Source organism: Gambusia affinis, linkage group LG08 (genome assembly GCF_019740435.1).
Source record: "Gambusia affinis linkage group LG08, SWU_Gaff_1.0, whole genome shotgun sequence".
In the NCBI taxonomy this organism is placed as follows: domain Eukaryota; kingdom Metazoa; phylum Chordata; class Actinopteri; order Cyprinodontiformes; family Poeciliidae; genus Gambusia; species Gambusia affinis.
Window position 1 is genome coordinate 27,362,430 of NC_057875.1, and position 240,701 is coordinate 27,603,130.

The window sequence follows — 240,701 nt, forward strand, 5'->3', positions numbered from 1 at the left end:
ATCTCGCTCAACGACACCTTACATCATGTAGGTGTTTTTTTTTTTTTTAAATCTCAACAAAAGTGACTGTAAAGAAAAAAAAGACATTTTCCACAAGAACGTGTTTATGAGAGAAGTGTGAGAGCATCAAGCATGGTTCCTGTGTGAAAGCAGAAAAACCGAGTTTCCCGCATTTCAGCATTAGTCATTCAGCGCGGCCTTTCGACAGTTTTCATACCCTTTGAACAATTCCACATTCAGTCATGTTGCAACCACAGCTGTCAGTGTAATGTACTGTGGATTTCCTGTGATCTGATTTGATGTGGAATCTTGAAGTGACAGAAAGAAAAAAAAAAAGCATGGTTTCATGTGTGTGTTCATTAGTCAATTTGTGCTTTGGGGGTTATGTCTACCAGCTTTATGCATCTACAGACAGTCATTGACAGGATATGAGATTGACACCACATAGCTATTCTTTATTAGCAGTATTTTAATATAGCTGAACCTGACGGACTTCACAACATGTTTTTCAAGGCCAAGAACATTTTCAATATCGATTTTCTTTCCTATTAGCACCACGTTGTTATTCTGAGGACTTTGTCACAGATTTAAAAGAAGACTTCATTTGGGTCATCTAGGCTACAACAAAGCAGTTATCACCCTTTACCTGCAGTTTCCTCAACTCTGTTTCTTTGTGAACTCAAACGCTTACCTGTTAACCCCATGGTGAGCGGTTGCCTCCCCCACCAGCAGCAGCACAATAGAAATGCAAAGTAAAAAACAACTTGCAGGAAGCCCTTAACCTTTAACCCCAGCACTTTTTGTCACACAAAGGGCAGTGAGCTCTTTCCACACCACTTGACCAGTTACTCCCATTAGCACCCTGACGTTAGCAGAGTATTAACACTTCTGGCACCATTTCCCTGTCACAGTTTAACAAGTTAGCAGTCTGTTTCAGAGAATGACTACATCATATTTAAAAGAAACTTGTTATGAGGAGTTTGCTGTCACTATGTAGCAAACAGGCTACGCTGCGAGCTACTAGTTGAAGTTAGTTCATACAGCTAAGTGAATTGATTCCTGACTGGAAATTAACTAAACTCGGTTAGATGTTTGGAAGTAACATTCTCTAACCATGTTATCAGAAGTAGTTCCCTCATCTGTTTTCTGTGGATAAATGCTGTTTTACAGAAGGTTTGTAAAAAAAAATAATAAAAATAGTGGTAAAAGTACTTTCAGTTTGAGTTTTTTCAAATGGCTAAAATCAGAAAAAAGAAGGATGCTAGCTTCCCACAGTAGACCACTGCCTATTTGCAATGCAGTACTTGTGTTTCTTTCTGTGTATTCACGTTTGTATAACATATATCTAAAATATTCCAAAAGAAAATGTAGCTTAAGCTAGAATAATGGGGTTGACAGGCATTTGTAAAGCAGCCATTTCAGCCACTCCATTGGACTGTGAAGAGTAGATATTAGCTTCTGCAGTAGTGCTAAGACAGCTTCTATTGTGTTTGTTAATGCACATTAAGATGTATTTGGTGTGTGAACTATTAAAATAGACAGTTTTATGGATGTCTCAATAAAAGTAATAGAAAATAGAAATAAAAACAAGCCTATATAGTTGCATCAAAAGTCCTACTTCCACTTCAAATGTTGATTGTTCAGGTGTTCAGGTAAAACTCAAATTCTACACTTTCAATAGTTCGTATACATCAGGTGTGCTTGAGATGTTACACCTGAAATTCCAGGATTGTTGATGGTAAAGTTTCTTTGCATGTTAGAAATATGACTAATTCCAGAAATTGTCCAAGAAGTTTAGATTGGAAATCTCTAACTTTCACAATTAAAAAGTAATTTTTAAAATTACCTTTTAATTGTCACTGGAAACCTGCATGGAGTCAGTAAGGTATCAGATAATCCTGAGAGAAAATGTCATGCCATCCTTAAGGAAGCTGTAGCTGAAAGCTGGACCTCCAAACAGGACAATGATCCAATGTAGACATCCAATTTCATGGCAGCTGGTATCAGTGTCCTGGAAGACTCTGGTCCACCCATCTTAGTAATTTCATAGTAAAAAAAAAAACAGATTTCATTTCTGTCAAGCAGTTTTTTGTGGTTAGAGAACTACCTCATGAGTGTAGCAGAGTTTTAATAGTTTCTATCCTCACTCGTAGAATAACTCTCATAAAATACCACTGATATACAATTGATAGACATTAACTGTGACTCAGACGCTGCTAAAAGTGTATGAATTTCAGAAGTTTCATGTGATTCCCTCCAGTTTTCTGTCATTTCCGTCCCGGTGGAAAGCTCCACACACGGAGCTTTCCCTTAGATAACAATCTGCACTTTTCTCCTGTAAAATCAACAATAACGTGCAATTTTACATTTATATGATTCACTTTTGGAAATAAGTAGACTTCATCTGAATAAGGAACGAAAATGTAAAACTAATAGTGAGTCTGAGAACGAAAAGGAAAGGCGAGAGTGAGCAGAAGGAAATGTCGGGTGGCAAGGAGAAGTAGGAATGAAAACTGGGGGATCTTCATTGTTCTGCTGTTAATCCTCCTCTACTTCACACAGAAACATTTCACACCTTTCTGCTGCTGAGAACAAGCACTTCCAGTTGCCTCCTCACACTCAAGGTTCGACGAGCTGACAGAATATCAAAGCACACGCTCCCAATCTGAAGGTTTCTGAGTCTTTTCCCCGTGGAAAACCACTGGACCTCAAATGGAAGAGCAAGATCAAGAATTATTCTCTGTAAAGCATTACCTCTGCCCCTTTCTTATGTCACCCACCTCCAACTTTGTGACCCAGTTCGTATGTATAAATAAACCGAAAATATACCGAAATAAATTCCAATGAAAGTAAAAAAAGGTCACGAATGGGAGATGGTGTGATTAATTTTTTTTTATTTCCATTTTGTGATTTGGAAGGAGAGTGTTCAACATCCCATTTTATTTTAGCACTATAAATCCGCCATACCGTTTTAAAACAGTCTGAAACGCTTACTTTCTTCTCACTACAACTGCAAGACAACTTTAAATCACAAATGTCTGTTTATATTTGTCTCCTTACGGTTTTGTGTTCTTAGGCATAAATAAAAATACCCACAAGGTCTGTGGAACGTTAAAGGATTTTTAAGAAACTTTGCTGCTGCATGTGTGTGTCTGTGTGTGTATATGCAGCCTTGCATTTGATACACTTTAAGGACCATCTTCCTAACACATACATTGTAGGGACTCACTGGTGCTTATGAGGCCCAAAGCCTGGACCCCATAAGACAAAGTGCTGTTATAGGGTTTGGGTTTGGCTTAGAGTTAAAGAAATTAGTGAAAAATGAATGCAAGTCAATGCAAAGTGCTTGTTAAAATAGGAAGACATACTATGTGTCTGTTTCTGAGAGTATTTTGTAAACTTCCTTTTTACTTTGAAGTGATTATGATTCAGTTTTAAAGTCTAAATACTGTGAATTAATGACATATTGCGGCAAAATCAAATGTTTTGGCACTGACTGCATCTGTTTCTCCTCTTTTCTCCCTCTTGTCTCTCCAACAGTGAGAGAGCAAGTAAGTGAAATTTGTTGCAGTTGTACCTTTCTATGTAGTTTTTAGCAACTCTACCAATCAGGCATTTTGCTGAACCAGTTGAATGGTTGTTGTTGCGGGAGATTAAAGGATTTCTTAAACAAACATGAAGGAATCAAGACAAAACTCCAGGTGTGTTTGTGATTAGTGACTAACATAACAACATGAAGTAAAGCTCAAAAAAGTGGATTTTACATAACACATCTGGATATCTGGGGTACGATTCTTGTCACTGGGACCTTATTGCATTTTGCCTTCTTCTCTTTCTTTCTCTTTTCTCTCTGATCACTGTGAATAAACACCAGAAAATCTCCAGAATAATTTCTTTGTTTTGTTCACATGTTCTAGAGGACACACATCTTTGAACACCAACTTTGCATTTGTGTTTACAGATTTTGTGCAACTTTTTGAAGAGGATGTCATAACTCCACCTCTAAGGAAACCACTGGGCCCGACTGAGGTTCCTGTCCATGATCCACAGCTTTTTCTCTATTTTAGTTGTATTCCAGCACCACATAAAGGCCTGGCAATGCTAACTTTAGCACCTTAGGTCAACTGATGACAGTTTTTGGAAATGTTGCTGTCATTGTAGGGAACCTTTTTAGGAATGACAGACAGTCCTGACATGACTTCAAAAATAAAGTTTGTTCTGAAAACGACCATTATTGAGGAATTTATTCTCGCCTCGTTTTCTTTTCGCTGCCCTGTTTTTCACTCCTTCAATGACCCTTCCCACCAGCCCCTCCCTCTCTGCTAGTTAGACCATAGCCCTTCCTCTCAGCTCCATGTTTTTTGGACCAGAGAGGAGAACAGGGCTGGACAGGGCACAGGAGAAATAAAGTGGGGAATAAAACAGAAGGGAAAAAGCTGGGATAATATTTGAGCTTTTCTGGGAAACTGTGGGTGTATTCCTAGATGATTTAAACAGGTGCTATCCAAAGCTTTTTTTTCTGCCTCGATCACATTGATTCCCCATGAAAACATCAAATTATAACATGACTCCTATTGAAAAACAGGAGTCATGCAACTTGGACTGAAGAGCCACATCTGGCACTTCACTAAAAGTTCCTTAAGAGCCCATACTATATACATTTTATTTGCAAAAGGTCATAAATATGGTAACAACTTCTAGATTATTTGTGTTTAATATGTATTGTGTGTTTACCACACTTGGTAAAGTAATTCTGTGCCTTGCAAGCATATTCAGCCTCCTTGAACATTTTCAGATTTAGTCAAGCAATCAAAAATTCCAACACATTTAATGGGATTTTATTTGACAGACCAAAGCAAAGTGGTGCGTACAAATGAAGGCAAATGAAAGTTTTCAAAATCTTTAATAAATGTCTCAAAAGTGTGTCTAGCATTTGTAGCAAACCCAAAGAGTCCATTTCTGCCCCTGGGATTTTGTTCTGAGCCACAAATGTTTACGTGACTTTTTGGAAAAATAAAAGATACATCAACAATGGGAATTTTGTTGTCACTTTTGAAGAGCCCCTGTTTTATTTCTATGTAAAGAAAAGGTCAACTTTGAGGAAAAAGGATGGTTTTTCTTCTGTTGATGTTTGTGGAAAGTAGAGTTAAAGAAAAATTCACTTTTTACGAACTGCAGTTAAGCCGCTCCTCCGTGGGCGTGGCTTTAACCAGATTTGCTTCCATTTGCCGATTCTATTCGGTTCTGATGCTGAGAATTGCGCACAAGCGATTTGATTGGCAGCGTTCCACATTCGTTGATCAGCTTGTGGATTTACATCAACAACATCTCAACCACCATTATCAATAAGACTGTAGCAGTTAGCAAGACGCACACCGATCACTCCATGATCAAACCCTGGGGTCCAGACTGTAACATCGTCGAAACATTAACCACAGATCCTGTGCACTGGAACACAACACCAATGGAGACACACCCAACTAAACATCTGGTTGGCAAAAACTGAACCAGAAGTTACTCGGCTACAGTGATGCTTGACAGTAGAGAAGAGGCTTCAGAGACCCCAGTTTAGGATGATTTGCAGAAGAGAAAACATTTTACTTGTCAGTGAAAAACTTTATATATTTTTTTGACCAGAGTACATGTTTTTATTTGAGGAAAATGAAACTTCTCTTGACCTTGCAACAGTTTTTTTGTAGGTGATAAAAGGTGTTGGACTGCTGAATGTTCCTTAGTTGCTTTGGAAGGAAAACAGGGAAGAGAAACAGAGTGACATGTTTCTATGTGATGTACATTCCCCTCACTAACAGCTGCTGTCCTCAATGTGTTTTAACAAGTGCAGGGGTACATAGTAGAGCTTTTACAACGTTAATTCACTTTGCATCTTTTTTTTTTCCCCCGGACGCATTAAATAAATGCGATAGCAGCAGGTCAATGTGAGCAACATCTAACCAGCTACCTTACCTTGACCAGAAGGAAACCACCATGAAAACTGAACTCTGTTTGGCCGACAGTCTGTCGGCTACCCAGCCATCCTATCCATCTCACTCCTCAGGATCAATTTGGCCGAGTTGAACGTGGGGTCAAGGCAATTTAACACTCCTCCTGCATTGTAAAACAGGGGGAAGAGAGGGTCAGGGCCAGACTGGTGGCAATCAACTGTGAGAGCAAACCCTGCATTCCTCTTCATGGCTGTTGTGGAACAGAATGGTTAGGTGATGAAAGGAAGCTGAGCGCTACAACAGATCAACATCTTCAGGATGTGGAGACAGAGTTATTTTGTCATTGCTGTGGACTAAAATGAGTGACTTTTCAGCACCTTTCTCACAAAGTTAAAACAGTTTTTCAACCTTTAATTTTGCCATAAAATGTTCTTACAGAAATTACAGGTTGAAATTGCTGCTCATAACTTTTCCCCAAAAAAGGCAGGATTTGAACATAAGCTGTGTTTCTATTTCAAATGTGTGCAAAGCTTTGTCTCTGTTCCTCTAATGCAGTGTTTCTCAACCTGTTGTGGGCCCTATCCTTTATCCTGCTCCCTCACTGCCCCCCATCAAAGAATTTGTAGGCTACTTTGCACTGAATATTATTTTATTATTAATATTACTATCACTATTAACTTAATTTTATGGTTGTTTTTGTATCATCAAAAATAATTTCCAAATTAACAAAAAAGCCAAGGGAATAAAAATCATTTTTACAGGCATCCATTTTTAACTGTTTACCAAGTTAAAATTTGTTGACAGCAGCCAATCAGATTTGAAAAAATATTCTTCTTCTGTGTCATTTTCTGATGTTAGTTGTTAAATATTGCACAAAGTGACCAGATAAAAGACGTACAACAATGCCTGTTTAAACTTTGAACTATTTGCAAAACTGTACTCTGCGGCATTAAAACATGGCTATATTAATCATAACTCTTCTTCCCTCCAGCGTTTCTCTCAGTTATGTGCTACCTTCAAGAGAATGGGACATCAGACTATCATCCATAAAATTTCAGCCACGTGGCATTTACTGTGCAAACCGTTGCATTCAGTGGAAAAACAAAAATCCCAGAGCCTTTCAGTGCCGTACAAATATGGGACAGAAACATGGATTATATCTTTATATGACTGTGTTTCAGACACGTGACCCAGATGACGCACGAAATTCAGATGGAGGGCCGGAAGTGGATTTCTCCGGTTCAAAACAAAGCAAAACTGATCACAACTAGTATGTTAATGCCCTAAATAGGCTGGAGAAGACAAGCCATCTCAAAAAAATACATGTATATCTGTATTATCTCAGTAAAAAAAGACTTGTCTTATAATCTTGAGGATTTACCAAGCGTTGAGGGGATCCACATAAGTAACTATCTGGAGCTGCAGACCCCATGTTATTTCTATGAGCTTGGATCTGATGGTTGTTTGTCCTGTTTGTCTCCATGTTGCCCTGCGACAGACTGGCGACCTGTCCAGGGTGCACCCCGCCTGTGTATCCCACATAAACGCCTAATGAAACATTTGTGCAAATGAGCATTGATTGACATTATGCAAAAAAGTTCAATTACTGTCTTTCACACTTGCAACTGGAGACACAAATGTTTGTAGTTAGTGCTGCCCAAAATGATTTGAGTCTCAAAGTAGTTTGAAAAGTTCGAAGGCTTTTTGTAGGTTGAGAGATGTACTCTCAGAGTTTGCATGCAAAGTTTCAGAGCATGTAATTTAGTCTGCAAATGTTAGTCATTAGCGCTGGTCTCCATTAACAGAGAAGGAAGGAAGTAAAGCAGCAACAACCAGGCCTCACTGTGATTACAAGCACAAGAATGAGCAAGTATGATGACACACACACACACACACACACACACACACACACACACGCACACGCACACACACGCACACACACACACACACACGCACACACACACACACAAATACACGTGCACACAAACACACCTCACCAGAGCTGGATTAAGGTTTAGTCTGTTGTCATGACAGTGGGTTTCTCTTTATCTCTGCAATTTTCCTCCCACAGAGTCATCGGATGATGTGGTGTGAGAGTTTACAAAGACAACATGGTAGCTGCAGACAAAAACAGTGTCTGAACCACATGACAGATGGCTCAGCCTACTTACTTCCCTTTTACTACATATTTATTATACTGTCACATGGCCTGTTGAAGGCTGAGTGTTTTTTTAGTTCTCCATTAACCAGATATCAAATCAACAAACTGACATGACTCATTTTGGAGACAGCTAGACTTTTAAACGATAACATGCAGCACTGGCCAGATCTGGCCGGGGAATGCATGCAAGCCATTTGACTGGCAGCCATTTGATTGGCCTGTGGATTTACATCAACAACGTCTCAGCCATTTTCAGTCTGTGATGAGACCGTAAGTACATGGTCAAACATTGAGGTCCGAATCTTTCTGTCAGATGAGCAGAAATGGTGTCAACTGGACTGGGCAACCAGCAACGAGCAAATATGCCAAGAGATTTTGGAGAAACAGGTACATGTGCAAAATGACACCCCGCCAAATACCTCAATACACTCCTGCACATATTCACTATTCACACATATATAGTAAAGACACACACTGCCTTTGAGACACACTGAACTTGGCAAGAACCAGAGTGAATCTTGAGAATGGAGAAGTGATTCCTAAACTTTTTATTAGTATCAGTTACTTTGGTTTCTGCTGACTACCACAACGTCTGGACTTGGATTTTATCAGTTCTTTTGTTTTTTCATGACAATAGAAAAAGGTACAGTGGTTAAGATTCCTCTCTCACACTAGCTGCGTTTCTTATACAAATGTGTTCAAATGTTTGTCTCTGTTCTGCTAACGTTGGAAAAAAATAGATACAATTTCACAATTGTGGTATGTCCATTAAATAAGAAATGAAATCAAAATTATGTGAATGTGAATAAGCATGTTTACGCAATGAGTCATTAAAAATCAGCGTAGCGATGGATGTAAACAGTTACATGAGATATATTCACAGCCCTCATCAAGTACATAAGAGAGCAATAACAGGCGTTTTCAGAAAGCTGCTGTCTGCAACTTTACAGAAGAGTTAAGAATTCAACATGTTGGAATGACCCAACTTTTTATGAACTGTGTGATGCTGTGAGAGCTCTGGTGGAGCCAACTGGATATTGTCAAAAACAAAAACAAACCATCATGCTCCTACCACTTCCTGTCGTCTTCTTTGTCATTTTCACAGTAGTAATAGCCAGCTGTTGATTTTGTGACTCGTGTGCTGTGAAAAATTGCAGTTTTGCAAAACACATCCGTTTTGATGGAAAAACCACTTCATAGCACCACCAAATTCATTTTTATAATTTTAATTTGCACAATTTCATGTTTAACGGAATCGCAACTACTGTTATGTACCCTATATTCAGTGCCACAGAAACACACTAAACCAGTAGGAAACAATTTCTACATCTTTGAAACCTTAGCTTACCTTATGTGATCAGCTGGTAAGCTAGGCTTTTTTGGACCAAATATTTAGAGATCTCAAATTTCTACATGCATTATACATAACATACAGTACAGACCAAAAGTTTGGACACATCTTCTCATTGAATTCAATTAGAAAGTGTGTCCAAACTTTTGGTCTGTACTGTATATGTACTAATAAGTGATGCAACAAAAATTGGGAAAACAACAACAATCAGTCATTAATAACATTTCTTGGTCTCACTCTACGCTAACAGATGCCTAGCTCACCTTGGCATGATGGACGCTTGAAAATGACAAACTGATGGCTTGGCCTACTTTCTAATTAATAAATAATTATCGTTCCCTTATGGGGAAAGTCATAGAGCACTGAAATTTCATTCCCACTCGGTCAGATGATACTTTAATATGAAAGAAAATACAGCGATGTAGACATCATGCCAAAAGTAACATGATGCAGCATAACACCATCTACTGTAAAACAGTCAGGCTCCCTTCAGAACAGAGGCACATTTAAGGGAGCAAACATGCTTAATGTCCCACAACTTTCATGACATACTAGGAAACTGTGACCGCACTCCACCCATGTTTTTCTTAATTGAATTATTGTGCATTTTGTCATGGAAATGATTGATACCAAAATATCTTCTGAGAACTGCCAGAGACTCCTGGGTTGTGGCACCCTGCCTCTTGAGTACAATTAAAGTAAAATAAACTACCTGAGTTATGAATTATTAAAATGGAGATTTATAGTCAACGAAATTTCTCAAACTCGAACGATTTGTTAAACATTACGTAGAGGTGTGACCTAAATTCTTTATAAAATCCTTTGAGGTTTAGCTCCTTCCAACGTGAGGAGGAGGAGTAAAGCTGAGCTAACTCTGAAGGAAATGAAGAAATTCTGTCCTCCAGTTACCCTTCACATAATTCTTGGAGGCCTAAGCTGTTTTGTGTGAACTCATGTTACCGAAAGCCTCCTTCCCTCAGCACACCACACAGCAGCGGTTTGCTAAATCTGCCTAATTCCATCATTGCTCAGGGGTTTAACATGTCTGGATTCCGGCGGAAGAGGTGAGCTGTCGACACAAAGAGGATATTGATTTCAGTTGCCTTTCACCCAACTGTCAGTCCAGGAGACATAGTCACTCTGGTTTAATGTCGGTGCCTAAAGTCAGACCTCACCACAGTGATGAAGCAAAAAAATGGAGAATGAGAATTTGGACTGTTAGTTCTCTGTTTATAACCCAGAGCCAGCATGTCTGCTTGTTGTAGATTCAACCAAAGTATTTTTATGAGCTTTATTTGCACACAGGTCAGATTTTCTTCACCTAAAACTTGGTCTTCTTTCACATCACGATGCGAAGAAAAACTGCGCTGTCTGTGAAAATGTTGTTTTGTTGGAGTCCTATTCCATGAAGAAGAATGTTAAATCTCACTACAAGTAGAACAGTCAAAGGCTCAAAACTAATGAGTTTTTAACCTCGCTTTAAATTTAAAGGAAATCTGTTTCAGGATTTTTACTGTTTTCTGCAAGTTTGTTCAATATTAGAGGAGGATAAAAGCTGAATGCTGTTTCTTCAGGTATGATTCTACTTCTGGGGATGCAGCATAAATTTGAACTAGGAGACTTGAGTGGTCTGGATGGTTGACATGACAACAGATTTTTGATGCATTTTGATGCTAAACCATTCAGTGATCCATAAACTAATAATAGTATTATAGAAATTATTTTCTATAATAATTTCTAATACTAGAAATTTCGGAAAATTATTTACAGAAAATAACTAATTTTCTGAAAATTAATTTTCTATTTATTTCAGAAAATAGATAATTTTCTGAAATAACATTAAGTTCTGAACTGGGGTGAAATGGTCCATTTTAGAAGGTGAGCAGAAGCATTCTGGATCAGCTGCAGCTGTTTGATGCAGACCTGTGAAGATGATGTCGCAGTAATAAATCCAACTAAAGATAAAGGAACGAAGAGTTCCTCTAGCCCTTATTGGGACATTAGTCTTTGATGAAAGGCCGACTTTGTAAACCATCTTTTGTGGCCGTCTCAGACCTGACCTGAAGGTTTGAGTCCGTCATTACGCCCAGATCTCAAAACCAGCCTGAGTCCTGGTTTCTAGCTGTAATAGCCGACGCTGTAAGAAGAAACACTTTTCCAAATTTACCTCATTAAACATAGAATTTATTACATTTATGCTTACAGTGAGTACTATAACGTAAAATGATGGGTTTTCAGCAGTAGCAGAATTTAGACAAAGATCATAGACCAAGGAATATTGTCAAAATGTTAATTTGTAATGGAAACGCATCAACTGAACCTTGTGTACAAACAGGCTTTGTCTGCATTTTCTGTGTGTAGCCAGGAATTTTACTCAAGCAGGAATATATTACTTCATAATAATGCCACTCTAGTAAAAGTAAAATGTACGGCAACACTACCCATAGAAGTATATTTTATTCAAAAAGTTATTCAAGCAAACCGAGTAAATGTGACTGTCTACCCACCTCTTCTAACATTTAACAAGCATTTCAAAAGCTAGACTTACTGGGACACTAGTCCCACTAAGACTGTGTCCAGGGATGAATGTGTTTATTTTCCCTCTAAAACACATTCATGTGCTGATATTTTGAGATTTTCTTTGTGTTTCCACTCATATATAATTGTTGATGACTGTGGCACCCGTAGTCCTTGTTGTTGGAGTGAGGATTGCTGTGACTTTATTCAAAAATAGGTTTTCTTTGTTTTGTAGCTTCTACACTTGATGGGGGTGTTTGCATTGCCAGGTCACCAGATTGTGCTTTCTTGTTGCGAGGATGTTTGTGACTAAGAAAAACAAACAATGCCTACAGAAACAAGTACCACCGATTATATATCTTTATTTAAGATTGATTGAGGAATGTACTGAGCCTGCAAAAGTTTAGAAAGTGTTTCACAAGAACGTGATCCAGTCTATTTGGATGTGGAAACAGATGTGCACATGTCCCAGCTTTTGCATTAAAGTAAGACTCTAAATTATTTCCATAAATATGAGTCCCAATGGCAGTTCACAGTCACTTCTCTCTTCCTCTTCACACTCGGCGAGTGTGGGTGTTTTAAAGAGCAAGGTCTGATCATTTCTATCACTGGTCTTTATGTGTTCTTTTGTTCCTTATTCAGTAATGGCTCATGGGTAAATGTGAGAGCTGTGTTGCCATCAAATTCTGCTATGTGGATAAGAAAGCCGCACAGATTCAAAGGCGTCTATTTTTACAGCCTTTTCTCTAAATGAGGACAGCATAAAATAGCAAAGGTCCTGAGGTGGTCAGAGTGGGTGAAAACAGAGGCAAGGTCTGAAGCAAAACATCACTCAATGAGAAAAATTGTTAATGTGTCAACAAACAGTCACCATTTTTATATCCAGTGCATTTTAGGTGTAAGATGTTTGTTCAAATAAACCTTTCTTTACCTTGACAAACTCAGGTTTTTGTTTTTGCTAAGAATTCTGGGTGCATAAACAAATTGCCATTCAAGATTTACTAGCAACAACTTTTTTTTCCAATTCTATTCAGTTCATACAAGTGCAGCTCCAAAATTTGAAATATTGTAAAAAACAAGTTCTATATTTTCATCACTCATTTTAGAAAGTGAACTCATATAACACTTGGATTCATTACGTACAGAACAAAAATATTCCAAGCCATTAGAGCTTGTGGCATAGAGATAATTACAATCCAAAATTCTGTTATTCAAAAACGTTCAATATGGGCGTGCTGTGGTGGCGTAGGGGATAGCGCGACCCACATTTGGAGGCCTTGAGTCCTCGACGCAGCCGTCACGGGTTCGATTCCCGGACCTGATGACATTTGCTGCATTCCTTCCCCCTTTCCTGTCAGCCTACTGTCATATAAGGGACACTAGAGCCTACAAAAGATCCCCTGGAGGGAAAAAAAAGTTCAATATTATGTCAAAAAGACATTTTGTTTTAAAAAATGTCAGGTTTCTGAAACATATCCTTACAACTTCTGAATCTGTGCTTGGCTGGGGTTTCCTTTCCCTGGAGTTACTGTGTCAGTGCAACAGTGCTAGAGCTACCTGCAGTGTACCAGAGAGCAGCGCCACATGAAGAGGTGATAGCGCTAAGGTTCGCCTCTTGGCTCTGATTGGTTGTTTCTTGTTAGCACTGGGAGCACTCAAGGCAGAGGAGCTCATTTTTTTTTTTTTTTTTGCACAAAAAAAAGTGTCACTACAGCTTCAACAAATGTAAAAAACATTTTATAAAAGTCACCTACTGCACCTTTAAGACCTGACATGGTAACCTATTGTTCCAACTGCTGGGTTTTATTATTATATGGCATATTTTATTGTGGTTTTGTGATAATTGCCGAGCATTTGATGCAGTTGCAAACTGTCTTTTCATGCGCTTTATAAATAAACTGGCATTTGACATTGACAAAAACAAACAATCTGACACTTTGTTTGTAATTAGCCATGAATGTCAACAGTTTTTCTAAGTAGTAGTAGTAGGAGTAGAGTAGGAACACAATGACATAGTCTCTGTCAGTGACCCTGTGATTTTGTCTGTTGATCCCTAAATAGATTGTGAAATGTGTTGGAATCTTAACATGATGAAGCTCAACTTCCTCCCACTGTTTCCCTTATTAGTCCCCCTCGCCACACATCTTCTGTTGCTGAAGTGGTACTGTTGTGTCAGCAGTATTACTCATCTATGTACTGAGTACAGTGGGCAGCCGGGCCAGAAGCTGCCTTAATCACTTGCTTTCCCTTCCTGTTCCTCAACATGTCAGTAGCCTGTCGTGGGCGGACACTGATTACAGGAAGCAACATGGATAAATCGCAGGGGAAGAAAGACAAGGAAAGCCACCTGCAGGTTATTAGAGACATCTTAAAGCAGAGACAAGTTTAAAACATTGGAAATCATCAAGTCTTTGTTTGAAATCTGTAAAAGAAAAGAAAAAAAACAAAGCAACCTCATCATAACTACTTTAACAAAAGCACCAGGCGATCATCAGTAGTGATTGGATCTTTGCCAGAGCCCCTGCTCTTTCTGAAACTCCGCCTTCAGGAAGTAATCACAACATGGCTCCTCTATCAACCCAACATTTTCACCAATGTAACACTGAGAAGTAGGTACCATAATGAGTTCAGCAGATGTCTGGTTCCATCAAATGTTTCCTATTTGCTACTGGCTAATCTGAAGGAGCTGAGTGGAGGAAGGATGCACTGTGAGGCAGAAACTAGGATGCTCTGAGGAGGAGCTGTGTCTAAAAGGCGGAGCTAGGTCCAACCAGGCCTTTTCCTCAGCTGAATGGTTGCCATGGCAGATTAAAGGATTTCTCAAACATGTAGGAAAGAATGAAAACAAGGTCCAGGTATCAGGCCAGGGGGCATGATAATGCACTGTACCATTTTATTTTACTTGAGTAATGTCAGTGGCAATTCTAGCCAGTCATAAAACTGTTTTTCAGCACCCCTGAATATGGTTGCCACACACATCCCATCAAATACAGAGTCTTCCCATATTTGGCCTTTAAACGTGCGTCCCGTATTGAACCGATAACTGTCCGATAGACACGCCTATCATACACACATCAACACCAAGTTTAACCATAATGACCAAAATAAAACACAGTAAATATTAAGGTCAGCTAAATTGTCGTGGTGGAAGCCAAAAGGACCCCCTGGAGTCTGGACCGACGCTGCCGTCATGGTTGCCTAGTGACGGACACTACGCTGCCGCGGTGAGCTGCGATCAACCCGCGTCTTTTTAAAACATCCTTTACCCGATTCCATGTCCTTAGAAGCAAAAACGCTTTCAAAAATACAGAAGTGAGTGAAAAGACGCGCATTATAAGCTGAACAATTTCAGTTAGGACGGATACTGTGTACATCAAAAGACAAAAAAAAGTGTCCGTCGTGACGCAGTGTGCTTCTGTATATCAGACAGAATGGATCCGGAGAGGAACTGCAGACCCATCAGAACCTAAAGAACCAGAAATCAGAGTCTCTTCATCCCTCAATCATCTCCTGATGCTGATATACAGAACATTTAGTTATGATTGATTAAGTTTCTTATTGTGATTTTAGTTGACTATTGGAGTTTGATGATGATGATGATTTATTTCAGACAGACATTTCACCAACAAAACATAATAATAAAGACTTTCGTTTTTCTAAGAGTGAGTATAATACCTTTCTATATATACTCAAGCACATGTAAATAAATACACCACATGTTTGGTGACTGTGAGTCTGAAAAGGAGTATAATGAAGTTTAACTTATATAATCATACCCCTTTTCCATTCAGTAATTCATAACACAAATAATTTTCCCATTTCTCATATCCCTTCTAAATGTATATATGTAACCAGGTGAAAAATGGGTACATGTAAAAAAATGTATTTTTGTAAACCATGTTTTGATTTATTTCACCAAATGGTTGTAATTCTTGTTTTTGCCAGCATGTGGTGCTGTTATTACAATGAGGTCTAGAATTACCGGAAGTGGAAAAAACCTCTTGTTTATGTATTGTGGCACTCTGACTGGTGGAACGGAAGAGAAGGACATTTTTGGAGCCAAGACCTGTTGAAAAGGATGACTACGGCCACCTAAGCGGAGAATCCAAGTGTTTGGTAATTAATGTCAAGCTAAATTATCTTCCGTGAACAAAGCTAAGGAGAGGATGTTAATGTTATGTTTTTCTTTGTTTGTCCTCCTTTAGAAGTGCCACTGCCGTTTATTATACCCTTTGTTAAAGTTAAGTTTCTATGTGAAACTAGTTGCTGCATTGTGAGCCCGCCATTTCCCTGAAGCTGAGGCTTTACGTTGATAGAATGCAGGTCATTTCTTTCGGCCTATGTTGATCCTCATTCTTTCATTTGTTTCTTTGCAACTCAGAGAGAAAAGTGCTCTTTTTCATCTAAAAGAATAAAGGACCCATTTTATTTGAAGCTCCGTGTGCTGCATTATTCCCGGCTTCAAATATTGGTACCAGGAGTGGGGTCTCGCTTGTTTTATTTTTCCTCTCTGTGAGGGCATGTGCATGGCGGTGCAGCGTTAGCTTTGTTATACGGCAGTGGTGAAGAAGTGGCCTAAACCTGAGTGGACTTGGGTATCGTGTCTTTGTGGCGGCATCTGTTTCGAGATCGGAGGAGGAGTTGCTGGACAGTTGGTGCTCGCGTGGTTGTGAGGGATTTCAGCCGAGGTGATCATCAGACCAGAACGCATCCCAGGCGGGAGAGAGCATCGCCTGCAGCGGTCTCGAGCAGCCCAGGAACATCCGTGGACTCGGGACTTGACCAACTTATCCTTTGCTATTTAAATTTATTTTGACTTTTCTGGCCACTGACTTCTTTAAAAAAAAAAAAAAAAAAAAAAAAAAATTGAACATGTCTAACCAAGATGAAAACTTTGTGATGGATGAACAGTTAGTGCATAATGATGAGGATAATGAACAAGATGGTGGACAGAACAATGAACAAAATGACACTGAACAAGCTGGGGTATTACAACAATTAAGTGAGTTAGCCAGAAGACAAGAAGAAGTCATGACAGTCATATCATCACTAAATACTGAGCCTACCAGATCTTATGTCTATGTACCCAGAGAAAGGCACATTTCACCATTTAGTGGAGACATTGACAAAGATGGGAGGAGTGTAGATGAGTTTATTGAAGAAGTAGAAAGGGTAATTTCTGCTAGAAATCAATCTGCACCTGAACAGTTTGATTTTGTGCTGTCACTGTTAAGAGGCTCAGCTCTGGAAGAAGTGCGACAAAGCTGATGGTGATGTTGTAAAAGACCTGTTTGTTTACCTAACAGATGCGTTTGGAGATAAACGTAGTGCTTCCCAACTTTTACAAAATTTCTACAACTGTAAACAGAAGGAAGGTGAAGACATACGTGACTTTTCATATTCATTATCTCAGGCCTTTAGTTTTGTACGGAATCAGCATCCTAATTCCGTGGCTAATGAAAACACAGTGTTGAGAGACCAGTTCATTGAGGGCATCAGAGACCTCTCACTGAGACGAGAACTCCGAAAATATGTAAGAGGAAAACCTGCATCTACTTTTGTAGAGGTGCGTGAGGAAGCTTACTTGTGGTCCTTAGACCAAGCCCCTACCATAAAAATGGCTAGGAGTAAAGTGAAGACCTGCAGTAATGTTACAGCAGAAGCACAGTGCTGTGCAGTTAAAGAGACAGGAAATCCAATGTACCTGGAGGATGTGATGAAAACTCTTAAAGAGCAAGACAAAATCACTACTCCCACTAGACCTAATGAGAAGTCGGTCTCAATTGATGACGTTCTTAAAGTGCTCACTGAGCAAGGGAAAGTGATAACAGAACTCACTAAAGCTGTGAAAGAGTTGACAATTCAGAGCAAAGACCCTAGTAGCCAGACACCATATAAGATCAAAACGGTTCCAAGATTTACCCCTGATGGTAAGCCAATATGCTTCAAGTGCCAAACTGCTGGTCATGTTGCCAAACAGTGTCCCCAGAAAAGACACAAAACTCTGATGAATCCCCTGTTTCTGGTCAGTCGGGAAACGAGAGACCCTGGTTGCAGTGAGTCGGGTAATGCAGGGTCATGTCAAAGACTCAAATACACTAGGGATCACACGAGAACAAATCATTGAGCGTGCCATAGGAAAATGTCCAGTGGTTGATCTAAAACTTAATGACCGGTTAGCTCATTGTTTACTGGACACTGGCAGCCAAGTCAGTACTATGACAGATGAGTTTTTCAGAAAATATATTGGTAATGATGAGAGCATGCTAGCTACAAATAGTTGGCTTAAAATAACTGCTGCAAATGGACTTGACATCCCTTACCAGGGATATATTGAACTGGACGTTGAGACGATGAATTTAAAGATCCCAAATTGTGGTTTCTTGGTCTTGAAGCCTTCAGCGAATCCTATTGTTTCTGAAGAATGCATAATTGGTATGAATGTCATTCACAGATGCAGACAGCTGGTGACATCAGAGTTTGACAACACTTTGGGTGGATCCTTAGACTCTGGGTGGAGGACAGCTTTTCAACAGGTACAGACCTGTTGCATAGAGAGAAAGGTGATAGTTCGGGTTGCAGGCAGAAACAAAGTACGTATTCCTGCATCCTCGGTGTCCACTGTGTTCGTAAAAGGTCACACTAAAACCTCAAATGCAGCCTCTCAGTTGATCATTGAACCAGTGACCACTCCTCTACCACCCGGATTAGCAGTTATCCCAACACTTGTCACAAAGACCAGCCATGTTCTTCCGCTCCAGGTAGTTAATTTCTCCGCCGAGGAAGTGTGGTTGGGCCCCAGAACCCGGCTAGGTGTGATCTCAAAGGTTGAGCCTGTTGAGAGTGAGCAGACATGCCAAGTAAAGTTTCAGCGCATCTCTGCCGATGTTGAACAGGTTTCAGTGGACTCTAACACAGTGCAAACTGACAGTAAAGTGCAAGCCATTTTGGAAAGACTTGACATTTGGGGAACAGAGGAAGAGTGTTGCTCTCTGTGCATTGCTGTCTCGTTACATTGATGTTTTTGCAGATGATGATGAGAATCTGGGTCACACAGATAAAGTGAAACATGCGATCAAGCTGGTCGATGACGTACCTGTCACACAGCCGTATCGACGTATACCTCCTAACCAATACCAGGAAGTACAAGAACATATCTCTAAACTTTTGAAAAAAGTTATACAGGAAAGTGAAAGCGCTTACGCCTCACCAGTTGTGGTAGTCCGCAAAGTTGACGGCAGTATACGCTTATGTGTAGACTATCGAAAGCTAAATCTAAAAACTAAGAAAGATGCATTTCCATTGCCTCGTATTGATGAGAGTTTTGATGCGTTAAAAGGTGCCAAATACTTTTCCACAGTTGACCTTGCCAGTGGGTATCACCAAGTGGCCATGGATGACCGAGACAGACATAAAACTGCTTTCACCACGCCTTTTGGGCTGTTTGAGTATGTACGCATGCCCATGGGTGTGTGTAATGGGCCTGCAACATTTCAAAGGTTGATGCAAGCAACTATGAGCGATCTGATATTCGACATCATGTTAGTCTATCTAGATGACATTTTGGTGTACTCACCAAGCTTTGAGTCTCATTTGGAAGCTAGACCTAGTTTTTAAACGTTTGAGAGACACAGGATTAAAAGTGAAATGGGAAAAATGTCACTTCTTGCAGAAGGAAGTAAAATTTCTTGGACACCAAATTTCAGCAGAGGGTATCTCAACTGATCCCTCCAAGGTTGCAGCAGTCAAGGAATGGCCTGTGCCTGGCACTGTTAAGGAACTCCAATCATTTCTAGGCCTATGTAGCTACTACAGAAGATATGTTGAGGGCTTTTCAAAGATTGCAGCCCCACTACATGACCTTGTGAATCAGTGCCGAGGAGCTGCTACTACAGCCAAAGCTAGTCAAAAACTAAGTGCATTGTGGAATACCAACAGTCAGATTGCATTTGACACATTGAAAGAAAAGCTTGTGACTGCTCCTGTTCTGGGTTATGCAGATTTCACTTGTCCGTTCATTTTGGAAACCGATGCTAGTGGTCAGGGTTTAGGAGCTGTCTTGTGTCAGCAGCAAGGTGACAAAAAACGGGTCATTGCATATGCAAGTAGACGGCTGAGAAATGCAGAGCGAAATGATAAAAACTATAGCAGCATGAAACTTGAGCTGCTCGCGCTTAAATGGGCAATAGTGGAAAAGTTTCGGGGTTACTTGCTGGGCTCTAAATTCACTGTGATATCAGACAATAATCCCTTATGTCATCTAAAAAGCGCAAAACTTGGAGCTATTGAACAGAGATGGGTAGCGCAGTTAGCTGCTTTCGACTTTGATGTGCAGTACCGACCAGGCCGGTGCAACTCAGCTGCTGACGCACTGTCACGACACCCGTTAGCAGGGGAGCCAGAACCAAATGATGATGAGGAGTTTGATGATTGCATTGCAATTTGCAATTTGATTTGTAGAGGCACTGCCCTTGAACCGGAGCTGGTTACAGCTGGGGTCAAATGTTGTCAGTTAAACCAGATCAGGGCTGCAGAAACTGGTAAGTTCGAGTCACATGCTAAAGAGGCTACACCAACTCTTCCAGGTTATTCCAAGGAAGAGCTGCAGACATTTCAATGTCAAGATCCAGTGATTAGTGTTTTAAAACAGTTTTTGGATCGAGGCAGCCCACCAAGTTCACAAGAAAGGAAGAATCTTCCTGTTGCTGCCAAGTCAAAACAATGGAAACACAATAAGATGCGTGATGGATTGGTGTACAGAGTGGTGAGGGATGATCACGTTGGTGAATACTTTCAGTTGCTTGTTCCAGGTTGTTTACAAACAGCTGTTATGAAGAGTGTCCATGACTCCATGGGACATCAAGGAATAGAGAGGACATTACAGTTGTTGAGACAGAGAGCATTCTGGGTAGGGATGCACAAAGATGTTGAGCGATGGGTCAAGAATTGTGAACGTTGTATTCTCACAAAAATGCCCAACCCAAAGATTCACCCTCCAATGAAATCCTTTTTGGCAACACGACCTTTAGAAGTTGTGGCAGTAGATTTCACGCTCCTTGAACCAGCTTCAGACGGCCGTGAGAATGTTCTAGTCATTACCGACGTGTTTACAAAGTTCACTCAGGCGTTTCCTACACGTGACCAAAAAGCAGAGACCACAGCTAAAGTCCTCTTAAAGGAGTGGTTTATGAAGTACGGTGTACCTGAACGTCTGCACTCAGATCAGGGCCGTAACTTTGAATCCGAGGTTATTGCTGAACTTTGCAGAATGTATGGTGTGAAAAAAACGCGTACAACACCCCATCATCCAACAGGGAATGCACAGTGTGAGCGTTTTAACCGCACTTTGCATGAACTGTTGCGCACACTTCCACCTGACAAAAAAAGGCGTTGGCCTGAACATTTACCTGAGCTGGTTTATGCGTATAATGTTACTCCACACGCGACTACAGGATATTCCCCTTACTTCTTGCTCTATGGGGTTGATCCACATCTTCCTGTTGATGCATTGCTTGCAAATGAAAGTCACCATGATAAAAATCTTGATTGGCTTGCTGTGCACCAGCAAAGACTCAAAGAGGCACATGCAAAAGCAAAAGAGTATGCAGAGCAGAAAGCAGCTAAACGCATTGCTCAGCATAGTCACAAAGTGTACTGTCCTTCAATTGAGGTTGGAGAGTATGTTTACTTGAGACACAGACCACCTGGTCGTAACAAAATTCAGGATGCATGGAGTCCTGTTGTTTACCAACTCATAGACATAGTAGGCACAACTTGCACAGTACGACCTGTAGAGGGAGGACCAACAAAAACGGTTAATAGGGCTGACATCAGGTCATGTGTTAATCTGCCAGACACAACCCAGAGACACGTTGAAAACACTGTGACCACACAGACAAACACTACTGAACCACACACTGACTCATCTGATAAGTATGATGGGGGTATAGTCATTGAGGAGGTTTCTTTTGACTTAACTCCTTGTTCAGGTTTAGAAAACTGTCCTATTAGTGAAAGTGTTGAGAAGCGAGCAGAGACTCAGTTGATTTCAGAACATGAATCTCCTGTAATTGAACAGGTGGAGACTGAACATGTTGACAATGAAACATGCAACATTGACCAACGGTGTGAGATACCAGTATCTCCTCCTTGCGTTAGACAAGTTCCCATACCTGCTCCCCAGAAGTAAAAGATTGAATGCAGGAAAACACTCAAACCCGCATCATGAACCTAGGTCAGTGTTGGAGCCAGAACTAAACTCATCAATGGTTTCACAAATCATTGCAAGCTTAGGTTCTGTGTTTTCAGAGAAGCTTTAAAAGAAGTAAAAAACAGTTACTTTGTCACCGAGGACGATGACGGTTAAGCAGGGGAGAATGTAACCAGGTGAAAAATGGGTACATGTAAAAAAATGTATTTTTGTAAACCATGTTTTGATTTATTTCACCAAATGGTTGTAATTCTTGTTTTTGCCAGCATGTGGTGCTGTTATTACAATGAGGTCTAGAATTACCGGAAGTGGAAAAAACCTCTTGTTTATGTATTGTGGCACTCTGACTGGTGGAACGGAAGAGAAGGACATTTTTGGAGCCAAGACCTGTTGAAAAGGATGACTACGGCCACCTAAGCGGAGAATCCAAGTGTTTGGTAATTAATGTCAAGCTAAATTATCTTCCGTGAACAAAGCTAAGGAGAGGATGTTAATGTTATGTTTTTCTTTGTTTGTCCTCCTTTAGAAGTGCCACTGCCGTTTATTATACCCTTTGTTAAAGTTAAGTTTCTATGTGAAACTAGTTGCTGCATTGTGAGCCCGCCATTTCCCTGAAGCTGAGGCTTTACGTTGATAGAATGCAGGTCATTTCTTTCGGCCTATGTTGATCCTCATTCTTTCATTTGTTTCTTTGCAACTCAGAGAGAAAAGTGCTCTTTTTCATCTAAAAGAATAAAGGACCCATTTTATTTGAAGCTCCGTGTGCTGCATTATTCCCGGCTTCATATATATATATATATATATATATATATATATATATATATATATATATATATATATATATATATATATATATATATATATATATATATATATATATATATATATATATATTTTTTTTTTTTTTTCTTTAATGAGCTATAAGGAGCCAGACTTGTATCATCAGCACCTTTAGTCAGATGGCAATTTGCAACGCAAAATATTATGCTTTGTGATTTTAAGTGGCAATGCAGTACTTAATTTTGAATTATTTTTATATTTATGAATGGAAATTGTGTACAGCACTGGCTTTATTTATTTGAAGAGTATTTTGTAGTTGAGTACAAAATAGTGTTTATGTACAAAATATTTGGATAAATAATGGGTCTGTCTGATCCTGGTTCTTAGCCTTGTTAATTATTCTTGTTGCCCATTTTTGAAGTTTGATTAGTGGCTGTTGTGTTGTTTTGTAAATAATTACCCAAATCTCTCTGGAGTCACTTAAATAATGTAAAACTAAATAACAGCACAGAATGTTGGAGTTAGGCTGTTTCTGTGTCTGTGAACAGAAAGGTGTTTGGTACTGAAACTATGACAGGCCCACTTCATGAACTGTGAACTGAAGTAGTAAAACCCGACTCATCATGTCTACTTTTCCATAGATGGACATTCATCCTTGTTTTAAGGAAAAAGGCCAACAGCTGCATAACGTTCAGATAAAAATAAGGGTAATAGAATTTCTAAGTATGATTTTTAAATAATGTTCAGGTTAAGGACTCATTTTCAGTAGTCACTAACCTGAACTTGTACCTTGATAATAAACTGGTTTTATGTTTATTAATCCTATGAATTTAGTAAAATGTTCTTCAAATGCCTTGAAATGTATAGTTTTGAGTAGATTTTATTTTAATTTCCACACTAGGACTGTTTCACTCCACAGCTGCTTGTTTCTTATTAATGTTGCAATTAAACATTAGTGTTGTGTTGTTTAATTACATGTTGGCAGGTATGATGTAATCTTGAGATTCTGTTTCAAACTGAGTTTATACACCTCTGGAAAAAATGATCAGTTTCTTTCATTTTACTCTTTATAAGTATATGTTTAAGTAAAATATTATTATTGCTATGAATTAATTGTGACGAACCCCCGATAAAATCATCTGGAGCCGGGGCCGCCAGGTCTGTTTTTGACCAGGGAATAATATCATCACATGAGATAAAGCTCAAAATATCTGTGTAGCCCTAGATTTATTAAAATAAGGGATGTTAGATAACAAACAAAAAAAAACAGAAAGGTGTTCCTTCCGATTTATTTTCAGAAAGATTTAACGGATAACACTCAGGACATGACGTTGTTTTCACATCTGGTAGTCCAGGTAGATTTGCAACGTTAGCTACATTTTCAGCTGGTGCGGTTCGCTTTCACATTGCTCTGTGTCAAACCAACCAAACCCTTTGAAAACATGTCTGGAACTTGACTTGTCAAAACACCTTTTGATTTATGAAACCTTTACCGTATTTGAGAGAAAAAAAAGTTCATTTTTCCAAAAGTCCAGCTAAAACCTCGGCCTCGTCTCGCTCTTATGAGCCGGACGCATTGTTACATCTGAATTATCTCTTATACTGCCGAATTTTTCCACCATGTCTGCCTTGTTTCTGATCATGTTTTCGACACATCAGAAAGTGTAAACACTGCTCTGAATAGAGAAGCGAAAAACAAAATCTGCAGCAGTTACAGTAAGTGTCTGATAGCAGGTCTGAGTGTGTAGGCGGAAAGCGATGTTCGCTCGCTTCGTCTCATTCTCTGTATTTTCTCTCTCTCTTTTTTTATAAAACCCACTCTTCAATAATACTATTTATAAACCTGTGGAGCTGACTGCATGGGCCCGATGGAGACAGCGCTGATGAGTCACGGCTGTTAGGACATCACCTTTTGTCAACACACTCCCCATTTCTATACCTGTTTCTCTCTCTTTATTTCCTCTTCCTCCATCTTTCTTTTATCTGCACTGCAGTAATAGAAAGACTACTGAGCATTCTTTAGGTATGGGTTGAATGGCACAGAAGGACACGCTGACTCGAGGACTGTGAAGGAGCCGAAGATAGTTTCTGAAGGACAAGGTTTAATAAGTTTCTAGTCTGACTCACGATTTTCTTCAAAATGAAACAGAGTGAAGCAGCAGCACTGGTTATTTCATCCAGGCAAAGGGATCACAGCTATTTTTATTTCAGCTGTAATTTACTTGGAACAGATTTTTAATACAGTTTAGAACATTTCTTGGAACTCTGATGAAACATATGCCTGAAAAAAATCTGAAAACTTTCATGGAAATGTAGTCTCTGTGTTTGACTTACAATGCTAGTAGAGTTCAGCAAACTGTATATGACTTTGCAGGTGTGATGTTAGGAAGGAAAAGTTTTCATCTTCCCTTTCTCTTTTGATCCAACCATTCTGAGACCCAAACACATCAGCGATGGTGACAATTATCATCTAAAACTGTGCTTAAATAACATTAATTAGCATCAGAGAGCAACAATGTATTAGTTCAGATTAGCGATATTAATCAGTGTCTCTACAGCAAAAAAGTCACCATTAAAGCTGCAGTAGGTATATATAGATATATTTGATGAAACTATCTCTATGTTGTGACAAAATAACATGAGACAAATAATTGTGGCAAAAATGGATCTCAGCAGTGCGGGCTATGCTATCAGCCTCTTCCTGATAGCCCAGCCTGTAGTGAATGCTAAAGGTAGATGTTAGGTAGTGCAGAATTGTGACGTGGGAACAAACCCCCCAATTCTTTATTGATGTGTGGATAAATAGGATGGATGGATGTTCTAGAAAGATTTGAAAATTGCAGTAAATTACAAAAATCTTCCAGAAAAATATTATTTGGAGCATCAACTAGGAGCACTCCAATGGTGCGTTGACACCAAAAGCATTATGCCAGGGGTGTCAAACTGCAGTCCTCAAGGGCCGCTGTCCTGTAACTTTTAGATGGGCCTCCGCTGCACCACACCTGAATAGAATAATTAGGTCATTAGCAAGGCTGTGGAGAACTGATCTACACAAGGAGGAGGTAATTAAGCCATTTCATTCCAGTGTTTTGTACCTGTGGCACATCTAAAAACTGCAGGACAGCGACCCTCGAGGACTGGAGCTTGACACCCCTGCATTACGCTCATCAAATTGCTGCTGGCTACTCTGAAGGAGAGTTGGAGGGGAATTGTGGGGTAGACTGCTTTGTGAGACTGACGCTCAGAAACGGCCACTCAGAGGAGGAGCTTCATCCTCGAAGGCGGAGCAAGATCCCACCACCCACCAGGCGTTTTCCTCAGCTGAATTCAAAACTCCTGGAATTTGAATGGTAATTTAAAGGATTTCTCAAACATGCGTGAAAGAATCAAAGCAACACTTCAGACATGTTTGAGATGAGGAAATAACATTATAGCATGGATGTAATTGATGGTTTTTTTTTTTACTTGATATTTCCCCTTAAAAGTTGGTTGAACTAAAATTTATTTTGAATAGGAAGCGATATACTTGAATTATATTAAATCATTTGTGAAAAGTAGAAGCTAAGTGTTAGCGGCTAGCAGAAGCCACCTGATGCATTGTGGCTAATAATGTAAAGCGTATGGTTTCCGTCAACATTCCTCCCTGCTGTTAGTATCAGTGCTCGTGTCACTGGGATCTCTGAAGCCGCCCACGCTCTCTGGAAGAATGTCTGGAGTAGGGGTGAAGTCAGACTGAGGAGCCTTGTCCTGGGGCTTGATGTGCTTCTCTTCTGCTCCATATGAGCGTGTGTTCCTGTGTGAAACAGTATAATAATGTGCTCTGTGTCACAGGCTTTTCAGCCCACGCAGTTTCCATGGTAAGGCTGTTTGGTTCCTTTTTTTGTAATTACAATCCTGCTGAAACTGTTCCTCTGAAACACTCTGACATTTTAGCCAAAACCTTCAACTTCATCCTGGAGAAGGATGGGGAAAGGTGAAGGTATCTGTTCAGAAGAGTCTTCTTCAATGTCAACAAACATGAATACGTGAATACGTTTTATTTGAACTGTAAGAGATATTTCTAACAGACTGACTGTATGTAGATTTGTAACGAGATTCTAACTGTATAAGTTGTAAAAATCAAGCTATCTCCTGGTTCTCAGCTAGCCTGCTCCTATTCTTTAAAGCTGCAATATCTAACTTGTGTAAAGGAAAAAGGTTTTTCACATATTTGGTATAACTGTCTCCATGTTGTGACAGTTTCATATGAGACAGAGAATCTGTGAAAAGATCAATCTCCTCCACCTGCCTGAGCTACTATTTCAGTCTGAAGAAATCCCGACCAAAAACAACCAATCAGAGCCAGGGCCGGGTCTTATCGCTGTCAAACCTGCTCATGTTCTCGGTTCTCAATGTGCCAATGACGGAGAAAACAACCTCCCGTTACAGGAAAACTGTCAGCCGTCAATAGTGGCTATACTAACTTGGGATTAGTAATCACCTATAATTCCAAAAAAAAGTACAGTAAAGTTATTTAGTGTACTTGTGATCACTGAAAGTGTGATGGTGTAAGGAATAAATGGACTGCAAGTGATTTGCATGAATGTAAGGAAGTATTTCGGCCTTCTTTGTCCATGGGTTCTGAAAGTGAAATCACACTCACTCTTGCGTATGTGTGTGTTTATCTGTCTGCTTTTGCCGTTTTGGAACCTGCAACATGATCCACGGGGGCAACAGGAAATTACTGAGGAGGATGAGGGGGAAGCAATGTGACATGAGACAGGTGGGTGGGGGGTTGATGGACGGATGGATGGAGGAGGGAAGGGTGAATGGGCGCTGTCAACACACTGTCGCTGCAGGGTGAGAGGGACAGGAGCCGTTAGCAGAGGATTAGCTGGCGCGCCGAGTTTAGCTCCACAACCGCAGGATGAGAGTCTTTAGTTTCTCAGCCAGAAATCCAGCGGAAAGTGGGGCAACAAGGTTGCACACTTGACCACACAGCCGGATCTCATTCATAAAACGGAGGGAACGTTTTCAACATGAGTGGTGGGAAAAAATTAACCTATGCATCCTAAGTAGCAGAAAGAAACGACAAAAAAAATCATTATATGCACTATATTATAGAACGTGTTGATCTCAAAGATATCCCATGCTTTGCTTTGAAAAGAAAAAAGAAAAAAAAACAGGATTCCAAACAATTTGGCAAGATGGCCGCTCCAAATGGAAGGTGTAAATAGCTGCGTTTTCTGTTATAAATGTGCGCAGAACTTTTCCACCAATCTTAAAAAAAACAACTGCTTTTTGCAATTCAATAAAAAAAATGCAATTAAAATGAAACATGAATATGTTTCTTCGCCCGATAAGTCATATAAAATAACATGATGCCATCATCCTCCTACAACTTCCTGTCGTCTTCTTCATCTTTCCTGTCAGTAGTAACATCCAGCTGTTGTTCACGTGACTGAAGTGATGCGAAAATGTGTTTCCATTGCAGTTTTGGGAAATATACTAATTTACACTGAGTGAATACGCTTTGTATGAACTGTAAGAGATATTTCTAATGTCAGCCACATAGAGGAAAATGTGACTCCTGTCCCATCATTAACCCGATCGCATGTCTTGCGTTGCCATTTAACATGGCAGTCCTCACTGTGACCCAGCCATATGCATTTCCAAATCCCTTTATGGCCCGGCTTATCACAGGGTCGCCACAATGTGGTCATGAAGGTGCTGAAGGGGCCCGCCAAGCTCATCTGCACGCCTGTCCAAAATTAGCCCTGGTCGTTTCCTGTGCCCTCTAATCCCAGGGATTTAAAGCCACACAACACCGAGCTATACAAACAGGAAGGAAAACCACGAGACCCTCTGGGATGCTTGCATACCTCTCATATCCCGGGCTTCATCTGTCAGTCTCAGTCCTGCCGTGACATCATCGCAGCCTCTTTCTGAGAACAGGGTGGTTGGTTGCAGTCGGGTTGAAATTTGATTGATGATGTCCAGGTTGTTCAGGACACATGCGCTTTCGCTCTTAAGCTCACAGGCTTGGTCACTGCAGGAGTCTTAGATTCCATATTTATCAGGGTAGCGTTATTAAGGAGAGTATTCCTTGTTGGGGTCTGGGGTGCTGATGTTGGATGGATTTCCTATGTCACAGCTGTGGTTTTGCAAATCTGTGGATTGCTCTGTTAATTAAGAGTCAAGCTGCTAGGAGGTTATAGGCTACATTAGCACAAATCAGAACCCATTTCTACCTAGCTGATTAGCTACAGTGGCAGCAGGAGACAATGCCAGACCGGTGCTCTGGGCTGGGGAGTATTCTTGGGGCACTTAGGTGTATCAACAAAAGTTGATTTGAACAAGTGTTGCTTCTGTACCTTAAATGACTGAATTTGAGAACAAAACACAGACTTTTGCTAACATTGGGAATGACTCCTGATTAGATTTCCATGCCTGCACTGACTTCAAGACCTGTCATCTAAGAACTGTTGCGTTCAGACGGAAGCATCAAAATTGATGTACATAACGTGAAAAGCTTTGATCCATCCTGCCTTCTATCAATGATTCAGGCTGCTGTTGGTGTAAAAGTTTGAGGTCCATTTTCTTGACACACTTTGGGTCTCCTACTGCCAGGTGAGGATTAATTAAATGCCACAGCCTACTCGTCTATTAACACCCCTCCCATGGCCTATCCCACAGCACTTCTAATAGAAGCTTACACTTACTTCACTAAAGTCACTTAGTGACAGCTGCTGGGTAGTGCTTAAAAAGTAACACTTTCTTTTGATGAGAATCTTAAGATCTCAACATATCACATGTACTAAACAGTCATTTTCTCTTTCCTGAGCAATCCATCATGAAATGTACATTTTTTTTAAGCCTCTACTCTTGTCTTCTCCAACATTTTCATGTTTAACCATAAAAGAACGAGGTACCGGTGACTTTGACATAATTGATTTATTTTATTAACTTTTATTTTAACCAGAAAAATCCCAATGGCAGAAAAAAATTATTATTTTGCAAGAGAGCCCTGGCCAAGACCGGCATAATAAAGACCAAATGGGAAGGACCGCTGGGATTTTGCTCCTGACAGTAATGGCCGTTAATGACACGTTGGGCACATTGCTACCTAGCAATACCGCCAATAAAAGTTAAATATTAAATAGTCAGTGTACTGGTTCTCTCCAGCTTCCCATGCTCAATGTTTGACAATGTAAATCAACCAGGAATTGCTTTATATTAGCCATGCGGTAGATGGTGACATTATCATTCACCATGTAGAACAGTTTCATAATTATGCCATAAATCTGACTCTGTTTATAGAGCGGCTTTTGTGGCACTATGGTAACCTACTGTGGTTGCATGGATACTGGTTTCAGTTTTTGGTCAAATGCTGCTTCAAACCCTTTGTGTTCGACTATAATGTGAATAAGTAGGGAAATAAAATCCATAGGCCATCAAGTGACCGAGAACTATAACTATGGAAGCAGCAGGAGGAAAGTGTCACCTAAACAAAGTTGGCATCAAGGGAAAGAATTGGTACCACTTGAGATAGAAGAGATTTTTTAATAAATTATTCCTGTCAGAATTTTTTTACGCATAATATACACAGGACTTTTTAGTGATGTTACAATTGTTATTCCTGTAAATCCATATGTTGTTTGTTACTGTGGTTTCTTGGTTTAGTTTTTCTCTCTTCCTGCAGGTCTAGAGGCAGACTTTCAGGGAGCTGACTTGTGTTCTCTCTGTGATTCTTTCTTTCCTCTACTGCTATCTCATTTCCCTTTAAACCTTTTCCCAATCAACCACACGAGGTACAGTAAATTGGAGTTTGAGGTTTTGACAGGATAAAATACAAAATTACTTAAACTTTTTGCTCACTCAACTTGCTGCTTCTTTCTCTCCCTTTGGCTCGGACACAATTTGGGTAAGAAGACTTTTGTTCACTCTACTCCGTCATCCTGGAACTTTCAACAAGAAACTTTCCAGTTGACTGAATTTCTCTCATTTAATCACACTTGAACGTCCGGTGGACTCTGCTAGATTGAGAACAGAAATGTGCAATATTTGTTTCATTTTCAGCTGGCACGGTTCTCTTTCACACCATGCTGCGTCAAAACGATCCAAATTGGAAAACCCTCCTTTTATCAGTGTCGGTGCTGCACTCAGAACCATTGAAGGAAACGACACAAAAACCTCTGAAGAAGAAATCGGGCACAACTTTCCATCCATCCATCCATCCATCCATTTTCTGTACACCCTTCGTCCCTAATGGGGTCGGGAGGGTTGCTGGTGCCTATCTCCAGCTGCGTCCCGGGCGAGAGGCGGGGTTCACCCTGGACAGGTCGTCAGTCCATCGCAGGGCGCACAACTTTCCTTCTTCTCCAAATGTAAACAAATATGGAGTGGCATCAGATTTTAGCAGTTGATTGATTTCATTTTTGTCGTTGGTAAAAAGAAAACAAAAAAAACACACAAGCCATTTCTCCGCAAATACAACCAACACAAACTCTGGTTGCATTTACCCAGAATTCCCTGCACCATAGCCTCCGGTTAGCTTAATATTCCCATTCAAAACACACTAAGACCAAAGTCTTTAGGTGGAGTAGAGCTCACTGTTTTGGAGTTACGTTGCACCGCTCCAAACAAACTGGACTTTCCTCGCAAACCAACTAGAGTCCAATTAAAGTGAAGTAAAAACGGCTGATGTGAATACAGCAATAGTGTTTTTACAACCAAACTAAAAAAAAAATAATGAAGCCAATTCAATGACATGTACCAAGTTTTTTAAAGCTCTCTTAACTGTGTAACTTTTTGTGTTGCATTTGTTCCTGCCTCTTGACCAGGACTCCCTTGAAATGAGTAAAAAAAAAAAAAAAAAAGAGGTTTTTAATCTCAACAGCATTCCATCCTGCTGAAATTAAGAAAAAAAAGAAAATGTTCAAGGCCCTGCATGCACGCGCTGCAGTCATGTTTGGAAATGTGAAGCACGTGCAGCGACGTGAGACGGGTGACTGCTGGTGTGAGAATGCAATCTCCTCACCCGCACAGTGAATATCATCTTATCCAGACGCTCCAGGTCATCGCAGGTACAGGCCGCAGCTCTCGTTATCGAATAACACAACATCTAGGTACTTTGTGCTCCCTTTCACGGCTGAACGCGCCTGGCCCTGCCCTCCGGGAGGAGGTGAACTCACAGCGAACCGGCACCTGGAAAAACCAGATCGACTCAATTCACTTTGCACCTGTTCAGCAGCTCTGTGGGGGTTTTTTTTGTTTTGTTTTTTGGTGAACAGGGTGTTCACATCGACATGTCTTGTCACATGACATGCTTCTTCTCGAGCTGGGGAAGAAATAAAAACAAAACAAAACAGAAAGTGTCTCAAGCGTCGCAGTTGATGGAAAGGTGGAGCCTGATGGAGGGCCTCGTGATCCGCTGCTACGGTTTGTGTTGTCGTGACCCGGCCTGCCGGTTAACACTCAGCTGTGTGGAGACACTTACGTAAACGTGTGAGCGTGCGAGCAGACGACACACCAACAACCATGTTAGTGGAAGAAGAAACAAAAAACTCAGAAGAGACAGAAACTATAGACAAAATAGCAATTTATTAATAACTTATCTTTCATATACATTCAGAACAGAGGAGTATGGTGGAGGGCAGGGGGAGGCCAGCGGAGGTCACCAACATGGCAACATCCTCCTGAAACAGGGTTGTTTTGTTTTTTTTCCTTTCTTGTTTTAAGCTAAGAGAGTTTCACTTCTCTCATCCTGACAAATTCATAACTGCATTTCAAAGAGTTTTCCCTGAAGAAGCTTTGAACACCAATCAGATTTAACCGCCCGTGCCACACACGGTGGGTGGGCCCTCACGCAGCTCTAGCTATCTAAAAAGAAAAATCTGGCAAAGGGTCTCGGGTGATTCTAAAATAGACAAAGCAGAAAAAAAAAAATGTATTCTCTCGAGGATAAGGTGAAGCAAACCCTGTGAGAGTAAGTAAGGCAAACGACATCCACTGTTTTGTGAGAGGGAGAGTGCAAAAGAAAATCCCCAAAAAACAAAAAAAGGCCAGCTGGCTGAATTGATACATAAAGCAAATATGGAGTATATAAATATATTACAAATGTACACATTTCTGCACAATTCTTGGAAAGTCTATTGATTTTTGGCATAATTAACGTAAGAATAATGATCAATACGCGGTTGGTTTGCTTACAGAAAACTAGAATACGAAACAAATTCCTCAATACCCACTTCCAAAGGTATGCACTCTCTCTTACATTTAAGGTATGAACACAATGTACAGTATAAATGCTTGAAAAGTGTAAAAATCAGTCCAGTACGTGGGGTGGCCTTCGAAAGCTGGGGTGCTTCAACCCCACACAAGCGAGTCTTCACAGAAGATGAAGGAGGCAACGAGCCCACAAGTCATGGGGGACGACCCCCAAAACAAACATAGAAACGTTTTCTGTCCAGTTTGAACAATCGTGTCTCTTTGGCACACCAGCCTAGAATCTGTGAAGCAGAACGTACAGCTCTCCAGATCACCGCTCACTTTCCTCACATACAAGAAAAACAGGAAATACCGCAAGAGTCCAACAGAAATATGATTGTAGAAAGTCTTTAAGTGAGTCTGTTGCTTTAATTGTCCATCCTCATTCAGACAGCAGCAGGTGTGTACTGGTCAGGCCACTCTGGCCACGCTCAGCAGCTGTCGAGCCCCCTCCGATAAAAACCATCTGCATCGTCCCGAGCCAGGTCCGCACACCAGATGACGGGAAAACGGGAAACTTTTTGCAACTTTTTCAACAAGTAGTGGAGAATTCAGGGTGGTAGTCTTACACTCCCTCCCACCCACCCTCAGCGACAAGAGAGGCGCTGATGTTCGGAACCTCACGTGGACTGCAGGGGGTCCAGCTGGAAGACGTTGTGGTTGGTGGGGGTGGTGAAGTATAGCTGCTGGCTCGGCGGATCCATGCGGTTGTCGCACGGGCTCTTCAGGCCCAGCGTGCGCTCAAAGTCCAGGAGCTGGCCCATGAAGTTGAAGTTGGGGGAGATGTTGGACTTCTTCATCTTGACGATGTCGTAGGCATCATTCATGGACAGGTTGAGCTTCTGCATCAGGTAGGCCACGGTTACGGTCACCGAGCGGCTGATGCCGGCCAAGCAGTGGACCAGGACGCCGCACTTCTGACCCCGAGCTTCATCTGGTTACAAGAGGAAAAAAAAAAAAGGAATTTTAGTCAATGTCTTGTGGACCTTTCCTAGAACTTCTACTCAAAACCAAACCAGCAGTACGATATCTTGAACTGCCATTGCCCTTGCTATGTCAGTGTACGCAACTGTCGCAATTGTGAGGAATTACTTGGATGCAAAGTTAGATGGGTGACAAAAATCTAGATTATCTTAACATCATACAGTTCAGTGGTTCAAACCATTGGGTGTTCTACTTTTTCTGGACAATGACGCTGATGATGTACAAAAGCTGTTATCTACCCTTTGAGACGCACCCGGCACAATGTGTGATAAAGATCCGCACTGTGTTTACAAGCTGGTCCACATCCAAGAATGGAAAAGTTTTTAATCCCCGACTATCTGTCAGCAGCGCCGGTCAACAACTGGGAGTCGCCAGAGAGAAACTGAATCAACGTTTTCCCTTGTTTTGTCCTGAAATAGCCGGCTGGGAAAGTGACTATTACAGTCTATTAAAGCATTCTTCCACTCGCCCAGGGTTGGTGTGACAATGGTGCCATTTGAGCGTGTAAATGTAAGAGTCATGAGGGCACCCTGTCAAGGCAAACAGGATGTCAACAGGCCCTGTAAATGGCTTCTTTTGTTATGCGGAGGAAGAAGAGGAATAGGGAGGGGGGTAGGGTTGATGCCATGTCCTAGATTACTTTCAATGCCACTTCCTTCCTGTTGTGCTCAAATTACCGCCCTCCCTTTGCTCTCCCTCCCCCTCTCCCCTATTCTCCTGTTTCAACGCTGCTCTTTGTACTGCAATTACACAAGCCCCAGGACAACAGATAGGCCAGAACGCCTCCCATTGAAGTCAAATCATCTTGTACACAGTGCATTTTAGCCGTTGCGCCATCAGAGGCACGCTCGCACTTCAACACAGTGCATTTCATCTGCGTGTTCCTGCCTGATTGCCTGATAATGCCACAGTTGAGGACACCTCACCTAATCTCAATAGGCCAATATGAGCCTAAGAACCTCCAGAGACTCATAAGACGTATCACATTAATAGGATTATGCTGCCTTACTGTCAATTTCTACTTCCTCTGATGTGTTTACGTCTATTTGAATAATCAGTAGCTCTTCTTTTGTGTTTTTTTCCGTGTTGTTGTTTAGCAAATGTGAGAATTGTCTTCTTCCCTCCCATCTTTATGGCTGGTTAAGTTTGGCTGTTCTTTGTCTTGAAATAAGGGATGGGTTGTTTGCTGACGACAAGCTTTTCCAAGGTTTTAAAATGTCAACATTATGTTGCTCAAAGATGTGTGCTGAGAGTCAGATGAGGTTAGCCAATCTGATCGACCTCAGCCACTTTTTACACACTTTTGAACAGCAATAAATGTCTTTTTTTTTGCCTTTTGTCATTGAAAAACAACTCCTTGTTGTATAAACGGGGATCAAATAATCTTTCCTGTCTATTCAAATGCTATTGCTCATTGAGAAAGTTAGCTAGTAAATTAGGTAAATGATGTATGAGTTGTTTATTACACCGATTGGCAACAAATTACTCTGTTGCCAGAGTTGCCAACATGTTCTTTGGGAGAACATTTCTGGTAAAACTTTAAGAAACAGTATGATTGCATGTTGGAAAAAACTGTTGAGTGCACATTGTACAAAAACAACTTTGCCTATCACTGTAAATAGACAAGCCTGAAATAGCATCTCAATGCAAAACATGTGAAGTCCCGATGCTAATGTCAGCATCCAGTTCATATTTTAGATTTTTTTTTTTGCCAAAGAAGTTACTTGAATATAAGGGATTCCTGAAACACTTGAAAGCTAAATGGAAATAATTTCACTTTGCACCAATATTATCTTTTTTTAATCCTAAATAACAGACTGAAAACAGACTGTTATTCAGGTTATTTAAATAACAGTCTGTTATTTAGACAATAAATATCTTTGTTGTTGAGCTCTTAAGACTATTGAATTATTTAGCAGCAAAAAATGCTTTTTGATTAGAAAAATTTGGATTATTTTTCCAGTATGTAGTTTTCCATTCAATTCGATTTATTGGGATTTATTACATACTCCGCAATATACACTCGATTGAAAATGTTTCACCAAGCCCCACCAGCAGCATGTAAACGAGCCAGATGTCCGCCGGGATTAACCTACCGATAAAGCTGATGGCCTCCGGGAAGAACTGCGAGAGGTTCTGGCTCCAGTGGTCGGAGATGGGGATCTGCTTGTACTTAAACTCCCCCGCGTTCTCGAACAGATTGGGCAAGTTGGGCGTCACGTTGAGGATGTACTTGATGCCGTACTCCTCCAGCACGTCCAGGTTCGTGGAGTCTTTGGCGCAGCCCAAGTAGAGGTGCGGCAGGATCTCCACGGGGAAGGAGGGCTGCGGGTTGGACAGCGGGCTGCCGTCCGAGTCCGTGGCGCTGCTCGGGTCGAAGTCCGACTCGATGTCGGAGGAGTCCGAGCTGATGCGCAGGCCGCCGAGGCCCAGCACCTGGGCCGTGGTGGGAGAGCTGCTGCTGCTGCTGCTGTTAGAGGAGCCGTCCAGGTTGGTTTCACACAGGCCTGGAAACTCTGCCTGGAATTTGCTGAAGCCGCCTGGAGAAGTGAGGGAAAAGGAGTCCCAATGAATACCAGCTTCAAGTAGGCTATTCATATTTGCATGTGTTGCACGCTTGCAAAAATGCAAAAAAAAAAATAAAAAATGTACATGCATTGAAAAACTTACAGAGTTCCCCCGTGTTTACACAAACAAATGAGCACAACTGTGTTTGCGGATGAGTGTGGAAATGTGAATGAAGCTCAACTCACCCTCCAGGTAGAAGGCCTTGTACCCTTCGTCCTTCATCTTCCTCAGCAGCAGCCCCAACACAGACCCCCCGTCCACGTTCTCGTTCCACTCCCGGCTGTACTCGTCGTACAGCACGATGGTGTCCGTCTTGCAGCGGCGCACGAAGCTCTCGCGGTCCTCCCCGTCGGAGAGCAGCGAGCGCACGGGCAGGTTGCCCTTCTTGAGCCGGCGCAGCATCAGGCTCGGGATGGCCACGTTGATCGCCGTCTCGACGTGCGACGACTCGTACAGCTCCTGGGCCCGGCAGTCCATCACCAGCAGGCCGTCCCTGCGCGTCTCCAGCTGCTCCCGGAGCCAGCCCACCGTTTTGCTGATCGCCATAACCGAGTCGAGCTGGATGACGGGTTTCAGCTTGTCGAGCATTTATAAGCAGGAGAGCGAAACGCCGGGCTTGAATGGGGGGAAATACGAGGGAAGTTTAGTGGTAAAAAAAAAAAAAAAAGAAGAAGAAGAAAGTCTCTCTTTTTTGGTCCAAACCGCTGTTCAATGGAATAAATGAATGTGACGTAAAAAAAGAAAAAAAGTTCAAAAGAATAATAATATTCTCTCCACGCAGATATCCCTGCTTGACCCGCGTGCCTCTTGCGGAAAACGATCAGTCCGTCTTTCCCGACTGCGCGTTGTCTTCAGTGGCGCTCATTCATGCAGCAGCCTGGAGAGCCCGAGTTATTTCTCAATGAGTCACAGCGGCCCTGCAGCGAGCCCGACGCTTCCTCTGCACTTATGTAACTTCAACAGCAGCAGCGCAGCAGCTTCCCCACCGCCGTCTGTATTTGCAGAGATTCAGTCTGAAACTGCGGTTGATGTGGAAGAGCTGTGAGCACACGGTCAGCACCAAGTCGACTGGCGGATGCGGCTCGTTTCCCTTTACTTCCTTTCTCCTCTGCTGCTGCCTCAGCTCGGTGTGAATCAACGCTGCTCTGGCTGAAGCTCCGTCTCTGCGGCGCCCGGCTGCTGAATGGCCACACACACGGAGCGTCCTCATTGGATACGCTGCGCCGGCCGACCAATCGGAGGAGCTCAGCGGCGGTCGCCTTGGAAACGGGGGCCGAATGGAGCGGCCCAGTGTTGATGAATTGTTAATGAGTTTGTCATTCACAAAAACGGAGAGGAATTTCGGCTCCGGATGGAGCGAGTACAAACAAACAGCAGAACTGCAGGGAGGAAGGAGGGAGAACGGGAGGGGAGGGAGGGAGAGGGAGAGAGAGAGGAGGAAGAAAGACTACAAAATAGTGCGGTCATTATAGTGGTAATGCGGGGCTACAGCCTTACCCCGAGGAATCAGGGTTCTTTTTTTTCAGGTTTAACCAGACCGGTACAAAATAAATAAATATATAAATTTAAATACTTTTTTTTTCAATTTTTACTTTCTGTTTCATTGCAGCCATTTGCTCAAATAAAAACAGTTCATATCATTTCTTGTGCATGTATACTGTCTTGACAGGGAAAAAACCCCAGAAATGTAGAAATATTTGCTAATTTTTATTCTAAAAGAAAAACTGAAATATCACAGACCCCAAATTGCTATAGCTTTACAGATTGCAGCTTTATGTTGCTGTTGTGTGCCATTTCTGTTGCCCGTCTGGGACATGAACAGGTTTAAAAACAAAACATCAATCTGATTGCCAGCAAGTGAGACCAGCTCTATAAAAGCTTGACCATTGGGGCAGATTGTTTGCTCATAATGGAGGAGTTTCAGAAAGAGCAGAAGTTTCTAAAAGAGACAGAGGCCCGATGTTGTTTAAGTCATATTTGATATATACAGCATTTTTTAACAAAGGAAGTTAACACAAAACACATACTTGATTACTATCAAGTAACTATGTTCACTTGGAAAATGCATATACTGCCCCTTTAAGGAAATCTGTCCAACAGCTGAGCCATGACTCAAGCAGTACAATTATCTTAAAAACAGCAGAAAATTCTCAACAAAATGGCTGAAAGAGAATCAAGATGCATTGAAATGCCATAGAAGACTTCAGACCTGTTCAAAACTGAACAACCCAAATCTCAATGAACTGAAACAATGCTAGAAAGAGTTGGGAAAAAAAATTACCATGACAATGTGAGAGACATACAAATCCATATACACAAACGCCAAAAGATGCTGCCAAAGGTGTCTATATGTGACACAATCGATAGGTGTACTTACTCACCTCCCACCATTTTACATACATATTTCCATTTTAGCTTTGTATGGCAACATGTGAGTGGAGAATGAAGCAAACAAACAGTTTATGGACAAAATAAAGAATGAAGAAAAGCATTCACCTGGACAGCATTCAGTGACAGCTACAAAAAAAAAAGAAAAGAAAAAAAAAAGTTGGACAAAATATGAACTAAGAGGCTAATTCTAAATGTTTAAAGTGTATAACCAGCTCCACCGTATCCAGACACATTCAACAGCTTCTGAACCGAGACAGGACTGCTGTGTTGTGCAACCGGGCTGGAGGCTTAGCCGTTCGTTAGCATATGAAGTGTGCAGCGGCTCCAGAGTTAACATTGGCCTTTGGCCCCCCTCTCGTCGCCCCCACCACCTCCATCTCCTCAGGCATGACAGAAGTCGCTCTGAATGAAACCAAGCTGCTTCTATTCACCTTCAAATGAATTCTGGTCTCTTTCAGAGCCCCATGGCTCCCTCTCCCGCTCTGCTTTTCACTCTCATCTCTACCTTCTCCCTCCTCCCTGCCACTCACCCTATTCTTCTACGTCTGCTCGTCTTGTTTTGCCCTCTGCCCCCTCTTTCTCGTCCTCTTTCATCCTTTGTTTCCCATCCCCACACCCTCACCACCCTCTGTCCTCTGGGCCTCTGCTAAGAAATCTGGTGCCTGAAAATTCACCGTAGAAGTCTGATGAGAAGTCTGATGCTATCCAAATAAAACACCCGCCATGCTGCATAGATCACTTGCTGCGTTCACCTTAAGCCATAAAATTGTGAAAATTGAAAAATGCCAATTTTGAAAAATCTCGTGTTTTGCACCAGGATGAGGTGTGTTTTTTTGGGGCCATATAAAGATAGATATATTTCACAAAACTGCAACGCAAACACTTTTTTTTGCATCATGTGAGTCATGTGATCAACAGCCGGCTGTTACTACTGGTGAAAACGACAAAGAAGATGACAGGAAGTAGTTGGAGGATGATGGATTGTTTTTTTTTTGTGTTTGTGTGTGTGTGTGTGTGCCTGTGTGTGTACGTGTGTGTGCGTGTTCGTGTGTGTGTTTATGGCAACAGCATCACAGAGTTCATAAAAAGTTGTGTTTCATTCCTACATGCTTGAATCTATCGCTCTTCTTTAAAGTCATTGACTACAATTTCCCAAAGCTTGTTTGTTTGTTTTTTTAGGGAACTCTGGTTATGTGGGTCTGAGAAACATTCCCCATCAGCATGAGGTTAATCAGAGTCATTGTGGATAATATCAGGGGCCATAATCTTATATATTCCATGGGAATCATTGGAAACAGAGGATGATAAAAAGTCTTCCACTATCTGGTAGCAACTCAATATTACAGTGTGCTTTTTATTGTTGATTATTTTCGTGGAAAAGCAACAAAAACACATGTCACGTTCCATCTATATGCTGCCGCGACGGTAATAGTAAAAAAAAAAATCTTTGCTCAGCGGTTTTAACAAAGCACATCCATTTTCACCCCGTGTACTTTTTGGCACATTGTTCGGCTTCCCGTGAACATCCGACGTCTCTCACCCCGCGCCGCCCCCACCCCTCGTCACAGCAGCAGCTGCGAAACAACTTGTCCAGAACAAAATCTCAAGCTGTGAAACGAATGTGTGAAGAGCAACTGAACGAGTTCAAACCAAACATTTCCACCAATGTTTCCTAAACATTTCCTAAACCAATGTAAAGATCAGTTGTTTTTACATGAAGGTTGTATGAAATATTGGTGGGTGACTCGAATGGCCCATCTGCCTTTGTGATGTACTCTAAACTGAATTTATGATGTGAAGTCGTACATTTAAAAGAATTCATTTAGACTTTTTGTCACACAACACAAAGCACTGCATCACTAGCTGCATTTCCATTATAAATGTGCGCTAAACTTTGTCAGTATTCCACTCAATATTGTCAAAAAGAATCAGAAAAAATTTCTCAATTGCTTTGTTTTCATTAAATAAGACACATAATTAGAATCACTCATGAATAAGTTTAATAAATATGCCGCACCATACGTACTCCTCCTACCACTGTCGTCTTCTTTGTTTTTTAATGTTATTTTTAAAATTTTGTTGTGCTTTCTTGCACATTGACAGTAAAGGAATTCTGATTCTGAACTGTTTTCCTTAATTCCACAGTCAGACTGATCCATTGTTCCCACACCACATCCTGGATTGCAAAAACTTCATGTGGCTATTCTTACAAGCTTTGAATTTACATTTCCCTCTGAGATCATAAAGTCCTTCTTTCGACAGATTCTCAACCAGTTCCTAATTATGCACTACTTTTTGTTGGTTCATCACAGAAAATCCCAATAAACTACACTGAGGGTTGTGGTCGAAGTGTGACAAAAGGTGAAGTTAACAAATCTCTGCTGGTGTCACATGTTGTAGCCTCATATGAAGACCATCTCTTCTTTAGTCCATCGTTTTCCATCACTGATCTACCCCACACTTTACCCACAAAGAGCCCTTTGACCCCCCCCCCCACCCCCCACCCTCTCTCTGTCCTTGGTTCCTTGCTACCAGCTGCTCATTTCAGATGGGAAAAGCCTTTGTCCTCAAACAAAGACTCCCAAACATGCACTAATCATGATCTGGAGCGAGGCCTTCCAGTGGAAGTGTGTGTGTGTGTGTGTGTCTGTGTCATGATGCACATGACACACACTCAGGAAGTGGATGTGGCTTCTCATGGTGTTCCTCGTCTGAAACAGACAGAGGCGGACAATGAGAGAGCGTCTGGATACGTGGACAGGTTTCAAAACACTAAAAGTCAGACACACGATGCACAGGAAGTCTGTGTTTGCACTTGAAAGAGGAACTAGGTATTAAATGTACTTGCAAGTCATTGCAGAAGAAGGAAAAGCGATCGCACAACACCCACGCCAGGCAGAACCTGAGCCGGCTTTTTGGAAAAGTCGCTTGAATCTGCAGGAACAATAAGCGCACTCATAGACCGAAACACCGACTCAGAGTAACGAGAACATGACTGACCACTGCTTCAAGATAATGACACTTCAAGCTTTAAGTTTTCTTTTTACAGCTTAAACATTCTCACGCCAGTTTTGTATAAAATGTACAGACTAAAATCTCTTCACTGTGATGTAAAGAGAGTCTCTGTCGGTGGCAGCTGCTCCTGCTGAAGCCGGTAAAGTTGTTAGTTTGAGGAGGTGATTACTTTTTCACATCGGCCCAGCAGGTTCAGATAGCTTCTCCATGACATACATAAATTCATAATTCAAACTTCTTTGTGTTTGCTCAGATTAGCTATGTTTGGAAATCTTAACTATTAGTTTGACTTTAAAAAAATAAAATAAAATATCTCAAACGCATCCATCAAAGGCAAACACTTTTTATGCCATTGTATGTTTAGGTAATAAATTCATTCATCATATCCATTTACAGGAATACATCATATTTGTGTAAATACTTACAATATTGCAGCCTTGCAAGCATCAAATTACTTAAAAAAGCACTACCATGATTTCAGTTTTAAAGGGACAGTATGCATTTTTCAGGCACATCATGAGATTTTGTAGCATAATCAAGTATCTATGTTACCTTCAGTTGTTATGAAAATACGTCAAATATAACTTTAAAGAAATTTGACTTCATAATTTAGTGCCTTGAAATTGGGCCTTTGTCTCTTTAAGAATCTCTTGCTCCTCCTGATACTTTGTGTTCAGGAAATCATCACAACATGGCTCCTCTATAAACCCCTTAGCAAGTGTTGCGCTGAGACATGGCTCATATAACGAGCTCAGCAGGTGTGCAGTTCATTCAGGTGTTTGCCAATTGCTGCTGGCTAGTCTGAAGGAGCTGACTGGGGCCCTGTGAGGGAGAAAGTCAGAAGCGTGGAAACTGGAGCTCCGAGCTCGAAGCCGATGCTAGGTACATTTTGGACAGTTGAATGGTTGCCATGGAGATTAAAGGAATGGCCAAACAGGCATGAAAGAATGAAGGCAACACAGTAAATTTTCAAAAATGTAAATTCTATACAAAACTGCCCCTTTAAGCATTTAAAGGAGACAAGGAGGCAGATAAAGAGAATTTTTTAAAGTCTTTAATCAGCAGGGACAAAGCAGAAGCAGCTTCTAGATAACAAGTGAATGGATGCGTCTTTATCACATCGATTTTATCTGGACAGGGCACCACAGCAACACACACTCAGTAGCACCGGTCCAGTAATGACTCATTCCTTGGCCTCGGGTTTTTGTTTGGAGGTCAGCGCACAGACACGTGCAGAAACAGGAAGCACAATGTCCATGTTGGCGTTGTTGTACAGTGAACTTACACGCGCTCCACTGATTGAATTGGAAGGAGAAGCACACACACACCCACGCACACACATATGTAAGCTCTCATTTCCAGGGAGCCTCCTTCAAGTTTGTTTCGTGACAACACCAGACACACACACACACCCACGCACACACAAACACTGGTACAAACCAGACTGGGCTCTGTAGAAACAATGGCGGCTCCAGTGTTATCAGGTCTGTCGCTTTGTCTCTGCTCTGGATCTGTTCACCGAATCTGTGTGTGTGGGAGACCTGGAGCAGACAGGAGGGGCCAGGGGCCACTGCGACGGCTCACTCAGCTTCATTAAAGTACCACACAGACATTCTTTATCTGTGTGACACCCACTAAGAGGATTTCCCCTTCCTCACAGGGTGTCCACGTTCCTCCAACACACACACACACACACACGCACACACACACACACACACGTCTCTGTTCACACTCTTTTAAGTATGTTTAACTCTCAGGATGTCATTGTTAGCCAAACATCTGATCATCTGAAAAGTCCTCCCTGATGGGTCTCTTGCAATCATTGGTCAGGAGGCAGGGAACACACTGGACTGGTCTGAGATGCACAGGACCAGCAACCAGCAACACACAGTCATACCAAAGGACAACTTAGAGTACTCAATTAAGAGTCAAGTTTTTGGAATGGGGGAAGAAGCCAGAGTATCCTGAGAAAACCCTCCCAGGCATGGGGAGAATTTGCAGACACCATGTGGGAAGAGACCATGACGGGATTCAAACTCTGGACCTTCAAGGCAGTAGTCTCAACCGCATTCCTTGAGGGCCAGACTCCTGAAACTTTTAGATGTGTTCCTTGTCCTACACACTTGAATTTATTGGTGAAACTACCTCACTAGCGTGGAGTCAACCTATACAGAGCTCTGCTAATGAGCGCATATTAGAGCCAGGTGTGCTGAAGCAGAGAGACGTCTAAAAGGTGCAGGACAACCGGACCTTGAAGAATGCAGTTTGAGACCCCAGCAGCAAGGCAACGACACCACTGTGCATCACATCTGTGTGTCTTTGAAAGAGAAATGGATTTACATACACCCAAAGATAAAAATGACATTATTTTAAGTGTTAAACAGCAGTTATTGATAGATATAGATAAGGTATGCGTTTTGTGGGCGAACGATTAGAACATCCTACTCCCTAGAAGCCCTTTTGTTTAAAATAACTTCAGAGAGATGTTTCCTTGTAGATAAGATGGCAAGTTGGAAATGTATCACTTCATGGTCAAACCTTGAGATCCAAACCTTTTTACCAATTGTGGCAGAAGAGCATGTTCCCTCATTCCCTCCCATGTTCCTGGTCATTTTCAATCATATTCGATGAGGATCACACGCCTAATGCAGACACAACCAGCGTGGCTAGAATCAAGACAGACATTAACCATCTAGAATGGGACTTGATGGTGAAGAAGGGACCTGCTGGATGTTTGACCATTCCTCTCTTTGGAACTTAGAGGCAACAAAAATATCCTGTTGGAAGACAACACTGGGTTACAAAGAAGTATATTTTGGAAGTTGTTTATGTTTTTTCAACTGAATCGGGATTTTTTTTTTTTTGCACCACTGAATCCAAACATGACAATCCATTTTTCTCAATCAGGTTTTTATTCTAATTTGCTTTTGAGAAATCTGATCTTCTGATTAAATTGATGACATTTTTGTGACATTATCAGTTCATTTCCGTTAATATTTCTTTTTTTTTTTAGGAGAAAAAGAATTTCTAAGAGTGTTTTAATTAAGTGTTACAAACTTGGACTTCTGTAAATTGAATAATAAACACTACTAATGGTAAGCACATGTGAATTGAACATTATGTCTACATTGTGTAAAATTCTCCGTCTCTTTCCTGTCCTGATGGAATCTCTCCTCCTGCTCATCATTCATTGATCAGATTTTCAGGAAACCGATCCAGATGTGAGAACAAATCATACATTTGATGCTCATGTTGCTCCACAGTTCAGAAAGTTGACCTGATTGACCAAAAGCAATATAATTTTTGAATTCAGCTCATCAAAATGAAACCTAAAGCAGTTGAAAAATCCCAGACAAGTTTTTTGGCAGTTGTCCAGTTATTATTAATAAATAGAGCTCCATCAGTTTTCTGTGGATTGGACTTCACTGGATATTAGATGCAGAGCTTCTTTTAAGGTTCTGCGTGTCTCTGGTCAGTCCAACATTCTCTTGTCCAGTTGACTCTGCATCCAGCAGGACACAGAAGACAGAGTTAATGTCTGAGAGTAAAGTGGTGTAAAATAAAATAAAATAAAAAGTGGATCAGACAGCAACAGTTAACCCAACCAAAACTGCTTCATGTGTCTTGTTACTATCCAGCAGGTTCACGCATAAAAGTCATTTTCTTTTTGAATGATTAAGGGTTTTTCTTCAAACTGCCCCAAACACAAACATGGCAACCGTTTAAAGGTTAGCAAAGTAGCGCTTTCACAAATCTGTGACAGACTGTTGTTTGACAGGCAACAGGTAGCGACACCAACAACAATCCTCAGCGTGTTTTGGTAACAGAGGCGTGTCGACCCGTCACTCAGTGTTGTTATAAAACAGAATCGGATGTTTAGAAAGTGAACAATGATCCTCCCGAGTTATATAACGCTATCAGCTGGCTGCCTTGGAAACGCCTGAGAAAAGTTTTTACTGCATCGAGGGTTGATCAACAGGTCCAAAGAGACAACTTGAGTACCTGCAGTTAAGAATATTTTCCATGAGACATTTAGAGGCTGCATCCCGTTTGAAATGTTTTCAGCAAACTGGTGAATAACTAATAACTGACAAGGAAGAGCAGAAGAGGGGAATGTCAAAGTGTTAAGCCACCGAACAAACCGGACAGAGAATTTCTGCGGTCTTGCACTTTAACATTCCGAGGCGAGAGAAAACAGGAAGTGTCACACTGACGGGCGTCCTTAGAGAGCAGCTCCGCAAACAAACAGAAGCACATGAGTCCGAGCCTGGAGAAAACAGGAAACGCTGGTGGGGAGGACGCGGATGGAGACAGTTTCACAATGGTGGGGGCCCCATCGTTGTGCCTCAGTGTTGTTAGTAGTTCCAATCATTTCTGTTAGGATATTTTTACTCTGCACTGCTACAGTAACCAGGAGTGCAGCAAAAAAACAATTTTGCTGCACAAAAACGTATTAAGTTATCGCAATAAATGATAATATTGGTGTTTCAAAACCATTTTCAAGGAATGTACTGGTCATGGTATAATAATGCAGGAACACATTCTGAAAGATTAATGAACTTTCAATTCCAATGGGGATTTAACACTGAAACTGGAAGACATTTTGAATATCCAAAATAAATACAATAAAACAAGATAAACGATAGATAAAATGAATAATGAAGTCTAATTAACAAAATTGTCTTTAAAAACAGGGACTAGATGAGGCCAATAAACCACCCTGAAGAATTTCATCATCCAGGTTTGGGTAGAAAGAAAGAGAAAAGAGAAAAATGATAAATTATATAAACGTAAATCATTGAATTTGCTTTAATTTATCATGCAATTAATTGATTAATTGGTTAACTGTTAAACTAAAAGCATTTGGAACTTTAATGATACACAAACTTTATTTTAAGAAAAAGTCTGTTAAGTAATTAAAATTAAAAAAAATAAGAACATTGTGGCAAAAAGTTTGGACACTTGTGGATGCAGAGTGAAGGAAATGAAGTGGTGAAAGGGGAAAATTGGAGCATTCTGCAGCACAAACAGTGTGAGGTCATTGTATTAGTCTCTAGGCTTCCTGAAAAACATTCACAAAGACATAAACACAGGAACACTGTTGTTGATGGGCTTGTCTCTCAAATCCCAAGAGCGCCAAAACATCCTCCCTATAAGCTCCGACATACTGACAGGATTGTATTGGTGCTTTTATGACTTCCTGTTTGTGTGTTTGGAATGAGCAAAACTCTTCTCAAACAAAAGGTTGAAGTCTCATTAAACCCAACTGGCTCTGGTAAATCTACTCCTGATCTACCGCTCACTATGTAATCGACCTTCAATTTCCACTGAAACACCAAGATGTTTAAAAAAAATGGACAGTTTGTCGTCAACCAAACCCATCCACAGGATTTTCTTGCTGTAAAAGCTGTGAGAGCAAACATTCAGCTCCTTAAAGTGGCATTGATCTGTTCTCCTTGAAAACCCCCCCCCCCACGAGGAAAGCAGTTCAGAAGTGCATGTTCAGGCACGACCCGTTTTACTCGGCTGCAGCTGCTTCGGTCCTGCATGCCAACAGAGACATGCAGCCACCCATGTTTGGGGTCTGGAGCTCCCCATGCGAGGAGGGCTGGAGAATTAAAGGAATGTGGTAAAGCGCTGGGAAAGGAACGAGGCCCAGAAGCATCATGGGTAATGACACCCCTCTTCCAGGGGCCGGAGATGATGGGATATCAAGCAGGATGAGGGTAATTATGTGGTTGTTTGTTGGAGAGTTGCTGGCTGTTGTGTGAAGCGTGGAGGCCCCCCCTTTGTAATTAAGACACTATTGCAGTTATTACTATCGGCATCTGGTTGCTGGCATAAACCACAAGGAGCAAACTTCTACGAACTCTGGGTAGAGATAAAAGCTACTGCATGTGGATGAATTCGTACAGAAATTTGCCTTGCAAATAAAAACCAATGTTTAGAAAACCTCGACCTGGCTGATACCGATCAAAAAATCAACCCTAACACCTGATTTGGAGCACTAAGGGAACATTAGTTTGGAGAAAAAGACTCTTGGTGAAAAGTTTTCAATGTTGTCTTTCACCAGAGATATTCTCATGCCCAATCAGATCAGAACAGCCAGAAGGACTCGCCTCAATCCATGAGAGAGTGGTCCCTCAAATCTTTGTCTATATTCTGCTGATGTTGAAAAGAAACGCAGCTGCTCAATCACTGTGTTTTCCTTAAATTAGAAATAAAATCAAATCGCTTTTTTCATGTGATAGGTCATCAAAAATTATGGAAGTGATGGATGTCAATATTTACGTGACATACGTATATTCATAATTTAGACATGGCGCAAGTGATCATCGTCCATCAGTCAATTGGAGGAGACTTTGACGTTTAATTCAGCCGTTGGAGCCATAGACAGGAGTACGTAGATGCCTCATTGGGCGCTGAGTCCTGCGTTACGTCGCCGCCATCTTGTATGTGGCAGTAGAGCGATCGGAGCTCCTTAAGTCCTGTGCTGTGTGGACTTGTTTCAACGGTTTTACAATACAAACTGGACTCATTGGCATTACCTTTCACAGGTAAAGATGAAAGAGCAGAATTACTTGACTTTGAAGACAGAAACTAGCTTCTAAACAACCGAGAAATATTTCCTATGTAGCTAAATTGGCCCGAAGGAACCGCTGATTGTTAGCATAGCTAACTTTTTCATACTAATGAGAGAGAGCTGATCAGAAACCGCTTTAAATACTTTTTGTGTATTTTTAATATCTCAATCTGAAACATTAGCATATTAATACAGCTTATGTAAATAAATAAAAATTATTTACTCTGTTAGAATTATTTTCACTCTTTTCTGTCAATAGCAGAGTTGACATACTGTAATAATTATTTTTTTTGGGGGGAAAAAGTAAGAAAAATATGTAGTTTAATGTTGGACAATGACTGATTTATCAAAGTCATTGTCAAGTTACAATGAGTTTGATAAATCAAGTCATTTATCAATAATATATATATTTTAAAAAAACAAGAAAATAAATTTTTTTCTTGTCTTGTAATGTTAAATGTACATTAAATTATGGAGTCATGTAAATATGCTCTTTAATAAAACACTGTAGAAGGGTGTGTCTGTTCATCAAAGTCAATATTAAAATTTCAATCTTTTCTGTCAAATAAAAACATTGTGCTCTTTATTCAGAAAATCCCCAAAACAATTAAATAACCACATCAAAAGTTAGAAACTCTGTCTTTAGTCATTTATTTGATTACCACATACGTATGTGTGTGTGAGAAAATGTGTCAATGACAGGTATTAACTTAAAATACTTTGTAGAAAGGCACTTTCTGAAGTTTGGTCCATCTACTGGATTTAGCTTGCTGGCACATGGGCCACATTCAATATGGCGGACGCTGTGACGTATCGCAGCAACGGGCCGATCAGCTCTGTGAGGCGTCTACTTATTCATGTCTATGGTTGGACCAACAAGCCCTGCCTACTTGGTTGCGGTTACATGTAGCAGCGTTTTGGGAAATTTTGGTTGGTGATTTTACAGAAGAACTATGAATTCAACATGCTGGAATGAAACGTAACTTTTTCTGAACTGTGTGATGCTGTGAGAGCTCTGGTGGAGTCGACTTCAAGGAATTCAGTCGACACATTGAAAAAAAAAAAAGTAAAATCACTCCATCATCCTCTTTCCTACCACTTCCTGTCGTCTTCTTTGATGTTTTCTTTCTAGTAGTAACACCCGGCTGTTGACCATGTGACTCATGTGATGTCAAAAAAGGGTTTTCATAGCAGTTTTGCGAAATACATTTATTTCCATAAGGCTGAAAAACCACCGCGTCCCAAGACAAAAAACTTTTTATTGAAAAACGGCAGCTGTTTTCAAAATTGGTGTCTTCCCTAAAGCAAATTTCCCTCTCCCTTTAGCAAAACCTTATAATTATAACAAATTGTAAACAGATTTATTTGATAACTTCTGTCTAAATTCTGGTTCCTGGACGTTATCCTGAGTGTCTACTTGTCCTAGTTTATGTTTTAACCACTCTTTGCTCTGCAAACAGAGGCTATCCAAATATCTCTCTAGTGTGCTTGACATGGATCTGCCGAGTATTTCTAGTACTCTCCAAATGTTAGGAAAAGGTTAAGGATTTTCTCTGAACACCAAAACAATAACTGTCTGCACTGGGTTTAACCCCGGCAGCCCCGGCGTAGGGCAGCTTCGGACCACCCAGGTTGTCACTCAGTCGCACAGAAACACACAGTGGCCCACTATTGTTCTGACGTCTGGAGTCAGTCCATGAGAACAAGACAGTCAGCACAAGGGGCGACCTTTGACCGACTGAGCGGAGGGGAAGAAATGAACTTCAAGGAATTCAGTCGACACAAAGCGACTCCTAAAAGCGAACAATGAGCGTGCTTTTAAAGAGAGCGCTTCATTAGCTTCAGCAAAGCCAGCGGCTGGTTTCCGTTTAGCTGTTCCAACGCCGGGATCAGTCATTCCAGCCAACCTTTGGAACAACCTGGTGAAGGAAATCCTGTTATAAACCACTGCATGTCCTCTAACACCCAGCTTTTATGAGCTGGCAGTTTAATCATAAACCTTTTTATGAGCGCCTCCAAAACAAAACGGAACTCTGTTGTTGGAATTCATTCATGGTGTTGAATTTGCCTGTGGCTGCACAAAACCTCGAGTAATCTTTAACATGAAGAGCCAAACGAGTTTTATTATTGAACCAGACAACTGAGCGAAGTACTGGTTTCTGTATGAAACATATTTATTTGGCAAATAAATATTAATGCATGTTGATTAATGAATGTATGTATTTTGTTGGGATCTGGGGAAGGCTGGCTGGGGTTCTTTCCCACTTTCTCCACCAGGGGGCTTCCTGGAGGTTCCTGGAGGGCGTGGTTTCACGGCTGCACACCTGACGCATATCTGACTCGTTTGGAGGAGTATATCTGGATGGAGCTGCTGACACTCCAGTGCCAGAGTGTTAGCCAGTAATGGTATCTGTGGTTATTAACCATCCTCTGACCACCTGTTTTGTGAAAGAAACTAATTCTGTGTCGCCTCTTCTCAGGTTTCTCCTCCGCGACGCCTTAGCAGCCTGACCTGAGTTCTTGGGAAGTTATTCCATCCTGGACCCCAGCTCCTTCACTCACCTGTCCGCCCTCCAACCGAACCCCGGCCTCTCAGATCCACCAGCCCCGGATCCACAGTCGAGCCTTTCCCCAGTTCAACCCATAAGTAAGACCATAGCCGTGAAAAGGGACTGAAGACTTCCACAACCCCTGTACTCACCCTATTCCCATTCTCCTAGATTCCAGAGATCCAGCGTTTCTGAGAGAGAGACCTCCTGTCATCACCTGTACATATTTGCACATTGTATTTAATAAATCTCCTTAACCTGATCTGTTTCCGGAGTGTGTTCTGCGCATGTGGGTTCAGAGACTTGATCACACCATGACAGAACACTCTGGCCAACAACAAACCCCAGCAGACGCACTTCGGAGAGCTTTGCAAGAACAGAACTCTCTAATTCAAAATCACGACGCAGCTTTGAGGGAGCTAAATAGACGTCAGGTCGAGGCCAACACCCGCCTGGAAGAAATAGCAGGGTTTCTACAGCTTTCCCGCCCGCAGAATTCCGAACCAAGCCCTGCGCCGGCACCCAGTCCCAGTGCCGAAGGAGTACTCCGTCCCACGTTTTCCGAATGTCGGCCACCCAACCCGGAAAGATTCTCCGGTGACGTGAGTAAATGCAGAGGGTTCCTGTTCCAATGCATGATTCTATTTAATCACTCACCACACTGGTTTCCCCATGACGACGCCAAGATTTCGTTTATCATTTCCCATTTATCTGGCAAGGCTTTAAATTGGGCAGAATCTCGATTTTCAGCCTCTACAGTTTACGGCTGCACGTTTGACGAGTTTCTGAGGGAGTTCAAGCAAACATTTAACATTGATCCAGACAGCAGTTCAGATGCTCGGGAATTACTGGAAATGAGGCAGGGTCATCAGTCCGTGGCCGACTTTGCCATTGAGTTCCGTATCAAAGCAGCTGCATCTGGATGGAATTCTCCAGCCCTTAGAAGCGCATTTTATAACGCCCTGAACGACAAGATCAAGGATTTACTCGCTACGTTGGATGAGCCTAAGGCTCTGGATGATTTAATTAGTTTGGCCATCCGTTTAGATAACAGAACTCGCACCCGAGCTAAGAATAAAAGAGATCCACCTGCCTGTTCGTCCGTGGGGGGCGGTGAGCCGGGTCACTTGTCAGTCGCAGTTTCTCCAGCTATTGCCGAGCCCGAACCCATGCAGATTGGGAATACTCGTCTCACCCCTGAAGAAAGACAGAATCAGAGCCAAACTCTGTCTTTACTGCGGTGCAGCTGGTCACTTCATTTCCGCATGTCCAGCAAAAGCCAGGGTCCGCCAGTAGACACGAGGAGGCTGGCGGACCATCAAGTTAAAGCAAATTCTCCTCGCTTACTGTTACCAGTCTCTCTTTTCGTTCGGGATCAGTCCATAGCTGTCTCAGCCTTGGTCGATTCTGGTTGTGAGCGGAATTTAATCGACTCAAGTTTCGTTCACCAAATGGCTATCGACACCGTTCCATTAAAGAACCCGCTGAAAGTTACAGCTCTGGACGGTAAAGCCCTACATTCGATAACCCACCAAACCGTTCCAGTAAATCTACTCACCTCTGGTAACCATCATGAAATAATTTCATTCTTTGTTTTTCCTGCAGCCAGTTCAGCAATCATTCTGGGATTTGATTGGCTAGAACATCATAATCCGACTGGTCTGAGCGGCACATTGTTTCCTGGTCCGTTAACTGTCACGCCTCTTGTCTCCGTTCAGCCGTCCCGCCAGGTCCGCCACCGGCAAATCTGCATGAAGCTGACCCCCCGGATCTCTCAGCAGTTCCGGTGGAGTACCATGATTTAGCCGCCGTCTTCAGTAAGGTAAAAGCACTTTCACTCCCACCACATCGACCGTACGATTGTGCTATAGACCTTCTACCTGGAGCCCCTCTACCTAATAGCCGCCTGTATAACATCTCTAAGACCGAAAGGGAGACGATGGAGAAGTATATCAAGGAATCCCTTGATGCGGGAATTATTCGCACCTCCTCCTCTCCGGTAGGCGCAGGATTTTTCTTTGTTGAAAAGAAGGACGGAACTCTCAGACCGTGCATTGATTATCGTGGTCTAAACCAGATAACGGTAAAAAATAAGTATCCTTTGCCCCTCCTCTCATCTGCTTTCGAACCTGTACAGGGAGCCACCATCTTTTCCAAGTTGGATCTAAGAAATGCGTACCATCTCCTTCGCATAAGGGATGGAGATGAGTGGAAGACGGCATTCAAAACCCGCTAGGTCATTTAGTACCTCGTCATGCCTTTTGGATTATGTAATGCTCCGGCCTGTTTTCAAGCTTTGATTAATGACGTCCTGAGGGATTATTTGAACATTTTCATTTTTGTCTACCTTGATGACATTTTGATTTATTCTAAGAGTCTGCCAGAACATCAGAGACACGTCCGGCTTGTTCTCCAACGGCTGCTGGAGAACCGATTGTTTGTCAAGGCTGAGAAATGTGAATTTCACCAGTCCTCTGTTACTTTCCTTGGACATGTTCTAGAGGCTGGACAGGTGAGGCCTTCGAAAGATAAGATTAAAGCTGTTTTGGAATGGCCAATTCCTGAAACTAGGAAACAGCTTCAGAGGTTTCTCGGTTTTGCTAATTTTTATCGACGTTTCATAAGAAACTACAGTCAAACTGCTCTGCCATTAACCGCCCTGACCTCTGTGAAGACTACATTTTCCTGGACTCCCGAAGCAGATGCTGCATTCCTACGGTTAAAATCCCTGTTTTCTAATGCACCCATTCTCATTCAAGCAGACCCGACTAAGCAGTTCGTTCTAGAGGTAGATGCCTCGGACTCTGGTGTTGGAGCAGTCCTCTCACAGTTCTCAGACTCTGATCACAAGACTCACCCATGTGCATTCTATTCCCGCAGACTGTCTCCGGCTGAGAGGAACTATGACGTGGGAGACCGAGAACTCCTTGCCATTAAAATGGCTCTGGAGGAATGGAGACATTGGTTGGAGGGCGCACAACACCCTGTCCTAGTTTGGACAGATCATAAGAATCTCTCTTATCTGAAGACAGCCAAAAGACTCAACCCCCGACAGTCACGCTGGTCTTTATTTTTCTCCCGGTTTAACCTTTCCATTTCATATCGCCCTGGTTCTAGAAATATCAAGCCAGATGCCTTGTCCCGGCTATATTCCCCTGACGACTCTGATAGATCTCCGGTCTCCATTCTGCCCCCCAGTTGTTCCATAGCCTCAGTCACCTGGGAGATGGAGGATCTAATTAAACAGGCTCAGTTATCTGAACCAGATCCTGGAACCGGGCCTCCCAATAAGATTTTTGTTCCCACTGCGGTCAGATCCAGACTCATCAGTTGGATGCACTCCACTAAATTCTCTGCTCACCCTGGAGTAAGTAGAACTATTTCACTCATTTCCCGTCGTTTCTGGTGGCCGTCCAGTTATAAGGACATTAAGGAGTATGTTTTGGCTTGTGCAGTCTGTGCTCGAAATAAACCGTCCCATCAGCTTCCGTCTGGTCAGCTCCAACCTCTGCCCACACCTACGAGACCATGGTCCCACATTGCATTGGATTTTGTGACCGGGCTCCCCGTATCTGGTGGCATGACCACAATCCTCACTGTTGTGGATCGATTTTCTAAGGCCTGTCATCTGATTCCCTTAAAGAAGCTTCCCTCAGCTCTTCAGACTGCTCAGCTCCTAGTCAAACATGTGTTTGCTCCATGGCATCCCACAGGAGATACTGTCTGACCTGGGCCCCAATTCTCAGCACAGGTATGGAGACACTTCTGTACGGCTCTAGGTGCTAAAGTATGTTTGTCTTCTGGTTACCATCCACAGACCAACGGACAGACGGAACGTATGAACCAGGAGCTAGAGGCTATGCTCAGATGCCTCACCTGTACTAATTCCTCTGACTGGAGCCAGTACCTGACCTGGGTGGAGTATGCACACAACTCCCCTCTCCTCTGCCACCGGTTTGTCTCCATTCGAAATCACTCTAGGTTACCAACCCCCACTGTTTCCCTCGGACGAGACAGACATTGCAGTTACCTCGGTGAGGCATCACATCCGTCGATGCAGGGCTGTCTGGCGGGACACAGTTTCCGCTCTCCATCGCACGCTGGAACAGAACCGGAGGATTGCTGACCGCAAGAGGCGAGCACCTGTTTATGCTGCCGGCCAACAGGTTTGGCTGTCTACTAAAGACATCCATTTAAGGTCCATGTCTAAGAAGCTCTCCCCCGTTTCATTGGGCCTTACAGGATTGAGTCAGTCATCAGTCCATCTGCTGTTCGCCTGCAGCTACCCCCTTCTCTCAAAATTCACCCCACCTTCCATGTATCCCAAATCAAGCCCGTTTTCACTAGCCCTTTGTGCCCACCTCCGGAACCCCCTCCTCCCGCCCGCGAATTTGAGGGGGGCCTCGTTTATTCAGTCCGCCGCATTGTCGACTCCGTGACGGGGAGGGTTGGCAGTATTTGGTGGATTGGGAAGGGCGGCCCTGAGGCTCGCCAATGGGTCCCCAGCTCGTTTATTGTGGACCCTTCTCTCATCTCTGCCTATTGGTCATCTCTCCCGTCTGGTTCTGCTGGACCGCCTAGTGGCGGTCGGTGAGGGGGGGGCACTGTTGGGATCTGGGGAAGGCTGGCTGGGGTTCTTTCCCACTTTCTCCACCAGGGGGCTTCCTGGAGGTTCCTGGAGGGCGTGGTTTCACGGCTGCACACCTGACGCATATCTGACTCGTTTGGAGGAGTATATCTGGATGGAGCTGCTGACACTCCAGTGCCAGAGTGTTAGCCAGTAATGGTATCTGTGGTTATTAACCATCCTCTGACCACCTGTTTTGTGAAAGAAACTAATTCTGTGTCGCCTCTTCTCAGGTTTCTCCTCCGCGACGCCTTAGCAGCCTGACCTGAGTTCTTGGGAAGTTATTCCATCCTGGACCCCAGCTCCTTCACTCACCTGTCCGCCCTCCAACCGAACCCCGGCCTCTCAGATCCACCAGCCCCGGATCCACAGTCGAGCCTTTCCCCAGTTCAACCCATAAGTAAGACCATAGCCGTGAAAAGGGACTGAAGACTTCCACAACCCTTGTACTCACCCTATTCCCATTCTCCTAGATTCCAGAGATCCAGCGTTTCTGAGAGAGAGACCTCCTGTCATCACCTGTACATATTTGCACATTGTATTTAATAAATCTCCTTAACCTGATCTGTTTCCGGAGTGTGTTCTGCGCATGTGGGTTCAGAGACTTGATCACACCATGACATATTTGACAACATTCACTGGGAGGTTTTGTTTCTGTTCTTAAAAGTAGATGTTACAAAGATCAGAACAATGACATAACTTGAGGCTCCATCGTACTGCATCTGAGGAGCTGAGCTCAGCTCTCATTGACCTAAACGCTGGACAAATATTGCATCATTTTGTTGGCAATTGGACTCGCGCCTCCCCTCCATGACACCAGGCCCGGATGGAACCGTTTCCACAGAGAGCTGTGCAAAGAGTTGTGTGATTGGTCAGAAGTTTCTCTGCGTTTTTTTATGCTGAAATTTTCTTGGACAGAAACGTCGACATCTCTCCTGAACTGGTCCACTATCCAGTTTTCATGGCTGCAGAAGACATGTAGGCCTTCGAGGAGTACTTGTCTGACACTGTGAGGAATTTGTACGGTTCTTCACTGAATAACTACAAGGGCTTCAACAGTTAGTTGAAGTTCTTATTAATTACAGAGCTGCAAAACAATGAATTGCAATCATCAATTCAATAACAGAGTATAAATGCAAAGGACTACCATCATCACAAGATTCAATAATAATATACTAATGTCATAAAATGCACCGTAGTTTCTCCATGAAGCAGACATCTTTGTCTTCTTCATCTAACAGATGAGCAGCAGTAATGGATTCTGAGAGCATAGAGTTACTGCTTGCTTCTGTTGAAATACATTTTTAACCACTGATGTATGTCACTGCTCAGCCAGCTGTTTGATTCAGAAGAAAATGTCCTTCATCTTAACCAGGTCACCTATTTTTATTTATCTTTTTCTCTACAGTCCCGCTCTCCTTTTCATAGCATCCGCCGTGTTTATCGACACTAACGTAAAATACAAAGGGAGTTTAAATAAGTTCACTGGACTGACTTCAGCCTGTTTCCATAGCAATCACTTTACAATATAATATCTAAATGCCTACCAGTTGATTGTAAGGCACACCAGAGAAAGGTTAAAAGAATTTGCTAAACACTACTGGGACTCTGAATTGGTCAGATGAGAATAAAATTATCTTTTTGACGACAAACATTCCCGATGGGCCTGGAACGGATTAAAAGATGAAGTAGACATGTTTTGCTTCACCAGACACAAAGTCAACTTTCTCCAATGGCAATTTGAGATTTAAAAAATTGAGATTTCAAAAGAAACCCTATTGAGGAGTAGAAAATGAGAGGACACAGGAGAACCGTCCCTGCTGCAGAGGGACTATTGCAGCTGACAAAAAATTAAAGTATGCCTTTATTTCTTATTTTCAATGTAGAGCCTTTAGAACCTCAAAATAAAATCTGAATATTTTTCTAGAAAACTCTGGTGCTGAGCCTTAAGTTTAAGTTACGATACTTCCCATGTAATCCTTGAACATTGGCATGCATGCTACTTCCTCAGCATGCCAATGTTCTGCAGAGGCCTGCTGCTGACCCAATATTTGATTTAGCTGTGTTGAGCCAGGAAGAAAACTAGAACATTCAGGAGACCTGCTCTTACAAATAACATTACATCTCCAGAAATCCCAATATTTCTGGAGAAAATATTCCAATTCCCTGCAAAGAACGATCAAAGATCCTTTTCTCTGTACTCCAGTCTTGTCAAAGGTTACTAGAGTAGTGCATAGTGCAAGGGTGCCAACAATGCCTAGTGGCATAGGGAATTAAAACAAACAAACAAAAAAAGATTCCTTCTTTCATTGTAAAGGTTAGTCCAAAAACAGATGCCATTACTCATTCCTGTGTTATTTTCACCTGTTTTCCAAGGTCTTAAATTGAAATTTTGGTGACCTTCAACAAATCCCCTTCCTGTCACTTTCATTAGTTAAAGCCTCACCCAGCGAATGTATGTCGTGTTTAAATCCACGGCCAGATTTTCCTTCAGCTCTTCAGCAGCTGTGACACTGACACACTGTGACAGTGAGCAGACGGCCGCAAGACGCTAAGAGTCGCCGGTGTTCGGAGCCAACTGCCTGAGAGGCGGCGATTATCACCGTCACCGCCCCGCAACCTGCACCACCAACTGTCACCGCACTCGGTGATGGAGCGACAGCAGGACACGCGCAAAATATGTTCCGCAAGCATTCCAGGAGGGACATTGGAAATATTTACTGAGCTCTTGTCAGCTTCATATTAAACATTTGAAATGAAAAACCTCTATATGCGACTACCTCTAGTCTACCAATAGCTGCGCTTCCAGCACAAATGGCAGCAAATCTTGGCCTATATTCTGCTAATGTCAGAATTTCACAATTGCAGTGCTTCTATTAAATAAGAAATTAAATTAAATTCACATGTGAAGAACCTTGTTCACTCAATAAGTCTTTAAAACCCATGGCAGCCACGTATGTAAACAGATATGTTCGTAATCCAGCAACAGAGGAGACGTATGGGAGTGGCTACGTATGCGGCGTTTTGGGGTCATTGAAGTCGGTGATTTTACAGAAGAGTTGTGGATTCAACATGTTGGATTGAAACAATTTTTTATGGACTGTGTTTTGCTGTGAGAGTTCCGGTGGAATCAGCTCGATATTGTCTGAAAAAACAAAAACAAACCATCATCCTCCTAACACTTCCTGTCACCTTCTTCAATGTTTTCGGCAGTGACGATGTCTGGCTGTTGAACACGTTAGTGCTGTGTGGCAAAAACGTGCAAATAATACTCATTCTGTAAAACACAATAGGCCTACTTTTAATTTTATTTATTTATTTAATGTAATGTACCACACCAGGAATTTATACTTTGATATTAAATACATTTCTATTAAATAATAAAAAAAGAAGACATAGGTTTGTTTCCATTAAGCAAATACATTTTTGTACTTTCAATTTGCTCAATTTTAAGGCTAACGGAAAAACAGCTGGAGACATGACAGGAGCTAATCAGGGTTTTGTCAGTTCATCCCACGCACCTCAGTCCCCATTCTCTGACCTTCTCAAGCTTCCTTATTTCCATCTGCCCAACCCCCCCCCCCACTATCCGTCTATCTGTAGCCTTGGTCAACATTTCCTGGCTTCTACAATCCAATCAGCCCTGCAGAGGGCCAGGTGCCAATGGTTCTCGTGCTTGGCTGCACAGCCTTAGTTGCACTAATGCCGCTTAAGCACAAAGCTCTTGGGATGCGGAAGGCTCAGTGTTGACAGTCTCTTCCACTGAAGATCAGACGTTACCATCACGCAGACAGATGTCTACAAGGCAGCAGAAGGCTAATACGCCAGGATGGATTGGAGAAGTGTTGCAGGCGTTTATGTCCAATAACACGTTTTTATAAGTTTAAGAGTTTAGATGGAGATTCACATCTAATTGTTTATTTCTATTTGGAAAATGCAGCAATTACTTTAAATTAAAAAAATAATAAAAAATCAAGAGTGCTGCCTATTTTGAAACCAACAGTGACCAGTAGGTGGAGTTGGATAGAGTAAATGATGCTTGGTGTTGGCCCGTTTGACTCATGGGGTCTGGCCTCTGTGTACTTCTTCATGATGCTGTTTACCAGTAATTGTTAGAAGTCATGTAGTTTGTATGGTAATCCCTAAAGAGACGCATTTTCACCAGGTGTTTGCTAAATGCTGCTGCCACTAGTTTGGTGGAGCTGTGTGAGGCAGACATTGAGGCATCCCAGAGATTCAAGGATTGACCAAACATGCAAGAATGAGTCGAAGCAACACCAAGGCTACGCTTTTGATGAAGGAATGACACATGACATAAATCCCCAAAAAAGTAGATTTTGCCTAACACCACCCCTTTAAGATGGAGCAGTTGGGTTACAGCATTCACTTATTGCAGCAACAACTAGAAGAAAAAGTGACCTAGCTCGTGTTTATTAGAAGCAAAAGGATTGATCTGTTCATTTTGGCTTTTACATTTTTGCCTTCCGAAAACAGCCAATCGCAAACTTGACTGGCTGTTATCATCTCATGAGTTTTATGTGAACCACCTGTTGCGCAACGTCCATCGAAAATACTGAGTTTGTAGTGTATTATGTGAAAAATTCACTTCCTGCCTTCGTGGCGCCTGAGTATGACTTAGCCAAAACAAAAGCCTTCCTTCCCATTTCCCATCCTTTCTGTTCAGGAAGCCTGGCGACAGCGTCTTGGGGCTGCAACCTGTTAAACTAATAAGTCCTCCACTACATCAAAGGCAAGAACAACACCTGGTTTATGCTGAAGTTTCCTCGACCCATCCCTTCTTGACTCTTTAGTTTACAGCACAGGAGCCTTCTTAATCTGCTTTAATACTTCAGACTTTTCAAGTTGGAGCTCCATTCTCTTTCTTTGAAACAGCGGAGTTTCACTTTGGGAAAGTTTTCTGAAGTTTTCTTTGCAATACTCTAATTTCTGGTATGTACTGGTATTTGTAGGAACTACAACAACTTTAAAACACAAACATAGCTGTACCACTTTGTATTATATATTAGACTAAAGACAGACGCTAGTGAGAAGACCAAAGTAACGTGGAAAACAGATATTTTGGTGGCCACATGGATTAGTGATTAGCAGAGGGAGGAAATAGCTGCCATAAAACTCAGAAATGAAGAACTGAAATCCAGTCCAGGGATTCCAGGGATTACCCTCGCTCGGGTATCGATGGATACCCGAGTGGATGGAAACCGTTTTGTCTATCAGTCGCTGATTGATCTCTGGTCTAGGGATTTCTTTCATGTGGAGAACAAAGGGCTCCTGTTGGGTTACACAGGTAGCGATTGATGATGCGTAAAATGGAGGAAAACAGGAGTAGACAGATAGTCGGCTTCACGAGGGAAGTTTTGCTTTTCCCTAATGCTATAAAATGTTGACATCTGAAAAAAAACTGATGAACAGAGACAGAAAAAAAACTGAAGTTGGATGTTCTTGTAATGCTCTTGATAAAAAAAAGGTCTCATGTGTGGAAAAGAATTAGGGCCATTGAAACAGCAACAAAAGAAAACAGAAAAATAATTTTTTTCTCAGAATTCTCACTTTTGATCTCAGAGTTTTAAAGTCAGAATTCTGAGAGAAAAAGATCTGATTTCTGTGATTTAAGTCAGAATTTTTTTTCAGTGGCCCTAATTCTGTTCCATACTCACATCATGACTTTAAAAAAACCCTGTAATATATCTTTCCAGGAAGCTCATTGCACAGCGTGGACTGACCCAGACTCTGCTCTTGCTGTCTCTTGTCTGTCACCTTATTGTCCGTCTCCCTTCCCTCCTTTTGCGCTGTCTGGGGAACAGGCATGCTGACAGATGAGGCTCGAACATTTGGAAGTAGCAGCAGGGAAAGTGAAAGGAGTGCGAGAAAGATGTGAAGACGTAAACCTCAAGGGAAGAAAGGCAATAATGGAAAGAATTATTGCAAAACTGAAAATGATTTTTGTGACTAAGAACGATGTTCAGACTGTTGATAAATGCCTTTGACACTGTGCAGATTAAGGTCTAATGCAATCAAAGATTCTGGCTTTAAAGGCTGCACATTTCTAAAAAACAAGAAAACACAAGATATTTTTAAATCTTAATTTATCAATGCACCGATTTACTAAAAGATTTAAGAACTTACTCTGGAAGAAGTTTTTAAAAGTCAAACAAAAAGCCTATCAGGAGAGTGAGAGCTAGCAGGTGTCTCGGAGATTCTCTTAATTCCACTTTAAGAGGATGATGGGATAAAAGACGATGAAAGAGATGAAGGGTCAGATAGCGGACGTCAGGAAGACACTGCTGTAGTAGGAAGTGGGCTTCACTAAGGGCAACTTGTTGGAGCTGAGCCAGATACCAAAAACGCTAAACAAAGACTGAAAGTTCTTGAATGGTGCAGTAACCATTCAGAAGGATTCCCCTCCGAGAACAATAACAATGATGATACATTTTTACTTGACCCACATAAATAGAGGTAGGAGTACAAAGCAGTTATTAAAGGCGCAGCTACCAAACTACAGTCAGAGATGTGATTTATCAATAAAAAATGTTTGCTGAGTTGCCATGGCTGAAGATATTTCAACCAACATTGTCCACAAAATGGCCACTCCCCATCTGCCCGACCTTCAGATGGAACTTCTCACAATGAATGGTTTTGCTGGCCCCTGAATAAATGTGAGAGTTTAAATATCTGAGAGAAGATAAATTCAACAGTCCAGATTGACAGCTTTGGTCAATCAAGTCCTTTGAGTAGTCCATACTATTTCATTATGAACAAAGATTAACATCTTCTACACACTGATGTTGCTTGTATTTCTTTACATCTTGAAGACCAACAACACGCTTGATCAAACTGCAACATACCCAAGGTTTTAAAGGTAATGTCAGTCTGATTGGTGGGGTTCCTCTACATCACTTGTTCCCAAACTTGGTCCACAAGTCAAGTGCCCCAGTCTGGCATGTTTTAGTTGTCTCCTTGTTTCCAAACATCCGACTTAAATGGAAGGGAGATTAACAGGTTTCTGTGGCATTTGGTGGCTGCAGAAGAGGTCAAGCAATAATTCGAACCAGGTGTGTTGGAGCAGAGACACATTTGAATCATGCAGGGCAGGATTACTTGAGGGTCACTGTTCTACATGATGAAACTACCAAAGAAATCAAGAACAAAAGGAGCAACCAACGGCTGAAAACGCCACAGGACACAATAGTTCTGCAATGTCGCAGCAAGTTTTGTGTCACACTGGAGAGTCCAATGCACCAAATATTAAATATAACCAAAAATTTGTAAGCCTTGATCTAAATCAAGCAAAGCAAACGACTTTTGACAGTGGGTGGAAAAATATAGGCAGCATCCGATACCCTGCCAATATGATTTAGTCTTGTCCTCATTGGGCTTTGGTTGAGCTGTCCGTCTCATTCACTTCCACTCTGCGGTGAACATCACACATGAGACAAATGTGACAGAAGTCAGATCTTTACATCTTCTTCGGCACACAGCCGTACTTGAAGAAAGCGACTGGCTTACAGGTATGTTTGATGAGTCTGCTGTGTGAGAAGGCACAGCCTGTTACAACAGGCCATGTGTGATGTCCTGGCATCCTACTAGACCAGCTGTGACAACAGGCTTACGGGAAAAACTATTAACCAGAAGCTCCTGAGGTTTGAAGCCAAACACATGACTGTACGCACACATGGAGACCCAGTGAGAATCGGAGCCAATGACTCAGTGACTCATTTCTTAGAGGGAGTTGCGTTCTCTCTGGTTGAGCCGGGGATCCTTTTCAAGGCACCCGGCTGGAGTGTGAGAGGGTTTACACCGGACATCAAGCAAGAAACCAACTGAGACTATGAAGTTGTTTAAACCTCAGCCAGCCTGGAAGTGTGGGCTTTAATGTTATTGAAGACAAACAGCAATTTCTCCATGAACCCTGAGTTTAAACTGATAAGCATGTTTACCTGACTCTGTAAGCCTCTTAGTCAAACCAACTTAAAGAAAGTATTTCCAGATCTGTGAATCACTTGTTCCATGTGATTCCTCTCATCCTCCATTCAGTATGTAAAGTAATGGCCACACTGGCACAAACCACTGGTATATGAGAGGACTCTTTCTATAAAGACGGGAAATTATCCCAGAGAAAGTAAACTATAGATTTCTTATCAAATTAAGAGTGGAATATTACTGGCACTCCTGCTTTCAATGCTCTACATATGTCCTTCTACCAATAAGACAACTCTTTGGTGTCTGATAGTGTGTCTGTACAAACACAACATTGCTTTTAATCAGCATGCTTGTTGACATTTAATGAGATTTTAATATTTTTTCTATTCATTTCTAATTTTGATAATAATGCACAGTATTTTGTGGAAAAAAAAAACCTCAATCATTTATTATTCATCCATTTCAAAATTATTTTAGCAGGAGGAAAACCATAAAATAATGTTACATTAAAAAGAACAGCTGTCATTTATGCAGGTCCAACATAATAATAAACTGTTTAGTTATAAATGTCTCACACATTCAGAATCTGGTGTCCTTTTACACTCTGGTGTCATAGGAGCTGCTGAGTCTTTATTTGCCATAGGATAACGAGCTAGACACAGGGGTGGGCAACTCCAGGCCCCCAGGGCCAGTGTCCGGCAACTTTTAGATGTATCTGGAGAACCTGACTGTGATTCAGCAATTGGATTCAAGTGTGGTGGACCAGGGAGACATCCAAGAGTTGCAGGACACCGGCTCTCGAGGACCAGGATTGCCCACCCCTGAGAGGCTTCTTCTGGTACCGGTGTTTTGTTGGAGGGCTTGTAGTGATTTTCACCAGAGTCTTTTTTTTTTTTTTTGACTTTTGAAACTTTGAGATTTATGAAAATATTATAGTACAGACACACTATCAGACACCAAAGCTTTGATAAATGTTTAGATGCAGTTTGAAATCCAAATCAATTTATGTCAGACGTTGATATGCTGAATATTAACTCACAGAAGGAAGGATACCAGCCAGGAAGGATGGGTGACCCTTGACTGACATGGGCCACTAACAGTCCAGGATGTCAGGAAGTCCATTGCTTCCTCAACTAAAGAACAGAGATGACCTGCCAAGATGTTCGGCCCCTTATTCCACTGAAAAAGGAACCGGATGTAAGATCCGTAAGCAAAGTCCCATAGGAAGCAGAGAACTGTCAGTGGCTGTATGTATGTGTGTGTGTGTGTGTGTGTGTGTGTGCGTGTGTGTGTGTGTGTGTGGTGTCTACACTTGTTTCAGCTTTTCAGCATATGGACAACAGATCAGCTCTCATGGGTCAATGCAAGTCAGCAAACAGGCTTCTGCAACGGCTGGAAATTTCAGAGTACTGGAAAATTTCATAATGCTTCCTGTTTGTTCTAATCCCTTTAAATAACTTGTTATTACATTTATTGAACCTCCAGTCCTGAGAATGAAAAATAGTTCACGGTTACACTCATTGTTGAGATCCTAAGTTCTAGACGTTTTTACTGCTAGATTGCAATGAGGTCCTACATAGAGCTTCCAAATGCATAAAAAGAAGGAAGAAGGGTAATTTATTCAATGCAATATTTAAATTCAGACATGTTATTCATCAGCTGATCAAATTAACATTAAAACAGAACCGAAAGAGCCAACTCCATGTGTTTAATGTGACTTAGTGAAATACATCTTCAGTTCAGAATTGGCATCCATTCCAATCCAATCCATATTTAAATATTCCCAATGAGATTTTTAGATCAGAACGTGCAGGATGGTCAAAAACCAGGAGATTATTCTCATGGAAAGAGTTTTTTTCCCAGACAGAAGTTGTAAACTACATCCTTCTCAGATGCCTAAGCTCTATAGACTTCAGATTTGAAGTTTTTATAATAGTTAGCATGGAGTTGTCCATACATCAAAAACAGACAGAAATAACTTTTTTTCCCCCAAACCATTTATGTTTACAGGGATTTTGATTTGGAATCGAGCCTCTTTAACTCGCCAGTCCATATGAGTATATGTAACTTTGGATAACTATTATTGTTATTATTATTATTGCACTTTATGGGATTGCACTTCTACTTGTACTTTTGAGATTTTATTCACTACGTCTATGTCAGATGATGCCCAAATGTTCATTGATCTCATAATATTAATAAACATGAATGATTCATTGATTTATAGATTGATACACCAAGGAAACAAGACCATATAGTTAAAAATTTGTCAACACTAGGATAACAAAAAAAAGTAAAGTAATAATTGAAAAAAGTAATTTGCTCTGGACATGGCATTTCCCCCCTCATTACATACATGTATTCAAATTAAAAATCTGGATTTTGCTCTTTTATGCTTTTCCAATGGGGGAGCCTAGAAATATGGAGGGTTGTCTTTATACTTCACCAGACTCTGCTGCACAGCATGGAGTATTGCTTGAAGAAAAAACTTTTCAGGTCAGATGAGAAAAGGTTGAACATGTGGTCAGAGGCCTTGGGTACATGCATGTCTGTTTCCTGTGAACAGGAGAGAGGAACAGGAAGGATTAAACAAAAACGGAGAGACAAAAAAAAAAAAAAATGCAGCCCAGAGATCAAACAAAAACAAACATGTTATGCAGTTGGACGGATGTCCCTTTCAGTCTACGCGTTGAGGCAGTCGATCTTTCTTCCCCTTTTTCACTCATGCCGATCCACTCCGCCTCCCCGTCCACCGGAGATAAGATTTCAATGGACTAAGCCCTGAAAAAACAGGCCACGAGTTTTTACTTTGACACCAGTCTGCAAAACTCTGTTGTTCTAATATGCTGCATAACGCTGCTGCTGCTGCTCCGGACCATGTGCCTCATGTGCTTCTTTTGTTCCGTGACCCAGACTTGCTTTCATTGCACGTCCTGGTAAAGCAGTGTTTAGCATACGCTGAACAAATACATGCAAAGTTGCAGGGTTGAAGGTTTAACTAGGATTCAAAGTGTTGTTGAGCAGAATTCAATCTGTGTCGGAAAAACGTACTGCACTTTCCATCCAAACTGCACAAAGAAACACGTCAAACAGTATTATGTGCGCAATATTATAGCTATTAAATAAACAAAGAAAAAACATGCTTTGAACATGGACAAAACATTTAGTTGTAAATTTGATTGCGTCACTTTTTTGTCCTTTAGGGGGCACCATTTTTAAAAATGGATGTGTGTGTCCCCATCCCTCGCAGAGTTAGCGGAGTCCACCATCTTGCTTTCACTTGGTATGTTTTGTAAGTTGTGTTTTGTAAATTCCATGTCAAAAATAGTAACAATTTTGACTCGAAAAGTCAGAGTTAGCCAAAGTGTCTCCATCTTGTCTCATCCATCTTTTCGCTGCAAAGAGGACAGAGGATCACTTGGGCTTCTCTTCCCCCCATCCAGAACATGGCACAAAGACGCTGCTAAGCCAGAGCAAACCAAATCCTCTCTGATTCCACCAATCCTCTCCATGGTCTGTTCATGTGGTTGGCGTATGGCAGGAGACTCCGCTGTAGAACAGCCAGACTCAGAAATAGTTGCCTCCAATTGGCCATCAGATAGATCAATAATCTCATCACTAAGACTGTTTGAAAATACTAAATTACATATAATTAGCAATATATTATTATTACTTGTATATTTATGTATTTATAGACACACTTATGATTTCTGGGTTTTTTTTCTGTGTACTGTGATGGCCAAGCGATGACGTTTTATTGCCAGTTTCACTGTTGTGTCTTTGTGACACGACAATAAAATCAATCTAAGTCCAAGAATTCAGATTTTTGCTTCCTGGCCGTTGAATATGTTGTTAAATGTGTTAGTTAGTATTTCTGACAGTTTATATTTTCTTTTAACTCTTGTCACATTCTCTTCAGAATGATTGGTGATGTCACAGTCTATGACATCACCAAGTCATCATTATGTGCAGTACAATTCTAGCACAGAAGTCATTCGCAAATATTTTTTGTGTGAGGTAGACGTGTCTGTAGTTAGCAAGCTCGAAATGGAGACGAAGTCCAAGAAGTGGAGGTCCTTTAGGGAATTATGCACAAATCAATTCCAAAAGATTTGTGCCATGAAAAGTCCTGATTATTTGAAAAGGGACTTTCTCAGTGACCTTCTGTGGCAGGTGATTGAGAAAGTAGCAGATGAACCAACCCTGCCCCTTGTCCGAGAAACCTTTGAGAACGCCCAAGGTAAGCTCTTATGCCAAATTATGGCAGAAACTGGGACGTTAGATTTGGACATTCTGTCAGGAATGTCAGAAGTGCTAAGCGAAAGAATCTTTCAGAGCATCGCCAGTGATTCTTTCCACCTCGCAAGCGAATTGCATTTGTTTGCAATTCTTTTCTATCCAGAGTCATACCCAAGGATTGTGCAGGAATTCAAGCATCACCTGGAGAATCCCATTCCTCAAGAACCCACCAACACGAAGAAATTTTTATCATCTGTAAGAACAAAGCTTAAAGACACTTTGTTTGATGCAGAAGGCTTGTATGCAGAAGAGAACTGCCTGAGTAAGGACGGTTTGAAGTCTACTTATCCTAATGGGAAAAGATTGGTGGAAAACGACAGAGAGATGGGAATGAAACATGGGACAGATGAACGGAGAAAAATGATAAATCTAGTTCTTTGGAAACTCATTCGTAAGGCCAGTCACAGATCTACCTCAAATTATAGCGAGAAAGACATTATCCCTGTCTACGAGAGGCTTTCTGGAGTTCTGTGGGAAGAACTGAAGGATGTGGATTTTATCATTTTCCCAGAGATGGACAGAAAAATTGGCTCAGACATCTTCCAACTTCTAAGTGGAAACGAGGATGTGGTAAGAGATAGGCTTTTCCATCTCATGAAAATGAACCACCCAATTGTTGACTACAAACTTGTAGCTTGTTTCAAAAGAACCTTGACACATCCCAGAAAGGTTCATCTCCCAAAAAGCTATATGAGAAGAGCTCTGACAAGCACCTGTAAAGATGTCAGCTCTGTTATGTTCTGTCGTAAACAAGTTCATCCAGGCCTGAGAAGCCGAACCAACTGTGAAAGCAAGGACAAAGGTGAAGCCCCTACAGATGAGGTGCCTTGTGATCTTGTTTTGGAAGATCTTGATTCAGTCAATCCTGAAAACCAGAACACAATTGAATCTCCTGTAAGTTACAATAGAAGCAGAGGCTTTGAGCATTCCCCAAAGCCTCAAAACATAGGTATAACAACAGTGGAGTGTGAAAACCAAACACTCGTAGAAAGTGCCGTCTCTGAGACTGTGTGCAGAATGTATCCTGACCTTGCTTCATCAATGAGCAAGTGTCGTCCGATTTTCATACAAGTGCGTCCATATAAGCCTGTTTTGGAGGATACTGAAGAAGAAACCCCCGAAAGTCAACAGAACACAAAACAAGATGCTACAAATGTGAACCTTGATCTTGCTTTGGTAGACCTTGAATCCGTCAACTCTGAAGGCCAGAACATAAATGAAGACTCTCTGTATGTGAATGAAGGTGATCTTGTTTTGGAAGACCTGGAATCACTTGACTCTGAAGGCCAGTACAGACATGAAAACCCTAAATATGTGAATGAAGGCGATATTGTTTTAGAAGACCTTGAATAAGTCAACTCTGAAGGCCAGGACAGAAAGGAAGGTTCCGTAAATGTGAACCTTACTGATCTTGTTTTGGAAGATGTGGAATGATGAGGACAGAGGATCACTGAGACTCCTCTTCCCCTCTATACCACCGTAATCCTCTGAAGGTTTTATTTTAGGACTATAATGTCCCTGTTAGCAAGGGATGTTGTCTGAACGTTTGTTGCTAGCAAGGACCAAAATTACAAACAGGAGTTCAATTGATTAATCTAAATTCGTCTTGCAAGAATTAATGGACTTTAAAAAAAAAGTATGGCTGCATAGTGGGGTCTTTCTGCATTAAATCTGCATTTTGACCCCTGTGCATGCGTGGGTTCCCTCCAGGTGCTCTGGCTTCCCCCACTTGGTCCAAAAATCACAAAAGTACTCTTGTTTTGGAGGATTTGGAATGATAAGGAAGCACATAATTCTAATCCTCTCAATGTTTTATGGTGTTTCATTTCAGGACTACGTTCAAGAGACGTTGTCTGAAAGTTTCTTGTTATTTGGGTCCAAAATCACAAAAGTGAGTTGAATTGATTACTCTAAATTCCTCTTACAAGAGTGGATGAATGAAGTAATTAGTTAATTCATTAATTGATTAATTAATTAGTTAGTTAACAACTAACTAATTAATTACAATTAATGAATTAATCATTTTTAATCATTTAATAAATTAATTGATTAACCATTATTTATAAATCATTAGTGATTAATATTTAATCATTAATTATGTTTTTTATTAATTAATGATTAACTAATCATTAGCAATTAATCATTAAAATGAATGATTAATAATTAAATATTAATTGTTAATCATTAATAAAAATCATTAATGGATGAAAATCATTGCTCACTAATAATGAATGATTATTAATCATTAACAGTGATTAATCATTAAATAATTATTACTAGTTGGCAAAACTAATAGGAAGCAAGAGTCAAACCAAAAGCTAATAGGGTCAAGCTAGGATCTCACAGCTTGACCCTATGAGATGTCAAGCCACCGCTAATAAAAATAAAACTAAAAGCTAATTAAAGTCAGATAAATCTTAACTTTAAGTCAGTCTAATAAAACAGCTAATAAGAGGTAAGCCAAAACTTTATTATTGGGGCCTGTAGATAGCAATGCGTAGGGATACAATTCCTATGCATTGCAGGCACCTATTGTTCTACACCTCAAAATAACTGCCGCTTCCTACTACCGTTGATGCGGCTCGTATCGCTGTGTGCCCCCTCACAATATATATTGTGCGGCTCAATCGCTTGAGGGGGGCTATTACTTTTGTTGGCATTTCGAGTAACTGTGGTGAAATAATTAACAAAAAACGAGCCAAATTCAACTCAAAACAAAAGTTTAACTGACATAAAACAGGGAGATTCATTTGATGCATCAAAGAGTGATGTCATCACTGCTGATGTCATTGTTACCAGTAAAACTGAACATTCTACTGGTGCATTCACATCAAACACGTTTTGAGCGTCAGGCGAGTCTGGTTGATATTCAAAGTCTATGTGGAGTGTTTGATGCGCTAGCTGTGTCAAACGCTCAAAACGGTTCAAATTGCGCTGTGCTAGACGCTCAAAGCACGATGCATTTGCCTTTGACGCGCCTCCACATAGACTTTGAATGCAAACCAGATGCACCTGATGCTCAAAACGCATTTAGTGTGAACGCACCAATATATGTCCAGTGTCACATTAGGCCAGTGCTTCTCAATTCCAGTCCTCAAACACAGATTTATGTCTCTCCCTGTGTGTTTCACTCACATGACAATAGAGCTGCTCTATAGAACTACAATGACTGAATGTCAGAACTACAACATGGTGGAACTGTCAGTTACTACAGAGGAGGACTGAACTGACCTTTACAACTACTAGTGTTTTGGGCACTATAGAACTGATTTAACCCAATCACCGTTACACATGGGATTAGTTTGGCCCTTTGAAATGAAGCTTACTGAAAATTTCAAAATAAAAGCTTTGACAAGTTTTACATCATATAATTGCTCTTTTTGGCTTTATGTGACTGGTTTATCCAAAGCACTGTTACACATTGGATTAGTGTGGCCATTTAATATGAAGCTTACTGAAATTTTCCAAATAAAAGCCTCAAGATCCCCCTCAGGTTAGTGCACCGCCCTAGGCGGTGCAATAATATTTATTTGCATTATATTTTTCTCTCAGGTTAGGTCATTTTTCTCTTGCTGCACAAGACACTACAACACTGAAAGACGGTCTTAGCAGACATGATTAGTTAAAAGATCGGAAATCATTTCAACCTAACAAACATTAATTGGTCGATTAATGGTTTGCATCCCTAATTCAATCTGATCCATGACTCATGGTGTGTGATAAAATAGGCTTTGAGTCAACTGCTTCACAGTGCAACTGGCCCTAATCCAGTTCTTTGGCATTATCTGACAAACTGGCTGGTCCATAGGCCTAAAAAGGACAATCTGTATTTTTTTTTTAATTAGTCCACAAAATGTCACAGCATTTGTCCTCCGGCCCGTTAATGTGTTCTTTGGCAAACTATAACTTCTTCGGTCCATGTTGTTTTCAACATTGGGAATTTGTGGGGGCTTCTTTCCACACAAGTTATGTTATCATCCACTTGTCATGTGAATTCTGAGCAAATTTTTGAAAAGATGCAAAAAAGTTTACTTTTTTTTACAATTCATCACTTCGCAGCTACATATTAAAGTGTATTGATTTTTTTTATTAATTAAGATCATTAGGACTAGGAAAGAAAATAGTTATTTTCTTTTGTAAAATCTTTTTTTCTTTCTTTATGAAAAATACATACATGAAAAATATGGCACAATATTTTCTTCATACCTCTATACATTGAGACACTAGAAGATATTATAGTACAAAATACTACACTAAGCAGTCACCAGTCAAAGGTTAGACCTAAATCCAATTGAAAAATCTGTGGTAATTGTTGAAAATAACACTTTATAAAAAAAAAAATCCTCCCACTTTACATTGATGCACTACTTTGATCTATTACAGAAAATACCAATAAAATACAATCAAGGCTGCGGTTGTAATGTCACAAAATTAGGAAAAGTTAATACTTTCATTAGACACCATATCTGGGTGATCTAACAAGCACTGATAAAAACAGTTCCCTAAATACATCCACAGCTTATAACTGTTTGGACAAACACACGACTTATAACTGTCATGTGTTTGTCCAAACAAACGCACGACTCAGCAATAAACTGCCACCACGCACAAGCCCACTAACTTGTCTAACAACGGGGAACCCCTCCTTGAGGAAGCTATTAACATGTTATAGGGTCATGTTCACGATGCACTTAAGCTAGTCCCATACACACACACACACACACGCACACGCACGCACCCAGCACTTGTGTTTGCAATAAAGCAAGACCTGCGTGCACTTAATGAGATCTGAGTGGAAGTGAAGGTGGAAATTGGTCATTAACCATCTGCTTGTGGCTCTCCTGCTTCTGGATACACGAAGTTTTGCAACTAATGTTGTTTGTGTGTGCACTCGTTCGCAAAGAGTGAGTGTGAGGGCCTCCAGAAGAAAAAGGTCTACCTGGTGAAATGGCATTGGCCAACAGTGAAAGGCAAAGAAAATCTGATCAGATCGACATGCAGTATGTTCTGATTTAAGTTTAAATTACAATTTTAACTTGTGAACATCACACTATTTGGTAGTCCATAAATGGGAGGTTATTATGTACTTTCCAAGCACATGATGCCATTTTATATCACGGTCAAGTAACTGTTTCCTTTAGTAGTGATGACAATGCTGTATGTATCAAAAAATTAACTTAAAAGAAATTTGACGTCCCATTATAGCTGCAGCTGATGCCTTGAAATTGGCCTCCGGCTCTTTAAGAAGCTCCTGCTCTTTCTGACATTCTTCTTGTTTCTCCACTCCAGGTCTGTTTTTGATGAGGGAAAACTATACTGCAGCAAGAGGACAACATATGAAGCTCAAACTTAATCACGTGTGATTTTAATTGCGTTTTTGTTTTTAATGGAAATACCACAACTGTTCGACATTGGCGGAACAGTTACAGGATTTTGTGCACATTTGTAACGGAAACGCAGCTGATGATGGCATACACACAGTTTTTCATGAAGACCAAGAACCTCAACTGTTGTCTCATCTGCCCAGAATAGCTCATTCTTCAAGTTTTGTTTGACTGTGACAAAGTGCTGCATCCAAGAAGAACCCGTGTTTCTGATCATGTTGTTGAAAGTTGTGATGATATATTGTGCAGTCTTACCATGAGATGATTTGAGCAGATGAAAGATGAATAGCTCATGGAAATCAATTAAATGGACGATTGGATACACACCACCATGACAGAGCCTGGAAACACAAACATATTTTACTATAGCGTTTATTTATTTTCATGTTTCTGAACATGCTTTCATCTGATTCCATATTGTTCCAAACAGTGTAAGAATAAAAGTGCATCGCCGTTCCTTTAGCCCATTTCTGCAAATGTACTCTTGTTGCTTTGGCAGAGTTGAACTCTGGGCTTTTCTCAGCTGGCAGAAGAACTTTCATCTGGTGGGAAAAAAAGAAAAAGAAGAAACATGCAAAAGGAAAAACAGCAAAGCCAGGGAGGACATGAAGGATGTGGTGGGGAAGATAAGCAGCAGTCGGTGGAGGGCTCTCCATTCGTGTGGCTTTTGTTTTTACAGCTTCCTCCCGCTTCAGCCACACAGCTCACCACACCTCAGCCGCCGGAAAACATAAACATCTCAAAGATGGAGTGTTTGATATAAAGCAAGAAGGAACATGTCAAAGTGTGAAGGGCGTTATATAGCAAACCAAATGAAGAGACTTGGCCCAATATAAAACGGAGCTCAACACAGTGGAAGCATGATGGTCAGCTACCAGTGAAAGAAACAAATTGATGATTTGTGATGACTTCTTGCAACATTAAAACATCACAGTTTTTGTCAATGGCTACAAATAGCTAAGTGTGGCCTCGTAACTGCCAGAATGTGACTCCATCCGGTGAATTAAGTGTAAATTCTTATTATGCCCAATGATATGAAGGTGTGTGCTAATGTTAGCTTATGCTGTATATCTAAGACAGAATGTAGCTCCTGAAATAAACCATATTTGGCTGGCTGATAATAATGTTACAACAGCACTAAACAAGCCTTCACAATTTGTGTTAAAATGTGACATAATACAAACGACTTGTTAGCATTGGGAACATACTGGCTAGCTATTAGCCAGTATGTTCTAATAGTTTGCTGTTAGTAACTATTAGTGACAGCAAACAATTTGTTAGCACTGTGAACATACTGACTAACTATTAGCAGCTAACAGCAAATGATTTGTTAGCATTCTGAGAATACTGGCTAACTATTAGTGAAACTATTAGTGAAATGTTAATAAACGATTTGTTAGCACTGTGAATATACTGGCTAACTAATAGTGGCTAACAGAAAACAATTTGTTTGCATTGTGAAAATACAGGCTAACCATTAGCAGCTAAGAGCAACTGATATGTCAGCACTGTTGAAATACTGACTAACCATTCGAGGCTAACAGCAAATGTTTTGTTAACACTGTGAAGACACTGCCTAACCATTAGCAGCTAACAGCAAATAATTTGTTAGCACTGAAGATACTGGCCCACCATTAGCTACTAACAGTACAGTTAGCATCTGCTTTGTGAATTAGAATTGGTGTCAGATGTGAAGAATGTACACTTACCAAGGACTTATCTTCTTAAAACTATCACTTTAAAAAAAAACATATTGTAAAAGATCAATATTTTTTCTTACTTATTTTAGAAAGTAAAAATCATGTAGGATAATTACACAGAGTTAAATATTCCAAGCCTTTATTTCATGTAATTTTGGTGACTATGCCTTACAGATGATAAAAACACATGTTCCATTTCATCTGCTGATGAAATGGAACATTGGTTCACTGGGTTTTCAGCCGTCTAGCAGGAAATCTTAGAGCGCTTCATGCTTCCTGCTTCACGGAGATCATGATTTCAGATTTCAGCAGGACTTGGTATTTCCCACGCTGCCAAAGGCACCAAAATGGCGGTTCAATGATCATGGTGTTGGCCAGCAAACTAGCCTGACCTGAATGCCACTGAGACACTATGGACTAGTACTGTCAATGAGAAGATGAGAAACACCACACACAATAATACAGATAAACAGAAGGCCGATATCAAAGCAACCTCAGCTTCCTCAACACCTCTGGTATGCAATCACCCTAATCTTTAGTTTTCTAAAAAAGACTCTACATGAGAATTGAGTCACAACTTCATGAAACATGATAATATTACGACCAGTCACAGGAAACATGTTTGCAAAATAAAATATTATGCAAAACTAAAGTCTATTTTGGTCTTGATAGCCTTAAAAAAGTGCAATATTGTATTTTATCTATCAACATATAAATAATCATCAAAGGTAAATTTGAGGCAAAATGTGCCCAGTTTGATGTTTCTATATATCAGATTTTTACAACAAAAGATACAAAACACGTAGATATATAAAAAATAGTATTAACTATTTTTGCAGCAGCAAACTGCTAAAAGCAGCGGCTTATTTACAAGTAACCACATGCAAATGCTGGGAGGGGTTGTGGCAGATGGCCTGCGGTCACAGCAGGTTACACCTCAGCATTCAGACACAGATGGATGCTGGGCCGTACAGCTGGATGTCAGTCAGAGGTGATGGGAGAAACACGGGGAAACATGTCGGTCGCTCATACGCACAAGGAGATGCACCATAAATCACTGACTGCTGCCAGAATCCTGATTAACCCTCTGACCCCAGATAAGGACCACCGTGGTGTTGGTTTAAAAAAAAAAACAACCCAAAGATAAAAATCACTCACACATATACCCGTACCAATACATTCTTAACAGTTATGAGAAAAGCCAAAGAGCCATTCTGGGTGTTTATGTCTGAGAGATGAAGGGGAAGAAGACGATCCTTAAGTGAAATGATAAAGGGACTCATCCGTCTCTTCGCTCGCCATCCTAGATTTCTGTTCCGATGTCTTCAAGTCCTTCAGGATCTCAGACTGATGCTGGAGACACTCCTTCATTTTGTCTTCTGTTAGGGTGAGACGCTCCTCCAACACGGAAATGGTCTGCATGGAGAGCAGGGGGGATTAGGACGCAGAATAATTATACAGCAGTCGCACAATAATTACAGAGGCACAAGCAAGGCGGACAGCCTGTGGAATTGGTTCCGTCATCGCTCTGGAAACATAAAGTGGGAGACGCAGAAGAGGCTCTGTAGATGGATGACCTGGTTTCTCATTTACCCTTCTGAAAAATGACTTTTCCTTTTGTCTGCAGGATTTTAATGCAATGAGACTAGGAATGCACTGATCCGCTATTTTCACTTCCGATACCGATACAGATATCTGAGGTTTAGCGCAGGCCGTTATTGATATGATACAGAAAAACAGAAGCGAAATTTAATTGACTTTAATTGATAGTGGGCGCAGGCCCAAAAAAGGTCGAAATACACTGGCTTAGAAGAAGCTAGCTAGGTAGCAAGCAAAGGTATATGAGCAGCTAGTTATCAGTAGCCTCAACTGCTTTGAGTCACAGAACTCAAAGATGTCTACACACAACTCAAAGTTTTGCCTGACAGAAAAGTCCCAAGAGAAAAATTATATATAAGAATATATGAGATGAAATAGAAAGACAACGAAGGAATGCGCAGCTATACCAAATGCTTTAACAGGGTCCACTGTTTCTGGTTCATTTCTGATTAGCAATACAGCTAAATTTGGAAGAAAAGAAAATCTGACAGTACTACTACTATTCCACTGAAATGAGTCACAAACGTAGCTAAGAAGCTGCTTCTCAGCAGCTTTCAGATTTCCCCTCCACAGCTGACCTGCGTGAGGACGTCCAGCTGTCGAACAATGTGCTGCAGAGTGAAGTCCAGACTTAATGGACGACCGGGGAGAACGTTCAGTGGGCGGGTCTGCGCCGTGTCCTCTTCCTCCGCCTTTCCTTTTCCTCTTCTCTGGCCGTCTGAGCCGGTCTGGTTCCCAGAAGTCGACCCTGCCTTGCTGGCACTTTCACCTTGGGTCCACGCTTCCACTCTTCCACGACGTGCCAGGAAGTCTGCCTGTGTGGGCGTCAAAAGTGGGAAAAACTAAAATCTTTCAACTATTCAAGGATAAAAACCCTTTTTGCAGAGACATTGGTGGGTGTTTAGCTTGCTTCTGACTCAGAATCAACTAAGTCACTTTTTCCAGCAATCAGAACTGGGACATTTACAGGGGTGTGAAGAAAGTGTTTGCACTCTTCCTGATATCCTTTTTTTTTTTTTTTTGCATGTTTGTTATACTTAAGTGTTTCAGAACATCTTTGACTAATTTAAATATTAGTCAAAGACAACACAAGTAAACCCCCAATACAATTTTTAAATTAAAGCTGTTAATTGCTGAGGAGAAAAAAAAATCTAATCATGCTGTCCTTTCAAGAAGCCAATAGGCCATCAGCAGCTGTTATCTTCTTTCATACTAGTATAATTACCAAACCAATCACACCTCTCTCATCCAGACTAAGCCTGCATTGATCCACTATATTTTACATCCGATACAATACAAATATCTTTGGTTCGGTATCAACCAATAAGAAACCGATATAGAAAACCAGCAATCAATTGACTTAAAACATTTAGTTTTTTAAACACGAACACATGTCCTGAATTGTAAACTCAATAACTCCACACTAGTGCGACACACTTAAATACAAGCTTGGTCAAACATGTAATAACAAACAACCTGTATTTCTTCAGTCAGCGCAATTAGGAGAATAGCAGCCAATGTAAAAGGAATAATGAATAAAATGAGAGAGATATTAATATCAGACTGGTTCATCTCTGATCTGGGCCGCCGTCCAGCACAAGTTGGGAACGGTCAGAAAACACACCTGCATCCTTCAGCATAGGTTTGACATTTTACCACACTGTTCACTCTGTCCGTTGACCACCGGTACTAGACAAGGAGGCTTTTACTGATCCAGTGGACAATTTAAAATCTTGCATTTTCCTTTACACATATGCACAAGAGTCGGCAAAAACATGTAGGTTTTAATACGCCACACACACATAAAAACTGCTTCCTGTCTTGACATGCAAGAGACCTTGAGCTCACTGCAATCTGATAGACTGGAGTGATTGCATGCTAGATGTTGCTGGATCACCGAGCGGCACTGAATATCTGATGCTGTCTTTATATAAGAATTGCTTATAGAAAACTGATAAGATCATGCACTGGCATCGGCAAGAAAAGCCAGTTAAAGACTCAAACTTTAAGTTGATCCATTACTTTTTATAAGCTCAAGAAATGTGACAAAACCAATTAAATACCAGAACTTTATATTCTGTTTAAGCAGAGCGTGGTTTTCATATTCACAGAGAAGACGTCTTATTGTAGCACATGCAGATTTTCAATGATGGCTCTTCCAACTGCATTTATCAGAAATCACAAACTATTCTCAGGGAAATTTGACATTTTTCAGTACACAACGGTGAGCTTGCCACTCCTTGTGCTTGTTGGATAAAAAACCCTTTTGGATGGTATTGTTTAAGTCTATTCATTACTGTTTTGAGTTTGATTAATTTTCTAAGGCCTCTTACATTCCAGGAGATCACATCAACTATGAACTCAGTGCTCATTCGCTTAATGCCCACATATCAGCTCTTTCTGTTTTTTGTCTCAACTGTAGGAACTTGCCATTCACAATTTGAAGAAAATTGCACCTTGAGAGCTGCACATTTACAAACACAAAAGATTTTTCTGAGATTTCCCACCAGTGGGAATCTCCGAGTCCCCTTCCCCTCTAGTCTGTGACTTGATCCCAGAAAAACAGGAGCAAAAAAAAAAAAAAACATCTACTTAAACAATTCGCACCACAACCTTAAACTACAAACCCCGACCATGCTACCTAGAAATTATGGCCCACCACTATGAGGGGGAGACACTCGAAATGTGTTTTGTCCAGGATCACCGATCAAATGGAATATTGATCCTTATTAAACCTTGCTGACGGCATCTAGTGTGGAAGTGTGGTTCCCCGTCAGTTTGTTGTCTTGTTTTCCGTATAGAGTCCTCCACCTCTGTTGGCGTGTGGAAGAATGATTTTCCAATTACCACAGTGGAAAATCCTCATCTTTGCTGAGAATATCAGTCCAAAGTTTATATTCGGATTTCGGAGTTGCTGTTTCACGTGGCCGTATTGTTTCACCACCTCCGTGGACAGGTCAGGAAAGAACACATCAACTTTCCTTTCAGACGGGCTGCAGTCTTCACCCTCATCTAGTTTAGAAATTTCACGATGATCACGCGTGGCGGGCCGCCCGGAGCACTCTGGCCCTGCAGCCTGTGGGCCACTCAGGTTGGATCTCCAGCATCTGTTTTCAAGTTCATTCACCTTCAAAGCGAGATCCTGGATTTTCTTATGTTTGGACTCTTCCTTGCTTTTTAGCGAGGCGACACAGTCCTCTAGGTTGCCAATGCGGGATTCTGCACAGGTAAGCCTCTTGAGGAACACTCCAATTGTGTCTTTAATTTCTTGATTCAAAGTTATAATTTCTCGTAGTTGTGTGGTAAAATGAGTTTTCGAGGCTTGGATTGCTTCCAGGAGGTCAGTTTCAGAAGTCTGAAGCCTCCTCCATCTGCTCGGTTTCCACTTCGCTGCTAGCGCCACTTTCGGATCCCTCTTTGCTGGTTGTTTTCACTTTTAATTTGTGTTTACTCGGCATCTTGGCAGGTTGAATTGAATCTCTAGCTTGTCCCAGGGAGTTTGGTCGTACAAAAAATATCTTAGCAGTGGTCTAGATATCTAAATACAGGGTATATTGGTCGGAGCAATAAGACGCCATAACCGGGAGTCCCCCACAGGACACTTAAATACAATAGCTTCACTTGCTTGGTCAAACATGTGAAAGCAACTTTAATTTGTTTAGTCTGTGCAATTAGAAATAGAACAGTTGATGAACAATAACTAATAAGTGACAAAAACAATAAATTGACTAGCTTGGTCTAGCATGTAAAAACAAACTGCAACAAATCTTCTTTCAAATGATCAAAAAGTGCAATTAGCCTTCATGAATATAATCAAAAAAATATAGCACGACGTCGCTCAGAGCACTAAGCATAAAATTAGACTTATGCCCGAGCTAGAATTTTCTTCCATATCAGGACTGATACCGATATTAATATCGGATCGGTGCATCTCCAATTGGTGTTGCACTAGTAAGGCCAAACTGTGAATGATGACGCTTTTCCTAAACGACTCTTCAACAAAACCTTCCAAAATACTGAAGAACAAAACTCAGAGTAAGCATCAAATCTGAAATTTTATCATCGTGACGACCCCTAGGTAGGGCTAATATAACAAAAAGATTGATTTTGAAATGAGGAACCATTGGGGCCGGTTATCTGTGTTTAAACTCCAGAAAGTGAGGCGAAGTTGGGCGATAGTAGTGACTTCTGGTGGTGCAATAGGAGGAACAGAAGGGGGCAATTTAATGAGGGATGTGTCTGAGGGATGGGAGAGGAAGGAAGAGGAGAAGGAGGGGGTGTCACACATTCCTGGCCTAATGCACGGAGCAATCGATTCCAGCTTGCTTCCTGCACGCTGTCCTCACTTCAAAGAGAGACTTGTGAGGAGAAGGAGGCCAATGGAGGGAGGAGATGGAGGCTGATGGAGGGAGGAGAAGAAGGCAGGAGGAATGTGTTTTAAAGAAAGGAAGAGGCGGAAGGCTACACTTAAGAGGGAAGAGGAGAACAAAGCTGTCCGTGTGTGGCAGACAGTCTACTTAGCTATCTCAGTTTGTTTTTTTTTTCCCCTTTGCCCTCTTTCTTCTTTTCATCCTTCATGAACTCCCTCCCCCTCTTCTCTCCTTGGTCACATCTGGCCAACATCTGCTCTGCTCATTTTTGCCTAGCAGACCCAGGCCTTCATACCCTCACTCCCCCATCCCTTTTCCAGGAAGTTTGGGTGTAATCAAACGTTTAACAGGCAAGGCACCCCAGCTGTGTTTTGTATCAATTGATGCAAAAAAAAAAAAAAAAAATGCACGTCAATGTTCAAACACATGTAGACAATCAGTGTGTGCGGTATTAAACGGGCGGTGGAAAACGCACGGAACTGAAATGCAAATTTGACAAAAGAACATCTGAATTAAAAAGCACATCGAGAGCTAATGGGGGCACACTCAGTGGATGGGATGCACCACAGGAACACCGTGAAGCAAACACCACTTTACTGCGCACTCAACCGAGCTCAGGCCCGACATTGTCAACGGAACCCTAGAGGTTTTAGGGGAGGTAAGAATCGTGCCTTCGAGGCTCCGCAGGAAGTCCGGAGTCATGGTTTGTAACAGCAGGTAAACGTGGCAGGAATGTCGTGTTGGCGTTGCCGCAAGGCAGGTTTCAAATGCAAAGGTGGGTGGAATGAGCTGCTGTAATTACAAAGGGGGAAGGAAGTGGGAGTGACATGCAGAACCAACAGTTTTGACACTCGTTCTGGTGCAACAGGGAAAAAAACACAAGTTTTTAAATAAATTAATAAGAAATATGCTGAAAAGCTCAACGGGGACATCAGTTTACTGTATAATTAGAGGACTGGTTGTTTAACACCTAGCTGATCTATTTTCCCTTTCAGAATCTCCAACACTGATATTTAGTTTAAATGTACAACGAAGATCATCACAAAAGTTTGGTTAGACGGATATATATAAAAAATGATGTAAAAAAAAACAAACAAACAAAACAAAAACACTCTGTGGCATCCGTGTAGGTTTAAACGTTACCATGAACAGTGCCTTGCAAAAGTGTCCCATTCACAGAAACCTTTTTCCACATTTTGTCAGGTTCCAACCACAAACCTCAGTGTAATGTCATGTGGCAGACCAACCTAAAGCAGTGCAAGATTCTTAAGAGGAAGGAAAGAATACATGGTTCTCATAATTGTTTACAACTAAAACTCTAAAAATGTGTGGTATCAACTTGTAGAGTGGCACTCCTTAGTCAGTTCACATCACTAGTTTGGCAGTATGGATATAAAAAAAAAAAGAAATCTATTATCAATATTGACTAGGGGTGTAACGATCCCTAAAACGTATGAGACGAGACACGGGACGAGATTTCATTACTTCAAAGATAACATTTCTGCTTCAAAAAGTCTTTATTCCACATTTTTACAAATTTTGCCACAAATTCAACAAACTAATGCTTCATTTTCTGATTTGTTTTTATCTCTTCAGGCCTTAGGACAGTTCTCACACTATGCATGGTCTGCTGTACGACGTTTCCCAGTTGCTACTGATGGAGTAAACTGTGATTGTTATGTAGCTTTAATGTACCCTAAGACATCCATCCAATGGTTGTTATAGCGATGCTTTCTGCCACTTTTTGCATCTAAACAACATGGAGTACTTACACAATTTCCCTGTCTCGTATGTCACACCGTCACAATTTCGGGTTTCTACTTGGAACTTTAAAAAGGCAACAAAGAAATAATTTAGTGTAGTTGAAGTATCTTATATTTCAATTTCTTCAGGCAAAGCCGTAGTGACCCCAACAAGACATATTGTGATGTTTCAATATCACAAGATTTTGTTACATCCCCAATATTGACTAATATAAAATGTGTATATGAATTGATATAAGCATCAATACATATAAGCGATTCAGCAACATCACCCATCCTTAATTTGTCTGCTCTGAGTTTGCATAAGACTTTGTTGCCTTTGATTGATGTTGGTTTGACCAATCGTTTAGTCTTTAATTCCTTATCAGGGAGAATTTTCAGTGTGCAGAGTGCATGGTATAAAACATGGTGTGTTCCAGAGCTTCAGAGCTCTGAAACACACCATCAAAAAGTGTGTGTGTGGAGGGGGGCGTTAGTAAACTTGATACAAACGGTGGGATATTGTACCTCCAACATAAGTTCACACATTTTGCAACAGTATCCACAGTGGCAGTTAAATGCTAATCAATGATGCGCTGATGCCGTTAAAAGCTCGACTGCAGCAGTATTACCTAAAATGGAGTTGCTGTCAAAAGGCTTGTTCATGTTAGAACCTTAATGGGGACTGTTTGAATGTTTTATGATCAAAAGAATTGTGAATAGCTTGCCCTCCGAGCCTAAATTAAGTCGCAGCTGTCCGATCAAAAACGTGATTACCATGAGATGAGATTTAGCTGAAACCTCCGGTACTCTAACTCCTCGAAAAAGTTCTTTGATCTTAAGTGAGGAGGTTTGTGAATCTCAATGAAAATCTTTATTGTGATGCTTAATACTATTACTAATAACTTGTCAATTTGAATAATTGAACACAGTTTCCTGAATAATCTCTTAAATATCTGTAACTTAAAATATGGTGGATAATTACCATTGAAACTCTCTGATAAACACCTAATTAAACAAAAATAAACCCAGCACTCTTCAGCTTTATGATGCTCTGTATATCTACAGTCCTCCTATCCTTACATGCTGATCAAATTGAACGTGGGAAGCATTTTGCACATTTTTAAGACCATTATTAATAGAATTTAAGACCTAAATGTTCACAGACATGTGCAAACTTAGTCCAGTCAACTAGTGATAAATTTGATACACGTAAAAAAAAAAAAAAAGCTAGCAAGGTAGCAAGGGTATGTTAGCAGCGAGTTACTGGTGGCCTCAACTGCTCGAGTCAGAGAACGTAATGAATGATGTGTCTGAGTGTGACTCAAACTTTTGGCTGATAAGAAAAAAAGACAAAAAACAAAATAAAAAAATCAGAATATGCAGGATTAAATAATCCCGTCAAGACAAAATTTAAGATCTGTGATTAACATATTGTCACCTAATGTCACGTAATGTTTTGCCAAAGGACGTGCAGAATCCCTGTTATAAGTTAGATGGGAGAATATTAAACCATTTTAAATGTAAACGATAGCATAATGACAAACAATTTTTTTTGTTTTAATTAGATGACAAATCTATGGATTTGTGTTTGAATACAGCAAACGCAGTCAGTAGAAAAAAAATTTAAAAAAAAAATCACTTAATGGCAGTCCACTGCTGAGCAGGACATTTTGATTTCACAGTGTGTGTGGGTGTCATGTGGATGTGAGAAGCAGACAGATAGGGGAGAATGAAGGCGGGTGGCAACAGTAGTGGATGTATTCACTTCCTCAAAACCACATGAACCTCCTCTGTGCTCGCCAACAGTCTCTGAGTTCTTGCCATTGAAAAGCAACAGTGCTGCTTCACCAGTGACAAAAAAAAAAAAATCTTTAGATACGGGTTCAAGTCTCCTTGTATAATCAGCTGCAGGAGCAGATACTGTGGACTGGCAGATAACAATTAGGGCACAGACAAGTGAAAGACAAATCCTCTGATGTGGTGTTTTGGTGGGACTGGGAGGATATTGAAGCTTTAGATCTCACCCCAACCTTCCTTCTGACTTCCTTTTAAGGATCTTTTATTCATCCATTTTAAATACCTGCTTTGTCCTGGTCTGGATTAAAGGGGAGGGATATTTACTTTTTACCCAGCTACCTTTTTCCCCATGCAAGCTCTACAAGATGAGTAAATCACAATTACAGATTTACAGGTATGTTCAAGACAGCTTCTCTTTGCAGATCCAGTTGATTGCATGTGGTTAAATGTAATATGGGAGCCACATTAGACTCAGGCACACCTGAAAACCACGAGTCAAACCTGGAAGAAACTGTTCAACAATTACAGATTCTTTAAAACCCATTCCTAAAAACGAGTGTTTAAACCTTGTCTTGCTCTCTGGACCCAATACGCAGCCAAATGTTCGTCACTTTCTTCATAGACACAGTCACTGTAGACTATAGAAAGTATGAGTACTGTAGACCATAGACACTGAGTGTGTTACACTCAGATATACATGCAATCAAAGTGCAACTCTAGCTGTGTTTCCATTGCACAATTTGTCATTTTGAAAATACATTTGCTTAATGGAAACAGAGGTTTTGGAGAAACTAATTTTTTTATAAAAGCTTTAGGCCGTAGCAATATTGATTTATTTCACAAAAGTGCAATGGAAACACTTTTTTTTAAACATACGGGTTACGTGAGCAATAACTGGATGTTGCCACCAACACAAACCACGAAGAAGACGACAGGAAGTAGCTGTAGGATCACGGCACGGCAAGGTTTTTAATGACTAATTGCGTAAATGTACTCATTCACATGCAATTTTAAATTGGGTTGATTGTATTTGTTCAACATTAGTGGAGTATTGACAAAGTTTTGTTCGCATTTGTAATGGAAATGCAGCTACTTGTAACAACTCAATAATGCAGGAAGAAGCCGGAACATCAAGGGCAGCAAAAAAAATGAGAGTGGGGATTTTAAATGAAACGAACCAGAAATTAAAAACACAGGGTGAAGGTGTTCAAGGGGTTTTTGTTTAAACATGAGAAATTAGCCTTCATGAGAAGAAACAAAAACCCAAATATATGTCAGATGTATTGAGTAACCTTCAAGAGACACCTAAGGTTCATAATACAGTCTTGATAGATAAATAAATTTGATTTGATTTGCTGAACGTATTTGCTGCAACACAGTCCAGACAAAAGGCTGCTGCATATTTTCTACAAAATGACTAAACAAAGGTTTGGTTCATGCATGCCATGTAACAACAGATGGGAGTGGGGGGAACAGCTAGTATATCACCAGTATTAATTAGAACACTGGGTACTGTTACTCATCAAGGGAGGATTTGTTGAGAGCTTCCAGCTGGGTGAACTGAGTTTGGGTTGTCAGTGGTAGTTGCTGAGTGAGGACTCAAGATATGTGTGTTTCTGCTGATTTAAACTGGCAACCAGTTCCAGCTGTAACTTGGTGTTTTGGGAAAAACTATTACTTTGTACAAGTTTGCATTTTAGGATAACCCCCCCCATCCCCCCCCAAAAAAAAAAACCCACCAACAACTGGGGTTTGAAACTCGGGTCCAGATGCTCTGATGGCAATTCACAAAATCCACATGCACAGCATCCAGCAACCAGACATCACTCAAGTGGTCTAATGGCTTTCTAGCATCGGTACACACATAAGCTCGCATGCACACACAGTGACTAACGCCACCCACCCAAATGCTCCTCATTCTGACACCTATTGCAACAGTGTTCCACACTGGCTCAGCTGTTGCATAACAGCATCAGCTTCTGTTCAGAATTTATGCAAAAATGCTGCTTCTGCCTCAAAGTGAGGAACTGACCCTGATGGCAAGCAGCACAGATTCCTGAAAGACGTGTGAAGCATGGCAGATGGGGAAAGAAGATGCGCGTGCAAAAGAGGAAGGGAGACAATTCAATCATTTAAAGGGTATATGTTAAACGCATTACATACCTCCAAGCTAAAGTTGTACAGTAAGATCTAGTGGACAAGTGATGATGTTATGTAGCTACATTAAAAATTGTACTCATGGTGGATTCTATTTGGAGGAAATTCTGACTTTTCAGTGGGGGGGGGGCGCAGGGGGGAGATGATCTGGAACGCTCCCCTGAAGTCGGATTTCCCTCGGGCCAAACAATATGGCCGCTCCTCGCATCCATAAGTGGTGGTGGAAACATGTTTATTAACATGTTTAAGAGAGCGTCTAAAAATATTGCATGATACACCTGCAACTATAAACTGAACAAATTAAAAGTGGTGTTTGCTTAAAATGATGTTCGCAACAGGTACCCTGGCAGCAGCGACTGGTGAGGCACTGGCTTAATCATAATCACATTTACAAATGTAGACCCCCTGCATGTTATTGTTCACATGAGGAAATTTCGTGCATGGGAACAACGATGGAGGGCAAAAAGACTATTTTTCTACATACATAGAATTATTCTGCGGCTGCAGCGTGGCTGTTAACTCAGTCAAACGTGGACATGTGGATATTATTAATTTCGTGCTGTGCTCCACAGTAAAGGGAAAAACCGTTAAAGTACAACTCAAAACCACTTCTTTCTCACTCTCTGTATCAGCGCAGCTTCACGCAGACTCATTACCATAGCAACTGACAACAACACCACAAAAAATACCCGCCGCGCCCAATTTTTTACCACAAGTTTGGTCTAGTATAAATCTTTACTATAAGGAAATTGACAAAAAAGCCTTGATTTGATCCAAAAAGCTGCAGGAAGAATTATAATTTTTTTTAAAAATAGAAATTATATTTTAGCATTTCCCTGTTAAGAATTTAAGATTTTCCTTTTCACATATATAGCCTTTAATAATGAAGCAACAGCAACAACCATAATGTAACACATTCAACTAAAGGTAACAAGGGTTAATTATCAGATGAAAAGAAAAAATACAGAGGTCTTGGCAAAGGTTATTTTACATAGATGTATACTATATGACTGTGTTCGGTAAATCAGATTCTAGCAAAAATTTAGAAAACACTCCTCTCCTAAATTAACAATATTAGGTCGAGGCAAACATATATAGCCACACTATTTGTTGTACATGTGCTAATTTGAACTGTGGAGGTGGACCAATAACGGTAAGTACACAATACCTGCATCGACAGGGTTACAGGTTACCATTTATGCTAAAAGTAGAAGCAATTTGGGCCACAAAGGGCTTGGATGAGAGCACAATCATCAAAGGAGGTTGTTCAGCATTCACTGCTTTTACAAGGCCTTCAGTGCGTAGGTGTAGAAAGAGACTTTGTCGGCCATGAAGTGGAATTATAACCGTCCTATAATCTGGAAACACATTCAGTTCATCCACTTCTTCAAAGAGGATGAGTCACAGTGAACAACAACAACAACAACAAAAAAAAAAAAAACAAGTCATGAACTGGCAAAAAAGATCCCCATTATCATTATCCATTGTGTGATTTAAAAGCAATGGTCTAATGTCCACAAAGAACAAGGTATAAGCTAATATTAGTCTGATCCAACGTTAACAGCAGCTGCAAATGACTAAACAAAGATAACGTTGCTTGAAGAGCATTTAAAGCCAAGTGGAGATTCTAAATAAACTGTGTGTGTCTCTTTGTTTTAGCCCTATAATTTACTCCCAGGATGTCATGTGCTCACCTGTTGCCCAGAGGCAAAAGTTAACATGTCCTCGTCTAACCTGGACAGGATGAAAGGACAACAAAATTACTGTGACTATGCAAGACCGACTGCTACCAACAGAAACCAACAGCTCAGGTTGTCAGGTTTGTTAGGAATCTGAAACAGAGGGGGCTGATACCCCACCTGAATACATAAGAGTATGGTATTTACTTACAGCCCTGTATAATTTTCATTTCACACAAAAGTTTCTGTCTGACTTAAAGGGGCAGTATTAAGTAAAACTGACTTTTTAGAGCTTTGCATCATATTATATTTCCTCATAAAACATATCTGGAGTGTTGATTTGATTCTTTCATGCATGCTTGAGAAATCCTTTAATCTCCCGCAGCAACCAATCAGCTGTGCAAAACGCCTGGTTGAACTTAGCACCGCCTTTGTGACTCCCCCACTGGGCTCCTTCAGACTAGCCAGCAGCAATTAGCAAACATGTAGTGGAACTGCGAATCATTATGGAAGCTACTTCTCAGTGCAATGCTGGCAAAGACTTTGATAAAAGGGTCAAATTTATTTTAAGTCATATTTAGTATACAAAGCATTTACATAACAACTGAAGGTAACATTGTCACTTGAAAGTGCTACATATATATTGTAAAATAAATAGCTCTCTGCATGTCTGCTATTGGACAGATGCTTTGTCTAATAGACCAACAATACCTCGTCAGGCTTCCGAAGTTACAATGGGGAAAATGACAAAAAAGCATACTATATAAGATTTTCTTAATGAAAATTAAAAAAAAAAAATAAAATTCCAGCAGAAGAGAAAAAAAATAGCATTTTGATATCCTGCACTGGCGCACACAAATTGTAATTTTACAGTATTGTCCCCTATAAAGGGTTGAGAAATTGTTTGATTGCAAGTCTGCCTTGAACCAAGTAGATGCACATTCATCACTTAGAGGATGGCATTTTTTGGGTTAAACTAGTTAGGGCCAATGTGTATTGTATTGTGTGTCTCTGTACTTTGAAGAAGTTCTTCCTCTTCAGTGGTGCGTACGTCTCTCAATGGTTCCAACTAAATATTGCATGAGAAAACTTGTGAATCATTAACATGGAACATACCAAGATCCTGTCAAGGCTTTCTTCAAACAAAAGATAAGAGAGCAAATAAAAGGCAGCCTGCTGCCACTGGGATTAAGGTTTTACACCAAATGTAAGGGTTAACTAATTACTTGATTAGAAAAGACAAAGTTCTACATATAAATTTTTTTATGGGCAAAAACCTCCTCATCTTCAGTCTTCACTTTGATCTTCGTTGCAAGGAACATGTTTACCTCCGTGGTTATAATTTACCAGCCGTCCACATGACAAATACAATTACTGTGGATTGAGCATATGGGAGTAATAAAACCCCCGTCATTTAGACCTAAGCATCGGTGCACACGCTTAGACATGATAACCCCACTGCAAATACGCCCACACACAAATCCAGCTCAGAAGAACAGTTATTGCCAACTATAACCATAACTAACTATAACTTTAGTAATTTTACACATTTTAAATCCCAACATAATCAATGTTCACATAACCAAAAAGTGTGCTAAAGCCAGAATAACTTCTTGTTCTAAAGCCAAAAGTGAAAATGTCCGATCAGTGGAGTCACACCAAACGCGTTTTCCATTCTAAGTCTATGTGCGATTTGAAGCGCTTGGAGCGTTTGAGTCAAACGTGTCTGAAAAATAGGTCGGCAACAAAAAACGTGTACAGCAGTTTAGACACGCTTCAACATAAATTTTGAATGTAAACCAGGTGCCCCTGATGCGTCAAAACGGGTTTGATGTGAGCACTCCATCAAGTGTCTGCATTTATAGTCCACACGCGTTGAACTTGAAGCGTCAGACGCTTTTTTGACGCACGTAACGCGTTTGGTGTGAAAGCACCGTTAGGTTCCTCTTCTGGGTGTTTTAAATATGTAGTTGTGCTTATTTAATGTCGTGTTTTATTAATTTATAGTTGTGCTTAGTGATTTGTCGAAGTGGTTTGCACTTCTGAGTCACCATATTGAATGAATGAATGAATGAATGAATGAATGAATGAATGAATGAAAGAAAGAAAGAAAGAAAGTATGGATGGACAAATCTGCCAGCAGAGTTTATTTTATTTTATTGCCACATGCAATTAAAGACAGAAACCACTTCACAAAAATTTCAACATTCAAATGTCTACAGCTCTGCATGATTGCTATGTGAAATATGCTTGAATGGATTAATGTCCTCCTGCAGGGTTTTGTAAAACATGTTTCTTCTAGAGAGGAAAGTAGGATTTCACTTTAATTTTCAAAGACCTCCTTTTCAGCTGTTTCTTTCCCACAAACACTTCAGGTGAAGGCAAATCCTTTCTCAGTGAGGAAGTGAATGGGCATCATTGTGGCTTTGAGAGGGATTAACCCATTTTAAAGCCCCTTACAGAGATTTACTGACATTATTCACATTTTGTTAGACATTCTCACCTACACATACACACACTGGCTAAAATCAAAATTCTTGAGCCATGAAATAAGGAATAAATCTTAAGCTGGAGAAAATTTCAAAAGGGGTTGCCTTCGCTCACGTGTCAGTGTTGGGAAATGGAAACAATAAGGGCACAGAAATGAACTAAAGCAGGGGTGTCCAAACTTTTTGTCACATGGTCCAAAAAGAAATTTTGGACATTTTTTTAGGTTTCTACTGCAAAAAAACAAAAACATAACAAAATATGGGTGCAGAAAATACATCTTTTGACTCAAAGTCATCCATCAGTGACTTTGAGTAAAAGTCATTGAAAGATGACTGCCTGAAACCTGGTTATTTAAATACAAATAATTAGTGCTGTTGACAACATTTTCGGTTGTAAGAAGATTTTACTTAGTCCATGCTGATTTTGCCGTAATCAGAAATAGAAAATTTGTATTTGATGTATTTTGGGCAAATTGTATCATTCTTGAATTAAAGTTAAGGGCCACATACATAATCAGTCCAGTGGCCACTAATGGACCCCGGGCAACATTTCCAGTGTTAAATGTTCATTAGAATTGAAAGTTTATTCATCTTTGAGAATGTGTTCCTGCATTATTATTATTATTCCATTAGAATTATACTACATGAAGATGGTCAAAAAACAATATTATTATTGTTTATCACAATAGCTTCTGGGACAATTCATCGTCCAGCAAAACGTGTTATTGTCACAGGCTCATTGGAAAAAAGCTTCACAATCATTTTTGACAAATTACTGTAGTAATTCTTTCTAAGAGTTTTAATTAGTATGTTGGCCCATCACACTAGAGCAGTTTCAGATGAGCACAGTAGGTAATGCTGCAACTAAATAAAACCTTTTTTCTTCATGTAAGCAGCAATAGTTTTACACACTGGCCTCACAAACTCAAATGTCCCCAGCAATACACAGAGCTAAGTGGCAGCAGGTGACTGGAGCAACGTCTGACAGGATTAAACAGGATGCAATTAGTGCCTCCATCACTGAGCGCAATCACAGAGCAAAAGACTAAAGGAATTGCTAAAGGTTGTCTGCTTGACTGACAGTACTGGCGGGAGGGGGGAGGGGGGATGTCGGAGGTCATGCTGAGCCTTTGCCCTTCCCTCTGCAGGCAGGAGGGAGCTAGGAAAGCTGCTCCAGGCCCCAGCAGCCACAGGTGGGCTTTGTGGTCTGTCATCATGCTTTATGCGGCGCCAAGATTTCGCCATCACACAAGCAAGAAGCTAACTTTCTTTCTTTTTTTTTTATGCATGTGCCCTTTATTGATGTTATCTTCACTATTGTGATTGTACAATCGACAACTTTTGCAACGGTGTAGACGGTCAATATGCCAGCATTATGAATTAAGCAGTAGCAAGGAGCAACAGGAAAACGGTCTGGTGGAATCAGAGGAAAGGACTTTTAAATAATAGAATGTAATAAGCACTAGAAAGATGAAATATAAATGGATATCCATTCATATGCAAAGGATGATCAATTTGAGACACAATGTGTCTCTCTGTTAAAATCAAATCTCAGCTTCACAAAGGTTAGATAAGGTCAAAGTTATTTTCCTAATTAGATTCTCTGTAGTTGGACATTAATCCCTGTCTACCAACCTGCAAGCCTGTATGCTGTGTGTTTTACATCACTGCTGAAAACAAAGATTAACAATTATATTAACAGAGCTCAACTATGGTTTACAGTTGATCTAAAGCAGAAAATTTGCCCAACATAATTCCCACCATCCGCACTGGGGACTCAGCAATCCATGTTGCACTGACAGATAGATCACTCATACTTTCCATCTGGGACATGTACTGATGATTCATAAGTTACCACAGTATTGGGATATTGTACACCAAGACTGTCTATGGATAAGCTTAATGCAAGCATAAGCTGGAGTGGGTGTTGGATATGTGGGTGGCCAACAAGGGAAAAATCTACTTCAGCCTTTTTTTTTTTTAGTAATAAAAAAGAAACAGGATTAGTTGGCAGATGGGTGTTGATTTGGTAACCCTAGTGAAATACCCACGCTAACTCAAGTCCTCACACATAAGACAGGTTTTAATGTAGGCGTTGAGCCTAACCAGCACAAAGATTTTTAATGGAAAATCCAGGGTGTGCTGCTAAAATATATTATCTGCTTTCTAGGTTGTGCTGCAGACAAATAGGGTACATAACTTCAGCAAGGTTATTAAAATCCATTTAAGACATTTTAAAATGAGAATATTAATTAATCTGTTGTTGAAACTATGCCAACAGGTGTATTTTATTAGAGAAGCACCAATCTGATACTAATATCTGGATCAGGACCGATGTTGAAAGAAATTCTAGATTGGATATCAGTAGTAGTATGCCTGATCCATAACAGCAGATCTACTTTCTTTCCATTTCTGATACCAATAGAGATATTTGAGGCTAAGTATCAGCCGATTCCGATCCAATACAGAAAAACACTACTGAGCTCATTTAAAATGTTAGTTTTTTTCTTAAACACAGATATAAATACACTTTAATTAATAATTACTTGTTAAATCTACTCCAGTACAGCACATTTAAATACAACAATAGATTCACAAGCTTGGTCAACCATGTAAAGATAACACAACTTTAATTTGTTCAGTTATGAGTAGAACAGCCAAAAAGAAACTGAAACAGATAAAAACAATATGTTGACTACAAACTTGCAACAAACCTTCTTTCAAATGGTTCAGAAAGTGCAATTAGGAATTCTAAATAGAATATAAAATAAATAACAAAGCATGATGTCGCTCAGAGCACAAAGCATAGAATTAGACTGAATAGATCTGGGCACATTGTCACTGATACCCCATCTAGAATTTTTTTGTCAATATCAGGACCGTTGGAGACATTAATATTAGATTGGTACATCTCTAAATTGGTGAGAGTGAACTGGAATCAAACACACTTTTCCCTTAACCAATGGCCTCATTGGTTAATGTAGCAACAGTCTCCTTACAAAGGCCAGTCGTGTCAAACTGAAAGCGATTCATGTTGGTGAGTGTTGCCTCTAAGGATTTCTCTTGCACAAAAACTGAGATGACCCTGGCGCATTTGGTACATAGTTCGCCCAATGAAAACAGGTCAAGGCCCAAAAGGCATAATGTCAACCAGATGTTGATCTTATTTAACCAATAAACGAAACCAAATGAACCAAACGGAAAGTCACAGTAATTAGATTCTGCTCCCTAATCCATTTTGCCCATGCAAAATTCAGAGATCCCTTGTTGGCCAGGCTTGTTTCAATCATCCTCATGAGCCGTTCCAAACATGACAGCAGCTGTGTGTCACAAGATCAGAGTTTTCTAACGCAGGACATGGATGTCAGTTCAGACTGAGGCTTCTGAAGAAGTGTAATAATTTTATTAAAGCAGCACAGGGACTTTCTACAGTAAAGTGTTTTACTACAGAGAAAGAAATGAATTGGTGACTTCCTTTCATTAGGCCCACTGAAAAGATTGAATGCAGTTGATCACGAGGGAAGTTCTCCCTCACATTCACAGTTCTCTCTATTTTTGTTCAAAGGAACAGAAGTATGTTGTAAATGGCTTAAACATTTTACTCATTTTAAGCGAGTACGGTCGATTTTAGCAACCTTAGCCCAATTCTTTTGTTTTGAGATAAATGTTAGAAAGTTTACGGGAATGACCTTAAATCTTGAGTATATGGTCGTTGAGTGTGGCACGCTTCCAGACAGCAGAATGGCACACACAGCCGAAACAGACTGAAAAGTTCCACTGAAACCTGCAGAGCCAACTTCTACATTTTAGAGTCCATCACAAAGCACTGGTGGATATAAAACTTTCTTCAATTGGTGTGGCTGACAGAAGAAAATTTGTTGAAGGGCAAAAAGTGTTGCAATACACTTTTTGTTTCAAACATATTTTTGACCAAGATCTGTCTCAGTTACAAAGTTAAAAGATCTTGTCCCAGCTACTTTTTTTTTTAACCACAAAGCACGATACCTGAAGAGTAACATATAAAATTAACAAATGTGTAAAACTTTTTTCAAATTAATGTAGTAATTTTTGTATTTCCTTTTTATTCTCTTGTTACTGTTTGTTTTTTTCCCCCATTTTAAAGATCAGCTATGTCCCTTGCTTTGTTAGCCACATTTGGTGACATTTAAGTTGAATTTATTATTATGTGAACCACGCTGATATGTAAATTAAAGTCCCAGATGACTAAACAACATTAAAAAAGTATGTAAATCTATTATTTTATTTTTTTAATATAAATTTATTTAATGTCAAAGTAGAACATACATGGTGTGGTACATTACATTAATGAGAGAGAAAAAAATATTTAAAAGCTAGAATTTTCTGCCTCCAATGATTATATTTGCACTTTTTCTCTAAAGAATAGTTATGTAATTTATTAAATTGTTTTTTTGTAACAAAGAGCAAAAATAAAAAACAACTGCTGGAATACAAAGAAATAAATTGACATAGCAGGAATAAGTTATTAACGTTGCATGTTTGTTTTCTTCTTAGAAATGTCAGATTACTCTGAAAGAAACTGAATCGAAATCAGATCAGCGTGGCATACGTAACTATATTGTGAACTTTAGTGAATGCTGCACATGGAGGTCAGCAGGAAGGAAATCCTATGAAATCTTCACACATATCCAACAATTAACGTGACTCATTCAACCTGTGAGGAAGCCAAGCAGCAGATTGCTGGGCAGGTAAACAACTCATACGGAGACAAAAATGAAACAGTGTCAACAGGAAGAATGCACATGCTGAGGAAAATCAGAGAAAATATCTAAATATTAGATTTTCACATCCTGCAGTTGCAACGTGTCTTTCATGTGAAAATCAAAGACAAAATCTTGTCTATGATGTATCTTCATCAAAGACAAAAAAAATCCAACAAAGCATGAAAAATCTACTCAAATAATACTGTTTTATTAAAGCCCAAAGTAATTGTATCCATGAGAAATATTGGAGTGAGCTGCGCCGCCGCACATGCCTGCTAATCGCTTCTGGCATTCAAGCTAATACCAATAAGTCTGCAAAGACCCTGTGGGAAACTCATTCGCCATTGAGAACAACTTTTTCTTAATTGCTAGCAGTCGACTTTTAAAATCACGTAAGCTCTCGCACTATGCTAGCAACCCAACCTTTCCGTTCCCACGGAGACCGCACTAAAGCCCACCCCAAAACCCTTCAGGCATCTTTTAGCCAAGGTCCTTACTTCTGAACCTTGAAAAACAATCAAACAAAACTCATAATCACCCAACAAAAACGTTCCTGTGCTCTTAAGAATATAAACATAACTGAGTGTGGTGGACATAATCACAGCTTTTGGTGCAGATATCAGCATTTCTTGGCCGAATTGATTTTAGATCTGATTAAAGCCGAACGTGAGATATTCAAAAGCCCAGAAACTTCAGAGCACAAAATGTGACAAAAACATGTTTGGTGGAAGCTTTAATATAATCCTTAAGTATTTCATAAGGTGGGTATGTCAACATAAAATCCACAGAACGCAGCGTGTGTACAGGTTAGAGTACATGAACAATAACAGCCTAGGGTCAAGAGGTCAATTAACTCTTTCAGCTACTGCACAAGATTAACAGAATGCAAAAAGATGCTGAAGTAAAGTCTAGCCAAAATATAAGAATTTGACAAAGATTCCATAAAAACATAGAAGCAAACAAACTAAAACTAGTCTGTGTAGCAAACATTCAGGTCAGATGGGGTTCAAACGCTCTGAACGCTGATGGCTTAACAGCAAAGTGTCACGTTTTAGGTTGGTGAACTAAACACAGCTGGTTAAAACAGATTCCAGTTTGGATTCAGAAGTATTTTCATCCAATCAGACAAACGTTTCACCAGAGGAACACAGTTAGAGGTCCCTGTTGATCATGACAGAGGGCAGCCTGGGTGCAGAGGCTATAAGAAGTAGACAGAGAGAGTCTTACTTAAACTTGAACTCATATTTTCAATCTATTCATATCCCAATTTGATAAATTTTTACACTCATAGTCACTGTATTCTCTTGTTCTTTCATCACTTATGTAGCATGCCAGCAATATTTTATTATGGATCCTTTCAGGTACATGAATTCCTCAGAGCTTAATTTACAGAGGATAACGTGAGGTTGAGTTTGTGTTTAATCTGGAGCTCAGTGTTGGTACAATTTGAAAGAAGAAGGTTTGATAGAAGGTTTTCTCTAAAGAATTAAAGACTCCATTCTATCCTCATCTAATCATGGCAGTTTACAGCAAGAGTCTTCAAGAAACAGAAACAGAAACCTGACACAGATGATTAAGACATGATTATTCTCTATGCAATCAAATACAAAATGCTAGTGGAGGAAAATGAACAAATAAATAAATACATTTCTACAAGTTGATTAAAGGTACAGCACCACTCTGGTTCCCTTTGTCCAGATTGAATCAATGCTTACAGGTGAATCCCTCTCAGTGTTGGGGGGGAATAGAGAGCTAAAATCAATTGCTTATTTTTTCTGCAAACCTAGATGAGGTGTACAGAAATAAACCCGGCAAGCAGCGGAGCCATGAGGCGTCTGATCTGCCTACGCGGTTCACAGGGCCACATCCTCTCTGCCTCCACTAAGGCAGAAAATAGCATCAGCCAGCAGCCCTGCCAGACATTAAGGTAGTCTGTTATTTCCACAGGCAGCACACACACACACACACACACAGAGTTTCTCGAACACTAGCTTTAGCAGCAGCCTTCCAAAGTCATTCTGTGGATGTTAACATGAACATCATACCTGTAGAAATATGTAATAAATAATAAGCTGCTTGTGAACTTTATTGGTTTTTTCCACCCCAAAATGTATAAAAATTGAATAAATAAAAAGAAATCTATAATTTATGTTTGGGTCATTTGGGATTAGAGGTAGGCATTTGTCTTATTGTAAGTTGTTTAGATAAATTTCAATCAATGTAAAAAAAAAACACAACAGCAAAAAAAAACAGCCTGACATTATCTTTAATGCTATTTTTGCAATACAATAAATTCTTACCTCTAACCCAAACCATTACTATGCTTTGGATTAGAGGTAGGCATTTATTGTATAGTTTATTGTAAGTTATTCCGCTAAATTTTAATTAATAAAGTAAAATAAATAAATAAATAAATTTAAAAAAGCAACAGGATTGTGGCAAAGAGGCCTGGATTCACGTACGATTCTAATGAGCAGCACAGTAGCAGGGTATGGTGTGAGATGGATGGCTTCATTATCAAATACATTAAATGAATTTTGTTAATATAAATATAGCCTAAACACCATCTTGTGTTCGTGGCTTAATTCCTGCTCAGCAGTCTCAGTGACTGACTTCCTGCTTCCTGCTGGTTTAGCTTCAGTTTCAGCCCCTCAGTGTTTTCGCCAGACTGTCTGAACTTCACTCTTTTCCTGACAGTATTAAAGTGTTTCAAACATCATTCATTGGAATTCAATGCGACAACGATAAATCAACATTATTATAAGCAATTTTAAAAAATCAAACAATATAATTAATGCTTACCCATGATGCAAAGAGGAATGTGATATGTCCAAGTTATATTTATATCTGTCTGAATATTTAAATTAGGGCATGTCAATGGAAGTGTCTGCCAGCTTACATGTGTGCAATCATAAATTGATCGGCATATACAAAGTAAATGTGTTTATCGTTCACTATTTTATACATCAGGTATTTTTTTTTTAAATACCATTTTCTTTTTTTAAGTCCACACAGCGCTTCAGTATAAAATATATCCTACCTTTTTTACGCGACACATCCACAGAGCAACCTTTCTAAAACATTTCAACATGGGACGTGACATTCATGTACATTGTAACGTTACCGCCGAAGTAAACACAAAAGACTTAAAAAAAAAAAAAAAAAAAAGGTATTAGATTTATTCGCCAACCAAAATCATAAAACGTAAATTCAACATGATGGGAAACATCAAAATAGAAATCAAAAAGATCATGAATCTGGTTGTTTTTAACTATTATTAATCTTGCCAGAAAAATACAGGCGAAGCGATGAAAACATCCCAAGTCTATTTTTATCCCTCGACGCCGAACCAAAACCACGTTCCAGAGAAAAAAAAAAGAGGAAAAGCAACACAACATGGCTTGCCTTTCAGGTGTCCCGGTAATACCTGTAAATAAACCTGCCTGCCTATTTTTAGCCCAGTGCATGTACTGACTGTCAGCACGTTCCCCCCACACGTCCCCCAGGACACACGCTGTACCCTTGAGAAAGCAAAGTACAGGATCCTTGTGGCTGATGGCAGGAACAACCATAGCAGATGACAAGAGTTTCAACAATATTCATAACCAAATTAATTATAAGATGCATTTTTATCTGCTTTCAACAAGAAGTGAGAAGTTGTTTAAAAGAAAAATTGTTTTCTCTAGAAATACGTTACTTGCAGTGTGCTTTGATACATTTTGGTATTACAATTACAAGCAGATGCATCTGTGGAGAAAACTTAAAAAGTAGTATTTATTGGCCAGCAGTTAGTAGCAGAATGGAAGCATCTCAAATAAAACAGAGAAAAGGTACTGTGTGCAAAACGAGAAGAGTGATTGAATAAAGAGAGTAAAGTTATAAGATAGAAGGAGAATAAATATAAGAAATAAGCACAAATAAGATGATAGATTAGTGATGCAACTATCTCTTCCAATTAAGAGTCTCAAAACAAAATGTTTTACACTTGATTTCACATTTACAGAAACCGACTGAATTAACCTGCACTACAACAACTCCTGTACTGAGACCATTCTGAAAATGTCCCAAAATGCAACTGGAACATCCATTTAATACTCATGCAGCTATAAAGCAGAAAAACTGTAAAAATGGGTTTCAATCCTCAGCTTCATGTTAGAGTAATGTGCCAAAAACTGTTTCTCTTCTGGTTTGGCTGGTACCACTAAAGCTTTTAATGTGTTGCTGGGCGGTCCGTGGTTTTCTCCAGCCGTCAGTCAACTTGAAATTATGAAAGAGTGAAGGTAATTCCCCAAGAACATTTCCTCTTGGAAGCACAAAGACAGTCATGGCTCATAAGCAAAGGACAGGTAACACTGTCCTAAAATTAAAAGGTACAACATGTAACATGTCTGTTGCTAAGATAACGTTTAATAGCTACTGATGCAAAAAGGAAAAGCCAAATAATATAGATGCCTGCGTTTATGGAACAGTTAGCATCTTAAAGTCATTTATTATCCATTTAAACGGCCCAGTAACATTTCCACTTCTCCAACAGCAACATAGCACAAGGTAGCACAAACTAGTTATTACCAATTTACAAAATTCACACACACACACACACACACACACACACACACACACACACCAACAAAATAGATACGACAGAAAACGTCCAGTCAGAACATAAGCTGAAGAAGAATAAGTAATGCTAGTGGGGAGAGATGTGTTGATTTTCTTCTGTGAATAATTTATCCCTCAGAGAAAAAAAAGGACTCAAAACCAGCATTGACATTCTAGTGAGAAAACACTTGACTCTTTCTTTCTAATGCTTTTCTTCTGATTCTTCTGAGTAGATGCCCATGAACCAGTGAATTAAAACACATATATCTGAATGAGTATTCAGCTGCGCTAAGAGTAGCCTGAGGAGAGGCACGTGGTTGTCCATGAGGGTCAGCCAGCTCCAGAACATTGAGAGGAATGTCACGATATTAATGGAGGCTTAACTTAACGCAGTTGTGAAATGATTTGAAAATGAAAAATCACTTTTCTTTCACTTTACATGTACCTGGGGCTTTCCATGTTTACATTTCGTGAAGAATTTGCGCTGATAGTCTGCTTCAGAGGTTGCCATTTCCTTCAGTGGTTCTCAGTGTAGCGGTTTTATCCAGTTTTCATTCCATTGTTGTTTATTTTTAAGCAGTTATAAGGCACAGTGGCAAAACCTTTAGCTGCTGCACAAATTACTTAGCAAGTTGTTGCTAGGTAACACCAACCTTGCTAAGCTGGACATGAGAGTTGGAGCAGCCAAAGTCTTTGGTCTAACTGCATTTCCTAAAATGCTAACGGTGCGCTCACACCAAACGCGTTACATGCATCAAAAACGAGTCAGTTGCTTCAACTTTGACGCGTGTGCACTTTGAATACATTTTGTTCTACAGGCGCGAAACGTGTTTGCTGCTGGCGCACCATTAGAGGTTCTTGATCGGAATTCAGTGAAATTACTGAATACGCCATCAATGATATTATCTATGTGTCTATTGTGTTATTCATTTATTGTCCAGCCCTATATTAAGGTGTGAGAAGGCGTTAACACAGTACTGTATTGGAACTTAAATTCTAAAAAAATGTAACTGTTATTTTCCAACAAAAGAATCACAGCCTTTTGTGATTGTTTCAATACATTCCACATTTAGATATGAAATCATCCGACTCACTCCAATTGTAACATCACATTTCACATGTAACGCAGTAAAACATCATGTTAAGTGCCAACATGTTCCCATCTATTTTTAAACTGCTAAAAATAAAAAATGCACAGCAGGCTGTTTGTGTGAGATTAAGAGTATATAAGAATATATAGGGTGAATAAATTTGCAACACTGTAGGCATTTTGTTTATTTTTGTGTTTTTTGTTTGCTTTTTTGTTGTTTTTTTTAGTTTGCATGAATGAAAGCGGTGAGTGCGCCACAGCGTGGTTGTGTGTGTGCGTGTGTGTGTGTGTGTGCAGATGCGTGGGTGTGAGGGTGTTATGCAGCCTCTGGGAGTTCGTGTCCTGGTGGAAAGTGAGCCCTCCCTCTCCCCTGTAGCTGTTGCTATCTTTATCTCGTTTCCGTCGTGTCTTCTCACTCGTGATACCCTCCACAGCACTTAAATCGGCCGTCTCAACCCCTCAGTCGTCAAGTATCCAATACTTCCCCTGCACAGGAAGCTGAAGAGGAGCAGGGTCATCCGTGCTAATGTAGCGCCACACACAAACATTGGCTTGATCTCACATTTGATGATGCAGTTGAGTGCAGTCATTGAGCATGAGCAAACACTTAATTTACCCCAAACTTGTTACAATTAGACATGTGCAATAATCACATCTATGGGGTAAGTGATAACATTTTACACACACACACACACACATGCACACACACACATGCACACACAGAGGTCAATAAGAAGCACATTGGTAGAGAATATCTCGTCTGGTCTAACTGGCGTCACTGCTAACGTCTGCAGGGACACAAGAGACGGCACAAGTAACCAAATCTAACCGTCTGCTATCTAATCACCTCTTAGACACACACATGAACACACACAAATATTTGGTCATCAGTAATATAAGAAAAATTTTAATATAAAAGAGAAAGTGCTGTTTGGAAAACTATTTAAAGTCAAAGTACAAGCTACTTATCACCAAGGGATACAATAAGTACAAAAGTACTTAAGTGGGTTTTGGGGAGATGTATATTTATATTTATATTTATATATCACCTAACAGGGTTACTGCAATGCTGACTGTGCTAGATCTGAATATATAATGCAAAGCATAAAGGGATCTTTCAAATTCTCCTCAAAGGTAGACAAAACAATGCTCAGAGAAAAAGAAAAACAAGGCGCAAGTAAAATCTAATGTGTTAGATTTAATGTGTAAAGTGTTATTATATTAAGAAGGGAAGACAGCCGTGAGGTGGTCGTGTCGAACCAACCACACTCTGTATTGCCCACAACCTGTTGACACCCTCACCTGTGGCGGCGCTGCACCAAGAACCACTAAAGGAAACGACCTGAAAACTTCTAAAGAAGACAATGAGCACAACTTCCTTCTTCATAAAATGTAAACAAACATTTAGTGGCATCAAATTTTAGTGATTGTAGGATTTCTCTTTAATTGTTGGTAGAAGACCATGAGCCAATTCTCCCACTGGCACTAGACTCATGCGTTTGTTTAAGTTGTATTCACCCAGAATGTCCTGTTCTACTTCGCTTCCTGTTTTTGGAGCGGTCTCTGGTCTGCACATATGCAGTCGAATCGCATCAGAGTTCACTTTAGCCAAACTGAGACTTTGGGTTTTAGGCGGACCAGAGTTCACTTTTTCAGTCCGCATCAGAGTTTGATTGCACAATCACACCACCAGAAATGAACCGGACTTTATAGACAAACAAACTAGAGTTCAATGAAAACGGACTAAACAAGTTTGGTGTGAAGACCAAGTTACACTTTGGTGAAGCACTACTTATTTAATGGTAAAAAAACTGTCCTTCCTGGACATTTATAAGAACATTTCATCATCTGTCTGAAGTCAGTGAGTTCTTTGCCAAGCTACACAATGGGATGATTCAGTCGGTTCAAGAGAAGTATTTTTCCCTTTAATGTGGTGTTTGAGTTCCAGAACGTAATGAAATTTTACGCATAAAAACATTTCATGCACTAAAGTGAAGGGAAAATCCCCCAAAAAAGAATCATGTGTTTTGCTCAAGAGGTCACTGATGGTTGGAGAATTTCCTTAGACAGGAACATCCCAGTCTAACCACCCACACAACCACCTCAGGAGTTTCTGCAATTCCTAGCCCCCCTCTTTCTCTCTCTCTAACCATCTAGCTGTCAGGCTCTCTCAGGCCTCATCTTCATGCTTCCGCCTACGCATGAACCCATTAGGGTGATGTGAGGGGGAGGAGAGGAGGGGGACGAGGAAGCCGAGCGGAAGGGAAAGCACTCCAAGTACATGTAGAACGGTGGGAGGGGGAAGGAAAAGACCAGGGGGAAGAATGAGGAGGAAAGAGAGGGAGAGAATGGAACGTTCTCTGATGATGGATTTCAACCTGATAGGAGCTGACTGGAGGGGCTGGGGCTCCCCGCTCAGAACCAATCTGAACATGAACGACCGTCGCTCACATTCACACCCATACCCGATGAGTCATGCCCAAACAACCTCCATGTACACACACACACACACACATCGCACATTTTTGATCTGGATTAAAACACTTAAGTGACTTCAGATCATTGTGTTCAGTTAAACTATGACAGTAGCTGCTTTTCCATTACAAATGTGCTTAAAACTTTATCAATAATCCGCTAATGCAGAGAAAACACAATTTAGCAATTACGATCTTTCTATTAAAGAAGAAATGCAAGTAAAATCACATTCCTTTTTTTTATGACCCAGCTAACATGCTGTTTACACTCCAGTCCAGTAGGTGGCAACAATGTGTCGTTAAGTTGGAAGTCAGTCAACCGCTGCCCAATCTCTCCAGCTATCATAATAGAAGATGAGAAAAACTTTGTCAATATTCCACTAATGTCCTAAATTAGTGGAATAATTGCAACTACGCAATATCGTAGTTGCGCTGTTCCCACTAATTAACTTTGTTCATGTGACAAGTCATTAAAAACATTGTCTTCCTTCCACTTCCTATCATCTTCTTCGTCGTTTTCGCCAGTCTGAAAAAACATGATCCGAAAAAAAAAAAGTGTTTCCATTGCAGTTTTTGCAGCAGGAAAACCATTTCATCCTGGAGCAAAAACGTTTTTAATCAAAACACGTGGGCATTTTCCTAACAGCCATTTTTCCACTGAGCAAATTTATTTTTATAAATGCAATTTGCGCAATTTTATGGCCTGTGGAAACGCAGATACTATCCTCCATTAGGACTGGCATTTTTCTAAACTCATCGTCCCTCTGTCTCTAATAGATTCTAATAGATTGTATATAAAATATAATGACGATCATCAGCATAAACAGAGAGAATACAGACAAAACATATTAGTAATAAGCTAAAGGAGGTAAACACTTTAACATCACCACAGTTCATGGAGGATTTAGAGTTAGAATACACTGCCGTAAAGCGACCAACATTCTGCTGCTATTTTTAGCAAGGAGAAAACTGATGCATGTGCAGCAACTGAGCTAAATGAGAAGGCAACTCTCCTGCTCCACTATTATTAGAACCGCTGCTCGCTGTGAAGGGCCCCTGGGGGCCCAGGAGCTGGCACGTGGATTTCTACCCTCCCACCCCATAGATGGGAAAAGAAAAAGGGGGGGGGGGGGTTTAAACACAAAGAGAAGAGAGATAACTAACTGAAACACAAAATAAACTACAGATGCACCCTAACCATCACTCAGCAACTGTCTGATTTTCTCAATGATCTGAAGCGTCATACACAGAATGGAGGGCATGCATTTGGTAACAAACGTTTGTTTCAGCTCTTACAGAATAGACCTGGACTTGTGGTCATCTTTATCCTCCATATGCCAAATATTCTACAGTGAAGTCTGAGACCATCTGATATTTTTTATGATCCCATTTTAGTCAAACTTCAGCGGTCAGACAATTATGCCACACAGCAAAACTATTGACCCTTTGCATGTGACATCACAGTCTTCAGAAAGCAGCCAATTCTGCCAACGTCAAAATAACTCTTGTGAAACTAACAGCTGGTAGCCTAAAATCACTTTTATTTAGCTGATTTCACTGTAAAAAAATGATCACAGTGTGCTGCACAGTCAGCAGGACAAACAGACAAGGATGGAAACCAAACTGGTCATTTTGTCATAAACCTCTTGATGAGGAAAGAAGACTGCGGTTGACAGCAGCCATCAATCGTCAGTGTAGATTTCACAAGGTAAGAAGATTAACGTTCATTTATGTCATGCATAAGTTTAATTAGAAAGATGCAGTCAACTATTGTATTATGGAGAAGGTACATTTCTAACTACTGACAACCGTGGAGAAAATGCCCCATCGTCATGTTGCCCACCATGCACGACAAGAGCTGATAAACATCTAGACCAGGGGTCAGCAAACCGCGGGTCTTTAGCGCTGCCCTAATGGCTCTCTGGAGTCTTTTCTTTTTAAAAGTTTGAAAATGGAAAAAGATGGAGGAGGGAAATATATTTTTTGTCTTAATCTGGTTTTTGAAGAAAGACAAACATGACAGTCATTCTTAACGTTTTCCACTGCTATAAAAAATGTGTAGAATAAATATTAAATTGGGGTTCATTGCCAATGCGGAAGGATTACCTGAATGTTTGCTCTGTAGCGAGAAGTTGTCAACTAGCAAAAAGAGATAACTGAAAGTAGACGTGTCTCAAATGCGTCGGAGTCCAGACCTGATGCAAACTTCTGATGTCTAAGAGTTATTTTACTCCCTTTCTTGCTTTGCTTTCATAAACAACAACAGTGTGGAATCTATTGTACATTTGAGGCAGGTTTTCTACAACTTAAGAACCGGATAATTACCGGACAGCATAAAACTATGACCGTCCACTGACACAAAAAGACTAAGACTTGATATGAGTGGATCATTCCCTTAAAACCGACATCTGAAAACAAACAGAACTCGTATCCTAAAACTCACGTCTTTGTTGGCTCATTCATGCACGGCTCAGAGTTCTGCTCAACCTCACAGCTGTCCAAATCGTGAGCGGCTGATTTACGGTTGTGTCCTTAATGGAGGCTTGAAGTAAAACCACATATCCGACTTGGCCGTCCTCATCATAAATGACTTCCACTTGGCTCGGTTCATTCGCCATTTTCCTCCCACACAGGAGGTAATTGCAGGGAACAAGTTACAATTAGATGTAGGGCAACACACTGCTCCTAAGTGAACAAACCGACGTGACTGTAAATGTCAGGTTCGGATCTGAGGCCTGGATAAAAAGAGCGACTAATCTCCGATCACTTTTGAGCCCATGAAGACGGAGAGATGATGTGGAATAGCTGGCGTCCATTTCTCTCAAGTCAAAGCAAGGAATTACCACTTCAGTCTTGGCCATTTCAAATATGTTGCTATGGAAGTATGAAGCAACTTGGCTTCTAACTGAATAGTCAGTATTATTAAAAATATTCTAATTAGTCTCGTATTTATGAGAAAATAGTTGCAATAAAATAGGTATTTTAAACTTAGAGAAATATGATCTTTGATACAGTGGTCTTTAACTGAATCCCCACATGCAACTGCTGTAGAAGGAAGACTTTTCTAAAAAAAATATTGAAACCCTATGATGTATGCATCTATACAGCTATCAAAATAAAATTAGGATTGCACCAATATGGGGTACTGCGGTGGGGCAGGGGTAAAGCACAACCCACGTATGGCAGCCTTAGTCCTCGATGTGGCCATCACAGGTTCAAGTCCCGCCCTGATGACCTTTCCTCCAGGTCTTTTCTCTCTCATAACCCACTTTCCTGTCTGAGCATTCTCAAATAAAGGCCACTAGAGCTAAGAAAACCTTTAAAAAAATATGAATATTTGTGGCTGATAACATTATCCGTTATTAATATTGATGTCATGGCCAATAACCAATATCATATATTCTAAAATGCCCATGTTGCTGACACTGCTTCTGTTTTTTCCGCTGTTGCAATCATAGTTACATACAATAAACCTGAAACTCTTTCCTTGGATGGAGACTCGGCAGCCATGACAGATCTTCTGAACTTGAATAAACTTTTGCCCCGGATTGGATGAAACCTCTCACCTACAACTTCCACTAAACCAAGAGCTGCAGTTTCTTAGAAGAAACTGCAGCTCTTGCACTAATACTCGTTCAACCTGAACATTCTGACTGAACCACATCCTCCTCATATTTCCAGCCTTTATCCGGGATCAACATTTGTAGAGTAAGCGGATCAGACCGATTCACATCCAGAGTTTTAGAGCTGGCAGAACTGTGAGAAACTGCTTTCTGCAAGTCAAAGTCAGGACACACTGACTGGCTGCCTTTGATTGGTCTCCATTATGGAGCGATCACTTTAGACAGGTCGACATGTAGACAAAACGAGCATCGTTCTATGTGAATTAAAACAAGACACACTGACATACACCATTGATCTACACTGGTGTCCACTGCCATCTAGTGGCAGAATTGGCATGCCCTGCCTTACTATGTTAGAATTTGAGGCACTTCACAGAGTTGGCAGAGAAAAAGAAAGCAATAAGTAGATTAGAGTCAGTGATGATTTCTTGTTTTGCTGTAATTGTGCAGATTTTCTCTTGCTGGTCACCTTACCTTGTTGTCATGGCGATTTTGGCTGACCTCTACGACCTGAGGATTGGACGACATCGTGTTTGTCACGACTGGCTTGATCTGTGAACAAAAAAGAATTGGTATGACGGGGCGGCACATGGAAGAACAACAGCCTGGAATGAAACCGTGTATTTTTTTCCCAATTTAAAACAGAAACAATTCATTGGGTCTCAATGCTGGGAGGTGAAACAGGCGATACCTGAATGACCGTGGGCTGTGAGCGGTGGACGTGGCCATGGGGTGCCCTGGGGGGGATGTCACACAGGTGGGGCGGGGGATCGGAAGTGGACCTCTGGCTGTGTTGTAGCAGAACGTCCCGGTAACGTTTACGGTCAAAGTTTGTCCTCCACACCAGAACCTGAGGAGGGAAACCCAATGCATGGAACCCAGAGTTTAAAATGCTTAGAGACAGACTAACAGTTTTGTATATGTGTGTTTTTAATTATTGTATAACAAACAACGATTACATTGAGCTCAAAGCACAAACCTGTTGCCATTGTTTTGCCAGCAACATCAATGTTGTTGTTTGACAAATGTATTTATCTTTCAGCTAGTTTTAAGAATACTGTTAACATCAGAACAGATGGAGCTGCAATGTGCAGAAAGCCTTGCAACAGAGAGACACATGTGACAGAAATTTTTATCTTCTCATGTTAGCAACAGTTTCTACATAAGAAAAATGTTCTGTCATTATGGCTTTCCACCAAAATGACGTCACTTTTAAGAAATCGCAACCAAGGTTGCAAATAAATTATCCGGAAGACACAGCCAGAGCTACGATAAGGTGGTTTACATCTATTAGCATGTTCATATGTTAGAATAGCCTAGTCAAAGCACAGAATAAAATCAAGAATTCACTTTCCGCCTCCTAAAATCCTGTTAAAAGACATGAAGATTTGTAGTAAGAAAGTAGGAAAAAATTTGGAAAATTGAGTAGTTACAAATTCAACTGCAAGACAATATCCTATTTTATTAAAAAAAATATATACATTTTGAAGTTAAATAAGGTTCTCTAACAGTGTTGAACAGAATAAATTTGTAACATTGTGGAGAACGACTCTAAAACTACGAGGAAAGAAAGTCATGTCAAACCAACCTGGCAATCAGTTCCGCCTGAGGCAAAGTGATGTCCAAGCCTGGAAAAGGCCACAGCGATTACGGCTCCCTGAGAATGAAGATAATTCAAATAAACATCATAAAACGTAATTTAAATAAACGCCACAAAAAAATGAAAATAACTTAATGTTCAACATGTCCTCATTAAATTACAACAGCCAACTGATGCACAGGAATGGGATATTTTGGCAGAGACATGGATAGTGACTTTGACAGATTTTGTGGTTTCAGGTTAATACTGTCACCATGGTTACGACACATTTGTCATGTAAATAAAACAAGACTTTCAAAGAGTTCTCGTCCCATTATGCTATGAGAGATTACCAAGAGATTTGTAAAGCAGGTGGCCTTTTGTACATCGTCACCTTATTGAGATAATGTTTTAGACAAAAAAAATAAACTGCTTTTGGAAAAAATTATCTTTGAAACATGACGAAATGGAACTCAGAAAAAACAAACAGGAAAGAGAAGTGAAAGGGAGGAAGAAGAGAGAGAAAGAGAAAAGCTCAAAGAAAGAACACAAAAGACAAAAGAAAGGATAAAAGAGCGAAAGAAAAAAGGCAAACGAAAGAGTAAATGAAAGAGCAGTAGAAAAAATAATTAACAAAAAAAAGCAAACGAAAAGGACAAAGGACAACTTTTTCCCCCTCTGCTGCAACGCCACCTTGTGTCCATGCAGGGTATAGATGAGCCGGCCCTCCACCAGGTCCAGGATCTTCACCGTCCGGTCACTGGAGCCACTGATTATGTAGTTATTGGACGGGTGGAAGGAAAAACTATTGACTCCTCCACCATGGACTGAAAACGCAGCAAAACTAATTAGAAAATAGGAATAAAACTCAAAGCAAAACACTGTATTAGAACGACAAGACCATTGGTCCCATGCTATTGAAACACGATGGGAGAGTGAGCTTCTGGAACAGCAGCCTACCTCAGCTCTAAAGGAACATTAAATGATTACAAGTCAAGGCTAAGTTGGTACCAGAACAAAAATGGACAACTAGAAACAAGCTGCATTACGTTTGGTAAGAGTGGTCAAATATCCAGGTTTGACAGAAGCTTGTTCATGACTACAAAGGGTTTGGTTTCTCCTCAATATGCCAAAAACATTTAGCCAAAAATTAGTGCCGGTGAGTGAGTCTGAATGTAAAAAGCCCAAAATTAGTGTGATGTTCACGCAGGGTGGTATATGAAAATCTCACTAAATGTGCAGAAACATGTTGGAAGATGTGTTTGAGAGGAGACGCAGAGCCTCTTCAGCCCCGGCTAAGTGGTTCTTCCATACCTTGATAGTGCTGAATCAGCTTATTGGTTCGCAAATCCCAGATTTTAAGACAATTGTTGTCTCCTGACGAGGCGATCCAGGTGCCGTTGGAGTTGAAGTCGACAAACGTGACCGAGCTGGAACAGACGTAATGATTATTCCACCCAAACCAATTACTCTCCCAACTCCACCCACTGAGAAGTAGATGCGTTTCCGTTGGAAACAGGCTGACAGAATTACCTTCCGCAGTTGGTGAAAGTGTTGATGCAGCATTTGGTGGACGTGTCCCAGAGACGGACGGAGCAGTCATCCCCACAGGACACTATGAGCCTCCCGTCTGGAGAAAATCTGAACAGAAGCACACAAAAAGTTTATGATTCACTATTCTGGAACAAACTTCCAGAAAACTGAAAAATTACAGTATTCCTTAAATCGAGGCCAACCATCCCCACCCCTCCACCTGTTTAGAGTTACCTTTGAGTCATAATAACTGAAATATTGATCAATATTTTTGATGATTTTTATGATGAAATTTGACTAAGTGTAATGCTTATTGCTTGGTACATAAACAGTTAGCATATCTTGTTTTTAAGGGGTAAAGCGCTTTGTACAGCCCTGCTGCTAAAATGTGCTATACAAATAAACTAGCGTTAGCATGTAATGTGTTCAACACGCAGACTAAAACCTAATTAAACCGTTTCTACCTGCCTCTACTAAATATTACTTTAAAGTAGCTGGGAGTCCAATGCTTCAGCCAGGCCAAATTTGTCTCCATCTGCAGATTCTGCGTGGGTCTGTCTGTTTTTTGGAACCACCCGAGGGTCGAGAATTACTGGATTTGATTGGCAGCAGCCTGATTCGTTAATTGGCCAATGGAATCCACAATGAGACCATGGTAATTGGTAAAATGTAGTCTTGAAGTCCAAACAGTTTTTTTTTTTGTTTTTTGTTTTTTTCAATTTTGGTAGAAGAGCATTAACTGGACAGGGAAACCCACAACAAGGAATATATTGACAGATTTCAGAGAAACTAAGTCGTCCAAGGCAATACCCTCAAAATGACATCATCAATGTATCGACCTCAACATGCGCAGCCTGCGTTTCCATTGGCCATGAAATTATGCAAGGTGGAATTACAAAAGGAAATTCTCTTAATGGAAACACGCCAATTTTAAAAAAGTCTCACGTTTTTGTGCTGGGATGAGGTGGGTTTTTCAGCCGTATCAAATGTATTTTGCAGAACTACAATGGAAACACTTTTTTTACATCACATGAGTCAATAACAAGATGTTACTGCTGGCAGAAACAACGAAGAAGAAGACAGGAAGTGGTAGGAAGATGATAGCACGGCATGTTCTTTTAAACAACTTATTCACATGTGATTTTAACTGTGTAATTGTAAAATAGTTGTGGGCTTTTTAACATTAGCAGAATATTGACAATGTTGCGCACATTTGTAATGGAAACACAGCTATGAATAGTGAGGAACACACCGTCAATGGAGACGCACTCAACTCGGCTAAATCCCTGCCAGGCTTAAGAGGTCGACACTTCCATACCTGGCACAGCGGACCCAGTTAGTGTGCTGGCTGAGGGAGTAGACGTAACACCGCCGTGGGACGCTCCACACTATAACCGACTTGTCATCAGACGCAGTGACCAGGCTGTAGCCATCATGGGAGAAAGACACACTGCGCACCGCGCCGGTGTGGCCTTTCAACACCGAGGACTCTCCTTTTCTATCCCAAACACACAAACAGTTCAAGTCAAATCTGCTTTAAAGTCCAATTTGAACATTCATGTACCAAGATATTAGGTCCCCCATTCTAAATGTGAGAAACAAACTGTGCAGACAAATATCGTCAGCTATATGGCTTACAAGGAAAGTGTCCACAATCGAACCGTTCTGTCTTTGGACGAAGAAGCCAGTAGACGCCCGGACGGGGAGAACTGCAGCCCCGTGATGGCGTCCTGGTGCCCGACAAAACGAAAGGCCCTCGCCTTCGGGGCCAGGTTCCAGATCATCAGGGTCCTATCCAGTGATCCTGTAGCTAGAGGAAGAATGACAGAAAACGTAATCAGGAAAATACTCGCACATATATACACAGCTCTGAAGAAAACAGTCAGCGTTAGAACCTGGATATGTTCTGAGATTTTATGGAAAATTAACCCAAAACTTTTTTTACAGTAAGCTGGGGAATTTAACTATGCTTTAAAAATATAAGACAAAGCTGACAAAACAAATTAACCACAAACATCAGGTGGCCACTTTAGACCTGCAAACTGATAAAAGCTAATTCCATACTTTTCCAGAATATCCAGAACTATGTGGGAAATGTAGAAAAACTCCATCATTTATACTGGTGACCAAACTAACTGATGATCAGTTAATTAAAGGGGAAGTACTAAGTATTTTCCAGGCTTATTGTGCTACATGGTAGCACAATCAAATAACTATGTTACCTTCAGTTATAAAAATACTATATATATATATATATATATATATATGTAAAATATGACTTTAAAATATGTTGCTGGCTAGTCTGAAGGAGGTGAGTGGGGGAGTCTTTAATGTTTTGATGGGTTTTTTTAATCGACTTCTCATCATTGTTCTATTCCACACCTGAAGATGCATTAAAGAATTTCAGAATGTGGTAAACCATGGACAGTTTGCTACATTAGCGGTGGTGTCCAGACTATTCATCATGGGGGATGAAAATGTCGAGCTGAAAGTAAAAACTGAATTATAATACTCATTTGTAGCATTGCAGAAACTTTGTTTTTTCTTTTTACCTACTCAACAATAAACTAAAAACACTATATTTAACAAAACAAAGCAGTCTGATTTCTGTAGAAAATACATCAGAAAAATGAAAAGGGTCTTTCTTACTCCTATCTCATTTAGCCATGTTTAATAAATGGGGGTGCCCAAGTCTGTTTGTGGTCCTATTCATTTGCAAATTACATTAAAAGGAAAAATGTGATTGATAGCAAACTAAAATTTACATTTCACATTTTATGAATCCTTCAAACTGCACCTTAACATTTCTGTCTCCATAAGCCATCAGAGCTGCCAAATCAAATTTATGCCATTCTTCAACTGTGGTTGAGAGCCACACAAAATTATTCCTAGGGAAACAAATGGCCCCCGTGCCACACTGTGGACAACCTTTATGTAAAATACTATTGAATAGTACTTGAATATAACTTAATTAGATTCACTGAACACCACTTGAGTAAGAGTTATCCATGCTACACTGTGGTAAGTTATTTTACATCAACCAGGCTATCAACAGAGATAACAAAATGAATTAAACTTGAATACAGTAAAGCATGTAATGGTTTGCAGGTCTATTAGTACTAGCATTTACCCAGCTGGTTGTGGTTTGGATTGAAGTCTGCACAGGTGACAACATCTTTATGTCCCCTGAAGTGTCTCTCTAGGGACGGATCATCCTGTGAAGACAAAGATCAGGGGCAGAAATATCAAATTCTGACTTTTTTTCTTTCTTTATTAAAATTTGCATTTCCCCAGTTAAGCCTTGTACCGTTTCACTCAAAAGTGTACACACCGGTGTTCAAAGTCAAGTTTCAGGGATTTTAAAAAATGACAACATAAAATTTGACTTTGGCCCAGCTTTTCTTTGTATAATTCAACAGAAAAACGAACAAACAAAAATCTTAAACAGCAATAATTTGAGTATTCACAACTTTAAACCAATATTGAGCCCAGGCCTGGCCAAAACTTTGTTTAAAAACGTGTTATGAACTTAAACTTCTAGCTCACAATTCCAAAATATATGTTTGGCACATCAGAAACACCAAAGTGTAAACACCCTGCCCTCACCGAAGCATGGCAGTGGTGGCATCATACTCTGTGATTGGCATTCTTAACATTAAATTATTCTGAACACCTGTCACTTCTATGTGTACATATTAAATCTGTGGGGAAGGTGTTATTCAAGGATTGATAGAAAATCTGCAGCTCATAGTTAAACCGTCAGGCCAAATATAGTTTCCCTTACTTCCCATCCGTGCTGTTCAGCCTTCTTTTGTTAACACTATTTTAATTCATAACATGGTGTTTGTTTCTATTTGAATACGTAGTGGAGGCTTTCATATCGGTCCCATTAAAGTGGTTATCATGCACGAGAAAGTAAAAGCGGAGTTCCATGGACTTATAAAGATGTTTCTGACAACTCCTTTCTGGAAATCGTCTTAGCGCTGACAGAGCTAGCAGATTTCCTGCCCGCCACCGGCGAGAGTTCTCCCTGTCTGCGCTAACTGCTCACTAACCTGGCAAAAACACACCCAAATAGGGCCACTCACCAGAACAGATCCCATTTTAGACAATAACAGAGCGAACTGACGTTATCTGGCGATTTGAACAGACCCGCTGCACTGCTCCTCCATGACTGTCAACGCAGCGCCCACAATGACCGCGTCAGACCTGACAGGACGAACTCAGAGAAGGAGAAACGTGATGCTTTTAACGGCGAGTCAAGGAATCTCCGCACTGATAAATTTAGAATGTAAAAAATTTTCTTGTGTTACAAAATTCTTGTTTTCCCTCTTAAATCATAGATTTAAATCCAAAATAAGTGCCTGGCACCAGGCTGCTTTATGTCGAGTTGAAAAGATTCGTTCGCCGTATCTGTTTAAAAGTGGGAAATTTCAGTGCCGGAGCAAAACATTTAATTGCACAAAACTGAAATCATTAGTTTTACTTAAAACATCTATGACAGCTCTTCTATTGTCACTTAACTGTACTAATATTTTTAATAATGTTTATTAGGTTCTTTCAATGAAAAAAAATCAATTCACTTCAAATATATTTTATTAATCCAAAAGGGAAGTTAAATGTTGTTCCAACTCATTAATTTAGATTCTTCAAATGATTATTGAAGATCGAAAGACATAATACTTTTTTGTTCTCTGGTGATTTAATTAGAATACACGCACCTGTATATTTTCATTAAGCAAAATATACAATCAAAAATGAGTTTTCTAACAGAGGAAAAAAGACGCCCTATCCTCCTGATGCTTCGTCTTCCTTGGTTGAAATAAGTGAGATACATAATGTTAGGATAATATTTTTTATTGACTTTATCATGGTACCAAGTTACAAAGTTAATTAAATAGTTATGAAAATACTTATTGTGTGTAAATCTTATGTATAAAAACTATGAACTTTTCAGACCGAGGGGACCTGAATGCCGCACGTCATAAAGGAAGAGCGTCTGTCGCTGCTTAGCAACTGGTCAGACTGCTCCGCGGAGAAAGAGATGCTGTGATTGGCTTATGGAAGATATGTAGCGAATCGACGTTGGCTTTACTGAAGGTGGAAGCTGCTGTTTAGTATTTCGATTTGAAAATATGTCGCTGACTCGGGGCATCGGCAAAAACGAGGTAAAGTCAGAAAATACGAGGTTACTTGTTATTTTTTTATTAAACAAACAGACATAGACCTTTCAGTTAAATCTCTCTCCCACTCTGCAAATGTAGCGGTGAACTGGAAAAAACATAACGTAGCGAAGCAAGCATGCTAACAAGTTAGCTAGGTTATGTTTCCATATCAACGGTAGCTCACCGTTAGCTTGATCATATTTAATACGCAGCTGGGTTTCCCCCAAAAAAGCTCTGATTTCATGTTTTGTTGCTAATATAAACCATTAAACAGCTCGCTTCTCTCCTTTACATAGTACATGAAGAAAAGGATACCCAGAAATGAAAAATATGCACATATCAAAACCAGGCTGGACACAGGTATGTTAACCATTGCTGATGCAGAATGCAGAATGATATGTTGTGGTAAAAAAAAAAAAAATTCGCTATCACATTTAGGGTTCAATGAATAATGGCGACATAAAAAAATATTTATAGGATACTTTGAATTATTGTACTTCAACTTTAACAAAACATATCCGTATTATATTTTATTTATAAACACAACAAACAAAATGATAAATCTGCAGTGTAGCAACACTAACTAGATGGTGTTCAGTGTTCTGGCAGAATCTAGAAATGTGTCTGTCTTTGTGGTTTGCAGATATTCATTTCATCCCTCAACTTTATTTCTATCATATTAGTCCTTTACTTTGACTGGGCCGCCGAGAACCCCTGATTCTTTTCTTTATAGGCGTCATGTTGTGAATATGGTGATGTGCTTGGAATAAGAGTAGTTTTGGTCAGGATTCAGTTTCCAGGCATATTGTCTCTCATCTGCTCTTTATACTTTTGACATCTAGCGCTCCTCCTTTTTTGCTATATTTTGAGCACTGCACCTTCTGACCTGGCAATGAATCTGCCTACACGTTCTTCCCTGGACTTTGTGTTAACACACCTGCTTGCTCCAGACCTTCTGCTTTTATAGGGATTGTCACACACATTGAGGATCAATAAATCTGATGTATTTCTTTAGCAACACCTTGCTGCTACTTTGCCACTTATATGGGACCGAGGATGTACTTAATTTAACTTTCCGTCCAGCTTTAGACTTTGTCTTCATTTTCTTTTATTAAAGAAGTGTCACAAATTTGTGGTGTAGTTCTTACTCTTATTGTTAAATTGAAAAGATATCGCGAACCTGATAAAAAGAAGATAATTTCCTGATGTATAAAACTATGGAAGCAAGTTTCTGTCAGGAAGGAAAAAATAAAAGTCTAACAGGAAGTCAAAATTAAGGGCTTAAAAGTCATGTTAACAAAATAAATGATAATACTAATTAATTAATTTAATTTCTTATGATGTGCTTTATATTGCAAATTTAAGCGAGTCATAATTTAGACTTATTTCAGAAATAAATAATTCCAAATTATTCAAATTTGAAATAATTTGCAGCAGAAATGCATCATCACAACATAATCATCACCATAATTATGTAATGATGCTGAATCTTATAATTGTGACTTTGTATCTCTTTGTATCTCATAGTTATGACTTTCTCTCTCGAAATCATTATATTGAATCACATAATTATGATTTTCAATCTCATAATAATGAGTTTCTATGATTTTGTTTTGGAATTTCATAATTATTTCTTCCTCAAAATTATGGCTTTGTATGAGATATTTTAGACATTGAAAGTTGGTTGTGACTTTTATTCTTGTAATTATGACTATTTGTTGGACTTATTTTTTCTTTCATGGCGGGAATGGCCTTCCATATAAACCCCTAGAATTGAAAGAGAGGCTTCTTTGTAAAGCAACTGCATTTCTGTTGCTCCTCCTCTCAGAAACATTGATGGTTTTCTTCCTTTATTCTCTCCATTATGCTGTTGTCATCTGTAGGATCGAGCAAAACAAAGTACATGGAAAGACTGGAGGAGATGAGAAAAAGTAAGAAACCACATCCAAAATCATGATTTTTTTTTTTTTCTTTTTTATGTTTACTTTAAATTCAATTATTAAAGCTTTATAATTTATTAGACTAAAAAATGTTTTATTATGTCTCTTTGTCCTTTTCTATTTAAGACTACAGGTATCGAAAAGGCGAAATCTTCAAGAGGTTAAAGGTGACGACCTTTGCTCAGCTGGTGAGTATCAATGCATCAACAGCTGGCACACAGACCCAGCAGAGGCTGTTTGTTGTTGTTTTTTTATTTAGGTGATAGAATAAAAACATTGAAATTTCTATTTTTATTTTTGGACCTTAATAATCAATCATATCAGTTGATTAATGATCTGCAGACTGATGGCTGTATATTATTATTTCCTCATAGGGTATTATCTAGTTTATCTGTGTGTGTGTGTGTGTGTGTGTGTGTGTGTGTGTGTGTGTGTGTGTGTGTGTGTGTGTTTTCCACCTAGGTACTTCAGGTGGCTTCTGTTTCAGACGGGAATCAAAGCGAGGTCAATGATGAATCAGTCAACACCCAACAAGGTAACGCTTTGTAGGGATGAGCATTTAATTGTATCATTTATCACTTATTATGAAAATGTTCTTATCACGATACAAATTATGATTTATCATTGTCTCGATAAATTTCAATGAATAACTTAAAGAAAAACAAAACAAAACTGACACCATTATCCATCAGAGTGTTAGTAAATTTGAAAATCTGATGAAGTACATTTATAGTTTAGTGATATAAATCACCCTAGTTCTTAATTAAACAGTGTCCTGAAAAAGCCTGTTTCAAATGGAAATATTTTTCTTGAACAGTTCTTGTTTGTGGTGCTGTGAAGGCTTTTCCATGCGGTCACAGCCCCCTAAAAAGAAGTAGAAAATGGCCTTTGAAACATAATTTCTATTGTTATCACAATAGTACCAAAAGATAGATTATTAGTCCACATCGGCCACCCCTAAGTGAACCCCATGATGTCTCAAACTCCCTTGCAGACGGTCTGTCAGTCATCTCTGAGGCAGACCTGGAGTGTGAGTCTGAGCGGGTCAACGGCTTGTCGCTGGAGCTGCCTGTGTCGCAAGATTACGACGCAGGAGACCGCAGGGATGGCTGCCACACCGCCAGGTCAACACTCCTCAGGTAATGAGCAGCCTATAGGGATGCTCTAAACTTTACCAAATCCTGCTGTGATTTGTCGAGCCATGGCAGACCCACAGGTTAGCACTGAACCGTCGCTAATAGAGGATGCTTAAATACTGCTCAGTATGTGTTGTTCTTTCTGCAGATAGACTTTTTAGAGTCTGTATACTGCAGAGAGAGAATAATACTAAATTAGTTCTCTTTTTAAAAAAATACTCAGTTAATTACAATTAATCCTTTCAGTTATAGCCTGGTTTCTATACATTTAGGTTATGCCTCATCAAAAATATAACTGGAGTCTTGCCCTGATTCTTTTATGCATGTTTAGAAATCCTTTGATCTCCTGTGGCAACCATTCAGCTGTGCAAAACTCCTTGGTGGGCGTAGCTCCACCTTCGACAACGAAGCTCCTCCTCCGAGCTGCAGTTTTCCAAACTTCCTCCTCACAGAGCAACTCTGCCCTGCTGCTCCCCCATTCAGCTCCTTCAGACTAGCCAGCAACAATTAGCAAACACTTGGTGGAACTGTGCCTGTAGTGATCTCATTATAGGAGTTACTTCTCAGTGAACTGATGATAAAAACTTTGTTAAGGGGTTAATACAGGAGCCATGTTGTAATGACTTCCTGAAGGTGGAGTTTTGGAGTTTCAGAAAAAGCAGTAGTTTTTAAAGAGACAGAGACACAATTTCAAGGTGGTAAATTGCAAAGTAACATTTATTTTATGTAATAATTTAAATTTGCAGCATTTTATAACAACTGACGGTAACACAGTTACGTTATTGTGAAATAAAATTATACCATGTGGCTGGAATATACATAATATTGCCCCTTTAATGAACATATCTTTTAGGTTTGGCCACATTTTGGAAAAGATGATTAAAAGTCCTACTAGTATTATGTCTGCAAAGTGGGAAAACATTGTCATAAAACCCAAATATTCAGTGTCACACAGCCTCCCCTGTGTGATTGAGTTTGACCCGAACATGTCAACCTCAGTTTAAGCCACCATATGTCTGTAGCTTTCGTGCAGCTCTCTTTCTAACAACAGAATTCCCCAGTGGACAGACATGAACCTTTCTCAAAGGCTTCCTCACCTGTTTCTCTACCCCATTCAGCTAGAAACTGTGTCACAGGAGAGTAACTCTATCTGACACCTGAGAGGGTGACAGACGGGGCCGTTGTAATGATAGAGCTGCTAGGTCAGCGTCACCTTGTGGGGAGAACAGATGGAGACAGGAAGTGGAGCCGTTAAGGGGTAAACATGCATAAAGGAGGAGGTGGGGTGACCTTCTGTTTCATCCTATGACTCACTTCTACAATAAAGTTTCAAAAGGTACAATAACACCTGCCTGCACTCTCAACTAGTGTTTCCCAACCCTGGTCCCCCAGACTCACTGCCCTGCATGTTTTAGGTATTTCCTTGCTTCAGTCCAGCTGATTTCAATTGATGACTGATTAACGTTTGCTGAACTGCAATCAGTTAGATTAAAGCAGGGAAACCTCTAAAACATGTAGGACAGTGTGCCTTGAGGACCGGGGTTGGGAAACACTGCGTAAACAGTGCCCTCTGCTGGTTAGAATTTATATGGGAAGCAGATTCAGATTCATTACGCCGTGTTCCAAATTAATACAAGTGATATTTTCTCAGATTTTCCTAATGGTCAATGCAAATGATGGTCAGTATAATTGTCATGCATGAAGATCATTTTGCTACTGAAGGTTTGGCTCTTCTTGTTGAACCATGAAAGAAAGTGATCAGTCAGAAAGTCCATTTACTTTGCTGAGGTCATTTTCACTCCTTCATGGACTCTGAAGGGCCCGACCAGCTCGCTCTCTCTTTTATGCTGACAGAGAATTCCTGATTCATTTTATTTGTTGTTTCTGCTGTTTGTTTATTGTGGATATTTAAAATTAATTCTAGTTCTGTTGTTAACTGTTCAATAGAATTTCAAATTTATTGATCTTTGAGAATGTCCTGACGTTGTTATCCCATGGGAAATCATCTCAAAATAACAATACTATTGTTTTTTGCAATATGTTTTGGGACAATCTATCGTCCTTCAAAATTTATCGGGACAGCTCTTTTTTTAAATTTTTTTCCACTTCAAATTTTCCACCTTTTTATCATGTTATTACCACAACCATCAATGGGTTTTATTAGGATTTTCTGTCATCGACTGACATAAAGCGCATCAAAATGGAGAAGTAGAAGGAAGATATAGCTGAATTCCTGTCATATAACCTGGAAAGTACCTGACAGACATTTCCATCTGGATTTATGTCTGGGCCGTTTCAACAAGGCAAAGACATTCTCTGGTCTGCACCTGGAAAGCCTGAAAAGCTTTTGCCTGGGTTGTTTCCTCTCAGCGTTATCAGCGGCGTTGGAGAGCTGAACATGGAAGGGGCCAATCGGAAGACGGCAGAGTCCGTGTCCAGCCCCTCCTCTGCCGACACGCCCTACCCGGACTGCCCCTACCTGCTGCTGGACGTACGCGACCGCGACCAGTACGACCGCTGCCACATCATCGGCGGTGGGTGGTGGAAACATCCTCTCTGTCCAATAAAACCTTTTTCTATTTCTGATCCTTTTCTCTGCCTTTCCCACAGCTCACAGTTTTCCCATCGCCACGCTGTCTCGAACTATGAATCCCTACACCAACGAAGTGCTGGCATATGTATCCTAAAAGAGCAGACATGCATATTTATTTCTTATTTTATTTTCTTCTCTATGTTATGATGTATTTCCATTTGACACCTTAACAGAGTTTGTAGAAAAATGCTCTGGGGAAAATCATCATCGTCTACGATGACGATGAGAGAATAGCCAGCCTGGCGGCTACCACCATGTGTGAGCGAGGCTTTGAAAACCTCTTCATGCTCTGTGGGGGTAAGAGCTGGCAATCTGTTTATCTTTCACAAAACCAAACTTAGTCTCACAATTACTGGTACACTGCAAAATCTTACCAAGTGTTTGTGGTCTAGTTCCATGTGCAAATGTCCTACCACATTGGAGATATGACTAAGCTAACCTACAAGTAACTTTTCAGCAAGATGTAGGAGCTTGTTTGAACTCAATAATTCTGTAATATTGATGAAAAGGTTCTAGTTCCACTGGCCGATCATTTCACTTATAATACGGAGGAAAATGTCTTGTTATAAGTGAAATCGTCGACCAGTGGAACTAAAACTTTCCAAGTTATAAAAGCGACTTTTGATTCAGTTTCAGTAATGACGGTTCTTTGCAGGGAGTCTGTCAGGTGGCTACACCTTACACACATTTCTTTGTACTTCTTCATAAGGACTTTGATTTCCATTCATTTTTCATTTATTTCTATAGCCTAGCCCTAAGCCTAACCTAATCCACTCACCTAACTGCTAACCCCGAATTACCAATTCTTACGTCCCACAAGGAGCTGGTGGGCCCCACAACATGGTAAGTGTTAGGAAAATAGCCCTTACAATGAATCAAATGCAGAGACACACACTTTTCTTTTCTCCTTCACATCCGTAGCAGTTTTTCAAGAAATCCCATTCTGTTATTCTTTTTTTACACATTTTTGTCACTGAACAGTGAGTTTGCAAAAGCCTCTTTTCAGGAAATGATCGTGCAGTTTTCCCAACCAAACAGACGCACATTTAGTCTCTTAGTAAATAAAAGTCTTTTCTACAGTCTTAGTACAGACATGAGATGGCTGTTCATGTGAGATCCTAGTAAGTTAAACCTACATATGAATAATTACCAAGCAAAAAAAGGAGTTATGTCTGCATCATCTCTTATGCGATAAAACACAATGTTTCTCAGATTGCACCTCTTTCATCTAATTATTGGATTCCCCCGATCCTAGACCAATATTTTAGTTGAGCACTGTTCATGTTCAAGGCCGAATGCTTTTCTCTTTCCTCTTCTCCAAGGTCTCAAGGTAATCGCCCAGAAGTTTCCAAGTGGAATGACAACCGGCTCCTTTCCAGAGTCGTGCCTGTCCACTTCCAAGTCCTACAAGGCGAGGAAATCGTCTGTGGCCCAGCAGTCGGCGCAGGATGCCGAGAAACGCTGGAGGTTTACGTTGGACGAGCTGGATAAGATCCAGGAGCAGATGGAGGAGCTGATCATCTCCAGTTACTCAACCAGTAAGACTGAAACCAGTCAGAAACTAAAAACATATATAATAAAGAAACTAAAATCAGAAATGTGAGAGTCGGTGGAAAGCATTTAGAAAGACTTCTAAAAATAATTTCTTATTCAGAGTTTCAGTTTATTTTAAGTGTTTGAGCCACTAATTAGGTGTGCACCCATTCCGATTTTAGCTGATACCGATTAATATTATTATTCATTATTTTTTTCTTTTTGGTTAAAATATTGATGACTGCAGCTTTTGCATATTGCCACCTTCCTAAAACAAATGGTCCAAGTCATTTTTGTCAAAAGTGTATGTTTTTTTTTTTGTTTGTTTGTTTGTTTGTTTGTTTTTTTTGGCCAAAATCGCTTTTGGCATAAATTGATTTAAGCCATTATTTTAGGATGGTGACTTTGTGCAGATCAGATCTGTATAAGATCAGTTTCTCATGTAAGCATCGACCAATTTCTTGTCCAACTGATTTATCGATGCATCCCTATCGATAACGGTCGGATTAAAATGAACTTATGCATTTATTCATTCATTAAAAAGCCTCGTCTGCTGTAAAGGTTTGCAGCAGATTCTCTATGTAGTTCAGATTAAAGGTAAAATGTTTTGCCTAAAGGAACTTCGATTTATGGTTGTTTTTTTGTTTTTTTTTTCATCCTGCAGGTCAGTTGTCCAGTCGCACATCATCCAGCAGCGGCCGGTCCACGGCCTCCAGCCATCAGAGTTCCTCCACAGCTGAGAAAAAGAGCTCCAGAGTTCAGAACAGCAGACCCTGGAAATGACCCTCCACCCCTCTGCCCCGCCTCTCCTCCCCAAACAACAAGCGTACCTCCATCAGAAAGCCTCCTCAGGATTTGTGTTGATGCTTCTGGCTGCAGTGAGCAAACCGATTCCAGGAGACGGACATTGGCTTCCAATGTTGCTGCTCATTTTATCCGCAAATAAATGAGCTTTTTTTTTTTTTTCAATTTTGGAACAAACCATCCCAACCACAACTGATAAGGTAGAGTACTCGTATATAGACTTGAAAATGAAATTTCCTGTCAAAATATAACCAAAATGTTCCTTGATGTCTTTTACCTGTTTAAATGACTATTCTGTATTTAATTATTTTATTTTTTTGCATTGTGCCTCATCTGTGAAAAAGGCCTGTTTGCACTCTACTTCTAATTCTGCACTCTAAGTCTAATCTGTTAAGATTCTAACAGTTTTTTTTGTTTGTTGTTTTTGTTCAGATTTGGCCTTTCTAAAGCCGTTTCACTAACGAGTGTTGATGGGAAATAAGGAAAATGCTGTGAATTGCTGTATCATATGAGGCGTCTATATGTTTTAATAGAGCCTTTAGAAACGTTTAGCTGTTCTTTTAGTGGTTTATAGCACACTTCCATAAACATACACCTCTAGCCGTGATGTGCAATAGCTGCAGTTGTTTTTGTAGTTGGAGTAACACTGACTGACTGACTGACTGAGAATCAGGATGACAAAAGTTTTTTTTCCGTCATGCAGTATTCATTGTCTGGGGCCTTTGTGCGTTTGTTCACTTTTGTCTTTAGTTCTCTACTCTGTAAATACATTCACATTCATTCTTTGCAGAGCGCATTTTATTAAAAATCTGAATTTCTTCAAGCCTTTGTTGCAACAAGTGATGTTTAACTTAAATGAAGTGGTTGCATAATTTTATTCATGAATAATGAATCTGACTTTTTTTTTTTTTCCTGGAACATAATTGTTTCATTGCATAATAAACTCAATGTAAAAAAAGAAAATCTTTAAGACTGTTATTTCAGCATTGAGCAGAGGATCTGCTTTGACGTTGACATTACACCTTATAAGTATAAGTTTGAATTAGTGAGATCCATCAAAAGTTAATACCTTACAACTTAGATTTATTTATTAAACCTAATAAATAAATTAGATTTAATAAATATCTTATTGTCATTGCACCAAGACACAAATGTATTGGCAACAACTTGTCGTTGCTTGGCTACCGGAGTACACAGAGAGACCACAGTTACACCAACATTTAATTTCCCATTGGGATTAGTAAAGAGGTTTTGAATTAGAGTTGAATTTGAAAAAAAAAAAAAACTGCATGGAACATGTGTGAATAGTAATCTAAACTATAGTGAAGTTTCACAAATCATGTAAAGGTTTCACAAACATCCCAAATATTCTGCTATTAGAACAGAATAATTGGGTCTGGGTCTGAAGAGTCTAGGTGTTGTAGTTTTGGAATTGGATCAGTTATTCTATGACAGAAATCCAAACAAAGTGGTAAAATCGGCCTTTATTACAGTTTCACAAATCACAAACATGGTTTGAAATATTCTGCTATTAGTCGAAAATAATCCAGTCCAGGTTTGACGTGTCTAGGTGTTGTATCTTTGAAGCTGGAGCAGTTCTAGTATGATTCCTGATGCAAAAAAAGTGGTAAAATCAACCTTTTTTAAAGTTTCAAAAATCAGATAAAAGTTTCACAAATCCCAAACATGGTTTCAAATATTCTGCTATTAGAGGAGAATAATCCAGTCCAGGTTTGAAGTGTCTAGGTGTTGTAGTTTTTTAACTAGAGTTGATTAAAGATGCAGAAGGTAGTGAAAAATTAGGTGGAATCGCCCTTTAGCCATTTCCCTGATCGGAAGCTGGCATTGGAAACCAACTTCAGCTTCGTATCCTCATGCAGATATAAAATCTGTAGTTTTCTAAGAAACAAAAAAATAAAGAAAAGTTTTCTTCCTGTTTTTATTTATTTATTTTTCAAATGTTTCGGCAAGGTGGTTTTGAAGGTGGATGCAGTCTCCAGAATTCTGCAAAGTCCTAATGAAAAATAAAAAGATAGAAATTAATTTGCCTAAACTACAATTTGTAGACCATTTAAATTGTAATGTTTTCATTGACTTTGTATTGTATCAGCTACATCTAAAAACTTTGTTAGTTTAGGGTTTCAATAAAGGGAAATGTCCTGGATGCTATTTTAGTTAGACCCACCAGAGGGCAGTAAGGCTCCCTTAGATAAAATATACGATGATTATACGGTTCTGATGCACCAGTCAGTTCATGTGATGTGCAGAAGGCAGTCTGAGATAACTAAACACATCAAATAACCTAAATAAATAAGCAACAACTAAGAAAATCAACGCTAAAAGACCGAACAGCAGCAAAGGTTGATCACAATGGAACAAGAAAACAGAAAAGCAAACACAGTAACAGCAAAGCAGCCTGGTGTGTTGACATAAACGGAATTACATTGAATTGAATTCAATCATAGTAGACCTGGTTTTAGATTAAACAGAATAAATTGTCTCATTCATTTTATTTGGTAATTTGATTTTTTGCAACAAAAGTACAGACTATATTCCACAAAACAAAAATGGCAGCAATATTTATCAGACTAACGCTTGATTTCTCAGGTTAAAAAATTATGAAGTTATACCTTTGGAGTAGCCAGTAGTTCCTTATCACACTTTTTTTTTAATCAGGCTTCTTTCATTATGTTTTCACAGCTGCGTACAGGACCGCATAACACTGAGGAAGTTTTATGGTTATATGACAGGGGAAATTACATCATGTTTTTCAGGAAATTAGGAGAGTATGACGCCTACATACACAGAAGAATAACAACATCTTCACAAATGGGGATCCTGTGGTATCTATGGTGATGTAAATGTATTTTCCATGAAAAAAAAAAAACTTAATATGTATTTAGATTTTTTGAGAGAAGTCCCTTTTTTTACAGATGAGATGTTTTGTCATCAAAATAAGAGTTTGTCTTTCGTAGCCTGAACCCAACAGCTGCTGCCTAAACTTGTCTTAATTAGAAAATGTTTAGTCAAACTACAAACCAAGAGACAGGGAAATCTGATACTGGAATGCATGACTGAGGGCCTCACTGATAACAGGAGCAACAGCAGCATAGAGAGGCAACGTGAATGACGGTCCAAAGCAAAGAGCAACCCTTAATAATGATCTAAAAAAGGAACAATGAGACATCAAACATATGTCAATGTTTTCTTAAGAAGTTTTGCTTTTTTTTTTTTTTTTTTTAGGCACACCAACTCTGGTGTAAGCAGTTTAATTTGAGTTACAACAGATCAAAAAGGGTAAAGATCTTGGCTGGCACATTTCAGTTCCCAAAACTGTAATCATGAAATTTCTAACTGTGCTATGTTTACAATGAGCACAGAAACTTTTGTATAGAAAACCCAACTCTCACAGTCTAGCTGTGAAATGTTTTTTCACTTCAGAGAAAAAAAAAAAAAAGAAAACCAGTCATTATCATGTACACTGTAATATTTGCTTGGTGGTGCTTAAATTACATCAGACTTTATCAGTAGGCAGATTTGAAACGTCTCAACGGATAAGTGGATCCTGCCCTGCTGACTGGGGGGAAATCTGCACTCTTTAAGTTGGTTATAATGATTCATGAGACTCAGGACAACCTTTGACACCAGGACTGTTTGCTATGTATGCTTTGTGTCTGCAAGCAGCAGGCGAGAGGTAATTCATTACACCAATGGTGTGATGTCTTCTGGGATCACATAGAAATTGCTGCTGCTCACAGGTAAGACTTCTGTTGCAGCCCTTAACATTTTGAATTTGTAAATGTTTATTTTCGTCACTGGAATGTCCAGAAATAAAACTCTGTCAGAGGTTTGCTAATGTCCCATTAATAAGTAGTGAAGGTGAGCATGCATTTAACTCCTGTTTGATTTTTGTCTGCGGTTGCTTTTTTAGCTAACTCTGCTGCTTTTTCGATGTTAACGTCCAAACTTATGTTCAGATGCCTTTAACACCTGACAAGGAGGATCCAAATTTCTAACCTTCTTTAGCTGAACAGAAACTAAAGAGAAGTTTTTATCTTTGGACTGAACAATCTAGAGTCAACGCACAGCTTCAGTTCTTACTGATAGAAAATCAGGCTGAAGTTTAGGTGTAGTGATGGACTCTGACCTGAACCTTCAGAGTCACATAGAGACAGTTACAAAGTTGGCATTCTATCATTTGAAGAACATTTCCAGGATTAAAGGACTAATGTCTCAGTGAGATCTAGAGAGCATTTATATTTAGTTGCATTGATTCAAGGGTCAATCCTCCAGCTGCAGCTGACCCAGAACTGCTGCTGGTGTTCTGACTAAAACCAGGAAGATGGAGCACATCACACCAGTTGTAAAGTCCTTCCACTGAGAGAATAGACTTTAAAATACTGTTAGTTTATAAATCACCGAACGGCTCAGCACCACAACACATTAAAGATCTGCTATTATTGTATCAAACTTCCAGACCGCTCAGGTCTTCTGGTTCTGGTTCTGCTCTCCATCCACAGGACCAGAACCAAACATGGAGAAGCAGCATTCAGTTTTTATGCTTTTCTAAATTTACAGAAAACTGCAAAACAGCTGAAACACTGAGTTTCCTTTAAATCAAAACCTCACTTGCTCAGAGTTACCTTTGATTAATTATAACTGATGACGCTATTTGATCAAATGTAATGTTTGTTTCTTCTTTCTATCTGCTTATTACCTTTTTATCATGTTAAGCACTTTGAGCTACCATGTTGCTGAAATGCACTTTACAAACACATGAGACTTGACTTCATGTACCAATAGTTTGAAGAAGAACTGGCCTGGCCACATGTTTCCATCAGAACATGGCAGGAGCACAGTCCAGCCCTCTGACCACTTGCGTGGTGAACACAAGTGATGGAGTCCCCGCCGCCAAGATCGCCCTGAGCTTGCATCGACTTGACACCAGCCTGATGATTTGGACTTTGATCAGTGTTGGGTAGGATTTTATTGTGTTTATCTCTCTTTGAAAATGAGTTTAATTTAAGACTTTGTTTTTTGTTACTCCATTTAATCCAAAGCAGTCGTTTTCTTTGAACTACATTTGATGTTAGACATGTTATATTGATTCCACTTGAGATTTCCTTCTCACCTTTCAGGACAACAAATGAAGATGGCTGCTGCCCAGGACTGATCAGTCAGGAAGCTTTCATCCCTGGCATGTACAAGCTGCGTTTTGAGACTGGTTTATATTGGGAGCGACTGGGAAAGACGTCATTCTACCCCTATGTAGAGGTGAGATCCAGTGAGATTCACATTACTCACTTGTAGTTCAGAATAAACTTGGAACCGGACATTTCTCAGCAAAAAAATAAATATATATTTATATATTCAATTTCATTTACTATTGTGTCAAAAGGCAGCCTGACTGAAAACATTTTGTCATGAGTTGAGGTTGACGGTGGTGAGGATTGATGCGGTTGGACCCAGGTTGAAGTAGAAAGTGATGATTTTAATGAACAAGAGAACAGAAAGGTTTGTTTGTACAGAGCTGACTAAGTGGTCTTATAATTCATCGTTTGTTCCTCTACTTTGTGCTTCTGATCTTTTTTTTCAGACTGTGTTCACCATCCAGAACCCAGCGCAGAAGTTTAATCTCCCTCTGCTGATGAGCCCCTTCTCCTACAGCACCCACAGAGGGAACTGAAGCTCTGACGTGGCAGACAGCCTTCTCTGCTGTCACATTTGCATTTTAGCAATATCGTGTCTTCAGGTTTTTCTGGCCCCTGACTCCCCCGTCTCTTGGTTCTTGTCCTGTTGTTTGACATAGAATACAGTGTGCACAGTTATGAATCAACTGTGAAACAGATTCTGCTTCAGCTTTGTTTGCTAAAAGAGAAGAGCTACAAGATCTGAGAGCATCTGCATTGGAGAATTTAAACTCCTTGAGGGAGTTTCCCTATGTGGAAATCATGCTGGTCTTCTCATAGATGCAAACATAACGTTACAATTCAGAAGTTGCTGTAACTGTCTTTTTTTGAATAAATCTTGTCTTTCATGTTTTGTTTTGTTTTGTTTTTAATAGAAGATTATCAGTTTTGGTAGTTTTTGTTTGGCAAGTACCTTTGCAGGGTGGTGAGGTGGGTGGGTGGGGTGTGTGTGTGTGTGGGGGGGTGCTTATCTCCAGCATAGACAAACAACCACGCACACACACACACACGGCCACACACACACATTCAATTTAGAGAGGCCAATCGACACAGTTCTGAGACACGTGTTACAACAAAGACAAACACTCGGGCATCAAAAGGACTCGTGTCCAGAAGCAGACCTGCAGACAGTGGAGAAGCTCCGGTGCGCCCTCTGGTGGAGACCTAAGGTAAGGTAGGGCAACGCCACCACCACACAGGCCAACCTCCCAGACTCCACACACTGCCTTGCCTTGCTCTACATGCTCCGTATGAGGGATTGCTGTGGCCGTATGGGAATGTGTATTATCTGACACTTTGATTACTATTATAATTATTTTATTGATTTTGTGTTTGCAGCCTATCCAATTTTGTTATGCTGAGAATATTTTTGCAGCTATTTGTTTGGGCTGACATTTGTTCTGTTTCCTATTTTTAAGAAGTTGTTCGATATATTTTGTTGAATTATTATCATTGTGACATGCATATTCTATTTTCCTCTGTTTGGTTTGGTGGTTTGTAACTCCACTAGTTGTGTTATTCCCTTTCCAGTTGCAGAGGGCCAGTGGTGGTTTCATGGCGGCGGCGTCCTCTTCTGGTTGCTGAGCTTCCTGAGTTTTGCATAGTTTCACCAAGTGTCTGCGTGCCTCAGGGGTGTTATTTAATCTGAGTACCTTAAAGGGGTCAAACATCCTCTGGGTGAAATTTCTGGGATGCTGTTGTTGAGCTGCTTATTTTTGGGGCATGTTAAATAATACTCATGAGCCCAACCTTGTGACTCTACACTACAAAGGCAACAACAACACAATGCAAGTGATTGTCCACTGTCACTACACGCTCATTCAGGAAGAGGGAACCCTGCAATCTGCTGGGTTTCCTCAGACAGAAGGAGTTTGTTTAAAGGGCAAGTATCAAGTAAAATAGATCTTTTTGAAGTTTACATCTTGTTATGATGTTATACACATATCTGGAATAGTATCTTGACTCTTTCATGCAGGTTTGAGAAATCCTTTCATCTCCATGGCAACCATTCAGCTTTGCCTAAGGCCTGGGTAGACCTAGCCCCGCCTCCAAGGCGCAGCTCCTCCTCAGTTTCAGGAAGAGCAGGAGTTTTCAGAAAGACACAGGCCCAATTTCAAAGCATTAAACCACACAGTAAAGTTTCTTTTAAGTCATATTTTATATCGAAATCATTTTTATAACAACTGAAGTTCTCATAGTTGCTTGATTTTACTGTAAAATGCCACAATCTGCTAGGAAAACACATAACTACAGTTACGTTGTGTGTAGAACTTTTTTGTTGTTATTTAGTGTTTTGAGTCAATATTTGGTAAGAACAAACTGGATTTCGTTTGTAATCTACTCGTTAACATCCATTAATGTCACATTCATGAGCTGAGACGTGTTTTCCTGCCCTCTGGTCTGTGTTTGGGAGGTCTGCCCAGGGTTCTAGTCTTCACCATCCCTGTGTGTGTTCCTAACAGCCACACTCCTTTAGCTGTGTGTGTGTGCGTGTGTGTGTGTGCGTGTGTGTGTGTGTGTGTGTGTGTGTGTGCTGCACTGCTTCACGTCTGCATCTTTAGCTAGCCTTGCATCCTGGATTCTGTGTGCTGTGGTAGATTCTGACCTCTTGCTGTGGTGCTCTGGCTGAAGAGAGCCCTGAAAAGTAAATCTGCTTTTCCGTACTGTATAGCTTTCTCTAGCCATTTTCAGGATTTCTCAGTAGCAGCCCTTTTTGTTTGTGTAAAAGATCTGTTGATCTACGCTTTTATGACTTTGGCACAAATCTCCAATTTGGGGTGAGGGTGTTGGGTGGAGTGTTGACTGAGGAGTGGTAACTTCTGCCTGAACATTCAGTCTCTACTCTGTCATTAGAAGCCCGTTATATACTCCACTGCTGGGCAGCAGGTCCAGGATTTGAAAATTAAAGTGAAGTTACATAGCTGCAGTGATTAGAGCAGTAGAGCAGGAAAGTGAAACTGAAATAGTCGACTTTGTAACTGCTTTGTTTGGCTAGTGATGATTAAAAGGCACCACAAGCAGTTGACTTTCCCTTCTAATTTGGGCGTCTAATTGAGGGGACAATGATGAATCTAAAAAAGCAGCCAAGCGTGTTCCAGATGTGGGCGCCTCAGTCCTCTTCATTCTCCTCCCAGCCAGAAAGATTTGGACAGCAGGGCGGGTGGAGGCGGGTGGAGGCGGGAGGAGGTGCTGTCAAGTCCAGGGAGGAGAAATTTGGCATCATCACTAGAACAAAGTTTGGCAGTTTGGGAGAAGCCCTGCAGGAGCCGGACGCACAGAACTGACCTGCAGATCACTGAGTTCATCCGGACCCGGTTTAGGAGTGTAATGATGGAGTTTGTGTTGAGTATGAAGGTCGTTCAGGTCATGGTTCTAATGATGAGTCTTCATCACTTTAGGCTGCTTTCTGCTCAGGTGAGTAAAGAAGACTTCCAAACAGGCGACTCATTTCGCCTCTTCAGAGTTCTTTCTTCAGCTGCCATGTTGGATGCTAATTCTTTTTGCGAGAATTATTTCATTGTTTCTTAGACGTAGATCTAAGTCAAACTGATTTGAATTGCAGCCAAATTGATTGATGACAGGTTATCTGCAAATAACTCAATCAGCTCCTTCCCTGCTCTTTAAAGTTCATTTAAAGCTCAGCTTTAAAATGTCACAATCTATTATTATCCAAAAATGGATGATTATTTATTATTATTCTACTGAGGATCGGTGGGAAGAATATTTGTGTTGTAAACTGGAAGTTGCTGGTTTGAGTCCAGTTCTGTTGACATTTGGATGAGCCCTTGAGCAAAACACTGAGTGTGTGTGAACGGGATTGTGTGTGATGTACAACTAGAAAAGTTATACATCACTTAGTCAGTTTACCAGTAAGCTATCGTGAGATCAGACTGCTCATTCATAAGGACACGAGTAACATATGTTCAAATGAATAATTGTTACATTTCCATTGTAAAAAGTGCATCTTCCAGCAGCAGGGGGTCGTCTGCATTTAGAGCAGCCCACCATGCACAGCTCAGCTCCTCTCTGCTTCAGACCTTCAGCTGCCATGTCTGCTACTATTTACACCCAGATGCTACTGTAACTCTGAAAACCTCACCTTTATGTAACAACCTACCATCTGCATCGCGTTGGAGATGAAGAGCCGGCAGTGTGAGAGAGCCCTGTTGTCTGCAAAAAGAATAACACACACTTTTCTAGAAGTTGAGTTCTGGTCCCGGGTAAAATTTTACCTTTGAGAAATATGTTTTTTGATTAAGGATACACTCGATGCATACGTTTTTCATCTGGTGTGTTTTTGAACACTAAATCTGTCCATCGATCCATTTTCTTACACCCTCGTCCGTTAGATTTAGTGTGCCTCCCGACCCCTCTATCAGTCTTATAAAACCTATAGTCTGTTTCACAAACCCATTGTTAGTTGACAATATTTTAGAAAATTTCCTAAAGGCTCGCTCCATAATTTCCTTCAAATAGTTTTGAGTTTTTACTTTCTTAAGTCGGTTTAACTATTTTCTTTTTTCAGTGCACATTCACACCAGTGATTGGTAGGAAACTTGGAGTCAGGTTGTGTGTGAGGAAATTGTTATAGAACCAACATTCTGTTTGGAGGACAGATACTGAGCCAGTCACTCCACAATAATATTCACCTTTCCATCAGTGGTATCCCTTCACATATCTGCAGATGAGCCAGGGCTAATAATCCACACAGTCACACACACTAACTTTCACATCCTCTCACTAAGAACAGCCTACATGCTGGCCGGCTGTTAGAACCAGATGTTTGTTTCTCCAAAGTGTTCAAATGAGCCTTCATTCAGTCTGAGATAAAAACTGTGTACAGAGAACTTCACAAAATTTCTAGAGTGGTGACACTTGGGCTCCTCTTTATGTGGAAAGTTTAATATTTTATCGACATTTCTGGATTGACACAGTGCTGGCTGATAAGGGTTTACCACAGTTTGCCTGTAGCTTCCTTACTTCTGAGTAGAGTTTGTCCTCTGAAGTGTCTTCATCCTGTCCACAGGAGTGTCCACCCACCCACGATCTACTGAACTCACTGCGGCAGGTAGAGAAGATGTTGGCGCTACATGAGACATCGTACCAGCAAGGCCTGCGTTCCCTCAGGAAGAAGATAAACACCCTGCACAACAGCACCATGGCCTTCTTTAAAATGGGTAAACATCAAAACGCTACAGGAAAACAAGGAGACGTTTTTAATCATCTGTTCATACACTCTTTGCCACAAAACTCGTAAACGATGACAAAAAAAAAAAAAACAACAACAACCAACTCTCTCCAACAGTTTGCAGGTGATTCCAGTCACTTAGAAACCCCACTCCGAAAAATGATTCGATCAAACATTTATAGAATATTTACCCTTTTTTAATAAACAATCTGACACTTCCGAAATATAGAACATATAAAACACAATCAAGTGAAACTATGATTACACCAACAACTTGTTAATTATGTCATTTTAAAATATTTTGCTTTCATATAATTACCGTACATTTTTCCAGTGCAACTTTTGAATATTCTTTGCTGTAGCTTTCACCTTTTCTCTACATTATTCACAATTTTCAGGTCTTTATCACTTTTGTTTCCAGGAAGGCAGCAGTAAAACGTACTTGCTCTGAATTAAATTAGCTTCTATATTATCTGCATTTTTTATTTTTATTTTTTGCCCTGGTTTAAATCAAGTACAGTATTTGATCTCCCTGTTTTTGGCCTCCTGTTTAAATAAGACGCACCGTCCCCAGCCGGACGGGAGTCCAAATAGGAGTCCAAATACGCCTTCCTTGTCTGTTCCCAAGCTACATCTGTGCCAAAGAGCAGCAAAATTGTCATTTTTTAAAATGAATTAAAGCTCATTTAAATACCAGAGTGTATTTCTATATTAATCTAAATGACCAAAGCGGTGCAGAAACTAAACAGAACACTCAGAAGGTTCTGACACTTTCTGAACGAATGTAAGTGAAACCCTCCCGGTTTGTTTCCAGCGTCCTGCCCTAAGCCTGACCCCCCGGCTAATGGACGCAGACTGGGCAGAGTGTTTGCTATGGGACACGAGGTCCACTTCCTCTGTAAGCCCGGCTACGAGTTGATAGGCCCACGAACCCGGGTGTGTCTGGAGTCTCTGAAGTGGAGTGGACAACAGCCCATGTGCAGAAGTGAGTCACACACATAAGATAAAATAAAATAAAATAAAATAAATCGAGCCAGATGGAGGATCGGTACTTTGTCATTTCTTTGTCCTCATGATCTCTCTTTAGGACTTAACAGCACGGCCAACTCTTTGGCTTCCTTCTCTTCAGCTGCGTCCTCCTTCGCTGCCTTATCTGCCTCCTCCACAGCAGCTTCACCTTCTTCATCCCCAACGCCCTCCTCGCCCTCCTCACCCTCCTCGCCCTCCTCGCCCTCCTCGCCCTCCTCCTCCATCCGGCCTTCTAACTGCACACATTTCCTGGGCTCGACTCACTGCACGTGTGATGTTGGTTTCACCATATCAGGCCGAGACAATAACATCTGCACAGGTACGGCTGCTCCTCCGAAACAGTTTAAAAGAAGTCAAATAAAAAAACAATCTTCAATATCAGTCAGTCTATGAAATCCACAACAAGCTTGTGTGTGTGTGTGTTTCAGATATCGACGAGTGTCATCTTTTCCCCCTGGCGCAGCCTGGCCGTCTCTGCATCCATCAGTGTGTGAACACACCCGGGAGCTTCCACTGTGTTTGCCCGCCCGGCTACAGCTTGTCCAGAGACGGTCGCAGCTGCACAGGTCAGCAGCTGAATCACAACGGCTGATTGCCAGCATCCGTATTGAATTGTTCAGCTCCGCAGGGTTCCTGGTAACAAGATACTCGTTTGATTCTGGTGTGTCAGACGCATCCAAATTGGAGGAGAGAAACTCTCAAGGAACTGGGACTGGGAATCCCTGACTTTAGCTGTTAGATCACATCTGACCCAAGCAGGGCAGACTGAATGAGTGTCAGGCCAGGGAACCGATGGTTTTATGCACGCTTGTCTCACTTCTGACATTTCGCTTCTAGACACTGACGAGTGTGAAAACCTTTCACACAACTGCACAGCAGACCGGCTGTGTGTGAACACGTTTGGAGGTTTCCAGTGCGTGACAGTGAAGTGTCCCAAGACAAAAAACGCCACATACATCAAGACGTCTCCCATGTAAGGACAAAACATCACCAACATTCACCTACTCTACCTGAAACGCCCAACTCTCTGCTTAGTTCATGTTATTTGCGGCCAGGCAGAGAGGAACCAAAAAGCTTTTGAGCTCAAGTGACACTCAGGAGTCTTCAAAAGTTGCTCTGAAGAAAGAGCAGAATTACGTTTGGATTTTTACCCAACTAGAAATAAAATTATTCTGACGAAAATACTCAAGTAATATTCAAGTAATAGTAAGAAAATGTTTGGTAAAAAGGTACACATTTGCAAAACATATAAGTTATGGACAAATTCCAGAATTTTTAAAGAATAAAATAAAATAAATATTCAAAATGCCAAATTCAGGCAGAAGAAATATAGATTTCCAAAGCTTTTAAAACTGATACTTACAAAAGTTCATGTACATAAACAGCTCTGGATAAAATGAGTTCACTGCACTGAACCTCATCAAAAACCTCCTGGTTATTCCACCAAATATTGATTTCTGAACTCTTCTTGAGTTAAAACATTAATATTATTGTTTCTAAATGAATACAAACTTGTTTTCTCTGCATTATTTGAGGTCTAAAAACTTTTTTTTATTATTATTTTGACCATTTCTCATTTTCTGCAAATAAATACAACAGTTTTGCTTGGAATTTCAGAAACATGTCAGTAATTCACAGAATAAAAGAACAATATTCATTTTACTCAAACATATTCCTATAAAGAGCAAAAAACCAGAGAAACTATGGTAATCATTTTAAGAGGTGTCTCAATTTTTTGCATGTTAAAACAATGCAATCTGCTTTATTGACAGTAAATACACCACCTGGCCAAAATAAAAGGTCAACACCTTAATGACTGTAAGCATTGTTTTGATAAGCCACTAGATTTATATCCATATCATGTTGTATTCATTTCACAGAGATCTATGCATGAATATCTATGAATGAATATCATGTCTCTTGTTTCTCTGAACTGCTGTTTTACAAATTGAGTCAATTGAATCCTGGCATTGTCGTCTTGGAATATGCCTGTATGCCACCAGAGAAGACGAAGGAAAAAGTCTAGTGAGGGAAAAACCTGGTACGTTCAGGTCATCAGCTGATCCCATTATTTTTGGCCCAGAATTTTAGACCTAACCATTGGCAGCAACCCCAGACCACAGCACTGCCTCCACCGGTTTGCACAGTAAGCACTAGATATGGTGGGTAATCACGTCACACCTTTGCTCCAGAGTTCAGTCTTTGTGTGTACTCACAAAAGACTGGACAGTAATTCTGCTGTTACTCTAAATGGAAGCCATTTTCTCTGGTTAGCCTCACTATTTAGTGGTTACCTACGACAACATCGCCTCTCGGTCCTAATCCCTTGAGCTGTAACTTCCACAATTAAACATAGTCCTGAATTCTACTTGTTGTTTTATTCCTGATTTGATTTCACCAAACAATTAAGTGATCAGGATTTTATGTTATTTTTTTCTATGATTGTGACAACCCTTTTTTCCTCACATACGATGGTTCCCCGCGTGTGAGGAAGCAGAAGCTCATTTAGAAATAACGTTACCACAAAATACTACTCAATTAGAAGTAAAATGTCTGTTGCACTAAAACTACTTCTATTTCTTAGTTCTGTTTATTAATCACTGTTTCAAAAAGCAGCACAAGCAGAGTAATCAGCAGAGATAACGTGTGAGTGGACCTGTGTAGATTAGGGTGATGGTAATGAGACCCTACGTCCTCAAACTGCTTGAGATCATCATAATTTGTCTCAATGCCAGTGAGAAAACCAAAAGGACGGCAATTGTAATATATTATTTTATTGTCTTTTGAGAGATGCCTAAAAAAACAATAATTCAACAAATGTGACGTTTCAATTTACGTAATTTTTTCATTTAAATCCGCTTGAGATACAAATATGTTGGGGTCTACCTGTAAGTGAACCTTAACACAAAATCCTCTCAGTTAGCACAGTTCCACAACCTTCATACATCCTGCAAACGATTCAACAAAGTCGACGTACATTAAGTCTTCATCTGTTAACACATTTTCCCAAGCCCAGCCTGCAGGCGTCAGTCAATCCTGTCGACCATCAGAAATAAGACAATGCTTGGCTTCTAATGAGAAGCGAACAAACTAAGTGCCTTGAGATAAACAAGACAAAATAACTTGGCGAGCACAATGACACAGCCGTCAGCAGGAAAGGAATGAAAATGAGGGATTAGAAAGAGACAAAGAGAACCACAAGTCTCTTACCTCTGGGAACTGTCGCTCTGAGAACAATGAGCTCAACCTGCATGTCAGCCACTTCCCCTCTGCACCCAGCACTTAGCAGCTCTGTAACCCACACTGGGCTGAGACTGAGGTTTGGCCAAACATGAGCTGCAGAACTCAGGCTTGAGCCAACCTGATTGGTCAAAGGCATTAAACTATCTTTGACACAGGAGATGTTTACTACTTTCAAAGTTTCAATTTATTTCTACTGCTAAATCATGACTGTGGTAAGAACAGTGTTGTGGCGCAACCACCAGAGACAGCTTCTGAAAATAACAGTTCAGTGGGGATTTTTCAGGACAAACGCATAAAAGCGCATCATAATCGAGCTGCACAAGCAAGACGAGGCAGCAATACCTAAACACAACCTAGCTGTTAAAGCAAAGTCACATATTAAGGCTTTCCACCATCACTTAAATCCCGACTTATCTACAACAGTAGCTAAAGCTGGATAAATGCAAATGGTGCATTACAAGCACTATAATTTATTATTGGTTCCTTTCTGCAAAAATGGTTTAAATTGTATTTCAATTTGTAAAATAAATCATGACCTGCTGCACAAAAGAAAATGTCTACCATTAGAAAAAGGCTCAGAACAATGAGCAGCACGGTATCGTTTTATAACACAATCAAGTGACTTTGTTACCTTCGGTTGTTCTAAATGCTGTATAACTTAAAAGAAAATTGAAATTGGGTCTTTGTCTCTTTAAGGAAATCCTGCCCTTTCCAACACCTTTTTATCAGCGTTGTACTGAGAAGTAGCTCCTATAATGACCTCCACTGATGCAAAGTCCTACCAGGTGTTTGCTAAATGCTGCTGGCTAGTCTGACGGAGCCGAGTGAGGGAGCCGTGGGGGAAGCTTGGAAACTGCAGCTCCGAAGAGCAGCAGCAAAAGCTCTGTTACCCCTAGTGCTTTGCAAAGCTGAATGGTTGCCATGGGAGATTAAAGGATTCTTCATGAAAGAATCAAGGGAACATTCCCCGTATGTTTTTGATGAAGGAATAACATTCTAACATGATGTAAAGCTTAAAATAAAGCTGATATCCACACACTGTGCTAAAAACCCAATCTCAGTCTCATCTGACCAAAGCATGGTCCTAGTTAAAGTCCCACCAGGCTGGAGTAAAACAAACATTACATATTTACAGAACTAACTGCAGAACTGAAAAGGCCTCTTTCTGGTATAACTCTGTTTCAATTGTCCTCAGCCAGAAAACTTCACCATGAAACTTTCTCTCTTTTTTTGGTTTATTAAACGACATGTGCAAAGAGAATTTGAAACTAAATCTGCTTGCCGTCACGTCCTTAAAACGTTGCGAGATGAAGGGCAAGGAAAGCCCAGCTAAATGAATTTAACAAACATGTTTTAACTGAGAATGACTGTGTTTCTGCAGGCGCTGTGAGAGGAATCCGTGTATGTTGGGGGACAAGGCGTGCTCTCAAGCTCCCAACTCCATCTCCTTCCACTTTCTGGCCGTGGTGTCCAACATGTCCGCCCCTCGCGTCCTCTTCCGGGTGTCTGCAGCCCGCGTGCTGGGAGACACGCTGCGGTTCGGCCTGGCCCGTGGTCGCGGTCACTTCAGTGTGCAGCGCTCGGGTCGGCAGACCGGGACTCTTCTCCTGGTGACGCCTATTAACGGGCCGGCCACGCTGGAGGCCGAGGTGGAGATGAGTGAGCTGGAGAACAACAGCCTGCTGGGCCGCTACCTCACCAAGGTCACCCTGTTTGTGTCCCCCTACATGTTCTAACAGGGAGGACAAGCGAGAGGAGTCCCTGGACCATTAACCATACAATGGATACCATGAGAGTTTAGTGTGATATGGAGACCTGGATTTTCAGAGACATCGTCTTTTGTTCGTTTTTCAATGTAGTAGTTAGAAAAGTTGTAGCATTAGCTTCTCTGGTGACCTCTCAGCACTTTTTTAAAATTATCATCTCTGTTGACTCAGCATGACCACTTAGCTATGAACATGTGTAGTGTGTAGTCGTTCATTCTACATATAGACTTTGTGAACAGCTTTAAACACGCTCTCATTTAAAGAGGGGCAACAATATTTGTTTCTTTCTTCACACAGACTAATCTTGCTAGAGATAGTTTCCAGGTAAATCCTGGTGAAGAGGTTTGGAACAGTCTCGATTGTTCTGAAGGATCTTTCTTGGTTTAACACACCCTAATAAAATAAATGGATCCTTAAGCCGGCCTCTGCAAAACGTACTGAGCTGGTGAGGAAGTAACTCAGCGGCACCATTTGAATCAGCTGTATATTCGGTTTTCACCAAGCCTTAAGAAGTGGCTCCAGAAACCATCAGGTTTAAAAACATGCAAACTTAATCTGGTCGCACATGAACCACCGCAAGATGGTTATTTTATTAGGTCAACTAAGCTACAGCTAATGATGGACTTATTATAAGGCTCATTTATGAAGCTTTGTGTGGGTTTCTTTTGAAAATAGTTCGGAAATCTAACAACAGGTGCAGAAATGGCTGAAACAGAACGCAAGTCTTGCTCTGTGTTTTTTGTTTGAAGCCGACACAAAGGCTGCCGACCCCCTTTCCTCTGGCTCTGCCTCCAGCTCCTCAACAGACTAAAGAGGTTTTACATTTTATCACAAAGACGGCTAAGAACAAATAAAAAGAAAGAAACTAAGTGTGCAGTAAAAACAATTCATATTTAAAATGACAAACACTGCCTGATAGATAATATTCAGAAAAACCCGATAAGCATTTATACATTTATAAATGTGTATGTTTCTGTAAAGTGCTGATGTATTGAAGCTCATTCAATTCAGGCTGATTCTCCAACCAGAGTTTATATACATATATATAAAAAAAACCATCCTGGTTAAAAGAAAGTTTCTGTTCCTACTAGTGTGGATTTCTTTTCTCTCATTTTATGTGAATTTATAACATTGTAGATTTGTGTTTATCTATTCATTGGTCTGTAACTGATGTAGCGCATAAAGGAAGAGAGTAACCATGTTTACGCTCCTTCTCTACTTAGAGAGGTTTATCTTCAGACATGGTCACAGTTCCCAAGTTGAAATAAAAAGTGGACAAAAACGTAAAAAAAAAAAAAAAAAAAAAAAGACTCTTTTTCAAACTTGATCATTTTTAATGGCTCCTGCTCTCCAACACTCCATGATGACAACCAGCCACACGTGCAGAATCTCACTTCAAACAGGAAGGTCGGCACAACTTTTACGCTTGTAATCAATTCACACGCGTGTAACACTCACTAACGCCATGTACATTTTTTTTTTCTTTTCACGAGCAGAAAAAAAAAAAAAAAAGGTTGTCCTGGTCTGTTTGGCCCTTTGGGCTAACCCTCCCCCACCCCCATCTTTCATCCCTCCTAAAATATTTTAGGAAGGAGGTCATAGTGTTGCTCAATGCGTTCGCCATCAAGTGAAAATTCCTCCAGTGAAGGATTTCATAATTGATTGATGGTCAACAAATCAAGATTGAAAAGATGACCACTCTGCCCATCTAATGTTTCTGTGTTGCTGGCTGCATTTATAAGAGCAGGAAAAAAATAAATGAAGGTTTATTTCAGCCTCATGCTGAAACTTTTACTGAAATTATGACCTGAAGTATTTATGTTGTCTTTTTGTACATGCATGCATGTTTGCTGCTCTGAGGGCAGGATGAACATGGTCTTCTTTTACATTTTTGTCTCCATCATCTCCAGGATTTATTGCTTATCCCATTTTGAGAAGCAGCTGCTGATCTTCTTGCAGGTGAAGTAAAGGGTTAAGAGATAACTTGCACGTTTGTGCTGTGAAAACCGGGATGTTTGGCATACTAGAAGAATTTTACACTGATTTGTCAGGCAGCCAGGGGCCTCCACTGACCAGACAGAACACACACATGAAAACACACAACACAACTCAGATGAACAGCAGTCCTTACACACAGAACCTCGTGCAACAAACTAGACCGCTCTCCACGGTGGACCTTACCATTAGTCTGAGAGCCAGCAGAACATAAACATACACAGGTTCAGAAGAATTCATTTAAGATCTGGATTTTATTTCTGCCATCATCTGTTTGGGCAGCAAGGATCAGAGCCAGAGACCGAAAAGGCTCACCAGCTTGATAAACCTGAGTTCTGGTTCTGTTCTTGAGGACTACCTCCGGAGATTACAGTGCAAAGAATAAAATAAAATACAATACGAAGAAGAAGATGGAAAAAAAGAGAAAATGTGCCATCATAAAATACAGTCTACAGTTGGACACTACAGAGCCGCTGTAACACAGTCCTCTACTGGAGATCCTTTCTGCCAGCAGCCATCAGAAAATACAGCTCTGGAAAAAAAATGAAGAGATCGCTGCAAAATGATCTCTGATTTTTTTTTTTTTTACCTCTCCAAGGTTTTTTTGTGGGCTCTAGTGTCCCTTATATGAAAGTAAGCTGACAGGGAAGGGGGGGAAACATGTGGTAAATGTCGTCAGGTCCGGGAGTCGAACCCACGACGGCGTGGAGGACTCGAGGCCTCCAAACATGGGTCCCCGACGCCACGCCCACTTTATCCAATTTGAATTTTTAGAGGTTTATGTTTGAGTGAAATGAATATTGCTCTTTTATTCTATGAACTACTGACAACATGTCTCTGAAATTCTGAGGAAACATTTTATATTTACTGCAGAAAATGAGAAATGGTCAAAAATAATGAAAAATATGCAGTGCTTTCAGTTCATATTCATTCAGAAACAGCAATACTAATGTTCTAACTGAGGAAGAGTTTGGAAATCATCATTTGGTGGAATAACCATGATGAGGTTTATTATTTTCATCATGTGGTTCAGTGCAGAGCTGAATATTTATATTTCATTTTGGGTTTTAATTTGTTTTCCATTCGAAACTTCCCTTAATAGTTGACTCACTAGCTTAGGAGTTTAACTATTTTTGTTAATTCTTTATAATTTAGAGAGAAGTTTTCTGTCTATGCTTAATTTTGTGCAGAGTTTTGAGAGCATCAGTGTGTGAAATTCACCCGATTATAGCACAAATATAACTACATTTTAAATAAACTGGGAACATTTTATTTGTTGCAGTCAGTATTTATAACAGATCCACATGGTGTTGCGAAATGCAAATATATACAACAAATATTACATCCTGTGTGCTGGACGACAAAGACGGTAGTGAGAAAACACCTGGACGACAGAATAGAAACCTTGCACACTTTATTATTAATAAGAAACTGTCCATAGTTTTCTGTACAGAGCAACAAAAGGAGACAAAAAAAAACAGTGAAAAACCAGAAGTTCCACAAATCCAGACAGAAACCATGTATTCAATCACAAACTTAAAAGACTTTCCATCACCTCTGAATCAGAAAACAGACGACCAAACCACCTGCAGAGGACGAGACACCAGGCAATAATCAACACATGATGTGGACATTGTCCATCTCTGACCGACCCTGTCATTTGATGGGAGATGCAGGGACGTTTTAGGCACAACTTTGATTTAAAAAAAAAAGAAGAAAGGACTGAAAAAAAGGCAGTTGAGAGAAGAAAGTTTGGAGTTGCAGGCGGCGAGGGCAGAACTGACTACAGAACGCCTGAAGAATCGGCTAGATGGAAAAAGTAGCAGTACAAGTTAACTGCACGACACGCACAGCATACGACACATAGACTGTCATCTAGCTGTTCTGCTCTCTCTCTCTCTCTCTCACACACACACACACACACACACTCACACATGCATCTTATCCAGCAGGCTTTGCTATTTTGTCCCCCAAACTCCAGAACTCCACTAGAGGAGCTTTCAGCAGCTGAGGCCTCAAACTCCAGCAGCAGACTCAGAGTTAAAAGCCTCCATGGATGCTCTTACTAACACACACACACACACACAAAAAGCAAACCATTATCTTAAGCTACAGCTTTAAATTTTGGATGTATAAAAATGTTAAAATGAAAATGTCATTTAACATCAAACCCCCTCATCAGTCAAGCTGCTGGATGAAGATGATGCCTGGAGGAACTCGCTGGGAAAGGAAAAAAAAAAAAGGCACATTCAAATCAACAAAAAAACAAAACAAACACAGATTAAACAATAAATAAAGCTATAACAAAACATTTATATTCATTGATATTAAAAAAAAAAAAAAAAAAAAAAAAAAAACCTGTGCAATGATTCCAGTATCATCTTCACACAAAATCTTCACATCTTTGTAATAATATGATTTGCTCTTAAAGTTGTCCCAAATTGTTTCTTCTAGAGGAAAAAAAGAAAAAAGAAAAGAAAAAAGGCCTCAACCTGTCTGGACCGACTCCTCTGACACCAACTGAGCCAGTTTGTGTGAGAATGAGGACTGAAGTGATTTCTGCTGCTCTGCTCAGAGACGGAATGCTAACAGTGGCTGGAAGCAGCAGGGAGCTGGAAGCTGCGATGGAGGAACCAGTTCACTGTTGGAAAACTAAATATTTCTATTTACATATGACCAAGTGTTCGCTCCCCTTGTAAATCCTGTGTGGCTTGGTTGAGAGATGGCTGGTAGGTTCCACCTCCCTGGCAGTCCCATGGCAAAGACAGAGAAAAAAAAAAAAATTATAAAATAAAATATCCCCGAAAAGCGTTCGACAACCAAGAAGAGTATTGGGGCAGAAAGGAAAGGACTGGACAGCGTACACTCACACCAAGAGACACAGCTTCATTGTTAAAATCTCTATAGTCAAGTCTTATCCCATCCCCCTTTCTACACATTTACACTTGAAATGTTTTTATTCTCCACCAGTCAGTTCTGAGAGCTCATCCTTCCTCTCTCCTGCTCTGCCACGTCCTAAACCCCCACCCCCAACCGGGCCCGGAACCCCCAACCCGACCCGGATCCCCCAACCGGGCCCGGAACCCCCAACCCGACCCGGATCCCCCAACCGGGCCCGGAACCCCCAACCCGACCCGGATCCCCCAACCGGGCCCGGATCCCCCGCAGGATGAGCAGGAGAGGAGACGAATACTGCATCACCATCAGGGAGGAGGATGGAGGCGCCACACATCCAACAAAAGATCTGGACAGGAACAGAAATGAGGGAGAGGAGAAACTGCCCTCATGAGGTGTGGGAAGTCACACCCACGTTCACCAGTGGGGCTTTGGGAGTAATGTCATTTCCCCAGCAGTGATTAAAAAAAAAAAAGCCCTGATGTAGAGGACAAATCAGGTTGGACGCTGCAGTTTTGTTTTGTTTTTTTTTTGTTCATTTTGTCTTTTTAAATTGATGGGTAAAAATGGCCGTGGGTGGAGAGGATTCCTCAGCGGCGGCGGTGGGTTCTCCTGCGAACTCTTCCTGACCCCCATCCCACCGGGGTGGGCGGGGCTTACCTGTCCTTCAGCTCCTGAGTCACTCGTTTTGTGAATCTGCCACAAAACATCCCAACCAGGAAGAGCAGAGCCACACCCGTACCAATCACAGTGAGGATGTAGTTCTTGGACGGCGACGTCATCACCTGCATGGCCAGGTCTGAGAATCCCTCAGCTGGCGCCACCTGGAGGAAGAAACCAGGAGGAAGAAAATAAAGAAAGAAAAAGAAAAACGGGTTGAGAACCGGGGACACGACTTTCTGCAACATTTCACCACCACTGGAGAGAATCAACCAGAGAACGTAAAAGAAACAAGACAAACACAGTCGATGATCGACAACCTTCTCAGAAATGAACAAAAAATAATCAGCTACCAAATCAAACACAGGAACATTTTTAAATGAAATAAATAACAAAATCAATTATTTAAGCTGGGGTTTAAGAGTTCATATTTATTTCCACACAGTCTCCGAAAAAACATCTGAAATATAGTCATTCAGTCATGCAGCGTTTGCAATCTGCTCCATGTGGTGATTTCTGTGTTCACTTCTTTTTTGTCAAGATATTTTTTTATTAAACCAGATTCATCATTCAGGCTGTTTGCAAAAAATACCTGAGTATTATTAACCCTTTGAGTCCTAAGTAACAAACCTCCACCTGGATATAGATGCTTGTTTTAATTGAACAGTTTTTAAAATTTCCTGAGTAAATACATATTACCCATTTGTCCATAACAGGAACTTTCAATATCAAGTAGTTATGTTTGCAATTTAGCGTCTATTAAAAGAGAGCCCCTCAGATTAATTTCACTCCCTGCAACAAAATTACCGTAATAACCCGATATTGGCTGAAAGCTCAACGTCTCCCCGTTCAGAAACTGTTGGATTTTTTTTCAGCGTTGCGGATTTACCGTGCTGCAAATTTGGCTGCACAGTCCACTGACTGCTGGAAGGTACAGACACTCAGAGTTCATGAAACTCTGACTTTGGTTAGGAACACAACAGTTAAAAAAAAAAAAACAAAGCTTGTGTGTGAAATTAAATTTGAGGGTCAATCCTCCTGGACAGAACTAAGACACACACACACACGGCTGTGCAAGAAGTCGGTTGTAGCTCCACACTGGAACCAAATCTTCCAACCTGCAGCGGCCTGCGTGAGAGCAGCTGCACGGCGGAGCAGACAGCTCAGCGCCTGGGGTCAGAGGTCAGCCGTACCTTAGCAGCGTAGCTCCACATGTCGATGCGATCCTGGAGTCTCTTCTTGCACTCTGGCTGCAGACGGACACGTTTGTCCTGCAGCGCCTCCATCAGGCAGGACATATCTGAGGACGAGAGCTGGCTTCAATACACAGAACTGTAAAACACGGCGACTGCATGTTCACTGACAACTATACAGAGCCCCCTGGTGGACATGGGGGAAAATAATGTCCTGCGTTCACTCACAATACATCTACAACGATAATAAATGTCAATTTAAATTTGTAAATACCTTTAAAGAGCCTCGTTTAAAACCTTTTTATATATTCTTAACTCTTTGGTGCATAGAACAAGTATTATTACTTGTTCTTAACTAACGAAACTAACATATAAAAAAAAAAAAAAAACAACAACAAAAAAAAAAAAACACACACAAAACTGTCAGATGACTTTATTACCCCGTGACAATAAATATTTTCCTTCCAACAGAAAGTTTCTGTTTATGCCTTAGAGGAGATGGAAAGAGATGGGAAGCCCATGTTTGTTATGTTTTGCTTTTGCATGCAAGTTTGTATAGAAAAAGATATAAAACTTTAATATATCATTAATGAGATATCTAACAAGCATAAAAAACCTTACATGGCAGAAAGATATTCAGTATTGCGAGGGAACACAAAAATCTTCTACAAACATACCAGGATGGACGTTCTTCCAGGTTTTTTTTTTTTTTTTTTAATTTGAATTAAATCAATAAACCAGCACACTGAAACTCAAGAGTTAAGATGAATTGTGTTCGGTAACAAAAGAAACATTTCAAACTACGGTAAAGCATATTCAAACTGTTTTGTTTTTTCTGGTTATAAAAATGTAACTGGACAACTACAATTAAAAACAAAACAAAGTAAATGCTTCATTTTTATAATGTGAGCCATCAGGTTTTTTAGGGTGTGTGTGTGTGTGTGTGTGAGTGTCTTTCAGTCCTTTTCTCAACAGAAACATTGTCCATTTCGCACTTGCTAGTTATGCTAGCACGAGGAGCAAAGTGGCTTGATAAATTTGACTAGCAGCCATTCAGAAAGAAAGATGAACATGACAAATAATGTCAATAAATTATTTCAACTTATATTTTATAACAATGATTGAGAAACTAATGAGATTTCATGATTACAACTTTTTAAAATTTAAGCTAAAAATGTTAAATTTAGTTATTTTTTTCATAATTTCTCCAATTTTCGAAAGCCCCTCCAGCGCCCTCTGGTGGCTCCACCTTGAAAAACACTGCTCTAACAAACCTGAGGACAGAACAGCGGTATTTCAACTACAATTAATACAGACAGCTGGACCCTGTTTACTAATTAAGGGACCTTCGAATGTAAAGGGTTCAGCTGGATTTTATTTAAGAGTATCAGAGCAAAGGGGGCAGAATACAAAATTTTTTTAAAAACAATTTACCTTTTCCCTTCTCATTAAGGCTTGATTTTGCATTGAAATTCAAGGAGTAATATATATATATATATACATATATATATATATATTAGAATAATTATAAAAGATTAAAAAAAAACTAAAAATATACCCAAAGTATGGCAAACTATCAAACTCTGTACATTTAGATGATTTATTTTTTATCAAACATGCGTCTCTGCAGGTTGGCTTCACTCTACCTAGATGTGTTTGTAATGTTTATCCAAAAATATCAGGAGAAATCAAACAATACGAGGAACTAGTGCCAGTCTCTCAGCAGCTGTGTGTGTGTGTGTGTGTGTGTGTGTGTGTGTGGGTGTGTGTGTGTGTGTGTGTGAGAGAGGACTCACGGCGCCCCTTGCCAGGTGGGATGGCAGCACAGTGGTGTTTGATGTCCAGCGCGCACGCCGTGTGGAGAACAGGGTCAACAAAGATGTCCGCCTTGCTCTCCTTCAGCATGTTCAGCACTTCCTGCGAGAGGAGCAGGATGCAGGAACAGAGGGAAAAGGAAAAATGTTCTGGAATAATTCTGTTCATTAATTTGCAGTTCTCTCTTGATGCTTCTTAATGAAAGATTATCCAGAGCAGGGGTTTTCAAAGTATGAAAGGGTGAGCCCCCCTTCAAGGAGCTTAATGCCTGCTGAAGAGGAGATTGTACAAAAATAAAAAACATGAGTAATTTGTGTGGTCCACTGTTGTCTGGAAAACTCTAAGGATTTTAAAGCCCCCCTACCCCCAGCCTCCAGATTCTGCGTTACGCCCCTGAGTTTGATGTCGCAGCGCACAGAGCTCCTCCTGCAGCTCCACAGCTCAGATGGCTGCGACACTTATCGTAATATTAATAATTATAACGGTGCTAGTCAGCACTTGCCATTATAACTATTGCCAACTACGGACACGTTTATTTGTGGCTGTTTTCACGTTTATTGCGCTGTTTAAATTAGTCTCGATATTTGCAGTTTTCTGGAGCACAACGCGAAGCTCGACGTCATTCAGAGGTAATATTAACTTGACATTAACAAAGACTCAGCGGGACGGATCATCCAGGAAATGATGAACAGGCAGAGACTGACTAAAACTACCTTAATGATGGACAAATTCTGGGATTTATTGAGTCTCTGCTTATTCCCAACCCCAAATGAGCAACTTCACGTTCAAAAACGAGCCCAAAAAGGCGCAACCCGCCGCTCATTAAATTTGCAAGCGACTTTTAAAAGATGAAGCCCAAAGCCGTTTATAATAATCGGACTTAGCGACAGAAACTCAAAATAGTTCCAGTTTTTCCACCAACAAAACGCGCATCTCCCTCCATTGTTTACATTTCTGTCGCATAGAGACGTCGGTCACTCGACAAGACGAGTAGAGGAAATACGATTAAATAACAAAAGAAGATAGTAACGCAAAAATGATTTTGATAAGTAACTGTAGTCTGACTACTGGATTTGAAATAGCAACGCGTTAGATTATTCGTTACAGAAAAAAGTGGTCGACGTCAGTAACGTTACTGACATCACTGGCCAAAACATCCTCTAAGGTGGGAAACATTTCCACTGATCCCCGCTCCACACGCGCACTCCACTACCAACTTTTTCCTAAATCCACAGAGTTGATCGTGTGCGTAAAAGACGTTTCTCTCACATCAGTAGATAGCAAGCAGATAGCTTTTCCGGTTTATTTTTTTCCCTCGCACCGCGCCTCCCCTAAAGGGCTCTGGCGCCCCCCCGGGGAGGCGCGCCTCACACTTTGAAAACCGCCGATCCAGAGGAAACAAAGCTTTGCTTCGTCAGCAGATCTTTCACCTTCTTACAAGCTTCCTGTTTGATCTTCAGAAGGTTGATTTTCAGACACTCCTCCACCTGTCCTGTCTGCTCCTGAGCTGCTGCCTCCTCTGGACACAGGCTTGAAATCTACACACACACACAATTATTCACACACATGCATTTAAAAAGACAAACTCTTGGCTGCTCTGTATGCAGCCGTTTATCATATATCTCAGTGGAAAGAGAAACTATCCAGGTAAATGACTTCATGTTCATGTATTCAGTAAAAATGCTGAAGTCTCATTTATATTTTATTTACTGACACATTTGTAATGAATCCAGGTTCAATTTATTTTGAAATGTAATCTGGTCCTTGTATGCTACGGTCATTAGGAAAACACGTTTATGGTCATGTTAGTGTTTCTCCAACAGCAATGGAGGACAGGAAGTAGTATTGCTCCCGTCTGTTAGCAATCAATCAATCAAATTTTATTTGTATAGCACATTTCAGCAACAAGGCATTTCAAAGTGCTTTACGTCATAAAAACACAAAGTCACGCAACATAGAATCAACAATTGAAACATTACATTTAGTCAAGTGCCATCGTTTAATTCTTAACTCATTATGTTTCAAAGTTCTGTTCGTTATGTTTCAAACTCCAGTCAGCTGGGTTTTAGTCTAGAGTTAAAGGAACTCAGCGTTTCAGCAGTTTTGCTGTATTGTGGGAGTTTGTTCCAGATTTGTGGCGCACAGAAGCTGAATGCTGCTTCTCTATGTTTGGTTCTGGTGATGCAGAGTTAAATGCTCTCTGTGCACAGATTGAACACCAGCAACACAGAGCCATGTTGACTGGACGGACAGATTTCATAAATAAGCCAGTGGAACCAGAGCAGTGGTGATGACCGACTCCAGTTTTTCACTCCCCTTTGTTATAATCCCACATATTCAACAGCCGCCAAGCAAAATACTAGAAGCAGGTTTTGTTGAACCCAGGAAGTGACGGGATAACGAAGCAAACGGGTTTTGAAACGTGGTAGAGAGTGTGTTCAAGCGGAAAGCTAACAAACCTCTTGGGTGCAGTGGATCTGGAGCTGAGGGTCCAACCTGTAGTCCAGAGCCGACTCCTGCAGGATGACCCGAATCTGATCCTCGCAGTCAGAAGACAAACGCTGCAGAACGCAGAGCACAGGAACAGCAGGAATCCTTAAAGCTTTACTGTGCCCTACACGTCCAAGTCATTCCATTGTCGTCGAGTATCTTCATGATGAAAATGTAAAAATGCTCAAGTTTCATTTATAACCATGCGAGCATCGACTCTGACCTGGTCTGCATATTTGAGTTTGAGGCAGGAGATGACCTGACCCTCCAGCTCCGTGTCCGTCGCTCCCTTGTTGAGGACGGACTGACAGAATTTTGGGATGTCGGCTTTACAGGCCTTCTTCAGCACAGGGTTTAACCTGTAGTCTGAATACACACACACACAAACACACACAGCTGTTAGGTTTCTATCTGCTTAGGTTTATGCGCTGGGCTCAACAAGAGGGGGTGAAAGGTCAAAGAGGGCGTGTGTACCCGTGTTCTGCGTGATCTGTCTCTTGGTGATCATTTGTTTGCATTTAGGATCCATCAGCTCACTGTTCTTGTTCTGTTTCAGACACTGAAGAACGTTCTTCCCCTCCGACTCCGTGCAGAACCGCTGAACAGAAACACAGTGAAGGCAGTGAGACTGCAGCCTGAATAACTCTGGCACCAAGTATCAAACAGCTTTTAGCAGTTCTAGTTTTCTCATGGAATCATTTTATGTAATTTCAACAACAGTACGACGCCAAAAGTACCAGCAATGTTTGTTTGAATCTATTATCTTATCATGCAGGTAGAAACTTTGTTCTTTACAGCATTTTCTACAAACATTTACACTAAAAGAAATCCCATCTCTCCTCGCTTTACAGAAGATCTCAGTTTTGCTCGAGTCATTTGCTGCATCCCATTTCCTGTCAATTTACTGTTCAACAAAAGCCACTAGTGTAAAAAAATAAAAAAATGAAAAAATCTTGAAAATCTAGAAAATATTAGATCTTTAAAATAAGATTGAGCAAAAAAGTGCAAAAAGGATCTTTGTATTGTTAAGGTCACAGGCCTCTCCTAGGAGAGTAGTTCCTTAAAGAACCTTCAAACGTTACAAATATCTTGGAGTGTTTTCACACCTAATACTCTGGTAGGCTTGAGTCGATTGGGGACCAAAATTGAAATACTTGCTACATTTTCAGCTGCACTGTGTCAAACAAGCAAAACTAATAAAAAAAACCTGTTCCCCTCCTCGCCTGTGGCGGCGCTGCACCAATAACTACTGAAGGAATAGATACATAAACCTCCGAAGAAAAACACTGAGCCCAACTTCCTTCTTCACAAAATGTAAAGATAAATGGAGTGGCGTCAGATTTTAGCGGTTGGAGGATTTCGCTTTTTGTTTTTGGTAAAACCCTCCAGACCTTGTCTGAGTTACTCATCATCTGGTTCTTCTTCTTGATTTGTTTCTGAATAATAACACTCAACGATAGGGCTTACGCTGAATATAGCCGAGTAAACACAATGTGATAATAGAAATCACAAGCAGTGGTGGCCCACCCGGATCATGTGCTTGCAGACTCTCATCAGCTGATAGTCCAGTTCAGGATCAACCATCTCCACCTCCTGCAGCTTGAAGATCTTTTGGTGGCAGCGTGGAGACAGCTGGCGTTTGTTCTCCTTCAGACACTCGACCACCTGGTGATGAATGCAGACACCGAGTCAAACTTTAGATTCTCCAAGAGGACGAGGGACGGAATAAAGAAGAGGGCCATAAAAATTAATCCACCTGTCCCGGATGCTACGTTTCACACACTCAAACCGAGCTCAACTGAATGTAATTCAGAAGAATAAAAGTACAGGAAGCTGGGCTGAAAAAAAAAACTAATGGTTGTTTCATTGTCTTCTCTGTTGTCAGAATGGTTGCAAAGCAATGCAAGGGGAAAAAAAAAAGACTATTTTTTCCTCTAATTTCAACAAAAAAAAAAAAAGTCTCAAAATCCTTTTAAAATTTTTTGGGAGTGTGTACTTCAGGTTTACTATAACCCTGCAGTGCATTATTAAAGATTTAAATGAGTGAAATCTGTAATAACCGGCAGCCCAGTCAGCTGTGTAACACAACTTTTACAAAATGGGAACACTGTTTCTTTGACATGAAAATTAGCAAAAAGTGTGTGTGTGTGTGTGTGTGTGTGTGTGTGGCTGCTGACCTGTGCATTGCCAAAAGCCACGTTCTGACACAGCCGGCTGATGTCCTGCTTACATGAGTCATACAGCTCCGGCTCCAGACGGATGTCCTCCGACTGAAAAACACAATGTCAGGTTTAAAACTGCAGCAAAGTGCTGTACAAAAACAATAACAATAGAATATGCAGATGAAAAGAGAGGAAAAAAAATATGACAAAAATAATGAGTAGTAAATAAAATATCACAACAGAAGAGTTGCAGTATCAGGCCTGAAACACAGACTGATGAAAGAACTCTAAAGTTCAACAAGAACATCTTGTACTAAATGTCAGCTGGGACAAAAGCCTCAGACATTCTGTAAAACCACAAGGCTTGAGTGAGTGAAGTCGCAACAGTGTGTCAGTGAACGCACCATTTCCACCTCCTCCACTCGGAGCTGTTTGCGGCATTTGACCGACACGCGCTGCTCCTTGGCGTCCTGCAGGGTGTCGTTTCTCACCGTGGTGCTGAGGCAGATGACCACGTCCACCCTAAGCAACAGGGAGGAAAAACGCGTCCGTCATCAACATGGCCACGTTTCAATTCAGATGGAAAGTGAAAAAAATAAAAATAAAAAATACAACGTCCTGGCAGCTGCATCTTCCTAACAACCACAGAAACACTTAAAGTGAGAAAATGGGACGTCAGTGATGACAAACACCATCTGGTAGTTTATCAAGACAGAACAGCTGAAATGGTTGAGTCGCCACACACACACACACACACACACACACACGCGCGCACAGCAGCATTTAATGGGCAACTTTCTGGTGCAAAATATGGAAACTAAACTCCAAGAAAATTTTTTTTCCACAAACTCACATGTAGACTCAGAAAACATAAATTTTTATTTCATTTTATTTATCTTTCATTCACACAAAAACGTTTACAATCACTAAAAATGATTCATAAAAACGCTGACCAAATAAAATAGAGGCTAAAAAAAAACAAAGTATGCGTTTGTGAGCAGAAAACAGATTTCTGCGTCATTGTGTGAAACAAATAGTTTGCATATAGCAACACATTGCTTTAACACAATGTTTTTAATAAATTAATATCCACAAAATTAACCTCCATGTTTAATTCCGAACAGGAAGTCATGTTATTTTGAAGCAATCTGATTGGCTGACACAGGTCTCAGCTTTGTGCTACACTGCCCCCTATGGGTCGGGAAACCAATCCAGTGTGTGTGGTACTTTTTAAACAACGTGGTGGAAATATTGGTCTTCATAAAGACCTGGGGGTGCGTGGACAAGGCCGAAGAATGTTTACAGAAAGACTAAATAAGGAAGAAATTAGAGGAATCTTGTCATTTAAGCATATTTAACAATCTAGTGACAAAATTAGAACTTGCTTGATTAAAGATCGATGATTCTCATGACCATGTAAAACTGCTTTTCAATGTCGGGACAGTTGAGTGGAATAAACATCATGCAGTGCTTATTAATATTTAGTCTTCTAAAACACCGCAAGCATCAATATTCATTTGAAATGACTGAATTCATATGAATGTTCTCAAACTGGATTGCAAACCCAACAGAACCGTCTACTGCTGAAGAAGAGAGGAGAACCGGAGGAACTTACTTCTTCTTGATGTTGGGACAAAGCTTCAGAACGTCCTCTTTGCAGGCGGTCTTAAACTTGTAGGAGAAACGAAAGTCTTTGATCTGAACCTGCAGACAGTCGCAGCATACGGTGCTGTTAGCTGGAGATTCAGCAGATAGTGGAGCTGTGTGCTTCATTTCCACAGCTACGAGTTCGCTACAAGTTAAATGCAGTTTCTAAAAATTAGGTTAGGGTAGAATTTAAAGACTAGCAAAATTTGAAGCTCGTTATCCCATTTAGAATCCTCCATGTCCAAATCTCATCTAAAATGAATGACTTACAGTGATTTTCACACAACCATTTCTGAAGAAGATACTGAGTGCAACTTCTTAATTCACCACATGTAAACAAAAATACAGTGGTGTCAGATTTTAGTGCTTGGAGGATTTCTCTTTTGTTTTTGGTGAAAAGACCACGAGTCATTTCTCCCACTAACACTAGACGCTCATTTGCTTTGGTTGAATTTACCCAGAATGCCATGCACTATATTCCGCTTCCTACTTTTGGAGTCCTTTCTGGTTCCCTTAGTATTCACATATGTATTCGTGCCACACCAGCGTTCACTCCAACTGAGCAGAGGCAGTTTTTAGGGATCAGAGTTTAATTACACACTTTCATAAACAAACAGAAATGATTTAAAAGGCGGTGGGGGTTTCGTCAGGTTTTCTGTCAGCCAGGCGTCTTTTAGCCGACTGTCGACACAACAGGGTCCTGCCTCAAAAACTACTTCCTTTTCTACTTCACAATAACAGATGGAAAAGAAGGATTAACTTTGTGTGAAACCTCAGCTGTGATTTCACCATAGTTATGCAGAGAGTAACCGATTATGAGAAATTTGTTTAACCCAAATAAGAAATTCTTTCTCTTGGTCAACATTGTGGAGTGAGTTGTGAAAGTCAATGACTCCATGTAATCTGCTTGGTTTTCTCAGATGCTGTGCTGCTTGACAACTAAGATCAAATGGAACGCATGTGTGACTTAATTTAAATTATCTTTTTCTAAAGTGCCTTGAGACGACATTTGTTGTAAATCGGTGTTCTGGAAACAAAACTAAAAATAAACTTTAAATAATACGGAAGTGGGGGGGAAAAAAAGCCTCTAAAAGCTGAGCTACAACAGAAGCTGGGTTTGCTCACCAGCTGGAAGTGTGTGACTCCCACCGCGCACTTCTCATTCATCTCCTTCTGGTGTTTGTTCTGAATCAAACACTCCATCAGGTCACCAGAGTCGATCTGATTGTCGGCTACCTCCTGACACGTGGAGAGAAAACGGGACACAGACACGGGAAGGGATCAGTTTAAAATGCTGCACTCAACTTCCAATAAGTTCACGAAGTAAACAAACAAACAAAAATAAATGCAGTGTTTTGATTGCCATTACCAGTTATCCCAGTGTCAAAGAGGGAGAACTACACAGCATGTTTGTGGGTTTTAAAGAAACGCATGAAAACCACAACTGCTCCTGAAACCTCCTGTTCCCAAATTGTATCAGGAATTTATTTAATGCTACATTTCAAATATGGAAACGCTGCATCTGTAATGTATCATCAGTAAGTGGATACTCACATGACAGTAGCTTTGAATTACAGGTTCACAGGCTCGCATTAACAAAGCCTCGATCTGAATGTCCTGAGGAGGGAACAAAGAGGCAAAGTTTAGTCACAACATTATGTTTCTTCACAGCTTGATGGCTTCGGTAATCACTCTAGAATTTCAGCTGCGGTGCTGAAAATGCAACAGCTTAGAAAGGAAGACAAACCTCCGACTCCAGCTCTGTGAGATTCCCCACCACGTCTCTGCAGTCGGACACCAGATCCTCCAGATGGTCCTGCAGACACTCCAGCTCCTGGCCGGTCTCTGACTTCTCACTGCACCACTTCCCCAGGTCGGCCATGCAGCGTCTCTGCAGCTCAGGATCCAGCTTCACGTCCAGCGCCCTCTGGTGGAGAATCCTCTGGACCTCCACCTTACAGTCCCTCGATAGCTGGGGGGGGGTGAGGAGCGAGGACGCTTCCAAAGTTAGTTTTATCGAGAAAAATTATTCCCTCTGACTGCATTTTATCATACAAAACATGTCTAGAGATGAGAAGAAATACTCTACTGGGGTAAAGGTTCCTGCTTTATCACAGAGCTTTATGTCAGAGTTTAGAGCCGTCCAGGCCTGCAGGGTCAGTGGTCCTGCAGCCTTTTTTACTGCCTCTGTGCTTCAGCGCACCTCAGTGTTTCCTCTAGGGAGGTTTTTAAACACGACTACAGCGTGTTTACACTTTGTTAAATTACAAAAAAACAACAACAACAAAAATGTCGTTCTGAAGGTGTGGACACTTACTTTAGAGGATCCACCATCAGCTCACTAGCAGAGCTCTGTGGAGCTCGACTGCAGGCTACTGAGGCAGTTCGGCCATTTAATTCAAGTAAATGGCCGACGAAGACGAGGACTGACCCCTCAGTGACCACTGGTTTAGACGCTGCTTGATATTCATTACAGACTCTTCATAATTCTTGTTTCAAAATAAAGCCAATACGGAGCAGATGAAACGAATGATGGAGGAACTGAACAATGGAAACAGACTGAATAATCACTAAAACATGGGCTGCCCATCTGACCGTATTCAGCTCTCCAGCTTCACACAATCCTAAAGTTTTACTCTTCCACTGAGAGATGAGAGATTCCTGTAAAGGTCAAAGGTTGCCATGGGATACCTACCCTCCGTCCTTGCTCCACTGAGCGGTAAGCGTGGCGATACAGGCAGGAGAAAACGGCCCCGGCTGGCATTAGCTCACTGGTTTCATTCCAGCCGTGAGTGTGGCAGAGTCTGGCCGCATCGCCCTGACATTTCTTATACAGAATGGGGTCCAGCCTGAGGAACAGCACCGCATCATGAATACAATCGTAGTTCAGTTCATTGAAGAAAAAAAAAACACAGGCATTCTTTTGTTTTAAACATCGATTCTCCCTCTGACAGCAGAGAGATCATATTTTCCATCCATGTTACTTTGAGACAAACACAACTTACAGACAAACCTAATATTTGTCCTATTTGTTCAAAAATAACTGACTGTGGTTTTATTCTGAAAAGCAATTAAATTCTTTAACATAGCAGTGGTTGATTGGTCATTTTTCAAGTTAAACTCTTTCCCAAACTGAATTCATGTCATTTATTGTTTTTAGCCGACGGCTCATCTTACTTCCAGTCTCTGGCGATGAAGTACTGCAGCTCCAACAGCCTGTGTTCACAGTCCTCCACCATCTTCTCAGTGTACAGATGCTCCATCAGACAAGACAGGATCCTGCACGATCAGAACCAGTTCTGCACGGTTACTGCTGATCCGGCTGGCTGTACGTACTCTGTTCTGGAGCTGAGTTTTTACATTTTCTAAGGGATGACGGTTTGGACCGGCAGGACTTACATGGGGTCTCCGTTGCGGATGTGTTTGCAGGCTGTCTGGATGACGGACTCGCAGGCCTCATTCAGCGCCCTGTCGATCCGGTAGTCGGCTCCTGGGTCTGCTTCCTGCACCAGGTCCTTGAGCTGAGCACAGGGAGAAGAGCAACATCAGGAGAAGAACCTCAACCGACCGACACGACCAGAGGCTGAAGCTCCTACACCCAGGTCAGTACCAGAGCTACAGCAGCTCCTATAAAAGCAGGAAACAGGATCAGAGAAGCTGCTGGCTTTATGTATAATTACACATTATTGCTGGGTTTGTTTGGCTTAGGCGGGGCGGAGCAGGTTAATGGCTTGTTTCTCTGCCGCCTTTCCTTCACACTGCAGACAGAAAGATCCGCCTGAAACATCCTGAATACGGACTCAGGCAGTGTTGAAAGCCGGAGAAATATCTGAGTTAAAAACAAATAGCTTAAAATTATTTTCAGATTGTTCAAAATGTTTGTCAGACTGATGAGAGTGAAGTTAAAGCTGAAAGCTAAAACGCTTATTTAATATTGAAGTAGAAAATACATGGTGTGGCATGTTATATTGATGAAAGAACAAAAAGATTTGTACACCACAGAACAAACAAAGTATTGTTTTAAAGAATGATTATTAACCATGTCACTTTTATAAAAAAAATAAATCAATTGTTTTATTATATTCAAAACTGTCACAATGTCCTGACAGTAGAATCTGAGAATCTGAGGTTGATCTCCTCTGCCTCCTGTGGCTCTACTGACAGCTGCAGAAGTCAGGAACAACCAATCAGAGCCAGGAGGAGGGTCTTAGCGCTGTCCATCACTCTCATGTACAAGCAGTTTCTCTGCCAGCAGCAGCAAACCGGACTGAGCTTGTGTGTGCTGCACACGGGAGGGTGTGAGCAGCATGCACATGAGAATGATTGACAGCACTGAAACGCTCCTCCTGGCTCTGATGTGCCAAAGAGAGAACCACCACGCTCATTTTAATGCCATGACAGAAAAAGGGAAAAAAAAAAAACTGCATGGGAGCTAACTGGTCATACTGGGATCAGAAACTTTCTGGAAATGTTTTGCTAAATTAGTCTGAAAGTCTGACTAAAAAGATGTTCTCAAATTATTACAGTTCCACCAGAGTGAAAATATATCAACACTGGGTTCCAAAAAATACTTGTTTTGTTTTTATTCAAGTGAATTAAGATCATTTTGCACCACTGAATCCAAAAATGACATCCATTTCAATCAGGTTTATATTCTAATTTGATTTAGAGAAATCCGATCTTCTGACTAAATTGATTAATTTTTTGAGACATTACTGGTTCATTTCTGTTAATATTTCTATTTTTAAGAGAAAAAGTGGCTTTCTAACAGAGTGTTTTAATTAAACGTTACAAATTTGGATTTCTGTAAAATGTAAAACAAACTCAACCTAACAAAAGTAAGTGCATTTGAATTGAACTTTACGTCTTCATTGTGTAAAATTCTCCATCTATTTTATGTCCTGATGGACATGTCATGATTCTGTTCTATGACGGCAACTAATAATAAACATTAAAACTTCCCATTAGATTTTCTTTCTAATTCTCCTGCTGGCTCTAAATGAGGCTCCAGGCCGTTGTAACTCACCGCCTTTTGGCAGGTGGGTTCGATGGCCTCCATGTCTCCTCGGCCGACCCTCATCAGGCAGTGCAGCGTCCGGCCTTTCCGGTGTAAACCAGAGCAGTGGTTCTCTATCTCACTGCGGCAGTGCAGCACAATCTCCGGACTCAGGGAGAAGTCCTCCATCAACATGCGCCTGTAGTCCATCATTTCTCCCTGACACTCGCCACTCACCACTCGACCTGAAACGTGGAGCAGAAAGCACAATTATTTTCCCCTAGTGGATTTTAAACGTCCTGGCACTGCAGACGGAGGAAAGACCTCCTCACCTCGGTGCACGGCAGCCTCCAGGCACAGCAGCAGGTAGGACAGGCGCGTCTCTTTGGCTCGGGGCATGTTTGCGTCCACGTTGCAGCGGTACTTCCTCAGGTCTGACTTGCAAGCTTTGGCGAGCGAGTAGCTCACCTTGTAGTCCTGGGCGATCAGCTTCTGCCTGGTGGTCAACGCCTCGCGACACTGAAGACGCAAACATCAGCGGCAGAACTTACAACACCAGAAGATGCGCGCCACCACGCATGAATCCAAGCCAAATCAGCTCAATGTGTTGAATTTCGTCCCATCACTCAGTTTTACAATGAGACCAGAGTGTTTCCCTGACCTTTTAAGAGCCACTGATTTAACAGAGCTGTTGGAAACAAAACACAATGAGATAAAAAAAAAAAAAAAAAGCAAAGGGGAACTCACCCTCTCAGACATGGCATCCTCAAACTTGTGATTAAACAGACATTTATAAACTCGGCCCTCCCCAGCTGCTGTCTGTGGGGAAAAGATAAAGTTAGCTGAAGTTCACAAAGACACGCACAGATGAGCTTCTGCTTTGGGTTGAGCGTAGTATTCAGCTCATTCTAAAGACATGGAAAGAACCATTGTACAACGTTTTTGTAGACTTTATAGTTCAATCAGATTATAAGTTTGGTAATATTCCGTCTTGTGTGGTACAAGAAGAAAATGTATGAAAGTGGAAATGAAGTTTGGTGGCTGTAGTTAACGATAGCTGGAAAGGACGAAGTGCATAGAGCAAATACTATACAATAAAAAAAAAAATCATAATTACAATTCTAATGTTTAAAGAAAGTGCAAAAATGTTGAGTTTATTAGTTGCAAGCCATATTAACCAAAAACAACTCTGTGTTTGAGATGAACCCGTAGCTGCAAAAAAACAGTTCTGACATAATGGGCTAAAATGAAAGTTACGTATGTAACTACGGTTCTATGAATCCCGGATGACCGCCAGAGATTCTCTGCCACTCAGAATCCTTGCGTTTCGCGAGAAGATTCTGTAGGAACAGAGCCTCGGATGACGTCATGCTATATAGCCTCCGATTGATCATCCGATATGTCACAGGTGTAACTCTGTTGATATTATTGCTCGAACGGCGCATGTGCTAAGGGAACATTCAGTGCTTTCAGCAACGCCCTCTGGCGGTCAGTAGGGATGAAACAGAACAGATGATAAGACTGCAGCACTACACCATGAAACACAAAGTAACTGCGGACGTGACGGGGAGCATCCTCACATTTTCACAGAAGCGTTCCCGGTCGTCTCTGCAGGCTAAGTACAGGTAGCGGTCCAGGTGGAAGTCATCAGAGGACAGCTCGGCTACCCTCATGATGGCCTTCTTACAGTCGTCTTTGATGCGGTGCGCGCCTGGTTGCTCCTCAACCTCACGGACTAAACCCTTCTCCAGGCAGGCGATCACTTCCCCCTGAGAGTGGACGTCCTGCACACACACACAATTCCAGCAGGTCACTTCATCTATTTAGCTGTTCAGCTTTTATATAATATATTATAATAACAATAATAAAAATAAAAAAACACCACATTTGTTTTTCTGTACTGCACTGACATGCTGTGTTGTAAACAGTTTGTAATATTCAATAAACATTATGTACTGTACATAAAGAAAAAAAATCATCCTATTCAGCTGTACATCCCTGGATTTTGAATAATATTTTATTTATGATAACTGCACAGTATTCTTTATGTTATAAACCTGCATAGTATATTATAATAGTTGTTAATCTTGTTTTTTTTAAACACTTCTTGATCTTTTCTGTGAACCCATGAATCTTGATGTCACATGACTTTCCCCACTTTGGAAGAACTTTTCTATTCTATTCCAAAATAAAAATAGTCCAGATTAAAACTTAAATTAGAGCTGGTAGTACAAGCTTAGATGATGTTTTATTTATCTTGCCCAAACTGATGCTTATTTTACACATTTACTATCCTTTGTTGGTTGCCTGCATAATTCCTGATTTATTTTTTATTTTTTTAAGTATCACTGAATGAAAAGAACTTATGTGAGCCTGCGAGGCATGCAGAAAAATTTGGGCATCATAAAGATAAATATTATTTTTTTAATGATTAAACCCACTATTCTCCGGATTTGATGCCATAAATGTATATTTTGACTAGAGCTGAATAACAGACTGAACAGCCATCATCAAAATGTCACCATGAGCAAAATCTCAAATCCAAGGCACCACTGATATCCTCATATCAGCTGCATTCTGATCCATTTGTTCAGACGGATGTAGTTTCATGTGACCTTGTTGGTGATAACAATGACCTCGTGACTGACCTCTACCGCCCCTTCAGCGCGGATGTTTCTGATTACAACTTATCCAAACCAAGTTTTGGAACTGAACAAGCCTCCTTGATGAGACTCAAAACGTCAAATGAAAATTCAGAAGCCTTCAGGTAAAACTCTGCAGACAGAGAATCTCCACCAACTCCAGTTACTCATTTAGTAAAAACAGCTGTTAAAATCAGACAAAAAAAAAACAAAAAAACATTTAAAATAAAGAGTTCTACTTATCCCTTTGAGAAGTCATTTTGAATGAGCAAATTGGATTTTCTATGTAGAGGTTTGCAGTTTATGTTTTATAGTCAAAGTTATTTGAACAATTTATAGTAGTTTTGATTATTTGGTCTGGTTAAATAAAACAAATAAAATGACAGGTCAGATGGAAATCCAACTGTTGATTTCCCCAATGTGCTACAATATAATAGTTTTATAACGTAATGAAACATTTAAGAGTCTAACAAATGGCCGCAGCAAAACTTGCAACAATAATTGCTGCTTCCTAAGACAGATCGACACAATGACACAGAAAGAAATGAGCAAACTCACCAACTCCAGATGTGCAAACCAAAAACCAAACAGAACCTCAGACACGTAGAAAGTATTCAGCTGCAGGATCCGTTACTTTAAGGTCCTCAAAGAAATAAGGGTTTTTTGGGTTTTTTTGGACATTTTTGTCTCCGGTGTTGAAGCTCGGCTCACCTTCTCCCCGGTGCTGATGCTGCCACAGTGCAGAGTGTTGATGTCTTCCTGACATTTGTCCAGGAAGCCGCAAATCAGCCGATAATCACTGTAGATGATGCTGGCCATCTTGGTGATGAACTGGTTGCACTGGTAGTCGGTGATGTTTCCACGGTTATCCACCAGACAGGAGACCAGGTAGCCCTTCCCCCGCTCCTCTGCAGCACATTCTTTAATCTGAGTGGAGAAGAATTACTTTGTAAATAAAATGCAGAAAATGTTTTGGCAACACTTTATTTGGAGGGGTGTGCATAAGAATAACATGACACTGTCATAAACATGACATAAGATCTGTTATGAAGATGAAGGAGTCTTTATGAAGGGTTAGAACTGTTATAACTGTTGTTAAAGTGTCATTATTTTGCAAATAATGACACTTTATTTACATAAAGACCTTTTAGACGTTTAATTTCCCCTTACAATTAACAGAAGTAACAGAGTGAGCCTAGTCTAAAATGTAACCTGCATCGCTCTACATCTTCTGAGAGCACAGGAGGAATTTTGATGAAACAGCTTCTAGCGGTCTGAAACCAAACAGGTGTTACAGCTAAAGACGGCGCCAGATAAGAACAACAGCTTCTACTGCCAGGAAGTACGCCAAGAAACCCGTCATTACATCACAAACACCTAGCGAGGCAGAGATTTGGTACAAGTGCTTTTGTAGCCAAAGACGTTTGAACCATATGGGACAGGTTGGAGATAATATGAAAATTAATTTCCTAATTTTCTCCAATGTGTTACACGGAGAACATTGGACTTTGATCCTCCACAAAAACGCAAAATACAGCACAGAGAGGCGGCTCAGTATCTCAATATCACCCTGAAAAAAAAATTTAAAACACATGGCTTAATGGCACCAACTTAATTTATAAATACTTCAAAGTCCCATCCAGCTAATATATGATCAGTACCAGCAGTGTGGAAAATAGGTTTTACATTTACAGAGGGATTTATTTAAAATGTTCAAACTCGTTACAGGTTTAAGAACTGAGTGATGATGGACGGTGCTTACGGAGTCGGATGATATCAAACAGTGGGAGGATCAAACGGTGAGTTCATGTTATATCAGATGGAAGCTGTGAGCCGAGCCTGCTACTTCCTCATCACAAATCAGACAGATCAAAAGCTAAGCTAAAGTCAGAGTTTTAAACGTGGGCTCAAAACAGTTTGGTTGGTTGTTGAGCTCCGTGAGCGCACTTCCACCTGCTGATAAGGTCACAGTTAAAGTAGGACCAGTTTAACAGTTTGGAACTGAGCGATCAGAGGACCAACTTATCTAATCTGGTCAAGATAAGAAAAACTGTTGAAACAAAAAGCTTTTAAATGAGTAAAAAGTCAAATTAGTGCTGCAATAACATAAGCTCACCAGCTCGAATATTGACTTGACTCATTTATAAGTTTGGCACATTGATCTAGTTAGTCAAAGTAGGCTAGTTTATCAATTCTGACTAAATACAAGGTCAAAGTGGTGTTGACCTCTGACCTCAGAGATGGTCGTCTTGCAGACCTCCCCAGCTACAGACTCAAACTTTGGATCTTTGGTGAGGTTCAACTTGTAGTTCCACAGAAGCTGGAAAAGAAAGCAGACAGGGACCAGTTCCAGAAGATACGTTGCTTGAACATTCACATTAAAGATTACATTTAACTAGACGTGCTCCAGTCTACACATGCAGTAATACACTCAGAGCAAAGCATGCTGGGAAGAGGGGGCTTTAGAGTACTTACATGATTGCAGTCAGCGGCAATTTCTGATTCCTTAAAAAAAAAAGAAAAAAAAAAACATGGTCAGGGCTTTGGCTTTAATATTTAATTACAGCTGAAAATTGTTTTGCTTTTTTTTTTTTTTTTTGCTCTGTAGATGAACCTGACAGTCACTGAAACTTAAATCAAATTAACTTGTTATTAACTTCTAGCTCTCAACACCTTCTTTATGTTCCATAATCATAAAGACTCTTCCCATATTCAACCAAATGTTAGGAGACGGGAGATGAAGTTCCATCCAACCCCGATGTGGAAGGAGCGTGGATGTACAGACACTAGATGACACTCCAGGGCGTCATGATGCTCCGGGGCGTCCGCTGTGAGCCTGATGAGAATTCAAACATTTCTCTTGTTGACAGTTGGACAGCGTCTGAGGCTGATGGCAGAGCTCAGGCAGACACACACTGTACACACACACGGCTCAGCTCGACAGGATGTCAGCAGACTGACTGACGCGTAAACAAAAAAGCCTTGTGGAAACACGGCTTTATGGGTAAATGTTTACTACGGAACTACCATATGAAAACGGCCAGATAAATGACCAGCGTAGAAAAGAGAAAACGCTGGACGCTGAACCAGACCTGTCAGGGAGATCCTGACATCTTTTTTGTTGAACGTCTCAGCCGTTGGACCTACAGCAGATTTCTCAACGCATGCACACATTAGAGGGACTAAATCCATTTCTTGGGTAACTTAGAACCACAGCCATAACTTCAGGTAGTTCCACAGCAGAACTGGAAGCTGATTTGAAGAAAACTGCCTTAATGTACCGTCTCCACAGCCAGCTCTAGCTACATGCTGCATTAGACCTAAAAACTACTGAGAGATCATAAAATGTATGCTTCATTTGTGGAGGAAAAAAAAAATCTTACAAATTAATGATATTTTATGAGATGGCATCCATACAACATACTCAAAAAAAATTTATAAATAAACTAAATGGAGACCTGGACCCGTTCTCTGCTGCCTGTCTCTGCCAAGCGAAAAACTTTGCACTGATGTTCACAGTGAGTCTTCTTACTTGTTTGTGTGTGTGTGTGTGTGTGTGTGTGTTCTGTCTGGCTATGCTTTCCTGAGGTGTTTTTTTTTTCTTTACAATCTAAATTATTCATCAAACTATAACCCGATTCAAAACATGACATTCATTCAGCTGCCCTAAGACTTCTACCACAGGAAGCCCTCATCAGTTTCTCACCAGTAGAAAATAAAATCTCTTAAAAAAAACAAAAACATATATATATGTATATATAAAAATTAAATTTCAAAAAGTTAATCACTGACAAAGTAACGCTAAGCAGCTCATTTGATGTCAGCAGACACAATTAAGAAGCAGCCATTATGGATCACTTTGTCCTTTGGCGTCACACAGGTCGACCCGTTGGCCCCGTGTGTTTCCACGGCGCGCTGCTGAAGCTGCTGGACCGCGAGGCGTTGCCGGCTTCCAACTCACAGCAACAACACAAGCAGGGCTGACCATTACGTTTGGCTTCTGATGCAGCCTTTTCATAATATCCAGTCAATGCTTTTAAATGCAAGTGAAGCTGTTGAGCAGCATCTCAATCTAATAGAAGCAGCACCAGATTCTGCTGAGCAACTCCTTTCTCCCAAACAAGTCTCTAAAGAAGTCTGCCGAACGTTGGCTCTAAACAAACTAACTGCTTCGGTCGTCATTTGTTTTATATGATTAAGCACCAACTGTCCCACAGGACACCACAGTACTAAACATGCTATATCAAACAAACTAAGTATATTATAGGCACAGAGCTTGGCTAATACTTGCTGTAAGGCACTGACTTTGTTACAGTGATATTTTTATAAATGTGATAAATGTGCACCATGTTGAGCAACCCGTCAAGATTAAGATCCTCGCCATGTCACGCTGCATTAATGCAATAATTCATGCAATAGGAAGCTCAACCAAGTATCGAGTCCACGAAAATGTTTATACTTGAGAAAAAGCTTGAAATCTTTGGCTCGTGATGTACTGAATTTGGACACGAGTTTCACTCTGAAATTGAAAAATACTGAATTTTTTTATGATATTCTAATTTTTTGAGCCGCACTCGTTATTTATTGAACTCCTAAAACGACATTTTGTTAACGCAGATTGTGGATGGAACACGGACAATCGTTTTAAATCATATGGGGTCCAAATATGACGCGTTCCAGTGGGTTAACCCGTGGTTGATGAGAAGATGATGGAGAGAAAACAGGAAGAAGTTGAGAGCAAGACTGAAAGCAAAGATAAACACCAAAAATATATATTTTTAAATTTTTAAGAACAAAATATATACGATGTCTGATTACATTAAATATGAACAACATGAAAATAATCACTGAATAACTTTCATTTGTAGTTCATTTACTCTGCTAGATAATGTAACAGCAACATTTTCCAGTATTTGAAACCATATCAACCAGAACACCAACATGACCTCAGACCAGACAGGACAGTCTTCAGTCTCCATCTGGACCAAGTACCACGTACACAAAACCACAGCACAGCTGCCAGAGGCTGACCAAGGGCAGGCCCAAGAAACCCAGTCTAAAAAGAACTCTGAAATCCCACCCAGCAGCCTGAGACGGGTTCAGCTTCCAGAGAGTCAAAGGAACAAGAAACATTGTAAAAATGTGTCACCAAAATGGATCAACATGTACTTTGAGCAAATCGTTCTATTCTTAACTCTTGAGACGGCCCGTAACATTATATTGTGACTGAAATGTTGTCGTTTTTTGGAAACTTTGTTGTAGCTGATTAGAAATGCCTAGGAGGCCACAGCCGGATGTGATCCAGTCAGAACACACAGGCAAGATGAGGCACAGCAGGATGAACAAGTGACAAAGAGAGAGAGAGAGAAAAAAAAAAAAAACTTTTCCCACGATAACGATTGTTTGACTAGAAACAAGATCTACGTTTAAGCTGCAGAGCAGAACAACATCTGTTATAACAACAGGTTAGGCAGTACGTTAATCAGCATCTTATCCATGGTCAAACTAATGAATATTTCAACATGAAATTAAAGAGACGCTTTTGAAGATGTTCACTGACATCTTCCCAAGTTGGAGCAGAGCGGTGGCAACTAAAAACGTCTTTGCTAGAGATTGCTTCTTTGTCGCTCAAGAAATTTAGAAAGGCGAGTACAACTAGTTCACTAACCAAGAACAACAAAGATGTCTTATACATGCAGGGTTTCCCCCTCTGGGTTCAGCTGGCGGGTCAACAGGCTTTATCCCAAAAATTATTGCTCAGAGACAGTCTGATGTTGACATTCTCTTCAGTTTCATTTTGTTGAGAAAAATTACAGAGGAGGAAACACTCTTCATACCCAATAACAAATGCACTATAGGTAAATGTTTCTGATTAGAAAAATCTTTGTATTAATCACTTGACATAACGGAGGTTTGATTTGTACATCTGTGGGCACCAAAGCTAACTGTGCTACAAACCATTATTTTCAATATTAATTCATCTGCTGCTAAACTAGATGACCATTCTGTAAGGTTAATATTACCAGTGTCAAGTTCATTTGCAATAAATAACTAACTAAATAAATAAAAATTAACCAATTATTATCTATGCAACTTATGGTCCAATACCTCAGAGATTCTGCTACACAGATCAAGAGAATCAGAACCAGATTTTTAACTTTATGCATTCTGAACTTTTTCAAGCCTCCTTTCATCAGCAGTTTTCTCCCAAACTAGATAAAAACAGCTCTTCAACAGAGTTTATCATCAAATTATAGGCTTGTGACAGAGTAAGTAAACGAGGCCAAGGCTCGTCCTAGCATCTAGAACCGCCTGCAAACCCGCGCGCACACAGGCACAGGCACAGGCACAGGCACGCACACGCGCACACACACACACACACACACACACACACACACACACACACACACACACACACACACACACACACACACACGCACGCACACCTTGGCTTGCTGCAGTTCTGCTCAACTGGAAGTTGATGAGCTCAACAAGTGAATAAACAGTCAGGTTCCTGTGCGGAGAACACCGGGAAGATCCCACAAAAAAAGTCGGAAACCTGAAAACTATATGAACAGCAACATAAAACCTCATCCACTGACATCAAGTCATTAACTACCGTACATATGTAGATAGCAAAAAAAAAAAAAAAAAAAAAAAAAGTTTCATCCTGAAAGGATGGTTAGAGGTAATGTCATGGTTACGGGTTCGTCCTCCTTTACGGACCTCTAACCATGAGATTTCTAAAAGGAGCAGGAATCACCTGACTGCCAATTGGCACTTCTCCTCAACCATCTTGAACATGTGGGCAGGTTAACCCGGTGCTGTAACTGTTCCTTAATAGATAAATTTACCCAGAGTTAAACTTCCAAAATAAACAACAACGCGCACACAAGAATCTGTTGATGCGTGTGCATCTTGCGTAATCTGACAAAGAATTGCCCTCCACCTCTTTTTTTTTCCTGAACTATAATTTTGTAATTTACTTTCATTGTTTCAACATTTAGCCTTGAACCAAAAAGCTTACTTTCAGAGACCATAGCAAACAGTCTTGCCATTGCACCACGCTGAATTACAGGTTAAGCGGTCAGTGTTTCTACTGTGTTCTCTGTCTGGTTTTGCGCTGGACATCGCAGTACGAAGTGGGAGCCATTTAAAACATTCGTTTAGGCTGCGGTTCTGTATTCTGTGTGACGTTCTCGAAATGCAAGCGCTAGCAGCAGTTAGCTAGAAGCTGCTAACGCAGGCACACCCTGCAGCTGGTCACAAGCTACGTGTCCCATCAGCGCTAATTTACCTCCTTTTTATCCTGCAGACACTCTAGTACCGCCAGGTTGTTGTTCCAGGAATGTTTCGGACAACGCCGGGTCAGATCCTCCCTACATACTGCCTCATCAGACAGCTTCCAGCCGGTAGAGCGCCTCCGACTTAACGAGGCCCCCGCTGCCTGGTTCCTCTCAGCGACTCCCTGGTTTGCTCCGGGACCCGGACCTGCTGCGAGATTGGCGGGGTTGTCTCCAATAGCACCGACCCTGCCGACACCGTTGTTTTCACCTCCTCGAGCTTGATGAGCCAGTGAAAAGATGCACATCACCAGCAAAATCAGAGGAACACGTATACAGTCCGCCATCTTCACTGAGCCACTCAGCCGACTGAGGCGTTCAGGAACGCTCGGAGAGATTGGAACTGGGAATAAAGGCGTCGACGGGTTTCCTTTTAAATTATTCATGAGTCCAGTTATTTTTAGTGAAGCTACCTTGAATTCCGAAAACTTTTTCTTAACATTTGTTCTAAGTAAACCAAAAATCTATACAGAAATTCGGACGTTAATTGTATTACGTTCGCTTTTCCGAAAAAACGTCACCAAAGGCACCCTATGTGCTATGTAAATTTTATATAATGAATACATGTTTGACCTTTTATAAACGCTCAGAAATCTCCATCAGTAAATTGACTCGACGGGTTTTATAAATGCTTAATTTTATCAAACGCTTGTATTTGTCCGATCCTCCAAACTCTAAATCAGAACAAACTCGGGGCGGAGGGAGCACTTGAGATGAATAGATCTAAGGTTTCCTAAACTACAAATTTGAATGACTGTTTTCTGCTACTATTATTGTATTTCAGCTTTACTAAGAGACTTCAATAAATTGGTCAAAAAGTCAGTCTGCATGGATAATGTTTATCAGATCTAAAATAAGTCAGCCTGACATACTTTTGACTGATTTAAGGCATCACAGATTTCTCATACAAAACTGCACAGTGATTTATTTTATTTCCCTCTCCAGAAAGTTTTCTCATTTTGGAAAATTAACAAATTAAATCACAGGTGGTCTTTACGCATGTAATGTTTTTTGACTTCTATTTTCACTGGAGTGTTTTATTGTTGTCTAATTTGGTCATTTCAGAGGAAGTAAAAGGTAGATCTAGTTTTATGATCCCTACTTCTCAAATGTTCAGTGATAAATTAGATTGCAAATGTAATGTTTTCAGCAAATCCATTGAGAAGTGTTAATTTATATTTTTTGTCTATTACTCATGTAAAGTTTTCAGACTTTTGCTATAAACAGATACAGAAAAACCCATGATTCAGCCCAACTATATGCACAGACATGAACATAATTTTATAATATTCATTTTGTTTGCTCTTATATATTTCAATTTTCCAACACATTGAATTCTGGAGTTTCATTATTTTAAAGCCATGACAATCAAAATTCTAAGAAATATTTCACTTTATGTATAATGAATCAAGTTCCTCATTCTGATGTGATTTGAGGAAAAAATATAGAAATATTCCTGATTTAATTTTTTTAGCTAAAAAAAAAAAGAGCTAAATATATCAGTTAGCTCATGTTGTGTCTCAATTTAATATATAAAATGTCTGAGGTGAAGTGGGAACATGACACCAAATTTAGTTGATCAATGTGCCAGCAGTGGCAATTCCCTCCAACATGGCTTTATTCATAAGATATACAACGGCTTGTTTTAACAAACCTTCCTGCAAACATGTAGAAAAATCAGATTTTCAGTTAAATAATAAAAAAAAAACAACCCAACAAATTACATTGACATGGTAATGGTATAAAAGAAGAGAAAATCTCTGTAAAATTGGGGCTTATCAAACATTTCCTAGGAAGAACAGCCAGTAGTTAAGCTGTTGACCTGATGAACTGTACTGACAGTCATCCAGTAGCGGCTTATGCACCATGATGTGATAATGTATCTAAATGACCGTTAAACTCAATGAGGAATATGACACTCTAATCTACTTTAAGCAATAAAAGAGCTCCAAATCTGATAAGCTGCAAGTTCACTGAACCTTTCAGACTCATTAAGATCAGCAGATATTTAGAGTTGTGTCTGATATACCTACAACATTAGAAAACATAGCGTGAAGCTGCTATGCGTCGCATTTAATGCATACCCACTTTATGCACCTCTGGTTAAATCTTTCTGTGTGATTAATTCCAGTTTATTTTTGTATAAATCCAACATTTGTCCTTGAAATGACATTTCTTGTGTTAGTAAAATACCAAGATATACATAAATATATATTCAATTTGAGGACAATTTGTTTCCCAATGCAGATAGTCCCAACCATTCAACAGTCTACAGATAACAGATGGCCTCTAGGACTACATGCTTAGAGGGAGAAGGGACTTACCATATTTAATGTATTTTGATAGCCAAACTTCTGACTTACTCACTGGGAAAGTCCTGAATTTTAAAAGTGTTAAGAAAAAAAATATGCCTAGACAGCAACGCTGTCAAAGACCGTGTAACAGACTTCACAAAACAAACTCGGACAATTCTGAACGCCAGAATAAAAAAAAATAAAATAAAATAAAAAAAATGCAATTTTTATTAACTCCGAAGTTGTACACAAACAGCTGGTAAGAAATATACATATAACTTTCCTTAAAAAATAGAGGTTTGATTTAGAGTGGAATTCCTTTGGCACTTGAAGTTCCTGTGTGATGAATGCGAGTAAAACAGACCTTTGCGACGACTCTCAGGTTAACCAGTTAGGAATGAGTTGATAACGATCAGACGGTGATCACAGTTTCTGGGAAAAATTGATTTTATCTCCATGTTGACATTCGACTGATTTTCTCCCTCTTCCAGTTTGAATGTTGAAGTGGCACTATGAGCTAACGCCTCCAGCCCCAGGTCTTCATGTCTTGGTTTCTGTTAAATGTTGGAGTGAACATCTAGATCTCTGGCTTTAGAGAGGTTCTGAACATAAACTGACAAAGTTTCATATCAGGCTAAAAAACCTGAAAAGGTATTGTTAAGATTGACCAAATCTGGTGCCCATTTTCAATTTAAGTGAAATGAATTCATAATTTATAATGAGCATAATTAGGCAACTGCAGATGACATTATATTTCTAATCCAACAGTGGGTGTCATAATCAGAGCAGCCATTACTCTTCTGAGACTTCTTGGATAGATCAACTGAAAGAGTGACGTTGAAGAAGTTGATGTCAACTGTGATGGACATGTTTCTGATTTTGATGCTAGTTGCTAAACAGTAATGTAGCTAATGGGTTTCTCAGTAATCTCCATAATTTTAGAACCGCAGGACCAAATGTTTTCTCAAAGCTTTCACTTTCATCAGAACCAGAACAGAAGAATGTGATCCCCAAGAGTATCTGTAGCCAAGGAGCTACAACAGAACTCTGGAGGAGACTCAGTGGAGGTAGTGTGCACCACTTTCACACAACCTGGTATGTAAACACAATCTCATCACACCAACATAAATCTGCAATTTTAGCTGAAAAACAAACAAAGAAAAAGGAACCGGGAAGGTGTTCTGACTCAACTCGGCCAATAATCTGTTAAATATTTAGCAGCATATAATGTCCAACATTTCAATCTAGTCACTTTCCTTGTGGCCTGACAGCGACTGGAACAAAGCCAAGATGTCCCCCTTTACTCCCATTTGTAAAGTTTCACCATCTTCTCTGTGAGAGAGGCCAGAAAGTTCTCTCCATTCACAGAAAAGGGGCTGATGTCCAACACTGGTTGGTCAGCTGGAAGCTTCTGAAGCAGAGAGCCCCTTCCCGCATCCCACACCTGGGGAGGGGCAGAGCAAACAGAGTGCATTAGGAAGCTGAGATGGATCAAAGTTCAGTTGCTTTGTAGTGCAATCAATCAAGTTGAGTTCATTTATCCAAAAATGTTGAATTGAAATATGTGCATTTCTTAAAATAGCCTGATAAAGAAAAAACAAAAAGGAAGTGTACACAGGACCTACCATGGTGGAGTTGGAGGCCTCGTCCCCAGCACATACCAACATCCCACGGCCCTCTGGATGCCTGAAGATGCTGTTCTTGGTCAGCAGTTTGCAGGATGACCCAGCGCTGAACGTCTGCACAGGGGAGCAGGAGCAGCTGGGCAGCTGACTGGAGTCCAGCTGAGGCGCGCGAGTCAGCGCCATCAGGACGCATCGTAGAGTCTGATGGGAGCGTCCTGCAGCGTGGGCAACATTTACTGACATAAACAGCCCCAAGGTTCAGAGACATAACTCTCAGGCTCAAAGCACCACAACCAGGTTTGGAGCAGGGCTGCATGCAGCTCTGTAGTGAGCTGACTGTAGTTGAAGTGAGGGAATACAGGGGGATTCAACAAAGATCTAAAACTGTTTTACTCTCAGGGTATTAATGTATGCTGTCAACATGAAGTGACCCTCTTTAATCCCGTGTCTCTTCTAGTCGTAAAGAATGACTGAGCTTTTATTGTATGAGCTCTCCTTCAAAGTCTGCCTCAGAACTTATGAGCTCAGTTTCTCTCCTACATGAAGCCTCCAAAAGAGCTACAACTGCAGCCAAAAACGTTTTACTTTTCTTCTAAGCTGTATGTATCTGTATGTAAGGATGTATCTTTTAAGGAAAAAAAAAGTTTTTTTTAAACACATTTGTTATAACAATCACTAACTCGTGAAAGTATGAAGTGAGACAGATAATTTGTTAAACGACTGAGCTCCTAAACCTTTTCCCTGTTCTACTACCGACGTCTGAAGAAAAGCACCGCTTCCTGTGACAAACAACCAATCAGAGCCAGGAGAAGGGTGTTAGTGCTGCCAATCACACTGTGTACATGCAGCTCAATGTGCTAATGGAGGGGAAACATCTTACCGTACAACAAAAACTGTTCATCTGCAGTCATCAGCTAACTCTCTAGCATGAGCATTCACAACAGACTTGGCTATGAGGAAGAAACTGTAGTGTAAGAGAGGCAGGGAGTGGAGGAGAAGCGAGTATATAAGCATGACTGACAGCACCAAGACCCGCCTCCTGGCTCTGATTGGATGTGTCTAGTTAGCACTGGAAGAAAGAAGAGGAAGTTGATTTATTCACAGTTTATCTGTCTCACACCATGCAGTCAGAACATGAGAGTTTTAACAAATATATATAAAAATACTTATGTATACATACTGCAACATTAAGATAGAAAGTACTCCTGGATCAGTGCCTCTGTTTTCTTTTTATGCATATCAGTCATGGCAGTCGGCCGCCAACACTGAGCCAGGTTCTGGTTCTGTTAAAGGAGAACCATTCCTTGCTGATTTCACTGCGTGGATGCTCAGCATGCTGGATTGCTGCAGCGTTAACACAATCCAATCTGTTCACTGTTGCTACTGCTAATTATGACAGTGTGAACGCGGGTCTTACCAGGACGGTATGTGACCAGACAGTGTCTGCTCTCAGTCTCCACCTGGATGTCTGTGCAACCCCCACTCTCTAAAGGCAGAATGTGGGGTCTGTAGGTGGTCTCATTCTCCTGCTCCCAGAAACAAGCACCCTCAAGTGAGCCAGCAATCAGCCCACCACAGGGGAAAGAGCTGGACGCCACGCGCGGGACGTAGCACAACGACGCCACTGGGCACCTACAAACACCACAGATCCCCAATGTTAGACTGAATATGAGACAGTAAGTTGTGTCTTAATGTGCAGAGGCCAATTTCTACTGAACCATCAGTAGAAATATCGTTCACTGCAGAAAGAGTTGTAATGCTTGTCAAGTGTTTTTAGTAAGTTTTTACCTGGAGCGAAGAGGTTCCAGCTCATGAATGTGCGTGCTGGTGTCCCTGGTGTCGTAAACGAGCACGGAGCCGTTGCTCAGACCAGCGTAGACGTAGTTGCTGTTGTCCAAAGACCAGCAGCAGCTCCACACAGGTTTATTCGTTTTATAGGTCTGAACCACCGTGTTGGTAAGCAAGCTACAAAACAAGTGTTTATGAACAAACACAAGAGAAGGCATATTTCTGATGATTTTGGCTCATATAGGAAGCCTGCTTCAGCTAAAGCCCCAGGATTGTCCACTACTTGGATGACATCAAAGTGCTTGTTCTACCACACAGTGTACTGCTGCACAAGTTGCATGCAATTGTGATTTTGGACTGTCAGTTTTAAAACCTGTGACCTGTTTTCTCATCTGGAAAGCTGATGGTGAATTTAACGTCATCCGTTTTAACTCTTCACAGACCAAAACAAAACGCCCCGATGTAACCATGGTAATACCAGGAGATTTCAGACTCCGCTCTTCCTCTAGGACACTTTTTCACAGCAGATTAACAACACATTCTGATATCATCCAATTTAGCTTCAGTGCTTTGCATAGCATCTTTAATCAAAATCCCTTTTAGGCCACAGTCAATCATTTGCATTAGCATTATCATTAGATAAATCTGTTAGAGAGGTTACCGTAGAAACCGCCCTCCTTGTTCTTACCTGGTCAGTTTAACCGTGTTGTCCAGTGCAGCGGATAGCAGCAGGCTGTTGTTCTCTCTGCTGAACGACAGACCTCTTATCTGTTTGCTGTGGATGGGGACGTACTGACTGGCTTTCATGTTCACCAAGCTCACCTTCTTCACCCCACAACCTGAACAGACACACCAGAAAAATACCTTCACTTCCATGTCACTCCTCAGCCCCAGTCTAATGCTTTGAATGTTGACTCCAGGGGCAAACTTAAAATAAAAAACAAGACATAACACCCTGACAATTAACATAACACCCATGCAAGAGTAGAGCAAACGTCTGACAGACAAACGCGGTTATGAGGTGAAGGAAGGTGAAGATTTTTTGTATTTATTTCATTTTCAATATCCCTTTGGTTCTAGGATGGTTTTCTTTTCTTTGGTGGCTGTTGAAATTAAATTTTCTTTGTGAAATAGCATGGCAGAATATTAAAGTTTAATCATGGTGTTTTTTTGTGTGTTTTTGAGTCTTCCACCTACACAATCTGTGGAACATGCAGCAAATATAATGTGCAGCACGTTTTAACCCAGGAGCTCCAGATATAGTACCACATATGTGATGGAATTATTAGGTTGTCCTGATGCTCAGAATCAGCATTGCTGGAAGATATTTCAAATTGAGTTTATTATACTTTTTTATCTTCCAAACAATTGACCAGTCATGTTTTCTGTCTTTTCAAACAGTTGTTTGTGCACATTTCACATTTGCAAAACCAGCTGAGAAATTACTATTAGTAGATATGTGAACTACTTTCATCATGTTACCTCAGACTGTTTGTAACCTGCCTGAAAAGTTACTGCTTTACTAAGAAACTGTGTCCATTTGTGGCCACAGCACATAGTTAATGTTTTGGACTCAGTTTGACACATTTATCTTTGATTTAACCATTAATCATACGATGTAATAATGATTAACACCTTCATATAGATGAACATGTCATAGCTACATCACTGTAGTATTCAGCTGTCCATGGTGTCGACCACAGTGATTTACCCATCTTTTACATTTCCCACTGACAACGTTTTATCATTTCTTCAGAACATTTTCCAACAAATCTCCTTGACCACAGCGCATTCATAAAGATAAACTGAGGTTCACTTCGTCCAGGTAAGGACAAATTGGTTGGTCATTTGGAATGATTGACAGGTGGCATCATATTAAATGTCTGAGAGCTGCTGCAATTACAGGCTTCATTCAGGAACTAAAAAATATCTAATTAATCTGTTTAGGATTTCAAAGATCCTAGAGAAGTAAAAACGCTAAAAGAAGTAGGCATAGTAAAACAAGTTCTGTAAAATTAACTCCTGATAACACAAGATGGAAATAAGAATGCAGGTTACCAGGCACTAGTGTAGATTGAGGGGAGGGCTGTGAGGCCAGCAGGCAGCACAGAGGTTCACAGTAGGACAGAACTCTGCAGCCGCCTGACTGAGACACCAGCACCGCCTTAGAGAAGCTGTACTGAGCTGCCCTGGAGCCGTCCGCCCTCTGATTCAGGCTGAACATAGAGGAGGAAGAGGGTGGAGCCGAGCTTCTTCCAGTTTGGGCTATCAAGGCCTTCAGCTCCTACAAAAACATGCAGAGAGAGGCAAAGAGATGAGTACATAATTGTAAACCTAATCAAGGTTAGGTTTTTACCAGATACGCAGTTTAAAAACTGGGCTGCTGCTTCATTATAGAATGTTTGACAAACTGGTTTCTAAGCTAAAACATAAATTGTGTTTCTCTTTTAGAAAGAAGAGTTTCTCACACCATATTAAAAGGTTCCTTGTTGTTATCTACTCATACATCATCTATATTTACTCATCGTATTGATTGTTTCACATTTACTGATTACTCTGTTTTTCATTTGTTATTTGCTCATATATTGTTTGTTTTGTCTTGCGTTTACAGAGTCTAGCTGAGCAGGATGAGGTTTGACTGTTTGTCAACATTTGCAGCATTCACAGAATTTAGCTCCTAAGTTCATTTCCTGTGTATGAGGTGAGAATCGTCATCTAACAGTTTGTTTGTTGTTGTTTTTTTCTTTGCAAAGCTGCAAAACCACATAGATGCATCCTTACACAGACAGGTGTGTGTAAAGCAGAATCAATCTCCTGTCAGAGAATGCTCTGACCTATGGACTTTTAACTTTTTTTTCTGTAATACAGACTGCAACCAGCCATGACAAATTACTATAACCGAAGAATTTTGAATGACTATGTGTTGTAACATTTAAGTCCCCTTTGGGATTAATAAAGTATTTTTGAATTTCTCTCCTTGCTGCAAGAAAAACTCCTTGAAACGAACATTTGAGATCCATTATTGATTCTGTATTGACTGAATCAATATACTAACCTTATACTAACTTTTCGAACACCTTTTTTCCTAAGATAATCCTCCCTCTGATGGATTAAGGAGTCAGAAATGAACTGGGCCAAAAGGCAGTGAAACTCTCTGTTCTTGTCACCAGGAATAACAAAATTATTATCTCTTATAACTTTGAGGCAATTCAAGTCTATGTTGAAGAACAGAGACATGAGCTCACTGGGCTGCTATAACGGCCCTGATGTGTAATAATACAATAATACCATGTAATGTCTCTTGTTTATGCATTGGGGATTAGGTCTTGTACATTTTATGCTGCTGCCTTGCTCTCTTTTTTTTCTGATTGATTAAAGCAGTGTTTCCCAACCCTGATCCTCAAGGCACACTGTCCTACATGTTTTAGAGGTTTCCCTGCTCTAATGTGCCTGATTCAACTGATTGCAGTTCAACAAACTGCCTGTTAATCAGTCATCAATTGAAATCAGCTGGACTGAAGCATGCAGGGCAGTGTGCTTTGAGCACCAGGGTTGGGAAACACTGGATTAAAGGACACATGTTGATGTGTTTTCAATTATTTGCACAAAAATTGACTGAAGTGACTTTCAGCTAATAGCAGTACTACCTGCAGCTCTTGCTGTGCCTGTCCAAATTTGCTGGTGACAACCTGAAGCTTGAGTTTGTATTCTGCCGACTCCAGTTCAGCTTTTCTCCTCAGAGACTGCTCCTGCTCCAAAGACCTGAATACAAACACACCAAGCGTTACAGAAACGTAGCACAACATGGAGGGGGACAAATCTAAAGCTGAAACAGGCAAAGGACACAATGATGGCTGCTAAATAAAAACTACACTTCAAAGCTGGATGGGCTTTTCTGCAGTCCCCTTGTTATTTGTGGAAGTACCAAGGCGGTGTGGTGGGTTGACGTCCACCCACCTGACGGTCTGTGCATGCAGGCGACGGTCTGATGTAAAAGTGTAAACAAGACTCAGATCATTTTATGTAGGAAGAATAAGAACGTATGAAAGAAAGAAGGTGAAATATGTAATTACAGGATTGCTCAGTCTCTCCAGTTTTTTGCAATTCCTGAAATGTATGTAAAATCAAATCCCAGCATTTTCTTGCACTAATGCATATTTATGAGTTTATTGTAAAAATGATCAAAAACATTCAGTTTACATGACTTCTAACTTCTAAACTGCCTCAGCTTTCCTCAATGTGAAGTGACTGACATGGAAAGAAACAAAAATGGAGAATAAAAATATTTCGTGTCCAATTTGTCATTTTTTCTCACTTTAGTTCTTGATTTTCTCATCTTCTGTCTTCTATAGATAGATTTTGGAAGTATAATAAATTAAAAAAATATGGAAAATTCCTTGCAAATATTTCTAAAGGAAGAACAAAGCAATCGAGAAATCCTGAAAACTGACTGATATATCAAGTTTATCCATTGTTACTGCTTTTAAAAAACATAACGGTATTTGGAGCAACCCGAAATAAATGATAACTGTGGGATATACAGACTCCATTTGTGACTTCAGAACGACCAGAAGGAGATCAGAGACGACTGAAATGCTTTTTGAAATTGGCGACTATGACCTTCATTTGTTTCTAGTGTGACATGTTCTTTCAAACTGGTTCATATCTACTAGGGCTACATCAATCAGTTATTTTAGCAATCAGTTATTTTAGCAATCAGTTATTCTATCACTTGTTCTGACAATTAATTGATTATCGAATAAAACAAAGTGTCACATTCTAAGGGTTTTTTATATAATATTAGAATTACATTAAAAGATGAAACACATAAATCAATAAATACATTAACGTAAGAAAATAAACATTTGCCTGAAATGCAATAACAGCATTCCTTTAGTGATTCTGATCCGACTGAAGCTAAAACTTCCACTTGAGAAATTTTAGCTAAAACGTATTACAGACAAAAGTGTGTTTATCTTGTATGCAGAATGTATTTAGATATTTTGTACAGTTTTGGCTGAATTCCTGCTCTGAAAGTTGTTTTTTCCAGCAAATAGACTTTTTTGAGTCTGTATTGCCCGTTTAACAATCAATCGATACTAAAGTAGTTGATTATTTCAATTCACCATTCATTTTTCAGCGCTAATATCTACCTCTTCAGGTTCTCCTGCTCTGAGTTGTCCAGGGCTCTCAGCTTTGGAGCATACAGCAGCACAATGTCTGAATTCTTTGCTTTCTTGTTGCACTGAAAACAACAACAAAAAAAAAACATATTAAATACAGGGGGATAAAAACCCCCATAAAAAATACATTTTCATCATAGTGGGACTGCTTTGTTTATGCTCACCTGCGGACATTTAGCGGCCGAGCCCTGGGCCTTGAGCCAGCGCTTGATGCACGTGTTGCCGAAGAGGTGTCCGCAGCGCAGAGCAGAGAGCCGGTGTTCGCCTGCTGTGGTCCACACCTCAAAGCAGATGGAGCACGTTTCGCCTTCGCTGTCGCCACTGCGGCTCAGCTGGGATGAAGACGGGGCTGCAGGGGTCGGCTGGAGGTCAGATGGTTACAGTTAGTGGAGGTCCAATGCTGCAGGCGGGTCAAAACCGTTGTGTGGTTATGAGCGCGACTGGGTGAATGTGACTTTGGTGTAAAGCACTTTGAGTGGTCAAAATGACTGGAAAAGCGCTATATAAGTTCAGTCCATTTACCATTTAGAGAGACCAATTAACTAACAGTCATATTTTTGGACAGTGGGAGGAAGCCAGAGTACAAGGCTTAAACTCACACATACACAGGGAGAAAATGGGAAAATAAATAGTTTTGTTTTATAAGGATTAAATAAAACATGACTCCTGTATGGGAATGACGACCAATACAGAGATTCCTGAATGTTCAAAATTTTTAAACAAAAAAAAAAAAGAAAAGAAAAAGACACTAGATCAAAATACTGGACATTAACAGGAAAGCTAAACCACCAAGTACCTGGAGGTCCTGGATTTGAGGGTCGCCCCCAGCCTCGTTTGCTGCTGCTGAAACAGCTTCAGTACGACCTACAAACAAAGTCAGTAAATATTTTACAAAATCTTAGACGAGGAGGAAGTCTTTCAAGATCATAAAAAGTTATTTAAAACACTGATTACCAGATATAATACCACATAATTTAACAAAAACAACCAACGTGCTACCAAACACCATCAAGGTGAATTTCTGTCAGTCTTACTGGGTGCTGCTGCTGCTTCTGGCTGAGCCTGCTCAGTGGCAGCATTAGGAATAGGAGCGGCAGAAGGTAAATGTAGTGAGGCCTCTGCCCCTGCAGCTGTCATTTCTGCCGTTTCCTCCTCAGACTCTGACTCACTGGCCTCAGTGGTGCTGCCAGACTCTGGCTGAGTTGTACTGGCAGCTGGTGCTCGGAGCAGGAAGTCTGGAAATCCTCTGGAAGGTGCTGCCGTCTGGCTAGGGTAATGGACCCTGAGACCCTGTCTGGACCAGAAACACAAGGTCAACCCTGCAATGATGCTTTGGACGAAGCACAACAGCTTCGGCCAAAGAAGAACGATAGGAAAGGTCCCCACCTGAGTGACCTCCGTATTGGTACCCCCTGGGCTACTGAAGGCACAGCTGGGACTCCATCTACAGCCCTCTGACTGAAGGCCCAGGTGGCAGGAAGCCTGAAAGGAGCCTGAACCACCTGCTGGGCTCCAGCACCATCATCTTCATCCTCATCTACCTCAGTGCTGCTTCCAGAGTCTGAGATGACTAGAGCGGCGTCGACATCCTCAGGCTCACCAACAGCTGCAACCGCAGCACCAGCAACTGGAGGGACCACAGGCGAGTCTACCTCCATGGCCTCCATCTGCTCAGAGTAGGTAAACAGAAATGATTAATCATTTATCGCAGGGGTGCCCAAAGACGGTCCTCGAGGGCTGACATCCTGCATGTTTTAGTTCTTTCCCTGGTAGTACCAACAATCTTTTCAGCATGTCAGTGTTAAACCAGGGAGAGAACTAAAACACGCAGGATGCTGGCCCTCGAGGACCGACTTTGGACCCCCTGATTTATCTGTATCTAAACTATGTAACAAACTCACTTATAAAAAGTTTAGCACATTCTTACTGGTTGGATTTCGACCGCATGTTTTCATTTCCCAAGTAAATAAATGACAAGAGCAAGATTTTCAAATCAAAGAGGTTGAATAGAAAACTTAAGCTGCAGGCATGACATATATATTGAAAAAGAAGAAGAGGTGTGTCCCTTTTCTAACCAAGTCAAATCGGTTTAATTAAAAACACAGCTGAACTGCAGTGAAGGAGTACAACCATCTCAAGGAGGATCAGAAGAAATGTACAGCATGAGTTAAATATGAGTGTCACAGCAAAGCCTCTGAATACTTATGAGTCATGGCCATGTGATATTTTATTTTTTCTCTTTTAATAAATTTGCAAACATTTCTACATTTCTGTGTTTTTTTTAGATAATTCCCATCTTTTTTTGAATCACTGACAATGAACAGCAAACAATGCCTGTCATTGTGTGTGAATTTAACCTCGATGCATTAAATATTTTTTAATATACATATATATTTTCATTTACCTACACTGAAACCATCAGGTCAAAGCTAGTATTATTTTCGTTCTCAGCCTGTTAACATTGTAGATCCCTGGTCTGTGTCAAAACGAAGCATTTCTGGTGACTGGCTCTGACTGCATTTTAAAGGAAACAAAAGATCGTTTTTTGTTTGTTTGTTTGTTTTTCCCCACAAACGAACCAGACGTTTAACAAGTTTTCTGTTCCGTCAGGTTAGCGCCAAGATGTTTGTTGACCACCCAGCTAAAACAAAGGCTTCATAAATTGAATCATCCGGAAACACAAGCCCCAGAAAAGCGTCTTTTACGTGATGCATTGTAAAATATGTATATTGTAACCAAAACTGCACTAAGACCAACACCCTTCGTGAAACTCCACGCTGCTGTCGCTGTGCTGGCGGCTAAACTCTGAACTAAACACCGCGGTCATACCGAGGCCTGCAAACTGCAAAGAGAACAGTTGCATATATTGATACATTGCATTGCATTTTAAACAAGCACATCTGTTGAAAATGCAACAGTTAAATGCTTTCTGTATGTTTTTACCTGATATCCCGACACTTTTGATGAAACTACCTAGGATTTGTTATGGTAAAAGTCCTTTATCGAACATTGCCTTAAATGTTGCGCACTCGATAACGTTAAATACAGGCAGAATTTACGACAGCTCGCGGTACTGTACCATTAGTATAATGGAACTGTTAAAACATTTCTGCTCTTTGTTGGTTCAGCTAATTGCTAGCATGAACTGTTGTTGCGTAGCTGTAAGCAGAAACAAAACGGTTGGAGACACACAAACACTCACAGTTAACAGGACTTGGTCCACATCCGGGTAATCCCAATATGTAACCACATGGTTAGCAAAGAATAAATCTAGAGGATTCAATTTTTGTGGGTTTGTAAATTATTTGCAGTTCATACAACAGTAAACACTCAGGTCAGGAGTCGAATCTCCCGGCTCACGCGCGTTCAGTCCCGCCCCTGGAGCGGTATGAGAGAATTCTTCTTCCTCTTTTTAGGGTTATTTGCCGGTTGCCAAAAAACGCTAGGTGTACATTACCGCCATCTACTGGTCTCGACGGTGGACTGAAACGACTCTTAAAAAAAATCTCATACTATGTATACTTTTTCAAACAAGTCAGTGTGAGAATTGATCAAATATTGAACTTCTATGCAATAATTCAATAAGATTTAATTTTATGTTCATTTAAGAAATACTGAACTCTTTCATTTTTATATTCAGACAATATAGCAACATTTGTTGTATAGTTTCATCTTTCTTTTGTGGCTAAACGAATATAATGTAAATTTTTTTATTTATATTTTTTAATAAAACATAAATGAAAAAAACAATCTTTGCTTTATATTTTGTAACAAAATATAAATAAAAATACCAATTTTTGCTTTCCTCAACATATAAAATGTTGTATCATTTCTCTTAAGTCGAGTCAGATTTCTAAATTTAATTCAGTTGATTTGTATAACACTAATTTACAAAAGGTAATCTCAAGACAATTTATCAAAAAAAAGTAATTTCTTTTCCACTTATTACAGACTGGGGAACTAACTGGCAAATAGATTGTAATTACTTAAATTTATGCAAACCAATTTTCTCAAAAGATTCAAATACTGCAACATATAAAAGACAAGTAAGTATTGCAATCCTAAAATAACTTGATCAATTTTGTTTTTAAATGCGTTTTTTAAAATGCATTTAGTTGTACATAAACTAAATAGTAAAGGTATCTTGACATTAAAAGTCAAATGCGAATAATTTATTTGGTCAAGACTTTTCCATCCATCCATCCATCCATCCATTTCCTTTACACCCTTCTTCCCTAAATGGGGTCAGGAGGGTTGCTGGTGCCTATCTCCAGCTGCGTCCCGGGCGAGAGGCGGGGTACACCCTGGACAGGTCGCCAGTCTGTCGCAGGGCAACACAAAGACTTACAAGACAAACAACCATGCACACACACACTCACACCTAGGGAGAATTTAGAGAGACCAATTAACCTGACAGTCATGTTTTTGGACTGTGGGAGGAAGCCGGAGAACCCGGAGAGAATCCACGCATGCACAGGGAGAACATGCAAACTCCATGCAGAAAGATCCCCGGCTGGGAATCGAACCCAGGACCTTCTTGCTGCAAGGCAACAGCTCTACCAACTGCGCCACTGTGCAGCCCCCAAGACTTTTCCATGGTACATAATATTTTTATACTCATCTAAAATATTATTCTCAGCAAAATGGGTTTTTTTTCTGCCTACAACAGCAGCAATATATTTACTACATACATTAAAGATACATCGTGTCATTATTTGACATAGTTGTACTGTTCAAAACTTTTCCGTTTGCTTGAGCTGAAATGGTGTAGTGTCTGGGCATGTTAAAATATTAAACTTTTACCACCCAAAATCCTCAACACTTTCAAATTGTTTCAAATAGTTCACTTTTCATTTTATTTTAGTTGTTGCATGGACTCAATTTAAATAGATTAACTTATAAAGAATTATTATATATATATTTTTTCTTTATCCAAGTTTCTGCCACCTGTTTAAGATGAGTAAAAACAAGTTGATGAGAATTAAGTGATGCTCACTTGAACTGTATTTTTTTTTTATTAACCAGAATGTTTTATTTTACAGTGGGGAAGGCCAGTGTCTAGCTTTAGCAGACTGACTAACGCTTCAAACTCAGTACCTGTTTGCGCTAAGGCAAAAATTTGTTAAGGTTAAATTTAGTCAGCTAAACAAAGTCAGACGGTTCATTCTCCAACTTCAGAAATCCCTTGAGGTAGTCAAGTTTCTTGTTTGTTCAGATCTTGTTAGTCATTTCCATAGTATGATTATTAATTATCGATTCTTTTGTGTCTAGAGGCAATCTAATCATTCAGTTCACAACTTAAGTTTTATTACCAGGACTCTGCAAATTAAATATTTTCAAAGTATATTTCAATCATTCCGTTCATACAGTTTAGGCTGCAGGAAAGGGAGAAATTACCTGTTAGAAAAGATAATATTTTTGATTTCTTTGAGTTTGATGATATTTTACTTAACCTGACTATATGACTATATGACCTGACTATTTTTTTTACGCATACTGATGCTTTGCATTTCTAATTTATAAGCTTTAGCATTGGAACCATTAGGGCCAAGAAACATACAGCATATAACTCAGAGACAAAAACAGTGGATAATTTTAAAGGTAAAACAAAAACAATTTCCCATGTTGGAGCAACTCTTGGAGCGTGGTTGTGCAAAGTAAAAACCTTTCAACTTTAGGGAAAGCTAAAAGATGCACATAAGTAGCCTCACCTAGGCCTGTTTACTGTCTGTCACATATTTTTAAGAAGAACATATACAAATGAGGAACATTTACTGATAATTATCCCACCAAAGAGCAGGATATAGGTGCCTTCCAGGTCAAGTACAGACAAAGGGATCTGAGGAGACAAGTCGTCTAGACCACTAAAGAACAGTAGGGGGTTCTCTCAGACTCACCAAGAGCAATACAAACAATTGATGCTGAGGAGACAAGTCGTAGGACGAGCAAAGAGAGGTGCCCTTCTGGCTGAGTACAGACAGAGGCTAAGGTAGCAAGTCGTTCAAACCACTAGGGCAACCATGGTTTAGATCAAGTACAAAGTATGGGGGGAGAGGAAGCAGGTTGGGTTGACCACTCAAAGAGCAGAAGATAGGTGAGGTGGCAAATTTAATTATCCCATGAAAAGAGCAGGAGATAGGTGTCTTTCAGGCTGAGTACAAAGACAGGAGAAAGAATGGGGGAAGAGGGAAATGAAGCAGGGGATAAAGAATGACAATAAGCCAATAACACCTACTCTATCTCATGACTTCAAGCACTACCACCAGCAGCGGGCAGAAGTGTTAAATTCATTAACATAAACCTCTCACCCCTCCCCCTATCCCACAAGCCCCACCTTTCCCTAAATATTCATATTCATTCTTGAGAGAAAGTATATGTTAGAATTATTTATTAGTATCTTCAAAATCATAAGTTTACATACATTTGCTCGTTGTGTGTTTGGTAGTATTTCCATTGACCCTTTAGGTGTTCTTCCTCCACCTTCTCACTACAAATTGATGACATAATGACTAATTTCAGAAAGAACTGCTGGAACCAATCAGGTTTACAGGCTACCCCACTCACACACACCATTTCAGATCTTCCCACAAATCCTCTACAGGGTTGACATCAGTCATTATATTTCCACACAATCTTCCATTTTATGAAGTTCACCAGTTTCTAATGCAGCAAAACAGACCAACATCATAATACTGCCACACACCCATAGTTCCCAGCTGGGATGGTCTTCCCCCTTTTTCTTCCAAATGCAACGATTGTCATTATGGCCAAAAGAGAAAGTGTATAGGCCAACCCAAATCTTCAGTTAATCCATCAGATGTTTTCAGCGCTTTGACATAGTCAAGGATTTCCATTCTTGCTTTAATAGTTGGTAATCAATTTGTAAACTTTTGATTTGAAAGAGATTAATAAATAAATCTCTTTTTATTAAAAGACCCAGAACCAGCTTTTATTTTTTACATCTTTTTAAATATTTGTTAAAACTGTCACCATGTAGTGATGGTATGCTAATGCACAGACATGTGAAAAGATTGAGCTTCTCCACCTCCTGCCTGGAAAAAAAACAAAACAATACACCCGATCAGAAGTGACCAATCAGAGTAGCATCACAGTCGTCTTTTACCCAGAGTGGAGGTTTAGGTTTTATCAAGCAACACAGTTCAGCTGTGTTGAACCTCCTTTGTATTTGTATAAGTTTACAGACTTCACTGACTGTCTAATGTTGAGTTAAGTGATATCCACAAAATTTTCATGAAGTTTCTGCGACATCGAAGGGAAGACACTCTCAGCCCTCCAGTAGACTGAATCCATCGCTGAGCAGAAAGTGAGGTCGGAGCAGCGACAGAATGGGGCCACGCGGGGCCCCACCCAGGCAGTATGCTTCATCCACGCTGACGCCCAGGGACCGAAGTGATTTTAGGGCACAGCAGCAGCTGTCTTTGCCACCATGTGATGTTACAAGAGTGAAGCAAAGAGGGCTGTCAGACACACCGAACTTCTGCCTCATCTGGCCTAAATGAGCTAAAAAGTTCTGTTGAGACAAAAGAAGAAAAAAAAAACCCCAATCATTTTCAACTCAGTTATCTGGGTAGACCTACTGAAGATAACATACAGTGCCTACTCACAGCCCCTTGTGGTTGTTATGGGGGAAAAACATGAAAACGCATATTTAGCTGGGGTTTTAGAAGACTGACAAAAAAACAAACAAACCTTAGTGGTAAATAAAAGAAAATCTAAGTTCTGTCATAGTTCACCTGTGAAGACCTCAGAGATTTGTCAGGAAAATGTATATATACATATACACTTGTGGTAATGATACAGGAAAATATGAAAAAGTGGAGTGAAACGTTACACAAGGCTCTGAAAAAGACACTTGCTAATGTTTGTACCTGAGCAGATTTCTTGCTTGCTTCTGTTGAACCCATGTTGGGTTGGATGATGGCGTTCTCACAGAATAAAACTCTGAGCTGTTCTGATGGACAGGAAACCGAGTTCTTATCCAGCATTGCTGAGGGAACACCTGGACCAATCAAAAGCACGATAACAGCACGTTAATCCAAAACTAAACGATAGACAAGTCTCCAGGTTACAATGATAAATGGAAGTTTTAATGGTTAATGCTACAATAGATGCTACAGTTCGGAAATGTCTGTCACTTATTGGTAGTGTACTCTGTGTTTTTAATATGGCTTCTAGAAATGACTGACAGAAGACTTCCTGACCCTGATGAGTTGCCTGCAATGCTTCGTTTCCATCTGTTGTAAAGAAGAGCTGAACATTGTTTTGCATGAGACTCTCGACATAGTTGTCCTCTGTTGAAAAGCAGAACCTGCTGATTTCCAGACCTACAACAGAGCAACAATAAGGCGTTGGGAAGCAAAGTCATCGGAGTGTTGCAGTGGAGATGTAGAAAGAGTAAGACCGAGGTGAGACTACCATGATGTCTGGTGCTGTTAATGATGCTGGAGCTCTGCTGCTGCTGCCAGCTGTCCGTAGTGATCAAGATGACGTCAAACAGCTGATGTTCAGCTGGATTTTTCTCCAGCAGACGCTCATTCACTCTCTGAAGAACCTGAGGAAAACCAAATATCGTCACCTCCCACCAAAGCGCGACTACAATCTTCTTACTGTCAAGAAAACCAGTCAGTTTTCCTTTTAAAAACAAACACAGCTGTTTTGTTTTTGCTTTTTTGGTCACAAAAAGGTCACTGCAGTCCCCATGCATGATGTTCAGTATCTGGAATGCTGTTTTAGTTTCAGATTAGATGTGACAGAACCCACACACTCCAGAAAAGGTCCACTTTCTGTCTCGTCAGCCCACAGAATATCTTCCAAAAAGTCCTGGCAGTTCGCCAAGACGTTTCTGATAAATGTGAGATCTGTAAAAAATGACTCAGTTGTGTGTTTTTGAGATTTATTCTGTTTGTCGCAAATAATGACGGACACCGACAATCCAACCTGATAGAACCTTAGAGTGCAGAGGAGAGTGATAGAAAATACCCCACCAAAGGTGAGCAAAAAAACTTAAGGCTGTGATAGCTGGGAGGTAAACATTTTTAACAACAAAGATGTTTTTACTTTGTCACTCAAAGCTTTTTGTGTAGTATTTTAGAATATAACTTATATGTTTTCATTAAAAAACACAAAAACAATCACTACAACATCTAGCAAAATTAGTAAGAAAGAGCATAAAATTGTTGGGCATTTTTTCCTCAAATCCATATTTCACTCTTAAATGGGTCAGTATGTTTGTATTGGAGACTGAAACATTTAAACTTAAATTGTTTTAAAGTTAATTACTGCTGTTCATGACTTCTCACCTGCAGCAATGGAAGAGCCGCGCCCAACCTGTAAACAGTGCTGCCATCTTCAGCTTCTGGTCCAAAAACTGCAGCAAAAGTCACGGCAACAACCACAGCCTGGTCCACATCTTTCTGCAAGAAGAAGAATCTCACAATCAGACTGAAAACATGAGATGAATCTGCTCACCTCTTACTAAAGGCACAATTGCTGTTTTATGGTAGTTTTATTTCTGGGACGTGAACAGACACAATATTAACTATAAATCCAGAAAGACAGCGTTACGTAGAAGTTACGAATTGATCTGCTTGTTATCAAGTGAAATTAGTATTGCTTATACACCTACGCAAAGCATGATTTAAAAAGAACAGTGATAAGCATAAAAATCATTGTCGGCAAACACAACATTAAGAAATTTTCTTTACTCGGTCAGAAGGTTTATACACATTTCAGGTAAAGTCTAGGCCGTCTGCTTCTTAGAAAACAGTTCTAAATCCTTTAGGTTTCCTGGCAGCTGTTGAGAAACTCAAAAATTCACCTTTCTCTGAAAGATATTTATGAAACAGAAAGCTAGAGAGTAGATAGGTCACTCTATGGCATCAGTACCATATTCTATAGGTATCTTGAGTTGAGCAACCGTAAGCTATAAACCATCTCGGTGGTTCTGGTGTAAAATTTTATGCTGCATGAATTTACACAGATTTAAGTTGTCTTGTACCCTCAATAGAAAACAGGCTCAAAGCCTAATACAGGGATGGTGGTCTTTGGGTCATTGTCTGCGTATTTCTTAGTCTAATCACAGCAAGTCAAGTCGAAGCCAGTTCAACTTAAAACTTATCTGACCACAAAACTTTTCATAGTCAGTTAGATGTTAGCTGGGAATATATTGTTCAGCACAACCACATATCTGGGAATTTATTTATCTATTTTATTTTGACACAGCGCAGAGACACATTGTCATAAAAAAAATGCGATATGAGCAGAACAAAAGTTTGATTTTGTTTTTAATTGTGAAACATACAAACATGTAAAATGACACATTTTTATAACAACACCTGTTGTCCGAATACGCTAATCTTTGCAAGACTCCGGGCCAACGTTAGAACCTTCTTGCTGCAAGGCAATAGTGGTACCAACTGCAAAACTCTGCAGCCTACCCTTCATCTCCCCAATATCTAATTTAGAGACTTACAGTTAGTCCAGATATTTGAACTGAGACACCTTTATCCAATTTTGTAGGGTTCTGTAGGACCTTACGGTACATTACCATAACAAAAATTAAATAAAACAATTCCGATGTAGGTGAAGTGCCGCTTTCTCAAGCTTCATACAAGCTTCTAACACCAATGCTCTTAAGAATGGTTGCCAAGGGCATCATGGAGGAGCACTGTTGTCATGACGGAGTGATGGGGGAGTGACTGAAAGTGTAGGAGCTTCTTAAAGACACAGAGACAAATTTCGAGGTATCAAATTATGAAATCAAATTTCTTTAAAGTTATTTATACAGCATTTTTAAAACAACTAAAGGTAATATAGTTACTTGACTGTGCTATAAATTGTCACTGTGTGCCTGGAAAATACATTATACTCCCCCCTTTAAAACAATCAGCTAAGTTGTTTTCTTTTTTCTCCTCTGCCCTTCTTCCTCCAAGTTGCTGAGTTTCTCTCGTAATTCCTGTTGCAGAAGGCTAATCGTAACATGAAAATACAAATGTGGGCCTATTTGTAATTCCATATTGACGCCTAGAATCACAATTCTATGAAGTGATTTATGGCTGCAGAGCAGTCAACAACAATGTACAACTTCCGCCTTTTTTCCAGTACAATTCGGCATATTCAGTATTACTGTAAATGTGACATAGAATAAAATGTTGCAAAGGAGAAGCAAAAAGACAAATCCAGAAACAATAATTAGAGCGATAACTATTTTACCATGACTCTAGCAGGGATATGTGTTCTTCAGAGAGTAAAGTAAACATACCTGCTTCACGTCGCTGTTTGTGACGGTAGAGACCATTCTCACACCCTGTAGGACCTTACGGTCGTTGATGTTTTCCTCTTAATTCGTCCCGCTCCGCAAAAACCAAGAGTCAAGTTATTCTGCACGAAGATCCCCTTATTTTGGTTCCGCCTGAACCCAAGGCAGCACTTTCGCTTTAAGGAACGAATGACTACGTCACTTCCTGGTCAAACAATTGCCTCTTGACCCGCCCATATCGGTGATTATTGTGTCAGGTGGAGGAGCTCCGCTCTGCTGTGTGAACAAATACGAACAATTGGATTCGTTTTCGGGGCAGAGGACGGATTCAGGTTCGTAGCGGTTCTCACACCAGTTGTTCTGGTTCGGAAAGCCTGAGAAGCGGGCCTGACCTTGTTTTTAGTGGGCTTGGAAAGCCCAGGAGTGTGGGAAAGTTTATTTTATCTTCGACTGTCTGGTAAGAAAAATATCTCTCTTTTTTCATACCTTTCTGCACTAACAAATTTCTGTTCGACTCGGTAACCTGTTCGGGTGTGTCCCGAACCTTGTGGGCTGACAGGGCTCCTTTATCTCCTTCGGGACTTAGATCGCTTGCAGCTGATTGGCTTTCACTAAGTCAAATAGGGGGTGGCCTTCAGGTGACGTAATGAAAGTCAGTAAACAAAAAAGGACTCGCAAATGTGTTCGTTTTTATATTAAAAAAATATTTTCTTTGTCATTTTTCTCAGTTAGCTGGGTCATTAGACTTCCATATGTTTATGGAAATATGGTGTAATGCAAATATTTCAGAAACTACAGTTAAACAGTAATATTTGAGCACTTTCTCTGACTCCCCGTTGTTTATAATACTTACAAAAGAGGGAAAATCTAATGTGCAATAATTTATGCATATGGGTAGAAATGCTTTGTTTATAGGTACGAAACTAAGTGTATAGTAACATTTTGCAAATTAGGGGTGCAAAATGCCAAAGAGGTGAGGTGAACTGACCCGGAATTAGAGCAAAAATATTTAACTAGAGCTCAAGAATCCAAAGATTGTCTATGGTTTTAAGACATTCCTAATTTAGCATTAGTTAAGGTATAACACTAAGTTCACACCAGCAAGCGAGATGTACAGTACCTTTGGTCTGCACTGTATATGAGAACAAGAAAAGACTTTAACAATAACTTCTTTTTTTTTCTGTTTTTACAATTATTACAAAGAATGTGTAATTAGCGTAGGATGATCCAGTCTGGGTTTGAATCATCCATTTTTATATTTATCAAATGCCACAGCTTGGCGAATGATGAAAAGCATTGAAAATTGTTAGAAAAATTATCTAAGTTCATTTACGTATGAGTTTATTTGAAAGGTTATGTTTTCATATTATTATTTTGGGTGTTGTTTACTTGACTTCTTTCTTCTGTGGTACATTATTAACTGTTTTTAGGATGTTTGTCTGGAGGCTAGAAACATTTACACATTCCTGTGTGAACAGCTTCCTGATGAAACTGATTTGTAAGGGTCAGCCTCGTGCCCTTGTAGGGGCATGTCCACAGAAGGTTCCAGAACATCTTGTAGTAGAGATCACTGATCCATTCTTTGTGTGACTGTGTGAAAAAGCCCAATCTCCTTCCTTGTAATCATTATAAAAGGCATTTGGGGACTAAGAGCCAGCGGAGTTGAGCACAGTGTTTTGACGGCGATTCTCTGCATCTGGCTCAGCTTCCCTTTCTGCAGAAAAGCAATTTGTGCTTTTGGTTGATTCCTTGCAGGTTAGGAACTAAAACAGACCCAACAAAAATATTCCCCTTTTGTGATTTCACACATATAATAGAGGTTTCATAGATTCAAAGAAGAACTGTCCAGTTTACTTTTGATCAGTCTAAATATTTGAGATTTTAAGCAGGAGAATCAATTGTGATAATAGCTGAATAAAAAAACCTTGTAACCTAGCCCTTTAGTTAAGTTAGAACTAAAATCTTCAAAGCAGACTGTTTTTCCTTCCATTCTGGCTAATCAAATTTGGAAATTAAAGGAAGCTTTTACAATGCATTTATAACCGAGAGCTGCCTTTTCGACATAAGTATATGTAAGGCCTTTAATCAAACCGTTAAGCCTTAAATTTTACATTTAGTAAGTAAATATTGAAGAAAAGTTTTCACCAAATTCTACTTTAGTTTTTTCTCATGTTGACAACCATGAATTCCTTTCACTCTGCTATAATGAAACTGAAGTTTTATAACAATAAATGAATAGCCAAAGTAAAATGAGACTTGTTTTTGTGGTAGAGATTAAGTCTGAGTAAAGAAACTTCTCCCAGTCCTGTGGAGCAGGGTGAACCGTCTATGGCTACGGCGGCTTTGGTATTTAGGATTGTTCTGCTTCATTCAGGTAGTGATGATGCCCTCTAATTGTTATTAATCGTTTTGTTTATGTTATTCTAGCCAGCTCTGTGAACAGTGACTCTCCCTCCGAGGAGAAGATGGATGTGTCTCTGATGGGGAGCCCTAATGCATGTGGCAACAAGACTGTTGGAAAAGAGATACTTTCTTTTTAGCTTATGGTCAAACCGTAACACATAGGTTCTTCTAAAGTCTCAACACTGTAATGTAACTGTTAGGTAAATTGTAACAATACCACATTCAGACACAGAAAGCACTGAAGTACTCTATACCGTTTTGCAATAAATCATAATCACCATCTAAATGGGTTAATCCATTGACTTTTCTGCTGCTTATCCAGGTCAGGCCACATTAATAGAAAGCACTAAAAATGAGATATAAAATGATTAATACTGCCCTTCCAATACCATTCACTCTGTTCCACTTTACTTTCACACCACTGAAACCAAGACAGGTGGACACTACAGAGTTTTCAACAAGAGCTTTTACTTGTTTTACAAATACATGTTTAAAGGTTGAAATCCCATTATGCTTTGGAAGTAAACATGAGTATTTCTATCAGTTTGCTAAAGCAGTGTTTTGAAGACTCTCAAAGCAATTTCAACTAAAGCTGTGAAAGTGAAGAAGATGTGATGCTCAGCACCTTTAGTTGATGAGACATTCTAGGTTCAAGTGACAGAGTTTCAATTGTTACAGTTTTCTCATACCACAGTGTCATATTGTCAATGAAACTGAAACTTCAACAAAATTTAAATGACAAGAGACTGTGGCACACTTTGGAGGAGTTCAGGTTTCACATAGTAGAATATTGTTAAATTGGTTTTTGTAAGAGATCTAATGTTAAGAGGCTGAGCAATGTTTGGCAGTGATATCAGAGATCATCTGTGTCTTCTTTCTACCGCTCTCCAAAGGTTTAGAAATCTCTGGGGTCTGGCAGGTCTGCAGAACTTTGCAGACCTGGTCCTTAACTGGACCAGTTTAACTGGATTACAGTGAGTTAGAAAACTGTCAGTGCACCAGTAATTAAAATCTGTGTGTTAGAATGAGAGACAGCAGGCTCAAATCGTGGCACCGGAAGCTATCGTGGCACTTCCGGTGACAGCTGTCATAAAGTGCCATGGGCTCAGTCCTGCTGGTTAGTATTCTTGAGTCTGTGCATCAGACTCCTCAGTAGACTGTTGACTGTTGAATCAAAGGTGAAGCATATATACAGCAGTGGGGATAGCACATACAGCTGGAGAGCTCTAGTGTTGGGATGACAGTCATGCATGCATAAGGCCTGCCTGTCAAGAATCAAAAGCCCTGTTGCATAGAGACAGTGGCGCAAAAAGTGGGTACGGTAATTCTTCAGTAAACAAATATAAACACCTGATGGCCAGCGTGCTTTCTGGCCGAAGCCCTGTAGTGGTCAGTTTACAAAATCCAGCAACAGAGGTCAAAATCCTCAACAACCCCACTGATGTGTGTCGTTGCTTAAGTTGAAGAAGTGGAGGCTGGTGCCAAGGTAGCACCACAAAACACAGGCAGCAGCCACCTTAATCTGGGCAGGCGCAGACTTTTCTAGTGCAGCTGGTTGACTGGGGGGGGTGCTACTAGGTTTGGTACTGCTGCTGCACCTGGTCATTCAAAAACACCAGGAAGGATGGACTGATGCATAACACTGACACTGTGGGCCACACTCCACGTATGCATGTCTGAATGTGGCTTCTGTTCAGTCTTGTTCAAGAATTAATTGTTATGTCAGCAAAACCTGTTAGACACGATAGCTCAGTGAGTTTTAAGGCTCACCACGCCTTCGTTCCTTCAGACTGTAAGGCAACAGTCTGATGAGGCATCACAGTCTGCCTCATCAGACTGTGATGAAGTTATTTCACAGTTTTCCTCTCAATACACTCAACTCAGTCTGAGCCCAGAGAGGACCTGATGAAACCTGTTCTCCTCCCTTATCACACAAAAGCACAGTTTAAGTCCTTATGTGTGTTGAGATCTGACTTTCCTTGAATAAATAAATTTCCTAAGTGGTCGGATGTAAAAAGAGCCTTGTACGAAGCTCAGGGAAACGGCAGTCTTATTCACAACCTGTCAAATAAAGTGTTACAGAAATTTCTTTGAGTTTATTTTTTTTCCAGTGTTTACTTTTGTCCTCGTGTCAGCTGCTACAAAAATAAAAGTTCAGGCTCAACTTATGCTACATTTCAGTTACTTTAGAATTTACAACTCAGTGCTAGCTAGGTGTGAGATCACACCCAAGGTGACATTATTCCATTTAATGTAGACCTTTTGAAAGATGTTCATTCTTTAACATCTGGAGTGAAACCAACACAGCAATAAAACATAGTGTGATGTCCTAGTGCTGCTTTGCAGCATTCCCTGGATGAGACCATTAATTCTGTGCTGTGGCAGAAGAATGCATGTTCATTAGTTTGTGACCTTGTGTAACAGAGTTACAAATGTACTTTTTGTTAATGTATTATTTCTTATTCATTTTATATTGAGAATTTGTGAATTTTATCTTATTCAGTTATTTTTATTTATTTAGTTGTTTTTGCCTGCGGAGATTGCTCTTCTGCACTCCGTCTCATTTGTGTTTCCTGGGCTTCCATAGTTGCTTCCAACCCTGTAGCTCCTCTTCCCCCCCCCCTTTTCCCTCACAGCGTTGTTCCAGCTGCTGTGAGTAAGTCGGAGGAAAGTTTGCGGCTGCTTGTTTTTATGTTTGGAAGTTCATGTAGAGGTTTCTATCATATGTTGTTTATTATTGTTTGTTAGTGTATTATTTTGCAATTTTGACCATCATTGTGGATTTAAAAAAAAACAAAAAACAGTTTTATTATAATTTTCTTTTCTTTTTATTTTGGCACGAATAGCCAGTGCTAGTTCAGCACAGCTAAGTTGAACATTGTTTTTATTTTTACGTTTAGGACTAGAGTGCAGAGAGAGGGAGTTGAAGAGGTTTTGATTTGTTTTCCCTTCTTTCCCAGGTATGTGTTTTTATTTTTAAGTTATACTTTTTATCTGTTTATTTAACTCTGTCCCACTGTATTGTGTTGTTGTGGCCACCAGGTGGCGTTTTTCTCCTCTTGTTTTAGTTTAAGATTTTTGTGAGAAGATTTCTTTTTGTGTGTGTGTGTTAACTGTTAAGTCTGCGAAATATAAATGTTAGTAGACAGCGTTGTTCCCGCTGCTGTGGGACTAGAGTGCAGAGAGAGAGAGAGGGAGTTGAAGAGCTGTTGATTTGTTTTCTCTTCTTTCCCAGAAATAAAAATATATATATATATATATCCTGACTGAGTGAATACTGGAGACTTATTGATGCCATCTGTTACACTTGAAGTGAGGCTCACTTGGATTATGCAGCTGAACACTGTTCCAAAGCATGGCTCAGGTTGCCTCTGAATGGCTCAAAGAAAAAAAGATGTTGGAATAGCCTAGTCAAAGACCAGATTTAGGTCCAATTGAGATGCTGTGATATGACCCTAAACATGCTGGATTGCAGAGCATTTTGTAAAGAACAGTGAGCTAAAAGAATCATGGACATTTATCAGACTGTTTGATTGCAATTGTTGCTGCTGAGGGTGGAACAGTTAGGTTGGTCGTTTAAATTTTTACTTAAATCCAGGTTTGTTTGGCAAAATGTCTTTGATCTGAAACATCTCAGTGTCACGTAAATGCATATTGAGATACCAAGTTGAAGACAAAGTCTTTCTCCTTCCTAATCTGTCTTGTTTACCCATCCTCCTTGTTTTGGCTGCTCAGGCATTCATCATGTTCCGATAGAGACCAGAATCTGCGGCGGCCAACATGCTGAGGCGTCTCGACAAAATCCGCTTTCGGGGCCAAAAACGGGAGGAGTTCCTTGACCCGACTGAGTCGCCCAACACATCGGACACAGAATGCAGCGACGAAGTCGTGGTGAAAACGCGCTGCTTGCCCAAAGAGCAAGAAGAGCCGAGGGAACCTGAGTTAGAACAGCAGATGGAAGCCCAGGTTCAGGAACACGCGACACAAACTTTGCCTTTGATCCAAAGATAAAACTGTCTCATGTTATGTTGCTTATTTTGTGTTTGTTTGCCAAAGGCTGGTCCTGGATCATTTCTGGCAGGTGTCCAAGAAGAGCCAAAGACTGATTTGAACGAAGTGAAAGGCCTTCTAGAAATCGCTTTGTTAGAAAAACACTTCTTAAGTGAGTATATTGTGCACTTTACTGAGCCATACAGAAGTATTCATATTCTGAGTTTTAAACAACAGAGTATTTTATTGAAATTTTTTATGACACAATAATACAAAGTAGTTCAGAATTGTAAAATTGAGGGTAAATAATACAAAGAAATGTCAAGTATGGTATTCATTTGTAGAAAGCACTCCTGTGCTCTGACACCCCTAAATAAAATCCAGTGACTACAGATGGGTATGAAATGACAGATTTGGCCCCGTTGAAGGCAATATGCGCTGCAATATGTTGTCGCAGATGTACAAAGCATGGCACATCTTTTAGATTTGTATTTGTGAAAATGTTTGAAAACTGCATTATTTTCCTGCCACATCACAATTATTCAGTACTTTGTTGGTCTGTCACATAAACACTGTTAAAGCCCCTCTGTTTCCACCACTACCCCCAAAGGGACTCATTTGATTTGTAATTAGTCATCAATTAACTGCAGTATTTTACTGTCAGGTCGTAATGCACAAAGACAAAAAAATAAATAAGTCGGATCTCTCTTCAAGCTGTCCAGGAATAGTTTTGTACCAATACTCCTGCCTCAATGATCAGATCACATCACAGAAAGCTCATCCCACAATACAACTGCATGCTGGGTAATCTGTCAATATTTGCCTTCTTTATGTAATGCTCCAACAGCTATTTATAACACTGCAGTCCTCATTGTGTTTCACATTGGCATGCACAGGCACAGACACACATTACCTCTTTCTATCTTTACGAGGACTTTGAATTGATTCCATTCATGTTATATTCATTTCTATCCCTGGCCCTTATCCTAAACCTCACCATTAGCAGTGCATGCCTGGCCCTAAACCAGGGGTGTCAAACTCCAGTCCTCAAGGGCCGCTGTCCTGCAACATTTAGATGTTCCTCTGATGCACCACACCTGAACAGAATAATTAGGCCATTAGCAAAGCTCTGGAGAACTGATTTACACAAGGAGGAGGCAATGGACCTTACCAGAGGGGCCGCTTTTCATTGGCTGATGCTCTTTCTACGTGGTCACGTGGGTGGCAGTCTCACAAACACTAGCTTCCCGTTAGCTAAGTACAGTATAATAGCAGTTCTGATACAACTTCTACACCTTGAAGCCTGTCTGCTACACAGTCTTACGTTAGCTAAACAGCTCAATATACAATGTGTACTGTATCTGACACACACTAAAGATTTTATTTTAGCAGAAAAGGCTTTGGACTAAATTGTTACTTGTGTTAGCCTCTCTAGCACAAAGTACAGCTAGTAAATCAACCATCGCTGTGTTCAGGGAAGCGCTGATTAATAACCCAGAAATAAATATCAAGCCTGGAAACTTGATATCGTAACAGACTGGATGCTATGTTTTTAACGTAATGTTTGCTCGTCTTGCGGGGCGCAGGCGGTTGATACGGTAACAAGTGTGCTTAAACTACAAAGAGAGACAGACTAAAAAGGTACGAATGGTTTGAGTTGATCACCTGTTCGGGTTATTTTACCTTTGTTTACATTTGCTGTGGCTCATTACAGCCGCTGTAGTTTCTAAACGTTGGACTAATTACCCTGTTTGTTTATGATTATACGTCATTCATAACAAACATCAAATAGAACAAATAGATTTCATAAAATGTTAACAAACAAATGGCTTCTTTACCGTAACAGAGCTCTTTGGTTCCTCTTATCAGTCTGTAGCTTCTCATATTGAGGTCATCAAACCCAATTTCAGATCTACCATAACTGACCGACTGACACCTGCTGGCCTCAGGTTTGCAACCAGCTTGTGACTGAGAAACCAGTAACCTCCTCCCAGATGATGACATGAACTTGTTATTTCCTCTGTCCATTGTAGTAGCTGATATATTGTGAAAATCCGGTAGAAATTATGCACTAATGGAGTCATGTTTACATAGAAACAATGCGCTACGAGGCTTTGCTTGTGAGACTTGCGGTCACGTGGGTCGGTTGTGGGCGGAGCTTGGTAAGGTCCATTAAGCCATTTCATTCCAGTGTTTTGTACGTGAGGCACATCTAAAACATGCAGGATGCCGGCCCTTGAGGACCAGAGTTTGACACCTGTGCCCTAAACCTAACCTTCAGTCTTCTGTGCAGCACTTAGTTACAAGACTCAATACATTCAGTTTCAGGGTTTTCTCAGCCCACGTTGATGTAATGTTTCTACATTGAAGAAACTTTATTGACAACGTGTAGATTTGTTTTGTTGCTTTTCATAAATTTCAGAGCTCACGCAATCTTCATAATGTGTAGAATTTGATAAGACATTTTATTTGAAAAATGATCGATAGAACAAGCCACAAGCATGCGAATCCCAGCAGCATCTTAGATTCATTGATAAATAGGATCAGGAATCTTCCTGCTACTCCTGGAGACCTGTCACTTTTATCAGGAAATGCAGCAATAGTCCATAGAACAGAACCAACCTTGTAATTGGCTAGCTCCTCAGACCATCTCTTCCTCACATCACATGAAACTTGTTAATAAATCCTAACTGGGAGAGAAATCAGGTTTACTCCCTTAATGTTCTACATAAAACATGATGACTGACCTTTCATTTGCATGTTAACTGATTTTTCTCACTAGTTATAAGACATTTGGAGGGGAAAAAAAAAATTTTTTCTAGGAGTAGGGTTTTCTTGTCTTTATTATGACTCGTCACTCTTTCAGAGGAGGAGCTGAGGAAACTGAAGGATGAGTCCCACATAGAGTCACTGAAACAGGAACTGGAGAAAGAACGATGCAAACGCATTGAGCTGGAACAGAAGGTCAATGATGCCATAAAGTTAGGGTGAGTTGTTTTAAAAGTCTTTCCAATCCATTTTTTCTTTTATTTATTGACTGACATTTTATCTATCTCCTTAGAGTTGAGGATTCTCCATCTCAGTCAAGAAAATCTCCGTCCCCTCAGCCTTCTCTAAGCAGCAGTACAGGTTAGAACTCCCACTCTTTGTTTTGTCTTTTTCATATTGTTTTAAGTCTGGAAAAAAAATCTATTTCCCTATCGGTTTTTGTTATCACTTAGTCAAACCTCTTATTTTCTTAGAAAAACATAAACAGACTCTATGGAACAACTTCCTGAAATGGCTTTACAATCGTTTTGGAGTTTACATCGAAGACTTCCGCTTTCAGCCAGAAGAGACAACTGTGGAGACGGAGGAGCCACTAAGTGGAAAGAGGTCAGGAAAATGCTAGACGTGTTTCTGAGAAGAGCATTTAGAGTGAAAAGGTTCTAATGAAGGTTGTATTTATTTTAAATCAAAAATTGATCTGATCTGTTGTAATTGATCCCCAGGCTGACTGAAAACATGAGACGCCTCAGTGAGTATTTTGTCTTTAATCTTGTGTGTACTCTTTTCTGCAGATAATTAGGAGTATGGTAGAGTATTATTTTTGTACAGGAGAAAAAATAATATGCTTGCTGAAAGATAAAAGTAATAAACATTAGAGGTCCCTTGGTGGATCCCTGTGGAACCCCACATACAGAACCTTTTGAGTTCTTTTGGTTACACGCCCCTCCCCACCCCCAGATGATTTGCTATACAATGTTTTCTTTCCACAAAAATTAACAGCAAAACAGATGAGTCTGATATGCTTTTCTGCCTGACCTTGTGTTTTTAGAAAGAGGGTTCAGACCTGTGACAAACTTCATGAGGAACCTGTCTGCCTTATCCAGCTGGTATTCTGTGTACACGTCTGCCATTGCCTTCATTGTAAGTTCACACACGGACAATGTGACAATGTCTCCGTGTTCGCACCACACATAAATAATAGTGTAGAGACATGAAATGTATAAAAATGTATAATTTGTAATGGTGTAATGCAAACCTTACACTTAGAGCTGGGTGATATACAGTAGTTGAAAATGTATCATGCTATAGAGATTTCTTATCAATGGATATTGATAATTATTGATTAGGTTTTTTGTTTTTAACATGTGTAATTCTGCCAGATACTCGAGACCTTTCCTGCTTTTTATTCGCAGTTTCCTCTCGAGCTGTTTTTTATTTTTATGAGACACGGTGGTGGAACCCAAAATTGTTCCCGTCCAAGTTACTCAACAGGTTGTTGCTAGGTAACCAAAGAGTGTGAGAGTTAGTTGATGCCAACCTTACTTAGCTGGCATTGAGAGGCTGAGCAGCTTAAGCCGTTCCCCTGGCTACATCCTCCAGAATGCTGTGCAGTTCTGAATTTAAGTTGAGTGAAATGACTGAAAATTCTATTGGACATATTTCTATTAATATTAATCACTTATATACAGTGATATAAATTATTATTCATGTTGACACTGTATGAACATTGGTAACCTTGTATCTGTTGATGAAGAACTGCCAAGAACTCCATATTACCTCTTGTACAGCTGCAGAGATCCATAGCTCAGGTGGGTGAATCTGTAGAAAAAAAACAACAACTTCCCATTTAAAGCTGTCCACCAACCTTGCAGGTAACATAACAATTTGGTGAAAGGTGTTTTAGTCAATTAAAACGACTTCTTGCTTTGCATGGAACACGTGAGTGGCAGGATTGGGCTTTAGTATTGTTTTCATCAGCAGGGCCAGGGATGCTGACAAACAGCTTCACTTCATATTTTTTCATGTAGAATAGAATTGGATCAAAATTTAAATGAATCCCATCCGATCATACAGTCCGATCCATCCACCTACAGCAGCATGTAGATGTGTATATGGTGGCAAAGGTGGTAGAAATCCGTCCTGTAATCGGTGGGTCGCTGGTTTGAGCCCCCGCCTCATACATCTCTGTTGTTGTGTCCTTGGACTAGATACTTCATCCACCTTTCCTGAGGGTCGATGATGCTGCATAGCAGCCTCTCTTCTCTCAGATTGCCCTGCTGTGGTTCCGATCCAGTAACTTGTCATCATCAGTGTGTGAAAGTTTGCGTGAATGGAAATGACTGATTTTATTGTAAAGCGTGTGTGAGCTTCGTAAGTCAGTTGTATAAGTCTTATGTCATTTCATTTAAATACCCATATTACAGTATAACACAATAGCTTTAAAGCCAGTCAGTCGTATGATGGCAGATGGTGAACTGTTCTGCAGAAGCTTTTAACACGGTGCCTTACAGAAACACTGGCTGTGTGTATTGACAGGTCTACATGTATGCAGCGTGGCATGGCTGGGCCATCCCCATGTTCCTGTTCCTTGCAATTCTCCGCCTTTCCCTGAATTATTTCATCTCCAGGTGAGCTCCCCAGCTGATTCAACCACTCTCATACTTAAAGACAGATCCGGCCCTGGTCTTCTGTGTCCCACCTTGCCGATGGCACAAAGTTTGCAGCCTCGTTTCTGTCAGCCTGCCTAGGGCAGCTGAAGCTACGATCCAGTAGCTCACCATCATCAGCGAGTGAATGAGCCCTTTGAGATTTCAATTGGAGATATAAAGGGCTTTGTAGATAAAACAGGTTATTAGTGAACTATTGTTAAAGGCCAATATCAAAATCCCATGTTAAACCTGCTATTTTAGCAGCATTTACCAATATTTACCAACCATGTGACTGCTTCCCGATCCAGCCATCAGTTTAATTTCAATTCTTTGCTCTTTTTGTCAAAGGCATCTTCTTAGGTATCTGAAATATACATTTTACATTCTCCTATGATGGAAACTTATGCCCCCCATATAAGCTTCTGTTAAAGACCATAATGCTGTGTTACACTGGTCACAAATAACACATGGCCAATGTTTGAAATAATAAATTACCTTTACATCCAATGATGTGAGAACTAACTCGTTAATCTTTTAGCCTCTCATAATGTCAGCACTATTAAACTGGAATAAGGTGGTTTCTTGTTTAACTCTATGTTCCCATGATAAACCGCTCTCAGAGGCTGGAGGATCCAGTGGAGCATCGTACCTGAAGTGTCTGAGCCATTGGTGAGGCATCTCTCTTTACTCTATCAGGCACACATATTCTAAAAGTGTTAGGTGTTTTTTCTTTTCACCTACAGAAGTTGTTGATTGAATGAAAATTGTTGAGATTGGTTCCTGGCTCATGGCTCTCCTGTTTTCCAGGAACCTCCAAAAGAAGACTTGACTGTATCTGAGAAGTTCCAGTTGGTTCTGGATGTCGCTCAGAAAGCTCAGGTGAGTGACGATGCACTAAGAGATTGTGTAGGTCAGAACTGAAACTTCATGATTAAATATTTCACTCATCTCTACGTCTGTCCAATCATTGTGAAGCTTTGATCTGTTTAGGGTCCATGATATAAGAAGATGTAAGAACAGCATTCAGAATATTTCTGTTGCATTGTGGTTTTACTTTATTAAATAAAGAGCAGAGGATACATCACACCTTGGTAGTGTGGTGTTCCCTGTTGGTCCAGTTCTTCTGAGGTCTGACAGCTGCACCTGCGTCTTCCAAACGGCTGGGAATTTTTCATGACCTGGGCGACACCACTCTTTCCAAACCTAAGCCATCGGCTGTTTCAGTCGTGTTTTCCAGAATTCTGTGAATTCTTCCCAAAGAACCTGCATGTTACTTCTGAGTGTGTCATGGTGTAGTTTTTGGAGAACAACCCTGACTGTTTCAAAGCGAGAGAAGAAGTTCACCCTGAGTTTCAAAGAACAAAAAGTCCTGAATTCCTGCAGGCGGACAAACCGTCCGCTGGTTTTCCCCCTACGCCCTGCCTCACCTTTTTCGTTTGAACTCCGGTCCAGTGCAGAGTCGGTCAGTGAGGTTCCCTTGCACATCGGACACAGAGGCTTCAGACATGGCGCTTCTTTATCTTGAGACTCTTGGAACCAGACAAGCCGTTTTGGTGAATTTCTGGTCAGGGTTATCAATTGAGAAATGAGGGTCATAAAGTTCAGTGAGGTTTTGGTTGATGTCATTCACAGCCAAATTCAGCAGATGTGTGATGCAGTAAATATACTGTCCTCAAAGTTTCTGTTGCAGCACATGTGCTTGCAAATAAACTTAAATACAACACATGTTCGAAAATTATCTGGTTACACTCAAGAGCCAATTTTCTGTGGTGGCGCAAGGGTTGAGCACTAGCCACATAAGGAGGCCTTGGTCTTCGACGTGGCTGTCGCATGGTGAACTTTGCCACATGTCTTCTCTCTCTCATTACCTTCTGTCTGTCTGAGCACTTTCAAATAAAGGCCACTAGTGCAAAAAACCTTATATATATATATATATAAAAAAAAGCCAATTTTCCAGTCCATTTTGACTGTTGTTGTTTTTCTCACATCCACACAGAATCTTTTTGGAAGGATGGCCAACATCCTTGAGAAGATAAAAAAGTGAGTTTGTTTGCAAATGTTGTTTCAAATAAAGCTGAAGTAAAAGTCATTGAATAGAGCTCTGTACTATACTGAATGTGTGTGTTTATGTGTGTTTAGTCTGTTCATGTGGGTCCAGCCAGAGTTGACTCAAAAGCTCTACGTGGGACTGTGGGCGGCCTTTATCTCCTCGTGCCTGTTACCTTACCAGCTGCTGGGCTTCATCATAAGTACGTTATTAGATACACAAACTAGGACCAGCACTCAACAGAGACTTTCAGAAAGACTTGGAAACATATCAAACTCAAAACTCATCTGTTCAAACAAGCATTTTCACTTTGGTTGATCTACACAAATGTGTGAAAGCTACACACTGTGTAATGCAGCTTTCACACTCAAAGTGTGGCCAGGAGCTGATTCCTGTGTGGCCTCATAATTGATGATGAGGGGAAGAGTTAGAACATTTCTAATAGGCAGCTGGTCATTAAAATGAAACTCTTTAATTTTTTTTTTTTTTTTCCTGTGTTCACCTGGTAATACAGAGCAAAGAAACTCAGTCAGAATGATCTATTTTTCCTGGAGGACAGCTAAAGGTTTTTCTGAATCAACATGTTTCAGGAGAAAACATGGTGATTCAAGTTTGTACACATCCATAGTTTTCAGTTTGCATTTCCGGCATTACAGCACACTCTTTGAACACCTTCCTGTGCCTTCAATAGATTCAAACACAGAAATGAAAGTTGCTTTCCTCCTGGATCTGGGCCATATAACCACATTTACCAAACAAACTAATTTATTTCATGTTCTCCCTGCTGGAGAAGTTGTTCACACTGCTGATTACACTGGGTTACGAAAAATACTTTTTGGAAGTTGTCTGTTTTTACAACTGAATTAGGATTATTTTTGCACAGTTGAATCCAAAAATGACATCCATTTTTCTCCATCAGGTCAGGTCACTACATTGATGACATTTTTGAGACATTATCAGTTCATTTACATTAATATTTCTCATCCAAAAAAGGTTGTAGGAGAAAAGAAATGTGTTTTTTAACAGAGCGTTATTAATTAAATATTACAAACTTGGATTTCCGTAAATTGAATAATAACCCTAAACCCACATATGAATTGAACATTACGTCTTCATTGTGTAGAATTCTCCAATGTGATTTTTTTTAACTCGGCTCATGAAAATGACCCTAAAATAGTTGAAACTCCCCTGTTTTTCAACTGTTTGACCATTTTAATGATTTTGTTTTTTATTCATTTATTTTTTGCCCCTCAGGTGTTTATCTAGGTATTAAGTTCTTCATCGTTGACTTCATCCTCAAAAGTTGTCCTAAGCTACGGCAGCGCTTCGACACCCCCTACATTATCTGGACCAACTTACCCAACGACCTGCAGCTGAAGGAGCGCAACAACACCACCCTGAGCAGACGGGTCAGTCCCACCTCTAAAACACACTCACACACACACACCTCGTGGGCTGCATCCAGCCTGGTAGAGCTCAGGTGGAAACCACATCACAGGAGGAGGAAACCATTGGTTGTGAACTTCCTGTTTCCTCTCTGCTGCATGAGAAACCAGCACAGCTGCTGTCACCTCTCAGTTTGTCTTTATTATTTCCTCTCAGCTGTCTGAGTGTGAACAGGTAGGATCTGCTGTCTCCGTGTTGTACAGTCATACTGTAGAGATGGTGGTTGCTATAGGTACACATGTAGATCCATCTGCAGCAGATGCTATACATCTGATGTCCTCAAAGACTGTGTGTGTTCTTGTGAGCTGCAGGGCAGATTCACTAGTCTGAGGCATAGATTGTCCTTGTAGACCTATTAAAACATTTTGAACGCTTTCACATTTTATCACAGCACAACCACAAGCAACAAAAAAAAACAAATCATATGTTTAAAAATTCTAAAGTGTGGCAAACATTTAGGGTTGAAACCAGGTACTTGCATACATCAAACAAAAAGACATCTTTTTTTTTCTTGTTTTCTGAAGTTAAATCAGAGCAAACTTCTCTTATTTTAGGTTGGTTAGAATAACAAAAATTATATTGAATTGCTAAATCCCAGAAAACCTAGCAGGGAATTTTTTTTTTATGTCCATCAGTTTTCGGTGGTTCTCCAGTTTACGCTATAACTTAGGCTCAGTCATATTGCGAATGAATGCAGAACATTTGAGAAGATCAATCTGCAAATCATTTAGATTTTGTCTGGACTTCAAGACATGCATCATTCTTTGAGCTAAACCATCCAATAGTGTCTCTGGCTGAATGTTTAGTGTCGTGTTGCTGCAGAGTGTCAAACCTCCACTCCATTCTGAAGTTATTTACAGCCTCTAACGTCGTAGGGTGGATTTACCTCCACCGTTACACTTTATCCTGTTCTGGCTAAAAAAAAAAAGCAACCTCACAGTATGATGCTGCCATCACCATGTTTGATTGTAGCGTTTGTGTTTTCATAGTGATGTGAGGTTTGTTTTCCTTCACACACAATGTACACATAGTGCAAACAGTTCCACTTTATGACCAGATGGTACGTAGCTGCAAACAGATCATCTTATTGTTCTTGAGTATATCACTGATAATTTGTATTGTACAGGACTTATAGGGATATTGTTTTCAGACCTACACTGTACTTGGTTTTATTTAGAGGCATTAAAGTGAGAGGGGTTGAAATTCTTTTAAGTCTTTTGTTTTTGTAAAGGAATTGAAATTAAACCCTGCTTTTCTTCACTCCACTTCAGAGTCCTGCACTACCTTGTGAATGAAATCAAAATAATAAAGTTTGTGGTTGTTATCTGACAAAAATGTGAAAAAGTTCAAAGGAATTGACTAGTAGACAATTCTACTATTGACTGTCTCCTTGCTTAGTAGATTTAGACAGCCCTGAGAAGAAATGCTTAATCCTTCCAGTGACCTTTTTTTTCCCAAACAGGAAACTAGCAACAAACCTAGCAACGTTTTTTTCTGTGATATTGGAGACAACATGTGAAAGCTTCAGTTCTTCTACAGCTCTGCTTTGCTCTGAGAGAGAACTGAGTGTTGCTCTAAGCCCCTCCCACCTCCTGACACAGCAGTCAGTCTCACACTGTCCTGTTGGAACCAACCAGATAATTTAACTGCAGTAACCAACAAGACTGACGTTAATTTGCCAAACTGTACAAACAAACAGAAAATGTCACAGTTTGCAGGAAAACATATATCACCATTTAACTGCAAACAAAAAAAAGTTTATTTGGGGTTTAGTTACTCCTTAAATTGGTGGTTTCAAACTGGTTTCCTTGAGGTCCTGCAACTTCTAGGTGTTTTTTTGTCCTACACACTTGAATTGAATGATAGACTGCCTCTCTATCATGCAGTCAAAGGCTGCAGACGTCTGCTAATGATCTGCTACAGCCAGTGAGCTGAAGAAGAGAGACATCTAAAAGTTGGGTCGCAGGAAACCTGCCAATGAGGATTAGAGTTTGAGGTTTCTGCCTTAAACTGTATTCTGTTCTTCCTTGTCCTTCTGGCTAGTCTTTTTTTTTTTTTCCTTCTATTTCCAAATACGTTAGCCCTGCTAAAGTTCCACATTCCATAAAAATTCCAAGTTAATCCTTGTGTCATTAAAACATAATTGAAGTTTATTGTTATTTTTAAAAGTTTTTAATTGATTTGTTGATATTTGAGAATTAAGCTGCTAAATTAGAAATTACTGAGATAGATGAATCGTCCGTTCATCCATCTCGGTGATGGGGTTGCTAGAGGCAACCACAGACATGTCTCCACGGTGACGTCCTTCAGCAAGTTGTGAGGGATCCTGCGGTGTTCTCAGTCCAGATGGGACAGAAATCCCTCCAGCGAGTTTCAGGCCCTCGAGAATCAATTAATATTGATTTCTTTAAATGGAGCAAATTCAATAAGTCCTTAAAGAGTACTGAAACTTTAATTTGAACAAAGACGGAGAAGACTAGTTTGTAATTTTTAAGCTGGTCTATATCTCCTACCTTTATGGGAATGTCCTGCTAGACATTAGCAGAAAAATTGCTAACTGCTGTTTAAATCAACTTGTTTAAATTAATAACTGTTAAAGAAAAACGTTTTCACCACTCCAAACTGTAGCTTCTTTTTCTGACATAAAAATACTCCCATGCGATGCCGTTGTTCTAACCCTTACATCAGAAACATGTCTAGTGAGTCACTAGTGTGGTAATAAAGTCGGGAGAGGCAAAAAAAATGGCAGAAACGACACCATGCTGAAACAGTATGAAGAACATCTGCTAATTTATTTCCCCCCAATCATCCTCCTGTTCAGGTTGCCCCAGCAGGGGGCCGGGGGAGCGTCGGTAGTGCTGCTCCTCTCGGCGCCAGCAGAGAAGAAGAATGCGGCCGATACTACAGCACAAAGAGAGGAGCTTTTCACGAGGTTTTCAGCCTTCCAGAGAGTGAGCGCCCTCTGTCAGGTCAGACTAGGAACAGCTGCAGTCATTAACAGTGTTTTTATTGACTTCTGGCTGTTCAGCACCACATTTAATGGTAGGGCAGACACTATTAATCCACTTCCAGGAGGTTTGTAATTACTGCTTTGTGTCTCAGTGTGTGAGAACGGCTGGCGCTGCTGCCTGATCAATAGAGACAGGAAGACACCAACAGACTACATCCGTCACGGAGTCCTGTATGTTACAGAGAAGTAAGCCCCCCCCCTCTCATTTGAGTCACTCTCACAAATCTCTTCCTGCTTTCATATGGTTATTCATAAATATGATTTTTGACAGAAACTATCAGGCTTTTGTTGAAAAATGTTTTTCTTGGTGTCTGAATTTACAGCCACTTGTGTTTCGAGAGCTCCAGCTCAAGATCCGGTTCTTCAAAGAGGAACAAAGTCATCAAACTGACCGACATCATTGAAATCCAGAAAGTAAGTGTTCGTTAAAGGTGACTTATAATCGTTGCTTCTTCTGCTTTTGTTGCCTGTGAAGTTTCTTTATTGGAAGAGGTAAAGAAAATCAGTTCAGTCTTAAGCTGGTGAAACAATCCACGTTTTCACGGCCCACAGCTCAGATGCAACTGAGAAATAAAAAAATGGAACAGATTCTTAAAAAGTTGTCACAGCATATCTACGATTACGTTTTGTAATAAATGCAATATCTATAGCGTTTTTTTGTCAGGTAAACTAAACTGACTATTTTGTAAATCGCAGAAAAAGAGTAAACTTATTTTATTTTATACTTCTGTCTTGCGCACAGTATAAGGTTTTGTCAGTGCTACCTGGTTCAGGGATGGGGATCTCCATAGCAACGCCTACCACCCAAAAGGTACGAGTGCAAATGTTCTGTTCAAACGGATAGTTTTGATCAATCATATAGTCTAGAAAACTCGAGGTTTCTTCGCTAAGGTGGCTGTTGTCTAAGTCAGGTGAATACTGGGATTACATCACACACTGCTGGTGCCGCAGGGGCGCAGAATGCAAATGAATGCCAAAACATGAACTCTTTTTGTAAAGAATTCTGAAAACAACCTTCCACTACACAATGATGCTCTGCTTTATGCTAGTCTGTCACATAAACGCCTAATAAAACGCAGGTCTGGATGCTTCTCTAAGGCTATGTATCAGTCTGATTGTTTTACTCTCTTTAAAATAATTGAATTGAAGAAAAGCTTTAAAAATACATCCACTATGTAAGATTTTCATTAGAGATACAGCTGAAGAAAATGTAGTTTCAAAACCTTTGTATGGCAGTTTAACAAAAAAAATAAATTGTAAGAGAAGAGAAAAAGTTCCTTTTTCTCTTTAAACGTAATCTGACGCTCTTCTCTTGCCTGTTTCTTTGCAGCCGTTGGTGTTTGGTGCCATGATGCACAGAGATGAGGCGTTTGACGCCATCTTCTCCCAGCACTCAAAGATGGTTGAAAAGGCTCGAGCCAAAAATCCAGAGACGTAGCGCGAGATCGTCCTCAACGTACTGTTAAGAATCTGCGTCGCTGTCCTTCACAGCATGTTTTCGAAGTAACTTAAAGTACTCCAGAGCAGCAGTTCCCTGCTGTTGGAGGCCATCCACTGTCTGTGCAATCTGGATCAGCAGAACCTCGTCTTTTGTCTGCATATTTGCCAGTACAATGTGACTCTGGAGCTGAATACACATGTGCTGATGAGACTGCAGGTGGTTTCAAATTCAGCCGTGCAGTGTCCTGCACAAGACGGCGTCCTTTATGCACTAGAACAGTTTCCTTCTTCAACAGTGATTTTTAAAAAATTTTTTAAACACATTCTGTCCTTTTGATTAAACTTCTGGTCTGTTGTGTATATTCAGATACAGGTCAATGTAAATACTTTAAATTAGGGATTTTTTTTCTCCCTTTTCAGGAGAATGGATTTAGTTGGAGGTATCGTGGTGTATAGGTGTATTAGCCACCCAGTTTGAAACCGTTACAGGTTCACGATTACGTTTCAGCCAATGTTTCTGGTCATGTCCATCTTAGGAACTCTATGTTTTATCTGCTTTAAAATCCACAGAACCAGCCTGCAGGGCCTGCTCCAGTCCGTTTACAGAGCTGCACAATAAACAAAAGCTTCAAATGGGTACAGGAACATGTCAACATTTTTCTCAGTAAACATATTTCTAATATTTTTCGCTGAGATGAAATTCATACAAGATTAAATTCATTTCAGCTCCTTTAAATAGTGTCCCAACAAGTATTTTCTCAAAGCACTTTGCAAAAAAAAAGCGCTTTGAGAAAATGACTTTTTCGAAGCCGTCTTAACTTCGAATTTGATCGTAGATATCAAAAAACTGCTGTCAGGTTCAAGTTATTTTTTAAGCTGGTAAAAAGTTTTCTATCTTTGGAAACCTGACTTCATTCATTCACTCCTGATGAACGAGTGAATGAATGAAGGATGAATGGAGAAATGTACTGGAACCTTTTCGATTAGAATCTAAAGATGAAATTATTTTGGATTTCCAAGAAACACACCAAGTCAAACCCTGAAAAGTTTCATGTTGGTACATTAGGAACATTTTTACTGAGGAAAAAACACTGGTATCAAATCACAGTTGCCATAACAATATGAATGTGTGCCATAACGTGATCCCAAAGCGCTGCTTAAATCCATAGTTTGGACACTTTAATATTTTGCGTGTTTAGTGTTTGTGCTCCACATGCCCATTAATAGATTCACTCAGAAGAACATTCACTACTGCTGGCACAAACACCTGATGAAAAATGTATTCATAAAATGATGTTTACAGAGATGAAGGCAGATATTGTCAGAGCAAGACAGTGTAGTTGGCTCATTACTTGGAGAAGCATTCTAGATAAGATATTTCAAATCATAAAAAGTAAAGGCTAACACCTAAACCAGTGTTCATTTCGACAACATATTTTGAATTAATTTTAGTCTTGATCTGATTGTAGTTTTAGCCAACTAAATGCATTATGAAGGTATATTTTGTAATACATGGGCAAGTTAATATTTTTTATCTGAAACGGTTTTATTTGTGTTTTTAATTTTTGACGTCATTTTAGCAAAAATCTAAAATTCAAATAAGATTCAAAATACCTGCAGCCCTCCTTTATGTCGGCTCGTTTTTTCAGTAAAGCCGGCTCACGACTGATCTACAGGGATGGAACCGTATCACTAGTTAAGTCTAAGCCCTAAAACAGAACAGCAGCTGAAATGTCTCCTCCGCTGGTCGTTTTTATTTTCAGTTTTGATGCCATATTCATGTTGATTTGTTTGTCTGTTGTGAACCAATGAGAACTAGTCCACTGATCACATGTCCAATCCCGTTTCAGATGGTGAAAGCTCCATCTGAAGCCACCGAGTTCTAGTTTCCTGATTGTACTTGCAGTGCAACCTGAACATGTGCAGACATGTGAGCTTGATGTGTGATTATCGAAACTGACAGCAAAAAACTGCACTTCATATTGGATTAGTTACAAGCTGCAGACTGGTTCTATCTTACAGGAAGATGCAAACGCAATCAACCCCACACCAACGCCCCACGAGGTTTAAGAAGCGCATAAAATGTGAAAGAGCCTTAAAGGGGCAGTATTATGTAAAATGGACTTTTTTGAGCTTTACATCATGTTATAACTTTAATCCCTCATCAAAATCATACCTGGAGGGTTGCCTTTATTTTTTTAAGCATATTTGAGAAATCCTTCAGTCTTCAGCGGCAGCCATTCAGCTGGAGACGGTTCTGCAGTGTCGTAAATCAGGGGCCAATCAACAAATGCAGTCCAGTGTGAAGTAAATCACTGGGGCAGAACCGGTTAAAGCCACAGCCATAGAGAAGGGCCTTTAAAAGTGTTTGACTCTTTGGTGAGACGCTGGCAGCAATCTTTAAAATATGGGCTTTATCTTGGCGTTAATCCTGATAATTTTGGATCAGGAAGGCAACACTCAGTCTAGAGCATCAAGGACTTTTTCCCTGCAGCTTTATGACACTGTATGTCTGTGTGAGAGCAGCTGATCAATCTTATAAGACTATTCAGATATCATAAAGGGAATCAAGTCAAGTCAAGTAGCAGCATCAACTTAATCCAATAATAGCAGAAAGTGTACTAATGTTTTTCAACCACAGTTTTCCATTTTGGCTTTTCTCTTTAATGAATAATGAGAAGGTATAATGTTGAAATTGAATAATTCAGAACTTAATTTTTCAGAACAGTTCATTTTTCTTATCTCCTGAAACATAACTGGAAGAGGTTCTATTTTTTTCTTAACCACGATTCTATGTGTCACCCATAATACTCCTTAGGTTGAATTGTAAATAGGAATAGGAAACATGTAGTTATTTGTTTCAGCTGTTTCAGGTTTAATCTGAATCTCATAAGTGTTGGGATGTCTTTTACAGAGGACTGGGACTGTGAGGATGAGAAGGTCACATCCAACATTTAATCATGTTCTTTTGTTCTAAATGATTACATATACACAGGAATTCACTTTAAATATATAGGTTAGATCACAACATATGTGCAGTACAACTTTAAATAAAACAATCTTTTCAGTATACTGGGTTGTGTAGGTTTAGGTTAAATAATCTAGTTGCTAATTAGAAACAGAGTTATTTGGTTTTTATTATTACAATCACTGGCAATAAAAAATGTCAATTTTGTTCATTCTGACTGTTAAAAGTAAGTGTTTATGTATTGTTTTGTGTTGAGAAACATGGACAACTTTTTAAATGTGTCCCAATGAAACGGCGCCTCCTACAGTTGCATAATGTTTATCAGTGGGTTCATCTGTGAAAATGAAAAAAAAAAACAAAAAAACAGGACATTTCAGAGGGGAGGGGGAAGGGTTCTCACTCTGGTGACTCAGTCATTGATGAAAACATAAGAATGTTTAACTAAAGCAAAAATTTTGTTCTGATGAAAAGTTCAATATTTATGTTTTAAAATAAGAATAAGAGCGACGATGTTTCCTGTTTTTTTTGCTGCCAGTTCCTGATGAGAAGATGTGATTACATGACATACGGTACATGAATCGGGGCATTTCTATGGCTTAAGTCTGGTTTTCTGGAGCAAAATTTGGTTTTCTTTCCGTTGGTTTTAAGTTCCCTTGTTTTCTAGGTAAAAAGGAAAATTCTGAGATGCCAGTTTTTACTTGAATGCCTTGTTGCCTCATTGAGACATTATTCTCAGACTTCCTGGTTTAGTGTTAAAACTTACCGCACTTTTTTGTATGCTGTAGACTTTTAACATTGTTTATAATAAGTTTATAATATAAACTTCTGCAAACGCGTTTGTCTGGTGGTTTGGGGTTTTATATGTTGTAAGGATTGAAACTGAGTAACATTTTGTTATGGATCTATCTCTGTGTTAAAAACATGTACATTTTTGTATTTAAGTAAAAATGAGAATTCTGCACACACTGTGTACTGCTGTGTGTTTGTTATGCAAAGGAAAATTTCCCCTTATTACAAATCAATTTGACCTGGAATGATTTCGTATTTAATAACGCGTTCTTACAGCAGGTTAAAGGAACTGCCATGAGTAAAAGGTTTGCATTTGCATATGCAAATATTTTTATGGCTGAATGGGAAACATCGACCCTGAATGTACGTCATAAAAAAAACCTTTGTATTATTTCAGGTACATGGATGACATTGGAGGATTTTAATAAAAAATTTTTACACACCCTAAATAATCACAATGCTTTAATCAAATTAAAGTCAGCCTTACTGCAGTGGATTTCTTAGGTACCGCAACTTTTACAGGTCCATGTGTCATCGCAGCATTCCAACTGGATATTAAAGTTTATTTCAAAACTACCGATACACATGCACTGTTATTTAAATCAAGTTTTCATCCAACGCTCACCTTTGCTGGGTTACTCAGGTGGCTCATAAAGATTTAAAAGAACTTCCACAGCAGAATAAATCTTTTATGAAGCAACTAGGGTGTTGTTTGCGTCTTCATCCACCAGAGGGGAGCAGAGACTCTTCTTGAGATGCTTGAAGTCCAAAACCGGCTGGTGAGTTAATGTCAGTTCTTTTTATCAGTACTTGCTCACCTGCTAATATTAATCTGGTTAAAGGTATCAGAAAGCATTTGGTAGAGTTTAAAACGGTTAGATTTACGGCTGAAACACAGGAAGAGCAAAGCTGCTTTCAAGAGGAACAACCTCCAAGACTGACTTGTGCATGCAAAGGTCAGGTCAGACCAGCAGCCTGGGACCACTGGTCCTGGGCAAACTTTCAGGCAACCAAAGATTGTTTAAAACCACTCAAATTCCTATTAATGGTGGTCTGCAAACACAGAAGTGTGTTTATTGAATAACGTGTGAAGTCTGTCAAATGAGATTTTGTGGATGACACGTCAAGTACTTTTGCTAGCTAGACTTTACATGCAAAAAATGTGTTGGATAAAAAGTTGAGGAAACCACACATTTTACTAAATCAATAATTTATTGTACATAGTTTGGACTCGTAAGAGTTTTGCAGTACAATCCTTCCTGAACTTTGGGTCAGAGAAGGACGGTACCTAAAATCTGATTGATCAGATTGAAATAAAATCATCACTCAGGTTGAACGATGCGTGAATATTGGAATTTGGGGGCTGATGGCAGTAGGGCCCATGCAAAAATGTATTTTTACATTTTGATTTTAACCCTGATGGTAAAATCTCAGCTTTAGATTTCTCTTGTGGTTTTGTCGTGTACATAAACTGTTCCAATGCTATGCTAAGCGTAACTCCTAAGCTTCTACTTCAGTCCCGTCAAAAAATGTCATCTGATTATGATATTTGACATTTACGCAACCCGTGATAGTTTTCGGTTTGTAAACATAACGGTAGCGGTTATAGACAGGTGGCACTGACAGACATAGCTACCTAGCCGTGCTACGGTAGGAAAATCTGACGAGGTAGCACCGATCGTCAGAATACCAGACTGTTCTGAAAAGGTCAGGGTGAGGCACCGGCTGACCTTTTCAGCCTGTCATCATTTAGAAAACATGTCTGATGCAAACAGTGAGCCGCTGGCGCTAAGAAAAGATAAACACTTTGCGTGTATTTAATCTGGTTGTTCTGCAACAGTTTCTTCATAACATTTTTACACAAATAAAGCATTCATTAACAACAAAACAAATCACCTTTTCAAATGCAATTCACACTTTTACATTCAAATCTTTATCTTTCACATATTCAATGTTAGAAGCTGATAAGATTAACAGTTACACGGATGATAAGTCAATGTACATTTTTAATATGAGTGGTTCCTGTTATTAGCTCGTGTTTCAGCCGTTCTCACAAATGAAAGTTAAGTTCATCGTCATTCTCAGAATCATCTGCTGGATCATCAAACTTAACACCAAGACCACTATCCAGATCCGTTTCAGCAAACAAGACTTTTGGTGATTTTCGCTGCAAATGTTTATCTTCGTCTTTTCTGCTGTCGGACGATGGCTCCTCATCGTCATCATCGCTGTGTTCATCTCCATTTTCTGGGATGATAACCACTTCCTCCTTGGCATTGGGATCAATGTCCTCTTTAAACCAGACAGACTTGTATCCCTCCTCCACTCGCCTTTCTTTGGTCAGGATGGGTTTCACCTCCTTTTCATTGTCTGCCCGATCTGAGCCGCTGTCACTGGCGTTGTCAGAAAATTGGGTCCGTCGTTGTGCTGAAGAGCTCTGGTTCACTTCTTCGGAGGGAATGTTCTCTACTGGCTTTGGTGGATCCCAGCTAGTTAATGCGCTTCTTCCCTCTGGACCGCCAGAGCCTGTGCTATTTTTGTCATCCTCGTTTTGGAAAGCCTCATTTGTGTATTGAATTCCCTCTTTTTGATTGGCTTGACCCAGCTGTGCAAAGACAGAAAAGGAAAAGACTTGAATCCCTTCACATCAGCCTTTCGGTTTGTGATCTAATGACTTGATGTTTAGTCACTGTGCCACTAAAAATGTTTCCCTTGTTTTTTTTTGTTTTGTTTGTAAAATATGTTTTATTGAGTGGTTCATCCTGAAGTCGTCATAGTGGAAGTAGCAAAAAGTGTAAACTTGAGGCATAACAGTGAAAGTCAGAGACCTAATAAAGAGTAGGCCCTGCATTGGCTGCTTGGGCGCAGGAAATACGGCGGCCATCTTGGAGTGGTGGTCTCTCCTGCTTGGCTAAACCAAAACAGCAGAAGAAGCCTCGGCACTGTGGGATATTTTTGTTAAAATTTATTGACTCTGAATGTGAGGCTTCGAGGAATAACTTTTCACAATTAAGATGAACATATTATTGTTTGTGTTTTATGAATAGAATATTACTTACAGTATGTCCACAAGCAGAATGCCAACAATATTAGTAGGAATAATGTTTGGTGTAGGACTAATGTTGTGTCCCAGCTATGAAGGCCATCCGAGATTTTGGCAATTTTCAAAAGTTTTTTTTATCTGACACAAGACCACTACTGTAGAAATATAACAAATATTACTTTTATAATATTCACCTGCACATTTTACCATATTATTTACATGTAACCATCACAAAATATTCCAGTCAGACAAGGTTGTCTGAGTGGAATAGCTTAATAGGTTATGTGTGTGTGCGTGTGTGTGTGTGTGTGCGTGCACATGTGTGTGTGTTTTTGCCAGATGAAGTGCAGTTAGAGTGCAGCTTCTTTTCAGGTGTGCTCAATATTCTGGATGTAGAGACAGCAGAAAGGGAAAACTCCCCTTCATCAGGAAGCAACCTCAATAACTTCACCTGTCACTCTTCTGAAGACAACCTAAAATAAAGTTGCTACATTTTTGGTACCAAAACCCAATGTGACTCAAAGAAAGCTCAACTAAGATCTCTAGTTGGTTCCTTGCTTTAGCAGTGCTCTTGCTCTGCTACTCTTGGGGGTCGGGGGTGTTATGCTTTGTTTTTACTTACAGAGCTTCGAAACATGCTGGCCTCTTGGATTTTCTTCCAGGCTGCATTTCCCCTCCTCATGCGATAAACAAGCAACCCGATGACCAGCACACAGAGAAACAAGAGAACACCCAAGGTGGCCCCCAATGCAGCCATGTCCACAATTCCAAACTCACCAGCTGGTCCCACTGCAACAAAGGAGAAAACATTACAAAGATTTTCTTAAGGACTGTTTTAAAAATAAATGTATTTGCGATCAGTGCGATGCGAGTCATGTTTTAATTGTGATTACTTGTGTTTAAAATGAACAGAAGACATGGATTAGCAACAAACTCATAACTCTACATTAAAAAAACTGTGTTCTGTGATTGGTTTGCTTTAATGCCAACAAGACTGTTGTTGGTCCAAGATGAAGGACATTGACTTGAACAAGAAATGGGTCCCAATTATATTTATTTTGGGGCAACTACACCCTGAAAGGATCATCTGTCATCCTTCCAGGTTTCTGTAAAGTTCCTTGTTTTTTTTGTTGTTGTTTTTTTTATGCCTGTTTTGAGACAAACGTTACCACCTGGGCGAGCTGTGCTTGCAGTTGAGACTCCTTCTGTGGGCCTAGTGGTGAAGATGGTGTCAGTTGACAGAGTGGAGTCACTGGTGGGCATGGTCTCTTTGGTTGTCTCGCTATCAGAGGTGGATTTCTCTATGGCTGTTGTGGTCTTAAAGTCTGTAGTGCTCTGAGGCAAAGTGGTGGTAGAGAGACCTGAGAGGACAACACACTTTGAAGCATATTTATTTCAATGCTTCACCATGGACATAAAGTACTTTTGATATGTTCCAAGAAAAATGTGGATTTCAGATTGAAAAAAAAACCCCAACAACTGAACCTAACAATACTGATGTGCTGAAAGTCATCGACAGCAGTGCAAGTCAAATAATATTGTAAGAAAAAATTAAAATTTCCATACAGTCACATACTTTTCTTAATTTGGCTCCTTGTTTATGAGTAAGGACAGATTGTTATGAGGGCAGACCAACCACAGAACAAAACCACAGTGAATGTGACCAAACACAAACGTCAAACATTCCCTTTCTTCCTTTCTTCCTCCTCCTTTCTTTCTTTCTTTCTTTCTTTCTTTCTTTCTTTCTTTCTTTCTTTCTTTCTTTCTTTCTTTCTTTCTTTCTTTCTTTCTTTCTTTCTTTCTTTCTTTCTTTCTTTCTTTCTTTCTCTCTTTAAAATTAAATAAAAACTGTTGTAGCAAGAATGTTTGGGAATATTCACAATGAGCCAATCAAAAAGCTAAGTGAAGTGTTTTATTAGACGGTGTTTAGACCTACCTGATGTCAGTTCAACTTGGAGCGCTGCAGTAGCTGTTTCACGATTAGAAGTGTCTGTTGCCACAACCTGGAACATATAATTGGAGTTGAGCACCCAATGCAAAGAGATCCCAGTCAGCCTGGTTAGCATCCAACTTCTCTTAAAATTACCTGGATTGATAATGAGCTCTCCGGCAGATTTTTGGTCAAGAACAGGTAGCCGCCAATAATAGCAAAATCACTGCTACCTTCAACTGAGTAGGTGATGTGGGGGTTTATTCCCTATTTGAAGAGATTGCAAAGATATGTCAAAACATTTATTATATTTATTATAGTTATGGTGATGTCTGAGAAATGAGGAGATGACAAAAGATGAGGAATTTGAACTAAGCCCTGTTTAGGGAACATGCTGAATGTTTATAGACATCAGGTCCTGCAGTGTTGCAGGAGTTGTCATCTTTTCAGAAAGGCATCCGAGGGTTGAAGAAAATTTTCAAACGCATTTTTGTGTAGAACGTTTTGTGAAAACAGCGATGTCACAGCTCCACTTTGAAAGTTTCATGTTGCTTCCTGCATGACTGGTGAATCTCTGCGGCCTGCATTGCAGCGCCCCATTGAGGCCTGCTGGAAATGATTCCATATTTATGAAGAGCAATTATAAATAAAAAAATTTTTGAAAAAATGTCAATGTTTATGAGGCCTTTACACGGGTTTCAAGTTTTTCCATAAAATCCACCAACCGTGTTTCCATAGCAACAAAGAAAAACATCAAATTTCTAAGAGCAAAAATTAAAAATGAAATAGTACTACATATCAGATGATGCCCAAATCATTATGTTTTCTCTCCATTTTAATTTCTCATCGTTAGTTCTCATGTCATCCATCTCAGCCAGAAGGAGCGTTGAAATGATTTACCCCAACACCAATGTAGTCCTCGTCTGTAGCAATGATCCGTAACGGCTGATCCTTGATGGTCAGGTCCATTGCCATAGAGCCCACTGAAGTGATCAGACCTTCATATCGAGCCTTCTGAAACTCTGGAGGATGAAGGCTCTTCACTTGGACGTTGAGCGTCACTGTTGTGGTTGCTAACTGATGAATGTTTTTCATCTGAGCAGCCTATGTGAGAAACACATTCCGGTTAAAAAGTTTCTAAGGTCTCAAATATTAAGAGTTTCTATGAGGAGAGACTTAAAAGTAAACTGGTGGCAGTGGTCCTAAAAGATCTTTACTACTTGAAACTGTGAAGTGATCAAATTAAATAGAGAACTGCGTTAAGTCATTTTATTCGGGAATAAAATGACTAAATGCAGTATTTTTTAAATTTGATTGCTTCACAGTTTCAAAACTTTATTCGAATCCATTTCTTTGTTGAAGTTGAAATTCAATTTCATTGCCAGAATAGATTCATGGGAATAATAGAGATGTATGCTATGAAAGTTGACTTTGTTCAGTGGGAGAAACTTAAAAAAAAAAAAAAAAAAAAAAAAAAAAAAAATCACCTCAACTTCCCAAAGTGACTTTGGTTTTAAGGGCATAACAGAACTGAGAGCCAAAGCTAATTTATTATTAACTACATTTTAATTAATTCATTTAAAACAGACCTTCTGGTCAAAAAGCCAGGAAGATAAATGAATCCTAATGAAATCTGAGAGATCACTGTCATTGTCATTAGTGTCCTGTCCTGTACTGTCAACCAAAGATGACTGCAGACATCAATAAACTGCAACTTATAAAATAACCTTAGGAAAGTATTGGCAACTCAACTTTTTACTCAGTGTATTTAACATTTAGGCTAAGAAACTGATAAGCAGCCCCACATCATGGAGAACCTCTAATGTATTTTTCTATGGGTTTCTCCTACTATGTAAAATCCAGTCTCTTGTTCTACATTTTGCTTTGTACTGAGTGTCCAGTAGCTGGTCTGGACACTCAGCTACTGAGAAATGATTGATTGGTCGAGGCGTGGACTCTGTTGAGGTTTTAAAATATACCTAATTTGGCTCTGATGTTTGTAATGTGCCAGTTCTACGTAATGAAGCTTACCAGAAATTGTCCGCAATGTAAACAACCGCCCCCAACTGCGAAGGTGTTGAGCCCAACGACCTGGCTGTTAATGTTAATTTAATCAAACTACAGGCAGAGCACATTTCTAAAACAACACAGAAAACTGCCGTCATCGTTTATAACTTCTCCATCTGTTTGGCCTGGTTGAAATTCTACTGGAGAAATCCAGCTCAGTGGGAGAAAGCCCAGATGGAGGAGTGAGTTTCAAATTGAGTGGAATTATGTAGGAAGGCAATGGGCAGACCAGTATGCTTCTGCTCAAAAACATGAACTTGCTGCCAATGTATATTCTGCTGTTAGGTACTAAATGTTTGTTTTTTTCTGAAACTAGGTCAAAATTTAGACACACATTTTTATCTGAGGTATTTCTTGGTGACACATCATGGAAGAATCAGCTGGTTTTCCCTGCCTTCTTTACTAACAAGCCAGAGGCTTTATTTGGGGTCAAAGTTACAACATTACAACTTAAACAGAAGTATTCTAAAGTTAGCTGAATTTACTGTACCAGAACTGTCAGTACAATTTCCCCCACAACATCTGTTGGCTTCCGCATGGTGATGTTTCCAGTGTTTGCATTTATCTCAAACAGGCCGTTCTCATTTCCTGAAACACAGATTCAAGAAGCTACTTCCTCTTTCTGATACAGATTGACTATCAGAATAAGCTTTTTGTGACCAAGTTTGTAAAACATACTCATGTGACAAACCAGGTTGCTTACCAAAAATGATGGAATAGGTAATCTCCTCTTTAATTCCAGAGTCTCCATCAATGGCATAAAGAGGTCCTGGGTCCAGAGGCAACACTCCGGTCTATAAAGGAATTGACAATATACAGGTATATCTTCACAAAGATTACATAAGGGTTGATAACTTCAGATAATAACTAGAAAAATACAAAAGACAAAGCTGGCCAAAGAAATGTATTAGAGAATACTCTATATGTTCTCTATCATCATTTCCTAGGAAATGACTTACCTCCTGTTCATTTAGGTTAATTGTGCCATTGTAGCCTGTATTCTGGCAAATCACTGCTTCATTTATTGGATGCCTGGTGCAAGGTTCGAACCATGGAGGTCTGTTATCGATGTCTACGATGGAGATCATGATGGTTGTGGTAGCAGTGAATGATGGCCCATCAGGCGGAGAAGTCAGAGGTGTATCCTTAAAAGTGAGAGAGTTCCATTACGCCCACAATTATACATACACATGGTAGACTCAGATTCAAAATGATTAATATTCACCCATATTTATATTTACTTTTACCAGGAAATGATTCAGGCAGCTCTCAAAGAATGAACTATGTAAAAGCAGGATCAGCTTTGTAAGACAAAAAAGAAACAAAACAAAACAAAAAACCAACTGAGCTGTTTTAATTTACATTTTATTATAAAAAATATGTTGGAAACAATTTATGTCATTCTCAATAATCAAAAGAAAATTGGCATTACTACAATTAGACCCTTCCTATAATCACTGAAAAGCACTTTAGGGTTAGGGGTTATTATTATTATTATTATTATTATTATTATTATTATTATTATTATTATTATTATTATTATAGCTTACAAACTTTAAAGGGGCAGAATTTTCCAGGCACAATCAAGTAACTATGTTATCTTCAGTTGTTATAAAAATGCTGCACATATCAAACATAACTTAAAAGGAATTTGACTTAGCAATAGAGTGGCTTGAAAATGGGCCTCTGTCTCTTTAAGAAACTCCCACTCTTTCCCACACGTTTCTCAAATAAACCTTTACCAACATTCTCATGAGTGTTGGAGTGGGAAATAGTTTGCATGAAAAGCTCAGGGGATATGCAGTTCTACCTAATTTTGCTAATTTGCAAACACTGAAATTAGCTTTGCTTGCTAATTGATTGCTAAACGTTTTGGAAAGAATATGTGGGATTCTGCTAAGCTTATGAAGTGTTTTGGAGAAAAGAGTCAGCTTCCTCAATTCTGTCTAAGCAATCCTAAAAACTGTAAGTGTTTGGTGAAAAAACAAAAAAAAAACAAAAAAACTTACTTGGGCTTTCAGTATCAGTCGAACTTCTTTGACTTTGTCATAATCAAGAGGTCTATTGACAAGGATGTCTGGTGTACTTTGCGACCTCAGCTTAAAGGCATCCTACACAAATCAAACAGCACACCAAAAATGCATAAGGTAATTCAAACAATGGCATGGATATATATATGAAAATATTTAAAATAAACATCTTAAAGGTAAAACATCATTCTAATTGTATCATACAGGTTCAGACTCAGATGTCAGCGTGTAGTAGAGCAGAGGTCCATCAAGGTCAGTGGCAGGAAACTGACCCACAACGGTGTCAATTTGAGACAGCTGGATAGAAACAGACCACAAAAGATGAAATGTTAAAGGTCGGGAGAAATTTAACTACAAACTGCGTGTCCTCAACAGTCATTTGCATTCTGCGGATGTTTGTCTAAATCTTACCTCTTCGACATTTTCCTGGTACAAATCCTTGTCAAAAGATGGTTCGTTGTCGTTCACATCCAGCACAATTACCACGATAGTTTTTGAAATCTAGAAAGAAAAAAAACATTGAGATTTTTTTTGTTTTTGTTTATTATCTTCTTCCTGTGAGCTACTGTAGCAGCAATTGACATGACACCACCTGTCAATCATTCTAGGGGGTTTCTCAGCACCTGGCCAATTGGCAGCTGCTATTTGTCTCGAAGTACACGCCCCTTATCTGGAGGACTTGAACCTCCATCAACATTGCTGGGGTTCATCATCGCCAACGCTCTACGGTCACAATAATTTCAAGGAATATAATGGGAAGTCATGATTGATGTTGGGGAACATGCTATCCTGACATCCATCACCCAGAGTGTTCAGAGGGCGGAATACAAACTCGATACAACCGATGTACAGCTTACTGTGCAATGCCAACACATCTCATCTAATTTCATTTAGCCTAATTATAGATTAAATTAACTAATATTGTGAATAACTCATCATACCCAAGTAAAATTTTAAGAAAAGTCATGGAATTTGGAAAACTGCAAGACGTGACAAGGAGCTACTTTTAGTTTTCTGATTCTCTGAGAATACGGACCCTGTTCCTTACAGAGCTGAGAACGTCCTCACACAGACTTTAGCATTTCTACATGAAAATGGGCTTTCATCATGATAAATAAAACAACTGCTTGTGCACATAATATTAAAGCTGTTTTGTTTTTTCAACAAACAGAAAATAGTCTCACCGATCCACCACCCAGAGTACATGTTATAGCAAAACCATAGGTCTGTGTTTCCTGTAAAAAAAACAAAAAAACAAAACAGTATGACAAACATATATATTTATTTATGTATGTAAATATATAGTGGTACAAATCTTGCACAAATTACCTCACGGTCCAACACTTTAGTCGCTATCAGCTGGTTTCCATTAATATCAAAAGGCACTTTTGTGTCTGTAACGGTAATTGTCTCTCCAGGTGAGACGGAAATTGTTGTCACAACATCACCAACATTGTTGTTTTCTTCAAACTCTACTGGGCTTTCAAAAGAACAACCTGTCGTGAGAGAAGCATATTCAGCAGGGACTGATGGAAAGACAGTTCAATAACAAGTTACTAGATGTCATATTTGAAAGGTTTTGACAAGTTCCGCTTAGAGGGCCCCCTAGTGGCCTAAGGCCCGAAGCAGCTGTTTAGTTTGCTGTGCCTTGGGCTGGCCCTGTCGTTCATTCTACAGTAGGTAGTTCCAGAAAATGCATTCGCCACTGTAAAGAAAAAGACGAAGTACTCAGAGAAGAACCCACATTTACACAGGAAGAACATACTTTATTTTCTGAATGAACAGAACGGAGCATGATTTTATTTTTGATATTTCCAACTGGAAGCATCTTTGTGACACAGCTTGAAGGCAAGAGGACAGTAAGTTATGTTTACTTTGTTTCCTAAAATATCCAACATCTTTTAATGCAGGATGTATTTGAAGGGACATTCATATGAGGTTTACATGAAAAATCTTTATGAGTTATTAACGTCCCATAATAATCCATCAACATCACTGGTTAATAATCAAGCTCATTCCTTTAACAATAAAACATGTGCAGCAGCTGCAACCTGTTGCTCACACATTTGTTTTTTCTTCCACTCTTCATGCGAGATAAAAATAGTTGCTGAGACTTGAATCTCAGACCATGTCAAGTCTTCAGGGCCCAAGTCTTGGTTGGTGAATCAAACTTAAGTCGCCGTCTGTGATGGATAAATGGATAGATGAGCAAAGTAGTTGGTGATGCCAGAAGTCAGAGGAAAATACCCAGACTGGTTTGAGATTATAGAAAGACACTGGCTGAAACGACTAACTGTATCAATCATGGTATACAGAATAATCTCTGAACAACATAGTCTATTGTGTAAAGAGCAGGCTGCTGGTGGTACAATGATCTGGAAGATATTTTCTCAACCCTGTTTGTGCCCACATTTACAAACTGATCAAAGCTTTCTATGCCTTTATCAGTGTTTTCCATCGTCTAAGAGAGTCCCAGCCATGTGGCTCTGAGTCTGCCGTGTGTCGTCTTTATGTTTTGTCCAGGTACAATCAGAAGCAGAGCTACACATCGTCTGAGACAACGAGTTTAAATAAACAGAATACAGATAGAGAACGAGGAGATTGTGAATCAGAGCAACAAAGTCTTTGACTCTTCAAACTCTTTTCAGCAGAAAAGAGTTTGAATCCCAAACTCTTTTGGGACATCCCAACACGACATTTTATACGCCTGTTGTTATGGAAATTATCAGAAAGGCTGAATTCAGTGATTGGGAGGAGTGAGTCAACAGTTTTGACAGTATAGATAACATACAAATTAATATAAAATATAAATATAAATAAATAAGTTGTTTTGTGCCAAGCATCCAAAATTTGGGGGATGCTGTTGTCTCCTCATTCTGAGGTTTTAACTTCAAGCAAATGCTATCAAAGCATAAAAAAAATAAAAAAAATAAAAAGTACAATCTTACTGGGTCTGGTGAAAACAGGCATGAGGCCATTGAAACCTTTAGTGAGTTGAGATTACAAATGTGACTTGAATGGATTACAGTGTTTTAATTCTGTAATCACATAATTTTTAATATTGTATGAATGTTTATGTGAATGACTGAGTGTAGTGTGAAGCGTTGGGTCCTCTGGATATAATAAAGTGCATTACTAATACAGGCCATTCACTATTTACAGATTCTGATTCTGGAAAGTATTTTTCCCCTGGAAAACAATTTCCAGGGGAAAAATACTTTTGTCACAGCTATAAAAGTTATGAGATATCTTTGTTTGCCAAGATATCTTGCTGTTTGATGATATGTGGAAATAATGCATAGACGTTTAAAACTTCCTTATTTTATTCAAGATAAATTGGTTGTTCGCTCGCCAGCGGTAATTATCTCCGCCCTTGGACTCTGGAGGATGAGTCCATGACGCACAATTTCCTGTTTCAAACACCGTCTTTATGTTGTTTCCTTGTTGCCACTTTTCCATCTAAATGTACAACATTTTGAAGTCTTAACTGATCTAAAGAACTCTACATCGGCCTGAGTGAATTAATGACCCATTAATAACCCTGACTGATTAATTGTGCTTTAACCAATCAGGCCTCATTAGAGACGTTAATGAATAAATCAAATACAACAGAACTTACTTTGAGATGCGGCGTCGGATGCCTGGAGCAGAACCAGAAGTAAGCAGATGAAGAACTTGGCCACAGAAAGGTGCGGGTCAGTACAGTCCATCTTTCTGCGGTTCTGTCCGCCTTGTAGGAGCTGATCTTTGTGTGCCTCGTTGCTCTGCTTATCTGTGGGCTGTTACAGCTGCAGATGGACTTTTGCCCATCATAAAAATGAGAATGTTTGTTTGCCAGGAAACCAGGAAACAATATCTGCTTCTTTGCCATTTATTTGCCTGGACCAACAAAAATAAAATATGACTTAAATTATTGGGTTCTTACATCTTCACACTTTCTTTTTCAAAATACATATTAATTTTTTTTTTAGTACAACAGGACAAACATAATGTGAACATATAAAACAAAAACAAGCATTTACTGTTGAAAAATTAATTCCTCATGTAAGTTACCAAATCTTCCTTGAAATATCTGTTTACCATTAGTTTGATTTATAGAGGAACCAGTCACCTTTCTCACTCAGTTCCAGCATCCTTAAAAAGAGAACTGTGTATTGTGTGTGTTAAGATAATTAAGATAGATTAAAATAATTATGTCAGGTTCACTCCAGGTTTGGGCAGTTAGAGTCAGTGAGTCGGGTTTGATCGGATTGGACACGATGTTACTGGTAATCTGCAACCTTTAGAGTCCAATGAAGCAGCTACGCCCTCAATCCAGATAAATAAAACAGACTTAGATTCACAAATATTACCTGACCTTTGGATAAAAAGACATCTTATATTTTTTGTTAATTATCTACTGTAGGAAATCTGCAGTAATCTTTAAAGAGCAAATATTTTATTACCAATTTTGGGTTTTAATATAAAGAAAATGTATTTTTTAAAGATGATAGCTACATTTTTCTCACATCCAATGTTTTTTACACATAGCTTCCAGCCTAATAACAACAACAACAACAACAAAAAAAGATCTAAAAATGACTGGTACTTTGTGTCATTGTGTTGTGGAAGTCACATTTAATAATGCCATGAAAAAACCCCTGAAAAAATAGCTAAAATCTGAATTTGTTATTTATAATTTATTCGCAAAACTTCAGTTGTTTCTTTAACATTATGAGTGAAAATTTTAAGAGTGGAAGGACCACACAGCCTGTTTTGGCTCCTGAGTGGTTGGGCTCTATTCAGGATGCTACTTATTCGCTGCTTATTCCTCAGAATGTAGAATATATCATGTAAGGAGTTTTATTTTCAAAATTCCTCTCCCCCCCTTGACAATGGATGACTAGAGTTATGTACATAAAACATTTTCTAGACACCTACAGTTTCTTTTGCCATCAGTTCTCAAGAAGGAGGTTCTGACTCTCTTATTGTCTGGAATGTTTACTGACAGTAAACTGTTTGCTCCAGAGTTTCTGCATCGCCAAGTTGCTAAAAATGCAACATCAGGGTCTAGATGTTTTATGAGTCATCTTTGGGGATTATTGGCAAAAGAGCTGGTTGCAATCTTGGAACCATCGTGGAATGGGATGGGAAATGTTCCTGTAATTGCTGACATGTTTAGTGAATGCATTTTTTGTATCTTTTGGAGCATATGGTTGAGCTGCGCTGCAGGAAATGCAGCCCGACTCAACAGTTGAACTGAATTATATTGAGCAGTTGAATGTAATGGGATTGGGCTTCTTGTCTTCCACAAGTGTTTTTGTGCTACAGCACTACCTTTCAACAATGTTTCTATTTTAGTTTCTAATCTTTGTTTCTATTCTGATGTTTCACTGCCTGTAGACTTTTTGTTGGCGTGCATTAAGGCCCTTGTGATAGGTGAGGTTGAGGACTTGTTGGTCAAGCACCAGGAAGAAATAATCATGGCTTTTCATTGTGCTCAGGAGCGCTCACAAAGTCCATTCATCCTTCTTGGAAAGAGATCTATCAAATCCTGGTCAGCCACTTTTGTGCCTCATTAGCCAGTAAGGGGCTGGACAGAGAGCATTGATAAGTGGAGCAGGCTGCTTTATGTTTAGGCAGCTCACTGCTTCTCGTGCTTCTGTTCCTGTTGTCAGTTGTCAGTTTGTGTGGCTGGTGTTGTCATGGAATACCTCAGGAGCTGCTGATGTATTCAAATGAATGATTTTTGAATTTTAAACACCTGTCGTATTTTTCTGCAGTATTGTTACTTCACCTTCATGGTTTTCTATCTTCTGTGTGTTTTTTCTGATTTGTTGGACTCGGTTCCAACCAACCGGGATTACATGGTGGCTGCAGACAGTAGTGGAGTTTCTCCTGCAGTCTTTTTATATTTTCAACCTTTCAGCAGCCATTAGCTCCTGATCCACTATCTTTGTTAAAAGTTTGTTGGGGATCAAAACTGAATTTGTGTTTAAAATAATATCTTTCAGATCAGTTTTTTTTAATTATTTTTGTCATAATTATTTTTGTAATGTTTCTACCCTCTTTATAAAGCACTTTTTTCCTTATTAAAAAAATAATAGTTTTACGTTGTTACTTAAAATGACTATTTTAAGTAACAAAGTATTTGTACAATAGTGTTTTTCTTGTCGTTTTAGACTTCATAAAATGATCCTTGAGCACCATAAGCCTCTGCTTAAAGAACACAACAAAATATTTCAAAATGTGAGTGACTCATCTTACAAAATGATCTTTAGACACATTTTAATAGCAAACATATTTGTTTCTACATGAAGTACAACAGCAGCAGATTTCTATAGCACTTTAATAAACATGTTTGTCCAGGTAAAAAGCTTAAATCTCTGGCTCTGCCTAGTTCCCTCTACAGGTCAGTCGGCCAGTTGTTGTAAACAGAAGGGCACATGTACTGTTTGAGCAGCAGGTTCACTCTTTCCACGTCTCCTCCAACACCACTGTGAAAAAAAAAAAAGATAGAATCCTGAGTTAGGTTTCCTTTGTAAATTAGCTCTGACCATCTCATTATTTTCTGAGGCTCTTAATTTGAAACTTGAGTAGGGAACATTGAGTGTAACAGAAACTGTGATGATAATCAGTGGGGCAAAGTCAGCTGACAATTACAAGTTTTATTTTCTTCTTATCTGTCTAACATATGATAACAGCACAGATGACTTAAAGTTACTTCCTTAAGTTGTTGACCTGCTCATACCAGGCAGTTTGTTTATTAGGTTTTATTCGGTGTTCAGTAGAGTTCTACCTACAATTATCCAGGCCTCATTAAAAGTAGGTTTATCGGCAAAATCCCAAACTGTGTTGTGTAATTTGTAACAAGCAAATTCCACGGCGATAGATTGTTAAATGAAATAAATGGTGCATGGCCTGTATTTGTTTAGCACTTTATGGAGGCTGCCTCTGCTAGCCTGGTAGTGGTCAGCGGCCTCCTGGACCTCTGACCACCACCGGTTGATAAGGCGAGTGAAGTGTCTCGCCCAGAGACACAAAGACTGAGATAGAGCAGAGGTTCAAACCAGCAACCCCCAGAATGAACTCCTACCGTTGTCGCCTACAATCGTCTTATCTTGCCTAACAGTCTTACAGAAAATGTATCCTTCTTTCAGACTGCAGTCTCAAAGTGATTCAGCTAAGGACTCACATTTACAAATCAGGTGATGTTATGATTCTGGCCCGTCTGCCTGCTCATATCACCTGTTCACCTGCCTCCAGGTACAGCTCTCCTGCTGTTTGGGATCTGTAGTGTGAGAAGTCTTCAGATACCCTTTCTGAAACCTTACAGGTTTCCTTGCCTGGCTGATCTTGACCACGTTCTTGTCTCCTGGATTTGCCTTGCCCTGTTCTGCCCTCACCAGCTTCTGCTCTCTGAACAGAAGCTTGTGCCCCATGACTATCAATCCACATCTAGCGTACAGATTTGTACACCTGATTTTTCCTGCCTGTGTATGACCCCTGTCTGTCCGATTAGCCTGTCTGTTGCCAAAGTTTTCCTGTTCCATCTTATCAAAGCTACCTGTCCTAGTCAATCTTTAACCCACCGTGACGTCATTGCTCTCTCGTTCATCAGCTCTTCTGTTTCTAAGGACCTGAATCAGGAGACGCACATCCAGCTGGATCCTTACAAAAACTCACAGAGTTTTTTTGCCGTTCCCTGAATCCAATTTATTTTCAACTGATCTGCTCTGTGTCTGGTTGAAACTTCAGGTTCCCTCTCTGAAACCTTACCAGTTTCAGAGAGGGCTTCCTAGGTTGCGTTACGTGTTCTTGAGATGGAACCCCTCAGATTCCCTGAAGCCTCGTGGACCAAAGGTGTCTACACACTAAAATTCGGTGTGTACTCTTTTCCACGTCAGTCAGGATGTAACAATGAAATAATCAAGGGAATATGTGTATACAGTTTCCTTTCAGCATTTTTCCAGGTTCTGATAGCAAATCCACAGAAATCTCCATCAGACCCATAGCCTGTTGATGGGGACATTTCATTAGAATTTTGAAATATGGTTGAGTCAAAAGAATTGGCCAAAAAGTGCAGAGAATATATCACTTCCAATAAACAAGAAAAGGCTTTGCTACCTGGTGACAGAAAGATGGAGCTTTTTAAAGTCTACCACCAGATCCTTGAAGAGGCAGGTGGGCAGAAACCATCCGGTGAATCCAAAGTAAGTCACATCTGCACAACTAACCCAAAAGACAATCAGCTCCGATTTGCTCACATCTATATAGATAAATCCGAGGTTTAGGGATTCAGAACGGCAATGTAATTTGGATCAGCGAGACAAAAAAAGATGAGGCGTACACTGAAAAGAACTCCATGCCTACAGGCAAGCAAAGGTGTGTCTCTGTGATCCTTTACTGCTGCTTTGTTTGCTTGCTGTGGCCTTGCAGACCAGCAGCCTGTGTAAGGCCAGATGGATCTGAAAACCCTGGAAGAAAAAGGTCCTGCTGTTTGTGAGGAAGGTGAAGCTTGGACAAGATTGGTTCTTCTAACAGAACAAATATCATTTGGAAACCCTTCCAAAGCATGGTTTTAGAAGACCTTCAAGATATTAGAAGAAGTGAATGAACTAACAATGAAAGGGGGTGGCTGTCAGAACTGCCTGACTTCAAGTCAACTGAAAATATCTGGCGAGATTTGAAACTCATTCATCTAAAAACCATATAATATGGTTGCAGCAGTTGACAAGCAGGAAAATGATCCTCTACTAAGTGCCAAAGATGCTTGTCATAAAGGGGTTGAATCTTTTTGAGACTCCTCTAGTTTCTAAAAATAGAATTTTGTGTTGAATGTACTTTTGCTGAGCTATTTCAATCGTTCTCGTGTGATTAGTTCTATTGCCACTAATTTGAATATTTTGTCTACAGCTTATTTCCTGTGGTGGTTGAAAAATTGCAGGTGCAACTGGAGTTGTGTTGGTTCGCATATTGCATTTCACCTTTTCTTGACTCCTTGCATGCGGCGCAAGAAGGCACAGATGGTTGTGTGTTTGGCTTTCGACCGCAAGAACTCTGCATATCTGTTGGAGAACTCGATATCTCCCAGCTGCCTCCTGCGGTTCAGGCCTGCAGACAGCTGCCTGGAATCACATACAGAGATGGGCAAAGTCACCAAATTGGGCTCAAGTAAGAGTAGCACTATTTCAAGACATTTTTACTCAAGTGTTAAAAAGTATGCATCCAAAAGATGACTTAAGTAACAGTTTTAAAAAATTTAGAAAAAGCTGCTGAAAGGTTCTCGAGCACCTTTGGGTAGATCATGCTAGTTCAGTGAAGCAACTAGAGATCTGTAGTCAGAAAATATCCTCAAGTAAGAGTAATGATAATTCAAAAATTATATTACTCAACAACAACAACAAAAAAGAAGCATGGTGCAGTAAAGCTGCTCCTAAAAACAAATGTAATTGAGTAAATGTAACTAGTTACTTTTTGTTTCTGTTGACATGTACAGTGACTATTTCTGTTCTCCTGGGTGATCTGAGGACAGATCAAACTTATCTTATCAAAGCAACATTTAGATTTGCTTATAAATATAATCCTTTATGTTCCACAAATAACTGTAGAAGTAAACACATAAAGCACAAGAGTACATTCTCTGAAGGCAAAGCAAGCACTTCTGAGATCTTCTATAATCTAAATAAACTTTAAAAGTATTTCTTATTCTTCACATTTTTTTGGTTATTCTTTTAATCTTAGAGTTGTTCTGCTCATGGTGGCAGAAAGGTGAAGTGGTTCTGTTACGATAGTTCTTATTTGTTCTTTTTCTGGTTCATAATTATTTTTATTGCTGTATCGCATATTTGGACAATTGTTATCATGCATAACTGTAACAAGGTACAACCAGAAGCAGATAAATAGCATCACGACGCTCAAATAATATCTGCAGGATGACTCCAGACCCCGGTGGGGTTCAAACTCAGGTTTTCTAGATGCAGTGCAGGACCAAAGAGCAGAGAGAGAACCAGGACATTCAACTGTCTTTTCCATCATTCATAACAGGAAAGGACATTATCCTCGACTCCAACATCTGTCTGTCCAGATGTTAACCATACAGCCAGACAGAGACTTAAAAAGGCAAAAGCAGCTGAGACGGATTCACAACTTATGGTGCCAACCAGGAAACATTGCTGTGGAATATCATCTTAATATCAACCAGAAACTGAGTTGTTAAGAGTGTCATGACAACCATGAGACTGTCATACAGCAGCAGTCTTCAGTCAGAGGCCTCTTCAAAGTAATTGCAAGACTGACTGCTACCGGAGCTCCTTCCTGCCCACATCATCACCAGCCACAACAACTCTTTGAAGATACTTGGAGGAAATGAGTTATGACAACATTTCATTCCCCTTTGGGATGAATAAAGTATCTTTGAATTGACCTGAATGTTTTCTTTTCTTTACAACAACGCATTCTAGCTTTCAGATCATGTCAAACCCCCTTGGTCCTGGGCATTACCGGCTGTGATTTCTCACCTGAGTCTGGCCTCAAGCAGAGTTTCTGCTGAGGTTCCCGGTAGAGACCATCGTGTGCTCAGCTGACCCACTTCAGTCAGGAAGTCCTCCACCTCTTCCTCATCCCTGCAAGTAAAACAGACCTTTCAACCAAAACACTCAGGAAACTTGCAGTTTTCGGTCCACATGTGCACTTTTAATTCAGTTAGGTGTGTTGACTCCTTTTTATCCTGCTGATGTTACGGTACCTGACAGGAAGTGATGCGGTGAGAGTGAGGTAGAGGAAAGCCAGCAGCAGGAAAGCCTGAGTGACGCTGACAGATGGCATCATGACGAGGATTAATACGATGATTTCCTGAGGAGACATGTTGACTTGTCAAACCCTTTGATAAACACAATAACTAGTTAGACCTTGCATGGAGTTACCAGGACATCTGACAGGGTTAATAAGATATGAACCAGGTTACAAAGACATTATGCTCAGTAAACTGAAGTCCAAACCTCACCTGTGTTTCTGACTTAGCCAATTTAGGACATCAGAACTACTCTAAAAACAACTTATTTCTTATTTCTATGTCGGATTTGGTCCTGAAATTTCCCTCTAACACTTTTTAAACTTGTGTCTGCATTTACAAAGTTTTAGTTAAAAACGTCATTGTGTTGCCCTGCACCGAACCATCAGACTACTATCTAGTTTATTCTGAAGAACAAGTTGGGTTGGGATGAGTCACCCTTTAACAGCAGCAGTCTCCACTTACTGGAGGTCTGTTTCTTCAAAACTGACCCATTATTAAATAAACACATATTCTCTAAACTTTAAATTAAATTACGAATTGTAAATTATAATTCTAATAAATTATTGAAAATATATATATTGAAATACATAATTAATAAAGATATTTAAGTCTATCCATTAATTTTGCTTATTTATTATCTAGCATGAAAGACCGAGATCAGGGATACAAGCGGCCGGAATGAGTTTACTCCATAGGGTGTCTGGGCTCTCCCTTAGAGATAGGGTGAGAAGCTCAGTCATCCAGGAGAGACTCAGAGTAGATCCGCTCCCTTCACATCGAGAGGAGCCAGTTGAGGTGGCTCGGGCATCTGGTCAGGATGCCTCCTGGACGCCTCCCTGGTGAGGTGTTCCTGACACGTCTCACCAGGAGGAGACCCCGGAAGACCCAGAACACGCTGGAGGGACTATGTCTCTCGGCTGGTCTGGGAACGCCTTGGGGTTCCTCCGGAGGAGCTGGTGGAAGTGGCTGGGGAGAGGGAAGTCTGGGCCTCCCTTCTGAAGCTGCGACCCCTGCGACCCGACCCCGGATAAGTGGAAGATGATGAATGAATGAATCGATGGATGGATGGATGGATGGATGGATGGATGGATGGATGGATGGATGGATGGATGGATGGATGGATGGATGGATCTAGCATGTGTTCTATCAAGTTTCTGCATTAATTCATCATAATCACATTTTGCATGGAATCACACTAACAATATTTTTAAGCTGTTAAAAAGTTGACATTTATGACTTCAGAAGCAATAAGTTAGTATTCAAACCTAAAATAAGTGGAAGGAAAGAATTGACTGCGACAGACTGGCGACTTGTCCAGGGTGACCCCGCCTCTCGCCAGGAAGGTAGCTGGAGATAGACACCAGCAACCCTCCTGACCCCATTAGGGACAAGGGTGTAAGAAAATGGATGAATGGATGGAAAGAATTGACTTGAGAATTAAAGCACAAAAGTAAAAAATATGGAAAAAAGCATTTTTAAAAAACCTCATTAGTCAATTGGAACTACACTGGTGGGGGGTTTTAATCGTTTTTAAAAGCACAAAAATGTCAAATTGTTTCTCATTGTTTCTCCATGTCTTACTTTAATAGCATGTACATGAAAACAGTTCGGATATTTGCAAAAATTCTTTATTCCTTAGTAAAGCCTGTGGGTAACACAAGCAGCCCAATAGCATAAAATATGTATGTAATAAAAGAAATCCAACTCACCTGGATCCGTTCGGCTTCAAAACCCGGGTGAGACGTGTGCACTGCCAGTCTGGGCCCATCCTGCCTTTTATACCACATCAGGAATCGACCTTCTGCCAGAGCTCACTCACACTTTACTACTGTGATTGTTTACCATGTCAACACTTTGAGTTTGAGGTCAAAATATCCAGCTGCGTTGCTTTGTTGACTTCCTGAAATCTTAATGAAATTACTGGCTCTTACTTCCCTAATGAGGTCTAATCACCTTTAGAGAGATGGGTGCTGTTTGCTCACATGAAATCACCCACACGTCAGAACACACTATTGATCCAATAACACTCATTTATGTTCTTTTATTACCACCGTCTGAACTATTTACCTAGTCATGTCTCTGCTGGTGCACATTTGGGGCTTAGAAGATTATTAAAAGTTTTTGCCTTTTGTAGGATTTTTAAAATTATGAGTAAAAAAAGTCATTAATATTAACAACATTGACACATTTTTTTTTTTTCTGTTTTTGGTGTGTGGTTTTTATCCAGATTGTTCAAATTTTATTGTGAAGTCAGATTGGGGCTGCCCAGTGCTCTTGGTATTTATAGTTCATTTTCCAGATCAAGCATCTTCATCCTATCAGGACTGTGCTGTGTAACAACTTGAGTCATACTAATTTGGTATCATTCGTATTCATGAACCTTACTGGATTCAATTAATCTTAATTGAAGTCATGTGGCCCAAAAGTTCAAACTCTCATATATTAAAAAAAGAACAATCTGGAAAATTACAGGCCAATCTTCAACATTCCAGTAAAAAGCTGTGTTTCAACAGTTTAATAATAAGAGTTTGACTGGACTAAAGAACAGGGACTTTGTGTTGACAGTTAACGTCTCATTGGAGCGGACAGAAGTCACATGCGGGGAACCACAAGGTTTAATTCTGGGACCCTTCTGTCTATTTAATCTGCTAGCTCAAATCATAACGAATAAGATTAGTTACAATAACTACACATATGATACACAGCTCCACAAAATGTCACTAAGTGACTCAGAAACTATCCTAGCACTGAGCAGATGTTTGTTTATTAGCATTTATAAACCACATATAGCAAGATAATTTTCCCATATTATAAGAGAAACAATTTGCCAAAGGAACAAGTACGTTTTCATCAATATTAAGAAATTATTGACTTAAAACAAGCTCCTACATCTGGCTGAAAAGTTACTTGCCAGTTAGTTTGGTCTTATTTAAAGTATACTAAAATATTTTCACTAGAAACTATACCAAAAATACCTGGTAAGATTGTGTTTTTGCAGCACTGTTTTAATCATGTAAAGCTTTTTGTTGAAATGTGCTAATAGAAAATATACTTCATTTCATCGGCTGAGATCTTTAAAATGCTAGCCCACAATGTACTGATAGTATTAAAATCTCTACAACAATCAGTGCCTACATTTGATCAAAATAGGGTTTTCTACATAGATTATAAAAGTTTCCACAACTATCAAACGTAAGTTATTTTCCTTTCATGATAACCTATGTTGTATTCCATCCATCCATCCATCCATCCATCCATCCATCCATCCATCCATCCATCCATCCATCCATCCATCCATCCATCCATCCATCCATCCATCCATCCATCCATCCATCCATCCATCCATCCATCCATCCATCCATCCATCCTACCAACCAACCAACCAACCAACCAACCAACCAACCAACCAACCAACCAACCAACCAACCAACCAACCAACCAACCAACCAACCAACCAACCAACCAACCAATCAACCAACCAACCAACCAACCAACCAACCAACCAACCAACCTCCCTACCTCTGCTTATTCAGTTGGGTCACAATATATATATATATATATTTATGTAGATCATCATGAACCTCAATCTATACCGGTAGTATGTGGCATTAATGCTGCTTCACATCTTTTGCCAACCGCCAATAAAAATCAAGAAGATGTAGAGTCTTTGCTAAAACCTGGACTGTGGTCCTCTCGCCTACTGTCCAGTGTTCCTTGGCAGATCAGCTACCAGGATGCTGAACTGACGCAAGCCAGTGAAAAAGCAACAGGAAATGGTTCATGCTGATTTTAGTGTGATGATTTGGCAATGAGTCAGGAAGGCTCCCATGTTTGTCATTTATATGATGTGTGTCCAGCTTGTCTGAACAAATACCTTTCATTTCTTATTTCCCTGAGCCAGGCTTGAAAGCTTGACCAAGTGGTGGATCTCCAGGACTGTACACAGCCAATTTGAAAGTGTCAATTCAGGAAGATAAACTGCATTTATCACACTGAGGTGACGGAAAGATTTTGCTCAACTTAGTTTTTGAATAGTAGAGTTTAAACTTCTAGAAATTGGATTAACCTATAATTTGGATATCAGATGCTTGGAATCTGGGGCCAAGCATAAATTGTTGTAGAATGAATGGGATGAAGGTGTGGACTCAATTGCTCAAATCGCAAGGCAACAATTAATATACAAATTAGCTACAGCTCTACCTTCTCTTTTCCAACTGGTAAATGGTAAATGAAAGAAGGGTGTTGACAGATTGGGGTTTATGCAGAATTTGAAAATCTGATCAGCACCTTTATTCTGTTTTAATATTCACAATGTGTTCTATAGAAAAAACAATCTGAGTTTGTCTAGTTTGGAGCCATAGATCAACCAGGCACAAAGTGATGAGTTTCCAGTTGCAACCAGGTGGGAAGGCCTTGACCACCTTTATCTGTGGATTTCTGAACACAGGCTTTAGAGGGCCTGCATGTTTTCCATCCATTCCCCATGAACACAAAATCCCAACAAAACCTGGAACTGGCTTTGCGATACAGTTCTCTCTAGAGAGTGGTTGTTTCTCATTTATCGTTTCCTACCACACATTTTCCTTCTGATTTATTTTTTAGATGTTATTTTAAATTTCTGAGAATTAATTAATTGTGCTTTCATTAGTTGTGAGCGCAGAAACATAACAGTGAAAATATAACCCTGTGTGTTTGATGAAAGCTGAGTTTTGTCGTTTAGGTTTATTTCACTGAAACAGAAATATCCGTTATCATGCAGAATAACATTGTTTGAACCCGTTTGCCTTGTGAGGCATCTTTATTTCATCAAGTGCAACGTCAGATTTGAAAGACAAAATGTATTGTAGCGCCATCACGTGGTCAGTTGTAGAACTATTCAGCACCATTATACAGTCACCTTCCTAAAATAATGGCCTGAGTCATTTTTTGCCAAAGAGGGCCTTTTTTGGGCACAATTAATCTTTTGGCAAAAACGATTTGATTTTTTTTCTTTTTTTTTTTTTAGGAAGGTGACAATATACCTTTCATGACT

The 240,701-nt window shown here is 40.1% G+C and overlaps 11 protein-coding genes and 2 long non-coding RNA genes across 20 annotated transcripts; 6 read left to right on the top strand and 7 right to left on the bottom strand.

Annotated features, from left to right (window-relative positions):
* Positions 1–32,524: 32,524 nt before the first annotated feature.
* Positions 32,525–38,092, bottom strand: dusp6 (dual specificity phosphatase 6). The gene is made up of 3 exons (XM_044124010.1): positions 36,947–38,092; positions 36,290–36,733; positions 32,525–34,143 (listed from the first exon to the last, which is right to left on the bottom strand). The coding sequence occupies exons 1-3, from the start codon at positions 37,347–37,349 to the stop codon at positions 33,830–33,832; spliced, it is 1,161 nt and encodes a 386-aa protein (XP_043979945.1). The 5' UTR covers positions 37,350–38,092; the 3' UTR covers positions 32,525–33,829.
* Positions 38,093–55,911: 17,819 nt separating this feature from the next.
* LOC122835178 lies at positions 55,912–56,539 on the top strand. The gene is made up of 3 exons (XR_006371281.1): positions 55,912–56,085; positions 56,160–56,326; positions 56,400–56,539. It is a non-coding gene; the product is annotated as an uncharacterized LOC122835178 (long non-coding RNA).
* An 11,357-nt stretch (positions 56,540–67,896) lies between these two features.
* LOC122835179 lies at positions 67,897–75,231 on the top strand. The gene is made up of 2 exons (XM_044124011.1): positions 67,897–70,054; positions 73,453–75,231. The coding sequence occupies exon 1, from the start codon at positions 67,912–67,914 to the stop codon at positions 69,514–69,516; it is 1,605 nt and encodes a 534-aa protein (XP_043979946.1). The 5' UTR covers positions 67,897–67,911; the 3' UTR covers positions 69,517–70,054; positions 73,453–75,231.
* Positions 75,232–75,369: 138 nt separating this feature from the next.
* On the bottom strand, positions 75,370–115,106 carry poc1b (POC1 centriolar protein B). 2 transcript variants are annotated; one of them, XM_044124014.1, is made up of 12 exons: positions 114,876–115,106; positions 113,854–113,938; positions 112,362–112,533; positions 112,042–112,221; positions 110,724–110,831; positions 110,505–110,620; positions 109,884–110,017; positions 109,200–109,268; positions 108,303–108,461; positions 108,086–108,163; positions 77,425–77,661; positions 75,370–76,663 (listed from the first exon to the last, which is right to left on the bottom strand). In XM_044124014.1, exons 3-12 carry the CDS (start codon positions 112,505–112,507, stop codon positions 76,505–76,507), a joined length of 1,386 nt encoding a protein of 461 aa, XP_043979949.1. In that variant the 5' UTR covers positions 112,508–112,533; positions 113,854–113,938; positions 114,876–115,106; the 3' UTR covers positions 75,370–76,504. The 2 variants fall into 2 exon arrangements, with proteins under 2 accessions (XP_043979949.1, XP_043979947.1); XM_044124012.1 differs by having other exon boundaries at positions 114,812–115,106.
* A 631-nt stretch (positions 115,107–115,737) lies between these two features.
* cep41 (centrosomal protein 41) lies at positions 115,738–124,717 on the top strand. 2 transcript variants are annotated; one of them, XM_044124015.1, is made up of 11 exons: positions 115,738–115,891; positions 116,185–116,248; positions 117,772–117,819; positions 117,955–118,016; positions 118,291–118,363; positions 118,823–118,967; positions 121,335–121,498; positions 121,575–121,642; positions 121,740–121,854; positions 122,880–123,095; positions 123,755–124,717. In XM_044124015.1, exons 1-11 carry the CDS (start codon positions 115,859–115,861, stop codon positions 123,871–123,873), a joined length of 1,107 nt encoding a protein of 368 aa, XP_043979950.1. In that variant the 5' UTR covers positions 115,738–115,858; the 3' UTR covers positions 123,874–124,717. The 2 variants fall into 2 exon arrangements, with proteins under 2 accessions (XP_043979950.1, XP_043979951.1); XM_044124016.1 differs by lacking the exon at positions 116,185–116,248 and having other exon boundaries at positions 115,753–115,891.
* Positions 124,718–127,554: 2,837 nt separating this feature from the next.
* LOC122835184 (5-hydroxyisourate hydrolase-like) lies at positions 127,555–129,899 on the top strand. The gene is made up of 4 exons (XM_044124018.1): positions 127,555–127,652; positions 128,698–128,872; positions 129,033–129,168; positions 129,491–129,899. Exons 2-4 carry the CDS (start codon positions 128,739–128,741, stop codon positions 129,578–129,580), a joined length of 360 nt encoding a protein of 119 aa, XP_043979953.1. The 5' UTR covers positions 127,555–127,652; positions 128,698–128,738; the 3' UTR covers positions 129,581–129,899.
* Positions 129,900–131,091: 1,192 nt separating this feature from the next.
* LOC122835185 lies at positions 131,092–134,165 on the bottom strand. The gene is made up of 3 exons (XR_006371282.1): positions 134,064–134,165; positions 133,201–133,253; positions 131,092–131,148 (listed from the first exon to the last, which is right to left on the bottom strand). It is a non-coding gene; the product is annotated as an uncharacterized LOC122835185 (long non-coding RNA).
* On the top strand, positions 132,269–141,242 carry LOC122835182 (fibulin-7-like). The gene is made up of 7 exons (XM_044124017.1): positions 132,269–132,497; positions 134,110–134,260; positions 135,086–135,256; positions 135,359–135,619; positions 135,729–135,866; positions 136,138–136,273; positions 139,925–141,242. The coding sequence occupies exons 1-7, from the start codon at positions 132,411–132,413 to the stop codon at positions 140,277–140,279; spliced, it is 1,299 nt and encodes a 432-aa protein (XP_043979952.1). The 5' UTR covers positions 132,269–132,410; the 3' UTR covers positions 140,280–141,242.
* Positions 141,243–143,701: 2,459 nt separating this feature from the next.
* On the bottom strand, positions 143,702–170,505 carry LOC122835186 (Golgi apparatus protein 1-like). The gene is made up of 26 exons (XM_044124019.1): positions 170,102–170,505; positions 165,280–165,309; positions 165,038–165,124; positions 163,516–163,731; positions 161,743–161,946; positions 160,910–160,981; positions 160,495–160,681; positions 160,193–160,407; positions 158,566–158,687; positions 158,344–158,445; positions 157,862–158,015; positions 156,914–157,138; positions 156,721–156,783; positions 156,292–156,405; positions 155,135–155,223; positions 153,924–154,041; positions 153,535–153,627; positions 152,885–153,022; positions 151,832–151,955; positions 151,581–151,723; positions 151,327–151,428; positions 150,298–150,405; positions 148,849–148,969; positions 147,053–147,159; positions 145,860–146,023; positions 143,702–145,048 (listed from the first exon to the last, which is right to left on the bottom strand). The coding sequence occupies exons 1-26, from the start codon at positions 170,432–170,434 to the stop codon at positions 144,967–144,969; spliced, it is 3,513 nt and encodes a 1,170-aa protein (XP_043979954.1). The 5' UTR covers positions 170,435–170,505; the 3' UTR covers positions 143,702–144,966.
* A 2,141-nt stretch (positions 170,506–172,646) lies between these two features.
* On the bottom strand, positions 172,647–184,447 carry rfwd3 (ring finger and WD repeat domain 3). Its single transcript, XM_044124020.1, has 13 exons — positions 184,240–184,447; positions 182,424–182,704; positions 182,072–182,331; positions 181,834–181,901; positions 181,202–181,399; positions 181,008–181,099; positions 179,502–179,616; positions 177,913–178,138; positions 176,543–176,693; positions 175,855–176,031; positions 175,484–175,698; positions 174,067–174,281; positions 172,647–173,885 (listed from the first exon to the last, which is right to left on the bottom strand). The coding sequence occupies exons 2-13, from the start codon at positions 182,702–182,704 to the stop codon at positions 173,742–173,744; spliced, it is 2,142 nt and encodes a 713-aa protein (XP_043979955.1). The 5' UTR covers positions 184,240–184,447; the 3' UTR covers positions 172,647–173,741.
* A 2,957-nt stretch (positions 184,448–187,404) lies between these two features.
* Positions 187,405–192,855, bottom strand: LOC122835190 (cytosolic 5'-nucleotidase 1A). The gene is made up of 6 exons (XM_044124027.1): positions 192,319–192,855; positions 190,358–190,471; positions 189,474–189,609; positions 189,260–189,382; positions 188,927–189,057; positions 187,405–188,568 (listed from the first exon to the last, which is right to left on the bottom strand). Exons 1-6 carry the CDS (start codon positions 192,352–192,354, stop codon positions 188,323–188,325), a joined length of 786 nt encoding a protein of 261 aa, XP_043979962.1. The 5' UTR covers positions 192,355–192,855; the 3' UTR covers positions 187,405–188,322.
* On the top strand, positions 192,526–215,999 carry LOC122835189 (GRAM domain-containing protein 4-like). Of its 5 annotated transcripts, none has more exons than XM_044124023.1 (20): positions 192,526–192,647; positions 197,619–197,678; positions 198,454–198,684; positions 198,775–198,880; positions 201,575–201,695; positions 201,770–201,837; positions 201,951–202,083; positions 202,200–202,225; positions 202,526–202,617; positions 204,013–204,104; positions 204,746–204,794; positions 204,933–205,004; positions 206,122–206,165; positions 206,265–206,374; positions 207,427–207,581; positions 210,440–210,587; positions 210,721–210,814; positions 210,952–211,042; positions 211,371–211,439; positions 211,959–215,999. In XM_044124023.1, exons 3-20 carry the CDS (start codon positions 198,499–198,501, stop codon positions 212,064–212,066), a joined length of 1,764 nt encoding a protein of 587 aa, XP_043979958.1. In that variant the 5' UTR covers positions 192,526–192,647; positions 197,619–197,678; positions 198,454–198,498; the 3' UTR covers positions 212,067–215,999. The 5 variants fall into 5 exon arrangements, with proteins under 5 accessions (XP_043979958.1, XP_043979961.1, XP_043979956.1 ...); XM_044124021.1 differs by having other exon boundaries at positions 192,637–192,772; XM_044124024.1 differs by lacking the exon at positions 192,526–192,647 and adding an exon at positions 197,352–197,370.
* Positions 216,000–217,615: 1,616 nt separating this feature from the next.
* Positions 217,616–228,659, bottom strand: LOC122835191 (cadherin-related family member 5-like). Of its 2 annotated transcripts, XM_044124028.1 has the most exons (15): positions 228,515–228,659; positions 226,225–226,391; positions 226,080–226,130; positions 225,307–225,396; positions 225,100–225,192; positions 224,875–224,976; positions 223,825–224,010; positions 223,569–223,659; positions 223,356–223,453; positions 221,699–221,902; positions 220,955–221,065; positions 220,805–220,871; positions 220,041–220,229; positions 219,491–219,657; positions 217,616–218,430 (listed from the first exon to the last, which is right to left on the bottom strand). In XM_044124028.1, exons 1-15 carry the CDS (start codon positions 228,603–228,605, stop codon positions 217,876–217,878), a joined length of 2,262 nt encoding a protein of 753 aa, XP_043979963.1. In that variant the 5' UTR covers positions 228,606–228,659; the 3' UTR covers positions 217,616–217,875. The 2 variants fall into 2 exon arrangements, with proteins under 2 accessions (XP_043979963.1, XP_043979964.1); XM_044124029.1 differs by lacking the exon at positions 220,041–220,229.
* Positions 228,660–240,701: the final 12,042 nt, after the last annotated feature.

Bases quoted from the DNA above. Each gene is read 5' to 3' on its own strand.
- dusp6 (XM_044124010.1), bottom strand. From the start codon at position 37,349: ATGCTCGACAAGCTGAAACCCGTCATCCAGCTCGACTCGGTTATGGCG. The intron at 36,734-36,946 runs GTGAGTTGAGCT...TCACTTCTCCAG, and splicing joins CAAGGCCTTCTACCTGGAGG to GCGGCTTCAGCAAATTCCAG. The intron at 34,144-36,289 runs GTAGGTTAATCC...TCTTGTAACCAG, and splicing joins GGAGGCCATCAGCTTTATCG to ATGAAGCTCGGGGTCAGAAG.
- LOC122835179 (XM_044124011.1), top strand. From the start codon at position 67,912: ATGGAGACGAAGTCCAAGAAGTGGAGGTCCTTTAGGGAATTATGCACA.
- poc1b (XM_044124012.1), bottom strand. The intron at 108,462-109,199 runs GTTGGTTTGACA...TTCCCTCCTCAG, and splicing joins CAGGCGGAACTGATTGCCAG to GTTCTGGTGTGGAGGACAAA. The intron at 76,664-77,424 runs GTCAGCTGTGGA...CTCTCCATGCAG, and splicing joins AGCTGGACGTCCTCACGCAG to ACCATTTCCGTGTTGGAGGA.
- cep41 (XM_044124015.1), top strand. From the start codon at position 115,859: ATGTCGCTGACTCGGGGCATCGGCAAAAACGAG. The intron at 115,892-116,184 runs GTAAAGTCAGAA...TCCTTTACATAG, and splicing joins GGGGCATCGGCAAAAACGAG to TACATGAAGAAAAGGATACC. The intron at 121,855-122,879 runs GTAAGAGCTGGC...CTCTTCTCCAAG, and splicing joins CCTCTTCATGCTCTGTGGGG to GTCTCAAGGTAATCGCCCAG.
- LOC122835184 (XM_044124018.1), top strand. From the start codon at position 128,739: ATGGCAGGAGCACAGTCCAGCCCTCTGACCACTTGCGTGGTGAACACA. The intron at 128,873-129,032 runs GTAGGATTTTAT...CTCACCTTTCAG, and splicing joins TGGACTTTGATCAGTGTTGG to GACAACAAATGAAGATGGCT. The intron at 129,169-129,490 runs GTGAGATCCAGT...CTTTTTTTTCAG, and splicing joins CATTCTACCCCTATGTAGAG to ACTGTGTTCACCATCCAGAA.
- LOC122835182 (XM_044124017.1), top strand. From the start codon at position 132,411: ATGATGGAGTTTGTGTTGAGTATGAAGGTCGTTCAGGTCATGGTTCTA. The intron at 134,261-135,085 runs GTAAACATCAAA...GTTTGTTTCCAG, and splicing joins CATGGCCTTCTTTAAAATGG to CGTCCTGCCCTAAGCCTGAC. The intron at 135,620-135,728 runs GTACGGCTGCTC...TGTGTGTTTCAG, and splicing joins AGACAATAACATCTGCACAG to ATATCGACGAGTGTCATCTT.
- LOC122835186 (XM_044124019.1), bottom strand. From the start codon at position 170,434: ATGGCGGACTGTATACGTGTTCCTCTGATTTTGCTGGTGATGTGCATC. The intron at 158,446-158,565 runs GTAAGTCCTGCC...CTGATCGTGCAG, and splicing joins ATCCGCAACGGAGACCCCAT to GATCCTGTCTTGTCTGATGG. The intron at 157,139-157,861 runs GTAGGTATCCCA...ACCCCCCCCCAG, and splicing joins CAGTGGAGCAAGGACGGAGG to CTATCGAGGGACTGTAAGGT.
- rfwd3 (XM_044124020.1), bottom strand. From the start codon at position 182,704: ATGGAGGCCATGGAGGTAGACTCGCCTGTGGTCCCTCCAGTTGCTGGT. The intron at 176,694-177,912 runs GTAACCTGCATT...GTGTCTGTTCAG, and splicing joins TCAATCTACACTAGTGCCTG to GTTGTGGGGTGAAGAAGGTG. The intron at 176,032-176,542 runs GTAAGAACAAGG...CTTGTTTTGTAG, and splicing joins AACACGGTTAAACTGACCAG to CTTGCTTACCAACACGGTGG.
- LOC122835190 (XM_044124027.1), bottom strand. From the start codon at position 192,354: ATGGTCTCTACCGTCACAAACAGCGACGTGAAGCAG. The intron at 189,058-189,259 runs GTCAGGAAGTCT...TGATTGGTCCAG, and splicing joins ATTGCAGGCAACTCATCAGG to GTGTTCCCTCAGCAATGCTG. The intron at 188,569-188,926 runs GTACAAACATTA...TTGTCTCAACAG, and splicing joins CAAGCAAGAAATCTGCTCAG to AACTTTTTAGCTCATTTAGG.
- LOC122835189 (XM_044124023.1), top strand. From the start codon at position 198,499: ATGCTGAGGCGTCTCGACAAAATCCGCTTTCGGGGCCAAAAACGGGAG. The intron at 206,166-206,264 runs GTGAGTTTGTTT...ATGTGTGTTTAG, and splicing joins ATCCTTGAGAAGATAAAAAA to TCTGTTCATGTGGGTCCAGC. The intron at 211,043-211,370 runs GTAAGTGTTCGT...TCTTGCGCACAG, and splicing joins ACATCATTGAAATCCAGAAA to TATAAGGTTTTGTCAGTGCT.
- LOC122835191 (XM_044124028.1), bottom strand. From the start codon at position 228,605: ATGGACTGTACTGACCCGCACCTTTCTGTGGCCAAGTTCTTCATCTGC. The intron at 226,392-228,514 runs GTAAGTTCTGTT...CTCTCACGACAG, and splicing joins ATCCGACGCCGCATCTCAAA to GTTGTTCTTTTGAAAGCCCA. The intron at 221,066-221,698 runs GTAAATCATTTC...CTCTTCAAATAG, and splicing joins AGGACTACATTGGTGTTGGG to GGAATAAACCCCCACATCAC.